We start from the raw sequence: 278112 nt of genomic DNA, 5'->3' as shown, positions 1-278112 counted from the left end.
CTTTTGCCTCTACAGCCTGTGCGCGGAGACAGAACTTCCGGTTGTGCGGTAAACATGGCGGCGCTGTGCAGGGTCGTGTCGGGGCTCCGGTATCGGGTCCGGCTCTCCCCGCGGTTCCTCCGGAACTCCTTCAGCTCGGACTCGGGCCCCGCCGAGGGCCCGATCTCCGGGTTCTCCGCCGCCTTCGACCACCAGGAGGTGCTCCGGCGGGAGACACAGAGCAACGCGGCCGGGCCGAAGGCCTCCTCCTTGGGTCCGGAGCTCAGCTTCGCCGCGCTGCTTCGTCGATCCCCGCTGATCCAGATGGGCCTAGCCAAGGACGCGGTGGTGGTGGGCAGGGTGTTCCGGGTGGTCCGCGACGACCTCTACATCGACTTCGGTGGGAAGTTCCACTGCGTGTGTCAGCGGCCGGCCGGGGCCGACGGCCTGCAGCCGGGCTCCAGGGTCCGTCTGCGGCTGCAGGACATGGAGCTCACCGCCCGCTTCCTGGGAGCCAGCACCGACACCACGCTACTGGAGGCCCAGGCAGTGCTGCTGGGCCCGCTGGACGGACGGGAGCACCAGATCCGGGACTGAGGCTGGAACGAGGTGGACTGTGGCCCACGGGTGGAGGACTCTGGTTGTTCTTGTGCGCACCGAGGCTCAGCAGGGCCCGAAACACGGACTGAATTAAACAGATTTTCTTATCACGTGACGTTTGACTGTGCTGAATGACCCCTGACCCCGGTCACGTGACATTGCTGGAGCTGATGCTGCTGTCACTGTTCGTTATCATCACCACTGAAACTGACCAATCACGGAACTGTGATGTCATAACTTTGCAGTGTGTTTGTAAAAGTCTGTCATGGAAAAATCATTGCAGCTGTTTTCTTTATTTCTGCAATAAATAAATGTGTGATCGACGTTCAGCTCACTCCTCTCGGTTTCACACATCATTAGTCAGCTGCAATACTGAGGTGAGATGGCAGGTTAAAGGTCAGCTGATAAAGCTTCAGGTCGGGGAAGAGCAGCATCAGCAGCTCCTCACACAGGAAACAAGGCGAAGCTCAGAGAAACAGACACAACGATGCTGATCAATTACTTTATTTTTCTCCCAGCATCCATTCAACAGCTGGAAGACCCGTGATTATAGAAACTACTACCTGCACAGGTGTGCTACAATACCTGTGTGTGTGATCATGCAGGATATGAATAAGGCTGCAGAGTACTCTGATTAATATCTTTCTGCTGCATGCTTTACTGTAGCAGTACTGCAGTAGTATAGTAGTAGTACTGCAGTGTAGTTCAGTGCAGTAGAGCTGTGATGGACTGGTTCTTCCTGGAGGGGGCGCTCCGACGCTCAGGTGACTCAGCCGCACATGCTCATACAGAGCCACTGAGGAGAGAAGACACGTTGACAGTCTGAGATTAAAGTTTGATGTGACAGATTATTTACTCTTATTTTTGTGTAATAATCACATTTATATTCATATTCATGTCCTAAATCCTCGTGACTCGCAGGAAGGAGGCAGGGGTCATTTTTCAAAGATGGATTTATCAGTCGTCAGGTTTGTGCTTTAATGTGAGCGAGTGAGAATTATGCTCTGGCGCAGAGGCTCAGACAAAACGTGAACCGTAAATCATCGGCTTACAAGAGATCTGACTGAGTCAAAGCATCCTTTATGCACGGCTCCTCAAGCAATGAAAAGATCGGTCCACAGTAATCTGGTTTACGCAGCAGAATAAATTTGTTATTATAAAAACAATAAATAAAATGTAGACTGGAGGCAGGAGGGGCACTTAAACACCTTTCTGCGCCTCCTGGTTCCCAAACAGAGCCGGAGGCGATGCTAACGTTTCCTGTAAAATGATCCACAAACATAGACTGTACGCTGAAGATGGAAGATACTCCACGTATGGAACAACAGGTCCATAAATACGAAAACAGTATTTACACAGAAAAATGATGCAAAACATGATTTTCATCACAGGCCTGACGGACACTGATGCTTACAGGCAACATATCAGCGTATGAAACACATCCTGCTTCCGCTCATATGAAACTAACATGGGTCTGATACTCGAGCGCGTCTAAGCTCAGTGTTTGTGGAGCTCAGAGACTGTTTACCTCGATGAGGTTCATCTCCACGGTGCCCGTCCCGTCTGTGTCCAGGTGCTGGAAGGTTCCTGACAAACACACACGGAGCAGCTCAGGACAAATAAAATGTTAAAAGGTTTATTGTGCATGTTCTCGCGGTCACATGATCAACCTACGGAACATGGCCTCCAGTTTGACGAGGCAGCAGGTGAAGTTGTCAAAGTCGATGATCTCGTTGTCGGCGTATCGAGCCACCAGCATCTGATGCAGCTTGTTGTTCAGTTTGAAGCCTGCGGACGCGACAGATCTCAGGTCAGTTTAATGCAACAGAGCACGCTCAGTAACAATGCAATACTCAGTTACCGCCATTTTCCAGCGCCAGACGCATCTCGTAGGAGTTCATGCAGCCAGATTTATCCAGATCGAACTCTCTGAAGATTCCCTGAAAACATGAAACCAAACTCGTCATCGCAGGACTCGATCGGATCGATCAGCAATCGGATTGAAGATTTTGTTACCCAAACATTTAAAACCCACAAAACCAGGACCTGATGGACCAGCACCGATAATCAATCGCTCAGACTTGGGGCCGCTTCTTAAACTAATCAGACTGGAAGAAAAAGAGGAAAGCGATCGAAGGGAAACGCGACTCGGTGCTCCATCTCATGACAGATAAAGTTTTTATGTTTGAAATGAACTCTATATCTTTCACCTGTGAGCTTCAGGTGTCCACACTCACCAGCCACTTCCTGATCTTGTTCCAGAGGATCTGAAACTCCAGCAGCCCGAGGCGAGCGCTGCCATCTTTCTGAGATCGAGTCAAGGCCAACACGTCTTATTTCAGACATCAGTCATCAAGCTTTACCTGTCCAACGTGCTGAGCGGCGAGGATACGTCCATGAGGCTGACCATGGCTCTGCAGGACTCCGTGCTGAAGCCGTCAGTCTGCAGGTCTCTGTCTGCAAACCAGACCAGATCACAACCACATCAGAGCCAACCTCTCTGACCAATCAGAAGCCTCCATCTGATTGAGGAAGACTCACGTTTGGACACGACTTTATTGAGGATGGTCCTGAGCTCCCGCACTGAGATCTCCATGTCCTACAGGGAGGAAACAGGAAGTGAACGTCCTCGCTGTTTCTGCACGTTCAGTCCAAGAACGTTTTAATTCATGAACTCACGTCTCCAGACAGCTGAGCGAACATGGACCTGAAGGAGTCGTCGATGTCGCTCTCTGACACTTCCTCCTGCAGAGAAGAAGAGCAGGAAGGTCAAAGGCCAAAGACACAAAGTCATAAAGCAGCCAGTTTGGTTTGTTTACCTCTTCATCAAAGTTCGCCACCACGCCGTCGTCCATCTCCCTGCAGAGTCACAGACTGTCACTGAGAGGTCTTTTATTTTGATAAGTAAAGGTGTCTAGATAGATCATGGTGAACTCACTGGCTCTCAGACTGCTTCTCTGTGAATACCCGCAGGACAAAGTCCGCCTCCTTCGAGGGTTCAAAGGTCGACGGGACAATCAGGTACTCGCCGGGCGGCAGGCGGAACCTGCCGCTCACCTCTCGCAGGTTGATGAAGGTCTCTGAGCGAGCGCAAGAGGACTGACGCAGGAAGAAGTCCTTCTTCATGTGAACGCTGGGACAGCCTCGGTGCTGGGGGACAGACCAACGCCGCCACCGTTAGTGAGTTAAAAAAAAACAAAAACGGAAAAGTGAAATGGACCGGAGCGACTCACCTGTTGAGGAATCTGTGAACGAGAACAGAGGAAACGTCACCAACAGCAGAAATACAGCGTGATAACAACATCACCTTTCTGACCTCTGACCTCATAGATGGCAAAGCCAATGGTGTGCATGTCCTGGCCTTGGCGGCGGTAGCGGCGGCGGTCTTTTTGCATCAGCGCCACCAAGAAGCTGCAGGCGGCTTCTTCATCTTCGGGGTCATCGTCCTCCTCTAGCAGGGAAATTTTATACTGAGGGTTGATCCAGAAGGTGTCTGCAGGAGAGCATCACGAGTATGTAGTTATAACCAAGGCGCACACAGGTATCAGGTGTAGCGCGGGCTCTACGCTGGGTCCTCCGCTTCTCTCTTTAGACGCTTAGATCAGGACAGAAGTTCGGCTGAGCCCCTGAAGATCATCATGTAGCATCTGCTTATCAGTGATCAACACGCAGAGCAGCGCTGTTAGTTTGAGAAACTCTAAAATCCAGATTATAAAGATGCACAAAAACTTTCATGCTGATTGGGGACTCAGTAAAAATCTGATGGACTGACTTAAACTGTGTCGGGTCCAGGCCCGCTCACTAACACGCCACCCTGAAGGTACGCCAACAGTCAGAGCCACCTGGGCTCACCTGCACTAACTAATTGTTAACGTTTCCTCGCCGTCGGACCATGGTCCGGAGACTGGGACGGGAGGGGTAGATGTCCTCCTTTGGGGTCAACTCCCTTCACTTTTCGCAGAGTAGTGAGGCAGGCAGAAATTATCTTAGACACCAGGAATACTGAAGAGACGAGGCTTCAATGGTAAATGGTCTGTATTTGTATAGCGCTTTACGAGTCCCTAAGGACCCCAAAGCGTTTTACACATTCAGTCATCCACCCATTCACACACTGGTGATGGCAGCTACGTTGTAGTCACAGCCACCCTGGGGCGCACTGACAGAGGCGAGGCTGCTGGACACTGGCGCCACTGGGCCCTCTGACCACCACCAGTAGGCAACGGGTGAAGTGTCTTGCCCAAGGACACAACGACCAAGACTGTCCGAGCCGGGGCTCGAACCGACAACCTTCTGATTACAAGGCGAACTCCCAACTCTTGAGCCACGATCAATGAGGGTACTGCTCCTTTTAATACACACTGCAAAGGCTGCAGCCCGTTAGACCGCGGCCGTCTCTATCAACTCCAAAACCTTCTTCATTCTGCTCTGCCGTCAGGTGCTGCGCCTACACGCATGCTCACATGTTACATAGACTCTTCACACCCCCGTCACACACAAGCCAGACAATCCCTGCGACATACTCAGACCTCTTTTTCACCAACGTGGTGCCGAGCCTCGGAGAACCAGTCTGCATTTCCTCAGCTTTGAGAACTAACTATGATACAGGATTACAGGTTGTCTGGCTGGGTCTGCCAATCACTGGTAGCCCCTCCCACAGTCGCTGACATCAGAGGTCCTGACTTGGTGGGCGTGCGTAGAACTGGTTCTAGTTTGAGCACGGCACCATGTTTGTATAAAAGAGGTGTATCTGCCCCTCCGTCCTCACTCGGGTGGTTCCTGCAGCCCCCGGCGGTGCTCCCTCTCCTCCAGCCGCCCTCGTACGTGGCGGTGTTCCAGAAGCTGGTGGAGTCCTGGCTCAGAGCGTCTGGAGTCAGATTGCAGATCTCCAGCCGGGAGAACTGACGCAGGAACTCCTGGAATGACATCCTGCACAGCGACAGTCGTTTGAACATCTTCGTCCTTTAAAGACACCACAGTCATCATCACAGAGCAAACATACCAGAACTCCCCGTCCTCCATCTTACACAGCATCTCGTCCTTCTCGGCCGAGTCGATGGCGTTCCACTCCGAGGAGCTGAAACACCAACAAACATTAAACTCTCCGTGCTCTCCTTCTCCCACTTAGCCGAGTCTGACAAGCTGCAGCACTCACTTATCGCTCCATGCTCCGGTCCACTCCACCTGACCCCAAGGGTTCCTGATCCGGATCAGCAGCTCGCGCTGGCGCCGGTACTCCACCTACAGGAGGACAAACACCTGAGATCAAATGAGGAAATCTAAAACTGAGCGGTTCACCTGAGAAACAATGGTCAATGCTAACTTTATTGTCCCCAATGGGAAACTGATTTGCAAAGTGCAGCAGGCAGCAGGCATGAATGTCACTCGATGTCTCTTGGTCTAAAACTGATTCAATAAAACTTTATAAAAAAGGGTCATCATTTTGGGCGCCGGTTTGGCTCGCTGGGATGAGTAGGCAACCGGCCCGGGTTCGAATCCGACCTGTGGTCCTTTGCCCTCTCTCTGCTTTCTGTCACTCTTCACTGCATCTATCAGATAGAGCCCAAAAATGAATGAAATGCCTGTTAGCCTGTGTACTACAACAGCCATTAGTGTGTAATATAGTAAAGAACCAGCTGACACACTGAGCTTTGTTAGGTAAAACATCTAAAATCCAACCAACAAGATTAAAATCCAGTTTAAACTGGAAGTCGATCAGCTGCGAGATGTGGCTGATTGTATAAAAACTGAAGAAAAGTCAGTAAAAAGGAGCCGAGCGTGAGCTTTGGCCCCATCCAGGAAACGTAATAGAGCGACCACATCAACGCCCTGCAACAAGCTGCAGAATCTACTTCCTACTTTTCACAGGATTTCATCCCTAGAGCTGTCAAAGCGACCGGCCTACAATCATTTCGTGATCTGGAGCCGTCTGCTGCTGAAGAGATCGACTCAAACACACTTTGGATTGATTTGAGCTTTTTTTTGGAAATCCACCAACACATTTAGTCCTTGAACCCCAAAACGCCCAAACCATCCTAACTGCCCCCTGAGGATAAATAAAGTCATTCTGATTCTGACCATGAAGCCAGTCACGTGTTACTGAACCTTCTGACAAATGAAAGAAATAAATTAAATATTCATTTTGCATGACTTTAATTTGGATCCTTGTTATTACAGCCAACGCTTCACAGTTTGTTCCTTAAACAGTGACGTGGTGAAAAATCACACTCTGGTGTTATTCAAACGTAGGGAGGTGAGCTGACATGACTCTCAGGTAACAGTTTGTTACTTTTACCTCGCAGCTGAGCTCACCTGTCTGAGGCCTGTCACAGAGTAGGCGTGGCCTTTGACAAGCTTCTTAAAGGTGACCGCCTCCATGTCGAGGCTGTTGGTGATCTGAAGACAGAAGTTCGTTTGATCAGTGTGGACATACGCTCCGTTTTCACATCATCACATATAATTACACCTGAAAAACCTGTGACATCACTTCCTGAAACAGAAACAAGCGCCTGCACTGATTTGCTGAAAGTCTGCGGGACATTTTGTGTGTTTGACTCCAAGGAGACGTGACTGACGTCGATGGAGCAGCCGAGCAGCGAGCCTCTTTCTAGCGCTTTGCTGATGATGCGATGAAGATCTTTGGGCGCCTTCTTCAGCTCGTACATCTCTGACACGCCTCCCGTAAAGTCCTCGAAGCCCTCAGTGGTGCTGCCGCCGGACAGCGCCTCGTATGACCCGTTCAACCTGAGAAACAACAAGAGACACGCAGTAAACACAAAGTTCACCCGCAGATGGTGTGCTGGATCGCGTTGAAACCGGCGAGGCTGGAGATCGGCACCTGAAACCACAAACAAACACCTACAAACATGAACACCTGTTTGTAGGTGGGCGGGTCTTACTTGGCGTAGGCCTTCTCCAGCAGAGCGCTCCAGAACTCGGTGCCTTCAGCCGAGTGGACGAACAGCAGTTCGCCATCTTTGACTGGCAGCCGGTCGTCGATCACCACGTCCACCCACTGCCCAAACTGCCAGAACTGCAGAGCAAGAAGGAGAATCAGTCACCTGTGACAGGTGTGTCCTCATCCAGCATCAACCACCAGCCGCACTCAAACCATGTCCACAAAACACGTTTTACAGGTGAATGAGCGTGGCCTCGGTGCAGAAAGTCTCACCTGGAAGTGGAAGATACCGGCGTATTGGTGGCTGAAGCTCTGACCGTGAGGAACAACGCGATGCAGCAGCTGCTCGTTCAGCGTCAGCGAGCCAATCGCAGCCAGCAGCCAGCAGTCACCTGCAGGAGCACGGACAGGTGAGACAGGTGCACACCTGAGCCTCTTTTACAAGTTACTTCAGCCTGAATGAAGTGAAGCTGCAGCCTCTGCTTATTCTTTTTAATCTGATCTGATTGGACAAACCTGAATGGAGAGGCAGCGCCCTCTGCAGGCGGTCTGTGGTTACATCACCTTTAATCAGGTAAAGAGCTGCTGGGAGCGCTGAGCTCACATCAGATCAGCATGACTCTGTGGACGATGATGATGATGATGATGATGATGGGAAGTGTTTGTCGACATTCTTCTGACGGTCTCTCGGGACTCTAATGCTAAGCTAAATCCTAACAGTACATTAAGCTGCTAATGGTTCCGGCTAATGGACGGGCGTCCAGTGTTCACAGATCAATACAGGTCAGAGTGCTGCTTTCAAGTACATCCCGTAACATCAAACTCTACTTCAGGAAATATGTTCATCACATTCTTCGTGTTCACCTGGTTTACACCTGGAAACAGGTGAAGCTTAGACAATATTTTAAGCTCTTAATTAAAAGGTTAAGGGTTAAACCAAATAAACAACCCCTTCGCTCATCTTCTTTTTTCAAGGCTTGGATGGAGACTGGGCCTGAGCGAGTCCACAACGAGCGAGAGAAAGACACCTCAGAGCCGACCACAGGTGGCACACCTGCCTGTGTTTCAGGAAGGTCTGACTGGATGATCGACCCCGACCTCAGAGATCAGTAAGAGTGATTCTTAGCTTCAGTCCATTGAATCGGAATCATCGTTGACATTCACATTATGTTTGAATGCGGCGTGTTTCAGGATGTTTGTCTGACTTAAATCAGAGCTTTTAGGTGTTCTGCTGGTGGACACGATCAGAACAGAGAAGTGACACACACACACACACACACACTAGAGGCAGGTGAGACTGAAGCTGAGCGCCTGGTTGTTGAGTGATGAAGACGGCCTGTTAACCGCTGCTGCCCCGGCATTAGTGGAGCAGGGTAACCATGGTAACTAAAAACATGGGGAATTCTGAAATAAATAAATTCGCGCGGAGCTGGAATTGCCAAAAGTTTTGACTTTAGACAAAAACATTATAACTGAACCAAAATGGATCCACACAGGGACGAGTTACAGCTGGTAAACAGTGGTCACATGACAGGAAGTAAACAAATTCAAAACTGAAGTAAAGACTGAGGATCACCAGAGCCAGGCTCGTAGCCCTGCAAGTGTTTCTGGTATTTTGTCCACTTCCTGTTTATCTCTGTGAGTTGCTTTTAGGGATCAATAAGCAGCGCAGTGGAACGTTAATGCTGATTGTTTTTGTTATTGATCCATTATTACTGTTTAGTTGTTATTGATCACTCAGTCTGAGTCCCCTGTTATTATAAAGTGCTTCTCTGCCTCCAGCAGGCGGAGCCAAAGCATCGAAAATAAGCCTGAGCTCCTCCCACCAGCGGCCAGGGGTGGAGGGTTCATACCGATCATTCCTGTCCAGTTCAACACACAGACACACACAGTGAGTCAGCTGGGTGGAGTCCTGTGTGTGTGTGTGTGTGTGTGTGTGAGAGAGAGACACACAGAGACCAGTCTGTTGACTCATACACACATGCTGGTGTTTGCGTGTTTGTGAGGACCTGGTTTACTTCCTATTTTCACAGATGCAGAGTTACGATGGCCTCAGCTGACCGAAAAGACAGAGGAGTGTAACACAACTCTAACTGTATGTATGTATATGATCAGCTGGATCAATCAGCCTGGAGTTCATTGATCGAACCACCAGCACGTTTACATGAAAGAGGCGGAGCCTGTATCACATGACTGCCGAAGTGCTGCATGTGCTGAATAACGTTTGTTCAAAGCAGAAACACAGTTTCAGGATGACTGGCTTGTTAATGAACAACAAACCACACATGCACAGGTCAGTGTGGTTAACCAACCAGCATCGAGAACCACCTAAACAAGAGGCCCACAAGGTTCTGCGGTGCTAAACAGTTTCCTGGAGTTCAGGAGAAGGTACTGGAGGAGCAGGAAGTGCAGGTTTCTGTGTGTGGTTCTAAGAATCACACACCTGATTTACTGGAAAGTTCCAACCGCCGACTCACACTGCATACCAGACCGGTTGAGCCTGTCCCAGTGCAAACTGGGAGCTCTGGCAATGAAAATAAGGATGTTTGCATATAAGCGTCTCTGTGACGGCGTCAAAGCAAACAAAAAGTGCTAATCTGAGCTGGCGGGTCAGGACAGAGTCAGCGAGTCTGCAGCTGATTTTGGGTTTGATGCGGAGTTTTTATTCCAGCGCTGATACTAAAGTTTATTCAGCCACAGCTGCATATAACCGCTCGATAACTGCACCAATTATTTCACCAATAACTACCTGATAACTGCCTCCATGACTGTCGGAAAGCTTCTCTGACAACTGCTTAATAACCGCCAGATAAGTAGCAGTATGTTAAACCTGGGAGAGGTCACATGACTTACCCAGAGCGCCCTGACAGATGTCGGTCCTGGTGGCTCCGCCCACAATGAACTGAGGGTTTCGTGTCAGTTCCTGGAACAGCCAATCAGATGCAGGTATGAGTGTGTGTGTGTGTGGGTGTGGGTGTGTGTGTGTGTGGGTGTGTGTGTGGGTGTGGGTGTGTGTGTGTGTGTGTGTGTGTGTGTGTGTGTGTGTGTGTGTGTGTGTGTGTGTGTGGGCGGGCGGGCTCACCGTCGGCCTCTTCCACTCCACTCCTCTGGTTTTGGCCGTGAACGGGGCGAGCTCCTTGAAGCCGAGCGAGCCGGGTTCTGCGGGGAACATCGGGTCCTCAAACAGGGTCCTGTTCTGCAGGCAGTCCTGCCTCAGGGCCTCGAAATCCTGGTTCAGGTAGCGCACGGCCTGCTGGACCGAGCCCAGACCCGCAGCTCGGGCCCGGTCCATCTGGATCCGCTCGGACACGCCTGTAAACATCCTGAGCCAGAACACATCAGAACTTTGAGCAGCCAATCAGAGCAGAGGAAAGCAGGTTTGTACCTGAGTCTGTCTGGCAGGCTCACCGCTGATAGGAAGTAAAACTGCTGCTGACATTTTTCTACTGACCCTGTAAACAAACCCCAGGTGACCTTCATCAGGTAAACACTTCTGTTTCCCTCTCCTACAGTTTGAAGATGGCCCCGCCCCTCCCTGAGCCTGGTTCTGCTGGAGGTTTCTTCCTGTTAAAAGGGAGTTTTTCCTTCCCACTGTCGCCAAAGTGCTGCTCATATGACTGTTGTGTTTTTTTCTCTGTATTATTGTCTTTACCTTACAGTACAAAGTACTTAGAGGCGACTGATCACGTATAAATAAAACATATGAAACTGACTGAACTGAAGCTTCACAGCAGGAGCCCTCAGGCAGGACCATCAGCACACCTGCTCTTGTTTCAGACAAAAATCAACCAATCAATCAGTACGCTGTGATAGAACACCACAAAAATCATGTAAGGACGACACAGCTCACACAGGTGAGGACACACCTGTGTGAGCTCTGTGAGTTCAAAGAGCTGCGGACTCATCACAGCTGATCGATCAGAGGACCGGATGGTTTGTCCCAACTCAGCTGAGGAACACGTTTTCCCGTCATGCCTTTGGGCTGAGGACTTTCTGCATCAACCCCGTTAATTGTGATCGCGTCATAATATTTCTGCCGTTCGTGACAGGAGCCGTGACGTCATTAACGGTAAACAGCTGATTTTGTTCTTGTTTCTGTCTGAATCTACACGCAGCTTTGGGGCTTCTGATTGGTCCAGCGGCGCAATGATGTAATCAGTTTTCTTGAATCAGCGCAAAAACGGAGAAATCAGCTGATCAAACCGGAAACGGAAAAAACAGAGGGACCGACAGGGATCGGCTCAGCCCGGTTCGGTCCCAGCTCCAGGCTCACCTGCACCCGTGTGGAGCTCCTCCGTGTCCTGCTCCGGGATGTGGTCTGCACCGGGTCCTGGATGCTGCTGAGGATGCTGAGCTGCAGCACCGCGCCCCGCCCGGCGGGAGGGGCAGGGCTACATCGCCGTGTGCGTGTGCGCGCGCGCGTGTGTCACGTGATCAGTCATTCTAACAGGAAGTGGCTGTGTTTGCACTAGGCTGATGCTTCTCTGAATTATTGATCTGCAGTGATGATGTCACATACATGTGACCCTGCAGGAAGAACACAAGGACCTGAGAAGATCACCAATCACTAATCGATCACTGCTTTTAGCAGCCAATCAGGCTGCAGTATGTGCTGCTTCATGGAGGCCGTCCTGTGGAGCACTTGCTGGGCGCCTCGGGACGTCAGTCTGTTAAGCTTTGCTGTTTTTGTGACACCTGTGCACCAAAGCTTGTATCTGTTTTCATGTTTCAGACCGTCACTGTGACATCATCAGGAAGCTCAAATATTGGTCCAGACACTCCACCTGCTGCCTCTCGTAATGACGTAGACTTTGACCTATGATGAGCTCAGACACTTTCTGACTCGGATGTTTTTGTTGTGGAGCGGGTCACCTGCTCGATCTGTGAGTGTGAGGAGGAGCCGAGTCACCTGCGGCCAGATGTTGACCTCTCACAGCTGCTGATCTAATTATGAAATGAAACTGAGCTCCGGCCTGCGTCAGCCTCAGGAAACGCCACACAAAGTGAAATGTTCACGGCAGGCGTCTGTTCAAGAGCAGCTTCACCATTTTCACTGTGAAGCACCGACACACGGGGGCGTGGCCAGTTACAGGTTGATCATTAGTAAAACACAAACACAGTTTCCAGGTTTGGAGAATTTATTGACTTTACATGTCAGTAAGTTAGTGTAGAAACTCAACCATGCATATAAAACAGGAGCGGTGACAGGAAGTGAGGCGGCCAGTAAACGGCGAAGAAGGCGTGCTGCAGTAACCACTGAGGCTGCGGCTCAGATCATGGCGAAGTTTAACCACTGCAAGAAGAAGAAGACATGGTCGTCGTCAGCCTCTGCACTCACACTGACACATACACGTCACCGCGTCATACGTCTCACCTGCTGGAAGTCGAGCTCAATGAAACCGCTGCTCTTAGTGTCGAGCTTCGTAAAGACCTCTGTGGAGGAAGACCGTCGCACGTTAAAGTTTAAAGGTCACAGCACAGAGGGAAAGTTAAAACTCAGAGAGACGTAGCGAGACGTCACGGGCCGGCAAGCTAACCGCTAGTCACTGAGACCTGTGATAGCCTCCAACGCCCTGCGGAACTCCTCCTACCTGAGGGAGGTCACAAAGCTCCAAACATCTCGCGGAGCTTAGACACGCCCTCCAATCTGTGGTCCTCCAATAAGAACTCCTTATCTCACTGACTCCCACACTGACTGACCTCCCACAGACTGACTCCCCCACAGACTGACTGACTCCCCCACTGACTGACTGACTCCCCCACTGACTGACTGACTCCCCCACAGACTGACTGACTCCCCCACTGACTGACCTCCCCCCCCACTGACTGACTCCCCCACAGACTGACCTCCCACACAGACTGAATCCCCCACAGACTGACTCCCCCACAGACTGACTGGCCTCTCTGAGCTCGTTAGCAGCGAAGCGCCAACTCACTGAACATCATCTCCAGCCTCATCAGACATCCCACGAAGTTGTCGAAGTCGATGGTCATGTCGGGGTCGGCGTATCGGGCCACCAGCAGCTGGTAGATGTTGTTATTGAGAGTGAAACCTGCAGGAAGATGGTAGCTGTTAGCGGCTATCAGACCTAACAGTCTTGATAATCATTACTGGTAAATAATGGTCACTGAAGTTCGTCAGTGTAAGCTTTCTATCTACTCTTGCAGACGCCATCGTGTAGCTGCAGCTCGATTGGTCGTGATGTCAGTTAAAGGTGCTCTGACAGACGACCAAATCGCTGCCACCTACGGTGTAATGCAGCGAGCTCAAACACACAAACTAGTGCCGAGCTGGCTCTGCCGCTGTCTTCGATGATGAATTGTGAGAACTCTGCGTTTAGAGTTTAGTTTAAATGGTTCTCAGATCATATGAAAGCAACACGAATCAGTATTTCTATTTAAACCGATCAAACATCACGAAACACCAGACTCTGGATGATAGGAGCAGTCAGACACTGATCTGGGTTCAGTAAGCGAGCACATCAGAGTCAGCTGAACTCGCTCCAGATCCTGAAACTTTAACCCTGAGGTGACCTTCATGCTGCCAGCAGAGATGAAACGTACCGTCTCCATCAGCTCGCTGCCCGTAAATCCACAGCAGCAGCAGGAGGAGGAGGAAACACACAAGTTAGTCAGAGACAGAAAGACTGCAGGAGGAGCAGGAGAAGAAGAGGAGATGTTAGTGAGCAGGAGACAAAGTCTGCAGGCTTTGTTTTCATTTGTTTAGCAGCAACAGGAAAGATGAGGCGTCTTCCTCACCCCGGCCACAGAGGAGGAAGAGGAGTGTTCTGTTTAAAGTGTGAGTCAGCGGGGAATCACCGTGACTCACACTTTGAACCACAAACTGCAGCAGCTCCACCTCTGAGGGTGAAGACAAGTAAAGCATCGCAACGCCAGAGCCGAGCGCGTCGCCACAACACAACGCACAGTCCGCACACAAACAGCCCACAGCATCTGTGACATCACGGAGGACGTCCCCACGGAGGCGTGTCCCGAGCTCGGCTGAAACGCGTCACCGTGTCATCCTGTTAAATGAAGTCAGGTGGTTTTATTATGTGGCCCTTCCTGTTCCTTAGCATAAAGTCGCCAGTGGAAAGAAACTGGTGGGGAGCCAAAGACGCCTGAGGCCCCGCCCCAAACAGAATCACAAACACGTTTAATGAGCAACAGACAGGAAGTGGTCGACAGCTGCTGGTGAGCCAATCACAGCACGACGCCAGCAAAGACCCGGGTCAGGTCGACGACTCTAAGCTCGTCGCATTAAACGAACGCTTCGTTTGTTCCTGCAGAAGAAGAACAGACTGACCTGCGTCTTTGAAGGCCACTCTCATCTCAGGTGTGCACATCGTCCCCGAGTTATCAGAGTCGTTCTTCTTGTAGATGGACTGCACGTGCGCGCGCACACACACACACACACACACACACACACACAGGTAAGTACATATAAAATTCGTCCTGTCAGTACAACATTCGGGATTAGAGGTCAAAGGTCACATCTCACCAGGTATCTCTGCACCTTCTTCCACAGCGTGGCAAACTCCCCGAGGCCGAGCTTCCCGTTGCCGCTGTCCTGCTGCAGGTTAAGGATCACTGACAAAAACATCCAAGTACTCTCATGTGACGCCATTGCTGATACAGCTGCACTGGCTGGTTCTGACCTTTAAAGCTCTTCAAGAACAAGCACCAGCCTACATCATTGAACCTTTACAGCCCCGTCCCTAGTAGGACCCTGAGGTCTTGTGATCAGGGCCTACTTGTTATTCAGCACATAAGGCTGAGAACCAAGACAGAGCTTTGGTTCCTGGTCATGTCGGGATGGTAGCTGTTAAAGGTTGGAGAGCGTGCTTTTTCTTTTCGTGCCCAGTTTCTGTGGAACAACCTCCCTCAAGATGTTAGGCAGGCTGCTCTGTGGAGGCTTTTAAAACTAAGCTGACGACACATTTGTTCACCTTATCTTACATGTCTTAATTCTATGGCTTTGAGTTTTTAAATTTTTACTGTTTTTAACTTGTAGTGTGTCTTTTACCTGTATTGCTATGTATCGCTTTTATTATTATTTTTTATCTTTTTAGTTTTAAATAGTTGTAGAGCACTTTGTTTGAAAGCGCTTTATAAATAAAGTTATTATTATTGGTCACTGTGGACTCTCTTCCTCAGAAGATCTGCAGACTCAGTGATCACTTTAAAAAACAACTAAAAACATCTTTTTGTGTCTGTTTTTGTTTTATACCTTGTGAAGAACTTTGATCTTTTTCTCTAGAAACGTGCTATATTAATAAAATTTTACTTACTTACTGACAGGTGAGTGACATCATTAACCCTGCTTTAACGCCTGCACTCTGGCATCATTTCCTGTTTCTCTAACACCTGCACTTCCTGCTGCCAGGTGACCCTAGCTGTCTGTAAAGGATACGTCCATCAGGTTCACCATCACCCTGCACGTCTCCACGCCGAAGCCGTCAGTTTTGATGTCAGTTCCTGTTGAAAGAGAAAACAGGAAGTGAAACCTGCGGCGCTCTGTGTTCAGGTAAAAGGCGTCGAATCTTCAGCTCACGTTTGGAGACGATTTTGTTCATGATGGTCCTGAGCTCCACTGCAGAGATCTCCATGTCCTGAAACACAAACACGAGCAGCCAATCAGGCGTCTGTGGGCAGCGCACCTGCACGCCGCCACGCAGCAGGTGTGGGAGACTTCCTGTTAGGCCGTTTACGCGCGTGATGAGGATGAACTTACACTTCCGGCGAGTTTAGTGAAGAGGCTTCTGAACCCGGCGTCCACCTCGCTGTCTGACACAGTCTCCTGGACACAAACACCATAGCAACCGTCAGCACATCATCACTAACCTGCAGACATGGCGCAGCACTGAGGCTCGGGGTCTCTAACAACGCCCACCTCAAGGGCGTTACTTCCTGTTTAAAAACCGTGAGTGTGGAGTCTGAGTGTTACTCACATCATCGAGTTTGGCACTGACGGGGTCGTCGCAGGGCCTGTGAGAGAGAAAACTGCGAGTCACACATCAGAGTGCCAACCAAACACGCAAGACCCCGAAGCCCCCACGGCCGGAGCTCAGTGCCCGACCACACCCCCCCGACCACACCCCCACAGCGGCAGATTTCTTACACGGTCTCCGTCTGCTTCTCGGAGAACACCCGGATGCAGAAGTCTCCGTTCAGGTGCGGCTCGAAGGTGGACGGGACGATCAGGTACTCGCCCGGCGGCAGCTTGAAGCGAGAGCTGACCTCACGCAGGTTGATGAAGGTTTCTGACCTCGCCGTCTGAGCGTGGCTCAGGAAGAAGTTCTTATCCAGGTGTACGTCCCTCTGGCCATGGAACTGCAGATACAGAGAGGACAGCCAATCGGGACATCAGGAGGTGTGGCCAAAGAGAGCGAAAATGTGTATCCATGTTTGAGAGCATTCTGCCTGACATCCTGACATCGCCGATGTTACCACAGGAAATATCCTGAAAAGAACTTGAATAGAGCTTTGACCTTTGACCTGCAGGTTCAGTACTCACCTTTTGTGGAAGCTGAAATAAAAAGAAGAGAAGAAGAGTTCAGAGTTTGGTCACGTGTTTGGTCTTTGAATCCTTCACATCAGATTTTCTCGGACGTTCTCACCTCGTAGATGGCGAAGCCGATGGTGTGCATGTCCTCGCCCTGTTTGCGTAGCTTCCTGCGGTTCTTCTGGATAAGACCCACCACGAAGCTGCAGCCCACCTCGCCGTCGTCGGGGTCATCGTCCTCCTCGGCCAGCTTAATCACGAACTGCGGATTCGTCCAGAACGTGTCTGCAGACAGAAACATGCAGCCTGAAACCTCCTGCAGCTGCAAAGCATCACAGCGAGGAAGGCCCCGCCCCCGCCAGGTCATCCTCCACTAGCGGATCTAGAAAACTTAAGCCCCCACAAATAATGCTCATTTCTGATTGGTTACACGGTCTCAGTGTTGCACCAGGTTACTCACACGGGTTATTCCTGCAGCCTCCGGCAGTGGAGCCTCTCCTCCAGCCGCCGTCAAACTTGCTGACGCTCCAGTGTTTGACGGAGTCGTTCTCGATGGTGTCCGGGGTCAGAGTGCACACCTCGATACGAGAGTAGTGACGCTGGAAGTCACTGAAGGACATCCTGGGGAGAAAGAACAGAAGAGCGCTTCCTGTCAGCACACCTGAGCTTCCGGCGTCAGCAGGTGTGCTGTGCGCACAGAGACTCCGCCTACCAGAACTCTCCATCTTCTGCGTTGCTGTGAGGACACTCCCCCTGCACGTAGTTCCACTCAGACGACCTGCAAAGAGCAGAACCGATCAAAGCCTCAGAGTTCTGAACCTTCTTCCTGTTAAAAGGGAGTTTTTCCTTCCTGCTGTCGCCAAGATGCTTTCTCACATGGGGTCATGTGACTGTTGGGTGTTTCTCTGCATGTATTATTGTAGGATCTACCTTACAATATAAAGCACCTTGAGGCGACCGTTGTTGTGATGTGGTGCTGGAGTGACTCAGCATGTTTGATTGTCGTTCCACATCCTGCTTTCTTAGAACAGGTAACTGGATTGACCAATCAGGCTTCAGCACTGAAGGTACCCTGCAGGACAGGTATGTGTTTTGTTGTAACCGGTTAGGTTGCCCTACAGGTGGGGCGGGTGCGGTGACCTCCACACGCTGCTACTCTGGTTAAATGGCTTTTTTCCCAGCATCTGTTTTTGTTCATCGGTGCACTCGAGTGAAAACACCACTCACTAAACTCTGCACAGCCAATCAGAGGCCACCTACTAGTAACCAGGGTGACGGCAGCTGGAGTTCAGATAACTTCAGCAGGTTTACTGTCAGCTGATCTGTCGTCCTAGCCTGACTTCAGACATTTTAGCAGATACAAACTAGCTCGAGCAGCTGGAGGCGCTCTCAGGCTGAGTTGGTTACCCGTCACTCCACGGTCCCGTCCACTCCACCTGGCCCCACGGGTTCCTCATCCTCACCAGCTTCTCCTGACGCCCTCGGTAGTTCACCTGGGAATGAAAACAGTTACGTGTCACTTCCTCCTCCTTCATCTCCGTCTCATCCTCACTGCTTCTCTTTTGACGTTACCTCCACGGCGCCCGTCAGCGAGTAGGCATGGCCTTTCACCAGCTTCTGATGAGTCACAGCTTCAGAGTCTGCGGCGCTCGTGATCTGCAGAGAGACAAGCACAGCCCATCACCACTGACCCCGAGTCCAAGGCCAACAACCCAACTCCGACCCCGGCTTTTGCCTCCTCCATCGAATAATCCCGAAACACACCTCGGAGAATCTAAGAGAACCTCACTAACTGAAGGAAAAAGATGGTTTCTCTCCACACTCACATCGATGGAGCAACCCAGCAGCGATCCCGCTTCCAGCGCCTTCTTGATGATCTGGAACAAGTTGGAGGGGGGCTTTTTGAGGTCGTAGTTCTCTGCGATGCCGCCGGTGAAGTCCTCGAAGCCCTCAGTGGTGGACCCGCCAGACAGCGCCTCGTAGCAGCCGTTCACTCTGCACACAAAGAGCACAGAATGGCATGAAGGTAGAGCCCTTTCAGAGCACCAGAAGACCAAGAGCATCCACGGCGGGGGTCAGAAGCTCCCATGCACTAACCCTGGGCGTGAATGTGAGGTTTACCCTGTAAAGCCCGTTATATCATATTGGATACATGAGTTTCTGAGACCTCCATCTCATCAACGTGATCAATACTCGACATAATTTCAACATGTTACAGACTAAACTATGTTTTTGTCCAAAATTGTTGCCAAAACTGCCGAATGTATCAAATGCGATACAAAAGTATATAATAAATAAATATAAAAACATATTATACACAACATATAGCCAAAAAACTTTGTGGATTTTGTTATAAGGGTTGATAAACATCTCAGTTCCAGACAATCAGAATTTTCTGACTGTCAGAAACCCCAGGCTCCTGATTCCCAGAAGCCTTTGCCCTGGTCCTGCTCCTCCCCCTTCGGTTGAGGCGGGTCTTACTTGGCGTAGGCTTTCTCCAACAAGGCGCTCCAAAACTCCCTCCCCTCGGCCGAGTGCACGAACATCAGCTCGCCGTCTTTGACCGGCAGCCGGTCGTCGATCACCACGTCCACCCACTCACCGAACTGCCAGAACTGCGGAGGGACAGCAGAGGACAGAATGTCAGGCTTTTACTTTGAAAGTCTCTGTGAATTTGCAACCTATCACTGCATAGTGGGCGGGTCTAATGGCCAGGGCCCACCCACTTCAATAACAGCTGTGAGAATATTTTTAGGTTTCAGTTTTTAAGCAAACAAAAGGCTGAACGTGTTTTCATTTCTGTAAAAGTAAAAATAACATTTATGAACTTATCGCAGGTGAATTCTGACCAATCACAGCAGCCCATTTCTCACGGACCAGTAACAATGAGACCCGAGCGGCGTGATGCTTCAGAGTAGGGCTGTGCGAAGGTCAGGTGCTCCAAACCAGCCTCAGACTCAAACGCTAGAACGGGTGTTTCCCCGCAGCATGCCGTGTAGAGAGACAGAAAGGCATGAAAAACAGATGGTTTCATGCATCGGTCAGAACACTGCGCTGAAAACACCTCACACAGGTCGAGTTACAGGAAAAGCAGTGACAGATAAGGTTATTGCGCCGTCCTCCTTCAGAGGTCGCTCTGTATCTGCGAGGTCATTGGTCGCTTGTGTTTCTGCTGGATTCTCTCGCTCGGGGTTTAACGACCCACACTCAGTGAGTCCTCGCACACAGCAGGAATAACACACTCACGCAGTATTGTTTCTGCAGGGCGTGCCCCCGTCATAAACAGAAGCTTCAGCACCAAAAGCATAACTCTCAGTAATTACAAGGCCCCGCCCAGCTCGCTGCGACCAGAATCCTGGCACCGTGCCCGGCATGAAGCACTAACACATAAACTGCCACGTGAGTGGAAAGCTTGGTGGAGCGTGAGGCGTGACAAACATGGCTGCTGGCGTTGTTGTGAGAGCCGCAGCTTTCTGCTGATCGCCGCCGGCCGCTGACGCAGCTCCACAGGGTCCAGCTTTACGTCAGCGAGGCCTGACAACACCAACCTGTACAGGTGTTTCACAGAATCACACATTAGTTACCTGGAAGTGGAAGATGCCGGCGTAGCTGTCCCCAAAGTCCTGGTCCGTGGGAACAACTCTGGCCATCACATATTCATTCAGGGTCAGAGAGGCGATGGCCGCCAGCAGCCAGCAGTCACCTGGACAGACAGGAAACACTCAGTCAGCGCCCACTCCTCAGCACTGCCCCCTGCAGGCCTTACTTCCTGTCACCCCGATTTACAACTAAAACACTCATAAATATGTTTTACACCTGATTGGTCCTTATGACATCCTCCGCACTAAAGCCATGATCGCCTCTTTCACTGTGTTTTAATCAAACGCGTTGCATCTGTGGTGCTCGCGGTCAAAGGTGACCGCCACAGGAAATGACAGCTGGAGGGCCAAGCGGTCATTGGGTCATTTCAGGAAATGGTTATATTTGGACAAGTACTATCTCTCTCTCTCTCTCTCTCTCTCTCTCTCTCTCTCTCTCTCTCTCTCTCTCACACACACACACACACACACACACCTGCTAATCAGTAACAAACAATCATAAGCCTTCGTCATACAGTAACCTCACAGCAGCCAGGTTAGTGGTCACATGGCATCATTAAAGACGCTCCAGCAGCAGAAACACGGTCCAGAGATCCAGCTCAGGTCAAGCTAGCAGCTACTGTGTCACCATCCACCTGTCGGTCAAAGAGGCCGCGCCCCCTAATCCATTATGAATGAATATTCTTTATTGTCATTGTCACAAGTACAATGAAATTGAAAGATGTCTCCGGTCAGTGCAACATCACGAAAGATAAAAACTTAAAAACTATAATAGATAGGATATAAAAGATAGAAATACATATAAAATACAGTATTCTCATACAGTAAATACACCCAAGCAATCCAGGCCTAAGGCCCCATACAGACACTCAACATACGACCTAGTTGATATATCACTCAAACAATCAATCACTCAGTCAATTTGTTAGCGCATCCAACAAAAAATGTCTGAAAGCATTCCAACATCAAGGGCACAAATGACAACAGGGGCAATGAAAGTCATCTACTTTTAGTAGCATTGAGACAATTATAAAATCATTGTGGCGGGGGCGTGGTCTGCTGGCCTGCTGCAGAGGAGGGGTGACACAGTGAGTTGAACAGGACTGTTTTAATGAGGGAGATGTGTCTTATCTGTGTCCGCAGTGAGAAGGAGCAGGTGATGCTGGGAGAGAGTCGGAGTGGCTGCGTCCGAGGCGGGCGTCCGAGGCGGGCGCCAAAAACCGCAGATTATTTCTCAATAAAAGACAGTCTAAGCATTAACCAGTCGTGTGCGCGGGTCCTGTGTTACAGTCATGCTCCCCCAGTTGCTGACATTCTGCACACACCATTACACACTCACTGCAAATACAGGACTCGACACAGTCACTTTAACCACTTTAAATCCTCATTGCACAGCTTTTACACAACTGTAAATACGAAACAGCCGTCTTACATTCTCTAATATTGAATACTTTAGTATTTTGTTATTTTTATTATTATTATTATTGTTATTTTCTTCTTTAATATAACTGCACACTTCTATATGTTCATGTAAAGCTGAGGAGCACGAGCCAACAAATTTCATTACGGGTAAATGTTGCTATGCTGTTTATCTGCATATGACAATAAAATCTGAAACTTGAAACTTGCTATGAAGGAGGAAACTACCTACAGAGATCGATCAGTTTGAGTATCAGGCTGTGAACATGTTTGTTTTAACATGGGAGTCTATGGGCACTGACTCACTGCTGCCTCCGCTGGACGTCAGAGGAACTGCAGGTCTGGAGTGGCTGGTTAGTGCTGCCCCCTACAGGCTGCATAGACGCTAATGAGATTAGCGTGCAGTTTAACCCTGAAAATATGCCCAGCTCTGATTGGTGCACACCGTTACAGGTCACACTTTTCTAACAGAGCCCGGAGAAAAAACACGCTGCCACAGGTATTCATCATCATCATCATCACATGTTCAGACAGACGCTCTGCTTCCTGTCATGCAAAAGCAAGAAAAACCTCAGCTCACACTTTAATTATTCGCTCGACCGCCGTGACGCCTCAGGAGGAACTCAGACAGCGCCGCAGGAAGTGAGTGCAGCGAAAGAAGCCTGTGACCACAAACATCCAGAGACAGAGCTCCGCCTCTAATCGCAGCTCAGCGTTACACAACAGTGCTCTGGGGTTTCACCGAGGCACGAACATGACTCATCCACCACCACACAGGCACTGGGTTTGTGTCCCTGTGAGGACCGCCGGGCTGCAGGCACGCTCACACCTGGATCAGGTCCACATCTGGATCAGGGTCCACATGGAACCAGACTCAATTTCAGGCTGTGAGTCATGTGACAGCAGGATGTCCTCACAGAGTTGCAAACACAGGCGTGTGTGAGTGTGTGTGTGAGGGTGTGTCCTCATTGGCTGACAGCTCATGCCCCTCGCTCTCTCTCTGATATTTGATGTCTCTCTCTCTCTAACAATGGCTGGTAGCCTTTTCCTGTCTGCTGCTTCCTGTTCAGCCAATCAGGGACCAGCGTGGCAGAGCCGCTCAGCTGCTTCTCATTAAAATAAAAGTTCTTCAGCAATTTGATGGAGGGGGGGGGGGCATGTGACCACCCCCCCCCCAACTGTGAGCCTGAGACTTTAAAGCCAGTGATCATGTGACCACAGAGATACTATTTTTGTGTGTGTGTGTGTGTGTGTGTGTGTGTGTGTGTGTGTGTGTGTGTGTGTGTGCGCGTGTGTGTGCGCTCTGCTGAAATCAGAATGTTTAGAGAGCCAGTAGGAAAACACTGATGACATCAGGGCATGAAGGAGATTAGACTGAACCAGCTGAGAGCATTGTCATGGCAACTTTGTTTTCTTTCTGCCTTTTAAGGTGGAAATGATTCTGCAGCCTCTGTCTGTGCGACGACGACGGCCTGAGGCAGAATGACATGTTATTAAATGTGTTATTAACCTGTTTATTAACAGGTTTATAAACAGGTTTATTAACATGTTAATAAACCTGTTTATAAACCTGTTTAATGACATGTTTATTTTATTAAACATGTTAATAAACAGGTTTAATAACATGTTTATTAACATTATTGGGGGTGGCTGTAGCTCAGGTGGCAGAGCAGGTCAGCCACTAATCAGAAGGTCGGTGGTTCGATCCCAGGCTGCCTCCAGGCTGCATGCCAAATATCCTTGGGCAAGATACTAACCCCATGTTTGCCTACTGGTGGTGGTCAGAGGGCCCGGTGGTGCCAGTGTCCGGCAGCCTCGCCTCTGTCAGTGCGCCCCAGGGCAGCTGTGGCTACAATGTAGCTGCCATCACCAGTGTGTGAATGTGTGTGTGAATGGGTGGATGACTGGATGTAGTGTGAAGCACTTTGGGGTCCTTAGGGACTAGAAAAGCGCTGTACAAATGCAGGCCATTTACCATTTGCCATGTTATTTAACATGTTAATAAACCTGTTTAATAACATGTTAATAAACATGATATTAAACAGGTTTATTAACATGTTAATAAACCTGTTTAATATCATGTTTATTAACATGTTATTAAACAGGTTTATTAACATGTTAATAAGCATGTTATTAAACATGTAAGAACCCATATTGAGTAATAAATAGCGAGAGCTGTACAACACACTTTATTCTTTCGTTATGACACCCTGTGACATCACGAGGATGTCAGAACATCCTGACATCATCACATCATAATACAACGTCATAAACCATGAAAGAGCGTGACAGCGCGGCTGTCGGGGAGATGCGCTCTGGTTTGTTTGTGGAATAAATAAAGTTTGAAATGAAAAGCGCAGCGCTTTACTGAGTAAAGGGCTGTCGCTGAGGTCTCCATGACGACGAAATGGGGTCAGAATCGATCAGCTGACCACTTCACAGATCCTTTTATGGCTGAAAGCTCTGTGGCCTCTGACCTCTGTGCAGTCTGATTCAAAATGAGAATTCAGCTGACTGAAGCTGTGAGTGATGTCACACCAGCACTGCTCTCGGATTGGTTCTCGTTACAGGACAAACAGATTCAGGGATAGCTTCTTTCCCAGAGCTATCACCGTAGTAAATAAGCACAAAAACAATTGAACCTATTCCATACCGTCACTGTCATTATATTATGCTGCTATCCTGTATATATTGTACATACTATTGTTTGAGTACTTACGATTGTTTTTTTGTACTTTTTATATTTTACATTTATATTTATTATTGAAACTTGCACCAAGGGAGTGGCACTCCAATTTCGTTGTACTCTGTACAATGACAATAAAGGCTATTCTATTCTATTCTATTCTAAATCGGCTCAATGAGTTTGAACGATCAGGAGGCGTGGCAGCCAGCACAGACCGGGTGAGATGTGCTCAGAGACAGTAGGAAACTCACCCAGTGCGCCCTGGCAGATATCAGTTCTGGTGGCCCCGCCCACGATGAACTCCGGTTTAGAGACGAGCTCCTGGAAGACAAACCAGAGACAGTGTTAATGATGTTGGTCAGGGCCACGCCCACTCAGAGCGGGGAACACAGAGCTGCTGGGGTGTGTGTCCAGATTCAGTTTGCTCCTCAGACGGAATCTGCTCCCAACACACACACACACACACGCACGCACGCACGCACGCACACACACCATCACTTGAAGCTCTCAGGTTAACCTCAGCTCCTCCACCTGAAACAGCTGGTCGGACTCACTGTCTGCGTGCACGCCCACCGCTCCCTCGCTGCTCTTCCTCCCGCAGCAGCAAGAACTGACTCATCAGGGAGTGACTCAGTGCGCATGCTTAAGATTGAAGGGACGCATTTTATGAAACGGAGCAGAGATTCACCAAAGCTCCTCTCTGCTCCTTCATGTCCCTGCCGGAGGCCTGCTCCTCTCACAGGTCTGTGAGATTATCATCTGTGAAAATCTCTCTGGGTACCAAACAGTGTGTTTTTGCCATCAGGCACAACCACCCCTCCCCCCCCCCGGTCCCGGTTCTCACCGTGGGCCTCTTCCAGCTGACTCCGCGGACCTTGTAGGAGCTCGGGCCCAGCTCGTTGAAGCCCAGAGACTCGGGCGCGGCGGGGAACGTCGGGTCGCAGAAGAGCTTGCCCGCGGAACGGCACTGGGCGCGCAGCGCGTTGAAGTTCTGGTTCAGGTACGGGACCGCGTTCGCGTTGGTGCCAAAGCCCGCGGCCAGAGCGCGCTTCTTGGCCAGAGTGGACGCAACGCCGGACATGATGAAGAGGAGGAAGATCACACGGCTGTAAACTCCAACAACTTCAGCTGCTCAAAGTTTTCCCCACGCAGACCGCGCCCCGAACCAGAGGAGGAGCCACAGCCTCTGCCAGCCTCCACCCACCTCCAACCGCTCAGACGTACACCTCCCTCTGAGCAGGGAAACACAGCACGCGACGTGTTTACTGTATTTAAGACATCATATCACGCACACACACAGACCCACGCACACAGAGAGACGCACACTTACCACCATCATTATCAGTGCTCTGCTGCCCCGCCCATTCTGATCACCTTCAGTTTTACAGCGCACCCAATCACAACAACAGTCGCCTCAAGGCGCTTTATATTGTACAGTAGAGCCTACAATAATAGATACAGAGAAAACCCAACAATCATATGACCCCCTATGAGCACTTTGGACAGTGGGAAGGAAAAACTCCCTTTGAACAGGAAGAAACCTCCAGCAGAACCAGGCTCAGGGAGGGCATGACCGGGAGCAGCCCTGGAACAGTGCAACTTCCTCTCACCTGTCTTTCAAAGAAACATGAAGAGCGCCCCCTGCAGGCAAACAACTCATTTTAATTGATCCTAATAATCAATAAATATCATGTTATTGCAGTGATTTCTGCACCATCCACAGCAAATATGATGCAAATCATGTTCAGCAAAGCATCTCCATCCTCCGCTGATCCAGCCGCTCAGGTTATACAGGTGTTGATCAGAGTGGAAGTGCTGTGATTGGTCAGAATCAGCCCGAGATACATTCATAAAACACAAACCCCTGTCACAGGTGCTGTTGGTCTCCTGTTTCTATGGCAATTTCTCCCAATCAGCTGTTCGTCAAACGTTTTGATGCTCTGGTGTAATAATATGTGTGATTGAATGCATTATCATCATGTGACGATAGCCACCTGTGCTTTCAAGTTCAAGTTTTATTTGCTGTGTCCAGGTAACATAGACACATCTGTCAAATCAGCATACACTGTCAGATCGCCATACCTGTATCATCAAACGACACAATGAAATTCTTCAGCTCAGAGCGCCTCAGCATTGCACATGAAGTAACACTTTGAGACAAGACGTATATCAATAAACATGTACAGCGTGCCCAGTGATTGTGCAACATACTGTCTGATGTCTTAGCAGTTCAGTAGGTTGATGGCTTGAGGGTGTTGCCATGGAGATGGCGTCAGGCAAAACTACAAAAACATGTCCGAATTTCAAAGAGAAGAAGAAACGACAGGAGAAGAAAAGCAAAGAGAGAACGAGAAGAGAGCCCTGTCGGTCACATCTGTGCGAATTCATGTGGAGGAAACAGGAAGCGCGTCTGTGTGTTACTGCGTTGTCATGGCGTCAGGTCTCTTTCCTGTTTTATATTTGAGAAAAGCTTTAATACGTAGAAGGTTCCCGAGCCTCTGAAGCTGAGCTCATGTGTTTGTTTAAGCAGTGCTAAGATACTAACCCTGTTATTAATAACAATAATAACAATAATAAACCCACCACCAGTAAACACACTTCATCCAGATTCAGTCCGCTTTCATTTACACAGCTCTCACTGCTTCACGCTGGAGCAATTTGGCAACAGTGGAAAGGAAGAACGACCTTTTAACAGGAAGAGCCCTCTAACAGATCCAGGATCAGCATGAAGAGCGTGAGCAGGCTTGCGCAGCGGCCCGCCTCTCTCTGTTGCGTGCCAAGCGTTTGCTATTTTTGGGCGTTTTATCAAAGAGCCGTTTAGACTGAGCGGCTCAGACATCAGAGAGAAAACAAACGAGCTGCTGTTTGAAGAAAGAGGCTCCGGCCGTTAAACATTAATGAGATAACAAGCAGCCGAGCTGCTCCATCTGCTGCACAGGTGAGAACAGGGCTTCAGTTCAGCTGCTGTCTTTCAACAGTGTGCAGAGTAAGGATCGCGTGACGATGTGAGCTGACGCTTCTCAGTGACATCAGTTCTGAGCACAAATTTAAAATAACGCGTAAAATAAAAACAGGTGACAGGAGCCGTTTCTGCTCGGTCTGATTCACTCCTCGGGCTTCTGCGGGAGAAAAATTTCACATCAGTCGATGTTTGATGACATCACCCTCGTCATCAGCTCCATGCTTCCCTCCATCAGAACCGGGCTTCGTCACAGCAGACTGAACGTCATCGTCACCTCTTAGCCGATCGATAGAAACACTGCTGCGGTTCGTAATGATTGTTTTCATCGCTAACCACCTCATGTCTCGTCCAATCAGGAGCTGTGTTCTGATCCTCACTTCATCGCTGACGGAGCCTGAAGAACAGACGTCTGTCAGGGAGAGCTGGGTGAGTTTGATGACAGCGGGCGTGCTCGTCGCTGACAGGAAAAGGAAACATCACACAACACTTAAACTCTGCTTTAAGAAGTTTGTAAAATAAAATGCGACAGAGAAAATCATCCCAGAGAATAAATTTTCTGAAGTGGTTTAACGAGTAAAGGACAAAAACTTTCAGCTCCTTTATCCACAGAAATGACCTCTCAGAGGCTCAGAGAGTGATCATGTGACCTGTGTCTGTCAGGTGACTGCTGGCTCCTGGCGGCCATTGCCTCCCTGACTCTGGACCCTCAGATCCTGAACAGAGTGGTCCCTCCTGGGCAGAGCTTCACCTCACAGTATGGCGGCATCTTCCACTTCCAGGTCGCTCACCTTTTTAAAGAAACAGAAATAACACACAGTACAGGGCGGGGGTGTAATTACAGAGGAAGTGACATCTGGTTCACATCTGTCCTCTGTAGTTATGGCAGTACGGGGAGTGGGCGGACGTAGTCGTGGACCACCGGCTGCCCATCAGAGACGGGAAACTGCTGTTCGTCCACTCAGCGGAGGGAGTGGAGTTCTGGAGTGCTGTGCTGGAGAAAGCCTACGCTAAGTAAGAGCAACCTGTGAGGTCTAACAAAGCTGACCTGTAATTAAACTCACTTTTATTTATGTGGCACCGAATCACAACAACAAGTGGCTTCATGGACAGATAGAGCTGGGTGTCATCAGCATAGCAGTGAAAATGTATGCTATGTCTTCTAATGATGCTGCCTAAGGGAAGCATGTATAATGTAAACAGAATTGGTCCTAGCACTGAACCCTGTGGAACTCCATAATTAACCTCAGTGTGTGAAGAGGACTCTCCATTTACATGAACAAACTGGAGTCTATTAGATAGATATGATACAAACCACTGCAGCGCAGTACCTGTAATACCTACAGCATGTTCTAATCGCTCTAATAGGATATTATGGTCGACAGTATCGAACGCTGCACTGAGGTCTAGCAGGACAAGCACAGAGATGAGTCCACTGTCAGAGGCCATAAGAAGATCATTTGTAACCTTCACTAAAGCTGTTTCTGTGCTGTGATGAGCTCTGAAACCTGACTGACACTCTTCAAATAAACCATTCCTCTGCAGATGATCTGTTAGCTGTTTGACAACTACTCTTTCAAGGATGTTTGATATGAAAGGAAGGTTGGAGATTGGCCTATAATTAGCTAAGACTGCTGGGTCTAGAGATGCTTTTTGAGTAAAGGTTTAACTACAGCCAGCTTGAAGGCCTGTGGTACATAGCCGATCATTAGAGATAGGTTGATCATATTTAAGATTGAAGCATTAGTCTGAAAGAAGCTGTTTTAGCTCCTCCTACTTTGAGGCCACCCTTTCTTCTGACTGGTCAGCTTCTGGAAGGCTGCTGAGGGGCAGCACTCTCTGTACTTGTTGTGAGAGCTGTGTATCGCATATAAAAACAGCAATAAGGAACCTGTAGCTGTGAGGTTTACTTATGTGTTTAATACCAGTGTCTGAATATGACAGGAAGTGAGGTCAGGCCCTCGGGTACTTGTCACATCATCAACTCTTCATCAGCTGTCCAGACCTCCATATGTGATTAATGCCGTATTTAAGCAGCTGTTTATTGTGACTGCATCTCTCTGACAGCAGGAGGTGGTGGTGGGTGGAGGCATTTACTCAGTAAACATGGAGCGCCGCCCAGCCCGGAAAGCAAACAGAGCTGCACAATCAGCGTTTCAGGTCGAAGTGATTTCCAAAGCTCGCCGACCTCCAACACACTCGAAGCGCTTCATAACTGGGCTTTTATTTTAGAGGGCTCTGCTGTAGTTTCTCTGGTCATTTTTTATAAATGATATTTGGTCCTGAGCTTCTCTGCTCCTTCATCCTGCTCTCAGCTCCTCGTCCTCCTCTGTGGAGAACAGAAGCTCTCAGCTCTAAACTCATAAGCTCTAATATTCAGAGAGACAGTGGATATACACTACCTGTCAAAGGTCTGGACACACCTCACTTATTTTTACGACATTCGACAGCGTTGATACTGAAGACATCAAATATATGAAGCAACATGTATGCAATCATGTAGCAAAGAAAAAACAGATAAATGTGTTTATATTTTAGATTCCACCCTTTGATTTGTCGACAGCGCTGCAAACCCTCGGCCTTCTCCCAGTGAGCTTCATGATGTCGTCACCTGACATGGCTTCACCTCACAGGTGTGCCCGTCAGGGTTCATTGGTGGAGTTGGTACAGCTGACAGCCTGTTTGACAACTGTTAGAATTCATCTTATGGGAGGAACCAATCACCTAATTAAAGAGAAACAAGAGTCCATCATTAGTGTGTGTATAAATCCTGCACTTAACACTATGTTACTCTGTTGGTGTCGGGGACCCGATCCTTGGGGTGGACCAGTTTTTGGCGCAGCGTGTTTTGGGGTTTAAAAGCCACAGAGACCCGGTGTTTAGAAAAATACATCTCCGCTGCTCCGATACTCCTGACACGTACGGCATCACTGCAGGTTTTCTCTTAGGCAGCGGTTATCCTTCTCTCCTGGATCAGCTGGAGCTTTCCCAGCTTTGACAAATGTCTTGACCATCAGTGGCTGTTGATCAACGACAATCTGCAATTTTAATGATCAAGAAACTGACCTCACAGCCCATTGTTCACACAGTGGGCTGGTTTCAGTCTTTATTTCCGGTTTATAAGGTTGTAAACCTGCAGTCAGCTGAGACTGAAGGAGTCACCTGACGATGCTGAAACATCCAGATGAACAGAATCAACCTTTTGGGATTTCTGCACCTGGATAACCGCGCATCAACAACCAAGCAAAGGGTGGTGACTCTACAGAATCAAAGTTATTTCACACTTTTTGTTTCCCACGTGTTCATTCATGGTTCTGATGCCTTCAGTGAGAATCATGAAAATAAAGAAAAAACCATTAAATGAGAGGCTGTGTCCACACTTTAGACTGTAAAAGGTCTGCAGCGCACATAGATTAGATAAATAGACAAATAGATGAGAAGTGAAACAGAAACTCTGAATGCCCCTCAAAGTAAAGCTTTGAGAGTTTTTGTGTCAGAGCCTGTCAGACCTCTCCCTCAGCAGCACTCAGTCACAGTGTGACGGCGCCCTCTGCTGGTTCCTCGCAGCGTCTCAGCTGGACTCAGGCTCGAGTGCCAGACGTGCACCACCTTCTGTTGTCGTTGTGCTGGAAGGTGAAACTCATCTTCATCTTTCTGGGACCCCTGCAAACAGAAACCACCACACCATGCAGACCGCCAAGGTGGAGCACACGGGTGCAGCTTGCACTTAACCTCCGCCCTCTCCGTCTGCAGGGGGAGCAGCTCTTACGAGGACCTGAGCAGCGGCTTGAGCATCGAGGGCTTCGAGGATTTTACCGGCGGCATCGCAGAGTTACGACCTGAAGGAAGCCCCGCCCTTCCTGTTCCACATCATTTTTCCTTCCCACTGTCAGCAAAGTTCTTGATCATAGGGGGTCATGTGATTGTTGGGGTTTCTCTGTATTTTTGTAGGGTTCTTACTTTACAATAGAGGCACCTTCAAGTGTCTGCTGTCTGTTTTGTGACAAATAGATCGAATTGAAATAAGCCTGATCTTGAAAGTAGAGATAGTGTCTGTCTCCTGAATCCAAACTGGAAGCTGGTTCCACAGAAGAGGGGCCTGAAAACTGAAGGCTCTGCCTCCCATTCTACTTTTAAATACTCTAGGAACAACAAGTAGGCCTGCAGAGCGAGAGCGAAGCGCTCTAATAGGGTGATATGGTACTACAAGGTCATTAAGATAAGATGACGATGCTGAGGCACTGAAATCAATATATAAATCATGATGTCACTGGCTTCCTGTTAATGTTACAGTGCCCGATGTCACTAAGCACCAATGACATCATGGAGAGGACCAGTCAGAGAGTAAATGAGTACATTTACTGTATTACTAATGTACTTGTAGTGAAGTTCTTCTGTTTTATTCTACTTTCATATGTTGGATTCAAATATTTCACTTTGTTTTCTGTCACTTTAATTATTGAAACATGCAGTCACTTCTTTACTCACCAGGGGCCCACATGTTCAGTCTAGTGTCCTCTGACACTGATCCATGTGTCAGAGCAGCTCTGAGCCACCGGCGTGGTCCTCACAGGTGTCCCTGTAGGTATGACTTCACGGAGACACCAACCCTCCTCTTCCTCCTCACTGCACTGTTAGCACTTGGCCCCAACCCTAAAAATATCCTTTCCACGTTTCAGATTTCCAGCTCGTTCTGCAGGTGCATCACTGTGGTTCTCCGGTGGAGCTGATCCGAATCAGGAACCCCTGGGGTCAGGCGGAGTGGACGGGCGCCTGGAGCGACAGGTGAGTCATGGTGCTCTGAGGTTCTGGAGCATCATCCTTAGCTGTGGTTTCACTGTACTTCCTGTGGTCAGCTTGAAGGAGTGGGACGGCGTTCGGGCAGAGGAGAAGAGGCGGCTAGATTGCTGCGCCGAGGACGGCGAGTTCTGGTAGGTGGAGCCTGACAATAGCGGGTTAAAATGTCTGCAGCTGCTGCAAACTCAGTCCGTCTCTGCCGCCTGCAGGATATCCTACCACGACTTCTTGAGTCTCTTCTCCCGCCTCGACATCTGTAACCTGACACCTGACACGCTGACCAGCAACGAGGTCGGCCGCTGGAACTTTGCTGAGTTTGAGGGCACGTGGAGGGTGGGATCCATCGCCAGCGGCTGCAGGAACTACCCCGGTAGCCCACAGGAAGTGACGCACTCTGGGTGATGATGTTTGATGTTCATGATGCAGAGCGCTCAGCTAACATGTGCTCCTGTGTCTCCGCAGCCACCTTCTTCATCCAGCTGGACGACGTGGACGATGATCCTCACAATGGCGAGGAAGGCTGCACCATCCTCATTGGTCTGATGCAGAAAGATGCTCGAAGGGAGAGGCGCTTCGGACGTGACCTCAACACCATCGGCTTCGCCATCTACGAGGTTCAAACGCACCCGTCGCTGAGCTGATCACTTCCTGTTTAGCTTTGCTGTGCATCAACAAAGGTTTGGCGAGTCTCATGCTCTCTGTCGGTGTGCTTCCAGGTGCCCGATCAGGTGAGAACACAGCAGAAGTTCACCGTCTGAGTACACGGCTCCTGCGATGACCTCAGCAGGTTAGAAGGTCGATGCCTAAGGTGGACCTCATTCGTTAATATCTCCATGGAAACGCCCTAATGAGCATAAAAAACTAGCCCAAAAATCACAGTCACACTCAAACCTCTGTTAGCCAATCAGAATCAGGCTTCTTGACACATTCTGCCAACACCCACACCTGCGCATATAAAGAAACAGGTGGAGGTGCAGAGAGACGCTGAGCATCGCCATAGAAACCGTATCATGTTGAGGTCTGAATGTTTCTAACATTTAATATGAACCCTGCTCTTTGGTGTTGATGTCTTTATTTCATCTTCCCCCTCCGACGTCACGTTCCCCGTCTGCGTTTGTTTCATGCATTGCGTTCATCATTCAATGTTTCTCTTTTTAAATATTCAACCTTTATTGAACCAGGACGATCCCACTGAGATTAAAACACTTTTTAAGGGAGACCTGGCCAAATATCACACAGTTACAAAGATTAAACACACACACACGAAAATAAAATGAAATGACAATCTACATGAAACAGTTACATGTTATGGAACTGGCCTCCAGGACTCTTAGTTTTGATTTAAAAAAACGAATGGTCCAAGGAGCGTGGAAAGAAAAGCGTCTGGACTTCTTTAAGGCTGCGTCCACACTAATGCGCTTTCATTTTGAAACGCGTGGTTTTCTCTCTCCCTTTTGGCCTCCCATCCACACTGAGACGCGTTTTCCCTGAAAGAAAACAAAGCGTTTTGAAAACGCTGCTTTTGTGTCGCAGTGTGGACAGCGAAAAGGGAGACTTTATAAAACAATGATATATGTTAGTCATGTGATGCAGTGACCAATTAAACTAAGATAGCGGAGGGCATTACACAGCATTGTTTTGTCTTCCCTATTAAAGATTAACATCAGTCTGCACGTGCTTCAGGTAGCTTTTCTTCAAATTCTTCAATTCTCACTCGCTTTTGCAACGTTGTACTTTTGTGTTACTCGCAGCAACAACTCCACCTCATTGTTAGTCCATTTTAAAAACTCGGTGCTTTTCCTCGACATTTTGCCGCGACGTTTCAAAGAGCTGGAAAGTAAATAAATGGCAGACAGAAATGAGGCAGGTTGAATCTTCTTGCGTTTCACACATGCACTGTACTGGAATGTCAGCATTTTGGGCTGTTTCAATGTGAATGAAAGACTCTGTGAAAACGACTGAAAACGATAGCGTGGACGCGTTTTCAAATCTATCCAGGCTAGTGCGGACGTAGCCAAAGTTGTCTGTGAGGTGTGAAAACAGGTGTGGGTCACAATCACCCCAAACCTTGGCTGATTGTGACCCACATGTTATCAACCATTCAAAGACACTGAAGCATTCATATGTAGAATATCTCCATAATGCAGCAACAGTAGAAATGTTGCAGCAACAAGTCGCTTCTTTGTATTAACAGAAAAACAACTTATTGTGAAAATCAATGTTTGTTTGTCTACATGTGGTTTAAAGGTGAGCGAGTCATCAATAAAGACGGGGTGGCTGTAACTCAAGAGGTACAGCAGGTTACCTACTAATCAGAAGGTTGTTGGTTTGATCCCTGGCTCCTCCAGTCTGCATACCAAGTATCCCTGGGCAGCATAATAAGCCCAAGTTGCTCTCTGATAGAGTATGAATGTAGTTAGGAAGCATCTCAGTTTAGAGGAAGTGCTTGTGTGAATGTGGCTTGTTGTATAGAGCGCTTTGAGTACTCCGGGAGAGAAGAAAAGCGCTATATAAGAATCGGTCCATTTAAAGATACCTGGATATTTATACGTGTGAACCAACTTCCTTGATTGGGAAAACAACATGAGCTTTGTTTTGTCTGCATTGAGAACAGGTTTAAGTAATGAGTGCTGGACTTTCTGCAAGAAGTCAGAGGCTTGGACAGCAGTTGGACCACAGCTGTAAATAACTGTGTCATCAGCACAGAAGTGCAAGTTTGCATCTGGCACAATGTAAATGATGAATAGAAGAGGACCTAATACAGAGCCCTGTGGCACTGACACTTTCACTGCAGCTGTGATAGTTCTGTGATTTTTCCTCAAACATGATTCAGATAAAATATCATAGGTGTACAAAAACTGCTTTAACTACTCGCACACAAGAGCTTCAAGAACTTTGGCCAGCACAGATAGATTAGATGTTGGTCTATAATGAGTTAAAACTGCTGGGTCCCCCCCCCCCAGAGGAGCAACAAGAGCTGATTTCCATACTGAGGGAATTTCTTTGAAGATTTTCTATGATCTTTAAGAGCTTCGTGGACTTCCTGCACAGAGAAAGGAACAAAGTTAAATGGCTGACCAATGTATGCTGGTCAGTCATTTAATGGGGTGGCTGTGGCTCAGGTGGTAGAGCAGATCAGCTACTAATTGGAAGGTTGGTGGTTCGATCCTTGGCTTCCCCAGTCTGTATGCCAAATATCCTTGGGCAAGATACTAACCCCAAGTTGCCCTCCGATGCGTTCATCGGAGTGTGAATTTAGCTTGTGTGAGTGGGTGAATGAGAGTAGAAAAGCGCTATATAAGAATCAGTCTATTTACCATTTTACGCTGGAGGGTTTGTGCTGGATTTTACAGAGAGTCAAACACAGAGACAGACGATATATAGTGCTTGTTAAAGCAGTTCATAATCTCCTTCCTATCATAAACAGGAACAGAGTCCTTAAAAACATAGGCAGGTAGAGCATTAGAGCTGTTGCTCACTGAAAGAGACTTAATGATTTTCCAGAACTGCTGTGGGTTATTTAGGTTCTCCATCCATCCATCCATCCATCCATCTTCATCCGCTTTATCCGAGGCCGGGTCGCGGGGGCAGCAGCCTAAGCAGAGAGGCCCAGACCTCCCTCTCCCCAGCCACCTCCTCCAGCTTATCCGGGGGAATACCAAGGCGTTGCCAGGCCAGCCGAGAGATATAATCTCTCCAGCGTGTCCTGGGTCTGCCCCGGGGCCTCCTCCCGGTGGGACATGCCTGGAACACCTCACCCAGGAGGCGCCCAGGAGGCATCCTTGTCAGATGCCTGAACCACCTCAGCTGGCTCCTTTCGATGTGGAGCAGCAGCTGCTCTACTCTGAGCTCCTCCCGGATGGCCGAACTTCTCACCCTATCTCTAAGGGAGAGGCCAGCCACCCTTCGGAGGAAGCTCATTTTTGCCGCTTGTATCCGCGATCTTGTTCTTTCGGTCACTACCCACAGCTCGTGGCCATAGGTGAGGGTAGGGACGTAGATCGACCGGTAAATTGAGAGCTTCGCTTTTACACTCAGCTCCCTCTTCACCACGACGGACCGGTGCAGCGTCCGCATTACTGCAGCTGCAGCCCCAATCCGTCTGTCGATCTCCGGCTCCCTTCTCCCATCACTCGCGAACAAGACCCCGAGATACTTGAACTCCTCCACTTGGGGCAGGAACTCATCCCCGACCCGGAGTGGACACTCCACCCTTTTCCGGCTGAGAACCATGGCCTCAGATTTGGAGGTGCTGATCCTCATTCCTGCTGCTTCACACTCAGCTGCGAACCGTTCCAGTGCGAGCTGGAGGCCCCCACCCGATGAAGCCAACAGAACCACATCATCCGCAAAAATCAGAGATGAGATTCTCAGGCCACCAAAGCGAAAGCCTTCCGCCACTTGGCTGCGCCTAGAAATCCTGTCCATAAAAATTATGAACAGAACCGGAGACAAAGGGCAGCCCTGGCGGAGCCCATCACCCACCGGGAACGAGTCCGACTTATTGCCGGCAATGTGAACCAAGCTCTTGCAACGGTTGTATAGGGATCGAATGGCCCGTAGCAATGGGTCAGACACCCCATACTCCCGCAACACCTCCCACAGGACACCCCGAGGGACACGGTCGAATGCCTTCTCCAAGTCCACAAAACACATGTAGACTGGTTGGGCAAACTCCCATGTGCCCTCAAGTATCCTCGAGAGGATAAAGAGCTGGTCCAGTGTTCCGCGACCAGGACGAAAACCGCATTGTTCCTTCTGTATCTGAGGTTCGACTAGCGGACGAACTCTCCTTTCCAGCACCCTGGCATAGACTTTCCCAGGGAGGTTCTCAGTGGTGACAAATAGTCTTCTGATTTAGCTTTCTTAATAGAGGAAATACATTTGTTTCTTATTTGTCTGAAAGAAGCCAATCAGTGGGAGAACCTGTTTTCCTAACTTTGGCCAAGGTTACGCTCATGAATGATATCTGCCAGCTCTGGGGAGAACCTGGCATTTTTTCCTAAATCTCCTTAATGGAGCATGTTTATTCACAATTTACATCCCTAAAAAATGTCCACGCTACTCCTACACCAGGGATCAATCCTATTTTCCTCGAGTCATTGTTGGGACTTGGCCACCTCAGTGTTTCTATTAACAGCAGCATCACAGCGGACACTTAAGTCACAAGACCCCCAAGGATGAGAATTTATGAGAAACATTTGTCAGAATCAGGATAACCAAGGTAGACTTTTCAGGGCTTTGAACCAGCTGGGTAAGATTGATAGAATCACAGAAAGATTTAAAATCATGAAACAGCTTTGAGCCAATCCCAGTTAGAGTCACCGGCTAACCCAAGCTCACTGTAGTCTGGACAGGAAACGCTCCTGTAGAGGCAGAAGGACAACAAACAGATGAACCATTGTGGCATCAAACTTTAACATAAGCAGCAACAGTGCCACCTTTCTTAAGCCTGTAAGCCGGTACGATAAACAGTGTATCCAGTCATGCTAATATAGTCATCAGATATATACTTAGACACGTTTCAGAAATTAAATATCCACATCTGTTGATCGAACCCAAACCCTGACCATATCCATCTAACAAACTGCACACACTAAGATGAACAATCTTCAGGTGAGGATTTAAATCCAGATGGTGTCTGAGCTCAGGGCCGGGTTAGGTTGCACATTATCAGATAAGAGCAGTAATAAGACGGGAGTCTCTGCTTCGTAATATTACGTACTGAATTGGACTTTTCAAATGTTGAAAGTAAGCACAATGTTTCATAACTCGTGAGGTAATCATGCAAAGCAAGAAGGTTTTGAAGTTGAGGTACATCTTTGGGTGAATCAGGTGATAAGTTCAAGTCCTGTGCCAAATGCATTAATGGTTGTACAGGATGTAGAGCAGCACTGATGTATGTGGACCTGGGAACAATGAGCATGCTGTTAAATGTGCTCAGTGCCCCAAAGTCCCCCAAACCAATAAGGAAAATAAGGTTACAAAGAGCCAAGAGCTATCTGTAACACACACTTGTTGATGCAGAGTTAAGCAAACATCAGCGAGCTGCACAAACCTAGACAAGCAACAAAGGCTTCACTGGAGCACATCTAAGACTAAAGATGTGATCACTGATTTTGGGACGAGCACTTACACATGAAGTCCTCTTCTAAAGTGCAGGGGTGTGTTTATCGACTCAGGGCTGAAGTTTAAAGCAAACTGAAGCTGTGTGCCAGAAGCCTCATCGGCGACTCTCGAGCCTCAGAGGCTTTCTCACTCGCACTTTGATAAAAACACGATGGTTTCATTTCATCAGCTTTTACTGATTACATGTTTAAGTAACAGCTGATTGGTGAAGCATATCCCTGTACAGCAGTTAGCAGTTGGCCGTTTGCACGGCGAGTCTCAGCTGTTGTTGTTGTTGTTTGCTGCCTGTGAGGATGGATGAGTGCAGAACAAACGGCCTACAGGTGCAAATAAAATAACCACAACCTGAATCAAATAAATGCCTTGGTAGGATTCAGAGATGCCTCCGTCTCCAGGTCTCACCTTCTTATTCTTCTGCGGTCCGTATAAAGGTCGTTCTAACGTCCGCCTGGGCCCGGACGTCCTCCTGAGAGACCAGTCAGTGGCTCGCAGTCACGCCTTCATCAACCTGAGGGAGGTATGCGATCGCTTCAAATTGCCACCCGGAGAGTACGCCATCGTCCCGTCCACCTTCGAACCGCACCGCAAAGGAAGCTTCGTTCTGAGGGTGTTCACGGAGAAGGAAGCCCACACCAGGTCCCGACTTCAGGGTGACAGGGTTACGCTGCATAACCGCTACACAGTCTGACATCTGCTCTCCTGTTTCAGCCCCATGGAGGAGAACGCCGACCTCCAGGAGGTGCATGATCCGCTGTAATCACACTTCACGTTTTAGGAACGAGACGTCTGAGCTTCATTCATTAACATGCAGCGTTCTCCTTCCAGCCCGACATCAGACACGAGGACGTGGACCCTCACCTCAAACACCTCTTCATGCAGATCTGTGGAAACGTAACAGCAGTTTTTATGTCACAGTTCTTACACGGCTTCACTTCCTGTCCACAACAAACATGTTTTCATATTTTCCAGGACTCGGAGATCTCCACCTTTGAGCTCCAGCAGATTTTGGACAAAGCGGAGTAAGAAGAGTTTAACGTTTCACCGGATTGGGCCCACAGGAAAGTCCCGCTGATGGTTGTGCTCTGCTCTGATTTCAGGGTCGGACATTACCACCGATGGCTTCAGCCTGCAAACCTGCTGTGACATCATCAGCCTGCTGGATGTATCCTTCATACGAAATCATGACACGCAGACAGTATCACATGCTAACGTGTGTTTGATAGAGTTTTAGGACACGCCTCCACTGGAAACTACAAAAAACACAGAAAACTTCCAGAATTTTCTAACATCCACGCAGTTTACAGCCCATCAGCAGAAAACTGATACCTGATCAATGAGTGATCGAACTGACTGAGCAGTTAGAGAGTGTGAGCCAACCATCGATGATGCGTGTGACTCACCTGTGTGGCGTCAGGTGATCAGGTGTGCGGTTCCTGAACTGACCTCAGACTGACGGCAGCTCCAGACTGGGCCTGCTGGGTGAAGATGCAGACGTACCTGGTGAGTTCTCGCCTGTGTGTGAGCACTGTTACAGCTTCTGTCAGAGTCGGCATGGCGATGACCTCACTGCTCGCTTCTGCCGTGTGCAGGAGATCTTTAAGAGTCACGACTCGGACGGGTCTGGCACGATGAGCAGCCACGAGATGAGAGCGGCTCTGGCTGAAGCCGGTAAGACTCCTAGTAGGAGTGGGCGGGGCCAACCGACGGCCCCTTTCAGCCCACTCCACGCACTTCCACAAACTCTCCTTCAAAGCTGACATCTACTGCTGTGGGAGGAGCTACAGCAGGAGACGTATCCATGATTGGCCCTCTAAGGTGGAAAACAGAGCTCCTGGACAGGTCTACCTGGCATGCGTGTCTCATCTGGTGGCTCTTCCTCTTGTGTTTCAGGGTTCCAGCTGAACAGCACAGTGATCCAAGAGATTGTCGCTCGCTACGCCGACAGAAGCTACGCCATCGACTTCGACCGTTTCATCGGCTGCTCGATCCGTCTGGAGATGCTCTTCAGTGAGTTCCCACCGCTCCTAGTATTCCCACTGCTCACACTATTCCCAGTATTCGAACTGTTCCCACTCAGTGTTCCCACTGTTCCCAGTGTCCTCAGCTGTCTGTGGTTGTGCTTGTACGTAACGTTTTAAATGTTTTCTTATTTCCCACTTCAGGGATGTTCAGGACTCTGGATCCAGCTGGACCTGCAGCAGGTAAACCACACCTAAGCAGTGCAGTCCCTCTCTTATTGGCTGACATACATGACATCATCACTGACCTCATCTCCTTCTGCAGTGGCTGTGCATCCGTCTGGTGATTATTGATCACCACAGAACGAATTGGCGGCCGTGTGATGAAAACGCTGTTTCAGGTGCACACAGGAAGCACAATGACCTCACGCACAGGAAGCGTGACCTCAGAGAGCTGGCTATTAAAAACCCTTTTGCTCAGTTTTCTCCTCCATCAATCAATCAATCAGTCTTTATTTGTACAGCAGTGTTGGTGCAGGTCAGGCAGCTGATGATGACTGTTGCTTCTGTGCAGGAGCTGACCTCCGACCCAGAGTTCATTGTATCCGGGGCCTCGAGGACCGACATCTGTCAGGGAGCTCTGGGTGAGAAACCGCTGTTCTTTGATTACCTGCGCAGGTAACGCAGGTGACCCGTCAGACCGGAAGGACCGGTTCCTGTAACTGAAGGAAGTCCAATCGCACCGCCGCGTTCAAATCATTTTATTTGTCTGTGCGACGATTGCAGAGCACGCTCGTCTGAAACGTTGAACAGCCAGCAGGGGGCGACTGAGAACACCAGAAGGCGGAGCTAATGGTAATGTGGCGTTTCTGGCGTGCAGAGAATCATGCACATGTTTGTGTGACTTTTATACGTTAAAATAACGTTCACGCTGCTCGCTGGTGAAGACTGTGCCGCCGTCTGCACACCAGAAGCGGCACCTTTCTGTACCTTTCTGTACCCCATTTCTGCAGAGTCCGCCCCACCCACATCTGATAACGTTAGTGGTTCATATTAAAGTAGATAAAAGTAAATTCTTTTAATCGTATCTGAGTCGATCAATCGATAATGTCAGTCGTTAGAAAACGCACCCATGTGCGGGGGACACCTGAGACGGTCTGTTTGTGTTTCACATCCACAGCAGACACACCTGAGCTGGAAAATTCCACTCAGCTGGGTGTGTTTTTTAACAGGTGTGTGTGTGTGGCGAGTGTCATCTTGTCAACACAAACTATAAACATGCTGACAGGTGAGTGGGTGGCAGTTACTTCACTGTGACGTGAGCCTGTAGTCTAGTAATAGTTTCTATAGTAACAGAGGGAGACGCCCAGCAGAGTGTAGCCAATCAGACGGCAGCTTCCCCTGTAAAGGTGTCTGACTCCAAACAAGGAAATGGGTGAAGTTTTCTTTGAAAACAGGTGTGAAAAACACCTGAGGCAGGTGTGTCATCCACCTGTCAAACATGTTCTGTTTACATCTTACAGCCTGTAGAGTAATCAGAGTATCAGCTGACTGCGTGGCATCACAGGCCCATCGGCAGGTTAAAGGACCAATCAGATTTGGCTTTGATGTCCATCAGCAGTTTCCCCTCGCCGACTTCATATTCTGTGTGTGCATTTTGTTTATTTGACTTAAGTCCCACCCCCTGTCTGTCGTCGTCCAGGTGACTGCTGGCTGCTCGCTGCCATTGCCTCTCTGACCCTGAATGAAGAGATCCTGGCTCGAGTGGTCCCGCAGGGTCAGAGCTTCAGAGATGGAGAGTACGCCGCCATCTTCCACTTCCAGGTAGACTTTCAGAAATTGCCCCGCTGACACCTGCACGTCGTGACGGCGGCTTTGCACTCACTAACACGTCTCCGGTCACTCTAGAATAGAATAGAGTAGAGTAGTCCTTTATGGGTGCTCCACCCGACAGGAATTCAATTCAGTTTTATTTATAAAGCACATCAAGGCGCTTTATATTATACAATAATAGATACAGAGAAAAACCCAACAATCATATGACCCCCTATGAACAAGCACTTTGGCGACAGTGGGAAGGAAAAACTCCCTTTGAACAGGAAGAAACCTCTGGCAGAACCAGGCTCAGGGAGGGGCGGGGCCATCTGCTGCGACCGGTTGGGGTGAGAGAAGGAAGACAGGATAAAGACATGCTGTGGAAGAGAGACAGAGGTTAATAACAGATATGATTCAATGCAGAGAGGTCTGTTAGCACATAGTTAGCAGTGTGAATGACCCGGGGGAAGAAGCTGTTGGTGAGTCCGAAGGTGTGGGACCGGACTCACCTGAGGCACCGACCACAGTTGGTGGGCGGGGTGCGAGGGCTTACCTGTGATGGTTTACCTGAGACAGGAGGATCTGGCGATGGGCTCCAGGTGTGGCAGGGGTCAGCCAATGATTTTTTTGGGTGGTGTTAATGACCCTCTGGGCAGACTTCCTGTTCTCAGTCGTACCAAACACCAGGAGAGCTCGCTCTCCACTGATCATCCTCATCATTTCTGCTACACTGGCAGGGCTAGGGGCCAGGACTCTCCTCTTCGGGTTTTTGGGGGATGTTGCAAACTCCGGGTCTGATAACAGGCACCACACCCGCAGTAGATGTGGTCGGTGTGAGGTCTCGCAGCAAGCTATCAAATACGGCGCATTTCTCGACTTTTAAAAAAAATGCTATGCGTCGCCAGGTGTTTCATCGGATTTGAGGTGTTACCTCCTTTGCACAGTATCACAGTATCAGCTTAAAGCACTTGCTGCAGGCTGCTGAGTTTGCATCTTTTGCTGTGAAGTACAGCCAGACTTTTGACCGCTTCACCTTGGGCATTTTTAATCTGTAGCTCTGCTCTAAAAGAACGTACGTACCTGGGCCCGCCTACTATCCTCGGAAACGTAAAATGATTGGCTAGAATCTAAAGTGTATCACAGCTCAGGAAAAAAAAGCACCGAAATGTGCGCTGCTTTTCAGTCTGGTTACTACCGTTTATGTCAGAACCGGTGCCATCATGGCACTGGACACCGGTACCCATCCCTAGTCACGTGTGCTCCGCGACATGTCTGTGTGGCTGTGAGCAGAACATGAGCACAGCATGAGCTGCTCTCAAAGCTGTTTTGACAGAATGAGCCACCTGAGCAGGTGTCCGTGAGTCTGCCCCTCCCTGCTCAGGCGGAGGCTGAGTGTCTGCTGCCTCCTGCTGGCAGGTCGCTGCAGGAGTGAGACTGGACTGGCAGGTTAGGTGTGAGGTCAGACAGATGCTTAGATTACAATAGAAGGCCTTTATTGTCACTATACAGTTGGACAATGATATACAGAGAGGAGAGGAGAGGGCAGTCGATGATCTTTTGTGTTGTCTTGACTACACTTTAGTGCAGCTGCCGTACCATACTGTGATGCAGTAAGTTAGCAGGCTCTCAATGGACGAGCGGTAGAAGGTCAGCAGCAGGTTGGAGTTCAGCTTGTACTTCCTGAGGACCCTCAGGAGGTGCAGCCACTGTTGGGCCTTCTTAATGACCGCTGAGATGTTGTCTGTCCAGGAGATGTCAGCAGAGATGAGGACACCAAGGAACCGGAAGGTGTGGACCCTCTCCACACACTCCCCGTTGACGTAAAGGGGGGCCAAGTCAGTGCTGTGTCTTCTGAAGTCAACAATGAGCTCTTTGGTTTTCTTAGTGTTCAGTGTCAGGTTGTTCTCTGAACACCAGGCTGCCAGCTTCAGGACTCTGTAGGCTGCCTCCATTCCCTTTGAGATGAGGCAGCCTACCGTGGTGTCATCAGCAAACTTGATGATGAGATTGTTGTTGTGGGCCAGACTGCAGTCATGGGTGTAGAGAGAATACAGGAGGGGGCTCAGCACACAGCCCTGTGGGGAGCCGGGGGCGGAGCCTCACAGTCTGGGGCCGGTTTGTTAGAAAGTCCTTTATCCAGGCACATGGTGCTGGCGTCCACGGTGCGCTCAGGTCATCTCAAGCCTGCGTGCTGACAGCTGCTGACGGCTGCTGTGCGGCATTGGTCTGTCAGGATCGCCTTGAGGCGACTGCTGTTGCGATTTGGTGCTATAAAGACAGAGCTGGAGCCTCTTTCATCAGATGACCATGACCTTTAACCTGCAGAGTCTGAGCTCAGGTTTGCTGCCATGATTGTATTAACACACCTGAAGGTGGCGGAGCTGTAAACTGCCCAAACTCCTGCCTTAATAGAGCTGCTCACACTGATTAACAGATCAGTTAATCAGTGTATTGATTATTGTCACCTGGCTGCTGCTGTGAGGTGGACTCACAGGTCTGTGACCCCGACCGTTTGTCTACCTGTAGACAACTGTAGCTGCCTCCACCAGTGTGTGAATGTGAGAGTGAATAAATAGTGGCATTGTAAAGCGCTTTGGGTGCCTTGAAAAGCGCTATTTAAATCCAATCCATTATTACCTGAGCGACAGACTGCACATTTCCCACAGGTATGTGGAACAGGTGACGTCAGTGGTTCACATCAGTAGAGGAGGGAAAATGAATAAAGTCCGAATAAAAGTGTTACACGCTGGTATCATTTCAGCGTCCAACGAAAACACGAAACCACTTCAAACGAGTGAACAGGAAGTGCAAAACACTCATTCCCGCAGCCCTGTATCTGTAAAGCTTTTATTCTGAAAGCCTCTTCACCGGTCTGTCTGTGATCAGAGGACTCTTACTATGAAAAGTCTCTGAGGTCAATTCCCTTCCTGAACTCTGCCGCAGAAAGATGGAACTGGGAAGCTGGGGCTGGTCGAGTTTAAGGTGCTGTGGACCAAGATCGAGAACTATCTGATGAGTACAGGCCGGGAGAGTGTGATGAAGGCGAGGGTGGTGGAAAGATTAGTACACCGGTTCCTCTGCGCGCTCACCAAACCTGACACGCACACATTCTCACTAATCAGGTGTTATGACACCTAGCAGCAGGCTGCCGCTCTTTCATGGCGATAACGTCTCATTTGTAGCCACAAAAGTTTAACATTATCTCATGCAGAGCTTAAATAATGCATCAGAGCACCACCTAGTGTTGGGTTTTTGCCACAGCTGCCCCAAATTACCAGTATCAATAGTTAATCCACCAGTGTGCACAAACACTTCAATCTAAATTAAGTTTTTAACTAAAATAGATAATTACTGCTGCTACCATGGACTCAAATGTACTTTTTTTACTTAAAAAATAATAAAGTATATTATTGTCTGTGAAGGTTCTCAGTCATCCAGGTCATCGTAGTCTAAGGAGCTTGGAAAGAAAAAGCATCTGGACTTCCTTAAGTTGCTTTAAGACATTTCAACTATCAGCAGAGAAGCTTCTTCAGTTCTAGGGTCAAATGGTGGAGAGTCCCAGATTCAAACCCAGTGGGATGATGATAATATGTTCTATTATTATTGTTTTATTATTATATGTTGTTAAGATAAATTAATAGTTAGTTCATTACTGAACAGAAGCAAATTTTGGTGGTTTGACGTTGTGATTTATTAATTAGTGACGGCTCAGAGACGTCCACACTGTAAAAAATATTCTTAGTTTGTTAACTTGTTTTTGACAGGCGCTTTAAATCTGTTCAGGACTGTATATGATCATGTTGCCTGGCAACCGCATTAAAATCCCAGGTGAAACCAGAGTGCGTCACTGTCAGATCTCTGGAAGGTGGCGCGACCGCTCGCTGGAGCAGCCCTCTTTGTTCTAGTCTTTGTGCAGATGATCGCACAGCTGATCGCACAGCTGGTGTTGGAGCTTGTTGGTCTGGTGACTCAGGCGGGCTCTCCTTCAGTCCTCGTTTATAAAGTGCTTTAAGAACAGAGTGGCGCTCAGTGGGGTAATTAGCCTGTAGCGCTTCGCGGCCCGTTTGACTCGAGCTAAACAAGTAAAAGAATGTTTGTGGCAGCTGCTCGAAGCTTTATTGATCTGCTGTGATATTGATAGCATCGATTAGTTTGGTCCTAGCGCTCCTTCATCCTCCATCCGCTGTGCTGCCTTTACCCTAAGATACACAACCGCTTTGTGCCCAATTACAAAAGAGGTGGAGTTTGCTGCAATCAAACTCCGCCTCTTTCATGTGATCTCGCTCGTAGCTAGAGTAATGAATCCCAGACGTGTGCCTGATCATGTAATTGCACACCTGCTGCTTCAGTGACGCCGGACAGCGAACCCATCCTGGAGCCAGAGGTCATTCCACCGGGCATTGGCGTGCTGATCTGACGCCGCTGTGATGCGTTTCTGTTGTCAGAGTCTACTGTGACAGGGACGTGGACAATTCAGGGTCCATGAGGTCGGCGGTGGAAGACGCAGGTGAGCTTCGTCAGGCCTGTTTGCTTGCTTGAGTGCTTACCTGTATGTGCTCACATGTGTGACCTCTGTGTGCTGCAGGTTTCTCCCTGAACAATCCGCTCCATCAGGTCCTGGTGGCTTGCTACAGCGAACCCGATCTCACCATCGACTTTGACAACTTCGTGGGCTGCTTGGTGCGTCTGGAGGCCATGTTTGGTGAGTCGTCGCAGCCCTGAGTCACAGATGTTTCCATCTTCATCCTCCTCTTCATCCTGTCCATTTCCTCTCTGCAGACGCTTTCAGCGCTCTGGAGAAAGACGGGTCGGGAACCATCGAGCTCAACCTGATGGAGGTACCATCTTCATTATTAACCACACAGCGATCCTCACTCAGCGCTGACGACGCTGAAGCAGGCTCCACCTACTGGTGACTCTAAGCAATTAAGAGTTGACCTTTTCATGACCCCTGAAGGGTTCCTCACCTGTAAGGAGGCGGAGCTCTGAGTGTAATGAAATGACAAAACAGTGAACAAAGTTTTTATTAATATTCAAACCCAAAACAAAGACACAGCATCTCTGCAGGACACCTTTAAAGCTGCTGAGACTCTTATTTAGAAAGTCTACATGTTTACTTCCTGTTCACAACAGGAAGTTCAGGTGAATGTGAAGCTGCTGGTTTCTTGTTTATAACCAGTCTATGGGTTGGACAGGTCGTAGCTTTATTCAGGAAATGAAACTTTATTCTGAAAAACAAAGTTTGGTTTTAAGCTGAGTTGTCACCCCTGGCAGGCATTTATTTTGAAAGCCCAGACTTGGTGAGGGATCACCTTTGAAAAGATTTAGGTGTGTTTGGTCACATGATTTAACACCTGTGTTTGTGTCGCTGCTCTGAGGTCCTCGAAACGCCAGGTGATGAACCTGCTGGGTGCTGGTTTCTGATTGGTTAATCCTCCCTGTGCTGTGATAAGCTGAGTGTTTCATAATGTAACCTTTCACAATAAAGACAATATCGAGAGCATGGCTGTCTGTCCTCTTTGAAATCAAACTTCATGTGTTCAGAAAGTTCGCCTCAGCCTATCATCCAATGAGAAGAGGGTCTCTTTATGACATCATCACTGCATTCTCTGGGAGGCGAACTCCTTGGCCCACCTCAGAGCCTCGGTGATGTCATTGCTGTTTCCTGTTCCCTTGGCAACCACCTCTGAGCCACCGGCGCTCCCGTTGAGGTGGTAACACACAGCCACTGCCCAATCAGAAGCGACGAGGGATGGCGAGACCTGCAGAGGAAGGGGCGATCAATTAGACGCTTCCTTTTCCTGATCAGACATTGTCCAATCAGCTCTGAGAATGTTCACCGTGTTTTAGTGATAGAAAGCTACCGTCAATAGAGCACTGTTACCACGGTAACTGACTGAGCATTTAACTGTCTTCTGGAAGCAGAAAAGTTGAGTTTGATCTCAGAATGAACTAACTCAGAGTTTCACTTACACCTTTGTTTAAATAAGAACGGCTTTTTTGATGTCACATCCTGTTAAGCCTCACATTTAAGACAAACATCACAGTGGGCGGAGCCTGGCTGCTTAATGGTAGTTACCTTGGGAACCTGACAGGCACACAAAACCTTGCCAGAATGCCTCTGGTGAGCGAGCAGCATCACATGACTGAGAGGAGCAGTGGAGCTCAGCTGGTTCACAGTCTTCATCAGAACCTGAAACATTAGAACCACATCAGAGCAGAACCTCAGTGATCCGACAGACCCAGGCTCAGGATGTCCCCGCCCCTCTCTGAGCCTGGCTCTGCCGGAGGTTTCTTCCTGTTAAAAGGGAGTTTTTCCTTCCCACTGTCGCCAAAGTGCTTGGTCATAGGCGGTCATATGATTGTTGGGTTTTTCTGTCTGTATTATTGTAGGGTCGACCTTACAGTATAAAGCACTGTGAGGCGACTGTTGTTGGTGCTGCATAAATATATTGAATTGAAAGTTCTTCGTTCCCACTGTCACCTAGTGGTAGGACGCTTCTTGAGGCACCTTCAGTGATTTTGTGCTGCATGAATCAAACTGAACAGGGATTAAAAGCATGAATTTAAAGTGTGTGGCGCTTCATTAGGAACGGTCTCTACGTACTGACAGAGAGCTGGTCTCCACCAAGTCCACCAGCAGCTCCGTCCTTCCGTGTTTCTCCTGCAGGGCCTGAGCTTGCACTGCCGCCTGAGAAAAGCATGATGGGAAAAGAGTGTCAAAGCAGCAACACACTCAAACTGTCCCCCATCACACAGTCAGGTGGATCACACGTAAATCACCTGGGTTTAATGACATCATCAGCAGAGCACCAATGGGTGGGGGTGTAATCAGCTCTGATTGATTAGCCCTGCGTGCGTCTCAGGGCGTGCTCACCTCTCTGGTCTCCAGTTTCCTGACGGCGGTGTTGCTCGTCCTCTGCAGAGCGCGGAGTCGACTCTGCAGCTCTCTGCGCTGCCACTGTGGGATGGGGGTGTTATCCACAGCCTGGGAGACACAGCACAGGGTCAAAGTGCACACAGGCTCACACGGGAAGCTGGGACGCGCGCTGTTCCTGGGTCAGTCCACAGCCTCATACACAAACTGTTTGGGTGTCTATAGATAATATTTCCTCTGCTGATTATAACTCACCTGTTTAAACTCTATAATGTTTGGATTGTTAGGGGCGTGGCTTCTCTGACTGACAGGTCATCATACTTACATCTGAGAGGACGCCCACCTCCTTGGAAAAGCACTGGGCAGTGTCCAGGCAGGAGGGGGCGGAGCGTCCAAGTCTGGCTGACAGCGAGTCGACGTCCTGAGATAAAACGTGCCCCGCCTCCCGAGCCTGAGAGCACAGAGTGTTAAAAGAGCTGCGTCTCATTTTATTCCACCTAATCATTATGTCATGACTTCACTGACCCGTGCCGCTTCCTGTCCCGTCACGGCAACGATCCGACTGATTCCTTTCACCAGCTGCCTCTCAGAGACGACCACCAGGTCCTCGATGGCGCCGGTCTGCAGCAGGTGACTGAACACAGAGACGGCCGGCAGAGCGCCAGGTGACACGTTTACACCTGCTAGTTAAACTTAACCTCTCAAACAATGACAGGTCACATGACATCTGATTATCCTGACTCATGGCAGCTGTAATATAACTGTAAATAAAAGATGGAATGGCTGCTGTGACGTCATCCCCTGGTTTCTTATTTAAAGCATTTTCACCTCCTTTTAACCTGAGGGGCGTGTGTGTGTCTGTGTGTGTGTCTGTGTGTGTGTCTGTGTGTGTGTGTGTGTGTGTGTGTGTGTGCCTGTGTGTGTGCCTGTGTCTGTGTGTGTGTCTGTGTGTGTCTGTGTGTGTGTGTGTGTGTGTGTCTGTGTGTGTGTCTGTGTGTGTGTGCCTGTGTCTGTCTGTGTGTGTGTGTCTGTGTGTGTCTGTGTGCCTGTGTGTGTGTGTCTGTGTGTGTGTGTGTGCCTGTCTGTGTGCCTGTCTGTGTCTGTGTGTGCATGCCTGTGTGTCTGTGTGTGTGCCTGTGTGTGTGTGTGTGTGTGTGTGTGTGTGTGTGTGTGTGTGTGTGTGTGTGTGTGTGTGTGTGTGTGTGTGTGTGTGTGTGTGTGTGTCTGTGTGTCTGTGTGTGTGTGCCTGCCTGTGTGTGTGAGTGTGTGTGCCTGCCTGTGTGTGTGTGTGTGTGTGCCTGCCTGTGTGTGTGTGTGTGTGTGCCTGCCTGTGTGTGTGTGTCTGTGTCTGCCTGTGTGTCTGTGTGTGTGTGCCTGCCTGTGTGTGTGTGTGTCTGTGTGTGTGCCTGTGTGTCTGTGTGTGTGTCTGTCTGTGTGCCTGTGTGTGTGTCTGTCCGTGTGCCTGTGTGTGTGTCTGTGTGTGTGTGTCTGTGTCTGTGTGTGTGCCTGTCTGTGTGTGTGCCTGTGTGTGTGTGTGCCTGTGTGTGTGTGTGTCTGTGTGTCTGCCTGTGTGTGTGTCTGTGTGTGTGTCTGTGTGTGTGTCTGTGTGTGTGCCTGTGTGTGTGCCTGTGTGTGAGTGTGTCTGTGTGTCTGCCTGTCCGTGTGCCTGTGTGTGTGTCTGTGTGTGTGTCTGTGTGTCTGCCTGTCCGTGTGCCTGTGTGTGTGTCTGTGTGTGTGTCTGTCCGTGTGCCTGTGTGTGTGTCTGTGTGTCTGTGTGTCTGTGCCTGTGTCTGTGTGCGTCTGTGCCTGTGTGTGTTCCTGTCTAGCTATCTTCATGAGGACCAACAGTCACACACACCGGTCCTCACAAGTTTGAAGTCTTTTTGAGACTCAAAATGTTGTTTTAGTGTCAGGGTTATGTCAAGGAAGGTCCTCACTAAGATAGACACACACACACGCACACACACACACATACAAGCCCGTTCAGCTGTCTGTGTGTGTCTGTGTCCAGGTGAGCACAGACTCACGTTCCACAGCAGAGCTCCACAGACGTCTGTCTGTCCGACTGTTTGTCCAGCAGCTCGGTGACCGGCAGCTCCACTGACACGACCCGAACAGGATCAGGATACACCTGCAGAAACAGGTGACGGTGGCAGGTGAGACAGCAGGTGAGACAGCAGGTGACCCAAAATGCGAAGTTTGAGCTCACCTCGTCCACCGTCCTCAGGCCGCTGATGCCGCGAGCTCTCTGGAGGGGAAGCTCCTGACTGTGAACAATCTGATTGGCTGAGATGATGTCATTAACGCACCTTTCCACTTGCTGCAGCTGTGACACGCTCAGAGAGCCCTGAGGACAACACACAGACGCATCAGAACCTGCGCGGCCTGCACCACGCCGCCATTGTCGGGCTCACAGATGGCGGCCTGACCTTTACGCTGAAATCGAAGCGAAGGCGATCGGCCGACACGTGCGAGCCTCGCTGCTGCACCGAAGCGCCCAGAACCTTCCTCAGGGCGAAGTTCAGGATGTGCGTGGCCGTGTGCTTAACCATGCAGGACAGCCTGTGCACCTGGAACCCCAACAGGAAGTCAGCAGAGGAAACAAGAAACACTCTTACAAGGTGAGAAGAAAGGCGGCAGCAAAGAAACTGAACACGGCTACACGACACAGCGCCGGCGGTAAAGACTGAGATCAGCACAGGTGGAGGTGACAGATTCGCCACCAGACCCAAGGCAATTCTGGAGGAGGCGGTGCCTCGAGTCAGCGTCGCAGGGAATCAATCTGTTTCACTCATCCAGGATTTGAGGTTGATGGAGGAATTCGAGGATTCTCACCGCTTTTGTTCATCGTGGTCACAGAATTGTGGTCTGATTAAACTGAAGGTTAGATGTGATGAGCTGAGAGATGATCCCAGCCCGACTTTGGAGCCATCACCGCTTGTCCAAAGCATCGGGTCCACATGTGAATAAATGTGCGTGTTTAATGTGCTCAAATATGTTTCTCTTCCTCCTAAAGTAAAAGACGTAAAGAGAGATCGACCCACCAAGAGTCGCCGCGGTGATGTGACTGATATCAAACTGTGGACGCTGACACAGAGGTCACAGATGCTTTAAAGCCAACAGGTGGCGGCTCAACAAATTTAACGAAGCGAGCCCGAGATTCTCCGTTCAGATGACCGTAGCGTCTCCATCGCTGTTGAGTAGTCGAGGTTTTTTGCTGCCGAACTTTTCGTGCTGCTGGTTTTTGCATTGTTGTTTCACCTTCAGACCGAATTAACTGAGCTTCAGAGCGACAGCGGCCTGAGAGCAATCGAAGCTGCAATCGAGCACTTTGATGCCACAGCTCCGACTTCATGCTGCTCGTGTTCGCTCCGTGTGTGGGAGCGCTGGGCTGTGCACACACCGTTACTCTGGCCCTTAGTGAACTGCCCCTTTAAATGTCAACTGAACCCAGCTGTTTACCTGATCCAGGTGCAGCTGGAGCTGGTCGCCGGTCTTCAGGTTGTCGGCCGCGGTGACCCGATGGACCACGTAGCCCCCCGCCCGGACCACCGCCTCCACAGGAAAGAGCACGTCCTGAGAGACAGGAAAGAGGTGGAGTCATAGGGACACAAAAATGTTTCTCACGATGCACTGAGGGAGGCGCCTGCTGACCTGCAGCTTGTACAGGGTGAAGTAGCCCTGGTCATGTGACTGGCCCCCCTGCTCGGCGTAGAAGCAGGTACGGTCCAGTATGACGCTGCAGCGCTGACCCTCGGAGACCTCCGACACCAAAGCCTGCCCGTCGTAGAGTGCGAGAACTGTCGCACGGCACGGTGGGAACACTGGGAGGAAGGATATGGACATCATTAGCTGACCACCGAGGCTCAGGTGTGTTACCTGTGCAGGTGGAACATACCGTATCGACCCTCGGCCAGGCGGTAGTCATATTTGAGACTGTCGTCGGTGTGAGGAACGCCAAGACGCTGCAGCTCCGTCAGACTGAGGACGTCCAGCGTCACCTGGGCACGGTCACCTGCCTGCAGCTCTAAAGCCACCTGAGACACACAGACAGGTGTGTGGATCTCATTCCAGTAGACAATGAAAACCTTTGTCTTTTCAGAATAAAAGCAGCCTTCTCTGTCCTTCACAGTAAAAGCCCTCACTGTTTCCAGATTAAGACGAGTGAATTAAGCCCCACCTTCTGGTTCTCGGCAATCAGGCGGTCCAGCTCCTGGCGGTCTACATGGACCCCCCTTTCCTCCAGGATCAGGTCCACCAGGTCCAGAGGGAAGCCCAGGTCCCGGTGGAGAGACCAAGCCACTGAGGCTGCCGGAAGAAAGGAAATAATTAACCAGGTATGAACACCTGAGCCCAACAGGTGGGCTCGGCTCAGGCCATCGTCAACCTCAGACTGTTAATTAAAGGCTTCATTAACATCCTGATTAACTCAGGTGTGTTCACGTGGTCAGAGTCTGGACCTGGACTGACCGGGGAAGACTCCATGTTTGTAGTCCTTCCTGCTAAGCGTGCGCTCGATCAGCCTGCTGCCCTGCTGCAGAGACGACAGGAAGTGAGCCTCGTTCTCGTTGATGATGTCCACAATCTGGAAGACAAACACCATCTGATGACAATTTCCTGCTATATCACGTGACCCAACTTTCATGATCTGACTCTGAAAGTCAGGAGCGATGAGGTCAGAGGTCATAATACAAACTCACCCGGTCTGTCTCCTGGTGCAGCTCTGGATAAACATTACCCTAGCAACAGAAACCAAGTAATCAATAAAACAGCCTTCAATTTACTGTAAAATGCAAAATAATGTAGGTTCAGAGGCATTATGGGATGGCGTTTTACCAGCAGGTCGGCGACGGTGGGAACTAGGCTGGCGAGCGTTCCCTGGGGAGCACGAAGGACCTCGACACAGAACCGAACCGCCCGCCGTAAAATCCTCCTCAGCACCAACCTGACACCCACACACAGGTAAACATAAGATGCCTGCCTCTGGCGTCACGCTGACAGCTGATTGGCAGGTGACTCACTCGGCTCCTGACATGCCCGGGTAAACTCCGTCAGCGATGCACACCGATAATGTCCGGACGTGGTCAGCTACGACTCTGTAGGCCAGATCCACCTGACCAACATCCACCGCCCCCATCCTGCCCCTATACGGCTCCACCCCCGACCTCTGAGGACATGGCACACGTGTCACCATGACAACCTGCGCAGGACACCTGTGTGTGCTCTTGTGTGTGCCGGCATACCTGGTGGATGGCGTGCAGCAGCGGTGTGAACAGATCGGTGTCATAGTTGGAGGTTTTGCCCTGCAGGACGCTCACCAGTCTCTCCAGACCCATCCCAGTATCCACACTGACCTGGGGCAGCAGCCGCAGACTGTGGTCCACCTCCCTGAGACGGGATGGGACCAAGATTCAAGACAAAGGAAGTAACTACGCACGGACTAAAGTAACTACACATGGACTCTAAATTAACTACGCACGGACTAAAGTAACTACACATGGACTCTAAAGTAACTACGCACGGACTAAAGTAACTACACATGGACTCTAAAGTAACTACACATGGACTAAAGTAACTACGCATGGACTCTAAAGTAACTACACATGGACTCTAAAGTAACTACACATGGACTAAAGTAACTACACATGGACTAAAGTAACTACACATGGACTCTAAAGTAACTACGCATGGACTAAAGTAACTACGCATGGACTCTAAAGTAACTACACATGGACTAAAGTAACTACGCATGGACTCTAAAGTAACTACGCATGGACTAAAGTAACTACACATGGACTCTAAAGTAACTACGCATGGACTAAAGTAACTACACATGGACTAAAGCAGACCTTCCCAAAGTGTGGGGCCCACCCAGTGCTTTAAAGTTTGCCATACACACACAGTACGGTAATATTACGTTGAAGCACAGTACGTATCACTCCGCGAGGCTCCTCGGTAGCCATAATGCTCCGACAATCCATCAAGCCTCCGTAGCTTAGCAAAGTTGTACTAAAACATTTTTTGACAGATTGCTGAGCGCCGTGCAGCACATAAAATCAGTTCGCGGTCATCAAGCACAACCAGAATTCATACATAAGGTGCGCTGTCAACTTTTGAGAAAATGAAAGGATTTCAGGCCATGCATGGCGTTAGCGTGGTTAGCACGTTGACGCCGTCCAGCCCCACGCACGGGGCGATGCGCAGTAACTCGTTAACGGAGATTTGCCGTGTCCAGCTTGTCACTGCCTGCAGGTGAAGCGATGGGGGAGGAGGGGGAGTTGTGTTCAGTGAAGGAGAGGCGAGGCCGAGTAACGTTGCGTAGAGACAAAAGTGGACGAAAGAGAGGCAAACCTATGGCTCCACAACTATAATTATAACGTAACATAGACTATATCGATATAAAGGATATTGTCACATCTTATATCTCGTATAAAAATATATCGATATTTTTAAAAAACCTCGATATATCGCCCAGCCCCAACTACACATCACCTTGTTTTACTTACACATATTACACAGCTAATGTTCCATTCAAACAAAATCGCGGCTCTTCCTCTGCATCACATAGGTATCACTTTCTAGTTTTAACGTATTGTAACGATGGTTAAATGTTATTTTACAGTGACAGGTTGGTTCTCTCTGCACGCTGTTGTTGTTTCTTTAAGATACATGTTTGGTTGTGCTGCAGGAAAAAGGGAGTTAATGTGTGCAGGAAGGGGAGGGGGTCTTCGTTGTTGTGTGACTGTACGGGGCTGAAGTGAGGTGTTATATGAGGGCACCCTCCCCTGAGTTAACGGCCCGTTTGCCTGTGTTACGGAATAAACGGACAAACTGAGATCAAAACGTCTGGTTCTTGAGAACGTTAAAGTGTAACGATCCCATCTTTCCCAAAGTCTCTCTCCTTTCTCCCTCTGCAGATGCAGTGAGAAGGTAATCTATTCCATATGATGGATTACGTTAATAATGTCTATGACCAGCTTCTGTGTGGGGGGGCTTGTCTGCAACCAACATTTAGTAATTGCCTTTTTGCATGCAACCATAATTATTTTCAGTAAGTGTGAGTCTCTTTTATTTATATCCTCAGGAGTTTTCCCAAGGTACATGGTACTAAAGGAGAAGTCCAGTGTTACTTCCAGTGCTACACCAGCATTTATCTCTTCCCAAAAGGTCTTCAGTTTAGGGCATGACCAGAAGACATGGAAGCAACCTGCAGCGACCTCCCCGCACTCCCTCGAAGCGCCTGAACCACTTATTTTGGATTTCTGCTTTGGTGTGATGAAGAATCTACTTAAATTCTTCCATCCAAAATCTCGCCATGTTAAAGAATTTATGCCTCGAGGTGCTTTATATAATCGATGACTGACATATGTTGTTGAGCTCTTTTTCATAGATATGAAACTTCTGTACACTTTGCCTATAGTACCTCTTATAATGTTCTCACCATAAGCATCCATAAATATTTGGATCACCCCACTAGCATCTGCGTCAAGCATTCTAATTTCCTTCCGGAAGAAGCTCCGAACCTGTAGGTAACGATAAAAATCTTCCCTGCCGATCTCGTAAATCTGACACGTGTCCTCAAAATTGATCAGCTCCCCATGCTTCACTATCTTACAGATCGCAGTGATTCCATGCCTGGACCACTCCCTGAATTTATGGTCTAACAATGCTGGAAGGAAGCGTGGGAGATACGCTGGCCATCCCAGCAACCCTATTTCCCTATTAAGACCAAAAACTTTAATCACATCTGTCCATCTTTTCAGGGAAAAACTTACACATAAATTTTGCATCTGATATGCCTGTGGTAAACTCTCAAGAGACCCCACAACAGACTGTATTGGGAAATCCATCAAAGAAAGCTCAATGTCCTTCCATTTTGCCTCAAACTTAGAGTTACACCAGCACACTAGAGGTCTGATCTGGGCTGCCAGATAGTAATCCTCAAAGCACGGTAGAGCCATGCCCCCCGCTCACCAGGCTGCTGCATTGTTGCATATCTCACTCTCGGCCTTTTATTTCCCCATGTGAATCTTGAGCAATGCATATCCCACTCCCTAAATTGTTTTGCTGGAACCTCCACTGGAAGTGCTGCAAACAAATAAAGCAGCTTTGGGAGGATATTTATCTTTATCGCTCTAACTCTGCTGCCCAGATCGAGGTGGAGCAGACCCCACCTCTCCAGATCTTCATATATCTTCTTGTTCACCCGATTATAATTAACTTCATATAACAATGCAGGGTCTTTTGTCAGCAGGATCCCCAAATACTCCATTTGAGATTGATGCCATCTGAATCTATATCTAGCTACCAATTGTCTTGAGGGGTTAAAAAAAGAACGTCAAGATGTGAGTTTTTTGAATGTTTAGTCTATAACCAGACAGTCTGCCATATTCTTCCAGTATTTCCATAGCAGAGGGATTCCCTCTTCCAGGTTTCCTAGTGTTACCAGCACGCCATCCCCGTTGTAACCCCCTCGAGTCTCTTCCCTGATGCATTGAGCAAAGGTTAAAGAGCAGTGGGCTCAACGGGCAGCCCTGCCTGCAGCCACGTTGTAGTGTTATCCGATTTGAAAGGCTTCCATTAACTTTGATCCTCGCTGTTGGAGACATAAATCATTCTTATACACTGAACAAACCTGTCACATAGCCCAAATCTCTTCAACACATGAAACAGAAACTCCCACCCGACTGTATCGTATGCCTTTTCCGCATCAAGCCCAATGAGAACTGTTCCAGTTTTCCCTTTAAGTATCTGGTCAATAATATGAATGGCCCTTCTGATATTATCGTGTGTTTGTCTGTTACCAATGACGCCTGTTTGATCCTCCAGCGTGGGCATCAATGTACTCAACCTCTTAGCCAAAATCAGGGCAAATAGTTTATAGTCTATATTTAACACGATAATAGGTCTATACCCTCTGGGATCAGTTTTATCCTTCCCTGCTTTTGGTATGACAGAGATATACGCCTCCCGCCACGATGGTGGGAGCGCCCCCCCACTCAGAGTGTAATTAAAAGAGGCCTTTAGTAGTGGGATTAAGGGTTCCCTCATCTGCCTATACCACTCTGGTGGAAATCCATCACATCCTGAGCTTTAAAAGTCTTGAGTTTTGAGAGCCCAATGTTAAGCTCTTCTGCTGATATTTCTCTGACGAGTTTTTCATTCTGCTGCTTACCTATAAATGGCAGATCTAAGCTGGATAAGAAATTCTGAATCTTATGGTAAATGGCCTGTATTTATATAGCGCTTTACTAGTCCCTAAGGACCCCAAAGCGCTTTACACATCCAGTCATCCACACATTCACACACACATTCACACACTGGTGATGGCAGCTACATTGTAGCCACAGCCACCCTGGGGCGCACTGACAGAGGCGAGGCTGCCGGACACTGGCGCCACCGGGCCCTCTGACTACCACCAGTAGGCGGCAGGTGAAGTGTCTCGCCCAAGGACACAACGACCGAGACTGTCCAAGCCGGGGCTCGAACCGGCAACCTTCCGATTACAGGACGAACTCCCAACTCTTGAGCCACGATCGCTCATCTGCTTTACCCGGTTGTGTGTATAGCTCAGCGTAACATTCTTCAAATGCGCTCTGAATTTCTTCGAGTTTATTAGTTATCTTATTTGTTTTTAGATTTTGAACTTTATGAATGTTGTTGCCTCCTGAGTCTCCATGATAATAGCCTAGCAGCTTTGGGTCCTGCCTCATACCACCGTTGTCTATTATATTTTAATTTTTTTTTCAATTTTTTCACTTAAAATTTTGTGGATCTCCTGTTTAACCAGCCTCATCTGCTCCAATACGCGGGGGCACCTTGTAACGGTGTGCAGTTGCTCCAATTTTTGCTCTCACCTTCTTTAGGACTGCACATTTTGCAATAATTTTACCCCTAAGGTATGCTTTAGCTGCTGGTCATGATGTCGGTTTGGATATGTGGTGAGAGGGAAACATGAAGGTGATACAAATCATACATATATACCAACAACACAGTGTACATCACTGTCACAACAGCGTTTGTTTTAGTTCAAAGGCTTTATGGTTTTTCCTGTAACACCTGGTGGTGCAGTCGATGATTTTTTGTCAGTTCAGCCTTTTATATTATGTTTAACCCGAGTGACCACCCGGTCAGCTGGTGGGTAACGGGCATCTCCAAAAACGTTACAGCACTTGTGCAAATATGTGATGTCTTGATGAATCGAGCAGATATTTGAAGTTTACACAGAAACTTTCTCGCATGAAAACATCTTAAAAGTTTATTTTGTGACCCAGAAAGAGTAATATTTCAAACTCCGCCCCTCTGTGTTCCTGCGCCACTGCCTCCTTTGAGTTTTGGACTAAATGCATTCTGGGATATTGCATTTCGTCATTTCGAGCTGATTGGAGACCAAAACAGCCAATCAGATTTTTTTGCATCCAAGTCTGTGATTGGCTGGTTTTGTGGCACAGATATAACGGTGTAGAGAAAGAGTTGAGCGCACACGGGCAGAAATGTTGAGAGCACGAGCGACACATTGCGAGCGAGCGCAAATGCAAAAACTGAGCGAGAGGGGCTGCTGTTGTGTGTGTGTGTGTGTGTGTGTGTGTGTGTGTGTGTGTGTGTGTGTGTGTGTGTGTGTGTGTGTGTGTGTGTGTGTGGATAATAGCAAACACTGAAATACAGTTTTTGCACGCAGCAATGAATTTTGTTCACTCAAATTCAGCTTTTCTTCGCTCAAAATAAATTTCTCCTCAAAATGAAACACTTGCACCTGCAAACTTTTTTTACGTGCGCTCAGAATAGTGGCACAAAAATGACGCCATATTTCTGGGGCTAGCTTTAAACCCAATCCTCATAGTTAATCCCGAATGATCAGATAAATCTCTGTCCTATTAAACAATCCTTCACTCTGTGGAGGTCTTTACTAAAAGTAAAACAATAATCAATCCTCGAGTACATATCACGTCTCGCTGAATAAAATGTAATGCGTTCATTTTTGTGTAAATATCTCCATATATCTATAAGCCCCAACTCAGCATTGTTTATACTTGTTTCTCTAATTTAGTTCCCCTCCGGTCTCGGCTAGTTGTATCCCATTTTGGATGGAGAATTGAAATCTCCTGCACATATACATGTTCCAACACTTTCTGTGGCAATAAGTCTGAATATCTCCTTAAAGAACCCTGTACTACTACCAGGGGGTGCATATATATTACACAGCGTGACGTCTTCCTGTTCCATTTTCCCTTTCACCAACACAAATCTTCCCTCTTTATCTTTATGTTCTCCAGTGAACTCAAAAGCTAGTTTGGTATCAGAATGGCCACTCCTCTTTTTTTCCCAGTTCTATGTGAGGCATAATAAATATTTTTGATCCCCGTTCTCTTCCACTCCTCATGTTCTTCGTTTGATATTTTGATTTTTAAACTTTGAATCTATCTTATGACTAAGGTAGTCTCATGTGGACTAAAGTGGTCTCAGGCAGATTAAAAGGTCTAGGTGAGTCATGTACCTGTTGTACTGCATGAAGACCAGGTTCCAGATCTCCACCACCTCTGGGCTGTCAGCGTTGACGAGCGCCGCCGCCTCTCGCCCACCGACGTGGTCGTAGTGGATCTCGGTGCAGGGACCACAGGGCCCCGTGTCCCCCATCTCCCAAAAGTTGTCCTTGAGTCCGAATGGCAGCAGACGGTGGGTGGGGACCCTGAAGGGACAGCAAGGGTCAGCTGACCTGTAGCAGTGCGGCCCCAGCTGCAGACAGATGTGCACCTACCCGATCTCCAGCCAGATGTTCCGTGTATCCTCATCAGCTGGCAACCCTGCTGCTGCATCACCGCCAAAATAAGAGACATACAGCCTGTCAGCAGGTATCCCATAATGCTCTGTGAGGAGGCTCCATGCCATCTGACACGCTTCCTCCTGAGTGCACACAGAGCAGAGTGAGCCTCTTTTAAACAGGAAGTAAACTCCCACCTTAAAGAAAACAGGAAGTGGACCCACCTTGAAATAGTCTCCAAACGACCAGTTTCCCAGCATCTCAAAGAAGGTGTGGTGGTAGCCGTCCCGGCCCACGTCATCCAGGTCGTTGTGTTTGCCGCCGGCTCGGACGCATTTTTGGCTGTTGACCACGCGGCGGTACGACGCCATGTCGCTACGAGGGTCCGCTGTGCCCAGGAAGATGGGCTTGAACTGTGAGCGCCACACAAAGATGGAGAGAAGGCTCTGATTGGTTAAATCACAAGGTTTTTTTTTTTTTAAAAAGTGCTTCTCACACGCGCGCACACACACACACACAATAAAACATCATACACACAGAAGGACATACGCAGACCACTTCCTCCCCTGCCATCTGTGTTTACCTGCACAGGTGTGACAACTGTTGTTAATCTGGACAAAAATATTCAATAAAACGAAACATCAATAAAGTCTAATCGATCCGCAGTCAGCCTCTGACAGGCTCTTATTTTGAAATCTCCCGGTACCCCCGGACCGGGTCGGGTCTGTACTGACCTGGTTCATGCCGGCATTGACGAACAGCAAGCTCGGGTCTCCTCTGGGCCGGACCGGGGAGGACGGGACCGGCAGGTGTCTGTGTTTGTCCCGGAAAAACTCCACGAAGGCGCTCCGGACCCGGGCGGCGGGCAGCGGCGGCGGTGAGCCGCTGAAGGAGCGCTCTGAGGCGGCGGAGAGGAAGCCCGGCGTCCCGCTGAGCGGCCGGAGCCTCCGCAGGAGCAGCCTCATCATCCAGATCACAGCGAGCCGAGCCGAACCGGTACCGCAAGGACCGCAAGCTGCCAAGACACGCATGCGCACAGCCAGCTGTTTCTTCTTCTCGTGAGGGTGTAAAACCGTCAGAGCTGCGCCGCCACCTGCTGGTGTCACGGTGGAACCGCAGCGTGACGTCATACACAGCTGAGCGCAGGTTCTCCTGCAGAACATCAGCTGATCACGGAACCAGAGAGAAAGGTGACGTCACGGGTCCCCGTCGGAGAGTAACTAAGAACTTGTACTGCAGATTGAGAGTACAGCTGTCTTTAAAGTCACGCAGCAGCGCGTTTCTGCTGTTTCATTGTTTACGCCTCTTGTCCTCGGCCTGGAAGCTGCTGTCCCCGCGTGAATCTCACTGACACGTCGCTCCGTGTTATAAACACAAGTAAAACATCAGCAACCAGTCACATAATAACACAAACATGACGTTAAACAAAAAGCAGCGCTGGTATTTCCGAGCCCGGGCCGGTCCGCGAAGGCCTCAGGAGCACCGCGAGGCTCCGCGCGCCCATCAGACCTGATTAATCCCACCTGAGCTCGCGGGCTCGCGATTCAGTCCGTGTGCAGGTGACGGAGCGGCGGCGCGATGCAGAAAGGCCTGAAGAAGTACTTCGTCAACATGGACGAGTACCTGTGCAGCCTCGGCCTGTACCGGAAGATGGTGGCACGCGATGCGTCCAGCCTGTTCCGGGCCGTGTCCGAGCAGGTGAGCTGGGTGGCGGGAGGGAGGCGTACCGAGTACAGTTACGGTGTGAGGGAACTTTGTTTAAACTCTGGGTCAAACTGGGCGAGGTCAAAGGTCACAGACGTCAGTGCACACAGTTTCATTCCGCCGCACAAAGCAGGTCTGCGGAGAGTGTGGACCGAACCAGAACCAGGAGGCAGCGAGCTCATGAGGAGGGACAGCAACACTAACACGTGTCAGTGACCTGTGGACTCCTCAGAGGTTTCACCTGTCCTCAGGTGTCTGTGTGAAGCTCCTCCCATCAGCTTCGCTTGTTACTCTGAGTAATCCATTACCTGTGACTCTTACCTCATTGGGAGTGTAGTGGATTACTTTTCTCCTGCAGGAAGAGATTGTCACTCTTGTGTTTTGTTAGAGGTGCAACTTCCTGTTTCCTTCCCGCTGAGGCGTTTGGCAGGTTCCCCAGGAGCGACACACCTGAGCTCACCTGAGCTTTGCTGCTCAGCAGTCTGAGGTTGTCCCTAACTCGTCCCCCTGACTGTTAGTGACGGCTGTTTGTCATCTCGGAGCGGTTTGTGGGTGTGTGCGTCAGCGTGATGGCGACCCGCGAGGCTAACCTCAGAAAAACTGTTCTCGTGTGTGTGTGTGTAGTTGTATTTCTCTCAGAATTACCATCAGAAGATCCGTCAGGACTGCGCTAACTTCATGAGAGCCAATAGATGCAACTTTGAGCCGGTGAGTTCAGAGTATTCTGAGTATGAGAGAAATACTCAGTTACTTCATTGTGCTGTGTTTTCTGTCCTCTGCAGTTTGTTGAAGGCTCGTTTGAGAAATACCTGGAACGTCTGGAGGATCCAAAGGTGAATATCTCTGACCTTTGACCTTCAGTCAGCTGTTCACCTGCAGGCAGTGTGTTAACCTGTGTGTGTTTTCAGGAGACGGTGGGTCAGGTGGAGATCAAGGCTCTGTCTCAGCTGTACAGGTGAGTGATGCAGGTATGCTGTGTTTTCTTCGACGACCTCAAAGCAGTCACGGCATGTTTCGAAACCAGCTGACCTGAGGGGTGTGGCTACCAAACCAGAATTTTCCTTTTGTTTCTTTTTTTGTTTTATACCATCCTAAATCACAATACAATTTTATTTATATAACACCAAATCACAACAAGCAAGCACTTTGGCAACAGTGGGAAGGAAAAACTCCCTTTTAACAGGAAGAAACCTCCGGCAGAACCAGGCTCAGGGAGGGGCGGGGCCATCTGCTGTGATTGGTTAGGGTGAGAGAAGGAAGACAGGATAAAGACATGCTGTGGAAGAGAGAGACAGAGATTAATAACAGATATGATTCAATGCAGAGAGGTCTATTAACACATAGTGAGTGAAGAAGAAACACCCAGTGCATCATGGGTATCCCCAGCAGCCTACACCTGTTGCAGCATAACTAAGGGAGGAGTTTGAAGCCTAATCTTAAAGTAGAGATAGTGTCTGTCTCCTGAATCCAAACTGGAAGCTGGTTCCACAGAAGAGGGGCCTGAAAACTGAAGGCTCTGCCTCCCATTCTACTTTTAAGATAAGATAACCTTAATTTCCCACGTGTGGGACTAATATGTTTTGTTACAGCAGAAAGTGGACAGTGCAAAGTTATATAGCAAAAATTAGAGAACACTGGAATAGAATAAGATACTGTACACAACTGTACAGAATAAAATAGAATAAAATATACAATAGGATAAAAATAGAATACAAATGCTATGTACAACTGAGTAAAAATACAGCAGGTACAGCCTGCTCTGCCCTTTCCTGTAGAGGGCGTCTGAGTTATGAGTCCAGTCCAGTCTGTTGTTCAGATGAACACCAAGGTACCTGTAGCTGTCCACAGCCTCGATGTCCATACCTTGGATGTTCAGTGGTTGGAGTGGGGGATGTTTGTGCCTGTGGAAGTCTACCACCAGCTCCTTGGTTTTACTGGTGTTGATCTGGAGGTAGTTCAGCTGGCACCAGTCCACAAAGCCTTGTGTCAGTTTCTGTACTCCCTGTCGTCTCCATCAGTTATGAGGCCGACTATTGCAGAGTCATCAGAGAACTTCTGCAGGAAGCACTGGGTGGAGTTGTGGGAGAAGTCTGCAGTGTAGAAGAGGAACGGAGCCAGAACCGTTCCCTGTGGGGCCCCCGTACTGCAGACGACCCTGTCCGACACACAGCCCTGAGTCCTCACATACTGTGGTCGGTCGGTGAGGTAGTCCAGGATCCAGGTAGTGAGGTGATGGTCCACTCCAGAGTTCTCCAGCTTGTCCTTCAGGACCGTGGGAAGAATAGTGTTGAAGGCACTGGAGAAATCAAAGAACATGATTCTCACAGTGCTTCCAGTGGTCTCCAGGTGAGCGAGGGAACGATGTAGGAGGTGAATGACGGCATCGTCCGCTCCAGTGCCAGGCTGGTAGGCAAACCGAAGTGGGTCCAGTGATGAGCTCACAAGGCGCCGAAGCTGAGCCAGGACCAGCAGCTCCAGGGTCTTCATCAGGTGGGATGTCAGAGCCTCCGGCCTGTAGCTGTTGAGGTCCTTGGGGCGTGAAGTCTTTGGCACTGGTACAACACAGGAGGTTTTCCAGAGCTGTGGGACTCTCCCCAGCCTCAGGCTCAGGTTGAAGAGGTGCTCAATCACCCCACACAGTTGGTCTGCGCAGGACCTGACGACCCTTGAGCTGATGCCATCTGGGCCCGCTGCCTTCTTGCCATTAATCCTCCTCAGTTCCCTCCTAACCTGGGTGGTTGAGAGAGACAGGCTGGAGCCTTGTGTTGAGAGTGTGTTGGATGCTGTTGTTGGGGGTGGGGAGGAGTGTCTGAGGTGTCAGAGGTGGAGCAGCAGTAGTGGGGGTGGGTGAGTCTGCAGCCGGTGTTGCAGACTGCCTCATGGCTGAATGAAATCTGTTGAAGAAATGATTCAGTTCATTTGCCCATCTCACATCCCCCCCAGGCAGAGAGTTCTGATGTTTGTGGCCTGAGATGGTTCTGAGGCCTCTCCAGACTTCACCAGCGTTGTTTTGTTGAAGCTGGTTCTCAGTCTTCTGCCTGTAGCTGTCCTTCCCATTCCTTATCAGTCCCCTCAACTCTCTCTGCACCCTTTTCAACTCCTCTTTGTCTCTGGATTTGAAGGCCCTCCTCTTCTGCTTAAGGACGGCTTTCATTTCTGCGGTAATCCACAGTTTGTTGTTGGAGAAACTCCGCACAGTTCTGTTGGGTGCGGCGTTATCCACACAGAAGTTAATATAGTCAGTAATGCATGTCACAAGGCTGTCGATGTCCTCTCCGTGGTCGTCACAGGTCACCTCCCACACAGTAGATTTAAAACAGTCCTTAAGAGCCTCATCGCTCTCCTCCGACCATCTCTGGACTGTGCGGGTGGCTCCCTGCGCACTAAGGGCTCATACACAGGGACAAGGAGCACCAGGTTGTGATTAGGGGTGGGTTTTGATAATCGATTCATTGATTAAAATCGGCGAGCTGATTCTGATGTTTCGGCGGGTCCGCGCTTTGTGTTTACGTCCTTTTTGCGCTGATTTTAGAGCTGTTAGTTTTATCTCTGAGTATATTTCAAGAACAGTTTCCCGTTTAAAAATCTGTTTTCTTCATTATTCGCTTGCTTGTTACGCACAAGTCTACCGTTGTTCACAGCGCTGTCGGCCGCTGTTTTTTTTCCCTTTTACCTACTTCCGAAAAGAAAACCTCATACCGTTCAACAGGTTACTGAACAAATTTAAACTTTCTAAAATTATGCAAAACGCTCAGCCGTGTCTCTAATAAAACCGCTGTAACTCAGAGGTAATGTTCATATGTTGATTAATGGTTTTCTTTCGTTTTTGATCTACTGCAGAATATTTTTATAAAATCCAGGCCAGGAAAATCTCCATGTTTTTCTGTTTTATCTTCAGCTACTTTGACACAAGAGGCCTCTGCTGTGATGCTCACACCTTTGATAAAGTCTTGCGAGTGTCAGCTTCCTTTTTATAGATACAAAAATATGTTAATGTACAGATCTGAATTATAATATTTTTGACTGTCTGAGGCAAAATTTCCCAGATCCGAATCGAATCGATTCGATTCGAGACCTTGTGAATCGGAATCAAATCAATTCTAGAAATCAGTGACGATACCCAGCCCTAGTTGTGATCAGAAACCTGTAAATACTCTAGGAACAACAAGTAGGCCTGCAGTGTGAGAGCGAAGCGCTCTAATAGGGTGATATGGTACTACAAGGTCATTAAGATAAGATGGAGCCTGATTATTTAAGACGTTGTATGTGAGGAGCAGGATTTTGAATTCTGAATTTAACAGGAAGCCAATACAGGAGAAATCTGCTCCAAATGACTCCAAGGTTCCTCACAGTGTTACTGGAGGCCAAGGTAATGCCATCCAGAGTAAGAATCTGCTTAGATACCATATTATTAAGCTTTTCAGGGCCGAGTACAATAACCTCAATTTGATCTGAATTAAGAAGCAGAAAGTTAGCGGCCATCCAGGTCTTTATGTCTTTAAGACATTCCTGCAGTTTAACTCATTGGTGTGTGTTATCTGGCTTCATGGACAGATAGAGCTGGGTGTCATCTGCATAGCAGTGTAAATGTATGCTATGTCTTCTAATGATGCTGCCTAAGGGAAGCATGTATAATGTAAACAGAATTGGTCCTAGCACTGAACCCTGTGGAACTCCATAATTAACCTCAGTGTGTGAAGAGGACTCTCCATTTACATGCACAAACTGGAGTCTATTAGATAGATATGATACAAACCACTGCAGTGCAGTACCTGTAGTACCTACAGCCTGGTTGGAGATTGGCCTGTAGTTAGCAAAGAGCTGTGTGAACAGATGACTTTTACTCAGAAAGATCAATTGGAGAAAAAGAGTCTAAATGAACATCAATGGTACTGAAAGTAGCTGTAGATAATATTACATCTGTGGGATGATTATGGTAGTTGCTCAATAGCTATTCAGGTTGCAGGTTCATCATCTCTCAGATTATTTACCGTTATGTTATCATCATCATCTCCTACGTCGTTGATCGGAGCAGACGACACTCACAGGGATCATTCTGTGTAGCAGAAGAGTCACATGACCTGTGAAACGCCTGTTTTTACTGAGCGCACTCAGAGCTGGAAGCAGAGTTCATATTCAGCGTGGGGATCCCGTTATCTCTGACTCGAGTGCTAAGATTTGTTGATGGAGCTAAAGCAGAGAAACGGCTAACACGTGTTGAACTTTGTCCGTAGCCACACCCCTTAGGTGATTCACTCCGAGGGGTGGAGCTTCACACTGTAAAGAGGTTTAGATTGGTTTAAACTGTTTTGCGCTTCATGATGTTTAAATTAAAGCATTTGAAACACACTTGACCATCTCTGCTTCTCAGTGAGGAGGTGCAGGTGAAAAGGGAACATGTTATAGATGTGTGAGGAAAAACATGCTTAAACAGGACTGTGGGGATTGGCACTAAGGGGCCACTGTAGGGGGCGCTGTGCAGGGCAAACACATTTACTGCTGGCAGTAATAGGAATATATCCAGGGTTGCACATAAGTGGTCCGCAGATGCGCATTTGTTGTCAAAATAAAAAACACGCACCAGATAGGAAGTTGCAACGCGCGTCCATAAGATTCTCTGGAGGAGGACAGACATTTGTTTAGAACTAGGTGTCGAAGAAGCAAGCCGCTTTAAGCGACTACTTTGGTGTTCCTCCACCTCCAAAGAAATGTCAGGAGTCTGAACCGCAAAAGAAGCGCGTATTCTCGGAAGGGTGGTTGCAGGAGGTGAGCTGGCTTCAAACCAATGGTGAACACACAGAAAGGAGATGGAGGAAAAATAAAAATACTATCAACCATCAAATACTTTGCGAGCAACTTAAAATGTACAATAATACATTAAGGAATTCAAGAAATTCATACTTTGCCAAAATAATTAGTAATAACAAAAATAATCCCAAGGTCCTCTTTTCCACCATAGATCATTTATTTAACCCGGATTTTAACAGCTCCCAAAGAACCCCCACAGACTCGCTCTGTGAGCAGTTTGCAGACCACTTCAGGGGAAAAATCAGCGCCATCAGATCTGATATTTTATCTAATCGCGATATGATTGTAAACACATCTGAGGGCTCGATTGTACCTGAGGAGACACTGGACAGCTTTGTCCTGGTTAATGCTGAGAACCTTCAGAAAGTTTTCTCCACAGTGAGACCCACCACATGTCTTTTAGATCCAATCCCCTCTTCACTCTTTAAAACACTTTATGGATTCTTTGAAGCTGAGCTTTTATACATGATGAATTGCTCTCTTCAGTTGGGTGTCTTCCCTGCTGCCTTTAAAACGGCGGTGGTGAGGCCCCTTCTGAAGAAGAGCAATTTGGATTGTAATGATTTTAATAACTACAGACCTGTATCCAACTCACCATTTTTAAGTAAGATCTTAGAAAAACTTGTTTTTACTCAGATTAATGACTTTCTGAATGATAGACAGATCCTGGAGATATTCCAGTCTGGATTTAGGGTGAACCACAGCACCGAGACGGCTCTCCTAAAGGTTTTAAATGATCTTAGATGTAACTGGGACTCCCAAAAGCTCTCAGTCCTGGTGCTACTGGATTAAAGCGCAGCCTGTGATACAGTAGACCACGCTGTTCTTTTAAAACTGGATTTTATCATATAGCCAGAGTCCGCCCTATTCTCTCTCGGGCCAGCACGGAGATGCTGATGCATGCTTTTATTACCAGTCGCATTGATTACTGCCCTGCTCTCTGGTCTCCCCAAAAAGAATATTTCACCTTTACAACTTTTGCAAAACTCGGCAGCTCGTGTGCTGACGAAGACCAGAGGGCGGGCCCACATTACACCGGTTTTAGAATCGCTGCATTGGCTCCCCGTGTGTTTCAGGATCGATTTTAAAGTTCTTTTATTGGTTTTTAAATGTCTTAATGGTCTTGGGCCTTCTTATCTCTCAGATCTGCTTTTACCATATGAACCCTCGCGGACCCTGAGGTCCTCTGGTACTGGCCTTTTGATTGTCCCTAAAGTCAGGACACATACTCACGGAGAGGCAGCTTTTCAGTGGTACGGTCCTCGTCTGTGGAACAGCCTGCCGGAGGAGCTCAGGGCCGCAGAGAACGTACATGTTTTAAGAACAGGCTCAAGACCCACCTTTTTAATTTAGCTTTCACCTAACATTTATTTATTTTATGCCTAATTCTATCCTGTTATTCTATTTATATTGTTAATTTAGGTTTTACCTAATATTTATTGATTTTATTCTTATTTGTTTTTTATCTTCTTACTCTATTTATATTTATACTGTATCCCATTATTTATTTTATCTTTTTATTCTGCATATACTCTTATTAGGTCATATCTCCAGTGTTTCCTCGGAGGGGGCTCTCTGCACCGGGGCTGCTGGGGCTCTGGGGGTCCTCTCAGCTTGGCTGGGGGGCTCCTTTGCCTCCCTCCTGCTGTGTGCCCGGCCTGGAGGCTGCGGTCTGTGACCGGCTGCCGGTGCAGACGGCTCCCTGTGATAGTGTTTCCTCACCTGGCTCATGTGTGCCCAGCCCAAGTTTACTCTTTAAGTGTGTGTGTGTGTGTGTGTGTGTGTGTGTGTGTGTGTGTGTGTGTGTGTGTGTGCACGCGCGTGGGGGGCGTATGTATCCATGATCATTCATGTTAATGAGAGTGTGGGGAGTGAGTTGGAGGGCGGGTAGGGTGGGCTGCTTTTAACCATGTAAAGCACTTTGTGCTACATTTTTGTATGAAAGTGCTTTATAAATAAAGATTGATGTGGTGCAGAATGTGCTGTGAAAATCCCGCTCAAGCGGACAAAGACACTGCCTTTTATATGGACGCAAACGCGCATTGCAACTTCTTATCTGGTGCGCGTCTTTTATTTTGACAGCAAATGTGCACCTGCGGACCACTTATGTGCACCCCTGAATATGTCAGTATCAGTTTGAGTCTGTGGCGTGATGACATCATAAATGAGGCGTCCCTTATCGCTCTGGTTCAGTACGACTCTGAGTCACATGACTCCATGTGTGCAGGCGCTGCTTCCTGATCTACCGTTACCCGGGGAAACCAGCCACCATCATCTCGGAGGACGACTTTGTGGACAAGGTAAGGTCACGTGAACCTGAGGTCTGTGAGGTAATTGGCTGGTGCTGACTGTCAGTCTTTTGTGTTGCCGAGGTGACGCTGTGCTGCTCCATCAATGGTCACTATGACATTGTTTACCCAAGGAGTTACCCCGCCTCTGCCGCCCTCTGTCAGTGTGAGTGCTGCTATCTGATTGGCCGAACACAGAAAGTCTATAGTTCCTCTGCACTCAGTGTGTGTGTGTGTGTGTGTGTGTGTGTGTGTGTGTGTGTGTGTGTGTGCGCGCGCGCGCAGCTCTTCTGTATGAGCTGCTTTACACTCAGGTATTTGGCTTTGAGGAGGCGGAGCTCTGCCAGGCCATGGAGGCCTTCAGGGTCGGAGGTCGTCGCTATAGAAACAGTCCATCCATGTGCAGTGATGTCGACCTTGGATATGACACACCTGAGGACCGCGGGCACAGGTAAACACATACACACCTGAGGACGTTGCGGCAGAGCAGCTCTGACCTGGAATCATGGTAACCAGGGCAACGGTGACAGACGAAATCAGAAACTGATGAAGCAGCCATCGTCATGGAAACATCAGAACTGAGGGCCCATTTGTTTGTGCTCTGCAGTGAGGAGGCGGAGCCAGGCGGACCCATCGAGGAAAAACCACGAGCTGTGACGGACGACTCAAAGGTAGGAATGCTGATAGATGCCGATTCGATCGCCCGAGCATTCGTGGATAACAACACTAACAGCAACAAAAGTACCAAAAACTTAAAGAAAAATGAAACTTTAAAAACAACCACAGTGCCGAATCCTCCAGAACGTTCAGAGGAGCCACCAGGGTCTTTAGAAACACGCTCTACTTCCTGCTTCACGCCTGAGGCTCTGCAGTGACGACCTCTGTTCGGCAGCTTTTAATGTCTAGTTTCAGCCTGAGTTTGTTCAGAGTCGTAGGACGCCATCAGCAGGAGCTGGAACACGTGAACTCGTCATTGGTGAAGTAAGAAAGGTAAAAATGCAAAGAGCCAAATGATGCCAGAAGAATCCGTGACGTGCAAGTCAGTGGCATCCAATCGTAACTGTTGAATTTCACTCGTTAAACTGGAGCTCCGCCTTCTTGGATGATCTGTTGGTACGGTAACCTCACAGCAGCCATATTATTGGTCAGGTGAAGCTAGCAGACAGCAAACATGGAAGGTTATGGGACTGACTCACTGCTGCCTCTGCTGGACATCAGAGGAACTGCAGCTGATGTAATGTTTTTGTTGTTCAGCCTCCTGCAGAAGCTCCGCCCCCCTCCAGACTGTCTCTGCCCTACAAAGTGATGAAGTCTCTGGACGGGGACGTTTACCGAAACCTGGAGTTCGATGTGTGGCAGGACACCTGCAAAGGTAACGCAGGTTTAACTAATCCACACCAGCGTCAGGATAAAGTAATGCTGGTGAACTGAAGCTGGACACTGTACAACTGACAGCTGTGTAATCTGATTACTTCCTGTGACGGTCTAATCTGATCACTGTGACAGAGATGCAGAAGACGGACTACATGGTGTTTGCAGGGAGGCAGTACTTCCTGGGAGACAAGTGTCAGGTAAGAAGACTGTATTACTGAAAACTTTATAACGCAGATGTGCACAAGGTTCAGACACAGAGGTCAGAGTTCATTCACACCAAACCGCCTCAGGCTCTGACCTCACAGCCGGCAGGTTATCTAGATGCTACAGGATACAAAGGGAGAGTGCCCAGTGATGCTTAATAAGGCTGGCGCTGTTTACGACATGGTGAATTATTTTTTTTTTATTCTGATTTATGTTGATGTGCAGAGACGGATGTCCTCGTCAAAGCTCTGTCAACATTTTACATGACGAGAAAAAAAGGAACCTCTCGACACTTCCTGTATTCCTTTCAAATTAAAAGCTCTCAGCATTTCACTACACAGAAGGACTTCAGTTCTTAAAGAGGCTTTTATGCTGAAACATTTGGAGGAAGTAGTTTTGGAGAATGTAATTATCAAGCACGTAAACATCAAGGGGACTCTGGGTAGCGTGACCTCTGAGGCGTCTCGGTATGCGTGTTGTGAGTTTTTGGTGAGGTCACTACAGCGAGGGGTCAGAGGTCAAACTTTAATCAGCTGTTCAGACACTGAAAGCACTGAAAAACAGTTACTGTCTGTGGTTACTGGCTGTAACTCCTATGAATGAAGCTCCAAAAACATTTGTGGTACTATAAGATAGGTGGCATTTTATTTTTGGCTCCACCCCCTAGCCACCATGTTTGTGACATCAGGAATGAAACTTGTTTCAGGTGCGTCTGGAGCCGAAGGGCAAGTACTACAACGCCTTCATCCAGGAAGTGGGAACGCACTCATCCGCCGTCACGGTGTTCATCGAGGAACTGGGCGAGAAGTAACGCACGCACGCACACGGCAGGATCACGTCCATCAGTGCCGCTGTGACATCACTCACGTGTGTTTCCTCACAGACACCTGGTCCCTCTGACGGACCTCAAACCCGTGAATCCGGTTCCCGCCTGGAATGTGGCTGCGCCCTCCAGGAAAGGAGACCTCGGTGCTTTTTTTCCCCATCCACTCCCTGTTTTGTTTTATCCTTTTCCTGTGTTACTCACCTGACTTCCTGTACGGTCTCTTCCTGTCTCTCCCTCAGACCCGGACTCTCGTGGTCAGCGGCATCACCGCCATCGCTACTTCAGGAAATCTCGTGGGATGAAGGGAACAGAGCTGCTAATCCCACCTCCTCCTTCCTATGGAGGCCCCGCCCCCTCGAGTCTGCCGCCTCGCTTCCAACCGGCGGGCCACCCCCGCCCACCCCCTCCTACATCATCTGGAGCTATGACCTATGACCCCTATGCCCCCCCTCACCATCACCATCCCCCCCCAGCCCGAACACCACGCTACGGAGCCTCAAGGTGAGACTTTACCTGAGATGCACCTGTGCAGTTTGACTCCATCACAGACACAAATGTTTTAAATGCACTTTTCTGAAGGTGGGACCCGCCCCCTTAGTTACCTGATCGATGTCAGTGGCTCCGACCATCGGTAAAAAATATCATGTTAATGAGGAGTGTGTGTGTGTGTGTGTGTGTGTGTGTGTGTGTGTGTGTGTGTGTGTGTGCGCGCGCGCAAATGTTTCTGGTCAGAAGCTCCACCCGTTTCCTGAACCGTCACCTGATTGGTACTCAGCTGACCTATTACCATCCTGGTCGCAGGTATTATCAGGACTACGAGAGCTTCACCTTCAGGTCCCGGTAAACACATGCACGACACGCCAACACGCACGACACGCCAACACGCACGACACTGATGTAACCACCAGGAATGACCAGTCAGCTGATCTCTGAAGCAGCTCCTGTTTTTAAAATGAATCGAGTCATGTGACATAAGGTGCCGTAATCGCAGACAAAGTGACTCTGGCCTGAAAGAGGATGTGATGTCAGTCAGTGGGTTTCTATTTTCTCCTCCGTGGTTTTTTTCAGGCGCAGTCGGCGTCAGCTGGCGGCGGCTCTGAACAAAGAGTGTCAGTTTGGTTTTCCCGAGGCGGTGGAAGAGCCGGCCGATCTGGACGCAGCCATCTCGTACTACCAGCTCGATGGCGCCGGCGACGGTGTCTTCCCTCCGCTGCCAGTGAGTATGTGCTGGGAAAAATCCTCCGATGATGCGGCGCGTGTGTGCACGGAGCGCTGAGGCAGGTGGGAGGGGCCGTGTGCTTCACGTGGTTTATGGTAAACACGTTTAAATGATGGTTACTCAAAAACCAGATTCTATATTACTGAGGACAGGTGAGGTAAGCAGCGACTTCACATCTTTAAGTGTCCCAGATATTTGTCCTCTGAGACGTCAGACTCCATTTTATTGTGTGTGAGCTGAGATGAGTGACTGAGGTTTTTTCCACTTCCACGTGACCACAGCTATCGCCCCCTCTAGGCCATTAACAAGAATGCAGTTTTAAACTCCTACAAACATGTCTATCTTTTATATACAGCCTTTTCTTGGTTGTTGCTGGCAGCCAATAGAAAGGGCCCTTGAGTGAGGCGACTGATGATTGGTCACAGACTTGTTGTCGAAGAAGAAGAGTCAGGTGTAACATTTTCAGGTCACATTTTACCGTTTCCTATGCAGGGCCCCACTGTGGCTCCTCCCCCCTCCATTGGTGCCCCAGCCCCTCCCTCTGGCTCCTCCTATAGAGTTCAGAGAGGCTCTGGGCCCCTCTCCCCTGCCCCCCCACCCAGAAACACTCCCGTGTGCTCGTCAGAGGAGGAGCAGGAGGACATAAGCACAGTGGAGGACCAGGGTGAGGACGCCACTGCTCACTTCAGATTTTCACTTCCTTCCCCTTAGTAACCTTTCACAGTAAAAGTCTGAGAGGTTTTCACTGTGAAAACTCATCAGAAACTGACTTTAAGTGTGTGTGTGTGTGTGTGTGTGTGTGTGTGTGTGTGTGTGTGTGTGTGTGTCTCCCGCATGCAGCCGAGTACACGGAGGACTTCATCTACAGTTCACAGGGTGAGTAACGTGATCCCGCTGTGACGTGCCTCCCTGCAGCAGCCATGTTGGTGACTCTGTCTCACACTATTTCAGATCAGAGTTTCCAGACCTCCGGAGTTTACAGCGCCACTGAGACCTCCACCAATCAGGTAAGAGCTGACCTCTGTCTCCTGTTAGTGTGATGCAGGTCAGCATAACGTTGCACATGAAAACTGGTTTGAAATTCGCACGTGTGAAGAGGTCATGTGATCAGTGACCCCATGAAGCTGTAATCAGTCTGTTTTTATTTTATTTTGAAAGGATGAGCAGGAAGGAGGCGTGGCTGACTCTCCCACGAGATCAGACGTGAACTTCAGCTACAGCCAGCAGGTACGTCCCGCAGCGTAGCTTGAAGGTGACGACATCGCGTGTGTGACAGCAGTGCCAGGGTAGCTCAGTGGTTGGCGCTGCTGCCTCGCAGTCTGAGCGTCTCGTTTCAGACCCGGGAAAGTTCAACTTCCTGCTTCAGACTTCAGGAGAATATCGTTGCGACCGCGCCACAGACTGCAGCTGCCATCTCTGCTCCGCCTCGTCTCGGTGGGCGGCGACAAGCTGGACAGAGAACAGCTCTAAACATTGTTCGTCCAATCAAAAACCTGTACAGCAGGCCTAAAGCGCCTGTCCAACGTCATCCTCCAGAGGTCGCAACCTCTGAAGGTGGTGGTGCTTGGACTTTGAGCACTTCCTGTTCCTGTGACGCGCCGAGCTCTCTTCTTCTCTTGGTTTTGGTCTAACGGCAGTCGGGACAAAGTCTGAGTGTGCATTTCCTGTTTCTGTTCAAAAACATAAACTCATTCATTCCTTTCTTTCTACATACGGGAACAGGGATATCTGGCGATATCTGCATCTGACTGAAAGGAGTATTCCTTTTTCTCTAACATCCATCACACTTTTTCTAGGATAGACTACTTGACTAGTATTGCATGTGCCTGTGAATACCGTGCCATAGTTATATCAGACCACGCCCCTTTAATTCTGACTGGCTATGCCTGACTTACCTAGAACAGACAGGAGTTGGCGTTTTAACCCCACACTACTATCTGATAATACCTTTCTGGAATTTATAAATAACCAAATTAAGCTCTTTTTGTATAAACGCCATTAAGTCAGATGATGGGCTTGTTATTGATCATGCCAAAATCAATGACACGTTCAGGGAATATTATCTGAAGCTTTACTCCTCTGAATCTCCCACCGACCGCTCACTGATCACAAATTTTCTTAAAAGCTTGGACTTTCCTGAGCTGGCAGACACCCACAGAGAGATCTTGGATGCGCGATTTTCCAAAGAAGACATTGGTGCTGCAATTTTCTCTCTACAGTCAGGGAAGTCCCCAAGGCCCGCACGGCTTTTCGGTAGAATTTTTCAAATCATTTGCCCCCAGCTCGTACCTCTACTCTACTCGGTTCTATCTGAAGCATTCACACAAGGCAAACTGCCAACCTCCTGGTACGACGCTTCCATAACTTTAATTGCAAAAAAGGGGAACGACAACTGAGTGTGCATCATACCGGCCGATTTCACTTCTGAACCTTGACTTTAAGATCCTAGCTAAAGCGCTGGCCCACAGGTTGGAAAGGGTCAATATCAGGGGTAATATTAATAATTGTTAATATCCTGCACACGCCGTCCAAGGACACTCCAGAATGTGTTCTTTCCCTCGATGCAGAAAAAGCATTTGACCGTGTAACGTAGAACTATTTATTTGCTGTGCTGGAAAGATTTGGGTTTGGTCCCAACTTCATCTCATGGATCAAGTGCCCATACTTGTCCCCTGTTGCGTCTGTTTGCACTAATAGCCAGAAATCAAAATCATTCCAACTCAAACGTGGCACACGTCAGGACCGGCCCCTTAGCCCGTTGTTATTTGATCTAGCTACTGAATCTTTAGCAATGCTTTTTCGAAGCAGTAAACTTGTCCAGGGCATACAAAGAGGTCAAACTGAACACAGTCTCTCTCTATGCTGACGATTTATTGCTTTTTATCTCAAATGCACATGCCTCCCTAACGTCTATATTGTCTCTACTCACGCGTTTCAGTCAAGTCTGTGGTTATAAATTAAATCTGTCCAAGAGCGAACTTTGTCTATCAAATGAAGAAGCGTTTCCAATAGATTTGTCGGGTTTCCCCTTTAAAGTGGTCAAGGAGCAGTTCACCTACCTGGTATTACAATTACAAGAAAGTATAAACAACTTCTCAAAGCCGACTTTTTTACACTATTGAAGAATGTCAAACAAAGCCTTCAACAGTGGTCACCCCTGAACACAACTGTGGTCGGACGAATTAATTCAACTAAAATGAATATCCTTCCTAAATTCTTACACTTCAAATCAAATCAAAATGTATTTATAGAGCACATATTAAAACAACAGTGTTGACCATAGTGCTTCACAGTCAGTGAAAACACGAGACAATTAAAACAAACAATAAAACAGGACAACAAACAATAGGTAACGACACAATAAGCTAAAACAGCCAACGAGTTAGAATCAAAGGCCAAAGTAAAAAAAAAATACGTTTTAAGACGTGATTTAAACGACTGGATCGACTCGGCAGTACGAATATGAACAGGGAGGTTATTCCAGAGTCTGGGTGCCACGGTTGCAAAGGCCTGGTCACCTCTCGACTTCATTTGAGTCCTAGGTTGTGCAAGGAGCCTGTGATTGGACGATCTAAGTGCTCTGTTGGGATTGTGTAAGTGGAGGAGTTCAGAGAGATAGCTGGGCGCTAAATTACTCTGAATTTTAAAAGTGAACTAAAGAATGTTAAAATCTATGCGATATTTAACAGGGAGCCGATGTAATTTGGCTAAAATTGGAGTTATGTGTTCATGAATTCTCGTACCTGTTAAAAGATGCGCAGCTGCGTTTTGAATTAACTGAAGCCGGTAAAGAGAAGAGTGTTGGAGGCCCGAGTAGAGGGAGTTACAGTCGTCCAATCTGGATGTGATAAATGCGTGGACAAGCTTTTCTAAAGGAAGGAATGGCTTTGCTTTGGATATCTGACGCAACTGGCAAAAGCTGTTTTTACCACAGTGGAGACGTGTTTCTGAAGTTTGAAAGAGCCATCCAGGAACACTCAGAGGTTCCTTACAGTGAGCGAGAGATGGCTAGCGAGAGGGCCAAGGGCATCAGCTAACCGGTCTAGCAGAGTGTGACTACCAAAGACTATGATTTCGGTCTTATTTTCGCTCAATGTAAGAAAATTATGTGATAACCAAATTTTAACTTCATGCAAACAGTTGAACAGAGGTTGCAAAGAAGCAGACACATCGGATTTCAGAGGTGATTAAATCTGGATATCATCGGCATAACGGTGAAAGGAGATGTTGTATTTTCTAAAAATTAATCCCAACATGTACAAAGAGAAAAGAGCAGGACCGAGCACGGACCCTTGAGGCACACCACAGTAAATAGGGGCAGAAGCCGAGGAGTGTTGCCCCATAGCAACAGAGAACGACCTCTCTGAGAGGTAGGATTTAAACCAAGTTAAACCGTACCTCGGAGACCTACTTATTTCAATCTTTACCAGTCTTCATCCCCAAGTCTTTCTTTACAACTCTAGACTCTCCTGGAATCTCCTCTTATATTTGGAAGGGTAAACGACCTGGAGTAGCTAAGGTGCATTTACAGAAACCTAAGATTGAAGGGGGTCTGGCACTCCCCAACTTCCGCTTTTACTATTGGGCTGCCAACATTCGGTCCCTGACCTACTGGTTCCAGTCTGGGGAGGGTGTGGGCCCCACCAGCTGGCTGGCAATGGAATCAGGCTCAACTCAGGGAATTTCTCTTGCCTCCTTTCTGGGTTCTTCTCTTCCTTCATCCATTGACAACTTTACATCTAATCCAATAATTCGGCACTCCGTCAGGGTTTGGGCGCAGTTCAGGAGACATTTCAATCTTAATTATTTTTCACTTCAAAGCCCCATCCTTTCAAACCACCTATTCCTCCCCCAGCTTTGGACAACTTGTTCCAGGTCTGGTTTAGAGCAGGTATTATTTACTTTAAAGGTCTCTTTATACACAAACTATCATCATTCGATCAGCTGGCAGGAAAATACATCTTCCCAAAACTCACGTTTTTAGATATTTACAAAGCAGACATTTTTTGCAATCCCACCTCTCAAATTTTCCAGAAGCTCCAGCTGCTAACTTACTGGACGAGCTCCTTAATTTGCAACTATCAGGCAAAGCTGTAATGTCTCGCATCTATAATAAACTTTGCAGTGTAACCCCAGCTCCCATTCTCAAGTCCACATGGGAGAAGGAGTTGGGTGTATCTATGTCAGATGACGTCTGGGACTCACTCCGTCTGGGACTCACTCCGTCTGGGACTCACTCTGCGCCCGTCATTCCCTGTTACAATTCAAAGTAGTCCACAGGGCCCACTTATCTAAATCCAAACTAGCTAAGCTTTATCCCAGTTTAGACCCTCGCTGTAACAGTTGCGGGTCTGATGATGCCAATCTAACCCACATGTTTTGGACCTGCCCTGCCCTGGCAAATTTTTGGGAGGAGGTTTTCTGCACTTCGAACAAGGCTACCGGCCTGAAACTAGCTCTCAACCCCCTACATGCTCTCTGTGGTACAGCGGGAGAGGATGATTAGTATATTCCCAGAGCAAAGCGCAGGCTGCTGTCCTTTGGCTCCCTCTTGGCTAGGCGTGCCATTTTAATGAGGTGGAAGGCCGCTGCCCCGCCCTCCCATGTTCGTTGGCTTGCTGATCTCATGTCATGTCTCAGTCTGGAAAAGATCCACTGCTCCATCCAGAACCAAAAGGGCACATTCGATAAAATTTGGGGTCTCTTTCTGGAAAACGTTTCTAAACTTCAACTTACGGATGTTCCAGCTGACTAACGGATTTGCTTCTCCATAGTGGTCTGATGTCTGTCTGTGTTAACGGGAATGTGAAGCTCAGTGATGTTGCAGCTAACTTCTGTGTGGTTCTTGTGGACAGGGTTAGTTAATATCATAATCCCTCTGGCTTTGGTTATCTTGTTGTTGTTTTTTTCTTTTCGTTGCTTGTTTGGTAAATAATAAGAGAGGAAAACAATGTTCTAACATGAGAAGTTCTGTTTTGTATTCATTGTAAACAGTTTGTTGTCAGTCTTTTCTTTCTTTGTAAACGATATCCATAAATACTCTATAAAAATATTTTGTATTAAAGGGGGAAAAAAGAAAACGCTTGGCGGGTTCTGTGTGTACGAGCAGAATCGCTGTGACTGAAAACAAATTGAGATCTTTTGATTACAGAATCCTGATGTGCTGCCCCCTGTGGCTGCCTGCAGAGCTGCAGGTGTTCGCTCACTGCTGTGTGTGTGTGTGTGTGTGTGTGTGTGTGTGTGTGTGTGTGTGTGTGTGTGTTTCAGGTAGTGAAGCCGCTGTCAGTCATCTGCTCGTCTCCATCTTCCTCTTCCTCCTCACCCTCGTCTTCCTCATCACGGCTACCAGCAGCTGCTCACCTGCCGTCAGCCACACACGCGCAGACACGCTCAGGTAAGCAAACACTGCCCACCTCAGTTACTTCTCTCAGAGCTCTGCCCTGTTTAAGGCCCGAACCCGCTTTAATTGGCTCTGATTGGCTGCACCTCTAAAACAGGAAGTCTGAATATCAGGGGGAGGGACTTCTGTCACCTCTGAGAGCTTTAGCTGACACGAAGTCTGACAGTCTCATTGGTTCTCAGTAGGTTGCCATACACTAACACGTTTTCTGGTTCCAGTTGCCATGGCGATCCCAGCTGCTTCTTCCTGGTTGGTTAATGAGTTGGGTGAGCCGCTCTGCACTGTGGTAGCCCCGCCCCCTTATTCATATGACCCTAATGGAAGTGATTTACCAAGAGGTCAGAGGTCAAAAGCTTGTGTTTACAGTTTGTATCCATATGGATCAGTTTGATTTATGTGTGTGTGTGTGTGTGTGTGTGTGTGTGTGTAGACTGCAGAGTCCTCCAGTATTACTTCAATTTGGGCGTCCAGGTAAGAGACACCTGAACAGTAAACAGCAGTCTTTGAAGCGGCGCTGACAGGTGAAGGTGAGACGCCTGAATGAGCTCACGGAGCATCACAGAATGTTGATTCTGTTCTGGACGTTTTCAGTGGGAGAAATCTTTCGTTATCATCCAGGTGATCCTTCAGTCTCAGCTGACTGCAGGTTTCCGACCTATAAACAGGACATAATGACGGAAACTAGCTCAGCTCCTCCACTGGCAGATCTGTTTTAGCAGCAGAAGTCTGAGTGCACCTGAGTCACTTGCAGGTGTGGTAAACATCTTCCAAGGACACTCTGATCACCTGGGTCCTGTGGAGGTCATGTGACTGGTGTTCCTCTCCTTTAACCTGTGGCTGCCGTTTCAAAGAGACACAAGTTTCCTTCAGGTTCTTTTTTGAATGTTTATAGATGATTCTGCAGGTGTTTCAGGTTCAGGTGATGACATGATGCTGTGAATTTGTCATGTGACTGTCATGTGACCATCTGTCTCCTCAGTGGTACCATCAGAGCTGCTGGCAGCAACAGCAGCAGGTGTATCCCGCCTCCTCACCTGAGGCTGCCTACCCCTACCAGCCCTACACGCCCTACCTGGGCCAGGAGCCCCCTCTGCACGGTAAGAGTGATCGGTTCCAGCAGGTGGTGCTGCACTTCCTCCACCTGTATACAAAAGATGCAAGTTTCACCTTTTAGCTGAGCCTTCACTTCCGTAGCGAAGCCTTTCACAATAAAACAGTGCGATCAGGTAGGAGGCAACTGTGGGGAACACATGACTAACAGGAAGATGTGTGCAGTGATGTCATTACAGCATGGATGGTCCCTCAGGTGTTTTCATTTAAGCTCCACCCCCTTTACTGTGACTTGATCTGTCCCATCTTCCGTCCCCAGCTCCCTCCCAGCTGTTCTCTGAGACCGGGCGGATCTCCCATCAGCCCGCCAGCTCCTACCCAGAATCCTCCAGGTCTGCAGATGGACAGACAGAGGGACACAACGGTGGTCAGTACTAGTGACACACCTTTACCTTTGGAGTGCACACGCTGCTAAAACAGGAAGTGTTTGTCAATAAAACATTGTAGAAGTGCCGGAGGTCAGCAGGTCTGTTGGTGAAGCTTTACAGCTGCATAATGGTGAGAGTGGTGCGATGAGGAGGGAAGGGTGGGGCGAACCCTACACCATCCAGCTGTCACATTCCTGTACCGAATGACCACTGTATTGTTATTAAGGTGAAATTTGACCGGATGAACATAGCAAACAGGTGTGGCAACAGACAGGAAGTGCGGTGCAGTAATTCTGGAGTCAGGTGCAGTGTAAATGAAGGCAGAAAAACAATGGGCCAATTGCAGGCGCTGTCAGTCATTGGTCAGGTCACATGAATCAGAATCAGAATACTTTATTGATCCCTGGGGGAAATTATTTTTTGTTACAGTGCTCCATTATAAACCAACATTAAGACAAGACAGACAATACGCTAACTAAGAATAGTACAATATATACATACATACATAAGTCACTCATAAATAAATAGCTGGAAAAGAAACATGTGTAGTTGTAGCAGTAACCAGTGTGTTAAGTGGATGCGTTGTACAGGGAGCCACAGGCAGGAATGATTTCCTGTGTCGTTCAGTGGTGCATTATGGGTAATCTCAGTCTCTCACTGAACGTGCTCCTGTGACTGACCAGCATGTCATGGAGTGGGTGGGAGGTGTTATCCAACATTGTCTTTATCTTGGACAGCATCCGCCTCTCCGACACCACCTTGAGGGAGTCCAGCTCAATCCCCACAACATTGCTGGCCTTACGGATTAGTTTGAGTCTGTTGGCATCTGCGACCCTCAGCCTGCTCACCCAGCATGCAACAGCATAGAGGATCGCACTGGCCACAACAGACTCGTAGAAAATCCTGAGCATTTTCTGGCAGATGTTGAAGGACCTCAGTCGCCTCAAAGAATAGAGACGATTCTGGCCCTTCCTGTAAAGTGCTGTGGTGTTTGTAGCCCAGTCCAGTTTATTGTCAATGTGTACTCCAAGGTATTTATAGTCCTCCACAATGTCAACACTGACCCCCTGAAACAGGGGTCAAGTGTTTCCTGGTCTTCCTGAAGTCCACGATCAGTTCCTTGGTTCCTTGATTAGTGTGCCTCCACATTAAAACCCAAATTTTCTGCATTATAAACGAATTTACTTTGAAAATAAAGGCATGTGGTTTGTCTCCTCAGGTGTCTCCATGGAAAGCTCCTCCTCCATCAGTCCTACTCCTCCAGGCTCCGCCCCCTCCTCTGCTCTCCTCTACCCAGATCAGTCGCCCCTCCCTCCTCCTCTCCCACTGCTCCACCTGCCATATGAAGCTCCACCCCCAAGCACCTACCTGACTACAGCCCCTACACCTCCTCTTCCACATCCCGCCCACCACTCTCACCACTCTTCCTACCACCCGTGCCTCCCTTCCTCTGTCCACTGGGGGCCAATATCGACTGGAGGCCACGCCCCACGACTCTACTGCCCTGCCCCCAACCCTTCTCACGTTGTTGGATACATTGCTGCCCCGCCCCCTCACCACACAGCCACACACTACATCCCACCCACTATGTAACGTGCATATTAGCTCAAGGCTAAAACCCCTTTTGTTTTGAATTAGTGGTAACATTATTATGAACACTTTTCCTGCAGCAAGACTTTCAAAATTCAAGTTAGGATTTAAAGGTAAATATTGGCTGGACGTTAATGGATGTTGCTGTTGGTTAAAATTCATGTTGTGACAGCCAATATGAGGTGGTGGGTGTGACCAGTCCCTATTTGTGGAGGGATCTCTTTGTGTTGATGTTTTGTTTTTTGGGTTTTGGGTGAATAAAGTTTGTTTCACCAGCAGATGGCGTTTTTGCTTCATCTGGTCACATGACTATTGTCCAGTTAACAGTCCCAAACATCAACTTCCTGTTTTTTATGCTTTGAGCAAACAGGAAGTAAAATAATAAAGCCAGAAAGGTGCGATTCTCCACAGGGCGTGAGAGGCGGGGATCAGAGGTAATCTTGTAATCTTAAGAAATCACTGAACAATTTCTTTCAATATGTCACTTGTCCTACAAGGCATAACAAAACGCTGGATTTGTGTTATGGACCAATTAAGGGGGCATACAAGTCTGTGGCCGGACCTGCGCTAGGTTCTTCGGATCACAATGTTATTCACCTCCTCCCTGCTTACAGATCTGTGATTAGGAGGGAGAAGGCCTGTGTGAAGCGGACTAATGTCTGGACAAAAGACAGTTGTGTTGCCCTTCAGGGGTGTTTTGATTGCACTGACTGGTCCGTGTTTCAAGAGAGCACTTCTGATTTGGATGAACTCACTGATGTGGTGTGTAGCTACATCTCTTTTTGCAAAGACTCTGTGGTTCCAGTCAGAGAATTTAAGACTTTCCCTAATAACAAACCGTGGCTCTCTAAAGATATTAAGGATCTGATTCTTAAAAGGAAAATTGCTTTTAACGAGGGAGACGTTCCCACTGTGAGAATATTGAGGAAGGAGGTGAGGGCTGCAATAAAGATCGCCAAGATGAGGTACAGAAATAAGATTGAGGCAGAACTCAGCAGTAACAACCTCAAAAGAGCTTGGCTTGGTATGAAAACAATGGCAGGGCTACACACGAAAGGTAAAAGCAGCATTACCTTAGAGGGGTTTACCTCTGACAAACATCTGGCAGACAGTCTTAACAGTTTTTACCTTCGTTTTGAGAACTATGATTGTTCTAGGCAGACCAGCACACTGAGGGAAAAGACCATCACTCCCCCATCTATTTGTATTGATGAGACAGGGGTAGCTAATCTTTTTAGACATACCAAAAGCAAGAGTCCTGGACCTGACAACATCTGTGGACAGGTACTGAGAACTTGTGCTGATCAGCTGAGTGGGATTTTTCACTATATCTTCTCACTTTCTTTAGAGCTACAGACTGTACCTAAAATTTGGAAACATGCGATCATTGTTCCTGTTGCTAAGGGCAGTTCTCCTAAGGCACTGAATGATTTTAGGCCTGTGGCTCTGACTTCTTTAGTGATGAAGACATTTGAGAAGATAATTAAGAAGATTTTAATGCAGGTTGAACACCATCTTGACCCCTTCCAGTTTGCCTATAGAGCAGGGAGAGGTGTGGAGGATGCTGTTGTCTCACTCCTGCATCTCTTGTATGAGCATCTTGAGGCCCCCCACACCCATGCAAGATTATTATTTGCTGACTTTTCATCTGCATTTAATACAATTCAACCCCTCTTACTTGCTGACAGGCTTTACAATCATTTCAAGCTTGACACTAGTCTGGTCGGCTGGGTGACAGACTTTCTGATCAATAGGTCACAATGTGTGAGGGTGAATCATGTATTTTCTGATGTGCTCTCCTCCTCTACTGGATCACCCCAGGGTTGTTGCCTCTCTCCCCTTCTGTTCATTCTGTACACAAATGAGTGTCGCAGCAATTTCACGAACAGACACATCCTGAAGTTTGCTGACGACACAGTGATCGTCAGTCTTCTAGTGGGGGACGAGTCAGGCCATGGACAGGTTGTAGATGATGTTGTGAATTGGTGTGATGAGTCCTTCCTTTCACTTAATGTGTCAAAAACTAAAGACATTTTAGGAAGTCCTCTTATAGCTCATCACCCACTATCATTAAAACTGCCGATGTTGGGATCGTTGAGTTATAAATATCTAGGTGTGGTACTTGACCATAAACTGTGTTTTGAATCTCATGCTGATGCCACTACTAAAAAAGTTCAACAAAGACTGTTCTTTTTAAGGAAAATGAGATCTTTGAATGTCTCATCTGAGATGTTGTCCTTGTTTTATAGAAGTTTAGTCGAATCTGTGATGTCTTTTTGTATCGCTGCCTGGTTTGGTAACCTGACGGTGAAGAATAAGAATCGGTTGGGACTTCTGGTAAAAACTGCTAGCAAAATTTCAGGGCGCTGGCAAGATGGACTTTTGGCCATTTACAATAGAAATGTGCTTAGAAAGGCTCATTCTATTATTAACTGTGTGAACCATCCACTTCACAGTGAGTTTGAGTTGTTGCCTTCCGGCCGCCGTTTTAGAGAACCTCCGAGGAGGACTAAAAGACTCCAGGTCTCTTTTATCCCTACTGCGTCTTGTCTCCTTAATGGCAAATAATTGTCCTTGAATTTTCTATCATTATTATTGTTATTATTGTTTTATAGTATTGTTCTGTTTGTTCTTATCCTCCTGCTGCTAAACTAATTTCCCCTTGTGGGACAATAAAGAAATTGAATTGAATTGAATTGAATTGAGGGGAGTTACAGATGATAGGTCGTCATCTCTGGCGAGAGATCAAAATCAAAGGCATTTTTTTTCCATTACAGCTGCTGTGACACTGAAGTTCAGTAAGTAATCTGATTACACTGAGACACAGGTTGATGGATGTTTGAACGACTACTTTGTCCAGACCTGTGATGAGCAGTGAAGCCTGAGACGACTCTCCCCCCCCCCCCCCCCCCCCCCACTGAGTCGCCTGTTGTCATTTTTAAACCTTTATTGACACAGGAAGTGGTGTCACAGCCAAGAACAGAAACGCGGTGATGGAGGGACGTCCCTCAGCCCAGGAACTCTTTATCTGGATTTGCTTATGGTGACATCATCATTCGGGATGAGCTCACGTGGATGTAGCTGCTCCATCCACCGCCGCTTGTTTCACAGAGAAAAGCGCCACAGGTTGTATGAAAATCTGCAGATGGCGTGTTGACTCAGCCTGATACATGTTTAAATTATACTGTATGTGTATTGATCACTGTGGTTTTTACAGATCTGATTGGTTAACGGGTGCTGGTTTCATACCTGCTGATAAGTTACCATGGTAACTTTTGATAGGAAGCACCTTCAGAAAAGCCTGAGTTACGTGCAGTTACCTGGATTAGAGGTCTGTTTGTGTGCTTATCCATTTGTTTTGTTGATGGAACCATGAATTCTGCAGTTTACCATCCTGGTTTAGTCAAAGTCCTGACGGCTTCATGCTCTAAAACCCTCCAGTGTGACTGAATTACAACAATTCTGCACAGACTGTTTTCTAAAACAGCGAGAGAACAATGAGCAGAACAACAAGCATAGCAAAATATTACCTTTTAATTTCAGTGTAACATACAGCCGCCTGATAACAGCACCACAGGTAGGTTACTTACACAAACACTGGACGTTTGGAAGGTGTCCTTATTAACCCACCGGCAACAGTTGCCGTTTTAACCCCCACACATCAACAAAATTAAACATACAGTGAGTAGGACAAGTCTAAGGAGTGAAATGCATTCACTTATTTTGCAGCGAAAAATCTGGGATTAGACGGGTTCCATCATTTCAAAGAAACAAAGAACTGGACAGGTTGGACTTTTATCGAGCTGCTGTGAAGACTCTGGTGCTCCGGGACGACGGCCCCAGGAGCTCAGATCATTGGTCTGACCCCCACCCTCAGAGATGGAAGACCTCGCTCGACCCCAAAAATCAGGTGTGCTGATGACATCACAGTGACCTGATCTGAGGTCAGCGCCACCGCTCTGATCACAGATCAATGATCAGCTGTAAAAACCAATGTACTATGACAGAGAAGTCGCTCCGGCCTCGGTGCTCGGGTAGGTTACGTATGTGTTGTCACGGTAACAGTTTTGCTGGGATCTCTATGGTCCAGAGGTCGCGACCTCCCGGAGCTCTCAGTGGGGCCTTCAGCCAGCGAGGGTTGGACAGGTTAGTCAGGTGCTTCTCCTGCAGACCAATCAGCACGGCCGACTGCTCCAGGCACTGTAGGTCCTTCCCCTGGAGGGAGGCGGGGCAAAGCCAGGTCCGGCCCACATCCACCAATCCTAAAAGAGACCACAGGGTTCGTTCAGGGATGTGTAAATGTGGCAGAGTAAATAGTGATTCTAACCTGCCACCACGCCGCGGCCGAACCGCTCCCCGGACTCCAGAAGTGCCTCAATCTGAGCGCTGTCCATCCCCAGCAGGCCGCTTAGCACTGCCCTCCACTCCGACCCCTCCCAGTCACGCTGAGCCACGTGGACCGCCAGCGTCTGGTTCTCCAGTGGAGCGAGCAGCGGCCTCCAGCGGCTCTCCACCGTCTTTACCCCGTCCAGAACCAGGCCGGCATACGGCTGCCGGAACGACAGGCACGGCACCTGCACCGCCATGTCTGCAAAACAAGCGCACCCAAACAGGACGCACTTTTCAGACGTATGAAACATTTTCAGGTTTTTTTAGCCCCTTTTGCATTAGTGCCTGCTCGACTCGCCACAACTCGACTCCACTGGGTTTCCACTATAACCAGTACCATCTAATATGGGTGCTCGTTGTTATAGCAACGTGTAATCTTAATTAAAATGTGACACGAATGCGGGGGCTGTTTGTCAGATTCCGGGAGCACGGCGTTGTTTCTTGGAGCAAACCGTCCTAGCGTACATTCCTGCGGTCACACAATAATTCCAGCATAAATTTAAGTAGATAGGACGGGTTGCCACTTAATTTTGTGTTGTGCACATGCGCAGAAACAACAGGTAGGATGGTTTGTGAGGTCGGATGGATTCCCAGAACACATTTCTCTCGTTTTTTTTGTGAAGTAGATGTTCTCATGACCTATCGAGTGACGCCACTGACCAGCCAATCAGTGGCATGCAGTCCGATGACGTAATAGTTTAATACCTGCTCAGATCGCTTGGAACCCGTCCGAGCAGGTACTAAAACAGTACCAGGAACTAGTGATGTCACGTTCTGTATTGAGGCTTCAAAGCTTGTGTCGAGTAATGGAGGGGGCGTTTCCGCGATGCGCGTATCGAGGCTTGCTTCATTGATGGGAGGAGCTGAAAATGATGACGTCCGAAGCCTCGCTGCCCGGCTGTACCACGTGACTGGTTCAGGAAGTGGTTCGAACTTTGCCGCGAGATATGACAGAAATATAAACCCCTCAGACTTAATTCAAAATGTAGGTGTTTGATGGAGAGTTGTTAGTGAGAGTTTGGAGACAGTTTGGAGGTTTATGAAAGTGAGGAGAGACTGGAGCCAGCTAAGAAGAGGAGGATGTCCTCCCCTGTGTGGGAACATTGTGATCTTATTCCTCCCAACAAGGTATGTAAATTTCTACAGAAGATGTATTTTCATAATACTGATGGTGCAATACAATTTATGTTAAGCTGTCTTGACTTTTGTACAAGGTGAGGTGTTTGCTATGTGCCAGGGAGCTGGGATATACCAACAACACCTCATCCATGCTTAGGCACTACAGAGCTTTGCATGAGAATAAGGGGAACAACGATTGTGGAGCAAGACCAGGTGAGCCATCAAATGCCATGATAATATAGCATGCAGTAATGTTACTAAATGATATAACAATATTATACAACTGTAATAAGTTACGTGTGTGATATTTATATTTGTGCTTTGTTTTTATTGATTGAGGACTCCCAGCCATTTAGCATTGTGGAGGACAAAGGATTTAAAAGATTTGTTAAATCATTAAATCCTAGCTATGTTCTCCCCACTAAAAAGGTCATAAGAGCAGTGAAAATTTAGTTTTTACAGAATAAAATGTGAACAGGCAGGACTGAGGCTGTAGCTGTCCATACCTCAACATTACAAAAGCACAACCACTGTCCACACCCCAACCACACCTCACCTCACAGGAAATGATCATTTTCCATACTGCCAGTATAAATATACACAGTATGCTGCATCACTACAATATACATGTTTTACACACTCCTTTTGTTGTTGACATTTACAGGCTGTGTGCAAAAGGCCACACTCTTCAAATTCATGCCAACTAATATTTTTACGTCCAGTAGGTGTCCTGCTAGAGCAAATGAAGCTTCAAGAAGCTTTGCGCTGGGGTGAACCAATTGGATGAAAAGCTTCAGTGCTTCATGAAGCTTCATCTGCCCATCACTATCAGGAACTGTGACCGAATGTAAAACCCTGAAAGCCGAGCCGAGCAGCTACAAATGGAAAAGGGGCTGCAGTGCAACGTGAGGCGGTACCGGACTGTAACCGGAGCTGAGCCGCTTGTTCCGCCTTCACCACAAAGGTCTCTCCGTACAGGAGCAGAGACTCACTCGAGCAGGAAGCCGCTGGTTAGCAGAGAGTTGGCTCTCGGAGCTTCTTCCCGGCTGTGTGTGTGTTTGTCAGTGACGGCGTGACCTTTAACCCGGCGGTACTCAAACAGAAATGCCGCTCCGCTCCCGCTGATTTTTCTCACTTCCGCTCTGGCGGCTGCTCTTCTTCTCTGTGGGAAATAACTGCAGTACTGGACTCTCCTGCCCCCACAGGAAGAACTGAGACGAGTATATAAATGGATGAATGTAAATTTGACTCTTCCTCATTATCAAAGCTTTGTATCAAAACTTTATTTAACAGTACAAAAACATTCCTCTGTCTCGATGCATGCCCGATGATCCAGGTAAGGCTGAAATGACGAAGCAGATCCACCACTGAAAACTCGGCGTCCAGGTGAACAGAATCAAAAGTGTGAAAAGGTGTACACTGCACCCGTTTTAAACAACAACACACCTGATGTCATCATCAGGCTGAAACCAGCGTCGCTCGCTGTAACGATGACTTCAGCAGAAACTGTGGGTGTGTTCCTCACTGAGATACGTGACCATGATCGGAGCTGTTCCACCTCTCCAAACTCCATGGAAAGGAGCTTTAGTGCTCCCTTTAGAGTAGGATACACCAAAGCATCCTCGATGAAAGGAGAGGAGAAAACGCCATCCCATCCGACCATTCATGAAAAACATAACCAGAGCAGATCATGTAAACGTTCATCATAACGTTCTATTTTCCATTTCAGCCATAAGCTGCTGATGTATTTCTAGTTTTTATCAGCAGCTGAACCCTGAACGTCACTACTTCCTGTTGAGTTGTTCCTGCATGAAGAGCGTTCATTAGTAATGACTTTTGTTGTGTTACAGTCTGTTTACTTCAGGTCAACTGGGATCAGTGATGATGGAGGAATTTTACAGGGAACGACCTCCACAGCAGGAAGATATAAGAACATGATATGGATTTCATTTTATAGTTGTATTGTAATTTATATACAGAAATGCAGCCAGTTGGCTTCAGTAAGAATCAGCAGAGAGAATATGTGACTCAAAAACACAGAAGAGCCTACTAACCAAAATAATGCAGTGTGAGCTCATGTTCAGGAGAATCAGTCTGATAGAAGAAATACCTCTGAGCACCGTGCAAAGGTCTCAGGATTAGGACTTGGGTGGCGCTCCGATTTATCCCGAGGAGAGCTGCATCATTACAAACTGAACTCTGTTACTATGGTTACTGTGGCACACGCATGAATGTGTGCAGCACTTAGTTTGAATAGCACAGGGCAATATTGAGACAATGTGACGCACTGGCAGATTTCGTGCAGTTTGCAGTAAACTGTGTGTGACAGAGTTTGAAGCGACGTTTAAAATTCTCTCCTGGGAGTGAAGCAAACACATGCATAAGGCCCAAAGTGCTGCTGTTCACAGCTGTCAGCACAGACTCTGTGTTTGTCTCTGTGAGGCAGTAAATCGGACCCTAAATGTTCCTCCGGCTTTAAAATCCCCGCCTCTGCGGTGCAGGACATTTACACAGGCTGTTCTTGTTTATATGACCTCCACCAAACAACAGAACACGCTGAGACAGAGGACGATGCACGTTTGTAGTTTCAACACGGCGGACATCCGGCCTCACACCGTTAAGGAGAGAGAGTGTGAGGTCGTTCCACTTCTCTTTTCCTAAGTCCTCAGCAGGAGGTGAGGAAAGGAGACAGATGTATGGTGAGGTAACGCGTTCCTGCTGTATTTTACTTGCATCTATTTGAAGGAGTGAACGTAAACACAAATATTGTTATTTTATATGCAGGAAATAGGTTTAAATGTTAAACACATTTCTTCAAGTCAAAGACCGTTGCATATAATGTAATTTTTCCTTGATGCATAAAGTTAAAAGATTAAAACTAATAAAACAAGTTTTAAAAAGAGACTTTAAATATTTAATGATTGAAATAAATCACAAAAATCAAGTCTTGATTTTATCTATAACTGTCTATTTTCAGTTTTTTTTCACCCACATGCAGGTCACAGAAACACAGCACGGCACGAACAGCCAATCACACATGGTACAGGACAGGGAGGACACGCCCCCTCTCCACAGCAGCAGGGATGATTATGCATGATGTCAGTAGTTACTATGATGTCATCACATTGCATCTCACACTGTAGAACAAGATGCATCATAACAGAAGAAATAAAAGAAATATAAAAACTAAAGCAACAAATATAAAGAATATGAAGAATAAAATATAAACAAAATAAAATGTAAAAACAAAAATATTAAAAACTGAAAATGTATTTTTAAAAGTTCTGATAAATTGAAAATGATGACATTTGATGTCCAAGCAGCAAAGTGATACATAAATCCAGGTCAACTTTTGTTTCATCACGAACACAGACGGTCGGCGTCCTAAGGGGGGCGCTGTGCCAAGGGTTCATTTTCTGAGTAACGTCTGTTAAACCTGCTGCTGTCAATAAAGTTTCTGCGTGTCACCATCAGCAGGTTCATAAAACACCATTGGATGCCACGCTGACTCATTAACATCAAACAGGAAAACAAGAAAGAAGTTTCGGCTCTCTGATGAGTCACTTCCTGTCAGGCGCACTCTTCCTCCTCCTTAGTCGGACCACTCCTGGTCCTCAGGCTCAGACTCCTCTTCTGATTCGCTGTATTCCACGGCAATACGTCGTGACAAGATGGTGGCAACGTCGTTTCCTGTCGGCTCTCGTTTCTTGGCCTCTTCCTGCTCGCGCTGCTCCTGAACCTTCCTCAGCTGGATCCCTGCAGACACGAGACACTGCATCAACACGCAGGACCACACCAATCCACACCAGATCACACACACATCTGTCGGACCACACCCACCAGGTCACCCTGGCCACACCCGCCCACACCAGACGAGCGTCACCCAGTGACCACCTCTATAATCTGTGAACTGTCTGCGTCCTGACTGACCTCTGCGGATAGCGGCGAGGAGGTCACTGCGGGCGTCATTCATTGGCACGTTCAGTCCAGCGGCTAGCTTCCTGCCATCCGCCGCCGGGGGCACCGGGGGCACAGCAGCAGAGGAGGGAGCTTGGCTGCTAGGACGGGAGGGGGAGGGGATGTAGTTAGCTGGGGGTAGTGGTGGAGGGGAGGGGCTATAGGGGTGGGGCTGGGCAGCAGTGCCACCTGTGGATAGAAAAGAGCAGGAGCTCCTGATTTCACGTGGACACGCAAAAGCGCCATCAGAAACCAAAAAATAGCCGGGTGCTTGTTACCTTGGTTACCAGGCACAGCTGCAGGGTGCAATGGTGTTGCCATAGCAGCAATGTGGATGGAGCTGTTTGGAAACACCACCTGTCCTGCTGATGGCATGAGAGGTGGAGGCGGTGGAGGGGCCGGAGGGATTTGATGATCACTGAGGAGGGATGGAGGTCAAAGGTCAAACATGTATATGTGCATAATGATAGTGATTATAATTTGAACGTATGTGTGTGTGTTTACTTGGCTTCCTTTGCCATGTTGGAACGTGCTCCGTTCTGATTGGCTGGGCCAGTGAGCGGCTGTGGGCGATGGTGATGCTGATGCGGCTGGTTGCGGCCCAGAGAGTGCTGGCGAGCGGTTGCCGCGGATACTGCGGAGGTGGGTCTGAGGGCACGGTCCAATGACTGAGTTTGCCCAGACCCACTGGTCGCCATGTCAGCATGATCTTTTCTATCATGCCCATCGTGGTGAGGACTGGCCGGGAAGGAGAGGTCATCTGACATCCCTGACCTTTGGGGGAGGAGTTAAAGTTCTGATGTCAGCTTATTGGACTGGGAAGTAGGTGTGAACATGCAGGTGTTTACCTGTCGGGTGACACTGAGCCGTCAGATGTATGGTGAGGTGATGGCGTGACTCGAGCATCTGGGCGGAGCTCCTTGTCATAAGCCATCAGGTTCCACTCCTGCCGCCTGTTTCGCGCTTTCCGGACCTTCCCAAGAGAAACAGTAATGACAAGTAATGAGATTTAATGAAAGTTCACAAACTTATCAAAACATGCGACTTAACAAGTTTTAACCAAACACAAATGACTTCACCTTCTTCACCTCCCGCCCTGAGGACTCCTCCACATGTCTCTGCTCCTAGAAATAAATGACCTGTTAAAGCAGCACCTTATTTTCACATACATGGATGGATGATCATGGTTGGATGCATGGATGATGGATGGATGATTATGGTTGGATGGATGGATGATGGTGGTTGGATGCGTGGATAGATGGATGGATGATGGTGGTTGGATGCGTGGATAGATGGATGGATGATCGTGGTTGGATGGATGGATGATGGTGGTTGGATGCGTGGATAGATGGATGGATGATCATGGTTGGATGCATGGATGATGGATGGATGATCATGGTTGGATGCATGGATGATGGATGGATGATTATGGTTGGATGGATGGATGATGGTGGTTGGATGCGTGGATAGATGGATGGATGATGGTGGTTGGATGCGTGGATAGATGGATGGATGATTGTGGTTGGATGCATGGATGGATGGATGATGGTGGTTGGATGCGTGGATAGATGGATGGATGATGGTGTTGATTGCGTGATAGATGGATGGATGATCGTGGTTGGCTGCGTGGATAGATGGATGATTGTGGTTGGATGCGTGGATAGAGGAATGGATGATCGTGGTTGGATGCGTGGATAGATGGATGGATGATCGTGGTTGGATGCGTGGATAGATGGATGATCGTGGTTGGATGCGTGGATAGATGGATGGATGATGGTGGTTGGATGCGTGGATAGATGGATGGATGATCGTGGTTGGGTGCGTGGATAGATGGATGATCGTGGTTGGATGCGTGGATAGATGGATGGATGATGGTGGTTGGATGCGTGGATAGATGGATGGATGATCGTGGTTGGATGCGTGGATAGATGGATGATCGTGGTTGGATGCGTGGATGGATGGATGGATGATCGTGGTTGGATGCGTGGATAGATGGATGGATGATCGTGGTTGGATGCGTGGATAGATGGATGGATGATCGTGGTTGGATGCGTGGATAGATGGATGGATAATCGTGGTTGGATGCGTGGATAGATGGATGATCGTGGTTGGATGCGTGGATAGATGGATGGATGAACCTTCTGCCGTCTCTTCTCCTTGCGTTTGTTCTCGGTGGCCTGCAGCATCTTTTCCTTCCACAGGTTGAAGAAGTACGATGGGTCGGTGTAGAACTTCAGACCAGCCTTCTTGTCGTCCCTGCAGACACAACAACAAAAACTCTGAGTTTAAAATTACCTGCAAGTAATTTAAACTCTTCCGCCTACAACCTGCAGGACATTGTGGGCGGAGTTTAAACTAACCTGTAGGCTGTCAGGATGTTGAGGGGTGGTGGCTTGTCACAGCGTTGGTACATCTCCAGCGCTGGATTAGGGATGGAGCTCCGTGACACCACCTGCTGGTCCTGAATGGTACTGCTTCTAAAAGCTTTCCGCATATTGATGTCCTGCAGCGAGACTGGAAGCACACGGAAGAGATACAGAATCTATAAACAGGTGGAGGCGCTGGATGGTCACATGATCTGAGGGCAGTGATTCTCACCAACCTTCCTCCACGGTGGAATCCAGCTGAGTGACCTTCACAGCCAGCAGGTCCACTCTCTCCTGCAGGCTGTTCATTCTCAGGTAGAAGCTGTTAGCCTCCGTGAACAGCTCGCCAAAAATGTCCTCCGCATGGCGACCTGCATGCCATCATCAGGAAGTAAAACATGTTATTACTACGCCGTGGACCGAGTGAGCTCACACAGACTTCCATCCACAGAAAACGACCCTAAAGGTCAACTCTAACGAGCGACCAGGAGCTGTTCCTGCACCCATGCTCCCGTTAAGCAGAGCCACTCATAACGATTACGGCTTTGATCTGATTTTATGAAGTTGAGCTCAGTTTGCTGGGAACACAAACATTCACCACGAGCTTCTGTCAGTGACAGGATGAATGTGTACACCTGCACACAGGTAACGCTCACACACAACTGACAGTCAAGCTTTTGAGAGGAAGTGTTTGTGTGTGTTTGGACTCCCACACCTGGGCTGTAGGCGGAGCTTCACTCCACGTGTTTTTAGCATGTGATGAGAGCGATTCCTGCTTCAGTATGACCACAAAAATAAACTTCCTGTTTTATTCAGTCACACTGAGACCAGAGGAGTCCTCTCCTACTGGGTCTCAGAGATCTACTTCCATCTTTATTTACAGTCTGTGATACTGGGTTCTCTGTTTTTACCTGGCTGCACTAAGCTGATTGGTTAGCTGTGGCTTAGGCTACTAACAGAAGCAAAATGAACAGAAAGGGTTTGCGCATCGAGGGTGTCTCACTGCAGGAATGATCTCATCACATGATTTGCATTGAATAAACTTTATTAAACTGTAAATGCAGAGTGCATGGAGGTTAGCTGAAGCATCGGAAACCTTCAGCTCGTCCCCTCATCAAGAACCAGAGTTACAACGATAACCGAAACTTACTGAGTCCTCCCAGCTGTTTGATGACAGCAGCCAGCGTGCTGTTGGTGACGCACTCCAGCTCACTGGCGACCCCATCAGGCAGAGAGCCGCGGCACAGGTACCGAGGCTCGATGATTCGCTTCACCAGCGGCATGGCTCACCTGGAGACAGAGAGACGGATCACTTCCTGTTTCTCTCTCATTTAAACGCTGATGCTCCTTTGAAAAACTAGTTCATGCATTTATTACTTCCAGGCTGAACGACTGTAATTCATTATTATCTGGAAGTCCTAAAACTCCCTGAAAAGCCTTCAGTTAATCCAAAATGCTGCAGCAAGAGTCCTGACAGGGACTAGAAAGAGAGAACAGGTTTCTCCTGTTTTGGCTTCCCTTCATTGGCTTAAATAATCAGGCCCCATCTTATCTTAATGACCTTGTAGTACCATATCACCCTATTAGAGCACTTCGCTCTCGCTCTGCAGGCCTACTTGTTGTTCCTAGAGTATTTAAAAGTAGAATGGGAGGCAGAGCCTTCAGTTTTTAGGCCCCTCTTCTGTGGAACCAGCTTCCAGTTTGGATTCAGGAGACAGACACTATCTCTACTTTCAAGATTAGGCTTCAAACTTTCTTTTTTGCTAAAGCATATAGTTAGGGCTGGACCAGGTGACCCTGAATCCTCCCTTAGTGATGCTGCAATAGACGTAGGCTGCCGGGGATTCCCATGATGCACTGGGTGTTTCTTCTTCACTCACTATATATTAACAGACCTCTCTGCATTGAATCATACTTGTTATTAATCTTTGTCTCTCTTCCACAGCATGTCTTTATCCTGTCTTCCTTCTCTCACCCCAACTGGTCGCATGTTTACATGTTGACACAGTTTCTTCCTCCAGGTCGTCAGACTCCTGAACACTCAGTGACTGGAATGACACACACACACACACCTTCGCACATGTTACTACCAAGCACTTATCTGCAGTATCTCACACACACAGCTATAGACACCAAGTTACTTTTTGCACAACGATCAGTATTTTGCACATTTCTTGTCTTGTATCTGTCTCGTCTCGTTTTGTTGCACTTTAAGTCCTGTGTTCATCAGTTATATGTCATATGTAACACCAGGGTGTCGGAGGAACACTGTCTCGTTTCACTCTGCACTGTACCACTGCACATGGTTGGAATGACAATAAAAGCCACTTGACTTGACTTTAACAGTTCCTCTTAGGATTCAACATCATTTAAGATAAATCACAACAGCGCAGCCTCAAAAACCGTTTGATGCTTCCAACCAAAACAACACAAAACACATATAAGGTACACATAAGGTAACAAACACAGGGCGCCGTACGATTGTGGGGTTTTACTATGAGTCTTTACAGTATGAAGCAGCTTGAGGTGACTATTGTTAGGATTTAATGCTCTATAAATAAAATGAATTCAATCAACTTCAGACTCTGCTGATAAATACTGATCAAAACTATGAGATCAGATCAAATCAGTGAGTTCCTACTAAAGCTGGGCAAACACTGTGCGATTTTTTTTCAGTCGCGTTATTCAGCTCCTGCTCAAACTGTACGATTGACTCGCAGGGGTTAGAAGTTCGTAGGTCACGATGCAGGTCTCACACTATACGGCCCGATGCTCTGATGCGACCTGAGTGCTCACACTGTGCGTCCATAACATGAAGGTAATCTGTCGCTCGCTCCCCCTCTCTGTCTCTCACTCACACAGACACACACACACCATCAACTTTGCCAAATTGCTAATGAAAAACATTGATCAGGCAGCTGTGATTGAGCAGCAACGTAAATCCAACTATTTTCACGGTTGTTGTGGTCGTGATGATTTTGTGAGGCCACATGGAAAAGGCTCGGATGAGCGAAAGTTCTACAAGTGCCTCCATCGCTTGTGTCCAGATCACACGCTGCACTGCTGTGCTTCTCCGTCTTTTTCACCGACGTTTATGTGTTTGCGCGTGCGCAGTGTGAGAAGCTACGGTGACACGCTCACGACGGTCGTGAGGTGTTAATCGCGTCTCGTTAACCCACGTATACTACACGACGCACGATGAAGGCCAAAATCGGGCCGATCACCAAAACGGTCGCACGACTCAAAAATCGGCTCAAAATGGGCCAAAAATCGCAGAGTGTGAGCCCAGCTAGTACAGCAGCTCCTCTCATGTACAACAACAGGTGATTACAGTCATGCACCATGACATCACTGCCTGACCTCTGACCCCCAGCTGTGCTGAGTTCTCACCGGGAAACTGCTCAGATTACACCTTCATCACCCTCATCATCATCCTCAGTAACCGACAGTGATTGATTGGCTGTCGGTCCTCAGTGGTGCAGAGGAATCTGTGTGTGTGTGAATGCTATCTCAGAGGCAGCGCCATGGAAACAGCACATTATGCTCTGCTGCCCACAGACAGCACCATGGTTACTGTTGCTAGGAGACAGTGGGAGGTCGTGCATCCCTTCACACAGCCATGAATAGAATGTAATCAGATTACTGTAACTACCATCTGCTGTTTCTAAAGCTGTACGATAGATACCTGTTAATCAGTGACAGCCAATCAGAGTCCTTCCTGGATTGTCTGTTACTACAGACTGATGTCATTTAACTGCTCTAACAGCACAAACACAGTCCAGAGGTCCAGTTCAGGTGAAGCTATCTGTGAGTCAGAAAGGCCACGCCCCTAATGATGCAAACTTGAAGCTTTAATTTTAACAGTTGAGTTATAAAAACATCCTCGTGTGTGTGTGTGTGTGTGTATGTGTGTGTGTGTGTGTGTGTGCGCGGTTCCTCCAGCCTCGAGTCTGGACTACACTTCCCAGGAGTCCACTCAGGTGAGAGTGATGTCAATTTCATCATCAGCTGATCTACTCCAGAACTCCTGTCGGAGAACCACGTGACCCACAGAACCCACTGCTGTCTGCAGATATCTCAAGACTTATGACGTCATGTCTCACAGGTGCACTTGCAGTAACGCGCACACTTGCAGAAATGAGTGCGTGACCAAATGCAGTGTGTGTGTGTGCTGATCAATAGCCGATGACGTCAGGGTCGGATATTATCACCATCATCTTCCTCAAAAACAGACGGTGTTTGATTGGCTCCTATCGTCAGTAGCGTGGATAGTGTGTTTGTGTGTGCGTGTCAGAGAGACCCTCACCCACGCGGATCGATCATAGTAACGCTTTCGAACCGATAGGACGGATCGATCAGACTCACCGGGCTCTGGCGGTTCCACTCCGGTTCGTTCCACTGAAGCTGCCTCGTCACAGAGCAGCGCGCGGCGGACTCCTCATCCTCCTCCGACCGGGATGAAGGCTGGAGAGGCGGGGGCGGGGCTGGACCCGGCTTCTGTCCGCAGTCACGGAGCTGCAGCGCCGCCTGCTGACTGCGCGCTGTGACACGTTTACCACAAATCCGCGTGAACGTGCACACCTGCGCACGGAGGTAACGAGCTTGTGTGTGTGTGTGTTTGATTTTTGCTGCAGACTCACACTGAAGCGCTGGACTGTGATTAGCGGTCAGACTGAGGCTGATCATGTGACAGCCTCATCTCGGCCCCTCCCACACAGCCTTAATTGGTCAATTCATTCTGACCAGCAGTCGGTTTAGGGAGACGTGTGTCCGAACTCTGAGTGCTCTTTGACTTCACAGGAAGCATACCCACCCACACCCACCCACACCCGCCTACCATCATCCAGCAGGTATGCAGCTGCTCTGTGTGAGCTCATGCTCCTGTGAGTCTCCATCAGAGGAGCCGTAGATGATCGCATCGCTTTGTCCTCCACCTGTGGAGGCTCACTGAGCTGAACTCTCCCCTCCTTCAGCTCAGAGACCCTCAGCCTCTGTGAGAGCAGCTTTCTGCTCCCGTCATCACACTACTCCACCCCATTGAGACGACTCCAGCTGGAGACCCACGCTCCACAGGATTCAAGCCTCAAATCATTTCCTGCGTGTCCTCTATGACTTCCTGTCCAGTGCCTGGACAGAGAACGGCCAACATTCAAAAAACGACACTTTTGTTTGCTCCTAAAAAACTTTATTGAAACATGTGACTCAATCAAATTCACACTGAGTGGTTATCAAAACTGAGACTTTATATAAAACATCATCAGGGTTTTATGGGCTCTTCCTCTCCTCGTGGTCACACACAGGTGTCTAACGCTAACCTCCACTCCTCGCTCACCAAACAGAACGGTGTGAGCACTCGATGGGGCGGAGTCTCTATAGACCAGACTTAACGAGGATCGATATTTCAGTCGTCCATCAGAGTCTCTCGCATTCAAAGCCAGAACTGGTCTCAGAGGGGCGGGGCATGTCGATGTAGAACACCTCCTTGTTGACGGGTGGCGGCGTGGATGGCGGACTCACTGCCCCCGAGTCCTGGGTCAGGGCCTCGTGGGGATGGTTCACTAACGAGTACTTCTTTTCAGGCCGGCTCAGATGAACTTTGAATCTGGCCCCGCCTCCTGTGGCAAGACGACCGTCAACCTTGGGTTTGAAACACTTCAGCTTGACGGTGTCTTTGGCGTCACGCGTGCACGGCAGCAGGACCGCCACGTCTTTGCGGAATTTGGAGCTGAGACCAAAGTAGATGAGCGGGTTGTAGAAACTGGCAGATTTGGCAAAGAGGCGGGTGAAGATGCTGGTGAGGTTGGGCACGTGGAAACCCCAGGCGGACCACATGGACACCACGGCGTACGGCGACCAGGCCAGGATAAAGGCTGTGCAGATCACTATGGAAACCTGCAGAGACAGAGAAAGTGATCGAACTTCCCGAACGGCACTCTGGTGGGCAGGAGATGACAGCGACAAACACTCACGACGGTCACGTCTCTCTCGATCTTCCGCTGGCGGTCGGTCAGGTCTCCCTCGGCCGACAGCGCGTTGCCTCGCTTCACCGTGTTGATGATGGACACGTAGCAGAACAGCATGACGAGCACGGGGATGAAGAAGCAGCACACAAAGATGGAGACGATGTAGGACTTGTAGACACTCGAGTAGTTTGCCTTGGCCCAGTCAATCTCACAGGTCCCATAGCCGCGATCTGCACAGACGACAGACACTGTCACTACAGGAAGGCCTTCCACTGCTCACTTCCTGTTCTATAAGGGCGCAGTGGACCCCTGACAGACCAATCAGCACGCGGCAGCAGGACACTGGTGTTTTATGGTCCCTGCTTTATCTGAGCCTCATTCACTCTAACGCACCGCCCTGGAGAGACCTGCAGCCACTTCCTGTACTGTGAGGGGGTCAGGGGTCAGAGGTCAGGGTATTCTTGCCTGTGTAGCTGCCCCAGCCGAGCAGCGGCGCCCCGGACCAGAATCCAGCTGCGATCCAGATGAGCGACAGACACACGAACACACTGGTCCTGGTGATGTAATGCGCTGAAACACACACACTCACTCAGGTAACATGGTAATAACATGTTAACACTATGATGGTGAACACCTGATGGGCGGACCTCTGACCTCGGCTTGGGTGGCATCCTTTGATGTAGCGTGTGATGCTGATCATGGTCAGCGTGTAGATGCTGCTCAGACCGAACACCAGCGTGAAGAACCCGTCCACCTGCGTGAGAACACGTCACAGGTGAGCCCGTCACGTCCCACCACAGGCTGAGCCTGAGCTGGGACGTCAGTACCTGGCAGGTCCAGATGGAGGAGATGAGGTAGCCGCTGTCCTGGAAGACGTTGAAGATCTCGATGATTCCTCTGGAGTATCCGAACACGGAGATGCTGGCGTCTGAGACGGCGAGGTTATAGGTCAGGTAGTCGGTGGGCAGCAGCGAGGCTCTCTGCCTGTAGAGGACGAAGAGGACGATGCTGTTCCCGAACCAGGACATCCATCCTGGAAACACACAGGTGCATACAGGTACTTCAGTGTGTACAGTAAGTACACAGTGTACACACAGTACTACACAGGAGCAGCTGAGGGAAATCCAGTAGGTCACTACTAAGAACACTTAAAGTGCAGCTGATGTCCAGCAGACAGGTGAGAGCGACACCTGCTCTGTTACCCACAGCCAGAGAAGCTCATCAAAGCTGCTGCAGCTGAGAGCGCTGCTGTGCCCACAGCATGATCAGAGTATTGATCGCTGATCACTGACAGACTGAAGCCAAATAACACCACACAGATTCAGGACACAACGATGACACAGCACATGTGTCTGTGTGTGTGTGTGTGAGTCTGTGTGTGTGTGTGTGAGTCTGTGTGTGTGTGTGTGTGTGTGTGAGTCTGTGTGTGTCTGTGTGAGTCTGTGTGTGTGTGTGTGTGTGTGTGTGAGTCTGTGTGTGTCTGTGTGTGTGTGTGTGTGTGTGTGTGTGTGTGTGTGAGTCTGTGTGTGTCTGTGTGAGTCTGTGTGTGTGTGTGTGTGTGTGTGTGTGAGTCTGTGTGAGTCTGTGTGTGTGTGTGTGTGTGTCTGTGTGTGTGTCTGTTTGTTTTTGTCTGTGTGTCTGATTGTGTATGTGTGTGTATGTGTGCGTGCGCGCTCACCCAGCAGCAGTAGGTAGACTCCTATGATGGTCTCCCCCTGGTCAGTCAGGGGGGGATCTCGCCCCCCTCCCAGGATGAAGCTGTTGTTCCTCCAGGGGGGGCCGCCGGCTGCAGCGCCGCTGAGCGACATGTTGCGTGTGGCGTGTAAATGGCGTGTGTTCTGCAAGTACCGCCGGACTCTGCAGCTAATTTGAGGTGAGATTACAGGCTGATCCTGGTTCAGCACTAGTGACTCCAAAGCAGCACCCAGCAGGCCCCAGCTCACTGATTGGCTGAAGGAGTGATGATGTAATAAACTCATTAAAGGATTCAGACTGATCTCTGCTGATGTATTGATCTGACTTCAGTCTGGAAAGTAACTCAGTACGTTTAGTGTACTGTGAAGTACTCCTTTGAGGTACTTTCACTTTAGTACTGAGAAATCTGGACGCTGCATGAAAACAGACATTTCATCACGGGATGACGGGGGCGGAGCCATAAACAGTCTGATGAAATCTGATGGTTTTTATTTCAATTTCTTTTTTCATGTTGTTCTTTTTCATCTTTTATTATTTCCCAAGTTTGTGTTTTTTCTTTATAACTTTTCATTTTACTACTCTAGAACATCATTCAGATTTCATGTTGCTGAGGTCACGGTTTGACCCCACAGTCAAAGGTCAAAGTTCAGATGGTTTAGCTCACTCATCTCTCTCATTCTCTGGGCTGGAATTTTATGTATTTGAGTCTGAATAGAGAGCACCATCATGAGGACCTGAGCGCTCTCACGGGGCGTTGCATGTTATCGGGATGTTTGGTTTAGGTTGCTGAGCATGTTCTTTCAGTGTTTCCTGCCGTGGAGCAGGTCATTCCTCCATGTTCCTCGTGTCATATATAAAAGCAGGTGTAACGCTGCGACCCGACACTCGAATCTAATCTATGAAATCTTTTCACTTTTTTTATTTGTGTTATTGATTATTGTCATATTGGCACAGCTGGGCTTCCACAGTCGTCCTCTTATCTCCACGTGTTGCAGCTGTTCAGGCTGGAGGTGTGCAGGAAGAAGGATGCCCATATAAGGAGAGGCGGGGCCATAAAAGGAAACGCGTTCTTTATATGGAGAAAGGTGTCCCGGTCGTACAGCCCAGAACTGCGTATCATTGCGCACAAGCTTCGGTAAGTTCGCACCTGTCCGCACCAGACCATAAAGACTCCCTACCCCGACACTTCCGGTGAGAGGTAAGGCGATTCCGAGCCGCGGGGTGGCTGCAGTGGCTGTGAAGTGCCGGACTACCTGTCAGAGCGGACGGATATCTGCGGAAGCTGCCCGTCATTTCCTTATGTGGAGCGGAGTGATCCGTGGGGGGCCGGGCCTCGCTGCTCTGTGAAAACAACTTCACAACTTTTTCTAATTTCTGATCGATCCGGATCGATTTCCTGCGGAAAGTGTGCCCGGCGGCTTCCCCTCACGGCCCGCGGGCTCCCGGAGCTTTCTAACGGACTCACCGGGCGACCTGTCGCTGAAGAGCCGCTGAGCGCTTAGCCTAGCCCCGTTAGCCACGCAGCTAGCGGTGCGGCTAGTCGACCCCGACCCGGCGCGGAGCTCCGAGCCCCGCCGAGGGTCTCTCCGGCGCACCCGGAGGATCCATCGTTCGGGCCCGGTGGGAGGGACGCTGATAAGGATGCTGGCGGGCAGCGGGGCCGAGATGGGCTCCAGAACCTTACCTGGACGCATGAGCAGCACAGACACAGCCGGACCGGAACCGGACACGGCCCGTGAGACTGGCGAGGGGGCACCGGAGGACCGGGACTACAGCGCCGAGGGGGCGTTCAGCGGCTCCGACCAGGACTCGGACTCCGCGGAGGACGATGACACGGGGGGCCCGGGTGGGGACCGGAGGGGCGTGAAGCGGGAGAGGAGCGAGCGGGAGGTCGGGCATCAGGCGGCGCAGAGCTCCGGAGGCCTCAGCGGGGCGTACAGTGGTCTGAGGCCCGGGGCGGCGGGGGTGAAGCCCGGCAAGAAGACCCGAGGCAGGGTGAAGATCAAGATGGAGTTCATAGACAACAAGCTGCGGAGGTACACCACCTTCAGCAAGAGGAAGACCGGCATCATGAAGAAGGTGAGAGGCAGCAGGGGTCAGAGATCAGCTGTGGGTTTACTCTGACATTGAAATTTTCACATTTCGTCTCAATCTAAGCTTCTAAAATCCAAAAGTATATGAAAGCTTCACCTGCCACAGAGCACAGGTGTATCATCACCCTGTTCTCACCTGCAGAGCTTCACCTGGAGGCTCGGGAGCAGGTGGAGGCTAAAAAGGGTGACGTTGTACCAGCTCAGGTCTGCAGGTGTGTCTGAGCGTTCAGTAAGGTTCTTTAGAGCGTCTCACCTGTAGACAGGTGAAGTTTGGCTGGAGCCAGCAGGGTGCAGCAGGTAGAATCAGTCAATAAAAATCAAAGTAGAATACAGTAGAGCTCAGTGAGTAAAACTCAATAAATACAGATGAGCCACTGTCTCTGCTTTCAGCTCAGTTTACCTGACAGGTGAGGTTAGTGGTACAGCATCAGTCAGCTGTTCACTCCAGGAACTGCACCATGTCTGCAGGTGTGTTTAGACCGATAGCGTGTTCACCTGTTGTACCTGCTCCCCCACCCAGGCGTACGAGCTGTCCACGCTCACAGGTACGCAGGTGTTGCTGCTTGTTGCCAGCGAGACGGGCCACGTGTACACCTTCGCCACGAGGAAGCTGCAGCCGATGATCACGTCAGAGACGGGGAAAGCTCTGATCCAGACCTGCCTGAACTCGCCAGACTCGCCGCCGCGCTCCGACCCCTCCTCCGACCAGAGGATGAGCGCCACGGGCTTCGAGGAGACCGACCTCAGCTATCAGGTGTCAGAAGCTGACGGCTGCTCCGAGGCTGCCAAGGTAGCGTCCAGGTGCTGTTACTTAAATGTCGGGATCAGCGCTTTTAGCCCCGCTCCTTAAATACAGATGTCGTGTGTGTCTGCAGGATCTGGTCAAACCGGCCTTCAGCCTGGCCAGCTCCTCCTCCTCCTCCACATCCTGCTCCTCTTCATCCTCAGCGTCCCTGCAGGTGCAGACCAGCGCCCCCACCTGGCAGCCGCCGTCCTCGACCGCCAATGGGACGCTGCTGAAGACATCAGCCGGGGTGGTGCTTCCTGGAGGCTTTACCTTGATGTCAGGTAGGTGGGCGGTGTCAACTGCTGACACAAGGCTCGTGTTTGTGTTGTTTCTTAGCTGGCAGGTAAAAGTAAACATTTCAATGGCCACCAGAGCACCTGCTGGTCTTTCACCTGTCCACACACTTTTGGCTTTCCTGCTGCTTTTATTCAGCTAATCTGTCTCTGGACCCACCCTTTCACCTGTCTGCAGGTGGCTCGCTGCCTCCGGGCGCACACATCCCCCTCAGCCAGCTGCAGAGCCAGTCTTTGGCCATCCAGGGCCCCGTGGCCCCAGGCCCCACCCCCACACTGCATGCTTCACCCACACAGCCAGCTACGTTGCTGCGGCTTCCTGCCACCGTGTCGCTGTCAGGTCAGCACACTGCTACGCCATCCTCCTGTCAATCGGTGCGTTTTCCTTAGCTTGCCTGCCAACAGGTGAATGTTAGCTCCGCCCTCTTTGTGTCATCAGGACCTGGAGTCTCTCAGCAGCTACAGACAATCCAAGTACAGACCAGCAGCCAGCAGGCAACCGCCAATCACAGCAGCTCTGACATGCAGAGCCCCGCCTCCTCCACAGGTATGAACACAAAGACACGTTCCGTAACGGGTTAACGTAGCACCGCCAACCTGACCATCTTCCTCTCTCTGCAGCAAGTCTTCCCGTCTCCATCGTCTCCTCCCCTTCCTCCTCCTCTTCCTCGGTAGCAGGTCACATGATGTACCCAGGCAGTCACACGGTGATGTATGCCGCACCAACGCCCTCGCTGGGCGACGGCAGCCTCACCGTCCTCAACACCTTCTCTCCAGCAGGCCACACCCAGTCACATGACCCAGGTGACCGACTGTTAATATTTGCTGAAATGAAAACGTTTTCAGAAAAACCACAAACTCTTTTCTTCTTTCAGCCGCCGTGCCGCAGGTCTTCCTCACCTCTCTTCCTCCAGGCACCACTCAGATCCCAGTTTCTGCAGTCCAGCTGCACCCGGTACCACAACCCGCTAACTGCACGCCAACTGCACATGACACATTAATGACACGTTCACGCACATCCCTGCAGGCGGCCGTTAACATCGAGCCAAGTCAGTTTTACTTGTAAAGCACGTTTAAAAGACATCGAGTGTCGGCAGCGTGCTGAACAGGGAGACAATGTAACCAAACACGAGATAAACGAGGTCAAAAGATTACAAAACATTTATGTACACACAAGTATGTGAATGTTTGTAAACATGGCTGCGCTCACTGCAGTGACACTTTGTTTGTTTGTTTAGATGGTCATCAGTCAACAGAGCAGCAACAACCTGACCGAGCTGCAGGTCGTCAGTCTGGACGTCCACCAATCAAAAGACGACTGAGATGAACGCAGATGATTCGTTTCCTTCTTTGTTGCGGCGGTTTGATGGACTTCCTGTTTACGTGTTTGTGTTGATCATGTAAACAAAAACATGTCGTCATCAGTTGGTACTTCCTGGAACGCCGACCCGTTGCCGATGTCCAGGTCAATGTAGTGATGATGTCACTCTGCCAGGCGTCTTTCATTTGAGATGAAGAAAGTGCCAAAAGTGTGCGGACGCTCGTTTGTGTGGCGGTGTCGCGCACGGTGACACGCAGACAGCAGGAACACCAGGAGCATCACTTCCTGTATGGACCTTTCAAAGTAAAACCTGGATCTGTATTCTCTGAACGTTCATCTTTGATTTGAAGAAATGTGAAAATGATTTCAGTTGTTATTAAAATGTTTCATGTGAACGCCTGAGGATTAATAATCATTTCGTTCTATGACGAGCTGACCCTCCAACAGACAGACACGACCAATACGACACATGAAGAAGAAGCAATGACGGGCGGGTAAGAGTGAGAGCAGTTAAGAAAGTGCTTCTGCTCAAATTTATAGTTTTTACACAAACAACCAATCATATTCACCCGTCAGCGGTGACAGGATGAGGTCACATGGGGGCGGGGTGGACTTTGAAGTTTGTGAAAGAAGCGATGTGGGAGTTCTTACCACAGGTGCATCCAGGATGCCGCCAGTATTTGTAAGCTAGTTTGCATTTAGCAGTGATTGGTGGACGACTGTCAGCTGACCTGGAACCTGCACAATGACATGAGTTCAGCAAAGCCAGGATTGTCTTATCCTGACATCATCATCAGGAGCAGCGGCCTGCACTACCATGTATCCAGCTACCCTCCACTCTGTACCACAAAGGTGCTTCCCTTCTCACCGGGGTAAGTCGCCATGGTAACCCATGATGCGAACAGGTTAGGTTTGAGGAAAGCCTGAGGTCTGTTTCCCTGATGAGCAGCATCGATTATAACACAGCTTTATTGGCAGCACACAGATTTGCAGCAGTGTTATTGTTCTGTGCACATTAACATCTGATCCTGCTGCACAGACTGAGCCCAGGTTTGACTTCAGCAGTGAGTCTGCAGCTCGAGTGTTTCCTCACACTCGTCTCCAGCAGCTCAGACTGAACCTGCACCATCATGCTGATCTCTTTCACACTCCTGCACACACCTGAATACCTGTTCAGTCACTTGGAGATATGAGAGAAAGTTTTGATGCCTTCTCACTAGGGCTGCCACGATTACGTCGACTATCAAAATCGTCGACGGCTGATTTAATAGTCGACGCGTCGTTTGAAGCTTTGTAAGATCCCAAAAGACGCAGGAATAAGTAGTAGGATTTAAGAGTGTAATAACGGATTGAAACAGAAGATGGCAGCACTGCATGTACAAGGATGCCAGCTGCCGTTAAACCCCGAAGAAGAAGAAGCTGTGTCCCAGAATTCATAGCGCAGCCCAGCTCAGTTTCCAACAATGGCGGTAGCCTGGAGGTGAGTTTGGGCTCATTGTCCTGGTGAAAAACAAATGATGGGATGGCATGTCGCTGCAGGATGCCCCGCCCTCATCACACCTCCTCCTCCATGCTTCACAGTGGGAACCATGCATGTAGAGACCATCACGTGCAGCGTGTGGAACCAAAGATCTCAGATGTGGACTCATCAGCCCAAAGCACAGATGGTCTAATGTCCACTCCTTGTGTTTTTTGGTCCAAACAAATCTGTTCTGCTTGTTGCTTTTCCTTAGTTGTGGTTTTTCAGCGGCTATTTGACCATAAAGGCCTGATTCACACAGTCTCCTCTGAACATGTAGAGATGTGTCTGCTGCTGGAGCTCTGTGTGGCATTTATCTGGGCTCTGATCTGAGCTGCTGTTAACTTGTGATTTCTGAGGCTGGTGACTCGGATGAATGTATCCTCAGCAGCAGAGGGACTCTTGGTCTTCCTTTCCTGGGGTGTCGTCATGTGAGACAGTTTCATCGTAGTCTTGATGGTTTCTGTGACTGCACTTGGGGACACATTCAAAGTTTTAGCAATTTTCCAGACTGACTGACCTTCAGTTCTTAAAGTAATGCTGGACTGTTGTTTCTCTTTACTTAGCTGATTGGTTCTAATATTTATTCTAACAGTTGTCAAACAGGCTGTCAGCTGTGTACCAATCTGACTGCTGCACAACACAACTGATGGTCCCAGCTCCACCAGTGAACCCTGACAGGCACACCTGTGAGGTGAAACCATTTCAGGTTACATCAGGAAGCTCACTGAGAGAAGGCCAAGGGTTTGCAGCGCTGTCAACAAAGTGAAGGGTGGAAGCTAAAATACAGTGGCGTGCAATAGTATTCGGCCCCCTTGAACTTTCCCACATTTTGTCACATTACAGCCACAAACATGAATCAGTGTTATTGGAATTCCACGTGAAAGACCAACACAAAGTGGTGCACACGTGAGCAGTGGAACGGAAATCATACATGATTCCAAACATGTTTTACAAATAAATAACTGAACAGTGGGGTGTGTGTAATTATTCAGCCTTTATTCTGACTTTGATATTAGATAAAATGAATATTGATAAAGTTTACCTTTATGTACAGAATCTGAATATCGCAAAATATTCTAAAAAATTGCAATAATATCGTATCATGGGATGTATGGTGATTCCCACCTCTAATGTCAAGTGTTGTACTGAACGTTCAAGGATGATAAAACATAATGTGATTATCCGGGCCGGGTCACCGGGTCCTCAGCTGAGGAGCCCAGACCTCGCTCTCCCCGCCCACCTCCTCCAGCTTGTCCGGGGGAACACCGAGGCGTTCCCAGGCCAGCATGTCCTGGGTCTGCCCCGGGGCCTCCTTAACCGTGGGACATGCCCGAACACCTCACCCTGGAGGCGTTTAATTTGTATGTCAGCCAAATTAAAAACAGTAAGTTACCATAAATTGTTTTTTCATTTAGAACTTTGTTAGTGTCAGTGGAAAAACATTTAGAGTTGCTCACTCAGAAAAGTCCAGTTCTTAGTACTGTGTACTCAGTGAATACTTTGTCCTAACCTAGTCACCTTTAAGTACATTTTTATTTTTTTGAGGCAACAAATTTGCATAATTTTTTGAAGTTCTGACAACAAATGACATTGTTCAATCAGTACTTTTACTGCAGTATTGTCAGCACTAGTGCGTGTACTTCTACTGCAGTACAGAACATCTCTACTTTTGCCTCCTGTGATGCAGGCAGATGGGAAACCTCGGACAATTTAGCAGTTGTAGTTCTTTTAAATAAAGCTGCTTCAGTGTGACCTCACAAACAAATAAACTTTATTTAAACATCCAGATTATCTCGTGTCTTTCCTGATATCGCTCCATATTGTGACAGATGCCAAACTGCTGAAGCCTCACTGATCCACATGTACTGGTCTTGTCCCAGTCTCCTTCAGTTCTGGACAGAGGTTTTTCATACCCTGTCCAGGATTCTCAGAGTGACACTGGCCCCGACCCTCTTCTTGCTCTGTTTGGCATCAGTGGGAATGAGGTGCCTCTAAAAGACGGGAGCCATCATTCACCCTCCAGGTGGAGGGACGCTGCCTCTCACACTCACACACACGGGGGTTATATGACCTCATGGTGTGTCATGCGGGGTCGTTTCCTTGATGCATTTCCAAATCTATACCAATTTTTCAGGTTCATTCACCTCCCTCATGTCAGCTGTGGAAATACAGTGTACAGTGACCTGGGGGGAATGAATGGGATTATTTTGCAGGGACTTTGTTATCTGGGGAAAAACTTTATTTATTTTTACACATATACAGTAGATGTGTCTGTGTATTTATTTTCTTTATTTTCCTTTCCCCCCCTAAATTCTACAGCCTTAAGTGTACGGACTAATGACCCGAAATGTACAAACTATCCTTCTCTTCTCCTTTTGTTTATATGTATAAAGAAAAAACTCTTAATAAAAAACATTATTTAAAAAACCTAATTTAAACAACAGAGTAACAAAGTTTATAAAGGGGTAAAAATCATCGGAGTATTTGGTGATTTTATACAACAGCAGCATCAGTCCTCAGCTCCTTCCTGTCACCTGGCTGCACAGGTGACCTCTTTCACATTTACCAGACTGTTAGTTTACACTTTTGTGGTTCGTTTATGTTTGATTACGTCATCACCTACAGGCTGCCCAGTGTAGCGGCTGACGTGATGACATCACACCTGTCAGTGTGTCTCAGGGTCCAGTTTAAATCCTTCAAAAACAGAAGAGCGATACAGAAACATTTACCTTTACTCAGGTTTTATGGAAACATATCGTTAGTTTCATCTCTGACAGCATCTGATCAGAATTTGTACTTTTTTTTTTATACCAAAACGTGTTATTTGGTTTTGCTGACTTTAGTGAGAAAGACTCGCATGCGTTTCCCTCATCGATCAAACTCCACATCTGTAAATGTAAGCTGTCCACTCTCAGGACAGAAACAGAAAGTTTGTTCCTGTCACAACAAGAAAGCTTTAAAAACATGAATATTTGTAATATTTTAATGTCTTATTTAATTATTCAGTGTGTCTGTGTTACTTTCCCCCGTTTAATCTGTATTTCTATCCTGTGTGTTTACAGTTGTACAATGAGATACAGAGCATCTCCAACTCAGTGCAAACGTGTGTGTGTGTGTGTGTGTGTGTGTGTGTGTGTGTGTGTGTGTGTGTGTGTGTGTGTGTGTGTGTGTGTGTGTGTGTGGGAGGGTGCACAGTTCTGCAGCACTATATTTATATGAACAGTATTACCAGAAAAAACGGGGGGGAAAGGAAACAAATGTACAAATATACAAGTAAATATGTAAAGTAAAGAAGTAAATATGTAAATAAATAGTGTGTTTTGTATATATAGTTATAGGCTGTTATTCCTTGTTTTCAGAAGTCCGTCTGTCCCGGGTTGATCGATCACTGAGACACTTTCTTATTCATGTATTGATCAGTTTGTCATCATTCGATCAGGTTTACATTTTATTCCGAGTACGCTGATAAAGAACCCGGAAGTTTGTTATTTTTTTCTGCTGTGACGTAAAATCCTCGTCGCCCGCTGCGGACGTCATCGGCGTAGCGACACGTGCTTCTTTCTCTCGTTAGCAGCTAGCTTAGCAGCGCGGCGAAGCGCGGACTGGTGAATCCGGACTTCTGCGACATTCAGTAGGATTAAAAGCTTCGAGGAACATGGCTGCTGCCGGGGCTCAGGGTAGGAAGAGGATCCTGAAGGAGGAAGATATGACCAAGGTGGAGTTTGAGACCAGCGAGGAGGTGGACGTCACCCCTACCTTCGACACCATGGGCCTCCGGGAGGACCTTCTCCGCGGGATCTACGCCTACGGTAGGCCGGGGTTCGGCGCGGCCTCCGGGGGAAAGCTAGCTCAGCTAGTCATCTGTAAAGCTAACGTCGGCGCAGTGTGTTTGAGCAGGCGAATTAGATATTTCACTGTCCTCGGTTCGACCCCGGGGGCATCGTATCCGGAGGGGTGCCGTTAGACTGACTCTCCGGCTTTTAGTTCTTTCCAGTAGCTCTCCAATTAGCATTAGCCCGACCTGCTAACGTGTCTGCGCACTTTCAGTGGCGGAGAAACAGATGTTCTGATAGACCTGACTTTAGACCGGACTCTGGGGCTGCTGAGCCGGTGTGTGACCCGGCTTGGTCCATGGCTCAGTGTGATGTAGGAAACAAAAACTTTATTGAAATGTGTACAAACAAAGAAGCATTCATCTGTTGATCATGTTCAGTTAAATTATTTAAGTGATAAGTAATTTGTGGGCTGATCCGAACAACCTTCAGAGACTCATCAAACAGCTCGAGATCAGCTCTGAATTCTCCCCATTTGTCAATAAAATATTTTCCATTAAACTGTTAATTAAATTCCACTTCAGCACTGAGTGAGCTGATTCCCCGGCCTGCAGGCATTACAAATTCTGTCTATCACAGAAAACATCCACTTTAAATCTGAGTGTAATAAAATCATTAGTTGGGTAAAACTCATATAAAATGTTAAAACTGAGCTCTTCTTTTAGGAAGGATTGGATGTGAAATGTATGTTTTTCTGATATTTTGGTTAAAAGTTAAGTCTTTAAGGATGTGCTTCCTTTTAACCGGATTAGAAAAAAATGCTTTCAGTAAGATAATTATAATACTTTTTAGATTTTTCTGTCACTAAATTCAGTATTTTCAAAGTGGTGGTGGTGTGGTAGAGCCGGGATCTTCTCTAACCGTAGATGTTAGAGGGACTAGCATCGCTGTTATCAGCTGATTATAACCTCGGTGAAGTTTAAACAACAGCATCACTAGCACCGCTTTCATGAAGCGATTTTTTTACTGGTCTGAAATCGTGTTTATGAACCCAGTAGAGAAGAACCTGTTGATGGGGAACCTATTCCATCCAAAGTCACTTGAATCACCATGGTTTTAATAATGTGGTGTGATGTGTGTGAGGCCAGTGCTGGGTAAACCGGCTGTGTTCATGTTCTTTTGCAGGTTTGGGAGTTGCAGTGATTAGTCCTGGTTACATACTTGCTGTGAGCTCTAAGCTTCTTAGATCCTTCCAAACGAATTGCCCGTCTGACCGTCGGATTTATTTAAGAGCATCTATGAAATAACCGTCTCATTCTTCAATAAAATGTTTGTTTTACATCCGCACTTCGAGCACAACTAAATCAAAAATATCGACAGTCATTAGTTTCTTTTAGTTAAAGCCACCGAACAGAACGAGCAGAGCCGCTGAGCGGGGCTGAGTGTGGCCGATGTTTGTCAGAGTGAAGGCTGCAGCAGCCTGTCTGCACCTCAGCTTGTTGTGTTGATGGCTGAAGTATCGTCATGGTGTCTGTGAGCTTAAAGCAGACTCTGAGCAGAGGAAGTTAATGTCACTGTTGGAACATTTCTACACAAATAAATGTGGAGTTTACTCTTTACCTGCTTGAACATCATCGCCATCGCCTCGCAATGAATCCTGGGATAGGGTGGGGTCCAAAGGATACATCCGGCCCAGGGCTGTGCGGTATGCTATCGTTTGTTTCATGGTGACGCAAAATCCACTGTTTATGGATGCGGGGACAGAGAATCCCAGCACGACCAGTTTAGACGAGACAGAACCAGGTAGCTACAAACAGACGGACCAGTCCACACAAATCCAGGACCTTATTCCTAAACGAGGGCCGCCTCTGTTGCGCGGACACGGTTTGGTTATGAAACGTCTGACACGGAAAACTGGACAATGTAAGTTCTGGCACAAAGCGGCGCCACCTCAGACTCGAACAGCACAGAGCTCTTCTCAGGTGGCAGAGAGTGGAGAGAGTTTACGGACGAGAAGCAACAAAGAGCCGTCAGGTGCTCCAAACCAACCTCAGACTCAAACGCTACAACGGGCGTTTCCCCGCAGCACGCCGTGTAGAAAGACTCACAAAGAAAATGGCTGCCGTTACAACTTCTATCTAAAAATAGATGGTTTCATGCATCGGTCAGAACACTCCGCTGAAAACGCCTCACACGGGTCGAGTTACAGAAAAATCACATTTAGTGACAGATGAGGTTATCGGGAGATAACCGGGTCATATCGCCCAAATCTGTGGAAAAAAGGAGGAAGCTTTAATTGGGACCGCCTTCGCCTTCCCGGGGCTGCTGCGTGCTTCAGGTTACTGTAATGACCCTGATGTCACTGAGAGGCGTTGTCTCGCTGCTTTCAGGAACCCCGGGAGGATTTCAGATTGCATAAAGTGTTTCAGAATTATGGTCATTTGAAAGAATGTTGAGAAACCTGTGGCCGGGTTAAAATAAAGTTGTTTGAAGGACAGATGTTTTGTGCACTTTGCTAGTTGTAAATAAAGTTTTCTGGCAGTGACGCGGTGTTCGTGTTGCAGGATTTGAGAAGCCGTCAGCGATCCAGCAGCGAGCCATCAAGCAGATCATCAAAGGCCGTGATGTCATCGCTCAGTAAGCGTTTCCCTCCTCTCTCCTCGTCCTTCCCTCCTTTCCTCTTCCCTCCCTGTTCTTGTTGCCGTGTAGCTCTCGTGCCTCCAGATGTTCTAACAGCTGCTGTCTGCAGGTCTCAGTCTGGAACGGGAAAGACCGCCACCTTCTGCGTGTCTGTGCTGCAGTGTCTCGACATCCAGGTGAGTCTGTTGCAGCCTCGGTGGGCGTGGCCTTTTCAAGCAGATGGGTTAAACTGTTATTGTGACACTGTGATGCGTTTCCTGTCTGCAGGTGAGGGAGACGCAGGCTCTGATCCTCGCTCCGACTCGAGAGCTCGCTGGACAGATTCAAAAGGTATGCCCGCTCCTCGTCACAGCTGGCCGATCACCTGTGATCATATGTGCTGCTTTCTGATTGGCTGTTTGCACGTGTGCGCAGGTGCTGCTCGCTCTGGGTGACTACATGAACGTGCAGTGTCACGCCTGCATCGGGGGCACCAACGTGGGCGAGGACATACGCAAGCTTGACTACGGCCAGCACGTCGTGGCGGGCACGCCAGGACGAGTGTTCGGTGAGTTTGAGTAGGTCATGTGACCCGCACCTGCTGTCATCGTCGCGTCCGATTGGTTGAGGTGGGAGACGCTCCACATTCAAATTATAATTTGATAAAACGAGATCCAGTCAGACGAAACCTGTTTCCAGGTCATGATCTCGGCGCTCAGGATGGCGAGAAGCCCATTAACAACGCCACCTTGAAACAGGAAGTGAAAACATTTATCTGCTGGTGCCTTTGGCCTGGCAGTGTGAAAGAGGCGTGATGTCGTTCACTACGCTGCCAAAAATATTCGCTCGTCTGCCTTCATGCTCGCGTGAACTCGATCGACCTCCCGGTCTTAATCCACAGGCTGGACGCACGTCCCTGAGGTCGATGCTGGAGGAAAAGGCTCACAGCCCAGTGCTGTTCTGTGGGGCTGAGGTCAGGACTTCCACACCAGGAAGGGGCTGTTCCCACAGGGCTGGGACCGGGAAATTGTCCAACATGTCTCTGTATGCTGACGCATTTCACTGGAGCAAACCCACCTCCACCAGACTTACACCTGTCTGTTCATAAACCTGTCAGAGCTGGACGCAGCCGCGGCTCTGCTCCACGATCACACACATAACGTGAACAATGTGAAAGACTATGGGCTCAAATTGTGGTCATAAATATTTTGTACTTGTAAATCAGTTTTGTATGAGTAAAAAGATTTGTGTGTGGACTTATATGTGTGAAACTCTGCACTCAAGTTTTAAGTTACAAGTACGAATTTTGACTCTATTTTTCTTCCTGTCAGCTGATTGGTCAATGTCATGTCAATCACAAATTTAACTATCCAATCAGAGAACAGATGGGTTTGGCTGTTGGAGGGGGGCTTTACGGAGCTGCAGGTCCTTGAAGGGTGATACAGTTTGAAGCTGGAGGATCTCTATATAAATATCCGATAGCAGCGAGGTCCCCTAACTTTGAGCAGCTGTTGAAAGGATAAAGTTGTGCTATATCAGTGGTTAGAAACACCATTATTACTTTAGGATTAGTTTAACACAAAGTCAGGGCTGACCCGGGACCATGGCTGTGAGTCACAGCGTGCAGCATAAAGGTCCTTTCACATCAGAGGCAGCATGTGCTGCTAATGCTAACTGCTAACTAAAAGCCAAGGATCCAGGATTTGTTGCTGGCTGCTGAGCTCTGTGTGCGGCAGCTCTGCACTAGATGCACCTGTCGTTTCTATCTCTGACTTTATGTCCTCTACAAGAGTTTCTGTTGTTTTCAAATGTTCAATAAAAACATGTATCGTTAATTCATAACCAGAAAGCTTTGTAACTATCCCCACTAGTGAAGACTGTGTCATTTCCACAACACTGAAGGAAAACGCTGGGCTGGCATGTAAAAGGACATTTATTCCCTCAGGACCTGAAGCTCCATAAAGCACCCCTCCAATAGCCAAACTCTGATTGGATAGTTACATTTGTGATTGACATGACATTGACCAATCAGCTGAAAGGAAGAAAAATAGGGTCAAAATTTGTACGTGTAACTTGAAACTTGAGTGAAGAGTTTCACACGTATTTTTTGACTAAGTCCAAACACAAATTCTTTTTACACATACAAAACTGATTTACAAGTTCAATATATTTATGACCACAATTTGAGCCCATGAAAGACAGCTGCTGGAAACATGATGTGAAACACGTTCGCTTACGTAAAAGGTTCTGTTTGTGCTCTGAGGTCTCGCTGGAGAGGAGAACGTAGTCGGTTGCTCCGGGTGTTCCCTACACGCACAATCTCACACACACAGACTATGTTACATTGAAGTAAGGCTGTTCGATATATCTCGGATGACGAAATAAAAACATTTATCGTTTCATATTGTGCTATCGTTTGTTCCATGGTGTCGCAAAATAAACTTTGCGGCAATATTTGTTCATGGTTTTGACGGTCACTGTACTGTAAATGTTTAAAATTCTGTCCCGTGTAGACGGGAAAGGCAGCGTTGGCTCTGATGCCGCGTCGAAGCGTTTTCTTTCTCTGCGTCCATCTTTGTTTTACCGACTTTCTCCCAGGTGCTGACACGCTAGCGACAAATGGCGCCATCTGCTGGCCTGAAAAAGCAACTGCTTTTATTACTCTGGTTTATAATTAAAATCTCGATATTGCCAGACTAAATATCACAACATTACGCTGTATGGAGTTTTATTAATCACCCCTGTGTGTCTGGAGGAAATGTCTGGACACCATGTGTAAAAAGTTGTTCAGCTTCTGGCTCCTGATTGGTCAGCCTCTGACTGCAATAGCCAATAGGAGCTCACCTTTGTTTGTTTACTTCAGACATGATTCGGCGCCGCAGCCTGAGAACAAGAGCCATCAAGATGCTGGTCCTGGACGAGGCAGACGAGATGCTCAACAAAGGTGAGCACGTGTCACCTGGAGCAGGAACACACCTGAGAACTCTGTGATGTCACACCTTAATCACCAGACTGAAACACCTGTCCGGCGTCTAACTTCCTGTCGGCTTTCTGTGTCCAGGTTTCAAGGAGCAGATCTACGACGTGTACCGCTACCTGCCCCCCGCCACGCAGGTGGTCCTGATCAGTGCCACGCTGCCGCACGAGATCCTGGAGATGACCAACAAGTTCATGACCGACCCGATCCGCATCCTCGTCAAACGGTCAGTTTGACGAGGATGCGGATCAGGTTTCTGGCAGAAATGTGGAGCTGAGATTATTCAGAGTGAAACCTGATCCCACCTTACTCTCACCCTCTCTCTCTGTATGTTGATGTCTCTCGGCCGCAGTGATGAATTGACCTTGGAGGGGATAAAGCAGTTCTTTGTTGCCGTGGAGAGGGAGGAGTGGAAGTTCGACACACTGTGCGACCTTTATGATACGCTGACCATCACGCAGGCCGTCATCTTCTGCAACACCAAGAGGAAGGTCTGTGCACGTCCTCCTGTGTGAGCAGGTGTAGCGCATCATCAGAGCATCATGGGAAACGTAGTGTGTTTGTGTTTCAGGTGGACTGGCTGACAGAGAAGATGAGGGAGGCCAACTTCACGGTGTCATCGATGCACGGAGACATGCCGCAGAAGGAGAGAGAGTCCATCATGAAGGAGTTCAGATCAGGAGCCAGGTGAGCGGACCAGGACCAGGACCAGGACCAGATTCTGATTCAGAGACTGACCTCTGGGTTTTTGTGTTTCAGTCGTGTGCTGATCTCCACCGATGTCTGGGCTCGAGGCCTGGATGTTCCTCAGGTTTCACTCATCATCAACTATGACCTGCCCAACAACAGAGAGCTCTACATCCACAGGTATCCCTCCACACAAACTAGTCCCCACGTGTCCTTCCGCACCAGTCAGGGAGGAGACTTGAGCAGAGTGCTTTGGGGGAGGGGCTTAGACAGGTTTGGGTCCGGTGGTCCTTTGAGGAGAGCAGGGGGTGTTTATTCGTGACTAATGCTATGACCTCTGACCTCCTTCAGGATTGGCCGGTCGGGGCGTTATGGGCGTAAGGGTGTGGCCATCAACTTTGTGAAAAATGACGACATCCGCATCCTGCGAGACATCGAGCAGTATTACTCCACCCAGATCGACGAGATGCCCATGAACGGTACGAGGCAGCCAATCAGGGGCCTGCTGATGTCACTGTTCGCATGTTGTTGTTGTCGGTCTGATTCTGTTCACTGATTGGTTCACTGTTTTTCTCCCTGCAGTTGCTGATTTGATCTAACCTGGATGACATCACACCAGAGCCCCGCCCCTTCAATTCATTTTTTTCTTCCTGTTTGTTTTTTAATAGTTTTAGATTTTTTTTTTTTTTTTTTTTTTATGTTGAGGTTAAATGACTGTAAGACGGCAGGTTTGTTTTTGTAAATAAAGTTTTGGTTCCAGATGTTAAGGTGGCATGTTGTTACTATGAGCTCATCTGCAGCGACCAGTCAAAACTCCTAAAAGTAGCCACATCCGTGAGGAGCAAGACTCTGCTATGTCAGGCTGGCTCCACCCCTCGAGGTAACCTCAGGTTTGTCTTTGGAGGTGAACCAGACGAGCGCTCCTTCAGCAGAGAGTGTTACAGCCACAGTGCGGAGCAACGCCCACTCGATGCTGCTGAACACACCTGTGTTATTACCACTCCCACCACAGCCTGTGTACATGTGAGGAAACCTGAAATAAATACTGCAGTATTTGGGTGTTCTCTTTCTGACCTTGTGCTTTAGTAACATGTGTCTGATCACTTGTACAGTGGACAGGTGTTACCTGACTGTCACAACTGTCCCCAACCACGGCCACGGACCGGTATGTGAGTTGTTTGGCACTGGGACGCAAGAGTTGAGGCCTGGGTGTGAAATTTAAATGGTCTGTATTTGTATAGCGCTTTTACTAGTCCTGCCTAGGGACCCCAAAGCGCTTTACACACTCATTCACACACACACACACTGGTGGAGGCAGCTACAGTTGTAGCCACAGCTGCCCTGGGGCAGACTGACAGAAGCGAGGCTGCCATATCGCGCCATCTGGCCAACACCAGTAGGCGGTAGGTGAAGTGTCTTGCCCAAGACAGAACACCTGATCAGGTGTATTCACATGAATCATTGATGACGATGCAGCTGCAGTAGCAAACGTACCGTTCACTGCACTGCTCTCTGATTGGCTAATCAGGAGTTATCATCTTCTTCTTTTTTTTTGTAAATATTAAACCTTATTAAGAAACAGTATACAGAACATGTATACAACCAGAACAAAATTAACATATGCCAGGGGCCTAATACAAAGAATTACAAACATTCAAATAATTTGTAATTACTACAAAGAGTAATAGTTTTCATAGCCTTTTGGTTAAGTGATCCACTAATCAATTTTATGTAACATAAAACATCATTATAGTAATGTTTAAAATTAGGTGTTTTGTTACTGTATTTGCATTTGTGAAAATAAAATTTAGCTAAGATAACTAACAAGTTTATTATAAAGTAAATATCGTCTTTTTTTTGCCTTCGAAAGAAACAAAATACAACATTTTCCCGTTTCACAGTAAAGTCTTTATAGAGATGTCCAGCAATGAATCTACTGAAGTCTTTCCAAAATGTTCCAGCGTATGAACAGATCCAGAAGAGGTGCTGCACAGTCTCAGGATGGCTTCCACAAAATCCACAGCTCACATTTATGTCCCTTTTGAACTTCGTCATGTAATGATTAGTAGGATAAAATTTATGCAGTATTTTAAATGAGACTTCCTTCACTTTATTCGTTACCAGATACTTGTTAGGAATTGTCCATACTTTTCCAGTTAATGTCACTGACAAAGGAATCCCAGTAAAAGACCACATGTGGGATAGTTAGAGATTCTGTCTGGAACAAAGCACGGATATTCTTATTACTTTTACTGTGGTTTGTTAGACAGATTCTTCCTATGTGTGAATCTAAAGGGTTGGGGAGAGAAACAGATGATATGCAAGGTTGAATACCTTTAAAAAGCATTATAATACCCGTAGGTATTGCATCAAATAATATGGCATATTCTTTGGGTGTGGCTGGAAATTTATAGGTGTTTAAGAATTCTGAATAGGACATAAGCTGCCCATTAGGATTAAACAGCTGATTCACTAAAACAATCCGTTTCTCAACTCACCTAGAAAAAAAATAATGATTTATTTTTATACACTATGTTCCTATTATTCCAAATTGAATACGTATGGGGTGTAAAGTTGTGTTTATATATAAGGGACCAAGCTAATAGAACTTGTTTGTGAAACATCGAGAGGTTTTCTGGAAGCTTATCTATATTATAATCACAACCTAAGATAAAACTTAGACCACCAAACTTAGAGAAAATGTAGTGAGGAATAAAATTCCAAATGGATACCGGATTTTTAAGAAAATGTTTAGCCCAATTAATCTTAAATGTATTGTTTAGAGTAGTAAAATCCAAAACATTGAGACCACCGTGTTCATAGTCATTCATCACTTTTTCTGATGTAATGTGTCCGGTTTTTCCAGAGGAAGTTGAAGAGCATTCGGTCAATATCCTTACAAGTTTTGCCGTCCACATGCAGAGATATTGCTGCATAAGTCAGTCGAGACAGACCTTCTGCTTTTGAGAGCGATTGAGTTCTCTTCTTCTTTTGTAGTGTGTAGTGTGACGGTGACGTATTTCCGGTGCCGTCGTCGTGAAGCAGCTAGGCTGCCGAAAGCGGAAAAGAAGAAACGGTTTGTTGTTCTGTTTCACAGACACGTCGATATCTGTGGTCTCACCTGGCGGACAGGTGAGTGCAGAACCTGGTAATACGAACCGGATCGAGCTAAGCGCTCTGACCGGGAGCTGAATATCGCGCTTAGCTTTTGCTAATTGAACTAGCTGTGCTAAGAGTGGCTCCGCGCTAGCCTTAGCACGGACCGGCCATTGATCAGTGGTCATGAGAATTTGCATAATTAAGATTAAGGAACTGACCTCCCAGCCCATTGTTCCTCAGTGGGCTGGTTTCAGTCATTATGCAGATGTCCTGTTTATACGATTGAAACCTGCAGTCAGCTGAGACTGAAGACGTCACCTGATGATGACGAATCGTTTCTCCCACTGAAAACATCCAGATGAACAGAATCATGCATCAAAACGATGCAACATGTGGTACCCGGAGTGTGGAATATGTAAACAACTCTAACCAGTTAACCTGGAGCTCCGCTGTAGCCTGGCTCCACCTCAGGTCAGGCCACGATGATGTGAAGGATGGGTACTTCACCCGAAAGAGTTTAGGTTAAAGGTTATGGTTTAGGGTTAAAACAGGGTTCCTGTTATAGCATAATTGTGTTCGGAGTGCGTGCAGAACATGTTATTACACGAGCCAATCATGGCTAGCTCTGATTGGCTGCAGTAGGCTTTTCCGGGTCACATGTTTCTGACAAATTCCTCATCTTTCTGCAGGAGTCGCATCCCCACCTCCTCTCAGTAGATTTTCTGCAGGTCGAAGGTCATGGCACTGATCTCTTTGGAGGATCTCGATGGATTGGATGACGAGCAGCTGGACGATGACATCACAGACAACCCCGAGCCAATGGATGAAGATGAGTCGGAGCGCCTGATGAGTCACTGGCAGGCTGTCGCCAGCACACACCAGGTGTCAGTTCCTCAAGGTCAGGGGGTGGGGCCAGTTTCTGTGTGATGCAGGCACTGATTGATCAGGGGTTGATTATTTATGTGCTTATTTCTGTACAAGGCCTCTAATTGATGCTCAGCATGGAGATGTTCAGGTGTTTTTTTTTTCCACCTGTCATATTTCGCCCCAAAAAGGGGTGTAGCCACTCAGAATGAAAACTTACCTGTCTGAGTGGCTCCGCCCCACCGTAGTGCTCTGATCCATGGTGGAGGCTTCATGGTAGCCACTGCCGCCTCTCCTCAGCTGGTTGCTGTCTCACTTCAGTTCAGTTTTATTTACACAGCACCAAATCACAACAACAGTCGCCTCAAGGAGCTTTATATTGTAAGGTCGACCCTACAATAATACACACAGATAAAACCCAACAGTCATATGACCCCCTATGACCAAGCACTTTGGCGACAGTGGGAAGGAAAAACTCCCTTTTAACAGGAAGAAACCTCCGGCAGAACCAGGCTCAGGGAGGGGCGGGGCCATCTGCTGTGATTGGTTGGGGTGAGAGAAGGAAGACAGAGATTAATGACAGATATGATTCAATGCAGAGAGGTCTGTTAACACACAGTGAGTGAAGGAGAAACAGTGCCTGTTCTGCTGTGATGAAATCTTCACTGCTGTGTAATCAATTACTGCACAGAAAACAGAACTTCCTGTTCTGTTTTCCAGAAATGAGAGGACCCATACAGGAAATGACACGCAACAGCCAGCAGAGGGAGCCCCTCCCCTTCACACCCATCTCAAGCCACGAGAAGGTAAATGCCCTGACCCTAAAACCTAACCCCGCCCCCTCTCCGTCAGTGCTGATGTGTGGTACCACCCACAGATGGGGGAGGTGCAGTACGAGGAGCGGCTGTACCCGGCGGGTCACTGGGCGTCCGTGACACGAGGAGACGACCTGTACGAGCAGAGCATCTCCATGGCCTTCATGAAGCTGATGCGCTTCATCTGCAAGGAGAATTCTGCAGGTCAGGCTACGCCCACCACCCGCCAGCCACACCGCACGCTTGCTGGACCGTTCAGCTGCGATCGATGCCTGCAGGTCACGTGATTGTGTTGTTGCTCATGTACAGGTAGATACCTGGGGATGACCGTACCCATCATCAGTTACATCCGTATGGCGAAGGACGGCAAGACATTTGAGAAGGATGTGGAGACGGCGTTTTTCCTTCCTGCCGCGCTCCAGCACAGCCCGCCGCAATCCTGCGACCCTGACATCAGCATCGTCTACAGACAGCCAATCAGAGTGGTCACCAGGTGAGAAGATCATTGCCACATTGTGGTTTGTGATGTGGGCGGGGTCACAGAAGACAACCTGGGGCCCGTTCTTCGTACGTCGCTTACTACATCCAAGATCAAATGACACATCCAAGACCAAATCATCGCGCTAACTCTGAGCTCGCTATTCCGGTTCTCCGAACACACCTGCTGTTGACGATTAGTACAGCTGGATGAAGTAATGTGAGATCACCGGGTGTCGTAAAAGGGGCTACGCATCGATAGTAGAAACATTGATCAGCAACCCTTTGATTGGTCGGCGAAAATGTCAAAGGAGCGCGCTCGGTATTTTTCGGCAGCAGAGCAAGAACTCTTGATTGAGGGATTTCAGGAGTTTCAGAGTTTAATTAAAACGCAAGGGAACACTGCAAAGGCTGCAAAAGCAAGGAGAGAGGGCTGGCAGAAAGTTGCTGACAAATTAAACTCGTAAGTAATTTAATAATAACAATAATAATGGAGTGGATTTATATAGCGCTTTTCAAGGCACCCAAAGCGCTTTATAATGCCACTATTCAGTCACTCTCACATTCACACACTGGTGGAGGCAGCTACAGTTGTAGCCACAGCTGCCCTGGGGCAGACTGACAGAAGCCAGGCTGCCATATCGCGCCATCGGCCCCTCTGGCCAACACCAGTAGGCGGTAGGGTAAATTTATTATATCATATTACTTTATATTCTCTTTCACATTGGAGCCACAACAGGACCCACTAGAACATGGGAACAAGTAAAAGTGCAATATAAGAATATTCTACAGAATGGTAATATTTATCACTTATATTGATTTTAGTCTCTTGGAAAGAGACCCTGGAATAATCTGTTTGTTTATAACAGCAACCAAGAAAAGGGCAGAGCAAAAAAAGACAGGTGGTGGTCCTGCACCCCCTCGTCAACAAGTTGGTTAAGTGAATAATACCCTCACGGGAAAATGGATATCTCTCAATGAGCACACTGTCGCGCTGAGCTACAGGATCCTGTCTGTCCCGCAATATACGCTGGATTCTGAGGACTCTCCTTATCAATCTTGCACCTTCTGCAATGGGCTGCTCGCGTATACGGACAGGACATGGCTGCGACAGACTTCCCAAATCCACCTTCGCTTTTATAGCCGTGGTCTCCCATCTTGATTACACGAAGTAATTTACAATTACTACTCTGAAATATGACTTACATCTGTAATAATCACATACATGAAATAGAATGTTAATAGTACATTTCCCTTTTTTAGGAAATGACCTGTATGTATCTGTGTGACATCAATAACAGGATCAAGTGCTGCATTATCTTCAGTTACATTGATGTTATTTATTTATGGTGAAACAGTGGTGGAATATCGCTGTTGCTTTCGTATAAATGAAGCGAACATACCTGCGTGGCCGCGATCTAATCTTGTTTACATAAAGTAAGCCTGCTCCCGAGCAGGTTTACGCTTACGGATCTGTTGCTATGACAGCAAGTCCCGGATGAGCTTCGGGGAACCGAACGATCCAAGATCACGCAAAATCGTCAACAATCTAATCCAGCTAACTTACTTAGCGAGGTACGAAGAACGGGCCCCAGAACAGGAAATGTGACATCAGACAATAATAATAACAACAACAATAACAATTAAATGATTGAAGCTGCAGAGGTTAAAGTGCAGCAGCGAGCTCAGCACTGATTGGCTGTTGTGGTCATACTTCAACCATCAGCAGACATGAAGAGGTGACAGGAAGTGACCCGTCAGATGGGGGTTTCGAATGCTGAAGCCCTTTCTCAATTCTCAAGTACGCAAGTCCAGACTTGCTGAGAATGCGAGCAGGACTTGAGCACGGACTCGACAAGTGTACTTGATGATGTCACCGGTCCGGCGTTTTTACTGCCGTCCCCTCTTAGTTTAACTGTGAGTAATATGTTATATAATAATAATAATGGATTGGATTTATATAGCGCTTTTCAAGGCACCCAAAGCGCTTTACAATGCCACTATTCATTCACTCTCACATTCACACACTGGTGGAAGCAGCTACGGTTGTAGCCACAGCTGCCCTGGGGCAGGCTGACAGAAGCCAGGCTGCCATATCGCGCCATCGGCCCCCCTGGCCAACACCAGTAGGCGGTAGGGTAAAGTGTCTTGCCCAAGGACACAACAACCAGGACAGAGAGCCTGGGGATCGAACCGGCGACCTTCCGGTTACAGATGCGCTTCCCAACCCCCTGAGCCACGGTCGCCCACAGTTATGAAGCTTAACTTTAATCTCAGCCAAACCGGTTTACTCAGGAACAAATAACAACAACAAATAAACAAATAAAACATAGCATGTTTAAGTGATCTAAGAGACTTATCTATCATGTTTAACCCGAGTAGTGAAAGACCATGGGGGGGTTAAAAATGATGTGCTGGGAGTCCGCTGTTCTCGCCGGCTATAGTGATCCTCGACCTCCCGGTCTGCTACGGAGCTGGCGGGTCACAGACGTCTCCGAAAATGTCAGAGCGCGTTTGGACAAATGCATATCTTGATAAATCGAGCAGATATTTGACGTTTACGCAACTACATTCTAGTTTATTTTGTGACCCCGAAAGAGATGGTCTTTTTAGCCGTGTTTGAGTTTTGGACGAAATGCATTCTGGGATATTTTGCTGTACCAAATACACAGAAGTCACCACTGATGCACGCTCGATAAAACAGGCGGAGCGAGAACACATCTGGGAATTTTTCGCGTCCTCGGCTTGATGCGTAGTTTGAATTGGAACGGTACCGGTATCACCGGTGCAACAACACACAAGTACGAATATTGAGACAGGCCCTGAGTCATCAGATCGTGGGCGTGCGTCGGGTTTCGCGTCAAATTAACGACTCTGCTTTCTGATTGGGTGCAGGCCGTTCTTCGGGACGACCACGGAGGAGACGGTAGGCCGCCAGATCCTGCTGCTGTGGGAGATTCTCGGCGCCACTGATGAGCTGCACAGCGATCGGTACGCCGTGGCCGTGTACGAGAACCCGGGTGTGCCGCGACGCCGGAACGAGCTCTGGTTCATCAGGCGTGATCTTTAGGCTCCTCCCATCATGCTCTATTTCAGCACGTCCACTCACAGCTTCCTGTCAAACTGACATCAGAGCAGTCATCTGTTATGAGGACACTAAGCCCCACCCTTTCTATTAGCTCATACTTCACAGGTCTGTTCTGATTGGCTGGAGCAAGGTGATGATGCCATAAGGGCTGATTGTGATTGGTTTGTTGGTTTACTTACATTGTGTAACATTTATTTACAGACAAAAAGGAGGCTCTGCCCGCATCTTTTCAGTAATGCAATCATCATCGGTGATGTAATCGTGACCGCTGCCATGGCGTCCATTCGCATCTCTTTGAATTTCTGCAAAACAGGAAGTGACATGGTGTCGGTACCAGCACTTCCAGTTTAGTCTGATTGTAGCAACCAATCAGCTGAAAAAGCCATCTGAAAAGGAACCCCTCCCCCCGGTGCTGTCTAAAGACTGAGGTATTGATCACATGATCAGCGGCAGCCTGAAACCTTAACACATGTGGTTGAGTGCGGCGAGCCCGAAGGTCTCATACATGTCATCGCCAGAGGGGGGAGGGGTCACGGGTCAGTATGTTTTTATGCGCTGACATCACGAGTGCGTTCAGATGATTCCTCTAAATCATTCAAGCACATCACACGTCACATGACTCCTTCAGACATCCTGCCGTCTCGCATGTGGTTCCTCGCAGGACTGTGATGTCACTGTGATGTCAAAGGTTTTGAATGTTGTGTAGATTTTGTGTGTTGTTGTTTTTCCTGCTTTGTGTAAAAATCTTGAAATAAAATGTTTGATTTCAAAAACGTTTGACTTGTTCTCTGACTCGGCAGCTCTGATTGGTTCTCGCTGGCACCTCCGTTTATGAAGCCACTGCTTCTTACGCTTCGATGGTTTCAGTTTCCCATTGGCCTGCAGGTGGCGCTGTGTGGGTCCAACAGCGACGCTCACTTTGATACTGAAAAATGCTTCGAACGATGGCAACGCCGAGTGAAACGCTTTCCTGTGTTTGTTCTTTTGGATAAACTTTATTTCCACCAGCTTCTTTTACATAGTTTCTTTTTTTCTAGTTTCAATCCTGTGTCGCTTTTAATGTGTGGGAGGGGCTGAGAGGCGGAGTCTTGCTGCTGGCTTTGCCGATGTTTGGAGTCCAGGCGGAGCTCCTGAGCAGCAGGTTAGATTTGTTTGGTCGTCTCTGTTGTCACTCGATAAGAAGTTGACAAAAGTGACGCACGGCGATTTTCAATGACATCAGTTTTTGAGGTCGTTCTTGAACACACGCGACCCATTCCTGTAAGTCTACAGGTGCTCATACCTTTACTTTCACTGAGAAATTGGGGACTTATGAGGGGTCAGAGAACAACAGTGTGGAAAGTCGTTCCCAGAGTATGCAAGGCCACTTGAGTTTTGAGAAGGCAGTGAACTCCCCAGATGCTGCAACCCACCATGTGAATATGGGAAGGAGTCACAGGCTGCATGGACGGATATGTATTCCCATAAAACGTGCCTCCACCCCAGATGCTGAGGAATGACAACCACTGGTTTTCCATTAATGTCCAAGGTGTGTGCACTCCCCAGTTACAGTTTCCAATATTGTTGCATTTTGGAAAGGTGCCACTAAAGATCATTGGGTTTGACTGACCTCATCACTGCGCGCTCAGAGGAGATCACGATGGATTGTTGCTTGGTGACAGTGCGTCACCCACCTGAGCAAAGGTGCGCACCAGGGCTCTAGTGAAGTGTGTTTGATGGAGTCGTTTCCAGTCCCTAAGAATACGCTTCGATTCACGCCAAAAAGATGCTGCATCATCACATTACCACCGCCGTTCTTCATGACTCCCTGAAAGAGCACGCATGCCCACACCCTCCAACACTGCACCTTCAGTTCCAACCAACCACAGACAAGGACCTGCTTACAGAGATGTAAGCCGCCGAAACGCCACGTTCTGCTTTAATACACATTTTCACACGTTGTGGTCAAATGACTGCATTCTGTGTTTGTGTCCACTATATGAAAGAGTCACATGACAGGATGTAACACTTTTTAATTCATTGCAGAAATATTGAAATAAAAGGTGGAAGTGAGTGAGTCTGTCTCAGCAGCATAGATTGACATCACTGTGAACTCTTTAACCAGCTGCCGTTTATGCGACGATCACACGCGTGTGAACGTGAAGAACAGATTTTCTGCTTGTATCATAATTTCACACAGATGACACAGACGCAGGGATTGCTGACAGCAGCACACTTATATTCGCATTAAGTTGTTTAATGATGCGATTGAGCAGTTTCACAAACATCGTGGAACTCTTAAACAGCGTTAGCTTTTTGCTAATGTTTGTGATGTTTGTTTGTTTGTTTGTAGCGGTGACATCGTCGCCTTTGTTCATGAGCTCGAGAAGCTGCAGCCGCCTGTCCGGCGCTCGAAGCTGCTCCTGTGCAGGCAGATCCTACCTGTGCTGTGTGTCTGTGTGTGTCTGTGTGAAACAGAGTGAAATTGATCTAAACGTGAACCCTTGATGTCTGCAGTCTAAGATGGAGGTCAAATGACCGCCGCCCCCCGCCCCCTCTGAGGCAGGCAGGGGTCAGAGGTCAGCAGAAGAAATGTGACGGAGACCTGAGCCCGGGACACTCAGAGGAAATGTCAGTGTCCATTTAAAACGCTGCCTCCACCTTTTTCACCGTTAGCAACGCAAGTCTTTAAATTTTCATCAGTGCCCCGCCCGCCCGAGCGGCGTGATCAATTATTCAGGCTGCGCTGAGGTCGACACTCTCACAGAGGAGACGCTGCAGAAAACTCCCTTAAACTCAAACCGGCTCCATCTGTACCTTCACCATCATAGCTCACCTCCGGGATCAAATGATCCACTGTGACCTCACTTCCTGAAACGCTTCAGCTTGCTCCTCGTCCTCGTCTTCATCCTGGGCCTAAAGCGTGTTCAGCCTCCACCTGCTGCTGTTCAAGCAGGTGATGGAGGTGTGTGTGGGGGGGAGTGTCACATGATTCCTTCAGTCGGTGAGCTGCACTTACGAGGTTTCATCAGCAGCTGCGGAGGCTGCTGATTGGTCGGCTGATGCTGAGTCAGCTGCTCCTCATCCTCACCGCAGCGCTGCTCAGAGATTTGGGATTACAGACCTGCACTTTTATTACATGTGGTTGAATTCCTGATGTCACTCCTTGTAAATAAAGTCTGGTCGGCCTCACCCCAGATTCCACGTTTCGGCTCTAACCCGTGGCGGGTTTAGAGCCGTGTTTTTATTAGCTGCTGCTTGTCGGAGTGCCTGACGCTCGCTGCGTGGAGGCGTTGCCGAGCGCCTCGGGTAGACAAACATGAAGCGACAGCTGCGGAGGAAGATCTACCTGAAGGTCACCTCAGACAGTTCGTGTGTCATCAGAGCTCATCTTCATCATCCTGTCGAAGAGTTCAGACACTCGACGTGTTTTCATCCTCTGGCGTCCAGAGTCTATGCCTCGCTCTGATTGGTCAGCTGTTTATAAGTCAAAGATTAAAACAAAGGTCATTTTTCAGTTCTAGGATCGTCAGCGTGACGCTACGCTTGCCATCTCCTTGCCGCGGACAACCTAAACCAGCAAAGTGCAGGTTTAGTTACCCACGATGCATCAGGAATAGTGGTCGTCTTTGTCACCCTAAAAAGTGATGAAACATGCCGGTGACCTCTGGAACAACCTTTAGCGCTCCAATCAAAGCAGCACCAAAGCGCTGACTGACAGCCTCGTGGTCACAGCGGCGCTGACACCTGAACATATGAACCGAAGAACTTCAGATTTGTGAAACGACCTCTTTCAGCGGGCGAAGACGTTAAAAACAGAAACATGAAGCCAAGCATCTCAAGGTGAAAGGGTTAAACGCCGCCGCGTTGAATCTTTCTGCTCCGTGATTTTCTCTGCGTTTCATCAGAGTTTCATCACATTAAAGGGACACGCACGCAGGCCCACTTCCTGCTGCTCACGCGACTGTGGCCTCAGCAGCTGAGGACAAGGCCCCGCCCCCTCCTTCCTGACCAGAGGCGTGCAGTCACCCTGCAGTTTAAAGCGGTTTACATCGTTATCTGCCTGTAGGGAGTCTGAACTCGGCTCCTTGCTCTATGTGGAGGTGGTGGGGAGGAGGCAGCATCATGGCAGCCCGGCAGGCAGCGGCACGGGGGTGGAGGTGCCTCAGGTCACCCCGAGGGCCGCCGCTGAGGTTTAATGAGGCCGACAGCCGAGCACCGGTTTCAGCCGGCCTCATTAAAGCGGGAGAACAAACCGATCTTAATGAGGAGAACATGAAGGCGCGTGGGTGTTGTCACGGCAACAGGGACAGCTGAGGATGGAGATGGAGTCTCGTTACTGAGCTGAGGTCAAAGACGCTGATGAGCTGTAACTAACAGGCTCCTCATGGTCACATGACCAACAAGCATCACCTGAGGAAGCGTGGGCCGGGCTCCGGTGCCCGCAGGCTGAGCGTGCGTCCCATCGACCCGCAGCAGCTGATCTGAGTGATATTTGAGCGATTAGCTCTTTGACACCAAACTGAGCTTCGCTCGTCTTCATCGAAACGCCGTCAGGAGCGGGGGCGTTCAGAGTATTCATCCATAAAGAAAATGGCAGCACGTCAGGTTGAGCTTGCGTCTGCAGCGGCGTGGTGTGAGCAGGTGTTCGTTCTGCAGAACAACGAAGGTTTAAATGAAGAGCAAAGTTTAGATTATGGAAACGAACATGAATTTACAAAAGTACTCGAGTACTCCCCCTTCCCCCGTTACAGAGGCATCATTTATATTTTGACATCATTTGGACATTTGTGTGTGTGTCTGTTGTGTGTGTGTGTCTGTTGTGTGTGTCTTCAGTCAGGGATCATGATTCTGGCTGGTCCAGCCCCTTCGGACCCTGCATCACCTGATAAGCTCAGATAAAAGAAGACGCACCTTCAAAGAGAGCGCACCTGCTCAGACTGGCTAATTACGGCACTTACTGAGCATGAGCAGACCGACCGACCGGCTCGGTCTGCAGGTCCGATACCAACACAAAGGCCCGGATTCGTCCGTCTGAACCCGCAGACTCTGAATTCAGTGAAATACAGTGGCTGCACTGATGTCACTGCTAGCCGTTCAGGTTCAGGCCCGACAGCATCGACAGCTGCTCAGCATGCAGACGGCGTACGGGTTTCTGTTTTTCTGTGCACGCTGAAACATGTTCATGATGGAGAACAAAGAGCGCTCCTGCCTCATTAAAGCCTCGCAGTCTTCCTCCAGCTGATCAGAATAAAGATGGAGACTTTATGTAACGTCTCATTAAAATGGACGCGCCGCTGTGAGTGGAGGACGCTCCTCTCTCTCCGAACGCATCCGAGGAACAACAACAGCTCAGCCAAGGCATCGCGGTGTCCCTGCACACTGCACACAAAAAACAAAGACTCACAGGAAGTCAAAAACCACAGTAACACAGAGTAAGGCAGCGTGAAACAGCAAAGAGACAGAAAGCTAATATTCAAAAGCAAAAATGTCCTCACAGTGCTGTGACGACTCCACAGCTACGGACAGAAAACCAACCAGCTGGATGGAGAGCAGGACTCAGTGACCGTGAGAAGGAAGAACTCCCTTTAAACAGGGAAACACTTCCAACAGAGCAGTATTAATGTCATTAGCAGCACTGAAGAGAAGACAGAGAGCATTGATGTAACAATTACAATGATGTTTTCAGCACAAAGCACCACATTGACTAATGACATCATCCGTTGGCCTGCCGATAGGCTGCTCACCTGTAGACCCCTCCTCACCATGTGACAGCTGGATGTGGGAAAAGTACAGCTATTCTGTACTGCAGTACAAGTACACTTACTAGTGTTGAAAATACTGCAGTAAAAGTTGAAGTACTGATTCAACTTCTTTATTGAAGTAAGAGGGAAAGGTACCGTCTCTGTGGACGTGCACACCTGGATCCAGCCAGATGTGAGCAATGTTTCCTGAGCTGATTTCATCCTCCACACTGACAGCACTGAAGGTGAAGTTCAGTGAATGAGTCTCTGCTTGATGTAAGCTAACTGTGAGCATGAAGCCACTGTGCAGCAGTCACACTGTTCTTTACTTCAAACCCATCAGTGCAGCAAACTACGTTAGCTCTGTCTTTTCTCTCTCTGTGAAATACAGCAGCTGCACCTTTAGTAGCTACACACTGTGAGACAACAGTTTGTGTGTTTGCTGATGTTTGAAATGACCTGATGCTCAAAGAGCGTTGCTGCCTTCATCTTCGCTCCTCTTCTGTAGTGCTAGCTAGATGAAGAGACCACATCTTATGAACATCTGCACTCTCTCCGGTGTTGAGCCAGAATAAAAAAATGCTGGTGGCAGCCAGTGCACCCCCACCTCCACCCCCCAGTAGACACGCCTGTGGTATCAATGTGAAGCTCCTGCATCACCTCGTTCTCAAGTGATCGCATTCACAAACTCAGTGTCCACTGTGCCCGCCCACCCAGCATCACCATGACAACGATTGCCGACGTGAATTATGATTTTACTGAATTTACTTTTACCTTTAGCCAGCAGTTTTAAATTCCCCTCAGTGTCGCCTGCTCTCCAGTAATGACACCTGTTTATGCCAATCAGAGGTCACTAAAATCAATATCGAATCGGTGTGCAACTTTGCCAAAACAATGTGGGACTCTGTAGTTTTCTCTGGTCCCTCCCCAATCACACCAGGAGTGACATGTTTAGCCGAATAATGATAATAATAATAATAATGGATTGCATTTATATAACACTTTTTGAGGCCCTCAAAGCGCTTTACAATTCCACTATTCATTCACTCTCACATTCACACACTGGTGGAGGCAGCTACAGGTGTAGCCACAGCTGCTGTTGGAGTCAAATTGTTAAATGTTGTCATTGTGTTACTTAAATTTGTAAACCGTGCCTTAAACTGCACAGTTAGACGTTCTTCTGTTCCTCCCCTACACATCTATGATGCTGGGGGAAGTGATTAGCTGCAGCTGTTTAACTGCAGGCACGTTCCATGTGTGGCGTCTTTATCTTCTGAGGAATGGTCACTCCTGGCCATTTGGGGGCTCGCCTATGCTTGCATATGGTGAACCATTAAAGTTGAGCCATATACTGGAGGAGGGGAGATGACCCTTCTGTGATCAGCAGGAAGTCACACACACATACACATTATCGCACAGGCATACACGTGCTTATACGTGCACGCACATACACACATAGTGCCTTGTCTTTTGTAACCATAGGGGGGTTTTACAATGGTGGTTGCTTGTGTGTACTGTAACTGTTTTCAATAAAAGGCGGCAAGCGGAGGCCTAAGCCGGGGTCCACTGTTGGATTCAGACGGCTTTCTGAGACACTGACCGGGGCGATAGATCGATCGCTGATTGTCTTGTTTCCTTGCTTGTCGTTAACGAGAATAAGTTTCTAAACCAGCGGGGCCTGTGGAAGCACAGACCCAACAGCTGCCCTGGGGCAGACTGACAGAAGCGAGGCTGCCATATCACGCCATCGGCCCCTCTGGCCAACACCAGTAGGCGGTAGGTGAAGTGTCTTGACCAAGGACACAACGACCAGGACAGACAGACTTCTTAAACTGCTGGCTGTCTGAGTGGTGTCCCAGAAACGATGTGGGCTTCATAGATAATTGGCAAACCTTCTGGAGGAAACCTGGTCTTGTTAGGAGAGACGGCATCCATCCCACTTTGGATGGAGCAGCTCTCATTTCTAGAAACATGGACAAATTTATTAAACCCCCCAAAATATGACTATCCAGAGTTGGGACCAGGAAGCAGAGTTGCAGTCTTACACGCCTCTCTGCAGCTTCTCTCCTCCTGCTACCCCCCCAAAAACCCATCTCCATTGAGACTGTGTCAGCTCCCAAACAGACAACAAACAAACTAAAAACCAGCAACAAACAACTTAAACATAAACAATCACAAAGAAAGAACAATACAGTATCCACATCTGAACCAAAGAGTAAAACAGTGAAATGTGGATTATTAAATATTAGGTTTATAACACAAAATGTAAATATTATTACAACAACCGGTCGCAGCAGATGGCCCCGCCCCTCCCTGAGCCTGGTTCTGCCGGAGGTTTCTTCCTGTTAAAAGGGAGTTTTTCCTTCCCACTGTCGCCAAAGTGGTGCTCATGGGGGGGTTTAGGTCTACCTTGAGGCAAGTGTTGTGATTTGGTGCTGTATAAATAAAATTAAAATTGAATTTCCCTCAAACATGTTAAACCAAAAGTAATGAGCTGGTTTTGAAAACGTCAGGAGGAGGAAGTTCAGATATTTGTTTACAAACATAAGGAGTGAAAGTCAGAGATGCTGTCAGAAAAACAAAAAACTACTCAAGTGCAGATGTCTGAAAATTCTACTTAAGTACAGTAACAAAGTTTTTTTGTACCTGGTTACTTCCCACCTCTGATGACAGCGCGAGCAGGGTGCTGTCCCTACCCCACAACCATGAACTGGATGTATGGATTAACTACTGAAACACTGACTTTGAATGAAGACGATCAATACAGACTTTTATTGTGACAGAAAAGCAGGAAGTCAGACTCTCCTCTCTGCTCGTGGTTTTGTCAGTTTGCAGGGTGGAAGGTGACAGTGAACTGCAGGATCTGAGGACCTGACGGAGGACGGGCTGATACCGATCGATCACACCCCCTCCCCGTGACCTCCATCATGCCGCAGCTTCAGCACTTCCCCTCAGCGATGACATTCACACCTCAGAGAGTGAACCACCGCCACCGCTGCTCCACCTGAGTGTTAATTAAACTTCTGCTCACAATAATCCTCCCACGTGACGTCCCCCAGCAAACCCTCCACTCTTACACTCCCCCCTCCCCCCTGAAGGTGAGGCAGGCAGCGCTCGTCCGGTCAGTCGATACGAGCTGATGGAGCTTCAAGACGTCTCGATCAATAACTTCTGATGGCGGGGAGCAGGCCAGTGGAGGTGGGGGGAAAGACTGATGCTAACAATGCTAATGAGCCACACACTCACACAGAGTGCTGGGTGGAGCTGGGGATCGTGGGAAATGGCAGGTATTGATCAGTGAGTGTTCTCGCTCTGTTAGAGAGCTGTTGCCCAGGAGCCTCTGAGCAGCTACACATCTGCAGGATTTGAACCAGCAGCCTTCCCCTCGTGTCCTCGCCACATGTGACTTGACGAACACTGAACATGTCCATCGCTGTACCCACGACACACCTGCTGTTTCCAGCCTCTGCAGTCAGAACAACACGTTGCTACACGTTGTGCTACTTTGTGTTCTTTAATATTGGTACTTTGTTGCTGTTCCAACAGGAACTGTAACGACATCATTTCCTCCGGGCTTGATAAAGGTTTCTGATTCTGATTAAGGTTAGGGCACGACCCCTCTCGTCCAAATACGGCGAGAGTATTTGGACGAGAGTGATGTCATGGCGACAGCGTTCATCTCTTACATACAGTCAGTGACAGCCAATCACTGATGTCACAGCAAGGTGGGGGGGGCTCCAGTGGGAGGCGGGAGAGGCGGGGTCGTGTTACAGGAAACAGCAGAGCCCAGCAGGGACGCTGATGAATTATTGATCACCTTAATGGACAAGTTTTCATTTTTTCTGCATCATGTCACGTTTTGACTCTGTGAGGACGAGAGCTGCAGTCACCTGAGATTTCCCATGAGGTCTCAGTCACCAGGTCGCCAAGGAGACACGCCAGCTCTCCTCCCGGCCCACTGATAATGACGAGTCAGGACATTCAAAGTTACCTTTGCTCGGAGTCTGACAGGCCGGGCCTTAAAGATCAATCACATTTATAATCAATACCTCAGAGCAGACTTTCACACCATGAAGCCACGCCCATCAGCAGACACCATCACACACTGCAGCCAAGGAGCGCTCAAAGTGTATTCTAATCACAGGTGGAATAATAATCAATGAATGAAGCTGGCAGCAGGCGTGATGGTGGAAAACCACGAGGAGCTCTCAAATCTCACAAGAAAGCCAGAGGAGAACCCTGAAGGAGTTCTCCTCTACAAGGAGCTGGGAGAAAATCTTCCCAATCAAAGGCAAGCGAAGGAACGTCACTACTGGCTAAAATCTTCTGGTTCCTCGTGGTGTAAACTGGAGCTATCATCATGTAAGGGGACTTCTATACCAGCTTTGCTCTATTCCTCTTTACCCATAAAACCCTGTCTGTAAACGTCTTGATGCATGCTCAATATCCAGGTAAGTAAATCTCCAAAAGTTGATTCTGTTCATCTGGACGTAGCATTTTGTGGGAGAAATGTTTCGTCATCATCCAGGTGACGTCTTCAGTCTCAGCTGTCTGCAGGTTTCAATCTTATAAACAGGACATTTGCACAAAGACTGAAACCAGCCCACTGAACATCCTCATCTTTCAATGATGAGGATGTTCACATCCTGGACAGGGAGGAGCACTGGTTTGAGGGCGGAGTCAAGAAGGCCATTTACGTGAAAAGGGAAAGACCATCTCTGAATCGAGGAGGGGCCTAAGGGTACATCTGTCACCATCTTACGATGCTGTGATTGCAGCCATTCCCCAACTCTCTGTGAGTGGGACTCATGGACATTGATCAATGGTCATGAGAATTTGCATAATTAAGATTAAGGAACTGACCTCCCAGCCCATTGTTCCTTCAGTGGGCTGGTTTCAGTCATTATGCAAATGTCCTGTTGATAAGATTGAAACCTGCAGTCAGCTGAGACTGAAGACGTCACCTGATGATGACGAAACATTTCTCTCACTGAAAACGTCCAGATGAACAGAATCAACCTTTGGAGACCTCTCTGTATGCTGATAATCTTCTTTGTTTTAGAGTGTGTTTTTGTTTAGTTGTTTTTCTCATATATAAGTATATTTACTTAGGAAAATGAAGAAAGGTTAATTGTATTTTGGTAAGTGCAAGTACTGTGTTGTTTTCTTTTTTTAATAAAAATATTTGCAAGAAAAAAAAAAGAGGACAAAGCTGCTGGAGTTTGTTTGCATCTCTCTCTCCTCCCTGATCGTGCTGGGCATGTCTTCCTGTTTAGAGGTCGTTCTTCCTCCCCACTGTCACGGAGCACCGTTCACAGAAGGTATCTCTGGTACATGTGACCTCTCGTCCTTTCAGAGCGGTCTGACGCTGTGGGCGGACTCTGAACGCAGCATGGAGCCCAGCAACAGAGTTGAGGTCAGTGAACGCCTCGGGAGAAACATCCTGATCAATACCTCTGATCAGTCCGCACCCAGCTCAGCAGTCAGGCCCCTGCCGTGACGTCACACGATGCTTCCTGTCTGATTTCAATGTAAAACTCTGTACTGCGCTTCGGATCGTTTTCACTCCGTCCTAAAACATAAACCTGCTGATGCTGTTTCTATGGCAACGTTTCCGCGGCAAAGACCGGTGTACCTGAAAGCCGCAGAAACGAGCCGATCAGGGAGGAGCTTCGTGTGTTCATCATGTGTTCATGTGCGCTGAGCTGCAGGACAACAAAACCCGCAACTCTAAGCGTTTCCGGCTTGTACTTTCAAAATAAAGTTTTGGTGACAGTTTGACGTGAGTGATTGGCGTAAAGTGCAGGAGCAAATACAAGAATCGGCTGTTTTCATTCTGTTAAAACGAACAAAATGAACTTTTGAAGGCAGAACGTTAAGCTCCTAAACTTCTGCGCGCTGAAGCAGCGCAGCATCACGGACAGATGAATCTCGCTTTGAATATTTCTGCATGTTGCAGCAGCTGACCGTCTCAGGCAAAGCTTTCCGCTGTTTAACATTTTAGCCTGGTTGTTGTTATTATTATTTTCAACATTTTCATCGTCATTATTATTATTGTCCTCCTCCTGCGGAGACAAACGTTTTATTCTGAAGGCGCTCTCCGGGGACTTCCGGTTCTGAGGGGGTTACCTGCCTCCACCTTGACGCATCTCTGACGGTCAGTCGGCATGACAACGCGCTCTCGAGGGCAAACGGGGAACGGCTGATCTGGAGGATGGCAGCAGAAGATGCCCAGTAACGGGAACAGCGGCGGGAATCGAGCGGAGAGGGGCTCCGGGACCAGCCCGGTCCATGTCCCGGCCATGGAGCGAGCCCGACCGGCTACGGTGACGGTGTCCGCGGTGAGCCTCGCGCTCAGCGTGCTGTCGCTGCTGCTGCTCGTCACCGCCATCTCCACCGACCACTGGTACGAGACGGACACGCGCAGGCACAAGGAGAACTGCGACCGGCACGGCTCCGACTCCAACGACCAGAAGAACCGCGAGATGCCCATCTACCACCTGCCGCTGGTGGACAGCGGTCCCCGGCACCGGGACGTGGCGCTCATGAAGCCCGTGCATGTGGGCAGCAGGGAGGAGGAGCTGCTGGAGAACTGGCGGGCCATCCTGGGGATGGGCATCCTGGAGACGGAGTGCGGCAGGCCGCTGTTCTCCACCCACTCCGGCCTGTGGAGGAAGTGCTACTTCAAGGGGCTGGACCCGGACATCGACAAGCTCATCGACCGGGGTCAGAAACACACACACACACACACACACACACTGCAGAATAACGGTGCAGGTTAACACACGCTAACTCATCGACTGGGTTCAGACTGCAGAAACACACACATGTTCAGTGTGTGTGTTTATATACACGGCAGCGTGTGTGTGCAGGTTAATGCGTGACAGGAGCACATTGTTAGTGATTTCATGGAGCTGAACAGAAATACACACACTCTCTCTCTCTCTCTCTCTCTCTCTCTCTCTCTCTCTCTCTCTCTCTCACACACACACACACACACACACACACACACACACACACACACACACACACACTGTATCTCAACGCAGACTCGCAGGTTCGTTGAAGTCTTTTAATCCTCATGGTTTCACGCACACGCATGATCAATAATGACGTCATACATAAACATGTTTCTATCAGTTACCGATGGATGATTGAAGAAACGTAACCGACCTGCTCACACACAAACACACACACACACACACACGGATGATCCGGTGTTGTTTAACACTGGATGACATCACAGCAGGTAGTGGCATAAATCACATGGTCACCATTAGTGTGAGGCCACTCCCTCTCGAACCCCGCAGTAACTGTGAGGCTCAGAGAGAGGTGCATCGTGGGACTTGTAGGGCTGCGTTTTTGTGCTGACCCAAGAGCAGCTTGGACGCCGCCGGCCCGGTTTCTGCAGAGTGTGTGTCTGCAGTCTGGCTGGCTGCCGAGCTGAGAGCTGGAGGTCACAGCGATGGCGAGCGGCGAGGAGCTGGACCGCACATCAGATCAGAGCACTCCAAATTGCATCAGCCGACATTATGTTACATATCATTACACTGCATTAGGCTGGAGCTCAGATCCAATTAGATCGATTGATACCTGCGAGGAGGGCCAGCAAAAAGCAGCAGTACTTCCTGTTTATATGGCGTCGGCATCCGTTTGCTCTAACCAATTCAATTCAGCTTTATTTATAAAGCACCAAATCACAACTGTCACCTCAAAGCACTGCAGTCATGTCTGGATCGAGTTCATCTCGGCTCAGAGCTGGCACACATCACAGGGTCCAGACGGATCTTAGTCCTGGGCCAGGCTAGTCCTTATCCTAGTGAGTTCTGGTTAGTCCCCGTTAGTCCTTATCGTGGTCAGTTTGGTTAGTTCTGGTCCTCGGCTGTCCTGCTCCTGGTTAGTGTTAGTCCTAGTTAGTCCTGGTTGGCCCAGTTGGAGGATGTTGTGCATGTTGTGTAGTTGTGGATGTACACACACAGATCATGTGACGCCATGCTGATGATGTCTGGCATGTATAGAAGTCCCGCCCTCATGTAACCTGAGAGGATGTTTAATGTGGGTTTGCTACGTTTTGTCAGCTTGGGTCTGGAAACAGCAGGTGTGGTGATGCTATCAGCTCAGGTACATCAGTACGTGAATCTTAAAGGTGTCTCACCTGTGTGACTTTGCAGGCATTGCAGATCGCTGCACCGCTGTCAAGTATCACTTTTCTCAGCCAATCAGACTGAGGAACATCCCCCTGAACCTGACCAGGACCATCCAGCAGGACGAGTGGCACCTGCTGCGTGAGTACACACACACACACAGCAGTAATCACTAACAATGATTAACTGATCACATCAGAGTCTTAGTCGCGTCTCCACACGGAGCGTCTGTGTGACAAGCTTCAGTCTGTGTGTGTGTCTGTGTGTGTGTCTGTGTGTGTGTCTGTGTGTGTTCCCTCAGTGTGGCGTTCAGGGTCAGTCGGTGTTTCTCAGACTGTGGGTGTTTTCACACCTGTGCAGGTGACCCTAAGAGCAGTCAGCTGTGTGCATTTCAGTCTCACAGAAGAAGAAGAAGAAGTGATCCTCCGCTTCCTGCCGGGCACATGCTTGCGACCTTGGACGCTGCGTCACACGACCGCTCAGCGAGGTCACTATGATTGGACGCTTGGCTCTCTTTACACCAACGCTCTGTGTGCTTGGAGTTGCCTCAGCACCAATCACATCACAGGATTTTACCTCTGTGACATCACCGAGCGCGTCAGCGCCCTGTTCACTGCTCACGTCCCTGATTATAGATTATAGATCACTCTCCATCTTTGAACTCTTCCTGTAATTGGCTTGTGTTCTCGCCGCCATCCTCACTGCCAGTCACTGTTGCCACGGAAACACACCATCAGTTTTATGTAACAGTACCAAGGAGTGGTTACCACGGCAATGTTTTGTGTTCCTTCATTTCCTGCACTGATCACTGTGTGCGTGCGTGCGTGTGTGTGTGCGTCCACAGACCTGCGGCGCATCACGGCAGGCTTCCTGGGCATGGCGGCGGCCGTCCTGCTGTGCGGGAGCATTGTGGCGTCGGTGGGCTTCTTCTGGGAGGAGAGCCTGACGCAGCACGTCTCTGGGCTGCTCTTCCTCATGGCAGGTAACTCACCTGCTCTGTGCAGCAGCCCAGTGTCTCCCCCTGCTGGTCGCAGCTGAGGTTCACAGCGAGTACTGTCTTCATCTGACCATAGAAAGCGTCTTCAGGCAGCAGTGGTGATTTGGCACTTTATAAATAGAATTGCGCCGACAAAGAAAATCACCAGAGAGATTTGAGTGGGCTCGGCTATCAGAGCATCAACGTGAAATCATTTAGAAAGATTCAAGTAAAAGGTGACGTGTTTGTTTCCATGGCAGTGTACAGCGCCACACTGTAATGTTTCAGTGTGGTGTGCATACTCGTGCCATATAAACTTCTAAACCTACGAGTGCAGACTGGTAAACCTTATTAACCTGCCTGCCCTTACTAATGACTCACATTTGCTTAGTGACGAAACCCAAGGACGTTTACAAAGACTGTAAATAAACAAAAGAAGGCTAGAGGTGGACGGTTTTGTTGAGGTGAGTTTTGACAAGGTTACTGATGGACTCCAGTGATGGAGTAAAGCTCAGGGTGCAGCAAGTCAGACTCGGGCATTTATAAGTGAAAATGAGGATCATCAGGAATCCGTGGAGATGAGGGTGGGGGTGACGTGTCCCCAGAGCTCAGTGCATACTGGAGCCTCTCCAAACCCAAACAGGACCCACTGCAGTAATCCAGCCATGTGGTGAGCTGTGTTGGCCAAGTTACTTTGAAAAAATAATTAATTATAGTTACTAGTTACCAGAGATGGGCAGTAACGCGTTACTTGTAACGCGTTACTGTAATCTGATTACTTTTTTCAAGTAACGAGTAAAGTAAGGGATTACTATTGCAAAAACGGTAATTAGATTACCGTTACTTTCCCGTAGGAACGCTGCGTTACTGCGTTACTAAAACCGTGATTTTTTTGTGAGAATGTCTCACGACAGTGACGTAAGCGAGTGCGACGTTAGTGACAACAGCTGTGTGCCGATCAACAGTGGATCACATATCGATTGTGGGAGAGAGTATGAGCGTGCAGCGTTTAAAGCGTGGAAGCACTGACCTTACTTTGAGTTTGATTCCATAAAAAGTGACAAAAACATTAGTGTCCGTTGTGCGTGGGAAGAAAACTTCTTTTTACAGCGAAAAAACCCCCTAAACTTCCGAGCAAGCACCGAGTAGCTACGACGTAATGGGAAACTCACAGAGAAACTCGCGGATTCTTCCACTGACCGCGGCACACCTGCACCAGGGTAAACCTCCGCCTACCTCACTCCTGCTTTACAGGTGAAAATAGAGCAACAGGACCGCTGAGTCTTTGACTTTATTTATTTTCTGCTGTGTTTTACTTGCATCTATTTGAAAGACTGAGTGTAAACACAAAAAATATTTTATTTTATGTGCTGGAATGTGCAGAAAATAGATTTAAATGTTAAACTCATTTATTCAAGTCAGAGAATGTTGCAGATAATTTAATTTTTGCTTGATGCATAAAGTTAAAAGATTAAAACTGATAAAACAAGTTAAAAAAAAGAGACTTTTCCATTTGATTACATTTTGTATGATGGATTATGTAGAAAAAGTAGAATTGGGCTGAAAGATCTATCGCTTTATCACCTCTTCAGGTTGTAAATCGTGTTTTTAAAAAGTAACTAAGTAACTAAGTAATTAATTACTTTTGAAAATAAGTAATCAGTAAAGTAACGGGATTACTTTTTTGGGGAAGTAATCAGTAATTAGTTACTGATTACTTTTTTCAAGTAACTTGACCAACACTGCTAGTTACTTCTTTAAAAAAGTAACTGAGTTAGTAACTGAGTTACAAGATTCTAAAAGTAATTAATTACTTGAAAAGTAACTATTCCGTTACTTTAAAAAAATATTTAACCCTCTGGGGTCCAGGGTGTAATCGGCCATTTTAACCACTTTTGACGTCTAAAATCAGACACAAAAAACATCAAATTCGAGTAGAAAAGTTTTTTACTGTAACAACCACAAACATTTTCTTGAATCATATTTCATAACTTTAAATGCAAATAGAAATGGTCAATTTTAAAATCATACGCACAAGTTTGCAAACAAAGTTATTTGCAGCTATTTACCTTTTACCTTGATTTTTTAAATAACCATTTCAAACTACTTACAGAACAATCAGCTGTTCTTCAATAAGGTGCCACAAATTATTTGTGCCACTGCAAATATTTCTGTCCACTATAAAGGAGAACATCACAGCCTGATGCCTGCAGGTCTGACAGCAGCAGGTGTATCACTCCTGTTTCTACCTGGGGCCCGTTCTTCGTACGTCGCTTACTACATCCAAGATCAAATGACACATCCAAGACCAAATCATCGCGCTAACTCTGAGCTCGCTATTCCGGTTCCCCGAACACACCTGCTGTTGACGATTAGTACAGCTGGATGAAGTAATGTGAGATCACTGGGTGGCTTAACAGGGGCTACGCATCGATAGTAGAAACATTGATCAGCAACCCTTTGATTGGTCGGCGAAAATGTCAAAGGAGCGCGCTCGGTATTTTTCGGCAGCAGAGCAAGAACTCTTGAGTGAGGGATTTCAGGAGTTTCAGAGTTTAATCAGAACGCAAGGCTGCAAAAGCAAGGAGAGAGGGCTGGCAGAAAGTTGCTGACAAATTAAACTCGTAAGTAATTTAATAATAACAATAATAATGGAGTGGATTTATATAGCGCTTTTCAAGGCACCCAAAGCGCTTTATAATGCCACTATTCAGTCACTCTCACATTCACACACTGGTGGAGGCAGCTACAGTTGTAGCCACAGCTGCCCTGGGGCAGACTGACAGAAGCCAGGCTGCCATATCGCGCCATCGGCCCCTCTGGCCAACACCAGTAGGCGGTAGGGTAAATTTATTATATTATATTACATTATATCCCCTTTCACAGTAGAGCCACAACAGGACCCACTAGAACATGGGAACAAGTAAAAGTGCAATATAAGAATATTCTACAGAATGGTAATATTTATCACTTATATTGCTTTTCGTCTCTTGGAAAGAGACCCTGGAATAATCTGTTTGTTTATAACAGCAACCAAGAAAAGGGCAGAGCAAAAAAAGACAGGTGGTGGTCCTGCACCCCCTCGTCAACAAGTTGGTTAAGTAAATAATACCCTCACAGGAATATCGATATCTCTCTATGAGCACACTGTCGCGCTGAGCTACAGGATCCTGTCTATCCCGCAATATACGCTGAATTCTGAGGACTCTCCTTATCAATCTTGCACCTTCCGCAATGGGTGGCTCGCGTATACGGACAGGACATGGCTGCGACAGACTTCCCAAATCCACCTTCACTTTTATAGCCGTGGTCTCCCATCTTGATTACACGAAGTAATTTACAATTACTACTCTGAAATATGAATTACATCTGTAATAATCACATACATGAAATAGAATGTTAATAGTACATTTCCCTTTTTTAGGAAATGACCTGTATGTATCTGTGTGACATCAATAACAGGATCAAGTGCTGCATTATCTTCAGTTACATTGATGTTATTTATTTATGGTGAAACAGTGGTGGAATATCGCTGTTGCTTTCGTATAAATGAAGCGGACATACCTGCGTGGCCGCGATCTAATCCTGTTTACATAAAGTAAACCTGCTCCCGAGCAGGTTTACGCTTACGGATCTGTTGCTATGACAGCAAGTCCCGGATGAGCTTCGGGGAACCGAACGATCCAAGATCACGCGAAATCGTCAACAATCTAATCCAGCTAACTTACTTAGCGAGGTACGAAGAACGGGCCCCTGGAGACAGCAGTCGCCTCATTGTTCTGACACACAAAACTATCCACAACACTACACACTAACTACACAAGACAACACATTAACTACACACTCCAAACACGCTAAACGTCACAAATCTCTCACATCTCAAAACTCGCTCTCTCTCTCTCTGTTGTGACAGTGATGTACAGTCTTGTTGGTATATGTATGATCTCTATACATTTTACATCAAATAAAAACTTTGGTTGTAAGATTCAGGTCATCATTTATTAAAAGTGAGACATTTTAAATGAGAATAAGTTTACCAGCTGTCAGCTACATAGAAAAGGATCCTGGTGTTATTTGTCTCTCAGAAACAGTTCATAACTTCAACTCATTCATGTCACCTTAAAGGTAAACCTGTTTCTCCATCACCTGTTCAGCTCTGATGATTCAGTAAGGACATCTCCTAGTTTCACCTTCATGTTTCCCTCTCACCACATATCCAAACCGACATCATGACCAGCAGCTTTACAGCTGTGGCTCCAGCCAACATCAGCTGATTCTAGAAATTAATATTAAATAAATTCTAACAACAGCTGATCAAGCTTAAACGTGCTGCTGTTGTTTAGCGCGACATCTGCTGGTTTCCTATTTCTGGTGCAAAGTGGGCGATAAACAAACGAGAGAAAAGCTGATCAGCTGATCACTGATCAGTTTCATGATTGAAGTAGCAACAGGAGAGAGAGGGGAGAGCCTGAGAAAAGAAGAGGCAGCTGTGCAGCAAAGACGCAGAATAAATCCAGCTTTGTGTCTTTTTCATTGTAGCTGAAGTCCGGCACAAACTGTGTTTCTTTTCAGCTCAATACGAAACGCGTAATATTTTCTCTGAATGCGAGACGATTCCGTTTGTACGGGACGGTTGGAAACTCTAATAACTAACATTATGAATAAAATAAAGTTCACTATCAGTAACATCAAAGCACCCACCCAGCTGTATAAACACTCCGTCATGCTAGCTAGCACGCAGTACGAGTTATTGTAACTGACTTTAAAAAGTCAGCACAACTAAAATAAACTAAACTTGGTTTATATCTGACCCAGATTGACTGCAGGTCATAACTTCTTACCTGAAGGTTTGATCAGGTTGATCAGTGGTTGTTGATCAATGGTCATGAGAATTTGCATAATTAAGATTAAGGAACTGACCTCCCAGCCCATTGTTCCTTCAGTGGCTGGTTTCAGTCATTATGCAAATGTAAGACTGGGGAAACCTGCAGTCAGCTGAGACTGAAGAAGTCACCAGAATGATGATGAAACGTTTCTCCCACAAAACGCTGGTCTACGTCCATGTTCTAATTGACAAGTGACTGTGGGGGGAGCAGGGTGGAGGGTTTGTATCATCAGCATAGAAAAGCAAGCAGAGACCTGGAGGCAGATGATCTGACCAAGGAGGGGCGAATAGGTGGTGCAGTAAAGGGGTCCGAGCACAGGACCCTGGGGCACACCGTGGTTACCTGGAGCTGAGGTGGAGCCAGAGTCTGCCACGGTAATGAACTGTGTTCTGTTGGAGACCGGGAGAGTGCGGTACCAGTGACGCCAAGATAGTTGGTGAGGGGTGGCGTTGTTTTAATTCTGAGTAAGCTGTTAAAAGAAGGACAGCACGTTTCTACATCAGGGAATAAAGTTAGTGAAAGATTCATTTGCAGATGTGGTGACAGCTCTCCAGTGAGACATTAAAGTTGAATAAAACAAGCTCAGAAACAAGTGAAACACTGAAATAAATAACACTGAATAACGGCTTACCTTTACCCGAAAGTGAACAGACTCACCTTAACAGGGATGTTTCTCACGGTATCTCCTGTTTCTAATACTGAGGCACTGACACTGAGGAAGGCTCCCTCTCTGCTCTTTGAGCCGTTTCCGGGCCCAAAGTCAAACGAACACTGCAGCATCACTGAGAGTTAAAAACTGTCTAAATTATTTCATCTTTAATAAAATTATCAGCGTTGCTGCTTTACCAGGTGTAACAATTAGGTTTAACATCCAGGCATCCATGAAAACAGAATTTATGAAATTTAACAGTTAGAAGTTAGCAGGAAGTTAGCTCGCTAGCTTCCACCTCAACATGATATAGCATGTTCTGACAGAGATTTCTGAAACAAATTCAAACGTACAGCTCTGCTATCACTTCCAACATAAATGAAGACAGAAAACTAAACAGAAGTGACGTTTGTAGGGTTACTGAAGTTTGGCTAGCTGGTATATAATGATGTGCTACGTGATTGCTAGCAACACAGCTATGTTAGCATAACATAACGTTAACTTTTATCGAGTGGAAAAAAGTTAACGTGAGGGTTCCCGATGGTTAGGGACAAATGCAATCACATGGCAGGATGCTGTGAAACAGCGGTCCCCAACCTTTTCTGTGCCACAGACGGTTTAATGTCCGACACTATTTTCATGGACCGGCCTTTAAGGTGTGGCGGGTAAATACAACAAAATAAAATGAAACGACAAAGACACAAACTGTGGTATTTTGTAAGAATAACAATAAACGTGAATTCACTGTGTAATTGTTTAACTTTATTAGCTGTGCCCTCCTGAAATGTGCCAACAACCTTGAGAGTAACATCCACCTCTCTTTATGCTCTCTGGTTGCTATGGTAACATGTACATATTTCTTTCAAAATAAGACACACGACTACAACATGGGAAAAGACCCAGGGAAACCAAATTAACGATAGAAACCCTGAAAACCATAAATTTCACACCCGAGCATCAACTCTCGCGCCCCAGTACCAAACGGGGCCTGGGGGTTGGGGACCACTGCTGTAAACGGACCAAACTTCAGGCAGGAGAACAACTGAGATAATCCATCCACAATGTGAGGTTAATATACTGCTGCATGTGCTGGGCTGTAGTTACATCGGAAGGTTTTTATTACCGTGCTTTAAAATGAACAGTGGTGATAAAAACAGAGATAGGCCGACAGGGATGTTTTTAGGGGTTTATTGAGATTAAATAGAACAAGATACAAAACATGTTAAAAACACAACAGCCTTAATAAACACAGACTAGTTCGGACCTGGAGGCAGGATTCATACGTCATCACTTATAGACCAGGTTGTGTTGACAGTCAGAGGGTTCATATTTTACCTGTTGGTAATGCACCTGCAGGTCTCAGCCAATTACAGCCAGCACAGGTTCAGGTGTCAGTCTGATCTGGTCTCTGATTCGTTCTCAGGGATCTTCTGCACCATCTCCCTGTGCACGTATGCAGCCAGCGTGACCTACGACCTCTCCAGAAACCCGCCCTTCATCTACGGCCTGCCGGCTGACGTGGATCACGGTTATGGCTGGTCCATCTGCTGCGCCTGGGCCAGTCTGGGTCTCACTGTAGCGTCTGGCTGCCTCGGCACCACCTTTCCCTTCCTGAGCCGGGCCGGAGCACTGCGGTCCAAAACCGCCCACGAGTCCTCCGTCTGAGGCGAGGAAGAGGATGATTCTCGGACGACAAAAGGTGTATTTTTGGCCGGTTCCGTAATAGGAGGGGCCTCGGACTGCAGACGGAGCTGCGCACCTGTTCGTGCTCCTGATTTGGACCCAGCTCAGGTCACCGCAGCGTGCACTCTGAGCCTCGCCTGGTTCCTGTGATCCATCTCTGCAGTGGTGTGGCCAAAGGTACCATCAGTGATCAAGTTAATAAAAGATAAATTAGCTGTTGGTCAATCAGGTGAGTCATCTGTACTTACTTGACATCAAACATGTAAAGCCCAGTTGAGAGTCAGACAGGTGGCCAGGTCTCAGCAGCTGTCTGTCAGTCAGCTCTGACTCACCGTTTTCTTTCTGCTGTCCCATCGTCCAATCAGAAGCTTCATCGGTGTGAAGGTCACCTGAACTGAGGCAGGTCACAAAGCTGCTGCAGCTGGGTCCCCATCAGGAGCAATAACAGGAAACACACACACACACACACACACACACACACACACACACACACACAGGTGTGCGCTGGGATCCAAACCTGCTGCAGGTGTGATCTTCATGGAGCCTTCCCATGCGGATGTTTCGGAGCGCTGCGCTCCGATCAGTCAGTTGGGCGGAGCTTCAGGTGCACGCGAGCGCTCTGAGCTCAGGTGAGTGTTATCCAGTCATGCAGGGTTCACACGTTGCTTAGGCATTTGATGTTCGGGTGTGGCCTTCTTAGTGATGACAGCCAATTACAGACAAGCAAAGCTAATTGTTCTTGTTCGGCTTGGATCCACAAGCCAGTTCAAAACGTGATAGGTGTGAATCCCGCCTGATGGATCAGAGTCTGAGCTGCAGAGCGTCACGTGACCAGGTGGCGTGCTGCAGGTTTGGATGGCGGCGGCCGCTCACAGATGTGTATATAAATGTGCTTTCAGCTGCGAGCTGAGCCACAGACTGAACCCTTTACTCTGCGACGCTGAGCAGGTGCTGCTCGCTGACTTCAGGCTTCCCGCAGGAGGGAACGCACTGACAGATGATCCAGGTATCAGTGCTGCCGCTCTGTTATCAAACAAAGGAGTTGACCTTTAACCTCTGACACCGACTCCTCTGTAAACAGGGTATGACACCATTTATGTTTAAGCTTTTTCAGGTATCAGCCTCTGAGACTCTGCATCAGCCTATCGGAAGCCCCGATGCCTTCTCGTGACCCCCCTGTACGAGCAGAATCGGACGTTTGAAGTTCAGGCTCTGGGCTTTCAAAAACATCTGGAATTACAAACATTCATCCACCAGCTGCAGACACCAAACTGAGAATGTCCACAGCATCCTTCCCATCATCAGGAGGAGGGCTGATGATCAGCGTGAGGAGGAGTATCAGGGGGACGGACCCATCGAGGTCTTTAGGCTCCTGAGGGAGAATGACGGTGGATGAAATGTTTGTGTGCAGCTCAAAGTCAGAACTTTATTTAATTTCAAGCCGACACGCAGAGTGAAACGGTGACTCACCATCACTATCGACCTTTAACCTGTAGATTCCACACTGAAAGCTCCCATGTTCCTCCTGATACCCCATCATAGCTCCACTGTCCCCTCATGGAACCTTTGCTGCCCCCTGCTGGACACAGCTGTAAATACATGGTGTAAACATGATGGGACTCGTCACCTGTAGCTGCTCCTGTGGAAGATCTGTCAGCATTTGTTGGATGTATTTATATCTGAGAATTAAATATTTGTTAAATGTGTGTGAGGCGTGTTATTGTGGTTCTGATAACATCACATAATGAAGAGGCGCAGGCTTCACTGAGCACATCAGGGCAGCACAACTCACGTGGACTGGATCCAGTTACCAGGTGAGTTAGAAGGTACCTGGTGGAGACAGTCACATGTGCTGCTGCTCAGAAAAGTCTGTCATTCACCTGTAACATGAACCGTGTGACCCGGGTAGTTGGAAGAGCTGATGTTCTCACGTGTGCAGGTTTCTTATTTTCTAAAAGGTACCTGACCCAGCCTGGCCCTGAGCGAGTCTAAATGTTTGTCACTGAAGAACATTTCAATAAAGTTTCTTTCAGCACCATCAGATGCTATGAAGCAGTTCAGCACAACTCGGAGGGAAACGGTGACTTGTGACCATGAAGAAGAACCACTGAAACCCAGAAACAGGAGCTCAAACCATGAGGGAGACGTATGTCTGTGAAGGTTCTCAGTCATCCAGGTCATTGCAGTCGAAAGAGCTTGGAAAGAAAAGCGTCTGGACTTCTTTAAGTTGCTTGAAGACGTTTCACCTCCATTCATCGGCGAGACCAAACAGCCACTTCACAAGCGCATGGCGCAACATAGAAGAGCCACCTCCACGGGACAAGACTCAGCAGTCCATCTGCATCTAAAGGTCAAAGGTCACTCTTTCAAGGATGCCAATGTTCACATTTTGGACAGAGAGGACAGATGTTTTGAAAGAGGAGTGAAAGAAGCATCTATGTCCACTGTGAGCGACCATCTTTGAACAGAGGGCGGGGCTTACGACACCAACTGTCTGCCATCTATAATCCAGTTTTGAGATCCTTCCCAGACGCCTTAACGCCCACTCACATCCTGGGCCATCTGACCTCAGGAAATCACACGATAGTTTTCACAATGAGCTCCCCCAAAACCCTGGCTGATTGGGACCCACACCCGTTTTTATACCTTGGCTCATGTGATTAGAGGATCATCAGGGGGTCCTTTTGTCCCTCTTTGGGGGGAAACTCCCACTGGGTTTAAATCTGGGACTCTCCACCATTTGACTCTTAGAACAGAAGAAGCTTCTCGGCTGAGAGGTGAAACGTCTTCAAGCAACTTAAAGAAGTCCAGACGCTTTTCTTTCCAAGCTCCGTCGACCATGAAGGTGACAAAACTAAAGAATCAGGAAACTGGAGAGAGGTCTGAGAGCTCTGAGTCTGCCCAGAACGCTTATAAGAACAAGGTGCGACATCACAGAGATGTTAACATTGTTTAAATAGAGTGACCATCTTCAGTTCATGTTGAAAACTTTTTATTTTTTCAAACACATAAATCATTAAAAGTTCCCTAAAATCTTCAGCAGCCTCTCAGGAAACATGAGAGCCTTTATTTCCACTCAGCTCTTTGGGGGTTAGCACAGTCCCTGTTCCGTCCTCTTCTGGCTTCACTGGGGTGGCTGTGGCTCAGGTGGTAGAGCAGGTCACCTGCTAATCTGGAAGGTGGGTGGGTATCAGATGTCAGGTATCCTTGGACGAGATACTGACCTGAAGTCACTCTCAGATGAATGTGTGTGTGAATGTCAGATAGAAAGAGCACAGAAAAAAAGTGCTTGTGTGAAGAATGAGGCAAGCTGTGTGAAGTGCTTTGAGAGCTCAGACTAGAAAAGCACCATATAAGAACCAGTCCATTTACTGTTCCAGTGAGAGCAGCCTTAAGCTCAAAGCTATTTTAAAAACCCACCACTCCTTTACAGCTGCCTGTGGACGCCAAAGGGTTAAAATATCCCCATTTATTGTCTAAATCCAGCCATCCAGTCAGATCATGGTAGCAGTAGGTTAAACAGCTATTCCAGAAACCAAGGTGTTGCTGGGTTAGATAATATATAATCTCTCCATCAGGTTATGGGTGCAGCTCAGTGCTGCAGGTGAAACAGAGAGATCTTTGGATCTGTGGAAAATATTAGTGTGTATCAGGAAGTCAGAACAGTCATTGCTGTAAATGATCCTGAGGTCCTGATTCATCTTCCAGTTGGTCGACATTTCTGTTTCCACGGGGCTGATGGTTGTGTGAGTCTTTGTCCAGCAGGGGCTAGCTTGTTTTATGTCTGATACACGCATATCTAAAAATGATTTTTAAGATTAGATAACCTAGATTAGTCCCACATGTGGGAAATTTGTTTTGTTACAGCAGTGGACAGTGCAAAGTTGCATAGAAAAATTAGAAAAAAACCACTGGAATAATATATCTATGAGATACTGTACATAATAGAATAAAATAAAAATAAAATACTATATACAATCGAATAAAATAGAATACAAATGCTATATACAACTGAGTATAATACAATGATGCCAAAAAGAGTATTGCACATAGTGTTATTGCACATGTGTGGATGTGTTTGATCAAGTCTTTGTTGTTGAGTCTGACAGCAGTGGGGAGGAAAGACCTGTGGGACAGAGATTTTCTTTTGTACATTAAGATTTTGTGTACTTTTTGATATTTTGGTGTTATTTTTTGTTTTGTATTTATTTATTTTTTGATAAATTTTGAATATTTTTGTTTCATATTTCATTTTTTTTGTTGAATTTGGAATCTTGTTAGTTATTTTTAGTCCTCACTTGTCGACATGGCTGCCAACGTCACTGTGACACGCGCAGTGAAGCACGCTCTCCTGCGCAGGAGCCCCGCCCATATACGTCAGGACTCGCCCTGTACGCATGTGCAGCCGATACTCTACGGTTCCCCAGACTCTGGTGACAACAACCGCCCTCCGTTAGCTCACGGACTGTCCGCCTGTCAGGGGCCCGGGGCCGGACGCGCCGTCTGAGAGAGTCCGGGGGACATAGTGTGGGCAGCGGACGCTAAGCGAAAGCCACGACGCCGGAGAGTCGGTGTGCCTTTGGTCCGCACCGCCCGCCCGGTAACAACGCGCCCGCTGCCCGGCAGCTGCTGGCCGGTCGGTCCGTTTACCGAGCCGCCGCTAACGCTAGCAGGCGGGCTAACGCCGCGGCAGATCAGCGTCCCGTGGCCATTCGTCATGCTCTGCACCCGGTGAGCGGAGCCGCGGGCAGCTGCTAGCCCGGAGCTAACGGCTAGCTCTCCGAGGATGGTCGTAGTGAGGGCGGCTGCTCTGGAGGATCGGCCCGGATGTTCTGAGCTTCACGGCTTCACCCGCCCTGCTGGACCCGGACTGCCGCTCACCGAACCGGGCGTGTGAGTCCGGCTGCTCAGACCCGCGGGAGCGGCAGCCATGCAGGCGGCGCAGCCGCAGTACGACTTCTTCAGCGACGAGAACGGTCCGAAATGGAGAGGCCTGCTGGTGCCCTCACTGGAAAAGGTAAACACACACACGACCCCGAACAGAGACACACAGACAGACCTTCAGGTGTGTGCAGGTGAGCTGTGTGTGTCCTGACGGTGCTCTGAGCAGGTGTTTGTCTCACCCGAGTCCACCCTCGGGTTGTGGTGCATCGTGGTTACTGAGCATCACGGTGGTCGGCAGGTAAAACTCCACAGAACGATGACAAGAGCTTCATCAGAGCCTTGTGTTGAGGCTGATCCATAAATACCTGGATCATTGTGTCCTCACCTGTTTAGAGGATCATCATCGTCAAACATCAGTCTGACCTCACACTGAAGGTGTTAGTAGTGAGGATGATGATGGTGGTTCCACAGAGGAGGGGCCTGAAAACCGAAGGCTCTTCCTCCCATTATACTTTTAAATTATTACTTTTAAAGAATTTTGAATTCTGGATTTAACAGGAAGCCAAAACAGGAGAAATCTGCTCTCTCTCTCTAGTCCCTGTCAGGACTCTTGCTGCAGCATTTTGGATTAGCTGAAGGCTTTCAGGGAGTTTTTAGGACTTCCTGATAATAATGAATTACAGTCGTCCAGCCTGGAAGTAATAAATGCATGAACTAGTTTTTCAGCGTCACTCTTAGACAGGATATTTCTAACTTTAGAGATGTTGCACAAATGGAAGAAAGCAGTCTTACATATGTGTTTAATATCATATGTCATTATATTATGCTGCTATTCATACTGTCATTATATTAATGCTGCTATCCTGTATATATTGTACATACTATTGTTTGAGTACTTACGATTGTTTTTTTTGTACTTTTTATATTTTATATTTATATTAATTATTGAAAGTTGCACCAAGGGAGTGGCACTCCAATTTCGTTGTACTCTGTACAATGACAATAAAGGCTATTCTATTCTATTCTATTCTATTCTAAATATGTGCATTGAAGGACATGTCCTGGTCAAATATGACTCCAAGGTTCCTCACAGCTCCATCCTCATCTGCATAGCAGTGTAAATGTATGCTATGTCTTCTAATGATGCTGCCTAAGGGAAGCATGTATAATGTAAACAGAATTGGTCCTAGCACTGAACCCTGTGGAACTCCATAATTAACCTCAGTGTGTGAAGAGGACTCTCCATTTACATGCACAAACTGGAGTCTATTAGATAGATATGATACAAACCACTGCAGCACAGTACCTGTAATACCTACAGCCTGGTTGGAGATTGGCCTGTAGTTAGCAAAGAGCTGTGTGAACAGATGACTTTTACTCAGAAAGATCAATTGGAGAAAAAGAGTCTAAATGAACATCAATGGTACTGAAAGTAGCTGTAGATAATATTACATCTGTGGGATGATTATTGGTAATTTTTTCTCTAAAGATTAAAATGTTATTTGTGAAAAAGTTCATGAAGTCATTACTAGTTAACGTTAAAGGGATGGTTGGCTCAACAGAGCTCCTCTGAGTTTGTTATCCCTGATATGAGGTAACTTCAACTCTGAGTCACTTACCATGGTAACAGACTGTGAACCTAACCTGATAACTGGCAGGTGTTATTCAATAAACACTGAGTTTCTCTGTGACTCCTCCCCTCCTGCTGCACCTGAACCAGCTGACTGATCCTCTCATTTGTTTCCTCGTTCATAGTTGCTGCCAACGCGCACAGAGGAGCAAAATCTGCTGCAGCAGTTTGTTTTTACAAAAACTGAAGTCCCAGATTAATGTTAGTTTGTTGGTTACTTAACGTGAAGCTTTTGCAGTCATTAAGTCGCCAGTATAACAGGACAGAGGCAGCGATGATGTCACAGAGGCAGCGATGACAGAGTCAGATGTCTGTGGACACTGATGCTGTCAGTCTGTCAGGTTCCTTGCAAACATTTCACACTGATTGATGATCAATCTCATTGCTCCAGTCGCTCTGATGGATAAACGTGCGTCACAGTTGGATCTTGGAGATGACGTGAAAATCTGAGTGAAGCTGACGCTGAAGTGACTTTAAGACTCTAACACAGAACTAAATATGTTTAAAATCAAGTTTTAAGTGCAGCAGACAGCTAGGGCTGGGCCATATTATACCGTTCACGGTAACACCGGTGTAATGTTGGGCAACGATAAGAAAATGACATCGAGATAGAATATGGGTAAAACGCGCATGCGCAGTGCCTTTGTTTTCATACGCACATGGCGGCGACGCAGAACGAGAAGGGCGAAAGCGGATCGTTGAATGAAACGGATGAACCAGAACTGGTTTGTAAAATGCTGCAGCTTCAGTGGTGTGGAACTGGTTTAGCTTTCGTCCGTCAGATACACAACAAAGCACTATTTTTGGTAGAGCATGCTAGCTGGCCGTCGTTATTACCGTGTTTTTTGGAAAATACGGCACACTTAAAATCAATCCTTTGAGTTTCTGAAAAGCGACAGAGCCCCTTATAATCCCGTGTGCCTTATGTATGAACTCTGGTCGTGTTTACTGACCTCGAAACGATTTTATGTGCACGGCGCTCAGAAATCTGTCAGATGTTTCAGTACGACTTTGCTAAGCTACGAAGCCGCACCGCTCAATGGATTGTCGGAGCATCGCGACTATCGTAGGCGGAGCCTCGCGGAGTGATACGTACTGTGCTTCAACATAATATTACCATATTGTGTGTGTATAAGCTCTTAAGTTTTGTGGATGTTATACATCAGGGGCGATTCTAGGATCAGAGCTTTGGGGGTGCTGAGCACCCAGAGAGCTGCCCATCCAGGCAAGGTAAACTGTACTCGTCACGATGAGACTTCTTCCCCGTCTCTCTCAGTCCCTGCATCCTTAAATGTCTCCAGTTGTCCCGAGTTCTCTCTGACTGTCTCCTTAGTGCAGGGGTGTCGAACTCCAGGCCTCGAGGGCCGGTGTCCTACAGGTTTTAGATATCACCCTGGGTCAACACATCTGAATCAAGTGATCAGTTCGTTACCAGGCCTCTGGAGAACTTCAAGACATGTTGAGGAGGTAATTTAGCCATTTAAATCACCTGTGTTGGATCAAGGACACATCTAAAACCTGCAGGACACCGGCCCTCGAGGCCTGGAGTTCGACACCTGTGCCTTGGTGCATTTAAACCCCTGTTCCTCTCTGTCCTCATCGTCTGTTGTCTTCATCTCCGTTATCAGTCATCATAATTTTACCCTCTCAGTGCAAGTCTGCAAATTTCTTTATTAAATCATAAGATTCTTAAATTCATCAGAATCAGAATCAGAATCAGAATCAGAAAGGGTTTATTGCCAGATGTTGAGGGGGTTTACAACATTAGGAAATTGCTGCGGTGCTTCAGTGCAACATACTGTCATAAAAATATAAAAATAAGAATAAGAATTAAAAGTGCTAAGTGGATAGATATATACATCTCTCTGTGCCTGGGTCCTCGTCTCAAAACATGACATCACTGTTTTGTACATTTTAACACAATTTAATCCCACATGTGTGAAAGAAAAGCAAAACACTTTTTTGAAAAGTCTGTAACAAAACCATCAAATCTGATCAAGGTTGTTTAAATGCTGCCAAAGAAGAATGGATTGGAATAAAAATACATATCCTAACCTGAATTACTGGGAGAATAATGAATGATGCTCACAGTGAGTAAAAAGTGAACTGAGAGCATTTTTTGGACAGAGATTCACTTTTAAAGTGTGTGTATAATATAATAAAAAAATACACTCCAAAAATAGAGTCCTTGAAATGTACGAAATATTATTACAAAATTAGAAAACTGAGACACCTTGGCCTCTGGTACAATGTATGAAAAGATCTTTACTGCAGATACTAACATGGCTCTGCAGATCTTTTCTTTTCTTTTATCCTATGTCGCCTCAGCTTGAGGTTGGCAAATCTATCACATTTTGGTGGTCAAGTCTCTCAAGCTTCTCTTTCTCAACTGACATCACAGCCAGGTGCTGGAGTCTGCTTTGACCCATGGTCCTTCTCAGCCAGGTATGGAGCTGACTCAAGACACTAAAAGACCTTTCACAGCTATAGCTGCTAACTGGGTTTGTTAGGGCAACCTGAATAGCAGTTTTCAGTGTGGGGAAGATCTGATTATCCAGAAGATTGTACAATGTTAACATATCTGGGATGGCACCAGCCTCACTCTCGAGCTTCAAAAAGGTTTTGGCAACCGTGACTTCCTCTGACTGAAGCTCAGTATGGTAATGCAGTGCCAGGGCTGACAACCCAGTTTGTTTAGCAGATTCTGTACAGCAGCTTTAATATAGGGAGGACACAACTTCCAGATTGTGTGAGTAATATTAGTTGTGTTTTTTCTCTTTGTCAGTTTAACAGTTTCTGCCTGTCACTGTTCCCTGTCTGTTTGCTTACCTGGTTCTTCCTGACCTTGTACTTTCTCCTCATGTTCTCCTCTTTCCTCTCTCCATCTTTGGACTGACAATCATACACAAATAGATTCAATTAGATTAAAAAAATACTATTAAGATCACTAATAAAAAAAAAAGTCCTCTCTGTGTCCTTTCAACCAAAAGGCAAATAACCAAACCACACGAACATCTAATAAAGGACATAAACACTGAAACACTGATCCAACATGATTCTTGATTGACGGATGATTTGATTTTACACTTTTACCTGAATGTGGCTCCTTTTTTTTGAAAAAAACTTCCTCATATCCATTATGAACCTGGCTGTCTCTGTATACACACACACACACACACACACACACACACACACACACACACACACACACACACACACACACACACACACCAGGAGTTATAAGGTTAATGGGCATCCAGCCAGTTAGCTAGTTAGTACTTTGGGTTCAATATCGGCACATATGACAAAATAAGCAGTTTCTCTCATTACATTTCAAACAGGACAGTGGTAACAAGAGCAGGCTACGGATAATTTAAAGTTTTAGGTTTTAACCCTTGGATGCACAACCTACCAATACCTACACTCTTCCACGAGTGGGGTCACAAATGACCCCACCTGATAGTCTGGGTCCTCTATATCTGAGATGTCAGAATCAGAATCAGAAAGGGTTTATTGCCAGATGTTGAGGAGGTTTACAACATTAGGAAATTGCTGCGGTGCTTCAGTGCAACATACTGTCATAAAAATATAAAAATAAGAATAAGAATTAAAAGTGCTAAGTGGATAGATATATACATGATATATACATGATATATACATGAGTGCAGGTGGTGATCAGTGCCAAACATGGAATGATGCAGTGAACACAGCGTAGGGTCATGTGTTAGTGGTGGGAACAGTCATATGGTTATTGTTCATGTGTCCGACAGCAGAGGGGAAGAAACTGTTCTTATGGCGAGAGGTTCTGGTGCGAATGGACCGGAGCCTCCTCCAGATTCTGAGTCAATGCCTCTGACGGGCTCTTCATCCCATCCGTCCTGGATCATTTGTAGGGCCACGGGGATCCTAGCTGGCCTCATAGCAGCCGTGTTACTTTAGATAATAAACCCCCCCAGAAAGGACAATGTTTGAAATGCACAGGAAACTATAAACAGGGCTGCACATAAATGGTTCGCAGGTGCGCATTCGCTGTCAAAATAAAAGACACGCACCAGATAAGAAGTTGGGACGCTCGTTTGCGTACATAAGATAATCTGGAGGAGGACAGACATTTTATCAGAACTCTTAAAGATGTCGAAGAAGCAAGCTCCATAAGCAATTACTTTGGTGTTCCTCCACCCCAAAAAAGCGCATAGTCTCGGAATTTCTGGGAATACTTTTATTTTGACAGCATGCACACCTGCAGACCACTTATGTGCAGCCCTGACTATAAATCATGTATGTTACTGTGTAAAAATTAATTCCTGATCCATTAGAAGTGGAAGTGGGTCAGTCAGAGTTGCTAAGAATGAACGTTTCATAGAAGATTCCACAGGAACTGCTTGGGGTTATTTCTGACCCCACTTGTGGAAGAGTGGGGTAGTGATACAAAAACTGCATTTTTTTAATTAATGAAAAAATGAATAAAAATGCAAATGGCCTCATGTTACAAACATATTTTATGAGGAATACCTGGAATATGAATATATTACAACTTTTCATTTTAAAGATTTTGAAGAAAAAAAAATGACCCCACGTGTGCATCTAAGGGTTAAACAGGCTGTATACATTTCAATGGGAGCAACAGGACGGTGAAATGTCGCTGAATTTACTACAGAGCAGGACGGATTGTAGGGCAGCAAACACCGTCGGAAAACACGTTTTCAACACTGCAGGTTACTTGGTGTAATGTTTTTCAGCTAAACAGAAACATGGTCTGACTCCTACCAACTATATAAAGAGTAACTGAAGGTTAAATGCAGCTAATATGTCCTGTTTTAAGCCAGGCTCTTACACCTCTGCTCCGCTGCGTCTCAGCCACCATCGCTCTGGCAGCACAAGAGCCAGAGCAGGGGAGAGCTGGAACAAACCATTTTGGGAGGGGGGGGGGTTATCTATACTTTTGTTGTTAAAATGTTCCATCTCAAGTACGTACTGTATGTTTTTATATTTTTAGTAGTGTGTCACACAAACAGCAAATATTGTCAAAAAAGGAAGAAATCTTTGGGGGTGCTGTGATTCATTTTCAAAAATGGGCTAAAATCGCCCCTGTTATACATGGTTAAGCTGAGGATATGTCGGCCAGTTTCCACTGGAAATGCCTTGTGGTTAAACCGTCAGCGAGGAATTTGCACTGTTACATTTTTATATAACTTTAATGCACATAAAAAAAACAGCTGCTTGTTTAAGTGAAAATACATTGATGGGTTTTTTTGCACTAATACAGTTGTAAATGGCCTGTATTTGTATAGCACTTTACACAACCAGTCATCCACCCATTCACACACACATTCACCAAAAATATTAATCACGATATATATTTGAAAATTTGCTGTGGCTACAATGTAGCTGCCATCACCAGTGTGTGGATGTGTGTGTGTGTAAAGCACTTTGGGGTCCTTAGGGCCATTTACAACTGTATTAGTGCAAAAAAACCCATCAATGTATTTTCACTTAAACAAGCAGCTGTTTTATGTCCGCTAAAGTTGTATAAAAATTTAACAGTGCAAATGCAAATTCGTTGCTGACAGTTTAACCAAAAAGCATTTCCAGTGGAAACTGGCCGACATATCCTCAGCATAACCATGTATAACATCCACAAAACTTAAAAAGAGGTTATACACACACAATATGGTAACATTATGTTGAAGCACAGTACGTATCACTCCGCGAGGCTCCGCCTACGATAGGCGCGATGCTCCGACAATCCATTGAGCGGTGCGGCTTCGTAGCTTAGCAAAGTCGTACTGAAACATCTGACAGATTTCTGAGCGCCGTGCACATAAAATCGTTTCGAGGTCAGTAAACACGACCAGAGTTCATACATAAGGCACACGGGATTATAAGGGCTCTGTCGCTTTTCAGAAACTCAAAGGATTGATTTTAAGTGTGCCGTATTTTCCAAAAAACACGGTAATAACGACGGCCAGCTAGCATGCTCTACCAAAAATAGTGCTTTGTTGTGTATCTGACGGACGAAAGCTAAACCAGTTCCACACCACTGAAGCTGCAGCATTTTACAAACCAGTTCTGGTTCATCCGTTTCATTCAACGATCCGCTTTCGCCCTTCTCGTTCTGCGTCGCCGCCATGTGCGTATGAAAACAAAGGCACTGCGCATGCGCGTTTTACCCATATTCTATCTCGATGTCATTTTCTTATCGTTGCCCAACATTACACCGGTGTTACCGTGAACGGTATAATATGGCCCAGCCCTAGTCAGTTATATCGTTATTGCAAATTTTCAAATGTATATTGTGATAAATATTTTTGGTCATATCGCCCTGCTCTAGCAGACAGTGTGATTGTAATCTGATTACATTTCATGTTGAAATGCATTCACAGATTGAAGCCCAGTCATTTAGACAGCATTTTGAGGCTTCGGAGCGTCGGCAGGTTTTCCACTGACAATCACCTGAATCGTTTTCAGCGGCTCGACCCAGAACGGGAGCGTGTGCTCCGGAACAGATCAGCAAACTGTCCGAGTTCCAGATCCTGAGTGGATCACGTTTACAATCGTGGATTCAAGTTTTATTGTCTTATACAGAGAAACAGTATTGGAACATTTACCTGTAATGAAATTCTTCCTCAGCTTTACATGAACATTAGAAAGTGTACAGCTAAATCAAAGAAGGAAAATAATAATAATAATAATAATATAAAAATACCAAAGTATTAAATATTAACAATCGTTTGGTATTTACAGTTTGTGCAAAACTGTGCAGTGAGGATTTCAGTTTTATTTATAAAGCACGAAATGACAACGACGGCGCTTTATGTTGGAAGGTAATAATAATGTCCAGTTCCAATCACATTCAGCAGCTTCTTCTGCATTTATGACCTAAATTCCTGTTTTCAAATGTCTCGTCCTTCCAAACTTGCTGGCGACTTCAACCACACCAACTTAAAGACAGTCCTCCCCAGATTCCACCAACATGTCTCCTGCCACACCAGAGGAGACAAGACTTTAGACCATGTGTATTCCAACCTGGCTGGAGCCTACAAAGCCACACCCCTCCCCCACATTGGACAATCGGACCATCTCTCCCTGTTCCTCACACCTCGGTATTCACCACTCATCCAACGTGTGAAACCTGCTGTGAGGACAATTAAAGTGTGGCCAGAGGGGACAGACGCAGTGCTCCAGGACAGATTTAAAAACACAGACTGGAATATGTTCACCCACACAGACCTGGACCAGTACGCCTCATCTGTACTAGATTACATCTCCAAAACCACAGACAGTGTCACCACCCAGAAACGGATCACCATGTACCCCAACCAGAAGCCTTGGATGAACCAGGATGTTCGTCTCCTCCTGAAGGCCCGCAACACTGCCTTTAGGTCAGGAGATGCACACGCCTACAGTACAGCCAGGGCTAATCTAAAGAAGGGCATCAAAAAAGCCAAACACCATTACAAAAAGAAGGTAGAAGAACACTTCTCCAACTCCAACCCCCGACGCATGTGGCAAGGACTCCAGACCATCACAGACTACAGGACCACCAAACCCTCCCCCGCATCCTCTGATGTCTCCTTCCTCAACGAGCTCAACAACTTTTATGCTCGTTTTGAGCGAGGGAACCCCACAACCACAACCAAAGCAGACGTGACGCCAGACCACCAACCTCTGACTCTCTCCCCCACCGATGTAGGAGCGGTGCTGAGCAGGATCAATGTCCACAAGGCTGCAGGCCCTGATGGCATCCCCGGGCGTGTTCTCAGAGCGTGTTCTGGGGAGCTTGCAGGAGTGCTCACAGACATATTCAATCTGTCCTTGGCCCACGCTGTGGTACCGGCCTGCTTCAAATCCACCTCCATCGTCCCGATACCCAAAAACTCCAACCCATCTTGCCTCAATGATTACCGCCCAGTAGCACTCACCCCCATCATCACTAAGTGCTTAGAGCGACTGGTCCTAGCACACTTCAAATCCTGTCTCCCCCCCACCCTGGACCCCCACCAATTCGCATACCGCCAGAACAGGAGCACAGAGGATGCAGTCTCCATCGCACTGCACTCTGTCCTCTCACACCTGGACAACAACAACACCTACGCCAGAATGCTGTTTATAGACTTCAGTTCAGCATTCAATACAATCCACCCCTCACAACTCATCAGGAAACTGACAGACCTGGGCATCAGTTCCCTCATCTGCAAATGGTTACTGGACTTCCTGACCAACCGCCCCCAACATGTCCGGCTGGACAACCACTGCTCATCTACCATCACAATGAACACCGGTGTACCACAAGGCTGTGTGATGAGCCCTTTCCTCTACTCCCTCTTCACCCACGACTGCAGACCTGCTGATGGTTCCAACACCATCATTAAGTTTGCAGATGACACCACGGTGATTGGCCTCATCAGTGACAACGATGAGGCCGCCTACAGGGAGGAGGTGGATCGTCTGGCTGAGTGGTGCGACAGAAACAACCTGCTGCTTAACACCGAGAAGACCAAGGAGCTCATCGTGGACTACAGGAGGAATGCTGACCCACATCCACCCATCCACATTAAGGGGACGGCTGTGGAGCGTGTGAGCAGCTTCAAGTTCCTGGGAGTCCACATCTCCGAGGATCTCACCTGGACGACCAACTGCTCCAAGCTGGTCAAGAAGGCTCACCAGCGCCTCTTCTTCTTGAGGACTCTGAGGAAGAACCACCTGTCCTCAGACATCCTGGTGAACTTCTATCGCTGCACCATCGAGAGCATCCTGACCAACTGTATAACAGTCTGGTACGGGAACTGCTCTGCCTCGGACCGGAAGGCGTTGCAGAGGGTCGTGAAAACTGCCCAGCGCATCGCCGGAGCACCACTTCCTGCCATAAAAGACATCTACAGGAAGCGGTGTCTGAAAAGGGCTGGGAAAATCATCAAAGACCCCAGTCACCCATCACATGGACTCTTCACCCTCCTGCCCTCTGGGAGGCGCCACAGGAGCCTCCGGACTAAGACCACCAGGTACCGGAACAGCTTCTTCCCCACAGCTGTCAGACTCCTGAACTCTGCCTCCTGACATCTGACCCACGTTAAACTCATGGACTGAACATACACACACCCACAATGGACAACTGTACCCTCAACACACAATAATAACATGGACTGAACCACCACTCACAACCACCAGCACTTTATATAGCCTCTGTAGAAACTATCTACACCCTCACTTATCTTAACTGCACTACTGTATAGCTCTGTGTAAATAATCATTCTGTACATTCGATAATCTTTAATCCTACAACTGTTTACAACTTGCATAGTTCCCATTTCTGTATAGCTGTATATCTCAGATTCTGTAAAGTTATTTATTTCATATTCTGTATAGTTTTTCATATTTATATCCTGTTCATATCCTGTACATAGCTTGTACTCACTACAGCCTGTACATACTTATAGTTATAGAATATTCACAACATACTTCATACCGTGTACATTATAACATAATAGACCCATTTCTGTAATATACTCACATATCTATATTATTGCTAATATATATTGTAATATATCTATATCACTAAAGCACTTCTGGATGGATGCAAACTGCATTTCGTTGCCCTGTACCTGTGCATGTGCAATGACAATAAAGTTGAATTCTATTCTATTCTATTCTAAACTTAAATATCTAAAATCTGTAAACGCTGAGACATTTGTAAACGTCGCATTCATGAGCTGCCCGGCACATTTATTAGTAACTGTCAGGAAGCCACGAGCTGTCAGTGACGCTATGACTGATCTGTGTGTGTGTGTTCAGGTACTGAACCAGGTGCATCCTAACCTGGTGTCCCAGCAGGAGGCGCTGCAGTACGTGGAGGAGCTGATCCTGCAGCTGCTCAGTATGCTGTGTCAGGCTCAGCCGCGCACGTGCCAGGACGTCGAGGTGAGACGGACGCACGCTAACGATAATGCACACCAGGTTCTTTCTGTGTTTACTGTCATTTTTACCATTTAAATAAAGTTTTGATGTTTGCGTCAGAAGTCAGCTGGAAGCAGCTGAACAGCCAATCACATGAGTTCCTGATGATGACATCACTGTGAGGCCGAGGTGGGATCGGCGGCTGCGATGACGTAACGAGGTGCTGTCTGGGAAAAAAACCCCAAAACGCCACGCTGTAGGCGTTTTAATCCTCAACCCGATCCCTGATATTTGACCTTTGACCCCTGACCTTTGACCCCTGACCGTTCCTCAGACTCACATCCTGTGTGTGTTCGTGTTTGGTGACACGTGCCATCCGTTGATCGCGCTCACAGAGGTCACCTGATCCCTCAGGCTGCATCATGTGACAGGACATGATGTCGTGTAAGTGCTGGACATGTGACCAAGCAGCAGACGGTCTAGTGAAAAGCACAGCTGCCGACCGGCTGCACCGCACACCTGGACAGGTGTAAGGATGTAAGTCAGTACTACCTCTCGATACCAGTACTCGTCAGTACTGTGACCGATACTCGTCGTCCCGGTTCCTTGTGATTGTTGCCGAGCAGGTGTGAACACCGAGGGTTAATCGCCGCACAGGTGCCGTTACCTGAGTAATAGAACGCACCGTTTCAGCTCACGCCTCCTAGAGTATTGATGGCACTGACTTCATCGTGCGTCTGCGTGTTCCCAGCACTCGTTCTTCCTCGCCTCAGTGGTCCCGGAGCTGCTCGCAGGTCCATCTGTGGTCTGTGCAGGATCACAGAATCCACCGGCCTGCTCCTCACCAAACATGCCGCTCCTCTTCTTTGGGTCAGTGGACCTGATGCGTCACGTCGTCATGGCGCTCCTTTGTTTTTCCTCATCGTCCACAGCACAGCTCAGCGTTTGAATCATGGATGTGACTCCGGTTCTTGGATGACATCAAGAATTTAGGACAGGAGGCGGTTCTCCAGAAACGCCCGAGCGCAGTCAGAGTCTCCAGTTTGTAAAATCCACTTTTGTGAAGCCAGGCGGAGCTTATTGTTAGGCAGGTTTCTTCCTGTTTCCCACTGTCAGCCTGCTCACAGAGTTTTCTCTGTACTGCTCTTTACCTCACAGCGTAAAGCGCTTTCAGGCGACTGTTGCTGTGATTATATAAATAAGTTGAATCAAGAGACCTGTCAATAACCGAGCCGTGATGACAGAATAACCTCGGGTTATTGGCTCCCTTTATCCACTCAGAGCACAGGACAGGTGTGCTGTGCCGTGTGATCAACTATACCCATGGCTTCAACCCAGAAACCACATCAGATCAAGGGCCGTGCGATATGACCCGGTTATCTCCCGATAACCTCATCTGTCACTAAATGTGCTTTTTCTGTAACTCGACCCGTGTGAGGCGTTTTCAGCGGAGTGTTCTGACCGATGCATGAAACCATCTATTTTTAGATAGAAGTTGTAACGGCCGCCATTTTCTTTGTGAGTCTTTCTACACGGCGTGCTGCGGGGAAACGCCCGTTGTAGCGTTTGAGTCTGAGGTTGGTTTGGAGCACCTGACGGCTCTTTGTTGCTTCTCGTCCGTAAACTCTCTCCACTCTCTGTCACCTGATAAGTAGGGCTGGGCAAAACGATTATTTTCCTAATCGATGAATCTGAAGCGATTAATTTTTCGATGCATCGATTAATCTAACGATTCATTTTTCAATCCGATTCGATTTCGATTCGATTAACGATTTTTTCCCCATTATTTGACTTGTATAGCAATTTCACATTTACTAATTTATGTATATAAATGAAAAACACAAATTTATTCATTTGAAGACCTTTTAATAAAAAAAAAAATTCAAAATAAAGTTGTAGAGGTCGTACAATCAATACAATAGAGATAGCATTTAACAAGAAATGAAATGTGCAAACATATATAAAATTAAGGAAAAGTTAACAAAACATTTCAAATAAATAGCAACAATGGTGTCTTTAAACAAAGAAAATGTAACAGTCACTTTGCTTTCTGCCAAAAAGTGCTCTTCATTCACAAAACAAAATCCACAATAACATTGTACTACAATCTTCTGTTTTTAACAAAAAATTAAATGTTTTGCAAAACAAATATAACAAAGGAAATCATAGCAAAAAATTAATAATATACAAACTGCAGCAATGGCGTCTTTGAACAAATAATGAAATGACAAGTTACCCCTAAGTAGGACTCTGTGACCAGACTTGTCCAGGCGTCAGTGGTAAGGGAGATTTTGATGTGGCTTTTTTTTTAGTTCATTCCTTAGTTTCTCCACTGAAGTTTCATACTTTCTCTCCATCATGCTTGTAAATTGACGCCTAGACGGCAGAGTGTAACCTGGTTGGAAAGTGGTCAGCATTTCTTTGAATCCCTCACCCACAGCAAGTGGTCTCTTGTCTTTTAAAATCATAGCTAAGACGCTCTCAGTAAGTACAGCCACCTCCTGGGGGGTGCATGGTGTACTTCTTCTCTGACAGTAGTCCTCCAGACTTTTCTGTTTATTCCTGAAATCATAAATCACACACAGCACACAGATGAATTCGAATAATTACTAAATAATTATATGGAAAGCATAATATCAAAATAATTTGATAAGGATCTGGTTGAGATAGATATATACACACATACTGTTATGCCATGTGCTTTCATAGCATAACAGTAAGAGGTTAATGATAATCCCCAATGTTGAACATATGATATGCAGTAATCATGATGGCTGGAAAAGATAACGTTTAAACAGCCATAGCTGATGGCACCTTTACTGGTGCACTGCTTTCTAGTCATTAGATGGCATAACTTTGACCTATAAGATCAAGCTGGAGAAGCATTATGTATAAAAACAGCGTTCAAATAGGATGAAACACATTAAACTTGACAAATCAAGAGTTCATTGTCATTTTGCTTTTGCAAGCACTTTAACAATGTTGTAATAGTGTCCACGACGGCTACGTTTAGCAGGTGGTGCATTATCCTTGTTAACATTTCTCCTGCGGCCAATTCGCTGTCTCACATTTTTGTCTTTCGCCGATTCTGATAATCAGCCTGCGTGCATTCCGACTCATTTTGCCAGCATGGGCCACAAACCAAAAAAACAATAACAACTAAACAGCAGCTGCTATATGTTACTGCTAAGCAGCTTAAATGAGTTTTGCATTTACGGAGGTTGGGTGTTTATCTCTGTGTCTATGAGTGAGTGTACGTCTACGTGGGGGGGGCGGTCTGGATGAATTAACGGGTAAAAACTAGCGTTAGTAAAAAAGTTAAACTTACGGTGGTTTGTCCTTTGCAGAAGCTGCTCCTGGATGCCGTCGTTTGAGGTGCTGGTGCATAGCCTCACAAAGCCACCTCACAAAGCCGGCAAACGACTGAATCACTTCCTTTTCTGTTAAAATATCCCCATACTGTAGAACTGCGTGTTCGGGTGGAGTGATTTAAGTTGACTGCAACTGCCTCACTCATGATTCCGCTACTCGCTGCCGCCATGTCTTTTTTTGAAAGTGACGACGCATCGACGCAGATTTTTTACGTCGACGTATTTTTTGCGTCGACGTAATCGATTACATCGACGCGTTGTCCCAGCCCTACTGAGAAGAGCTCTGTGCTGTTCGAGTCTGAGGTGGCGCCGCTTTGTGCCAGAACTTACATTGTGCAGTTTTCCGTGTCAGACGTTTCATAACCAAACCGTGTCCGCACAAAAGAGGCGGCCTTCGTTTAGGAATAAGGTCCTGGATTTGTGTGGACTGGTCCGTCTGTTTGCAGCTACCTGGTTCTGCCTCGTCTAAACTGGTCGTGCTGGGATTCTCTGTCCCCGCAACCATAAACAGTGGATTTTGCGTCACCGTGAAACAAACGATAGTGTATTATATGAAAGATGTTTTCATTTCGTCATATCGCACAGCCCTGCTCAGATCAGGTGTTGTTTGGTTGATATTGGCCCAGCCAAGGCGTGCGGGCTACTGGAGTCCGCTCCGTGTCCTGAACCCGCCCCTTTTCTCTCCAGGAGCGCGTGCAGAAGAGTTTTCCTCACCCGATCGATAAGTGGGCACTCAGTGATGCTCAGAGCGCCATTGAGAAGAGGAGGAGGAGGAACCCGCTGGCGCTGCCTGTTGATAAGATCCATCCCCTGCTCAAGGTACATTTCTTCATTATATGGCTTACGCACATTTCCCATGGTGCCTTGAGTGTGTTCACCACGGTGCTGTGCTTTAGGAGGTGCTGGGCTATAAGATCGACCACCAGGTGTCCGTGTACATGGTCGCCGTCCTGGAGTACATCTCTGCGGACATCCTGAAGCTGGCAGGAAATTACGTGAGGAACATTCGACACTATGAGATCTCCCAGCAGGATATCACCGTGGCCATGTGTGCCGACAAGGTCGCACACGCACACGCACACAGCAAAATACAACACAGTCCAGTGAAAGCTCCACACCGTGCAGCCGCTCAGTCCGTCTCATGGTTTGGAGGAACCTTTAAACTCTGCGTGTCTCACCTGTAGGTCTGTGTGTCGCTGTGCAGGTGTTGATGAACATGTTTCACCAGGACGAGGAGGACATCAGCGGCTTCCCGCTAATGGATGAGGAGCCGTCAGCCAATGAGGAGCAGAGTTACTATGAGCTGGTGAAGAGCTTCATGGCGGACTGTCGGCAGTACCTGAGGCAGCTCAACCTGATCATCAGGGTGTTCAGGGAGCCCTTCAACTCCAACTCCATGCTCTTCTCCCAGCACGTATGTCCACCGGTGACATCACTAACTGGTCTGGTGATTGGTGATTCTGTTGTGAGTGACGACGACGTGTTTGATCCGTGACATTCTCAGGTTGGTGTAATTGATGAGTCTCTGATCGATTGCAGGATGTGGAGAGCATCTTCAGTCGGATCCTGGATATCCACGAGGTGACGGTGAAGCTGCTCGGTCTGATCGAGGACACGGTGGAAATGACTGGCGAGGGAAGTCCTCATCCTCTGGTGGGGAGCTGCTTCGAGGACCTGGCTGAGGTCTGTACGCCTGTGGATTGATCTGTTGATCGATCGGTTGTCTGCTTGAGAATGACGTGAGCTTTGATTGGCAGGAGTTGGCTTTCGACCCCTATGAGACGTACGCTCAGGACATGCTGCGCTCTGGCTTCCATGAACACTTCCTCAGTCAGGTGTCCAAACCTGGAGCTTCCTTCCACCTGCAGGTGAGGCCAGTACTCTGATTACAATGGTTCTGTCAGAGAAGGTGAAAGCAGACTTTTCTGACCTTTGACCTCTGGGAGGTTCTGGGATCAGTTAAATAAAAAAATACAGCCTGTAGTGTTTCCTGCACATTCGTTGGCTAACGACTTGTGATTGACAAGTCGTTAGCCAATGAGCGTGCTTTCACAGGCAGAGCCACCTTTCCTCTGATGTCATAAGACAAACAAACGAGCGGGTGCAACGTCAGCTGATTATCATGTGAGACGAACCTCTGCTCAGGTGTGCAAGCGTGTTGATAGAGATCGGCGTGTGCGGCGGGTCACGTGACCGCTGATGATGAAGCGTCTGTCTGTGTGTCTGTCTGCAGTCCATCTGCGAGGGCTTTAAAGAGGCCGTTCAGTACGTTCTGCCCAGGCTGCTGCTCACACCTGTTTACCACTGCCTGCACCTGTTCGAGATCCTCAAGGTGAGTCTCCTGACAGTGATGTTTGTACATGTGTGTTAAATCCCGCTGCGCGTTTCTGCACGCTTCCACCCGCAGAGATCAACAGAGGCGATGCCGAACACACAAGTGCACCTGTAACTCACCTGCCTTATACACGCACTATACCTGTATCAAACCTGGTCATAGCACCGCCTTATGATGGTAAATGGTAAATGGCCTGTATTTATATAGCGCTTTACTAGTCCCTAAAGACCCCAAAGCGCTTTACATATCCAGTCATCCACCCATTCACGCACACATTCACACATGATGTGGCGGTATCCTGCCACAGAGCATTCCCTGCAGGCCGGCAGTGGCTGAGCACATGAAACTGGTCCCAGGTGAACCCAGTCAGGTGCGGTGATGGCATGCACCAGTCTCCCGTGGAGCCGGTCCAGGTCTGGGACTTTCCACTGCGGCCGTAAGAGGCTTTGCCCCTCTGAGGGCAAATCTCTGAAATACCTCCAGTCATGTAGTGCAGATTATTTCACAGCTGAGGGCTCACGGGGGGCAGAGGGAGTCCTGGACTCTGATTGGACAGCACAGGTTTTGTTCTTAGTTCTCTGTCTGATGGAGGTAGTTAGCCCCTCCCCTCTCTGTTTCCACAGCAACTGGAGGAGAAGAGTCAGGATGACGAGGATAAAGAGTGTCTGAAACAGGCCATCACGGCTCTGCTCAACCTGCAGAGCAGCATGGAGAGGATCTGCTCCAGGAGCCTGGCCAAGAGGAGGCTCAGGTACGCACACCTGCACGCACACAGACACACACGTGCGCGATGGACGGGCAGAGGGCATGAGTAGAAATGATAATAAGAACCTCATGACCGACAGCAGGTTATTGATCTTTACCTGTTCATCAATAACTAATAATCAGTGTCAGGCGTGTAGACCACACGAGGACTGCTCCTTCACCTGTTCATGGCAAAGAGTCAGCCTTCACACCTGAGTGTGAGATCCCCGAGCGGAGCCAGGACAGAACCAGAACCGGCCGAGTTCAGCTGTAACTGCCGGGCAGCAACTCGCACTCTGCACAAACACTGTGGGTGGGACTCCGCCCATCCTCTGCGTTTCCCTTTGGACCAAAATAGAGCAGGATGGGGAGGGGAGGGTTCGTTAGGGTCGCCGGTGGGGGGGGTGGCGGTGTTTGGAGGAAGTGGCGTAAGCGCGAGGGCAGCTTATTGTTCTCTGTTAGAAAGAAAAGAGCTCAGAGAGAGAGAGAGGGGGAAAGCTGCTGCTGCCGCCCGCTCAGTAAAGTTTCTCCTTTATTACACGACAAACGAGCAGGCGGAGGACCCACGGTCGATGACTGGCAGGCGGACATGAGGACGTAGGTGACCTCTCTTTGTTCTCTCGTGTTTTCCTGCAGGCGTGATGGTGGTAGACAAAGAGCGGTGGAGGTAAACTGGAGAAAAGCAGCTTAGATACGACCTGTTAGTGTTTTTGTTTGTAGCAGTCGATGCTAAGGAGCCAACAGCTAACGAGGGGATTGGCTGGTTTTAAGTTTGAGACGTGGAGCGTTCAGCATCAGGCTCAGAAGAAATGATGATACGAGAAATGTAATGGAGGTGTGGTTAAACTGATGCACCGCCCACCAGCAGGGATGCTGCTTTGAAATGCATGCTGCATGCTCCGTCTTCTCCATAGCCTGGCGGAAACGGCGTCCGAATCTCCGTGTCTGATTGGTCAGAGCACAGAAGTTTTTGTTCCACCCTAACTCTGAGGAGGTGGAGGTGTTTCCCTCTGTGGCTGAGCACCACCTGTCTGGCTGATAAACTGACCTGAATACAGCGCAGACCGCCGTCCTCCATCTCTTCACTGACGAGTTACAGAAGAGCTGGAAAAGATTTATATCAGCCTGTGAGGCGGGTGGAGGCGGGTGGAGGGAGATAGAACTGGTGGTGCAGTTGGATTCATTGCTGGTTAGACAAAGATGTGTTTCATAACTCTGAACAACAGATTTTTAAATCCGTCCCGCTGAGACTGAAGTGCAGGTGTCAGGTTTTAGTCATCGACAGTTTAGCACTTGCTGCCATGTTCAGAGCTGACTGGGTGACGTGCTCGGTGCTCAGGTGAGGCGCTCATTACTCCGTGCACTACTTTTGTTAAACTTCTTATTAAAGCTGAAAGTCACAGCTGGATGGATCCTTGCACAAATCATGCAGATAAGGCTGGTAATGAATGACCAAAGGCAGGTGGATGGAGGCAGGTGGATGGCGTGGGGTAGAGATGCATAAAAGCCAATAATGAAGGTCGGTGCCGGCCGATGGGTTCAGAGTTATACTGATGGTCACTGGTGGGGGCAGATAAATATCAGTAGGTAAACGCCTGGTGTTGGAGGCAGGCCCTGGGTGAGGGAAGTAAATGTGGTCGAGGTGCTGCTGCAGCCCGGTGAAGCCCCGCCTCCACATACCTCGGGGGTTTAAGTTATAATGTGATTAGTGAGCAGCTCGCAGGAACAACAGGCTCAGTGAATAAAGCAGCAGTCCGTCCGCTCTCAAGTCGTCCAATCGATCAGACCTGCAGGGCCATCAATGCGTCTGATCAGCGCTGCTTCCTCATGCCTGCAGGGTTCACATCTTGATGACATCACATTGGTGTTTTTCACACGTTGATCAGAACCCAGTACTGCCATTGATAATACACGTGCTCATTAATGACGATGTCACTGTGTCTCTGTCACAGCGTGGCGGTTTGTCCCAGCTGAGGTCCGAGTCGGCCTGCAGTGACCTCACTTCCTGTTGTCGCTGCAGCTTTGCTGGTTTGTACAAAGCCTGACCTCCTCAACCAACCCAATGATGAGTGAGCAGCTCTGTTAGCAGTGAACTAACTTCCAATAATTTAGCGATCTGTAGCTGATCAAAAATGTTGATCACGTATGTCTGTGTGACGCACAGGAAGAAAGCAGCAGCTGACAGGAAGTGAAACGTGTAACTCTGACCTCAGCTCATAACTTCAAGAGCTGCTATACAGCTGCTGCTTTTATTGTGAAAGTCCCGTGATTTCCTTAAATGTGTTTCTCACTGAAATCACACAGAGACCCGCCCCCTCTGGCTCTCCAGGGCTCGCAAAATTTCAAAATCCTGGTAGTCCTTCGGGCAGGGCCTCTTCAGTTTTTGGTAGCCCAAAATAAATTTAAGTAGCCCGAATAAAAGAGAGAGCAATTTTTTGATTGATGTTTTGTTTCCGTTACAATATTATACATTAAAGTATAATATTGTAACGGAAACAAAACATCAATCAAAAAATTGTTGAAACACAAATTACAACATTGTATAAAAATTACAACCATCAACTCAAATACTTGGTTCTAATTGAACAGAAATTTCTATGAACTTGTAAGAACTGTGTAGGACATGAATCAGTCTGTGTCAGAGCCTGAATCTGAAATTTCCACTGAAGTCACGGGTAAGAGGAACCAAGATCGAGGCCATTTGCTTTTTGAAGTTTGCAAAGACTGCTAAATTGTGCCAGTGGTAGTTCACTCTTTGCAACATAGTACGCTGTTCTAAACAGATTTTTCAGGTTTAGTTTTAGTATGTTATTTGCAATTGGTGTTTGTTCTGGGAAAGATATTGCAGACTGAGCAATAATGCGTTTCTTGCATTTCACATGGGTTCTAATGGGGCCTTTCTTAAAATGACTGGTCCCAGTAACAAAGGCGCTTGTCGACTCAGAAATCCGGCACACCCGGCAGAACATTGTTATTTACACGGGTGCACATAAGTGGTCCGCATGTGCGCATTCGCTGTCAAAATAAAAGACGCGCAGCAGATAAGAAGTTGCAACGTGTGTTCGCGTCCATATTAAATCCACTGTTTTTGTCCGCTAGAGTGGGATTTTCACGGCACATTCCGCACCACATCTCTGTGCGTTCATCATTTGTTTGAAGCCAGCTCACCTCCCGCAACCACTTTTCCGAGAATACGCGCTTCTTTTGTGGTTCGGACTCCTTCTGACATTTCTTTGGAGGTGGAGGAACACCAAAGTAATTGCTTAAAGGAGCTTCTTCGACATCTTTAAGAGTTCTAAACAAATGTCTGTCCTCCTCCTGAACATCTTATGTACGCAAACGCGCGTTGCAACTTCTTATCTTGTTTATCTTTTTTATTTTGACAGCGAATGCGCACCTGCGGACCACTTATGTGCAGCCCCGGTTATATAGCTCGTCATATTGCAGCCACAGAAATTCTTTTGTCCATGAAACCATAAAGCTGCACTTTCTTTTTGCCTTATAGTCTGATTTGTCATAACTTCTCCGTTTTGTGGTAAGCTTTTCTTTGGCTGTCACTTCTTCACCCTGACCTGTCTTATTTGGCTCAGCAGAACTAAAATATATATGCTGCTGCTTTTACACACGCACTCACATAAGCTCAGCGATTCTCTGCGCGATCAACCTCTCACATGTTTAAGCTGCGGGAGATTTCACTTGTCATGTTTGCATAGTAAGCTAACGATTAATAAGACGATGTCAGAGGAATTGGTGCGCAAATTATCGTCACTCACCAATCAGTGCTGTCGCTCTCTATACACAGTTTGCGCGATTGCAAAGTGAAAGCAAAAAACAAGCGCAAATTCAAACGCGATTTCAATATGTCACATATTGACAGTGGCTCACCGATGCCAATGACATAATTACCCAGCTACATTTTGAAAGAATGCAAAAGCATTGACATATATTTTTCCTTCCTACGATAGGCTGACGGGCAGGGCAGAGACAGATTTTGGTAGCCCGACTGGAAAAATCGCTAGCACCGGGACGTCGGGCTAGTGATTTGCGAGCCCTGCTCTCTCCATCCTCCTCACTAACTCTTCTTCTTCTTCTTCTACATATTCTCGCTCTTGTGTGGCGGCGTGCAGCGAGTCAGCGTGCCGTTTCTACTGCCACCAGATGAAGGGTAAGCACCTCGCCATCAAGAAGATGAACGAGATCCAAAAGAACATCGACGGCTGGGAGGGGAAGGACATCGGCCAGTGCTGCAATGAGTTCATCATGGAGGGTACCTTGACCCGCGTCGGCGCCAAACACGAACGCCACATCTTCCTGTTCGACGGCCTGATGATCTGCTGCAAGTCTAATCATGGCCCGCCGCGGCTGCCTGGTGCCAGTTCTACTGCGGAGTACCGCCTCAAAGAAAAGTTCTTCATGCGCAAAGTTCAGATCAACGACAAAGATGACAAGGAGGGCGAGTACCGCCACGCCTTCGAGATCATCCTGAAAGACGGCAACAGTGTGGTGTTCGCCGCAAAGTCTGCAGAGGAGAAGAACGGCTGGATGGCGGCGCTGATCTCGCTGCAGTACCGCAGCACGCTGGAGCGCATGCTGGACACCGCCATGCTGCAGGAGGAGAAGGAGGAGCAGATGAGACTCCCGGGCGCCGAGGTGTACCGTTTCGCCGAGCCCGACTCCGAGGAGAACGTCGTGTTCGAGGAGAACGTCCAGTCCAAGTCCGGCATTCCCATCATCAAGGCGGGGACTGTCCTGAAGCTGATCGAGAGACTCACCTTCCACATGTACGCAGGTGAGGCGTGATGTCACACAGGTGAGATGTCGTACTGCTGCTGTTTTAGCTTCTTGACCTGTAGCTTGAGTTTCAACGTGGCAGCGAGGTGAGACTTGGGGGTGATGTGGGCGCCGACTGTGCCGGTGTCCTGCAGGTTTTAGACATGTCAGCTGATTTCAACGGCTAAATGACCTCCAAGTTCTCCAGAGGCCTGCTAATGAACTAATCGTGTGATTTCAGGTTTGTCGACCCAGGGTGAGATCTAAAAGCTGCAGGGCACCGGCCCTCGAGGCTGATTGATCTGATCCCTCACTGATCAGCTCGTGTTTTTTCCTTCAGATCCAAACTTTGTCCGGACTTTTCTGACCACCTACAGATCATTCTGCAAACCTCGGGAGCTGCTGGACCTGCTCATAGAGAGGTGAGCTTACCTGCCAGGCACAGTGACCAATCAGAACGCCTGCTCTCACACAGCGGTTTCATTAAAACCCCGTCGTCTCGTGTGTTATTTGGTTTATTTATCATTTAAACAAATAGAACCATATATACAGCAGACTGGCTCATATTTACGCTTCAGCTTGTCTCTGGTTGCCTAGCAACACATATTGTTTACACGCAATTTCATATGAGTCTGGAGAACCAATCGGAGCACATTGAAGGAGCTCGGACAGAAAAGCATCTGGACTTGTTTAAGTTCCTTGAAGACGTTTCATCCCAGAAGCGTCTTCAGTTCTGAGACCAGATGGTGGAGTCCCAGATTTAAGCCCTATGGGAGCATCCCCCAAGAGGGTCCTGGACCCCCTATTGATCATCTGCCTGATCAGCATCTATGTCCACTGTGTACGACCATCTTTGAACAGAGGGCGGGGCTTACCACACCAACTGTCTGCCATCTATAATCTAGTCTGAGATCCTTCCCAGATGCCTTAACGCCCACTCACTTCCTGGGCCATCTGACCTCAGTAAGTCACATGATAGGGTGGGGCTAGGTTTCACAGCGGGTTCACCTGATACCACCTCACAGGGGTTAGGGGTCTACGATGACCTGGATCCTCGTGTGATTAGGGGAGGTTCAATAGGGGGTCCAGGACCCTCTGGGGAGACACTCCCAGAGGGCTTAAATCTGGGACTCCACCATCTGAAACATCTTCAAGGAACTTAAAGTCGACTCAGTCCAGATGACATTATCCTTGGGATGCAAGAATATACACCTAAGAGTGTTCCTGCAGTCACAATAACTTACCGTATTGTAACGAGTTGTAGATATTTACTTTGTGCCATAATTATTCTGTAAGAGCTGTTGTTTTTAAAATGTAATAATTAAATTAAATCTTAAAAACCCCCAAAGAAGTCCAGGTGCTTTTCTTTCTGAGCTGCCTAGACGACGACGACCTGGAGGACTGAGAACCTTCACAGACAATCGGAGCAAATAAAGTGTGAGGAGCAGGGTGGAGGAGGAGGAGGAGCAGAGGTCTTCTGTTAATGGTTCCAGTTTTCTCCATTTTGGGAATGGAAACCATCTTTCAATGGGCTGAAATTTGACGATATTCCTGCCCCCTTGTGGACTGTGGGGAGGTCGCAGCAGAAGCACACCTGTTGAGATCCACAGGTGTGCTTCTGCTCTCAGCTCTGTGATGTTGATGTTTTCAGGTTTGAGATCCCGGAGCCAAAGCCGGCGGACGCCAATCAGACGGAGGGAGGAGAACAGCCACCCAGCGCTGAACTCAAACGCTTCCGGAAAGAGTTTGTCCAACCTGTTCAGCTCAGGTAGGAAGCGCTCCTGCTACAAGAGACACCTGCTCACACCCGTTCTCTGAGTTTCGTTTACAATCTGCTCGAGTTTGGAATAAATCGAAAACGATGCGACTTTAATTTAGTAATGTCGTCGTCCTCCTCGTCCTCCTGCAGAGTGTTGAATGTTTGTCGCCACTGGGTCGAACATCACTTCTATGATTTTGAGAGAGACCCTCTCCTTCTGAGCGAGATGGAGGACTTCATTGCTTCAGTCAAAGGTACGTACAGGTGTTCAGAAAGGTGCAGCACAGACGATAACGCTTTTTCAAAAATCCGAGTTTTAAAAAGGTCAGCTATTCTTTTCTTACAAGATAAAACTGAATATGAAAACATAAGAGCTTGTAGTCAGTGCAAATGTGTAACAGCTGGAGCAAGGAAATTATGTCATATGTCGCAGGTAAGGCGATGAAGAAGTGGGTGGAGTCAATCACCAAGATCATCCAGAGGAAGAAGCAGGTCCAGGTGAGCGTGCCGAGTCACAGCATCACCTTCCAGAATTCCCCTCCTCCCATCGAATGGCACATCTGCAAACCCGGAGACACTGAGCACTTCGACCTTATGACCCTGCACCCCATCGAAATCGCCCGCCAGCTCACCCTGCTCGAGTCCGACTTTTACAGGTAACATTCCACCCTGCGCCTGTCTTGCACCAGCCTGGCACCTGTCCCACTGTTATCTAACCACCGACCTCCACCTGCAGGGCGGTGCAACCGTCTGAGCTGGTCGGCAGCGTCTGGACCAAAGAGGACAAAGAGATCCACTCGCCCAACCTGTTACGGATGATCCGACACACCACCAACCTCACCCTGTGGTTTGAAAAGTAAGCCTTACTTTGGCATGGGCGGGGTCTAGTGTGCGGTAACTAAACTCCACAAGTACGTCAGGCTGATGTCAGCTGTACTTCCTCTGCAGGTGTATCGTAGAGACGGAGAACCTGGAGGAACGCGTCGCTGTCTTTTCCCGGATCATCGAAATCCTGCAGGTGTTTCAGGAGCTCAACAATTTCAATGGCGTCCTAGAGGTCGTCAGCGCCATGAACTCTGCACCCGTGTACAGACTGGATCACACCTTTGAGGTAATAATGACCACGAACGTCACTGACATCAGAAGGATCTGAGTTTAATCTGCTGACAGAGAATGTGAGCGTCATCGTGTGTTTGAAGAAGAAGAAATGTCGGTTTATGGTTGCAGCAAATTCCGAGTCGTCAGAGAAAAATCCTGGAGGACGCTCATGAGCTCAGCGAGGACCACTACAAGAAGTACCTGGCTAAACTGCGCTCCATCAACCCCCCCTGCGTCCCCTTCTTTGGTATGATTTCCCTCGGGATTAGTAGTATTATCAGTCAATCAATTTATCAATGACTCAATTCTCACAGATCTCTAATGGATAACTATGCAGCTCGAAGGTCAAATAACTGTATGTGTGTGTGTGACAGGAATCTACCTGACCAACATCCTGAAAACGGAGGAGGGAAACCCCGACTTCCTGCACAGACACGGCAAAGATCTGATCAACTTCAGCAAGAGACGGAAAGTGGCCGAGATCACCGGAGAGATCCAGCAGTACCAGAACCAGCCGTACTGTCTGCGGGTGGAGGGTGACATCAGAGTGAGGACACACACCCTCACCTTCTGTTCACACACACACACACACACACACACACACACACACACACACACACACACACACACACACACACACACACTTTGGCAACAGTGGGAAGGAAAAACTCCCTTTTAACAGGAAGAAACCTCCAGCAGAACCAGGCTCAGGGAGGGGCGGGGCCATCTGCTGTGATTGGTTGGGGTGAGAGAAGGAAAACAGGATAAAGACATGCTGTGGAAGAGAGACAGAGGTTAATAACAGATATGATTCAATGCAGAGAGGTCTGTTAACACATAGTGAGTGAAGCAGAAACACCCAGTGCATCATGGGAATCCCCGGCAGCCTACGTCTATTGCAGCATCACTAAGGGAGGATTCAGGGTCACCTGGTCCAGCCCTAACTATATGCTTTAGCAAAAAGGAAAGTTTGAATCTTGAAAGTAGAGATAGTGTCTGTCTCCTGAATCCAAACTGGAAGCTGGTTCCACAGAAGAGGGGCCTGAAAACTGAAGGCTCTGCCTCCCATTCTACTTTTAAATACTCTAGGAACAACAAGTAGGCCTGCAGAGCGAGAGCGAAGTGCTCTAATACGGTGATATGGTACTACAAGGTCATTAAGATAAGATGGGGCCTGATTATTTAAGACCTTGTATGTGAGAATTCTGGATTTAACAGGAAGCCAATGAAGTGTGGTTGGAGCAGCGGTTGGAGCAGCGGTTGGAGCGCGGTCTTTTGTTGTTGACGTGCATTTGTTTTGTCTTTGTGGAGCAGAAGTTCTTCGAGAACCTGAACCCAATGGGCGACCTGTCGGAGAAGGACTTCAGTGATTATCTCTTCCACAAGTCTCTGGAGATCGAACCTCGCCAGCTCCGATCGGCTCCTCGATTTGTAAGTACGAGCGTGGCGGCACCTTGTCATGTTACGTGTTGCATTGCGTGTGACATGCATGACACTAATCAACTCACCTGCTGCAGGCGAAGAAGTACACCTATCCTCTGAAGTCTCCGGGGATCCGACCCACTTCGGCCCGACCCGGCACCATGAGACATCCGACGCCGCTCCAGAACGAGCCCAGGAAGATCAGCTACAGCCGCATCCCGGACAGCGAGTCCGAGGGGATGCCGGCCTCTGCCCCCAACTCTCCCCGTACCCCCCTGACCCCGCCCCCTGCCTCCTCCGCCGCCTCCAGCTCCACAGATGTGGGCAGCGTGTTCGACTCGCCGCAAGGACCCAGCAGCCCATTCCACTCCAGTAAGACCCGCCCACTCACACTGACATTGAGCCTGCCCACTGATATTATTTAACGCACATGTGACCACCCAACCCTATTGGCTGTTTTTGGGTTGGAACTGTGGCTTCCTGTTTGCTGTCCACCTGTGACCCCTAACAGGTCACGACAGCAGCAGGACCAATCAGACACAAAGTAAGCCTCTTAGTCTGAACGAGGCGGCGACAACCTGCGCTCCGCCCTCGTGCTGCGCTTCAGGACGTTCTCCGCGCGCCTCCTCTCCTCGCGCTCTCCTCTACTATCGCGCCTCCTTTCCTCGCGCTCTCCTCTACCATCGCGCTCTCTTCGCGCTCGCCTCTACCATCGCGCCTCCTTTCCTCACGCTCCTCCCCACCATCGTGCCTCCTTTCCTCACGCTCCTCCCCACCATCGTGCCTCCTTTCCTCACGCTCCTCCCCACCATCGCGCTCTCCTCTATCGTGCCACCTCTTCTCGCGCTCGCCTCTACCATCGCGCCTCCTTCCCTCGCCTCCACCATCGCGCCTCCTTCCCTCGCCTCCACCATCGCGCCTCCTCTCCTTGTGCTCCTCTCCTTGTGCTCCTCTCCACCATCGCGCCTCCTTTCCTCGCGCCTCCTTTCCTCGCGCTCACCTCCAGCATCACGCCTCCTCCACCATCGCGCCTCCTCTCCTCGCGCTCCTCTCCACCATCGCACCTCCTCTCCTCGCGCTCCTCTCCACCATCGCACCTCCTCTCCTCGCGCTCCTCTCCACCATCGCACCTCCTCTCCTGGTACTCCTCTCCACCATCGCGCCTCCTTTCCTCGTGCTCCTCCCCACCATCGTACCTCCTCTCCTCGCTCTCGCCTCCAGCATCGTACCTCCTCTCTGCAGGATGATGTCACCACTCCTCTCCCTCCTCTCCCTTCCTCACAGTGTTTCTCCTCTTCACCTGCAGCCTGCGACAGCATCTTTGCTGTGGTGTCTCTGCCGCACGGCCCACGTTAGTATGACCTTCCTGACTCTCTGTACGCCTGCTCCACAGCTCACCTGCGCCCCACACATCACACCTGTCTGTCTCTCACCTGTCTCAGTGTGTTTCAGGTTTCTGTTCCATTGTTATTGATTGCTCATTGGTATAGAGGATATTGATTAGACTTCCTGTTGTGTCTCACCTGTGCATGATGTCACACCCATTGTATTAGTTTGTCTCCATAGAAACCGTCAGCTGGCAGCTGTGTTACTGTCTCTGCACTGGCCGAGATGAAAGAAGGCGTCAGGGAAGTTCAGTGAGTTCTGATCCGGCGGCTCGCTCGGACTCTGGCGTCTCTTGGTTCGGGCAGCAGTTGTAGTTTGATGCGTTGGCAGGCTGATGTTGGGCTGCGTAAACTGGGAATGTTCCTCATCCCCATCACCCTTGGGAAAGGAGGGTGCTCTAAGGTGGGGGAGGTAGCACAGGTCATCTACTAATCCAAGGTTGGTGGTTCGATCCCTGGCTGCTCCAGGCTGCGTGCCAATTATCCTTCCAAAATACTAAGTTGCTCTCTGACGCATCCATCGGAGTGTGAAGGCCAGAAAAAAGTGAAAGAGGCCTGCTGTAAAAAGACTGGAGTCCATTTTCCAGCTGGATACAGTTGGACTCCAGCGTCTCGTGGTTCAGGCAGCACACGATGGCCGAGGTCTTGGCAGGCTGCTCTCAGGCTGCGTAAACTGGTTTTGGGGACGAGCGTGAGATGTACCGGCTCACCTGAGTCCACTCGTACCTTCCTGGTTCTGTACCTGTTCGCTGGAACAGGACTCGTCTTTGAGTACCTGACGTGCTTGGATGAGTGCCCTGTCTGCTGTTCTTCCATGCACACAGTCACAGTGAATCGTGAAGGGAAGGTTGGAAAGTTCCTCGATCAGCTGAGGGTAACATGGCAGGCAGGCCTGGGACATTCGTCTACCACCTCCACAGCATCCTGAGTAGGGCTGGGTATCGTCACTGATTTCTAGAATCGATTTGATTCTATTTGAATCTGTGAAGTTTTGCCTCACACAGTCAGAAATATCATAATTCTGATCATTTATCAGTACTGTGTGAGCATCACAGCAAATGCCTTTGTGTCAAAGTAACTGAGAATAAAACAGAAAAACATTATGGAGATTTTCCTGGCCTGGATTTTTATAGCAGATAACCTTAAAATATCTGCAGTAGATTAAAAACTGAAGAAAACCATGAATCAACATGAAGTGAAGCGGAGTCAAGTTATAGAGGTTTTATTAGACAGCGTTTTGCAATTTGGTATCATTTTAAGTTTAATTTTCTTTGGTATTAAACAGCAGAAATGAGGCTTTGTTCAATTCAGTTCAATTCAATTTTATTTACACAGCGCCAAATCACAACAGCAGTCACCTCAAGGCGCTTTATATTGTACAGTAGAGCCTACAATAATAGATACAGAGAAAAACCCAACAATCATATGACCCCCTATGAGCAAGCACTTTGGCGACAGTGGGAAGGAAAAACTCCCTTTTAACTCTCCTGTTATGTTGGTTTCCAGGAACACCAATTATGCTCCTGGGTTAATTTGACCCAGGGCAAATTTACTCATCCAAAAGTGTCAGAAACACTGGCATTGATTATTTTACAATTTTCTTTTATAATTTTGATTGTTTTTGTTTTCTGTAGTCATGCAGATGACATGTGAAATCTCTTCTGTGCTGGGTCAATGTGACCCGCAACATAACAGCTCTGAAACCTGACTGAAACTCTTCAAATAAACCATTCCTCTGCAGATGATCTGTTAGCTGTTTGACAACTACTCTTTCAAGGATGTTTGATATAAAGGAAGGTTGGAGATTGGCCTATAATTAGCTAAGACTGCTGGGTCTAGAGATGCTTTTTGAGTAAAAGTTTTAACTATAGCCAGCTTGAAGGCCTGTGGTACATAGCTGATTATTAGAGATAGGTTGATCATATTTAAGATCGAAGCATTAATTAATGGCAGGACTTCTTTGAGCAGTTTTGTAGGAATGGGGTCTAAAAGACACGTTGATGGTTTGGAGGAAGTAATTATTGAAGTTAACTCAGAAAGATCAATTGGAGAAAAAGAGTCTAACTTAACATCAATGGTACTAAGAGTAGCTGTAGATAATATTACATCTGTGGGATGATTATTGGTCATTTTTTCTCTAATGATTAAAATTTTATTTGTGAAGAAGTTCATGAAGTCATTACTAGTTAGCGTTAAAGGGATGGTTGGCTCAACAGAGCTCTGACTGTTTGTCAGCCTGGCTACAGAGCTGAAGAGAAACCTGGGGTTGTTCTTATTTTCTTCAATCAGTGATAATAGTAAGATGTTCTGGCTAGGGCAGGGCAATATGGCCAAAAATATTTATCACGATATATATTTGAAACTTTGCGATAACGATATAACTGACGATATAATTGATGCGAGACAAAATGCAACTCCACAACTTTGCTAGCGCAAAAAACCCCCATCCATTTATTTTCACTTAAACAAGCAGCTGTTTTTTGTGTGCATTAAAGCTATATAAAAATTTAACAGTGCAAATGCAAATTCCTTGCTGAAAGTTTAACCAAAAGGCATTTCCAGTAGAAATGTGCTGACATATCCTGAGCATAACCATGTATAATATCCACTGAAGTTAAAAAGAGGTGCTTTGCAACATTAAACTGCAGTGTGCCAAATAAAAACGTCAAATACGTATTTTTCGGACCATAAGGTGCACGGGATTATAAGGCACATTAAGCGAAACAAAGCAGTCAGATAAATCAAACTTTATTCAACTCATTCTTCTTGCTTCCTCCACTTCTGTACCATTGATTCATTAATGCTGTATTCTATCACAGCTGCTCTATTCCCGTGTCGTTGCAGTATATTAATGACTAACCTCGTATTGTGGATGGATTATCTCAGTTGTTCTCCTGACTGAAGTTTGGTCCGTTTACAGCATCCTGCCATAGGATTGCATTTGTCTCTAACCATCAGGAACCTTCACATTAACTTTTATCAAGCGGAAAAGTGTTAGCGCTCATCCTCCAGCCTCACTGTTTATGCTATGCTAACATAGCTGTGTAGCTAGTGATCACGTAGCACATCAGTATATACCAGCTAGTCCAACTTCAGTAACCCTACAAACGTCACTGCTGTTTAGTTTTCTGTCTTCATTTATGTTGGAAGTGATAGCAGAGCTGTATGTTTGAATTTGTTCATAAATCTCTCAGTCAGAACATGCTATATCATGCTTAGGTAACTAGCGAAACTAGCGAGCTAACTTCCTGCTAACTTCTAACTCTGTTAAATTTCATAAATCCTGTTTTCATGGATGCCTGAATGTTAAACCTAATTCTTACACCTGGTAAAGCAGCAACGCTGATCATTTTATTAAAGATGAAATAATTTAGACAGTTTTTAACTCTCAGTGATGCTGCAGTGTTCGTTTGACTTTGGACCTGAATGAGACTGAGTTTAGGACCCAGATTACTCCCAGATTTACGAGCACCTTAGACCGACAAATACGGCAATAACGACGGCCCGCTTGCATGTTGTACAAAAAAAATGTGCTTTGGTGAGTATCTGACGGACAAACACCAAACCAGTTCCACATCACTGAAGTTGCAGCATTTTTACAAACCAGTTCATCGGTTTCGCTCAACGATGCGCTTCCCCCCTTCTCATTCTCCGTTGCCGCCATGCTTTTTCGGCCATGTGCGTATGAAAACAAAGGCACTGGGCATGCGTCTTTTAGCCATATTCTATCGCGATATTTTATTTTCTCAGCGTTGCCCAACATTATACCGGTATTACCGTGAACTGTATGATATGGCCCAGCCCAAGTTCTGGCTTTGCGGAGGGCTTTCTTATAAAGCAGCAAACTATTTCTCCAGGCTAAATGATGATCCTCTAATTTTGTGATACGCCATTTCCTCTCCAGCTTACGAGTCATCTGCTTTAGGGTACATGTTTGAGAATTATACCACGGAGTCAGGTACTTCTGATTAGAGACCTTAGTTTTCACAGGAGCTACAGTATCCAGAGTCGTACGTAGTGAGGAGGTGAAATTATTAACAAGATAATCGACCTCTGTTGGGGTAGCGTTCAGATAGCTGCTCTGCTCTATGTTGGTACAGGGCATTGGAGATGATAACAGTGGGTGGATTATATTCTTAAACTTAGTTACAGCGCTTTCAGAAAGACATCTACTTTGATAAAGTCTACTCTCCACCGCTGTGTAATCAATTATTGTAAATGTAAATGTTATCAGGAAATGATCAGACAGGAGAGGGTTTTCAGGAAACACTGTTAAATGTTCAGTTTCTATGCCATATGTTAAAACAAGATCTAGAGTGTGATTAAAGTGGTGGGTGGGTTCTTTTACATTTTGAGAGAAGCCAATTGAGTCTAATAACAGATTAAATGCCATGTTGAGGCTGTCATTTTTAGCATCTACATGGATGTTAAAATCACCCACAATAATTATTTTATCTGAGCTCAGAACTAAATCAGATATAAAGTCTGAGAAATCAGAGAGAAACTCTGTGTAAGGCCCAGGTGGACGATAGATGATAACAAGTAAGACTGGTTTCTGAGTTTTACAGCTGGGGTGGACGAGGCTAAGCATCAGGCTTTCAAATGAATTAAAAGTCTGTCTTGGTCTTTCATTAATTAATAGGCTGGTGTGAAAAATTGCTGCCACACCTCCCCCTCGGCCTGTGCTTCAAGATTTCTGGTAGTTAGAATGACTCGGGGGTGTTGATTCATTTAAACTAACATAATCATCCTGCTGCAACCAGGTTTCTGTAAGGCAGAGTAAATCGATTTGTTGATCAATTATTAAATCATGTACTAACAGAGACTTGGAGGAGAGAGACCTAATATTTAATAATCCACATTTCACTGTTTTACTCTTTGGTTCAGATGTGGATACTGTATTGTTCTTTCTTTGTGATTGTTTATGTTTAAGTTGTTTGTTGCTGGTTTTTAGTTTGTTTTTTGTCTTTTTGGGAGCTGACACAGTCTCTATGGAGATGGGTTTTTGGGGGGTAGCAGGAGGAGAGAAGCTGCAGAGAGGCGTGTAAGACTGCAACTCTGCTTCCTGGTCCCAACTCTGGATAGTCATATTTTGGGGGGTTTACTAAATTTGTCCATGTTTCTAGAAATGAGAGCTGCTCCATCCAAAGTGGGATGGATGCCGTCTCTCCTAACAAGACCAGGTTTCCTCCAGAAGGTTTGCCAATTATCTATGAAGCCCACATCGTTTCTGGGACACCACTCAGACAGCCAGCAATTTAAGGAGAACATGCGGCTAAACATGTCACTCCTGGTCTGATTGGGGAGGGGACCAGAGAAAACTACAGAGCCCCACATTGTCTTGGCAAAGTTGCACACCGATTCAATATTGATTTTAGTGACCTCCGATTGGCGTAACCGGGTGTCATTACTGCCGACGTGAATTATGATCTTACTGAATTTACGTTTCCCCTTAGCCAGCAGTTTTAAATTTCCTTCAATGTCGCCTGCTCTGGCCCCTGGAAGACAGTTGACTATGGTTGCCGGTGTCTCTAGCTTCACATGCCCCCGGCGGATGTGTCGCAGAGTGGGGAAAAACGGTTAGACACATGAACAGGTTGGTGGGGTACCTGGGGCTTCTGTTTAGGGCTATGCTTCCTCCTCACCGTCACCCAGCCGCCCTCTTTCCCCAGCTGCTTGGGGTCTGCCGGGGAACAGCTACGCTATCTTCGGCTGCACCAGCTACAGGGGCCTGGCTAGCTACAGGTGAATCAAGGGTGCGAAGCCGAGTCTCCAATTCAGTAACCCTGGCCTCCAGAGCTGCAAATATGTTACAGATATCACTACTGCTAAAGGAGGCTGAGGAGTAACTAAACATCTGACACAATGAGCAGGAAAGTGCAGGAGGGACAGGTGAAGAGGCCATGCTGCTAGCGAGTCGGCTACAAGCTAAGCTAAGTTAGCAAAACAGTAAAGACACAGTGATTGAATACTTTGGCTATAAATTAGGTAGTGAGTACACGGAGTGTGCTTTGGATGAAGCACGTGAAGATTATACTATGAAAGAAGAATGTATCTAAAAGTTTTTAATTAAATTCCTAAGCAGATAAGCTACTCAGAAACACCACTGTGTTTGAGCAGGAACAGGAAGTAATACTCTACCGCAGAGCGAGCGAACACCAAGTGACAGCCTTTGTTGCCTACTCACCTCTCTCTATTGACCTACACTTTCAAACATACACACAAGGCCTACAGGAATATCTGGATTACGGCCAATCAGAGAGGTCCCGCCCCTGACCATCTCTGAATGGTTTAAACCACGATATGTGGATAATGTGTGTCTGTTGTTAACCACATGGAGACTTTCAGAGTTGCTGAGACTTTACTTTTTTTTTTTTAGTCGCAGCATTGAGAAATTAGGTCGCATGTGCAACCAAGTTGGTCGCACTCTGGAGCCCTGAAGTACTTAAAGCGTGAAGTTAACGAGCAACAAACCAATCTGCTGCTGGCTGCTGTATGGTTCTCCTGTTCGTTCTCCTGGTTCTAACAGTGTCTGTCTGGTAACTTTCAGGGTCCTCTTCGGTCTCCTCCATGGTGAGCTTCAGTCGGGCCTCTGAGGATGTTCCCGTTCCTCCTCCTGTTCCTCCCCGCAGACGACCGGAGTCGGCTCCTGCTGAGTCTTCCCCCTCCAAGGTACCCTCTTTGCTTTAGCCCGAGGAGCTTCTGGACTGCAAGAACTTTTCAGGGTTCCTTCTGTTCTTTGTGTATCACAGAGCAGCAACCACCAAATTCTTAGAACCTGTTTTTAGCTTCAAGCTGTTTATAGACCCGGAGGAGCATTTCCTGTGGTTCTGTGGCTTTTCCAGCCCAGACGTGTAGCCTCCACCTTGTTGTTGTGGGTGTAGTTGTTGCTGTGTCAACCTGTTGGCGTCCTGTTATGGTGTAAATGTAAACAAAGGTCTGTGGTGAGGGGAGGCGGGGCTGTTGTCTGACGCCGCCTTCTCAATTCAATCTTGATAAAGGTTCATTTGAATGTGACATTTGACCCCCCCCCCCCCCTTTCTCCCTCACAGATGGTGTCAAAGCTGGACAGCCCCCCCGCCATTCCACCTCGTCAGCCCACCTGTAAGCTCCACCCCTCTCGTTACTCGTCACTGTCATCATCACCACCTGACAGCCCCCCCTCCCTGCCTCCACGAGAGCCCCTCAGCTCCCCTCTACACCTCCTGCCCCCCCCTCAGGGTCGTCCCCGCTGTGACCTCCTGCCTCAGGCTTTCTTCCCCCCCAACATCTCTGGCCCAACTTCCATTTGCTCCACCCCCACCACATTGTCCTCCTCACCCCCTCTCCCTGCTCCTGTCACCCCCACCTCCAGGAAATTACCCCTGCCTTCTCCACCCCTCCCCCCACTCCCTCCCCTCACCTTGGATGGCCCCCCTGTGCCTCCACGTCACAGTGTTCCCAAACTCCCCCCGAAGACATACAAGAGGGATTCTGTTGGACACGCCCCCATGCTGGACACGCCCTCTGTGCGATTGGACAGCCTGGAGTTCCAGAGGGTTCAGGGACAGCTGATTGGACAGGCTGTGGAGGAGACTGAGTTAACACTACAGCTGATTGGATCAGAAGAAAGTAAAAATGTGTGATGGACCAATCAGGAAGCTCTGACTGCTTCGAACTGAGACTGACTGTAAAACAAAAATGTGCTCTTATTCTGAACATCTCTGAGCTCAGACCTCAGAGGGACGAGACCCTCAGGTACTGGCCTGGAGCCACACAGGTACTGCAGTGGTTCAGGTGGACCTGATGAAGAAGATGGTGGTGATGTCATTATTAATGATGTAAACAAAAACAAGGGAATAAACATTTCTTTCACTGAGCTCGAAGAAACCTGGAATTCATCGGTCTTTATTTTACCTGCTGAACTGAACTGTGGCTGTTTGTGGTGACAGCAGGAGGTCGAGGTTTTTGTAGGTGGGCTCCTCCACATCTACTGCCCCTGCAGCAGCGGGTGGTCTTTAAGTCTGACATCATTATTCGTGTCTGGGTTCAAACTCTGCTTCAGGTCCAAACGAACACTGCAGCATCACTGAGAGTTAAAAACTGTCTAAATTATTTCATCTTTAATAAAATGATCAGCGTTGCTGCTTTACCAGGTGTAAGAATTAGGTTTAACATTCAGGCATCCATGAAATTTAACAGAGTTAGAAGTTAGCAGGAAGTTAGCTCGCTAGTTTCGCTAGTTACCTAAGCATGATATAGCATGTTCTGACTGAGAGATTTATGAACAAATTCAAACATACAGCTCTGCTATCACTTCCAACATAAATGAAGACAGAAAACTAAACAGCAGTGACGTTTGTAGGGTTACTGAAGTTGGACTAGCTGGTATATACTGATGTGCTACGTGATCGCTAGCTACACAGCTATGTTAGCATAGCATAAACAGTGAGGCTGGAGGATGAGCGCTAACACTTTTCCACTTGATAAAAATTAACGTGAAGGTTCCTGATGGTTAGAGACAAATACAGTCGCATGGCAGGATGCTGTAAACGGACCAAACTTCAGTCAGGAGAACAACTGAGATAATCCATCCACAATGCGAGGTTAGTCAATATACTGCTGCATGGGCTGGGCTGTAGATAGGGTTTAAAAACTGAGCTTTAAAACGAACAATGGTAATAAAAACCGAGAGAGGACGATAGTGATCACTGACTGTTTTTAGGGGTTCAGATTAAACTGAACTATATACAAAGCACTAAAACATGTTAAAAACACAACAGACTTAATAAATGCAGAGTAGTTTGGGCCGGGAGCAGGATTCATCATGTCATCACTTAAAGAGCAGATAAGGTGGCGGTGGGCTGTGACCTCGAGCTCACTCTGGGCTGGTTTCAATTAACTTTATTGTCATTGTGAACACACACAAAGCCCCAGGATACAAGTGTTTCTCTGCTGTGCATTCAACAAACAAAACCAAGCAGAGCATACTGAAATAAATGCGTGGAGGGATGGGTGTCTTGTTACCACAGATACAATAATTACCTTACAGTTTATTTACAGTGATTAGATGATTCGGTAGACGTTTCATCCCCATGTTTACTGAAACTGACAAAGATCAAAGCTCGTGGTTTAAGTTTGACTCCAGTCTGAATTTTTTTTACAAAGTATGAAACGACACGAAACTTTTACAAAAACGCTCCGGGAATCAGTCTGCAGCAAGTCATTCCCACAGGCGCAGGTGTCACCATGGCAACGGGCAAATAAAGAGCAGAACTCAGTTCTCCTCAGAGGACAGACCGGAGACACCTGATACTGACGCAGGTGATTCAGGTGATGTTCAATCACATCAGCGACATCCAGGTGTCAATGATTACAGCAGATCAATAATTATCGATTACTGGAGTCTGACAACAAACTGAAATCCGCCCGTGCACACCCTGACCCCGGGTAACCCCAGGTGAGCCAGCACTCTGGTTTCCTGGTTCATTGTGGTTGCTGCAGGTCTCTTCTCACCTGAAATGAAATTGTGCCTGTCACAATAAAACCAGTTTATCTTTTAAAATTATGCACATATTTAAAACTCCTCCCACTCTGACGTAACTAATCATGGCGATCGGTAACTCGTCAGTCTGTGGGACAGGTGAGTTTTACAGGAAGTGAGTCACTTAGAAACTCCTTTTATTTAGATTACATCTGCAAATGACAAAAGGGCGGAGCTCAAACAACACACTAACCTGGTGATTGGCCCAGCTCAGAGTGGCAACCCCTGATTGGTACAGTCCTGGATCCCGATAAGTCTCTGGATCCGGTCCAGGATGATCTGGTTGGAGCTCCTGCAGTCGTGGGCGCTATAGGGCGCAGCGATCGTCAGGACGCCCGCCACTTTAAGCTCCTCCCCCTCCTCCTCCACGGGGATCCGGTTCTCCTGCAGCCACCGCCGCACGGCATCCCTCCGCTGACGCAGCTCCTTGGGGTCCAGGCAAGGGGACGGCGGGGGGAGGAAGACCGACCGCAGACGCTTCGCCGTCTCATCATCAGCAGCCGCTCGCAGGACCTCCACCGCCTCCACGGCGTGACCCATCACCACCCGCACCGCCACCGCCTCACCAAAGGACACCAGGACCACACTGCAGGGCACAGGAAGACAAGGGTCAGAGCCACGTGACGATCAGGAGTCACACTTAAACTTAACTTAAACGAGTTAAGGTCAAAGTTCACGGGAAGCGGCTGAAAAAAAACTCGACTCGTTCGTCACGATCAGCTGTTTGATTTACAAATTAGGCTCCACGTGCGCGTTACCTGGCGGACACCGGGTCCACGCTCAACAGCCAGCCGCGGTGCTCCTCGCCTTTTCCCGCTCTCACCTTCACCTCTTTGTTAAGGTAGTGAAGCCACCTGAGCGGACCCATGAGGGGCCAGCCGCACTGCATCATGGACCTCACGGTGCTGAGATCGATAGCTGAGCAATAATCGATTCACACACCCCTCCACCCCCCGCCGTCTGCTGTTCACAGCTGTTAACGCTCCTGAGGAAACACAACACGGAAACAAAAGTTCCGCTTTAAGGCGTAATCTGAGCCGCGGCTGCCCCCTGCAGGCCGAAGCGGGCACAGCAAAAACATTCAGTAGAAGCGACTAGAAATAGAATAGAGACCCTTCGGCCAAAGCATAAAACATTAAAGAGAAACCAAATAAGAAGAAAAGTAATACTGCGAGCTCACAATAAAACAGCAAAAATAAAATAAATACGTTAACTGATGAAAATCCAAAACTCCTGAAATAAGTCCACAAATTTAATTTCAAATAAAATGTGACTCTTTTAAAAACTCAATAAATACATAAATAATGAAGAAGAGTGAGAAAGGCAGCACGTTTCTGTTGGTGACAGCAGATTTGCAGCGGTTCACACTTAAACTGCAACATCAGCGAACAATGGATTACACTTTTGGTTGATATTGATCAGTCACACTTTATAAATGGCTTTAATTATAAAATGCAAAATGTATATTTATTTTTAACCACAGACGATAAGGCAGATGTTATCTTCATGTCCTTCAGCTAAACTTTTATATGGAGGTGATTCCAACACAGTGATGAATGAAAGCATGGATAGATGCCCCCATGAACGAACATATCCGTGACAGGAGATCTTTATATGTGGAGCAATGAGGACAGAAACAACAGTCCTGACAGACCATAAAGCAGTCCAGTTTAGACTGATTTGAAATTATTTGGACAAATTCAGAATAAAGACTGTTGGAAACTAAATTAATCCAAAGTTAAGCCCTGAGACTTATTAACAAGCAAAACTATTTAAGAGTTTTCATGGAAATGAAATTTGATATCAGAAATTTTTCAAAAGGAAAATGCTTTCTCTAAAGACAAACGAGAGAGAAATTAAAATAATTTCTAGAATAATAAGATTATGTGAAAAAACAATTTGTCTGAACGAGAATCTCACCGTCAGTCAGATGTTAAAGCTGTTAGGAGGAAACGGTGAGAACAGCGGAAAAAATGCCCAAAATATTTCTTTAGTTAACAAAAAAGAAACTTTGAACAATGTTTTATTAGAATTATTCATTTAATATGTGAAAGTGAAAATAGTTTCCTAAATATATTTACCAAAAATCATATTTGGCTCATTCAGAAAATACAAATGGATAAATTTCTCCATAGGCAAGAAAAGAATTCCAGTAGTAGAGGAGACCGTAATGTGGGTCAGTTCTAACACTTCCAATTTCTCCAATCAGAGCTAAGTTTCAAATGATGCGATTCATTCTGTACATGCCAAATTCAGTTCTTCTATCACATGTGAAAAATTAGCACATTTTGGCAAACACGGACAATTTAAGAAAAAAAGAAGTAATTTGTTTGTGAAAAGTAAGTTTAAAAAAAAAAATTCAATTTCTGATAGCATTATCTGCTTTGCAGTTAAACTCATCAAACTGAAATTATGTTATTTGTATGTCTATGGCGATATATTCTGTGTAGGTCTTTAGTGCTAATGTTTTAGCTGTTGGCTGTAATGTTAGCTAGTTGAGATGCGATGGCCTTTATTTGTCAGTTGCAGTTGCCCACAACCGAGATGACAGACCGTACATACAATACACAAACATCACATTTAGGGATGGGTACCGGTGTCGTTCTGACATAAACGGTAGTAACCAGACCGAAAAGCAGCGCACATTTCGGTGCTTTATTTCGGTGCTTTTTTTTCCTGAGCTGTGGTACACTTCTAGCCAATCATTTTACGTTTCCGAGGATAGTAGGCGGGTCCAGGTACGTACGTTCTTTTAGAGCAGAGCTACAGATTAAAAATGCCCAAGGCGAAGCGGTCAAAAGTCTGGCTGTACTTCACAGCAAAAGATGCAAACTCAGCAGCAACAAGTGCTTTAAGCTGATACTGTGATACTGTCAAAGGAGGTAACACCTCGAATCTGATGAAACACCTGGCGAGGCATAGCGTTTTTTTTTAAAGCCGAGAAATGCGCCGTATTTGATAGCTTGCTGCAAGACCTCACACCGAGCACACCTACTGCGGGTGGGTTGCCTGTTATGCAAAATCCCCCAAAAACACGAAGAGGAGAGTCCTGGCCCCTAGCCCTGCCAGTGTAGCAGAAATGATGAGGATGATGATGCAGCAGCAGCCGTTCTTCTCTGCGTGAGTAGCTTAATGTTGTTCGTGTGTAATTTATGTTGAGTAGGCTAACCACGTTATTACATTAATGCATGTAAGGTGAACTAGCAAACATCATCATAGCTACATGCAGCTGTCTTCTTGTTTGATGGCAGATGCTCCCTTCACCCTGGCCAAAAAGGCTAAAATGACCAAAGAAAAAGTGGAAAACAGTTAAACATGAGAGGTTTAGGACAAAGTTTGTGTTTTTTCCATTGTTTAAGCACTGCTTCCAGCCAAGAGTGATACCATATATGCCCCATAGCTGCAGAAAAGGTTAACATTGTTATCTTTTTACAAAAAACAGCTGAACATGAGAGGTTTTTGGACCAATTTTGTGTTCTCCATTCTTTAAGCACCGGTTTGAGCACCGTTTGAGCACCGGCACCGTTTCAAAAGTACCGATTTGGCACCGGTATCGGATAAAACCTAAACGATACCCATCCCTAATCACATTGGGGAGACAGGTTAGGCAGTGGCGTGTCCAGCGGGGGGGCACAGGCCACCCCCCCAACCAGACTGGCCACCCCAGGTGCCACCCCGAAGCTAAAACAATAAAATTCAATCAAATATCAAATGTACGATCATGTTTTCACAGTGAAGCTCAGATATCCGAGTGTAAGTGAATGCAGCATCGGCTTCTGCACTATGAGCATCACCTTAGCAAAGGTAGGAGAGCCAAGCACGAAAGACGGTGTTCTGGGAATCCATCCTACCTGGCAAACCATCCTACCCGTTGTTTCTGCGCATGCGCACAACACGAAATTCAGTGGCAAACCGTCCTACCTTTGTGAATATTAGCTAGAAAAATACTCTGACGGGTAAAATTAACTTCCAAACCATCCTACCTTTGTGAATGTCACCTACAAGCATACTTAAACGGCTAAAGTTTAGTGGCAAATTGTCCTACTTTAGTTAATCTGAGCTAGAAGCATACTTTAACAGCTAAAATTCAGTGGCAAATCATCCTACCTTTGTTAATAACAGCTAGACACATACTCTGACGGGTAAAATTAAGTGCCAAACCATGCTACCTTTGTGAATGTTACCTACAAGCATACTTTAACGGGTAAAACGAAGTGGCAAACCATCCTGGCTGTATGAATATGAGCTACAAGTATACTCTGATGGGCAAAGTTAGGTGGCAAACCGTCATACCTACTTAAATTGGTGCTGGAATTACTCTGTGACAGCAGAAATGTGCATAAACTACTTACGGTAGGACGTTTTGCCAAAGTAGGATGGTTTGTCAGAACAACGGCACCGCAGAAAACAATTTTCGGCGAAAGAAAATGAGGACAGAATAAATGTCCCGGTAAGTAATATTAAGTTTGTTGAGTTTAGTAAACTTCGGTGAAATTAGAATACCAAGGAAAAAATAACACTTAAAGAATTATTGCAACTGTCGAATATATCAGACAGTAGGCTACTGGGGGGAGCTAACATAAGAGTTATGAGTTATAAGATATAATCCAAGTCGTAACATTGCTGTATGGAGCTGCAGATTTGGTTGCAGGTTAACATAGCTGGACTGACCATCGGGCAGCCCGGTGGGCTGATGACTTTTTAAAAAAAAATTTGTAACGGCATGAACAATGAGAGGTGGTGGACTGGCCAGATGCTGGTTGATGTGTAAAAATAATTCAGTTTTTTGGTGGTGGCTATGGCAGAGCTTCCACAGAGGCCAGCTGGCGTATGAGGGAAGAGAAGGCAGGAGGAGAGACCCGAGGCGGCCGCCAGTCCGAGTGTCAGGTGAACTGAACTTCAGGTAAGAAGTTATGACCTGCAGTCTATCTGGGTCAGATATGAACCAAGTTTAGGTGGAGTTTATTTTCGTTGTGCTGACTTTTTACAGTCAGTTACAATAACTCGTACTGCGTGAGCTAGCATGACAGAGTTTCTGTACAGCTGGGTGGTGCTATGATGTTACTGATAGTGAACTTTATTCATAAGGTTAGTTAGTAGAGTTTCCAACGGCTCCTTAAAAATGGAATGGTCCCTCATTCAGAGAAAATATTACACATTTCGTATTGAGCTGAGAAGAGACGCAGTTTGTCCCGGACTTCAGCTACAATGAAAAAGACACAAAGCTGGAGTTATTCTGCGTCTTTGCTGCACAGCTGCCTCTTCTTCTCTCATTCTCTCCCCTCTCTCCTGTTGCTACTTCAATCCAGTGTTGCCAACTCCTCAGTAACGAAAATCGCTATTGGTTGTCTTAAAAGTCGCTAGAAGTCGCTAAATGATGTCATCGCCTAATTTGCATAATTGGTCATGCTAATCTAATTGTAACCTATGTTGTTGGAGAGAGAAATAACATCGTGGAAGAGACATAAAGTGAGTAAAAAACGTCCTAAATGCATTTAGAGTTTATTTAGAACTACAAATTAAATTTCTTTTAGCAATTATTGTTTATTTAATGTCACAATTCGAACCCTGCTCCTTTATCCGGGCTTGGACCGGCAAAAGTGACCCGAAATAGGCGCTCTGGTGGAGTAACTTTGTGTGTGTGTGTTTATAAGTAGTTTTAAACCTTGTGATCCACAAAACAGCATAAGAGTAAAAGAAGAACTGACTGCGTTACAGCACCCGCTGCTTGTTGAGAGTAAAAGCGATACGCGCTTTCACGTCTTTTTTTAGGGTCTGAAAACTGGCTAAATATAGCGACAAAGTCGCTAAGTTGGCAACACTGCTTCAATCATGAAACTGATCAATGATCAGCTGATCGGCTTTTCTCTCTTGTTTGTTTATCGCCCACTTTGCACCAGAAAGAGGAAACCAGCGGATGTCGCGCTAAACAACAGCAGCACGTTTAAGCTTGATCAGCTGTTGTTAGAATTTATTTAATATTAATTTCTAGTATCAGCTGATGTTGGCTGGAGCCACAGCTGTAAAGCTGCTGGTCATGATGTCGGTTTGGATATGTGGTGAGAGGGAAACATGAAGATGAAACCAGGAGATGTTCTTACTGAATCATCAGAGCTGAACAGGTGATGGAGAAACAGGTTTACCTTTTAGGTGACATGAATGAGTTGAAGTTATGAACTGTTTCTGAGAGACAAATAACACCAGGATCCTTTTCTAAGCAGCTGACAGCTGGTAACTGTGCAGGGGCGGATCTAGCAAAGTGTTGCCAGGGGGCCAGGTAGGGCATTAACAGGGAAAGGGGGGCACAAAGAAATACTTTTCTTATTTTCATTTAAAATATCTAGCTTTTATTAACCCTTTAAAGCCGGTCGGAGCGGGCACGCTCCGTTTTGCGTAACTATTTTTTAAATCCCTGTAGAACTGGAACCACATAAGCTAGCGCAATCATTTTTTTTGCATATGAAACCGGAGGAGTTGTACTTACATCTTATGCCATCAGCTTGTCCTCGGTCACGGTTTCCTTCCACATATAGCTTTGCAAAAATTGCATAAAAACCTCTTGCAGGAACAAAACCATAATATTCCAGAAACAGGCTTTGCCGATCCGATCAGCTGTTCGTAACACTTCCCACAGTGAAACAGACGTCAGTGCAAACGATCGCATGTCCGCCATTTCCTGCCCTAAACCGGAAGTGACGTCACTTTTGCGGAAAATGTAGTTTTTTTTACTTGTAGGCTTCAAAAGCCTATACTGGTGTTTTTATAAGTCATGTTTGACTTTATGCTTTTCTGAATAGTTTCTGGGATGCTTAGAACTTGAATTGCACAGCTGGAAATAGTTTATTTTGATGCACATGCTGTTTTCTTTGCAAATTTGCATCATAGGATTGTTTTTCCTTTTTCCTGCAGTATATAAAAATTGGTGTATTTCAAAAATAAAACTATGAAGACACTCAAAATAAATTTCCTGTTGTTGTAAACTATTTTTTGCAACTTTTGTATTTAAAGTTTTGAGGGATAAACCTCTTAAATTTCTCCAAGTAGAAATATATGTAAAAAAAACTAAAAACGATTTTCAATTTTTTTGTAGTTTATTGCACTTTTTTGCAATGAAGGTAGTTACTATGGACTTAATGCATACATATTATTAAAATATGGGCTATATCAGTTGTATTGATGTATAGCAACTTGAAATGCTCCCAAAAATGGCACTACAGCATATAAAAATATAAAGTAAGCTCTGGGGGACTTGGTTCTATGGTAGGTCTTAAAGGGTTAAATAATTATCTGAATCTTGCAAACAAAGTTTTTATCTGATGTAAAATGTGTAGAAATCATACATATACCAACAAGACTGTACATCACTGTCACAACAGCATTTGTTTTCTTTCAAAGGCTTTATGGCTTTAATACCTGGTGGGCCGGTCTGTAGTGAAAATGCCCAATTTTTTGTCCCAGTCCAGCCCTGCAGGATCCTGTTGTCATGGACGAATTTGTTGTTCCAGTCAGCTTCGACCTCGGCAGCCTTCAGCTGGCGCCAGTGGGATGGCCGCATGAGTGAAGATGGTGAATGTTTGGGTTTAGTGCGAACAACTGCATCCAATTTATGCACAACTTATGGAGTGCATATTAAAAAAGGACAGTTTGAGGGTATCCCACCCTTAGATAGAGATGGGCACACCTGACTGATGACACTGCAATTTTCCTATCGAATACACACGATGTGAGCAGACAGCTACTTGTGTCAGGGCTGAAAATGAGTCTGTCTTATTACCTTTCAAACATTTATATCTGTCAGAATTAATGGTATACCTGTTAAAACAAAACTACATATTTGGGTGATTATTGAAAACAATCAAAAAGGATGTAAACTTCTCCAATTTTTGCTCCTGTAACTCCTGTGTTACTGCCGAAGACTGGACAATGTTGCTTTATGACCAGAAATGCCCAAAGAGATCTCTACAGACTTACATCAACTTTGATTTGATTAATATGGAGAAAGAAAAGCCATCGCTTCAAAAGGATATTCCACATAAGGCAAACAAAAAGATGGTCTGGAATGACCTCACGGCACAAGCATAGTCCCAACCAATGCTGGTGGTGCGTCTTTTCAACAGCTCGAATCACATAATGAAGCATTGACGTCATTTCAGAGAGTTCATCTTTGGTCACATGATATTCTGGAGCCCGACACGGGCTTCTTTTGGACACGCCCATGTTCAAACGTTTCATACAAATGAGTTTTTAATCAAATAACCGTAAAACAGATGCACCACACCGATAGCCTGATATTAAACAGAAGTTGCTAATGCAGAGAGGGTGATCACAGTGAGGCGGCTCATTTCAAGCTGCTGTACATATTTTTGGCCACCAGATGTCACCAAAGAATCAGAATCAGAATCAGAAAGGGTTTATTGCCAGATGTTGAGGAGGTTTACAACATTAGGAAATTGCTGCGGTGCTTCAGTGCAACATACTGTCATAAAAATATAAAAATAAGAATAAGAATTAAAAGTGCTAAGTGGATAGATATATACATGATATATACATGAGTGCAGGTGGTGATCAGTGCCAAACATGGAATGATGCAGTGAACACAGCGTAGGGTCATGTGTTAGTGGTGGGAACAGTCATATGGTTATTGTTCATGTGTCCGACAGCAGAGGGGAAGAAACTGTTCTTATGGCGAGAGGTTCTGGTGCGAATGGACCGGAGCCTCCTGCCTGAGGGGAGCAGGTCAAACAGACTGTGTCCAGGGTGAGAAGGGTCAGCTGAGATCCGAGCTGCACGCCGCAGTGTCCTGGAGGTGTACAGGTCCTGCAGAGATGGGAGTCTGCAGCCAATCACCTTCTCAGCAGAGCGCACAACACGCTGCAGTCTCTGTTTGTCCCTGATAGTGGCTCCAGCGTACCACACAGTGATGGAGGAGGTGAGGATGGACTCGATGATTGCAGTGTAGAACTGCATCATCGTCCGTGTTGGCAGGTTGAATTTCTTCAGCTGCCTCAGGAAGTACATCCTCTGCTGGGCTTTTTTAATGACGGAAGTGATGGTGGGCTCCCACTTCAGGTCCTGGGTGATGGTGGTACCCAGGAAGCGGAACGAGTCCACAGAGGTGATGGGGGTGTCAGTCAGGATGATGGGGGGGAGTGGAGCTGTGTGCTTCCTGAAGTCCACAATAATCTCCACTGTCTTCTGGGCATTCAGCACCAGGTTGTTGTGGCTGCACCAGGACACCAGACGTGTCCTGGTGACTAAAGAGGACTAAAGCGCCTCGAGTAGTGAACCATCTTGGTGGAGGGACATGGTGCAGGTTCACCGAGCAACCCCCGGCCTGGACGCGCTCTGCTCAGCTTCGTTAGCACTTTTAGCAATGATGATCATTATTCTGGTGATTTGTGACACAGAACTGTTTTTTTAAATCACTGCTGCTGTTGATCTCTAAGGTGAGGCATGCACAGTAGATATTTGAGACTGAAGTTTCCTGTCCTTCAGCCTAATGGAGAAAATCACTGCAGTCATCCCAGTCCAAGCGAACGTAGTCTGAGTGATTGAACTAAAGTACGCTGAACGTGCTGCTCATAAAAACGTTCTTGCTGTGAATAAAAGTAAAGAGTAAACTCTCACACTCCGAGCGTCACCTCCTCCTGACAGCTTTAGTTTTCAAGCTCACACCTGCAGACTCGCTGCTGTTTATGGTTGGAGAGTAAATATAAAAACACAATTCCAACAAGTCTGACCTGAGGTCAGCAGGTACAGTGCAGGTGTGGTGTTTCAGGATCAGACATTAATGCTTGTAGAACAACAGCACTGCTGTAAAACTGCCAACAGAAAACAACCAAGAAATGATGCTGACAGTCTGTTTATTGTTGATTATTTATCACTGATGCTCGTTGGGGAAACACAAAGACATTCAGACCCTCCTACTGTCTCCATAGCTGTGCAAGGGATCGTCCTCTGATGGTGATGCCAACTTCTACAGATCTCGTTGGATCCTGACCTGCTCTTTCTCTCTCTCTTGCGATCGCTGAGCTCATTTCCTGTCTGTTGATGTGTTTTTATGTATACAGCTGTGTCAATATTATTGATTACTGATTAATGATTGTTGCGCTTCAAGCTGCATTTGGTTTCACTTCCTGTCTGATCGATAACGACTGTTACCAGCACGCCTGTGTCTGGCTGGACTTAAACAGTGTGTGTGGATGTTTGTCTGAGTCTGCTCAAACTACTCTCAGCTGACCTTTGACCCTCCTGAACATTCTCGCTCTGAGCTCACATCGAGCTGCTCAGAAGGTTTAAACTTCGTCACCCCCTCTTTCCAGCTCCACCCATGTGGTGATGTCATCGCTGGATGGAGCAGCTGCAGAGCTCTGGAGAGTCAGAGGGAGGGTCAGACCTGCAGACCGAGCAGCTGAAACATGGCAGACTCTTCATCGTCCTCCAACAACTCCTCCTCCTCGCTGAGAGACCTCACGCACACAGGTGAGACACCTGATCTGTTGGCATGGAAACAGTGTAGAGTAGACGGAGGCTGCCACCTGTTCTCACCTGACTGCGTTTCACCAAACAGGCTAACAAAGCTCTGTTGTCCCGATCAGCTGACTGTCAGTCAGGCTGCTGTGTGTGTGTGTGTGTGTGTGTGTGTGTGTGTGTGTGTGTGTGTGTGTGTGTGTGTGTGTGTGTGCGTGTGTGTGTGTGTGTGTGTGTGTGTGTGTGTGTGTGTGTGTGTGTGTGTGTGTGTGTGTGTGTGTGTGTGTGTGTGTGTGTGTGTGTGTGTGTGTGCGTGTGTGTGTGCGTGTGTGTCTGTGTGTGTGCGTGTGTGTGTGTGTGTGTGTGTGTGTGTGTGTGTGTGTCTGTGTGTGTGTGTGTGTGTGTGTGTGTGTGTGTGTGTGTGTGTGTGTCTGTGTGTTTGTTTGTGTGTTTGTGTGCGTGTGTGTTTGTGTGCGTGTGTGTGTGCGTGTGTGTTTGTGTGTGTGTGTGTGTCTGTGTTTGTCTCCGTGTGTGTGTTTGTCTCTGTGTGTGTGTGTGTGTGTTTGTCTCTGTGTGTTTGTCTCTGTGTGTGTGTGTGTTTGTCTCTGTGTGTTTGTCTCTGTGTGTGTGTGTGTGTGTGTGTGTGTGTGTGTGTGCGTGCGTGTGTGTGTGTGTGCGAGTGTTTAAAGCTGAGCTATAAACCATGAGTTGGATGATGTGAAGGTCAGAAGATATCTATCAGGCATTAAATCTTCAACGTTCTTCTGGGAGTTGAGGTTTTTCTCATTCTCCAGGAAACATCAGCAGGTCAGCTCAGATCAGTGTTGATCTTATTTTCTTGTGTGCTCTGAACAGGATCTCTGTGGAATGTAGCTCCGCCTCCTAATAGGAGCCACATGACCGCAGCTGATCTGCAGGGATTAAACCTGGATTAATGAGACGAGGTTATTGGGAAACTGTAAAAGGTGGAGTTACAGAGAGCTTTGCACGTGGAATAAAACATGTTGAAATGCTCGAGCCCAGCCTGAGGTCTGTCACGGCTCGGTGGGGTTTTCTCTCGAACGTTGTCGGTTCTTTAGCTTACAGAGGAAAGAAGCTGAACGAAGGTGATTTAAAGTTGTTTTTGTTAGCAGCCCAGCTGATGTTGGGCTGAGGATGAGTGAATGGGGAAAAGAGAGTCCCAGTAATGGGACATTTCTCCTGAAATGGGAGAAAGAGAACACATCTGCAACATGTTCCAAACTATTTGCTGACAGCAAAGATCAGACGTTTTCTTTTGTTTTTCAGGTGATAATAAGGCCAGTGCTTGTTTCTCCTGCAGACTGGATGCTGCTGAGGCTAAAGTAGAGGTCCTGCAGGTCCAGGATTAAGTTCTGGGAATGTTTTTAAAAATTCCTGATGGATTTCAGAGGTTGCTGGTGATTATTAGTCTGTTGTGATTTGGCACTGCATAAATCACATTCTTGAAGGTTCCTGTGCATTTGTTTATGGTTCATGAAGGTTCAGCACATCTTCACCTGATTCATTTTGCTTGTGGGAGAGAACACCGGCTATTTCCACGTCTCTGAGCTCGTCTTGGACTTTGACCCCGTTCACTTGTATATATTTCATTAAGTTTGATTATTGAATGTTTTCGTTTGAATCATGTGGGTACTGTTGTTATTGTTGTTGTTGGGTTCGGTCTCAGTTGCAGTGAAAGCTGCATTTTGCTGTCAGGAGCAGCTCGTGGTCAAAGTTACCATTTTCCCTGGATCTCTGATTATGTTCCTCCATCTATTTTCTTGCCACGTTTATTTCACCTCCTCCATCTTTTCCTCAGTCTGTTGTTGAGCTGCTGTTCCTCCTCCTGCACGTCTCCACAGCTGGTGCAGCATCAGCAGCCTCCCGTGCTACAACTGTTGGCGGTGCAGCAGCCCAACAGCTGCTTTGATGCTCCGCCTTCTAGCTGCTTCTTCCACGCTAAACTTTTTCTACAAGCTGTGTGAGCACACAGTGAAGGTAGGGTTGGGCCGGTCTCGTTAAGAAGTTTGATTAGGCGATCCAGTGTGAGTAATGAAAGTGAACGAATGGGCTGCTGTCATAAGGCCGGTGCACAGCGGCCCTTCCGTGCACCATATGCCAGATTACCAGTCCAGCCCGATGGTGTGAGTGCTTCACTCCAGTTCACACGTACGAGGAAACCCTCCATGAAAGGTTGAATCTGCTTCTCTGTGGTATGCTTCACTGCTGTGACGTGTGATTGGTGTGGCAGTCCTCGTTCTGTCCATATCTGTGCCTTTCCCGGTCCAAGGTTTCTGGGAGCCTGCTTTTCTCTGCTTTCTTGTCTTTTAGTATCTATTTGTTGTTTTGGCATCAAGCTGGTTTTGGTTAATCTCAGAAAATATGTCAGCAGCCTCACAGCTCGTGCACTGGAGAGAACTGAAGAAATCTGCAGCGGCTTTCGGCCTCTCACTGCTGGTTCTTCTCTCCTTGGCAACACTGTCAGTCATCAGCGTGGTGTCCTATTTGCTCCTGGCGTGCCTCTGTGTCACAATCACCTTCAGGTGGGTGGAACCTGCTATAGACAGATAGATCGCATTACCCAGCATGAAAAACATCTTCCTGTTCTCCATCCCGTCTGCAGGGTTTATAAATCCGTGATCCAGGCCGTCCAGAAGTCCGATGAAGGTCATCCATTCAGGTAACCCGGGTGATTTGATTCTAACCTGGCTCTAATCACTCTAATCTCACTGGAGCTCTCGTCTTCAGGTCTCTGTTGGAGAGGGACATTTCGGTGTCCTCAGAGTCAGTTCGGCAGCTCGCTGACCAGTTTCTGATCCACTTGAACTGGTTCAGTAATCAAACAAGGAGGCTGTTACTGGTGGAAGACCTGGTCGACTCCCTGAAGGTCAGCGTGTGTTTTTATTCTGTGTGTTTGTTTGTTGTGTGTATTCTCAACTTTATCTATCCATGAAGCCAGATAACACACACCAAGCACTTAAACTGCAGGAATGTCTAAATTCAGATAAAGCTGAGGTTACTGTACTCGACCCTAAAAACCCAGAGTCCTGACAGGGACTAGAAAGAGAGAGCAGATTTCTCCTGTTTTGGCTTCCTGTTAAATCCAGAATTCAGAATCCTGCTCCTCACATACAAGGTCTTAAATAATCAGGCCCCATCTTATCTGAATGACCTTGTAGCACCATATCACCCTATTAGAGCAAAAGGGAGTTTTTCCTTCCCACTGTCGCCAAAGCGCTTGCTCACAGGGCGTCATATGATTGTTGGTTTTTCTCTGTATTATTTAGGGTCTTTACCTTGAGACTGTTGTGATTTGATGCCTTATAAATAAAACTGAATTTTGTGTATTGTTTGTGTGTTTGGTCCATGTCTTTGTTCTACGTGTTCCAGCTGGCAGCCGTCACCTGGGTGATGACGTACGTTGGTGCCGTGTTCAATGGCGTCACCATCTTGATCCTTGGTGAGTTTGTTTCCCTCTGAGCGAGTTAAATATCAGTCTTTCTGATCTCCGATTGGTTGTCTCTCTGTGTGCAGCTGACATCATTTTCTTCACTACACCGTTGATCTACCAGAAGAAGAAGGTAAAGACACACCTGGTGTCCCTGTCTTCTGCCCAGTTTGCTCCGTGCTTAGCTCAGAGTGTTTCTGTGTTCAGGCTCAGATCGATCGTCACGCTGAGGCTGTTCGGCTCAAACTGAAGGAAACTCTGCAGAGGTGAGGTCACGGGTAATCAGGTGTTCATCATGTTTGGCCTCACCGAAGGTCAACTCTGATCTAAATGCCTCACTGAGGTCAGAGGTGAGAATCCGACCTTCATTTCTGCAGCACCACTGGGGTCTGTAATGTTTGTCTCAGGTGTCCATGGTCCACAGGTAACTGCCGTCTGTCTCACCTGTGCACATGCTGACCTCAGATCTAAACTCAGTGTCTGTCTTAATTGAACCAGGTGAGCTCTGTTCTACCTTTATGAAGAGTCGGACTGAACTGAGCATGCTCAGTGTGTTCATACTGTCTGTTCCTATTGTGCTTGTCACCTGTCTATAGTTAAAGTCCACAGTCGGGTTGCTGATTGATCATCCATGTTCAGTTTCCACGTTAACACAGATGAGCCCACCTCTAATCTGCAGGTGTTCACATTATTCTGTCCAGACAAGCAGCTGACAAGCGTCCTGTGTCTGTTTTCAGTCTGCAGGATAAGTTACCTGGCGCTGTGAAGAAGACCAAGGTTGAGTGACACCTGAGATGTTGAAGCTCTGCCCCCTCCTCTCATTGGCCTGTTTGTCTGTGACTCACAAGTCTTTGAATAAAATCAGACTGACGAGAAACAAGCCGTGTGTTTTTATTCTGGCCCAGCGTCACCAGTCCTCACCTGTCCAAGCCGTCACGTTCAGTGGCGTGAGCGTGGTGATGTTTACACAGTTACTTCCTGATGTTTGGACAGGAAGCAGCTTCACTGTTTCACGGCAGCGAGGAAGTCATGGAACTGTGAATTTTACTTTGTTGGAAGTATTCTGTAGTATAACTACACTGTGAATGCCCTTCAAAATAAAGATCACCATGACTGTGACCAGTCAAGAGTGATGCTTTTATTTTGAAGGCTTCTGAGAGAGGTTTAAATATCAGAGATAAAAATATCTCGCTGCGCAAACATGATTCCGTGTGTGCTTTTACTTTGTCTCCTTCACGCCATCATGGCTGAAAACAGACTTGTCTCCGTGGACTTTGAGGTCTTCGGGAACGTGCAGGGTAGGTCGCCTGACACGTGACGGCGAGTTTGTGTGTTTTTTGAGGTTTTACTCGCTGACCCTGTGTTTGTTCTCCGTGTTCAGGAGTGTGCTTCAGGATGGTGAGCTTCCTCTTTTCCTTCACATTACTGCTGTTTTTGATCAGTATGTACCATGGAAACGTGTCACATGACTAAACGCACACACCTGTGAATGTGTGCCAGTACACGGAGGATCACGGGCGCAGTCTGGGGCTCAGCGGCTGGGTGAAGAACACCAGACAGGGCACTGTGATTGGTCAGGTCCAGGGACCGTGGGACAAAGTCAGTGACATGTGAGTCTGGCTGACCAATCAGAGCCTCCGAACACACACACACACACACACACACACACACACACACACACACACACACACACACACACACACAGATATATCCTTTAATGGATTTTTATTTGAAAATGTCAGTGCAGTATTACAGCTCCCATAATGCTTTGCAGCTCTGTGCTGTCCTCATTTGCCTCCTCCTATGACCTGGCTATGACCTCACAGTCAGAGCAGGAGGAGGACTGAGAAGCAAGGAGCTGCAGGAGCATACTCAGAGAGGCGGGGCCACAGTTCTCCTAAACTACTTGTGTGTGGCAGTGAAGCGCTCTGAAACGATCACATGACTCTCACCTGTCACACCTGTGACATCAGACGTTTACATTAAAATCAAGCAGGTCCTCTTTATGCCACAACTCTGTCACTCACTGGTGTGATGGGAGGGGCTAAAGAGGTGTCAGTGTGTAGTTTGTGAAATGACTCCTCCCACTCGTGTTGTAACTGTCCTGTGATATAACCTGAACTCTTTAATGAGGATGGGGTTTAAACACAATTAAGCCCCTCCTACTAAGTGATGCCAGTGGCGTGGGCTGTGTCTCTGTCAGGTGACCTCACTGTGATGAAGAGGAGCGCAGTGTTTCTTTATTCACTGTGGGGTCAGAGGTCACTAAGAAATACCCCGAATGTACTAACTGCACTCTTCCTCCTCCTCCTCTTCCTCAGGAAGCACTGGCTGAAGAGCGTCGGCAGTCCGAGTTCCCGAATTGATCGAGCCGTGTTCTCCGACGAGCGAGACATTTCCAAAGTGGAGATCCACGGGTTCTCGACTCGCTACTGAGCACGCTCACACACCTGATCTGCAGCTGACTACAAATCTGACAGTATTGATTATTGATTGGTGACATCACTGTTTCCAATGTTTAATATGATCAGAGAAATAAAGTGTAAAGATTTACTGTTGCCATGGTGAACAAACTGAGTTTTTATTACACAGCTGCTTCCACCAGGGGCCGGCCTCTGGCAGCTGATTGGCAGCTCCTCCTGAAGCCCCACCGAGTTTATGAAGTCCACAGACCCGGAGGCTCGGTCATTGGACCGCTCAGGGCCCACTACACGTTTACCTTTGCTCACCTTCATCCACATCAGGCCTGCAGCCAGCTTAAACACATGCGGCTTCACAGCGCCTCCTCAGGCTGCTCATTGCTGACCAAATGAAATACCTATTTTTTTATATACAGATATAAAAAAAGATCGACCTGATGAAAATGTTTCTGAGTAAGAACCTTCTGTGAATGCTGCTGTAATTACAGTATTAATCACATCATCTCCAGGAAAACTAGGCCAAAAAAGTAAATTCTGATGTAAACCTTTATAAAAATAAAGACACGTAACAGCAGAAAGAGAGCAGGATCTCTTTGCACATGAAAGAAGAGTTTTGGATAAATCAGCTGATTCTGGATCAGCTGATTCAGCTTGGATCAAACATCTGTATGATCCACAGTCTGAAGAGAAAACATCCTTAAACATCTGCGCTGAGGCGTTTAGTAAAAGCTCATCGTCGCCAGCTGCTCCGATGCTGACAGAGGTGGAGGCGCACGGAGGTCAGCTCCTGCTGCGACTAACTCACTGCACCTCTGTGTGAAAACAAATAACAGCAAGAATCATAGAGAGGCTCCGCCTACTTCCAGGTAGCCGAGGAGGACTGACGAGACCGGTCAGCCGAGCTGTGACTGATCCCATCAGATCACCTCATCTTCATTCAGCGTGCTGCTTCGTGCTGTTCGATTGTTCTGCTCACGGTTCAAACTCTTCGTCGTCACCACATGCGAGTCATGTGACACAGTGCTGAATGTTCAGTAAATGCTAGTGGTGTTACTATGGTAACGAATCCTGGTGCAGCATCCAGGCGGCGAACCTCCTGATGTGACTCTCCTCCTGCAGGCGGTGGTTCTCCTGACGGAGGCTCAGCACCTGCTGCTGCAGCACAGCTTTGTCCCACTGCTCCTGAACACAACATGACCACAAGTCAATGCGATGATGTCATCCGCTTGCCTCCATGACATCAGTTTAATGCGCTTTACCTTTAGCAGGTCGAGCTGCAGCTGCTGAAGAATCTCTTCCAGTTGGAGGACTTCACCTGAGAGGGAGCGGGCTGTGATGTCACTGAGGGAAGGGGAGCCGTGATGTCACTGTAATGTCAGCAATATTACAGAGAAAATAAATGAGGTGTCTCACCTGTCCTCCAGGGCGGAGCTCTGTGATGTCACCCCCAGTGTGCGTTGTGTCTGATTGATGTCCGCTGTGAACAGGTGAACAACCAGCTAACTAAGAGAGGGTGGCGGCTTCGCAACAACAGACAAACAACAAACCAGATGTGACCAACTGTGAGTCATGTGACCACAGGAGGCGGTCCTTAAGTAATTTTACCTGTAACAAGCAGTTATTTGAGTTCCTGTTTCCTGCCTATCAGCTCGATAGGATAGCTCGAAATTAGTTTCCAGACGGTTTGGAGGATGCTGAGGGTTGCTGAGGTCCTAACTGATCTCTGAGCTTTAATCTACTCCTCGGTGAAACCAGGAGCCCTGCTCAGTTGACCTCACTGACCTCTGGGAGTGTGCATCATTACCAGGTCAGAAACGCGACACATTTAAGGACCTTAAAATCAGTTTTCAATAGCGCTGGGAGCAAAGAACAGGCACTGTTTCTCCTTCACTCACTATGTGTTAACAGACCTCTCTACATTGAATCATACTTGTTATTAATCTCTGTCTCTCTTCTACAGCATGTCTTTATCCTGTCTTCCTTCTCTCACCCCACCCAGTCGCAGCAGATGGCCCCGCCCCTCCCTGAGCCTGGTTCTGCCGGAGGTTTCTTCCTGTTAAAAGGGAGTTTTTCCTTCCCACTGTCGCCAAAGTGCTTGCTCATAGGGGATCATACGATTGTTGGGTTTGTCTCTGCATCTATTATTGTAGGGTCTACTGTCTCCTTGTTGTGATTTGGCGCTGTATAAATAAACTGAATTGGATGGAATCTGCCCACCACAAGGTCAGAGGGTTAGTGGGCCAACAAACACAGAGGTTAGAGACTAACTAAGGTGGCTAGAGCTCAGGAGATACAGCAGGTCACCTACTAATTGCAAGGCTGGAGGTTCGATGCCCATCTGCTCCAGTCTATGTCTTTGGGCAAGATACTAACCCCAGTTTGCTCTCCGTTGCATCCATCGGAGTATGAACATGTGTAAATGTTAGATAGAAAGCATTTACATAGAACAAAGTTATTGTGCAACTGAGGCAAGTTGTGTAAAGCGCTTTGAGTGTCAGAGTAGAGAAGAAACAGTCTATCTAAATCTGTCCCAACGAGACAAGAAAGCCTCATCATAATTTAATCCTCCTTCCATCCAGGAGTTTGATAAGTTTGAGTGCAGTGACTGTTACCTTTGAAGGCTTGAGTGCTCTCCAGGTGAAGCCAGTCCAGCTGTGATGAAGTTCGTGGGAGTGGCATGTGTTTAACTCCAGACCTCAGAGCCAATAAGCTGTCAGAGTAAGAGCGGTTACCTGTGGAGGAAGGCAGGTGAGTGCTGACATTGACTTGAATTCTGAAAGTCAGAGAACAGGTACTCACTCCTCTGTAGCGGCAGTGGCAGTTTTCTGCAGATGGTGGGTGGTAGCGTGCTGTTGATACGTGGGGGCAGGTGGTCTGACGGCAGCTGAGAACAGCGAAACAAAATCCCGTACAACATGTCACGTGACATCGTGTGGGTCAGACATCTCCATGGAGACGGAGGAGGAACACCAGGGACTCTGATGGGCTGAGAGATGAGGGATTGGTTGTTAGAATGAAAATAAAGTTGGTCAGAGGTCAGGGTAAAGTTGCAGTCAACGATAACTGGAAACACCATAAGTCGGACTCGTTCCTGGTGGGCTCCGCCAGGGCTGCCTTTTGTCACCGATTCTGTTCATAATTTTTACGGAAAGAATTTCTAGGCGTAACCAAGTAGCAGAATCTCAGAATCTCATCTCTGCTTTGTTCAGACAAAGTGATTCTGTTGGCTTTATCGGGTGATGGCCTCCAGCTCGCACTGGAGTGGTTCACAGACAAGTGTGAAGCGGTGGGAATGAAAATCAGCACCTCCAAATCTGAGGCCATGGGTCTCACCTGAAAATGGGTGGAGTGCCCATTCCAGGTCAGGGAACAGTTGCTGCCCCAAGTGGAGGAGTTTGAGGATCTCGGGAGCTTGTTCACGAGTGAGGGAAGCAGGAGATCGACAGACGGATTGGTGCTGCAGCTGCAGTGATGCAGACACTGTACCGGTCTGTCGAGGTGAAGAGAGAGCTGAGTGTAAAAGCTAAGCGCTTGATTTACCGGTCGATATAGTGTTTAGACGAGATATACTCTCGTCTAGAAGAGATATACTCTCTTCTAGACACTCTAAACTCACACTGGACACACTGGAGAGACTATATCTCTGCGTTCCCCCGGACAATCTAGCGGAAGTGCCTAGGGAGAGGGAGGGTCTGGGCTTCTCTGCTTGGGCTGCTGCTCCACGACGCGGCCGCAGAGACGTAGAAGCAATTGGATGGTTGGATGGATGGAGTTTTCAACCTGATTGTGTCACCTAGTCAACTAAATAGATCAGCAATCAATTATAATGGGACAACTATGAATCAGTGTTATTCTAGTGTCATGACTATGATATCATCAGGTTTCATTAGTATTTTAATGCTGATTCATTGAGGTTTCAACCATAATGATAATTCAGACAAACATCAATTCAATGTCATCTTGCTACCTGGGTTACCTTCAACATGTTTTTATGGGAAAGTTTAACAGGTTGTGCTTCAACCTGTTTCTAATAATTAACCAGAGATGATGATCATTATGATGATACGACAGGAGCAGCCTTAGTAACACCAACTAGACAGATGTAGGACAATAAACATGTTATTAAATCCAATCTTACATTTGAACTGGGGCCTTTTCATGAATACATTACTAATAATTAATGAATGACAAAGAAATGAGCCTCACCTGTTCACCTGTAGTGACATCAGATTGCTTCACGCCAACATCTTTTATTGGAACACAGCTGAATCTGCTGGAGAAGTTTATTGTTGATTAGTGAGCTGTGATTTAATCAGTTTAAAGAATCAGAACCTGAAAAGCAATCGGTCCCAATGCTTCTTTAAGGGGCCAAGCTAGTGTAATTCTAGTGCTGGACCCCAGCCTGGCACTACATGGGGAGGGCTGCTTCAGGAAGGGCATCTTTGCCAAATCAAAACTGCGGATCACCAAAACTGAGATTTGCATATCGGAGCAGTCAGCGCTGGGCTAACAACGATGGCTAACGGGATGCTCATAGAAACACTGCTGCTGTTAGCCAATGACAAAGTAAGAGGAGAAGGCATGTGAGGAGGCAGTGAGACAGACTAAATGCAAAGAGAGAGAAGGCTGGTATGATGGAGAGAAAGAAGATAGATACAGTATCTTATGTGTGCAGGAGTCCAGGTGGAAGGGAAGTAAGGCCAGGAGCACAGGAGGCAGACTGAAGCTGTTCTACCATGGTGAGGAAGAGCGAGTGAAGATGAAGAGTGTCCGACAGGACAATGAGTTTGAAGCTGGAAATTGAAGGCTTGATGTTGAATGTTGTCAGTGTGCATGGCCCACAGGCTGGCTGTCAGGTAGAAGAGAATTTGGTAGTGCTGGGACTGGGATGGTGTCTGGTGTTTCCTCTGGACAGAGGAAAAAGGAGACTTTGTGCAAAAATCAGGAAGCACAGGAAAGTATTCAAAGGAAAGGGCCGTCACAGAAATAGTGGGATAGTGAGGGAGATGAAGTAGGCAGAAGTACTGGGAGGTTTGGCGTACCGCAGAGGTGGCAACGTGATACCGGACACTAAGGAAAGAGAAGAAGACTTGTACTGACTGGCTATGCAGAGCAATCGAGCTGGAAAAGATGTGCAGCAGGACAGAGACAGAAAGAAAACCCTAACCCTCATGGGTGAACAGTTTGTGTTTACAAGGTGGCAGGAGTATTTTTAGGAGCTGACGAATGAAGAAAATGAGAGAGAACATACAGATGTGATGTTTGCTGTGAGAGGTCAGAAGGAGCTTCAGACGGATGTGTCGAACATATGATAAGTGTCACGGCCAGGAGTCAGCGTCCAGCTGATCTTTCTCTCCAACTTCCACTCTCTCTCTCTCTCTCTCTCTCCTCTTCTCTATCGCCGGGACAGAACTCATTGTGGGTTCACGCCCTCGTGAGAGGAAACACCTGAGCCAGGGTGGCCAGCATTTAAGCCAGGAGGTGACTGCTGTTCTTCGCTGGATCGTTGTCTGCCACGCGTTAGTGAAAGTCAAGTCTACAGCTAAGCTAAGTCAAGTGTTTGGAAGTGAACTGTGTAACTAATCCTCGTCTCCCTGTCTACAGACCTCCTGGATTCCCTCCCTGTGTGATTCTTGGTGTCGAGTGTGGACGAGTGAACCTGTGGCCGTGAGTGTGGAGAGTTTGGAGAACGCATGACCACCCCCTTGGATTTCCCCGGAGCTTAATTAAATATAGCACTGCCCTGCACTTCCTGTAAATACACAAGCTGGATCCTGTAAATAAATGATTGTGTACAGCTGATCCAGGAGTCCCACGCTTGAGTCCTCACTGTTGAACCATAACAATAACGATGGCATGGACTCAGCGGACTCCAGTTTTGGATATTGGCTGAGGAAACCGGATGGGGACAGTCGGCATTGATACCCTGCTGAATAATGTTTGTGATGAGCTGAAGAATGAATTAGTGATGAGCAATGTTCCCTCTAATGTTTCATGTGTCTGAGCGAACACACAAACTCCCTGAGCGTCCCTTGGACCACTGTGAGCAACATCAGACGTGTGCACTGTGGTCACTGTGGTCATGGTCATCTAATCCATCCAAGTTACATGGTTTATTAAAATAATCAAATTACAGCGTTTATGTTAGACTACTTTTAAACTGCTTTAGCCCACTTACAATGAAAATGTAAAAAAAAAAAATCTAGCCATTGGCCTGTGTAGCATGTTAACACTGTTGGAAGTAAAAATAACTTGAACTCCAATTTCGAAAACACAACTTTCTTTTTCTTTCTTTTTTTCATAAAGCTCTTGTATTATGAGTCTGTGGTCTGGGAGAGAGTCTGTAACTCTGTCTGCAAAATACAGCATATAATGACCAATGTTGGGCAAATAATTATATAGTTACTCCTCAAAAAAGTAACTCCGTTTGGCAAACAACAAAGTTTTAAATGCAGCCAGTGCATTTTTAAATACACATTTCAAACTATTTACAGAACAATCAGCTGTTCTGCATCAAATCTGATGCCACACAAATTATTTGTGCCGCTCCAAAAAATAATTTCTGTCCACTATGAGATGAAGGAGAACAACAGCCTGATACCTGCAGGCCTGACAGCAGCAGATGTATCACTGCTGTAACACTTGTAACACTCAGCAGTCGCCTCATTGTTCTGACACACACAACAAAACTATTGACTACACTACACACTAACTACACACTAACTACACAAGATTTGTGCTAAACGTCGCAAATCTCACATCTCAAAACACCGCCATCACTCCTAAAACTTCCCCCCGTTTCTTAACAACTAGATGCCACGTTGCCATATCATTTTTTGATTGGTCGACATAGTACATTTTTGGACGAATAGGAAAGAGAGAGGGGCGTTTGTTTTTGCTCACAGGCTTTCGAGCGTTTTCCTTATAAAACGCAGTTTTTACCGTTTCTTCCTGCAGTAAATATAAACAACGACAGTATTCAGGAAGGAAACCAAACATTGCAGATTTTTTAAATGACAACTCTGGTTTTACGTGGCCGATCAACACAGTTTAAAAACTGCTATAAAGTCCACACTTTTTCCGTCAATTGTTCCGTCTGTCCTGCTCACATCTCCAATGGTTGTCCACGTTGTCATTAACGTGGCTTCACTCCACATCAGCCGCTTTGCTAAAACACCGGTGTCGGCACATAAGGACGCTGTCATAGCCTGTCAACCACGTTGATTGGCTGCGTATATACGAATGTGAATCGCATCATTGGCTGGACTATGGGATAAGGTGGCATACGGGAGCAGCCAGTCACTGACTAACACTGCAAAACAGAATTTTTTAATTTTAATTTCAATTCAGGTGAGATTTTTTTTTTGTGTGCGCAACGCAGATTTTCTGTGCGCATAGAGCGTGCCAGCAGTGCGCAATTGCACACGTGCGCAGCTTAGAGGGAACATTGGTGATGAGGGAGGTGCCTAAAAGTCTTTCTGATGTGATTACACTGTGTGTGAAGGTGGACGAGTGTCTACAGGCGCATCAGGGAGCTGGAAACTACAGGGTGGGCCATTTATATGGATACACCGTAATAACATGGGAATGGTTGGTGATATTGAAGTCCTGTTTGTGGCACATTAGTATATGTGAGGGGGCAAACTCCTCAAGATGGGTGGTGACCATGGTGGCCATTTAGAAGTCGGCCATCTTGGATACAACTTTTGTTTTTTCAATAGGAAGAGGGCCATGTGACACATCAAACTTATTGGTAATGTCACAAGAAAAACAATGGTGTGCTTGGTTTCAACGTAACTTTATTCTTTCATGAGTTATTTACAGGTTTCTCTTTGTTCACAGCCATTGACATGTCGAAGAGGTTAACACGTGAGGAGCGGATCGAAATTGTGTTGATATCTGGTGAACGCAGTAACCGGGTCATTGACCATCTTGCTGGAAAAACTCAGGGAACGTGCCAGCTTCAGTGCATAAAGAGGGAAACACATCATCATGTAGCAAGTTCAAATATCCAGTGGCCTTGAGGTTTCCATTGATGAAGAATGGACCCACTATCGTTGTACCCCATATACCACACCAAACCATCACTTTTGTTGTTCCAACAGTCTTGGAGGGATCCATCCAATGTGGGTTAGTGTCAGACCAATAGCGGTGGTTTTGTTTGTTAACTTCACCATTCACATAAAAGTTTGCCTCATCACTGAACAAAATCTTCTGCGTGAACTGAGAGTCCTGTTCCAATTTCTGTTTTGCCCATTCTGCAAATTCTGTGCGCCGATCTGGGTCATCCTCGTTGAGATGCTGCAGTAGCTGGAGTTTGTAAGGGTGCCATTTGTGAGTAGCTAATATCCGTCGAAGGGATGTTCGACTAATGCCACTCTCCAGTGCTACGCTGTGGGCTCTTGCTGAATGAAGCTAGGACAGCCACTGATGTTTCTTCATTAGTGAGTTTTCTTGCGTCCACATTTTGGCAAATCCAACACTGAACCAGTTTCACCAAACTTAGCAAGCAGTTTGCTGACTGTAGCATGGGAGATGGGTGGTCTCGTAGGGTGTCTTGCATTGAAATCTGCTGCAATGACCCGGTTACTGCGTTCACCAGATATCAACACAATTTCAATCTGCTCCTCACGTGTTAACCTCTTCGACATGTCAATGGCTGTGAACAAAGAGAAACCTGTAAATAATTCATGAAAGAATAAAGTTGCGTTGAAACCAAGCACACCGTTGTTTTTCTTGTGACATTACCAATAAGTGTGATGTGTCACATGGCCCTCTTCCTATTGAAAAAACAAAAGTTGTATCCAAGATGGCCGACTTCTAAATGGCCACCATGGTCACCACCCATCTTGAGGAGTTTGCCCCCTCACATATACTAATGTGCCACAAACAGGACTTTAATATCACCAACCATTCCCATGTTATTACGGTGTATCCATATAAATGGCCCACCCTGTACATTACCCAGAGGCCTCTGGGTTGCACGGAGATGGCGCTGGGGGGAGGCGCGACTGGTAGCGGAGGCAATCCAGTGTCAGACAGTGTGAAAGAGAGCAAACAACCCATGCAACTGGGTTGTTCCAGACTCTCACCCGAGGAGTGGCATCAGCGGTGGAGGGCCGGTGAGTGTTTTTACTCTGGCCGCAAGGGCCATGTTGCCCCTGTTTGTCCGGCTCTGCCAAAAGACCGCACCCACCAGTAGAAAAGAGAGTACGGGTGAGCGAGGTCTCCTGTTCACGGTCTCTTCCACGTCTCATGATTGCAGCAAAATTAACAGTGAAACTCAAGACTCAGTCCCTTAGAGCTCTGATTGACTCTGGGGCTGAACAAAACTTTATTGACGCCTTGCTGGCGCTTAAGTTAAATTTGGGCATGGAACCTCTGTCGCATTCACTTCAGGTTACAGGGAGGAAGGACCCAAAATGCAGGATTCAGTGAGGTGAAGTTGAACTCAAAGTAAACAGCTTTATTTGCAGGTTGCAGATGAACAGCAGACTAACTACACTGGGAAAATATAAACTAACAGGCAGGTAAACAGGGACCGAAACACAGAGCATAGATTGAGGGTGAGTAGACATTAACGACGCGACAGGGAACAAAGGAAACACAGGGCTAAAATACACACGGCAGTAATCAAGGGATGAGAAACAGGAGGGGAACACACCTGGGAGAAATCACAGCTGACGAGACAGGGGAAACATAAACCGAACGCACTGACACCAGACACGAACCTCCAAAGTAAAACAGGAAACAAGAAACAGACAGACACTGAACTTAATCTAGAATAATAATCAATACTATAGAAATACACCAAAATATAAAAAACTGAAAGAGCTGGCTAAAAATGACATGGCGTGCGCTGCGCTAACCGCTCACTGGAGCCATGGACCAACTTTTTGCTGCGCTGGCCGCTGCGCTCTACATTTGCCTGTTCCATGTCAAAACATGTATCTTTCTGACTCTATATCCTGTACCAGAGTCTGTGTTGTATTATGTTCAAATGTTTAATAAAATGTATTGCTCGTTCATGAAGAAGAAGGCTTTGTAACTATCCCGACTAGTGAGAGTGCGTCCTCCCCCCGCAGAGCCTTTGAAAAGCCTCTGGAGGTCCCTGGGTGAAAAACAGAATGTTTTCCTTCATCGTGTGGTTGAACTTTGTTTCTTTTGGTACGTCACAGAGCTTTGCACGGCGTAGCGGGAAAGTGCATTACGCGTAGGAATAACAGAGGACATGGATCAATATTTGATCAACAAATTGTTCATACTTGGCTACAGGTTTCACTTCAGATTATAGTAGGTGACTTTAACATTCATTTAGATGCTGAATATAAAGACTTCAACACTGCATTGAGTTCCCGGGTAGAATCAGATGGCAGATCTGCCACAGAAACTGAGCATTTAACAGTTTCTCCTGAAAAGCCTCTCTTCTCTGATTCTTAATAACTTTTAATTTGCAGTGATGGGTGGACTGGAAAGCTCAGGTCTGACTGCCAATACGTCTTGATGAGGTCATCTCACCTGCTGGACCTGCTGGATCTCTTCGGCCCCTCCCCCTCTTGAGTAAGCCCCATTTCCTTAGTGGAGCCTTCTTTACATGTGATTAAGGCCTCAGGTGAGCTGGTAGAGGAACTGGTTTTGGACCTGCCCTCAGACCAGCTGGTGGATTCATGACAGTCACTGAGAAAGGAAGTAAAAGGTCAGCATTCATCCATCATTTTTTCATCCTTCATCTATTCATCGGTCATTCAACCATCCATCAGCAATAATCCAATCTTGTATCATCTGTCATTCATCTATCCATTATTCCTCCCTCTCTCAACCTTTCATCTATTTATCAACATCCATCCGTCATTTGTTCCATTCATCCATACGTCAACCATCAATCATTGATTCATCAATTCAACTTTCAACATAACATACAACATCTGCTGCGACCAGTTGGGGTGAGAGAAGGAAGACAGCATGAAGACAGCTGTGGAAGAGAGACAGAGATTAATAACTAATGATTCAATGCATTAACTACGGAGCCCCGCAGGGGACATGGGAGAAAAAAAATTATGATGAACTTTTGCGAGATCTCGCAAAATAAACTCGGGATCTCGCAAAAGTTGAATTCCAACAATGGCGGCATCTACTTAGTTGTAATATTACTCTTTCTGGGTCACAAAATAAACGTTTAAGATATTTTGAGGCGTGAATGTAGTTGTGTAAACACACACTGGCAATGGCAGCTACGTTGTAGCCACAGCCACCCTGGGGCGCACTGACAGAGGCAAGGCTGCCGGACACTGGCAGAAACACCATTATTACTTTAGGATTAGTTTAACACAAAGTCAGGGCTGACCCGGGACCATGGCTGTGAGTCACAGCGTGCAGCATAAAGGTCCTTTCACATCGGACGCAGCATGTGCTGCTAATGCTAACTGCTAACTAAAAGCCAAGGATCCAGGATTTGTTGCGCTGGCTGCTGAGCTCTGTGTGCGGCAGCTCTGCACTAGATGCACCTGTCGTTTCTATCTCTGACTTTATGTCCTCTACAAGAGTTTCTGTTTTTTTTTGTTGTTTCTTCAAATGTTCAATAAAAACATGTATGCTAATTCATAACGAAGAAAGCTTTGTAATGAAGACTGTCATTTCAAAACACTGCCCGCCCCCCCGCGGTCCGCAGCGCTGTTGAAAAGGCTGTGGAAGTCCCTGTATTAAACACGTAGACCTGTGACACAAAAATCACCAAACTCGGGCGACCACAGACTGTTTTCCTTCATGGTGATGAAGGAAAACGCTGGGCTGGCATGTAAATGGTAAATGGCACAACACAAACACACAAATTCTTTTTACACATACAAAACTGATTTACAAGTACAAAATATTTATGACCACATTTTGAGCCCATAGTCTTGCAGTACTCTAGTTACTTTGGATCCCATCGACTCCCAAGAGAATCTCTGATGCAGCTGTTTTGTTTGCCCAGCTGATTGATCCAATGTGAAATTTGACTACATGGAAATGTATTACTGAATAAGAAGGATAAATCCAAGTTTGGTCAAGATAAAGGTGTTGAGGACAACGTTGGACAACACTAACCTTGGCACTCTGCTACGCCCAGAAATAATGGGCTGAACATTTACTCAAATGTTAAATCCGAACACTCCAACTGGCTGACTGCCCTCAGGCTGTGGAGCTCAATGGAAAAATAAATACACAATTATGTAAAAATCACAGTTAGAGATGACATCATTTGTTTACTTGCAGCTCACCAGGACAGAGAGCAGGTCTCACTCAGGTTGGTCATGTGACCGGCCGAGATTGTCCATTTGCCTCTCTGGATATCGCTCAGGACCAGCGTCGCCCCAGCCACAGCTGGTTGGGCTGATGATGTGCAGGGGGCCGAGTCAATTCCGCTGTCCATTGAAGGCACCTTAGTGTGAGTGAGATGACAGTCGGAGTATCTGCTCTCGCTGCCGCTGCTGCTGGAAAGCGTGTTGTTGGCATCCATCAGACTCGGCTGAAACCCCCCCCGAGCCTTCGTCACACGATGAGGATGATCATGATGACAAAGGTGACTGGCCTCTGGAGGAGAAGATGAAGATGTTCCAGGTTGTTGTTAAAGTTCAAAGGGTTAAATGTCAAAGCTCAGAGCTGCAGAGCCAAACCAGGTCACATCCAGGTAAACTCACCTTTAGATCTCCCGATCTTCTCAAGTGAGTCTTCTTCAGAGCTGACTGCCCAATCAGGACGAGCTCTGAAAGCAGGATTGACATCAACAGATAATCCGATTACTTTGTTTAAAAGAAAACGTAGATCGCTAATGGATCGATAATTACCCCCATCGGGCATGGCTCTGTGGGGTCAAAGGTGGTCCGGGGTCAACGGAAGTCGAGTGTTTGCTTGGTGACCTGCAGAAGGACAGAGTGCTGAGGGATTCTGGGTAAAGAAACGGTCTGGATTAATGATCCTAACTGATATCAATCAATAATCATCACATCAGCCCTAAAAACCTTACATGACTGCTTCAACACAGAAACAAGTGAAAGAATATCAGGCCAATAATCCTCTATGATGTAACAACACAAACAAAACTCGACACGAGGAACTGCAAAGACGAGAACAGATTCAATAATATTCTAAATAAACTTCAGATGTGGAGAAAAATGCTCCTGATGGAAGGAAGGAAGGAAGTTTTGCTGGACTTCGGCAACTCTGACTGTCTCTGGTTATTGTGACACAAACTGACCCCCACAGACAGGTACAGGTGTGTTACCTGGATCCCTCATTCATTTGTTTAATTGGTCTCAGCTGCTGTTCCAGTTCACCTGGGATGCTCTGAGTAGGCGGAGCTTCTAACACCTTGTGCCAGGTGGGTGGGGTTACTCTTAATGGGTAGGAAGTGATGTCAGAGTCCAGTTTGTACTCAAACCTCGGGACTTGGTAGATTTCTGAGAAACTTCTGAAGACCGAAGAACAAAGAGAGGAGAGCGAGCGAGTGAGTGTGTGAGTGATCGTTTACAGAAAAAGTCCAAGTCTGTACCGACTGATGTCACTCCTCGTGCTACGTCACTTTAAACCAATCACTGCTGATGTAAAACTCAACAAAAATGCCTCCACAGGCTTTCCCTCTGCTATGCTCAGATTTACTGGCTGCTGATTGGTTGGTGTAGTTTATCTGCTCCTTATTTTTACTTATTATAGTCAAACTGTAAGGAGCGTTTATGAGGCGGGTTCCTGTGTTCCCGTTAACAGCGTACTCCACGCGTTATCCTCAGGTTTTCTGCTCTGATAATCTTCACTCTGAGGAAATGACCTCAAAGCTGCAGCTTATTACTAATTCAGGCCATTTTGTATCCCTGAGCGAGTTTACTGACTGTAAATGCACTGAAGGAGGCCGGCTGAGTTCTTTTATTTTGCCTTATATATAATTTGCCTGTTCGGTTTTTCAGAGAAAATAAATTATTCATCTGGTGGATCTTTTTTTCCCACGCACAGCTGATTAACTGATTTCTGGTCTGAAGCCACATCAAATGTGCTGCAGGGATGTCACGATGTGGTCAGCGTGACGTGAGCTTGTCCTCACAACGGTCAAAGCCTCTTTATGCACTGCTAGGTGTCAGTCAGAGCCCAAAGGATCATGCAAACCTGATTCAAGCTCAGATCTCTTGGGATTCTGGACACGTGATGGCGTGGCCCTGGCATTCGGATTATGTTTGACCCTGAAATCTGACTTACAGGTGTGCAGTCAAACTCACACAGTGAGAGGATTACAGCTCATAATCCATCCTCCATCTGTGGCAGAGAACTCAGGAAACATTTAATGATGGCACAGGAAGTCCTGACATCCTGAGATATGAAGATTAAACGAGCCTATTTTTACCGATGTTATCAGCCACAGTGAGCAGCAGCCTACCAGTTGACTTTTACCACATAAGCGAAACAGAACTATAAACAGATTGAAACACTAAAAATCTCTCAAACATTTTCTATTCGGCATTTGCGTTTCATATATTTATATTTTCTTCTAACCATTAAAATAAAGTTCAAATAAACCATCATGTGACCTGCGAGGTGTCCCATCTCCGTGCGGCAGAATAACGACCACGCTCACGGTCATCGATGTCCTCAGCAGCTCAATCATCTGCTTATGTGATAACTTTACTATGGCGACCGCGCAGATCTCCATTATCCTACAGCCGGGCCGGAGACCCTCCTTCCACGCAAAACTGTTGGTCTCAACATCCGCCACCACTCCTTCAAAGTTCACGTGAAACCCAAGCTGACCGTGGCGGTTCCTCCTCAGAATCATGTCCACAGCAGGACCGCCATGAGTCACCAGCTGAGGTCAGAAAACAGATGACATCAGATCATTCTTGTGTATGACACATGCTCAGATTCAGGTTCACAAAGGATTCTGGTCACCTGCAGTCTCTGGGCAATCTCGCGGCTGTCCTCCCAGCCTCTCTCTCGTGTCGACAGCATTACACAGTCTCCGTGTTCGTAGAAAAGTTTAATGCCTTTGTGGCCGGCGTTCCAGCCAATCACGCCTCTGCAGTAACAGTGAAACACTACCTGTCTGCTGGCTTCCTCTACAAGCACCACAAACTCACTGGAGATGGCGAGCTGGCATGGTACATCAAAAGAGCAGCTGAAGTCTTTTGCTGTCACACTCCAGGTGAGAGCCCCAGCAGTGTTCAGGTAAGCATGAGGCCGTGGTGCGCTGCGCTCTTTTTTCTTTACTACCAGAGAGATGAAGCTGAACTTGATGGAAGATGATGAGTCCACTAGCACTGATGTGGAAAAGTTTTCCACCAGCTCCATCAGGTGCTCCTGTCTGTGTCGTGCTCTTATTGTGACAAAGGTCTCTGACCTGTGCGCAGCGTTTTCGGCATTAATGATCTTCGTCAGCAGGAACTTTCTGAATTCAGGTGAGGCTGAAAACATCCAACCTGGTGGGATCAAGGGACCAAAGAACGGGATGTCTCTACGCCTGGACACTGCAATACTAACAGGACACAAATGACACATCAACAGGTCTCAACTGTTCTACCTGCTCACGTTATAATCTCACCTGCTCTAGCTACAATCCTACCTGTAACAGGTGTGCTGGCTGCAGGGACGGTGGACTCGAACGATGATGAAGACATGTTGGGAATGTGAGCAGATGTTCTGCGGACTGAAGGGCGGGGAGTTCGGCTCCTGGAAGATTACTGTGACGAAGTCATTCCCAGTAAGACTTTTATGGAGCAGCTGAAACACACACACACACACACACACACACACACACGATTTACAGTGATTTTATCTTAAGAGCTTGAAAAAAGCCAATTGGACTTCTTTGAGTTTGTGAAGATGTTTCAGATCTCATCCCATCCAATCCGATTTTCAGGGCCGAGTACAATAACCTCAGTTTGATCTGAATTAAGAAGCAGAAAGTTAGCGGCCATCCAGGTCTTTACGTCTTTAAGACATTCCTGCAGTTTAACTCATTGGTGTGTGTTATCTGGCTTCATGGACAGATAGAGCTGGGTGTCATCTGCATAGCAGTGAAAATGTATGCTATGTCTTCTAATGATGCTGCCTAAGGGAAGCATGTATAATGTAAACAGAATTGGTCCTAGCACCGAACCCTGTGGAACTCCATAATTAACCTCAGTGTGTGAAGAGGACTCTCCATTTACATGGCAAATGGTAAATGGCCTGTATTTGTATAGCGCTTTTACTAGTCCCTAAGGACCCCAAAGCACTTTACACTACCTTCAGTCATCCACCCATTCACACACACATTCACACACTGGTGATGGCAGCTACATTGTAGCCACAGCCACCCTGGAGCGCACTGACAGAGGCGAGGCTGCCGGACACTGGCATCACCGGGCCCTCTGACCATCACCAGTAGGTGACCATCACCATGTCTCGCCCAAGGACACAATGACCGAGACTGTCGGAGTTGGGGCCCGAACCGGCAACCTTCCGATTACAAGACGAACTGCCAACTCTTGAGCCACGATCGCCCCGTGAACAATTTGGAGTCTATTAGATAGATATGATACAAACCACTGCAGCTCGGTGATTTTAATATTCATGTCTGTTGCCCAGGGAAGCCGCTGGCTAAGGACTTTGTGAACCCTTTTAATTTTGTTCAATCTGTTAAGGGTGCCACTCAAGAACGTGGTCACACGTTGAACTTGGCATCATCATATGTATTCGTACATTCCCTGACCATATGCCCATTTTATTTGACATTGTTCCTCTTTTAAAACCAACCTGCCAGAGGGTCTGCAGATGGAAATTAGCCCAAGGCTATAATCTGGCACATTTACATTTGTTAAAATGTTCATTAATATGTATTGCCCCTCTTTCTAAATAAAATAAAATAAAATCGTCCTGCTGTTAGACGGCTTGCACCTGGCCGACGCTGTTGTGCCGAACTTAATACCAGTCTCTTGTCACGTCAAGTACCAAGTGAGTTTGTGTAGGAATTTCTGGCTTGGCAGTTTCATGGATAAAACCATATCTCTCTGACAGGAACGTTTGTGTTAAGTTGGGTTCGGCCTCATCCTCTGTGGCCCCTCTGCCATGAGGTGTACTGCAAGGATCTATTTTTGGGCCACTACTGTTTTCATTGTATCTCCTGCCACTGGGAGCCACTAGGAAATTGAAAACACAAAATTTAATTTCATCTATATGCTGACGATTGCCAGCTTTACCTACCTTTCAATCACTGTGATAGCGCCTCGATTGGACTCCTGCTTGATTGTCTTAGCAAAGTTAAATCATGGCTGGCCCTGCAGTTTTTTAATTTTAATGAATGTAAAACATAGGGACTTTTATTCAGTCCCAATCTGGTACACCAGATGTTGACTTTGCTCCTCACCTGAAGAGCTTGGTTACTAATCTTGGGCTGCACTTAGTTTTGATGGCCACATAAATGGCGTAGTAAAATCCTCATTCTGTCACCTCAGACGTCTATTGAAGGTCAAGCCTTTTCTTTCCAGGCGTGACTTGAAAACTGTCATCCATGCTTTTATAACCTTACGCTTAGATAACTGCAACTCCCTTTTAATAGGGGTTGGCCAAAGCACTCTGCCACGGCTGCAAATGCCTGACGTTCATGAAGTCATTACTAGTTAACATTAAAGGGATGGTTGGCTCAGCAGTGCTCTGACTGTTTTTCAGCCTGGCTACAGTGCTGAAGAGAAATCTAGGGTTGTTCTTATTTTCTTCAACCAGTGATGAATAGCATTAGTATAGTATTAGTATATTATAGCATAGTACAAATGTTTTTAGGTTTTTTTTAGAGCAACAAACTATTTCTCCAGGCTAAATGATGATCTTCTAAATTAGTTTTCTCTCCATCTTAGCAGTTATCTGTTAATTATACTAGGGGCCGACTGCGTGGCAAGTGGCGGCGGCGCAGCAGTCGTGGATGTGAGCCAAGGCTCACAGGCGGCAGGTGGCCGGCGCACAGGCCCCCACCGCATGCTGGCCTCTGGTGGAAGCCAGGCAGGTCCAGCTGCCGTGCAGACCCTCAACTCTAACCCTGGGCAGGTCCCTCCCGGAGTGGGTATGCGTGCGGAAGTAGGCTGTGCCCTGGCTGGCCTCTCCCTGGGACCGGTACGGGTGCCAAAGCAGTCCGGTCATCAGTCACTCCCATGCAGTCAAGGGATGCCGGCGGGGTCTTCGCCAAGACCCGATCCGAGCTGCCAAACTCTCTACCAACTGCATCCGGTGCTTGGACCGATCCTGCAGTTGTTCCTGCTGGCGGTAACACCGCTCCCTCTTTGTAGCTGCGAGTTTGGCCACCATTTGGGCCAGCGCCTCCCTTTGCTGTCCCGGTCATGGTTCTGCCATGCTACGATCCTGGGTTTCGAGATGCACAGCAGACCAGATCACATTCTTTCACTTTTTTTTTTTATCTCTGCTGTTGTTTTGAACACTCGGTTGCAGCTTTTCAGCTGTCGCCACAGACACCAACAACAACAACAACAGGACCCAGTTCATTCTTCTTTTAAGCCGGTAAGGCTTGATTTCTCATGCCGCTCAGGTGTGACTCTGCAGTGGTGCCACAGACAATGCTCCGCCACACCACCCCTAGCCTGGACCCTCTCAGTGAGGTCATTGTCAAGACTGGCTACAGATACTGAATACAGAATGCGGCAAACATCAGCCACCTGGATGAGATCAAACTGTATGCCAGGATTGAACAAGACATCAATTCACTGATTCAAACCACGAGAATCTACAGCAATAACATCGGAATTTCATTCAGACTGGAGAAATGTAGTCGGACGGTAACGAAAAGAGGGATGCTAGTCAGAACTGAGGGGACTGCACTACCAGAAGCAACAATGCAGACATTGAGGACAGCTACAAGTACCCAGGAATCCTACAGGCAAATGGGAATCATGAAGAAGCTGCTAGGGAATCAAGTACCTGCAGAAAGTAAGGCAAGTCCAGAGGAGTCAGCTGAATGGGAGGAATAAGATCCGGGCAATCAGCACCTACACCCTGCCGATGATCAAGTACCCTGTTGGGATAATAAGCTGGCCAAAGGAGGAGACAGAAGCCACTTGCATCAAGACAAGAAAGCTCCTGACCATGCATGCAGAGTATTACCCCGAATCCAGCACCCCAAGGCTGTACACTAAGCAGAACGGAGGAGGCCGAAGACTAGTGAGTTTCAGAACCACTGTCCAGGATGAGACAACGAACATCCATGAGTACATCAAAAAGTTGGCCACAACTCATTATGTGCTTAGTGAATACCTCAGGCAGCAGAAACCTGAGTAAGACGAGAAGCAAGGAGAGGAACCATCATAGAAGGACAGGCCCCTGCACGGTATGTACCACCGTTAGTGGGCAAGCAGAGGAAGATGGCCATAGTGATGTAGCTGAACCTAGTGATAGCAACATCAAGAAGAAGTAACATGATAAGCAGAAGTACCAAGGGCTGAGAGAGGAGCCCGAGAAGATGCGGAGAGTGAAGGTAACAGTGGTTCCCATGGTAATCATAACACATAACCTCCGAACTGGCCTAGTGGCTCCAGCAAAATGTGGGGTGACATTCAACATCTCTGTCTAGAAGAGGGTGGAACTAGGAACAGCAAAGATACTGTGCAGGAACCTCAGGCTCCCAGGCCTTTGGTAGAGGACCTGAGCTGAAGTGGGTCACCCACAATGTCTTACATCTTTCTCCATCTCTAAACAAAATGATCTTATCTCTCATTTGTTTCCTTTGTAGTACTTCAGTAGTTAGCTGATGTACTGTGACCAGAACATAAAAAAGCACCGTTATGGCCTCCTTTAACTAACAGTAGCAATGCATAAATTATATGGTTTTGCCTCTTTATCTTTATCTGATACGTCCTTATGATGGATAAACCAATAGGACTGTATTTTACCTGTAATCGGTCCTACATTTACTTTCAGATCGGTTTGATGTTTAAAGGGTTGCAGTGATGGGAAATAACTTACGATGTGAGTCAGTGTTAAACCTAAAGTAAGGAGCACGCTTGGAAAATGTATAAAGTAGGAAGATGAAATATTTGTGTTGAAATGTGGAGAGTAAAAGTAAAAAGCTGTCAGAAAAACAAATACTGACATAAAGTACAGATACTTGAAAACTTTAGTTGTGGTACTTGTGCAGTACACAGCACAAGGTCAAACTAGGAACAGGAGAATCACCTGCTGAGGGCTGCTTGCCGTGGACACATGGAACATCAGCTTGAATTCTCTGAACGTTGTAAAAACTGACTGCCTCCCTGTTGAGTCTTCTGACAGGAAACAAAAACAAGCAAACAGAAAGTAACAACAATTACCAAACACCATTCTGACATCATTGCAGAACCAGGACCAACAAGGACCCGGTTTTGTTTCAGAAAAAGAAATGGTGCTGGTACCGCTGGTATCTTTCAGTGGACCTCTGTGGCCCAGAAGGTCCAGGAACTGATCTAGAGCGGGACTGCCAGAGTCACTGTTGTCCTCCTCGGTGGACTGACCAGCCCGACAGAATAACACGCCCACTTTGCGCTGGAACCTCAGCTGCAGTAAAACAAAGAAAAGCAGGCAGGGTCAGCATGGACCAGCGGGACTCTGAAGGTGCTGGTTATAAGATCAATTCAGAAGGTTTGGAACTGATGCGTGAATTACACTCCAGCGGGAAATCTTTTAACCCTACCCGGTAACCTTCTGCATAACCAGACATGAAGCGCCTGAGAAACTTGAATGTGTGGAAAGTTGCAGTGAAGGTCTAAGAGGGGTTAGATTTCCCACACAAGTGAAAATCATTTGTATAATAATTTGTATAATAGTTAGTTGAAACAGGAGTACTTCAGAAATTGGAGAAAATGCTGGTGTCACTGTTTGTACTGGATTTACTGGTTTTATTGTGACCTTTGGTCATTTCACACAACATCGGAAGGTCAGCTGACTTCTCCCTCTTGCAGTGGACGTTTTAGGGCACCTGGACAAAAAGATGAGCCTATCACAGTGTTTTACCTCGTCTCTTACCTGTGACACCTGAAGGCAGGAGCACCCTCCTGCCGCTCATGTGGATATCTCATATTAATGCGATAGTAACCTTATCATCTTCCTGCTGTGTTCTCAGGCTGATGTCCGTCTGTGTCGTCTCCTGGGATTTCAGTCTGACTGGAGCTTAAAGAGACCTCTCTTCTTCTGCTCAGGCTTCCAGTGGCCACTTAAAAAAACTGCTTTGTATCATCTTGCTAAACTTCTGAGAGAGCACAACAAGAAGGTTTTCTTTATTTTGTACTGACCTCTGGGAGGGCCACCAAAAAGTAAGGAAAATGTGACAAAAACTGTAGCTGATTAAAAAGGTACATCTTACTTGTTCCAGCTAATACCATCAAGTCTGAGTTTGTCTCTAAACTGGACAGAATCACAGAAGCTTTATTAGGATCTCTAAAGCTCTAGAAGGATGAGATAATAGTGAATCATTTCTTTCAGACAGAGAACTCGTGGCTGCTGCCTGTGAAAACCTCTCTGAGAATATGTGTTTGGGTGTTTTTGAAGAATACGCTACTCAGCATTGATCAGCATGGTGGACGTAGCACGAGAAGCTGAATTCTTATGCCAACTGTTTCATTATGTGAAAGCGTCACAGCATCAAAAGCCCGATTTAGCAAAATGGCTATGAAACGGGATTCTAGTTTAACACAGACCATCCTGTCAGAAACATGGGAAGGCCAACCATGGCAGTGGCAGGTATTTCATGGTCAGCTGGTGGGTGGCACACTGGGACTGGCTCACCTCCTCCTGGTCCAGCTGCAGCAGCAGTTCAGGGACTCTGGGTGAATCTGCAGCCAGTCTGAGACTGTGGATGCTAAGTTGAGGAACCACAAACTCGAGAACATCCTTCAGAGGAAGACGTCGACTGGTCCCGTGTTTGGATGAAGATGGGATAGAGTCCTCTGTGATGGATCCTCTCAGGGTAGACAGCTGAAAGAGGGGGCGTGATTGGATCAGACTAAAAGGACAAACAGGGATTAACAGCATCACCAACAGTCACTTTATAAATTAGTAATCGAAAATGATCTCAAACCAGACTGTGATCAGGTCAGGTCACCTAACCAGTCACGTGACCGGTCACATGACTAGTTACCTGACCAGTCCTGAGGATCATCCTGTAGTTGTACTGTGTCTCATCACTCCTCTCCTCCAGTTTCTCTCGCCGGAGGCTCAGAGACACCGGACCAAAGTTCTCATCAATGCCAAAATAATTTTGGTGATCTGACAGAAAAAACACAGGTGGTCACTCACATCAGTGAAAACAGAAACCTGAACGCAGTAACAGTGCTTAAATTAATCAGGGGTGTCGAACTCCAGGCCTCGAAAGCCGGTGTCCTGCAGGTTTTAGATCTCACCCTGGGTCAACACCTGAATCACATAATTAGTTCATTACCAGGCCTCTGGAAAACTTCAAGATATGTTGAGGAGGTCATTTAGTCATTTAAACCAGCTGTGTTGGATCAAGGACACATCTAAACCCTGCAGGACACTGGCCCTCGAGGCCTGGAGTTCGACACCTGTGTGTTAGATCTTCAGATCTTCATATTCAGTTCATTTCTTTTCATTTACAGTCAGAAATATTATTGCACTTCAGGGTTTGTTTTTAGCACACAGTCACATGTTGATCGTGTCGCCTATCCTTATGGCAGAATGTTTCTGTTGGAAGTTATTGAACCGTTTATTTTTTAACTCTTTGGATACTGAGATCTTTTACAAACTCTTCCTGTTATAAATATCGTTTGTTGGAACTAGATTAAACTGGTGGCACTATTTTAAAAAGCGTCCTTGCTTTACTTTTAGCAAGAGCATCCAGCTTCTGCATCGTGGTGAAGTCTGGCCCTCGACTGGACCTTACCTTGGTTGTAGAAGTATTTCAGGTAGTATCTGGCTCCCAGGTCAATGTGTTCAATGTCGTGATTATTCATCAGATGTTGGTCGAACGCCCGAGTTCCTCCACTAAACTCCAACACTGAGATGCTTGCGTTGGTGCGGCGGGTGCTGAGCGGCGGATCGCTGAAGGATATGTCTGCTGCAGCACCGCAGGTGGAGGTGTTGGCCCGAGTCAGGCCCAGCCTCCTTTCCATCTCCCCTCCAATCTCATTATGAAAGAACGGACAGCTGCTCACCAGAAAGTTGCTTTTGTCACGTTCATCAGGGCTTAAAGCATCAAACACATCACATCCAGAGGTGGAGACTTTCCTTCTGTGCTGGAGGTCTGCTTGGGGGACGAAGCCGCTGCTGAAGTTGAAGAGGACACTCTGACTATCATAATGAGAAAAGCATTTGTAAGAGATTGCGCTGGGTCTTGTGTCCCTGTTTGTCCTCTGATTCCTTAGTCTGCTGAGGATCGATGTCTCCGGCTTTGTTTTCTGAACATGCGACACATAAACCGAAGCGTTCACATAGTTGGGTACATAGATGACATCCCCATGAGCAATGCGAGCGGCAGTCTGCAGACTGGGCGACAGTGCAGCATGAAGCTGTGCAGGTTCTGGGAACGGAGGCGGTGCGCTGGGCACCTGCTGCTCCAGCCTCCAGGAAGGAGTCTCAGTGGATCGTGACAAACTTTGGCGGTCCAGTGTCGAAGTGCTGCAGCACTTTCGCCTCAGACTTGCGTCTGTGTTTGGGTTGATGGCAGCAGGGTCCATGTCTTCAGCTCCGACATCACTGATCGTCACCTCACTGTTGCTTCTCTTCATCCTTGCCAAACTCCTGCTGGTGGAAGGACTCGGGCGAACTGGGAATGTGGTCTCTGACCTGGGCTGGGGGTCCAGGCTCTTGTTGGAATGGGGAGGTTGACTCAGAAAGCTCAAGTTCAGACCCTCCTGAGCATCCCTCCTCTGAGACAAGTCGGACATTCGGGCCCTGACCCCCATCTTTGGTACAACAGGAGCTCCCTGAACGACCGGAGGTCCCATAGTCCCGATCCTTGGAAAGTCTAAGAAACACTGCTGTTAGTCTAGTCCAGAAGGACCCTGAACCACTGCCAGGACTCAGACCTGAAGTTCATGACTCCTGTGAGATCTAATAGGTCCACAGTCTGATTAGGATCAGAGACAGGAAGTACATCCTGGACTCACCATCCACAGCGATCTGAAATAAGAAAAGGTTGTCATGCACTCCTGTTGAGGTGAATCACCTGTTTACCTGTGCTACAAGTACAGGTGTGAACATGCACTAGTCAATCCCAGCTGCTCATTCGCCTGTAGGTGTGACGCATCTGTTCGGCTGAAAAACATGAAGCGTCATGTCTGAGAATTTAAAACACAAACGTGGCAGACGGACCAGCTCTGGTATGGGGAAGAGCCACAGGACAAACCTGTGCCCAGACGTGAACTAGATGTTATAACCCAGTTATTACTTTATTAATGCGAGAAGCAACAAAACACACCTGAAGTCCACCACGTTACCATGAGAAGGCAGTGTGTGTGTGTGTGTGTGTGTGTGTGTGTGTGTGTGTGTGTGTGTGTGTGTGTGTGTGTGTGTGTGTGTGTGTGGTATTTCCAGCAGCTGTCTCCGTCATGTTCAGCAGTAACAGCTGAAGGCTTCAGATATCTGTATGTGGACAAATGTACTCTCAACTGCATACACTGCTCTGTGTGTACTGCATACTGTATACGCTGTACTGTGTTTGGAGCCGGTCTGACGTCAGGTCATAACCTTGAACATTACATTTCTGACATAAAGCTAAAAGCAGACATTGGAAAAATAAACACGGAACAAAGCTGCATGCCTGTATGTTTGAGCACATGCAAACAGATGTGGAGTTCTGTGAAACGTCCCAACACTGTGTGATCACATCGGCAGAGTAAACGCTTTGCAGACAGTCATACAAACTGCTGTTTTCACTTTGGTCAGTTTGGGATCAAGTATCCATCTACCCTGGTGTTAGGAAGTTTTACCTGAAGAATAAAACATAACATGAAATATATTAAAAAGTGATCCTGTTTGACTGTAACTGAATTCAGTTCAGCTGTAAGTTTATAAGATAAAGATGAGATAAACCTTTATTAGTCCCACACGTGGGAAATCATGTCATATAGTATCTTATTCTCATTATCATATCCTATTTCATTGCTTTTCTTAATTTTTGCTACTGTAACTTTGCACTGTCCACTTTCTGCTGTGACACAACAAATTTCCCACGTGTGGGACTAATAAAGGTTATCGTATCTTTTCTTAAAATACAAGTTAGAGCAGTAACCCCCCCCCCCCCCCCCCAAAAAAAAAAACCCCTAATAGAATAGAATAAGATAAAATAAGATAAAATAATAAAGTATATACAATAGATATATAGTACAATTGATATGTCACATGACAACAGAAGTCTCAGGGTGCTTTGTATTGAAAGGTTAGATGATCTATTTTGGTGCTTTTAAGTGTTTCTTTAATCTTAGTTTCCTGACTACAATCATCAGAACCCCTCAGGACGGCACAGCCAGTGCCCCGGTCCCTCCCTGAATCATCATCAGTGCAATCAGGAGGCGAATGCTGTAGTTCCACAGACACCACCACCCAGCTGAAGTTTCAGATTCATTCAGAAAACTCCTTTTATTGACATGGCTTCATTTGCCTGTAAAAAATAAGACTATGAAACAAAGCGGCCAGCAAGAGTACAGGAGAGACGATCATGTGTTTAAATGCAGGAAAAGTAGTGTACTAATTCCTGAGGCCAAGTGGGATCTTTACAGATGTTTCTGTCTGAGAACATCTGTAAAGGCGGATCTTCATTCAAGGGAAATGATGTTGAAGAAGCTGCAGTCATAAGGAGCAGCAGACTGTGGTGCATTGTGGGAAACTGTTGTCAACGGTCGGCCATCTGCAGATGACAGAAATGCCGTAGTTGGGTCATGAAAAGTGAGTCTGAGGAGTTGATAACATCGGCGTGATTGCCTCTTCCTGTCTCCTGACCCAGTCATCTCAGCTGATTACTGGATTACATCACTTCCTGTTCATAGGGCAAAGAGGTCTCTGAGGAATCTGCTTCCTGTTGGCGGAGGGTGGAGTGAGGTGGGGAGGGTGATCTTATCTTCAAATTAAGGACAAAGACACAGATTTCAAGAAGCCTGTCCTGCTCGTCATCATGTTTGCAACTGTCTGCAACACGCCTGTGACATGTATATGCTTTGTGTGAGGTTTCCAGCACATTCTGTTATCTGTTACCACACCCAGAAATGTTGTATCAGAAACTTACTACTTCAACATTATTTATCAGCAATTCTGCTCCAGCATCTTTTTTACAATTTCCAAATAACATAAATGTAGTTTTATTCAAATTTAGTGAAAACTTGTTTCTGTCAAACCTTGTTTTCAGTTTTGTGTTCCAAAAGCTGATGTGAATTATCTCCAGCACAAAAAATATTTGAATCATCTGCAAATAAAATAAACTGTAATATATCAGATGTTTTTATATATCATTGATGCACAGGATAAATAAGCTTTGGACCCAATGCTGACCCCTGTGGAACTCCACAAACAATGTCCAGGCACTCTGATATTCACCAAGCTTCACAAATTGTTGCCTGTCTCTCAAATAACTCCTGACCCACTCCTCTAATGCTGTAGTGCTCCAGTTTATAAGGTAATATTTCATGATTGATTGTGTCAAAAGCTTCTTGTAGGTCAATGAAAACTCCGACTGTGCATTGTCTTTGATCTGTTTTATTAGTGATATGTTCAGTTAGTTCCATTAATGCCATGGATGTTGATCTATTTGGTCTGAAACCATACTGACTGTCCATTATTATTTTATGTTTATCTATTAATTTGTCAAGTCTATTAATGAAAACTTTTTCCAGTATTTGTGAGAATTGTGAGAGTAGAGAAACAGGCCTGTAATGTGAATTGGTGTCAATCTCCATTTTTAAACAGTGGTATTACTTTAGCAGTTTTCATTTGTGTTGGGAACGCACCAGTTTGTAGAGGCAAATTGCAAATGTATGTTAAGGGTTTGGAGCATCAATAGCTTTCTTAACAATTTCCATATCAATGTTATCAAAGTCTGTAGGGTTTTCAGTTTGTGATTTCCCAACAACATGATTTCCTTTTTTTCCACCACCGTTAAAAACACTGACTGAGGATTAGGCCGGGAGAATATGGCCAGAAATATTTATCACAATATATATTTGAAAATGTGCGATATAACTGACGCGAGACAAAATACTTTACCACTCCACAACTTTATTAGTGCAAAAAAACCCATCAATGTATTTTCACTTAAACAAGCAGCTGTTTTTTATGTACATTAAAGTTATTTAAAATTTTTACCCATATTCTATCGCCATATTTCATTTTCTAACCATTGCCTAACATTACACCGGTGTTACCGTGAACGTTTGATATGGCCCAGCCCTAGTTGAGGATTACGTTCAATGAGCTTAGTTTCTTTCTCTGCACAGTTTCTTGTGTTCTGTCAGCCAAGTCTGGCCCAACACTTACAAAGAATTTGTTGAGCTCATTAACCACATCGCTCATCGTTATTAGTCAAATATGAAGGATAATGTAACTGCCTAGAACGATTTTAATAACAATATTTCATGTTTTCCAAATCCCTTTACTGTTATTTTTATTCATATTTAATAATTTCTCATGATATTCTTTTTTACATGACCTCAAAATACTAGTTAATTTATTTTTATACCTCTTGTTCTTATTTTCAACTTCTCTACTTCTGTACTTTATAAATCACCTCACTGCTCAGCAGTACTTCGTTACCTCACTGCTCAGCAGTACTTCGTTACCTAATCCCACAGCAGTACTTCATTAGAGTGCTCAGCAGTACTTCGTTACCTCACTGCTAAGCAGTACTTTGTTTCGGAGAGGGAAATTTTACCTTCTCGAGGACCGAGGATCCAGGGCTCTTCCAGGGTTCTGACTCTCGGATCAGACCCGGACGTCGTGTCAGTCGGTTCCGGTTTGTTTCCCGGTCCAGTCACACTGACACGGACGACACGGACCTCTTGTGCGGGTCCTGTTCTTGGTTCGGTCTCGTTAAACTCTCAGCTGTGTCTGGTCGGACGCTTCAGCTCAGCCAGGCTGGCGATGCGTTTAAGTGATGCTCGGATTCTTTACAGCCCCGCTGATGCCTTCAGAGGACGTTAATAAACGTGGGAATTTTCTTCACTTGTCTGTCTTTCATTGAGCTGAAAATAAATAAAGTGAAATAGCCCACTGTTCGTTCTGTGGGCGGCTTTCAAAGGTTGTAAACCTTTTGGGGATTCCTAACCTGGATGATCGAGCATGCATGAAGACGATTTGATAAAAACGTCACACACTGCAGTTTTAATTTATTTGGATCCACGTTAAATACACAGTTTTTTTCTCATTACAATATTAACATGAGATGAACAGAGATGAAGATCAGACTTCATCAATAACTTCACTAACTCAGTGCTTCAATTTAATACTGTCAAATTATTACTGTGCAGTTTATACTGCTTAACTTTTATTATTGTAATATTAGTAGTATTACTTCAGTGGCATTTCATTGCTTACCAAACGTGTAACTCAAGTCATTTCTCATAATGTATGTCAGGATGTGAACCCTTTAAACTTTAATTCTAATCAAGTCACCACATTTCTTTCAATAAAACTCTTAAATCTGGAGTTTAGTCAAATAATTTATCTGGAAATCACAGATGGTGACGCTCTGAGAACTCTATGAAGACGATCAATGTGAATATCAAAGATCTTTTAACCTGTTAAACTTTTTTAATGTCTCTAATGAATACATACAAAGAATATTCATTGTAGCCTACAGATTCATGTTTAAGAAATAAATACTGAAAGTAATCCTGCAGCACCTCCATCAGGACAAAACAGATAATAATTAAGACAAAGTTGAAGAGCTGTGGAGTTTCAGTCTGACTGAAGCTTTTCTGCCACTCAGACCAGAACTGCACAAAAGAGTTCACTGATAGTTTCACAGTTAGTCCAAGAGAAAGACGACATTTCCAGTTAAACCAGTATTCTAATGAGAAAGGAGAGAGCAGCTCCTAACGCCAAACCCAGAGAGAGGAAGAACGCCATGATGGCTCCAGCTGTTTCTGCTTCATGAGGAAGAACGTTCCTGTTAAAAACCAGAATATAGTGACATATTATATTATATTATATTATATTATATATTGGACTACTGTAATTCATTATTATCAGGAAGTCCTAAAAACTCCCTGAAAAGCCTTCAGTTAATCCAAAATTGTTAAGATAAAATATATATTCTTAGTGCCTATTTTCTGTTTCTATTGTTTTATGTAGGCTAGTATATTAAAGAGGCCACTTTTCAGTCATAAAATGTGTTAAAGGTCACAAAGTGGGGAGCAAGACTGAAATACTGTGCAAGACAGGAAAATGCTGCAGCAAGAGTCCTGACAGGGACTAGAAAGAGAGCAGATTTCTCCTGTTTTGGCTTCCTGTTAAATCCAGAATTCAAAATCCTGCTCCTCACATACAAGGTCTTAAATAATCAGGCCCCATCTTATCTTAATGGTAAATGGACTGATTCTTATATAGCACTTTTCTACTCTCCCATAGTACTCAAAGCACTGTATACAACATACCACATTCACTCAATCACACCCATTCTCACAAGCACTGACTCTAAACTGAGTGCTTTTCTAACGACATTTACACACATTCACACTCCGATGGATGCATCTGAAGGCAACTTGGGGTTAGTATCTTGCCCAAGGACACTTGGCATGCAGACTGGAGGAGCCAGGGATCAAACCACCAACCTCAGTAGGTGACCTGCTCTACCTCCTGAGCCACAGCCACCAAAGTTAATGACCTTGTAGTACCATATCACCCTATTAGAGCACTTCGCTCTCGCTCTGCAGGCCTACTTGTTGTTCCTAGAGTATTTAAAAGTAGAATGGGATGGAGAGCCTTCAGTTTTCAGGCCCCTCTTCTGTGGAACCAGCTTCCAGTTTGGATTCAGGAGACAGACACTATCTCTACTTTTAAGATTCAAACTTTCCTTTTTGCTAAAGCATATAGTTAGGGCTGGACCAGGTGACCCTGAATCCTCCCTTAGTGATGCTGCAATAGACGTAGGCTGCTGGGGGATTCCCATGATGCACTGGGTGTTTCTTCTTCACTCACTATGTGTTAATCGACCTCTCTGCATCCACAGCATGTCTTTATCCTGTCTTCCTTCTCTCACCCCAACCAATCACAGCAGATGGCCCTGCCCCTCCCTGAGCCTGGTTCTGCCAGAGGTTTCTTCCTGTTAAAAGGGAGTTTTTCCTTCCCACTGTTGCCAAAGTGCTGCTCATAGGGGCTCACATGATTGTTGGGTTTTTCTCTGTATCTTTTATTGTCGGGTCTACCTTACAATGTAAAGCACCTTGAGGCGACTGTGTGATTTGGCGCTGTATAGATAAACTGAATTGAATCCGAGATGTTTCCAAACCAGCTGAGAGGTACTGTCTCTTCAGCGTGTTTGAGGTCTGCCTCGGCATCTCCTCCCATAGGGACTCCTCAGCTGACTCTCCTTATGGAGGTGCAGCTCTCACCCCATCTCTGAGGCTGAGCCCAGACACCTTCAGAGGAATATCATTTCTATTGCTTGTATTCTCCACGTCACTACTCACGGCACCTCCTCCCTAATCCTGAGTGGACCCACAACGCTTTTCAACTTTTAAGTCTGTATGTTTTACATTGCAGCTAGTTTTAGACAAAGGCCCCGTTTTCAGAAACCATAAAATAATTAGAAAAATTAACATAATTTTACATTTAAAGATTGATTTTAACACTGTTTTTAATTTCAGTGTCTGTTCAATAATGGGGAAAAAAAGTAATTTAAACTTAATTTTTAAATACAAGAATACTCTTGTTGTTTGAAATATCAATAAAATTACAAAAACAGTCTGAAATGTATTTTCTTTATGAGCATACAACATCTGTATTGGTAAATGGACAGAAGGTAATTTCCCAGATGGTGTATCTTATATAACCCTAACTGGTAAAATTACAGAAAAAAATACAAATAGAAATGAATAATCTATATTATTCTTAAGATTCCCACAAATCTAGGGGCGGGGCTTATCCCAGCTACCACAGGGCAAGAGGCGGGGACTGTGCCAAAGAGACCGTGCTGCTTGAAATATGAAATAAATATTAAATGCCTGTGAAATTTTAGTCTTGCATTACTAAAAATATACTTAGTATTATTTTATATTATTTTAATTATAACTTAAAAAAGAAGTTTGTTAGACTATAAATGTTGAAATATAACTTAAGTTTACTATAAAAATATCAATAAGCAGTAAAAAGGTTAATTTAGGAACCTTTTTGGTTCAGATTTTGGTTTTGAAGAGAAACAAAGGTGCAGGCAGGCACTCTGTACTGCAGTTAACTTTAAAATCAGCTGTTGTTGATTATGGGACATTTTACAAGGATACAGTGTGGAGGGGAAAACTTTTTTTGAATAGCCAGGGAGTAAAATGTACCATTTATAGTCTGTAATGGATGAAGGATGGCAAAGGAACCTTACAAGACCAGCCGGTGTTCAGATTCGGATAATCTCTGTGAACATGTGAACTTTATAAAATTGTTTTAGAAGCTCCAATAATAAATTCTGAGAGAGGACAAAGGAGCATTTACACTCTGCAGCAGGCACATATACACATGTATACGTGTATGAAGTACAGAGAACAACGCTGTTCTGGGAGGTGCTGAATAATAAGTGACTGCTGAGATGAAAACAGTTCTCTGGAAAGCTTTTAATGCTTCTCTCATCATTCTGTTGCCCCTCCATCTTTGTTTCATCTGGCCAAAAATCTGCTTCAAAGCTGTGTGGGCTCTGTTGTAGGTGTAGTCTGACCTTCCTGTTTCTGAACGTATCCAGTAATTTGCACCTTGTTATAAACACTCCATAAATGCATGAACTGTTAATGTATGCTATGCTATGTCTTCTGATCATACTGCCTAAGGGAAGCATGTTTAACCACCGAGGACCTGGCGTCTACATATTTGGAAATCCCATTTTGAGTTGTCTAGATCAAAATACTAAATTTTGCTCTACAAAGGCCTGATATCCTCTGCTCAGAAACTACATCAGGTAAAAAGATAATTCTTTGTTTTTATATTCATCAGGTTGCAATCAGCCCAAATAGCAAAGAGAAATTAAGAATGCATGCCATTAATGAGTTCGGGTCTTAGGAGGATAATGTAAACAGAATTGGTCCTAGCACTGAACCCTGTGGAACTCCATAATTAACCTCAGTGTGTGAAGAGGACTCTCCATTTACATGCACAAACTGGAGTCTATTAGATAGATATGATACAAACCACTGCAGCACAGTACCTGTAATACCTACAGCGTGCTCTAATCGCTCTAATAGGATATTATGGTTATAAAGCACTGGACCACTCTTGCTGCTAGTAGGTGCACAGGAAGCTGTGTTGGACTCAACTGTAATATACTTAATACTTAAAATGAGCTCCACAGAGAAAATCAAGGCTAACATTAACATGCTGGGGTGTTTGCTGTGTGCAGGTTTCTTACCTTGGACCATAACACATGCAGAGGCTTGCCAGGTACCCGTTACTGAAGGCAAAGAGGATCATGAAGAGGATAAAGAAGCAGTCGTGATGGAAAACGACTGGCAGGTGGGCACGAGGGTGAACGTTGCACAGCATGAAGAGAGGGATGAAGACCAGGCGACACCCGATGGATGCAGGAAGTATCACACTGTCTTTTCCTGGCTGGAAAAAAAAGAATACTATCAGCTCACATGTCTTTCAGTTTAACTGGAATATATAGAGCACCATCTACAACAAAGTGCTTTATGATAAACTGAATACTCTCATTAAAGACTGGTACCAATAATGACATTATTTGAATATAGACTGGAATCATAAAGTAAAAAGGGAAGACTTGAAAATGGTCAAAGTCAAAGTCAAAGTCAACTTTATTGTCAATTCTGCCACATGTACAGGACATACAGAGAATAGAAACTTCGTTACTCTCAATCCCTAGATAAAATAGAAAATGAACATTTAAATATAAGAGTGATTAAAAATGCAAGTAAAATATTTTAAAGTAAAAAAAATTAAATAAAATTAAATAATATAATACAATTTTACATATAACAAGAAAGCTATACAATATACAATATAAGGGTAAATGACATTGAGTGCAAACCAGGCAGAGTAGTGCAAATAGGCAAATAGTGCAAATGGAGATTTAGTAATGTACGGTAAGAGATAGTGTAACAACAAAGTCTTATGAGGTAATGGCAGTCCAATGCTCCACAAAGTGACTGGTAACTGGTGCAGGCCAGTGAGTGAGTCAGAGAGTGTGTGTGTGTGAGTGTGTGTGACAGAGTTCAGTGAGACCGTGGAGGAGAGAGGGGAGAGGGGGCAGAATCGGGAGGGAGTTAAGTTTCCTGACAGCCTGATGGATGAAGCTGTCCAGTGTGTAACACATGACTTTGAGTTTCAACGGGTTAACAAAGGACCAACTATGTAAATAAGGGCAGAGACTGTTCTGAAGTCAGGGAAACATGTAACAAGCACAACATGACAGGTGTTTGTTTATTACACTGAGAAATAATGTGGTAACTGATGTTATTAGCAAAGGAAACACTAGAGAAATGTGGCATCATTTAAAGATCTTAATAAGGAATTACAATGTAACTGATCATCACATGTTATATATGTGAGCAAATCTGATTAAAGAGTCAAGTATAGTGGAAACAAGATTTAATAGCTATTTTACTGATTCTGTTAAAGCTTTGACTTTTAACTGTTTAGCCTCAAACTATTCTGTTACTCCTCCTCTTGGCTCTCGGAGGAGTCGGATGCGTCTTCCACCCTCTCCCTCCCTTAGCTTCCCTTCTATGCTTCTATGTCCTTGTCTCGTCTGACTTTAAATCTGAGAGAGCATCTCATTCTTGCTCTTGTTCTCCAAACGAATGTTTCCCAGATTTCATTCTCTGAATGAAATCTGGGAAACATTCGTTTAGAGGAGCTCATGGCTCTTAAAAGAGAGATACACCTGGAGACCAGTGATGGACATTAGAATGACTGAAAAATCGATGCAGTTTGTTCTCCCTAGACCACATACTAACATCTCTCATGCGGCTATACCCCCACCCCCGACGGCACCAACTGCTTGAAGGTTGACGCCAAGAGGAACAACAATATTCTTCCAAGAGACACGAGAACGAACAGACTCTCTGCCCTATTCCTCAAGGTCACCTGCGTAGGCTGCGCACTGTTGATCTTTGCCTAACAGGCAAAAGGACACTTTCTCAGGCTGAACTCAGGACACACATCCCGACACGCACACATGCACACTGATACTGATACGCACTCACCACCCTCCCTCCCTTCCCCCCGATCCAACGCCTCCTCCCATGCTTACTTCCCACCCGATGGAGACAGCGGCTCTGAGGCGGGATGAGGTTGCAGCGTCCATAACCCACTGTGTACATTGTGTACTATTATTACTGGTATTAAAATGGCAGAATCTCCCAAGTCAGTAAAAGTTAAAAGGTCATTTAAAACCCTAACCCTAAGCATAGGTTCCATCACAGCATGTTTGAAGTCAGCAGGGACACACCCAGACTGAAGACTGCTATTGACAGCAAACACATACCCACAGATGTCAAAAACATCTTTCAGTAAACGAGATGGAACAATATCCAGAGTACATCTGTAGGTTTCAGGTGGTTGACTGCTTCACTCAGTAATGAAAAGGACACAGGTGTCAGGTTTCCTGCGTCATTGACCCAGTGTTCTCAGTTTTGTCATGTTCAGTTTATTTTGCCACATGTTGTTCTCACTTCCTGTTTTTCCTGTCAGCTCGTCTCATGTGTCGTTAGCCAGATTATGTTCAGCTGTGTACCCACCGGTCTCTCATTAGCATCCTCATCAGTCTGTGTATTTAAGTCTTCTGTTTCCACTCGTTCACCGTCGTGTCATTGATGTTGTCGCTGTTAGGTTGTTGTATGCTCAGTTCCTTCAGCCAGCCAGCGAGCCATTTCCTGCTTCAGTTCTGTTCGTTCATTTCGGTCAGCAATAAACACCAGCCTTCACCTGTGAGTCCAGCGTTTGGGTCCTAGTGATGTGCGATACCACTGATTTCCTTTCTGATCCGATTCCAAGTATTCAGGGTGGTATCGACGATACTGATCCGATACGATACTTTGTACAAAAACTTACTTTATTTATTGTATCTCAAAATATAGTGTCATCATGATTACAGGACATCATATTACTTGTTCTTATCACTTAATAATGCAGAATTCATCATATAGAAATAAAGAATCTGAAGTTGTGCCTATTTGAACACGTTGCCTGCCTGCAGCACTAAAGGATTCAGTGAGAGACGTCTGTCTCGCCCTAGCAGCACCTGTCCCTGTCCTCCTCTTCAGTTCGCCTCAACATACGCTCGTCATATTCTGTGATCTGATTTACTGTGAGGTATTTCACGAGGTTAGTGGTGTTGCCACAACACCTCACTGTCTTGCCACATGTATTGCAAACCACATCTTGGCTGTTTGTGGAGGTAAAATACATCTGCACATAACTCCAATTACACTCAGCCATTGTTGTGAGTGCGCACGCCAGGGGCTGGACACAGTTATACAGCTGTATTTTGCACATGACTATGAAAGGCAGAAGAGGAAGTAGTTCCTTCCAACGTTGACAATCCGAATGATATAGTTTCTTTCCACTGTGTTCCTGTTAATGATAAACTACAAATTTACCCTAAATTACTAAAATATCGATATTTTAAATCAAATCAAATCACTTTTATTGTCACATCACATGTGCAGGTACACTGGTACAGTACATGTGAGTGAAATTCTTGTGTGCGAGCTTCACAAGCAACAGAGTTGTGCAAAAATACAATAATGTAAAACAAGAAAAATACAAGAATGGCTACATCTGAAACTAATAAATATATGTACAATATATAATAGTATATGCATTTCTGGATGTGTATACTAAATATGTTTTTCTACGTGTGTGTGTGTGTGTGTGTATACATATTTTACAAATTAAATAGAGTAAAAATAAAAATAAATATATAAAAATATACAGAGTTGGGACATGTGCAAAACAGTGGCATTAATGTACAGTGTGTACTGCATAATGTTAAAGTTCCAGTAGTGAAGCTGAGGTGTCTATGACATGCTCAGCAGTCTGATGGCCTGGTGGAAGAAGCTGTCTCTCAGTCTGCGGGTTCGGGACCGGATGCTGCAGAACCTCCTTCCTGATGGAAGTAGTCTGAACAGTTTATGGCTGGGGTGACTGGAGTCCTTGATGATCCTCCCCGCTTTCCTCAGGCACCGCTTCCTGCAGATGTCTTGGAGGGAGGGAAGCTCACCTCCAATTATCCGTTCAGAGCACCGCACTACTCGCTGGAGAGCTTTGCGGTTGTAGGCGGTGCTGTTGCCATACCAGGTGGTGATGCATCCAGTGAGGATGCTCTCAATGGCACAGTGATAGAAGGTCCTGAGGATGCGGGGGTTCATGCCAAATCTTTTCAGTCTCCTGAGAAAGAAGAGGCGCTGCTGCGCCTTCTTCACTGTTTTGTTAGTGTGTACTGACCACGTAAGATCCTCAGCCAGATGTACACCAAGGAACAGGAAGCTGCTCACTCTCTCCACAGCAGCGCCGTTGATGGTGATGGGGGTGTGTACTTCTCTGCACCTCCGGAAGTCCACTATCAACTCCTTTGTCTTTGCGACGTTGAGGGTGAGATGGTTGTCTTGACACCAGTGGGTCAGGGCGCTGACCTCCTCCCTGTAAGCCGTCTCATCACCATTGGTGATAAGACCCACCACTGTAGTGTCGTCCGCAAACTTCACAATGATGTTGGAGTTGTTAGTGGCTGTGCAGTCGTAGGTGTAGAGTGAGTACAGGAGAGGGCTCAGTACACACCCCTGTGGAGCACCAGTGTTCAGTGTGATGGGGGATGAGGTGATGCTGCCCAGTCTGACCACCTGGCGTCTGTCAGACAGGAAGCTAAGGATCCAGCTGCAGAGGGAGCTGCTCAGTCCTAGATCCTGCAGTTTCCTGTCCAGCTTCGAGGGAACGATGGTATTGAATGCTGAGCTGTAATCTACAAACAGCATCCTCACATACGTGTCTCTCTTCTCCAGGTGTGACAGGGCAGTGTGTAGTGTCAGGGCTATGGCATCATCAGTGGACCTGTTGTGGCGGTATGCGAACTGTAGAGGGTCCAGTGAGTCGGGTAGTGCAGAGCAGATGAAGTCCCTGACCAGCTTCTCGAAGCATTTGCTTACTATGGGGGTCAGGGCTACAGGTCGCCAGTCGTTCAATGAGGAGATGGTGGAGGATTTGGGTGCAGGGACGATGGTGGCCACTTTGAAGCAGGCTGGGACTACAGACAGAGAGAGGGAAAGGTTGAAGATGTGTGTAAACACTCCAGCCAGCTGATCCACGCATGAGGCCGGGAATCCCGTCTGGATCAGTAGCTTTGCGTGCGTTCACCTTCCTGAAGCACTTCTGCACATCCTCCTCAGACACAGTGTGCGCACTGACGTCATCCGCGGTGCGCACACTGTCCGGTCTCATGGTGTTCGCTGTGTCGAATCTAGCGTAGAATACGTTTAGATCCTCACACAGAGAGGCCGTGGTCTGCGGTGTGCACTTATGCAAATATGTGATGTCTTGATGAATTGAGCAGATATTTGAAGTTTACACAGAAACATTCTCGCATGAAAATATCTTGAAAGTTTGTGACCCAGAAAGAGTAATATTTCAAACTCCGTCCCTCTGTGTTCCTCCGCCACTGCCTCCGTTGAGTTTTGGACGAAATGGATTCTGGGATATTGCATTTCGTCATTTCGAGCTGATTGGAGACCAAAACAGCCAATCAGAATTTTTTTGCATCCAAGTCTGTGATTGGCTGGTTTTGTGGCACAAATATAACGGTGTAGGGAAAGAGTTGAGCGCACACGGGCAGAAATGTTGAGAGCGCGAGCAACACATGGCACAAAAATAACGCCATACTCTTCACGGAGGGAGAGCACGTCTTTGCAGGGACTCGTCTGGCTCTGGGCGGGTCTCTTCCACCTGCTGCCTCTCCTGCATCGGAGCATTCACCGCGGAGAGTGGGCGTCACTGGCCAAGCTTCGGCCGCTCGCTCTCTCGCCGCTCCGCTCCTTGCTTGCCCGCCAGTCGCTTCACTCACCAGCCTCCCCACCTCGCCATGGCACAGCGGCTCAACGGAGGCTCCCGCGCCAGAGTCTCTGTTTACCCCGCCCGCTTCCTCTTCCCAGAGAAAGCAGTGCACACGCCGCCATAAACTGGACTCTGCTGACCAAATCCCCATGGTGAGTGAAGACTGTCTTTCTCCCGCTTCTCTGAACATAAACAACAATAGACTCACCGCCGATCCTTTCGATGCTTCTCTATTGGACGACGACATAGGCTGGGAGAACTTTTTTTCCGTTTGGATCCCTCTGAGCTGGGATTTATGAAGGACAACCACTGCACTTCAACACCTCCAAAGACTGTAAATAGTGGTGGCAGAAGGGCCAGAACAATTTCTGATAAAAAGCTGCCCAGGACAAGGGCAGCTGTGACCCAGTCTACCCCCACACCCGTTCCTGTTTCTCAGGTGGGGGTGACTGGTGTCCGGCCACTTCCCGAGCCTGTCCCAGCACCCAGGGTGAGGGCAGCCAGAATCCAACTTACCCCCCCTAGAGGCTCAGCTGAGGCTCTCCAGCCAATGTCCTCACGCTCTGGAGGCTCGGAAGAGCTAGCCTGTTCACCCATCAGCCTACCACTTCATCAACCTCCTGATCCAGCTTTCCATGCCCTAGCACTATCCCTGGTTAGGCTACCTGAGCTCTTCCCAACTCAAGCACCTGATGCGCGAGCCCAAGCTGCAGCTTTGTCTCCTTGACTAACTCAGTATTAAGCTCAGCCATTAGCCTCATCAACTTCTGCTCAGCCATCAGCCTGGCCAGTCCAGTCAGGCCAGTCGCCTGCTGTTCAGCTTCCAGTCCAGTCAGTCCGTCCTAGACCCCCTCCACCCATCCTGTTGCGGTTTTTCTCTCTTTCTGCCATCAGGTGCCGGCCTTTGAAGGTGGGGGGGTACTGTCAGGTTTCCTGCGTCATTGACCCAGTGTTCTCAGTTTTGTCATGTTCAGTTTATTTTGCCACATGTTGTTCTCACTTCCTGTTTTTCCTGTCAGCTCGTCTCATGTGTCGTTAGCCAGATTATGTTCAGCTGTGTACCCACCGGTCTCTCATTAGCATCCTCATCAGTCTGTGTATTTAAGTCTTCTGTTTCCACTCGTTCACCGTCGTGTCATTGATGTTGTCGCTGGTAGTTCCTTCAGCCAGCCAGCGAGCCATTTCCTGCTTCAGTTCTGTTCATTCATTTCGGTCAGCAATAAACACCAGCCTTCACCTGTGAGTCCAGCGTTTGGGTCCTCCTTTCCTCACCCACACTGCAACCACTGACAACAGGCTCAAAGTGGTCACAAGCAACCAAATTGGCGTATGAACAGATGGGTCGGAAGGATAATATGAGACCTGATATCTGTGATCCCGTTAATAAAGAATTTCAATAAGTTTTCACATGTTGCTTTCGATGCTATGTGGGGAGCAGCAGTAGGGGGATTAAGAACTAAGTTAGTGATTAATACGAAGTCTGTGACTGTTATCAGACACGATCTTAGAGAAATACTTTGTTTTTGCTGCACTAATAGCCTTTTGATCATTTAACAATATAAATATTAAAACTAAATTTGCAATAAAATTTGTCTTGCATCTTAATACCAGTATAACGGTCTGTATAATTTTCGAGGTCTACAAATAAAGAACCAGATAATAGATTGCATTTATACAGCACTTTATGAGACCCTCAAAGCGCTTTACAATTCCAGTATTCATTCACTCTCACATTCACACACTGGTGGAGGCAAACTACAGTTAATAATAATAATAATAAATTTTGTTTATAAAGCGCCTTTCAAGACACCCAAGGACACTGTACAATAGATAAAAACACATAATAGAACAATGAAGAACAATAAAAACAAAAGCACGAGATAAAATTAACAAACAGTGGATTCACAGTGAATATGCAGATTTGAACAGGTGGATTTTGAGTTGGGATTTAAACTGGGGGAGAGAACCAGTGTTTCTTATATTTGGGGGTAGAGAGCTCCACAGCCTGGGAGCAGAACCGCTAAAAGCTCTGCTTCCCATGGTGGTGAGGCGGAAGGAAGGCACAGAAAGCTGGATAGAAGAAGAAGATCGAAGTGAACGGGCAGAAAAGGTGGTGCTTAACAGGTTAGGAATGGCCTTGAAGGTGAGCAGAAGAAGTTTGTATATCATCTGGATTTTCACTGTGAGCCAGTGAAAATCCTGAGGAACAGGTGATGTGCTGGTAGGAGGGGTTCTGGTGATAATGCGAGCAGCAGAGTTTCGAACCAGTTGAAGCTGATGGAGAGATTTTTGGGGAAAACCATGCAAAAGAGAGTTGCAGTAGTCATATGGGAGGTAACAAGACTGTGGAGAAGAATGGACGTAGACTGGGTGGAAAGAGAAGGAAGCAATCTGTTAATGTTACGTAGATGGAAGTAGGCAGAACGGGTGAGATTATTGATGTGAGATTTATAGGAAAGTGAACTGTCTAGGATGGCACCAAGGCTCTTAACCTGAGGAGAAGGGAAAACTGTGGAGTTATCGATAGTGAGTGAGTCAGAGTCAGTTTTTACAGGCTTACATACACACACGCAGTTACTGTCCCTCCATTTAGAAAGGCAGAGGCGTCACGATGTGATTATTTTACGTGTAGTTGTTTTTTATTTCCTGTGTAATAATATTCATTTATTTGTATCCTGCTGTAACTTTACTGTATAAAGAGCTAACATCTCCAAAATGTCAGGAGTAGTTAGTCATTACAAGAAGTGTTTGTGAACTAAAACTCAAGAATGTGGGATCCTGTTTGTCTGTAATTTAAACAGCCCAGCGCTGCTCCCGACACAGAGAAAACCAATCCTGCAGGGAGACCTACCTCGGCACTTGTGCAGGTGAAGCCAAAGGGAAGATTTGCTTCACCATATTTTCTAGTCTTTGGCTTAGAATGAAGTTGGTTTGGAAACATATTCAGCGATGCTTCATCTCCTGCTTTGCGTTTGTGTGGGCGCCCCGTGCTAGCAGTGTCCAAGCGTTTTGTCCCCCCCCTTTTCATACCGCGCCCCCCCTGCAATGGCTCTGCGCCTCCCCTAGGGGGCGGGCCCCACACTTTGGGAAGGTCTGCTGTAAGGGAAGAAGGTGGGAGGGAGGAATCAGGTCTGCAGGAGAGATATACAGTAACTGGGTGTCATCAGCAAAACAGTGAAAGTGAAGATCAAATTTGCAGAAAATGGTACCTAGAGGGAGGATGTATATTTTGAAGAGAAGAGGGCCTAAGACTGAACCTTGGGGTGCACCAGAAGGGACCGGGAAAAGACGAGAGCAGAATGATTTCAGTTGAATAAACTGGGAGCGGTCAAGGAGATATGATTGAAACCAGGCTAGGGGTGTAGCCACAGCTGCCCTGGGGCAGACTGACAAAAGCGAGGCTGCCATCGGACCCTCTGGCCAACACTAGTAGGCAGTAGGGTGAAGTGTCTTGCCCAAGGAAACAATGACCAGGACAGAGCTGGGGATCAAACCGGCAACCCTCCAGTTATAAGATGAGTTTCCCAACCCGCTGAACCACGGTCACCCAGATGAAATCATGGGAGGGAGAAGACTGTCAATGTGAAGCCGGAGGACCTATTGGAGGCTTGCTGTTTATTGCTGAATTGCTTGATGACAGAACTCAAACTCACCCACATCAAGATGGCTGTTAAGCTCCGCCCACCCCAGTCACACAGGTTAAAGAGCAGGAAGCAGCTGACAGGAATGAAGTACTGGTCTGTAAATCAAACAATTATTTGAATGTTTGCGTGTATCAGTAGAACAAGGAAAAGGAAATGGTGGGCAAATTCACGCAGATAAACATGGAACAAAACACCACAGAAGAAGAAAGGTTAACATTAGCCGTCATTTCAACAGAAAACGAGGTATTGACCGACCCCAGGAACCTCCGTCACTGAGCGTGGATTTGGTGTCGGCAGTGACGGCGGGAAATGTGCCAATGGTTACAGTGAAGGTAAAACAGACTGACAGGGCCAAGATCCAGATCTGAGGGCCAAAGGTCAGAGGTCAGACATTCCCTTTAAAGAACAAACTACAGTTAATATTGATTATAGATTGTTTCTTGATCAGTTAAGTAATGTGTAGCTGACCTTCTTAAAGATTTTCAGCATGGAGACGTCCTGAGGCTTTGTCTGATCAGCTACTGCATCTTTACATAAACAACAGAATAAACAACAAAACAACGTAAATGATAGGATAAATAAAACACATGACAACAGAGCGCTGTAACTGTGATGCCAGATTAATGATTTAGCAATCTGTGTCAATCTCAAAGTGAGATTTTTCTGTGTGGTTCTCTTTTCACCTGATGAGTAACCACCGTAACAGAGTAGTGGGTTATGTTCAGAGCCAGTGAAAGCATTTCACAGACTCTTTTATGTTTTTAGTATGATGGAGGTTTTCTATCTGCAGCTTTTTCCAGAAAACAGTGAATGAAGCCCCGCTGGAAAGCTCCAGCAGCTCAGACTGACTGGAGTTCCATGCTCCAGACCTTACTATTTCTTTGACTGGAGAAAGCGGGTGCTCACAGGAATAGTTTTGTGTGAAAGAAGAGTGACATGCAGATTTATTACGTTTTGTATGTTTCAATTTGTTTTACCCCTCTGTGAAGCGCTGTCTTATAGTGGTGGAGGAGTTTGTGTGTCCCAGAGATCCCAGGGGCTATGTTGTTGGGGGGCTTTTGCTCCTTGGTAGGGTCACCCATAGCAAATTGGTTCTGGGTGAGTGATTCAAAAGACTCTTATGTGTACATGATCAAGGGAACAGTTCTTCCTGCCCGGGATAGAGCTAGAGGGGCCACGCCTGGAGCCAGGCCTGAGGAAGGTGCCGAAGGGAAAGCACTTGGTGGCTGGGATAGCCCATGTAGCACGGCCAGGCACACCTGGGGAAGGGACATGGGGCCACCTGCAGGAGGTGCTGTAGCGGTCTGATGAATTGTGTGCCTGGTGGTGGCCACGGCAGAGACCCTGGTGATCCATGGCTACCGAGCCTGGCAATTGGGACATGGAACATCACCTCTCTGGTGGGGAAGGAACCTGAGCTAGTGTGTGAGATTGAGAGGTACCAGCTAGATATAATCGGTCTAACCTCAATGCAATGAGCTGTCAACTGATCAACACCTGGTGGTGAGTTGGATCAGGTGGCGGGGGATAACGCTAGACAAACCCTGCACACCTAAACGTATAGTGATGGTGCACTGGGAATACCTAGCAGAAGCTCTGGTCTGCTAAATCTTCAACTCCCACCTGCTGCAGAGCTTTGACAGCATTCTGAGGGAGACTGGGGACATGAGGTCTGAATGGGCTGTGTTCAGTCTATCTGTGTCCTCCATTGCTGAGGCTGCTGAACTGAGCTGTGGCTGCAAGGTGGTTGGTGTCATTAGCCTGAAGAAGGAGCCCTATCGGGTTGGCCTGGTTAGCCTGTGGCACTCGACTGGTACCAGCAGACCAAGCAGAATGCAGATCAGGCAGTGGCTTAAGCAAAAACCATGGACAAAGACTTGATTTTTTCCAGTTTGCCAGAAGTGATTCTGGACCAACTCCTCATGCTCTTGGGGATATTTGAGGGTGCATGGGAGTTTGTCTGACCACTTCGTATGTTTTTTGGACATAAGAACTGCATGCATCAGAGTGTTTGGGAGGTGCTTGGGGAGTACGGGGTGTGTAGCCTGTTGTTAAGAGCTATTCAGTACTTATACAACCGTTGGAAGAGCTTGGCAGGCAATAAGTTGGACTCCTTCCCAATGTGTGTTGGACTCTGCCAGAGCTGGCCTTTGTCACCAATTCAGTTCATTTTTATGGACAGAATTTCTTGGCGTAGTAAAGCAGCAGAAGGCTTCAACTTTGGTGATTTCAGAAACTCATCTCTGCTTTTTGCAGATAACGTGGTTCTGTTTGCTTCATCAGGTGGTGGCCTCCAGCTCGCACTGAAGCAGTTCACAGCTGAATGTGAAGCAACGGGAATGAAAATCAGCACCTCCAAGTGTGAGGCCATGGTGCCTAGTCCAGGTCAGAAAGAAGTTGCTGCTCTCAATGGAGGAGTAAGTATCTTTGAGTTTTGTTCATGAGCGAGATGAAAGGGGAACAGGAGATTGACAGATAGATATGGAGGACTGGACAGATTGTACGATTGGACTGTCTCACCAGGTGGAGGGCCCTTGGCAGACCCAGGACACCCTGGAGAGATTATATCTCTCAGCTGGCCTAGGAACCTCTTGGTGTTCCAAGCTGGAGGAGGTGCCTGGGAGAGGGAGGTCGAGGCTTTTCTGCTTAGACTGCTGTCCCCAGAACCGAGTCATGGAAAAGTGGGAGATAATGGATGGATGGAAGCATGAATGTTCTTATTTCAGTTTATCCCAAAAAGTTAAATCTGTTCATCTGGACATAGTGAGAGTAACATTTCGTCACTCATCCAGGTGACTTCTTCAGTCTCAGCTGACTGCAGATTTTCCTAACCTTATAAACAGTACATTTGTATAATGACTGAAACTAGCAGCTGAATGAACAATGTTCAGTTTCAAGTAAATAACCTGTGTGGAAAATATAAAAAGTAGCAAGGAGAGATATATGTATTAAAGCATAAACTTTTCATGAAGACCTTAAGCTGGTTTGAGGTGATAAGCAAAAGGTTTTTAAAAAATATTTTTTGTACCTCTGTTCATCAGGCTGATCGAATTCTGCTCCAGAGAGATCTGCTTCGTGTTTCTCTCCTGATAAAAGTGGAAAAACTCCTGAAAACACAAACAAAACAAAAGTCTTTTAGCACTCACTCATGATGCCTTGAAAGGGGCAAGCTGAGGATGGAACAGAGTCTGTGAGATCTGATTTCTTAAGGATGCACTGAGCTGGCGGCTGTGGGAGGGGCTAGTACTGCAATGATGCATGATGTGTTTGTGTTCCATATTTTGTATCTCAGGTCTTGGAGATGGAATAAAAGGACAACGTACCAGTTTGGGCAGCAGGATGTAGGAGAGAATGGACAAAAAAATAACCACACAGGCTGTGATGAAATACCCAAACGCTGCATCCTGAAGCTCCGAACCGCCTGTACCCGAAAAAGACAGAAAATCAACCTTTTATAATCTCTGTGTACTGACATTCAAGTTCCTGCAAAGTGTCATAAAACTGAATCCAATGAGTTATTGGTGAGTTATTGATCAGACTTGCTATGGCGCAGATCATGGCGAAGGCGGCAAAGGTCCCAGCGAGTCCCTGACCACTCATGATGGGAGTTGTGTATGAAGCTGGGAGCAATCCAGCCATCCCGAAAAGGCTCCCCTGTAGCACTGCCCCGAAGGCTGAACAAACAAACAAACAACCAGATTAACAGAATGCCCTGTGGCATGCCCAAAGGCTGAACAGACAGACAGACAGACGAACGAACGAACGAACGAACCAATCCAATCCAATCCAATCCAATCCAATTTTATTTATAAAGCACTTTAAAATATCCAGTACAGGACCAAAATGCTGTACAGAAAAAAAGTTAAAAACAATAGAACAACAGAAAACAGCAAAAATAAATAAATAAAACACAAAATACATAAAAATTAAAACAGCCCCATGTTAAAAAACAAAACAAGATAAAACAGCATGGAATCAACTAAAAAAAATAAATAAAATAAAAACCAACATCTCACGTGGTGTCAAAGGTCAGGGTAAAGAGGAGGGTTTCAGGAGTGACTTAAAAACAGGCAGTGAAGAGGCCTGTCTGATCTCTAAAGGAAGCTCGTTCCACAGTTTGGGAGCTGCTACAACAAAAGAGCTTTAGAAGCAAATAAAAGAATTTTATAATGAATCCTAAAAGAAATGGGCAGCCAGTGAAGTGAAGCTGAAATAGGGGAAATGTGCTCAAACTTTCGAGTGCCAGTTAAAAGACGAGCTGCGGCATTTTGCACCCTCTGTAGATGAGTAATATATGATGCACTGACCCCTATATAAAGTGCATTACAGTAATGCAGCCGAGTGCTAACAAAGGTGTGGATCACTGTCTCAAAGTGCTGCCGTGAAAGACTTGGCTTTATTTTTTTATACACATTGGGCGTCTCAGTGGGGCTACCAAAGACCATCACCTCAGTCTTTTTATCGTTGAATTTTAAAAGGTTAACAGACATCCAAGCCTTAATGTCATCGAGACACTGAAATAATGGCTGTGTGAGGTAAGTGCCTTTTTTTCTTTAGAGGGACATAGATCTGACAGTCATCAGCATAAAAGTGGAATGCAATGCCGTGCTTTCTCAGTACAGAACCAAGAGGAAGCAGATCTAAAGAAAAGAGGAGGGGGCTAGAACTGAGCCCTGTGGGACACCACACAAAAGAGGGGCGGAGGACGACACATGGTCACAGTTCGCCCCACCAAGTAGGACCTGAACCACTCCAGTGCTGTGCCCCTAATGCCCACCCACTACTCCAAACGAGAGAGTAAAATGGCGTGATCCGCTGTATCAAACACAGCTGTCAAATCCAAAAGCACCAGAACAACACAGTCCCCAGCGCCATTAGCTAAAAATATGTCATTAAAAACTTTGAACAGGGCTGATTCAGTGGTATGAAAGGATTTAAAACCAGATTGGAAAACCTCTAAAACATTTTGCTTTCCCAGTTCATCAACGACCTCACGTTGGTATCGGCTCTAAAGTTTTTTTGTGTGTTTGAGTCCAGTTTAGCTATCGGCCTGTGGCCATTGTGACAGTAAATGCAGTGACCAAACCTGATTCTTATCCTTTGCCTCATAGTGACGACTGTATTGACCAAGTTGGTGCAGCAGAATATGTGAGAAAGTTCGATCTGTTGAAGGGATATTGGCAGGTGCCACTAACTCCCAGAGCTCAGGACATATCTGCTTTCATCACGCCATCTGGTCTTTATTCATATACAGTCATCGGTTTTGGTTTACACAATGCTCCAGCTACATTTCAGCGACTCATGAGTTTGGTTGTTAATGCGCCGAAAGGCTGTGCTGTTTACCTAGATGACGTGGTGGTTGAGCGAGTAGTTGGAGGAAGCATTGGGAATTGGAGACCCTGCAGGCTTAAAACGACCAACAGTTTCCTTTAAAAAGGACAGAGTCACAGGCTCAAACCTGTCAAAGACAGCAGAGCAGGAAGCAGAGACTGAGAGGTCTTTTTTTTTTTTTTTGCTGCTTCCGGTGTGATGCCGCCTGTGTTTGGCTCTGCCGCGGCCGGGTGCAGTTTGTCGCGCTTCACTACTTTTATATTATTTTTTTCCACTCTGCTGTTCTCATTTAGTTTTAATGATGTATTGGCTGCCTTGGTGTATGATCATCTGTCTTTGCTATCCATCCGATCCTCTATGATGCCTTACGATGTCTCTTCATCCTCCTTCGGCATTTTCCACCCTCCTCCATCAGCATTCGGCGGATCCTCTAGAAGAAGAAGAAGAGGGAGAAGGGGAGGTATTCAGGTAAAGCTCAGGCTTTACTGGCGGCGGGGTTTGACATCAAAGCCCTCCTCAACAACAAGAAGAGGGCTTTCAGAGGGGGCAATAAAGAGGAGGTGAGGAAGGTCCAGGTGTTACTAAAGGACAAGATCAGAGAGGCTAAGGACAATTACAGGAGGAAGCTGGAGTGGAAACTCCAGCAGAACAGCATGAGAGAGGTGTGGAGGGGCATGAAGACCATCACTGGATTCAGGCCAACCAACAGCAGGGAGGTGAGAACAGAGCTAACGAGTTGAATCAGTTTTTCAATAGATTCGACACCACAGTGTCTGCTCACACCCCCACAACCTCACCTGTAGTCAGCCTGGAACCCAGAGCCACACCACTGTGCCAGCCTCTCTCTTCACATGGCGCTGTTACCTCCTGTGAGAGTCCTGACACCCCTCCCCCACCCATCACCTTCACTCAATACCAGGTTGAGATGCAAATGAGGAGACTTCACTCAGGCAAGTCTGCTGGACCAGACGGAGTGAGTCCCCTCGTCCTCAAGACCTGTGCCCCCCAGCTGTGTGGAGTCTTTCATAAACTGTTTATGCTGAGTCTGAGTCTGCAGAGGGTCCCAGTGATGTGGAAGACATCATGCCTCGTCCCTGTACCAAAGACGCCATGTCCCAGTGGCCCCCAGGATTACAGGCCCGTGGCACTGACCTCCCACATCATGAAGACCCTGGAAAGGCTCATCCTGGACCAGCTGCGACCCATAGTAAGACCACATCTGGATCCCCTTCAGTTCGCTTATCAGCCTCGTCTCGGAACTGAGGACGCCATCATCTACCTGCTCAATTGTGTCTACACCCATCTGGACCAGCCGGCGAGCACTGTGAGGGTCATGTTTTTGACTTTTCTAGTGCTTTCAACACCATCAGGCCGACCCTCCTGGGTGATAAGTTAACAGCGATGCAGGTGGATGCTTCTCTGGTGTCCTGGATTGTTGATTACCTGACAGGAAGACCACAATATGTACGTCTCCCACAGTGTGTGTCTGACAAGGTGATCAGCAACACAGGGGCACCACAGGGGACTGTCCTCTCCCCCTTCCTCTTCGCCCTCTACACCACAGACTTCAGCCACTGCACAGAGACCTCCATCTTCAGAAGTTTCCTGGTGGTTGGATGCATCAGCAGGGATGATGAGACAGAGTACCGGGCTGTGGTCGACTCCTTTGTCACGTGGTGTGAGCAGAATCATCTGCAGCTCAACGTGGCAAAGACCAAGGAACTGATCGTGGACTTCAGGAAGACCAGGAAACACTTGACCCCTGTTTCAATCCAGGGGGTCAGTGTTGACATTGTGGAGGACTATAAATACGATTCTACGAGCGTGATGGTTCAAACCCTGAGTTTCTACATCCTTTAACTCGAGCCTCCGCAAATACGGAGGCTTCTACTTCACTGAATATGGCGCTTTTTAACGCTCAATCTCTGTCAAATAAATGATTCTTGTTGAATGATTTTATATCATCTAAAAAACTGGATTTTTTATTCCTGACTGAGACCGGGCAGCGGGATGTAGACCATTCGTCATTTGTTGAACTCTGCCCCGATGGCTGTACTTTTATTACCCAGCCTCGGGTTTCTGGTCGGGGTGGTGGTCTCGCTGTGGCTTTCCAGGAATGTTTCTCCTCCCGCTCCATGAAAATTGGACATTTTCTTTCATTTGAGCTGCAGCTGCTTAAAATTGGAAACAAGGATCCGTTTTACTGTGCTGTGTTGTATCGTCTGCCTGGCTCAAATAGGTTATTTTTGTCGGAGCTCAGTGACTTCTTATCCTATCCTCGAATTTAAAGCTGTCTAGCTCGCTCATAGTTGGGGACTTTAATACATACATTGATGATGACTCTGACCCTTTCACCAGAGATTTTATGAATGTTATGGACTCATTTTGCTCAGCATGTGTCCGGTCCTACGCACAGCAAAGGTCACACACTGGACCTTGTTTTTACTTTGGGTTTAAATATTGATTTTATTTGCTCTGAGGACATTTTTTATTTCTGATCACCATGTTATTGTTTTTAAATTGTCTCTTAATGAGCTTTTGTCCCCTGTTCAATGGAAGGTTAGCTCTCGTACCTTAGATTCCTCCACAGCGGAGAAATTTGCGGATGCTTTTAACCTACAGCTATCTCCTCATAATGATGTTGACTATTCAACCAATCTTTTGAATAATTATAGCCTTTTTATTTTAGATGAAATTTGTCCAGATAAAATGAGTAGAGTTTCTGCTTGCAAATTTCCTCCTTGGCTAAATGACAGTATTAGTTGTCTAAAACGTGAGGGAGGAAAACTCCCTCACCTAAATGTTCATTTCCTGTACCTAAAGGACCTTTTAAGTTCTTTTAATAATGCTATCAGAGATGCAAGGGCTGCCTATTTCTCACACTTGGTTGCAAAGAGCAGAGGTAATCCTAAGGTGCTATTTAACACCATTAGTGGCATTCTCCAAAAGTTGATTCTGTTCATCTGATGACATGATGTTTCGTCATCATCAGGTGACGTCTTCAGTCTCAGCTGACTGCAGGTTTCAATCTTATAAACAGGACATTTGCATAATGACTGAAACCAGCCCACTGAAGGAACAATGGGCTGGGAGGTCAGTTCCTTAATCTTAATTATGCAATTATCCCAGCCCATTGTTCCTTCAGGAAACGCTACGTCCAGATGAACAGAATCAACTTTTGGAGATTTACTTACCTGGATGATTGAGCATGCATCAAGACATTAGTGGCATTGTTACTCCTGCTCTTTCCGCAACCCCTATTTCATCTAATGAGGACTGTGACAGTTTTCTTTCTTTTCTTCTTGCAAAGATTAATAACATAAGAATGAATTTTTCTCATTCAGCTCCTGTTATGTCTATCTCCACCTCATCATGCCCTGTCATTTAGGATACTTTCTCTCCTGTTTCACTACCTGAGCTGGTAAAACCAGTGAATTCAGTGAAAGCATCCTCTTGTCCACTTGACATTGTACCTGCATCATTATTCAAAAATGTCTTCCTGGTTATTGGTCCATCTGTGCTCACTCTAATCAAGTCTTCACTGGCGTCTAGTATAGTTCTGGTTTATTTTAAAAATGCTGCTATTCTCCCACTTTTTGAAAAAACTCAGCTAGACCCCTCTCTTTGGAGGAGCTACAGACCTATCTCTAAATTACTGTTAATTGCTAAGCTTTCAGAAAAGGTTGTGGCTAAGCATCTTATAGCAGCTCTGGACAAACATAACATTTGCGATAAGTTTCAGTCTGGCTTTTGTAAAGCTCACTCCATGGAAACAGCCCTTTTTCAAATTCAAATTCAAATTTTATTTGTCACGTACACAGTCATACACAGTACGATATGCAGTGAAATGCTTACACAACTGCTCGTGACCTAAAGAAAAAAAGGCTATGAACAAGATAAGAAATAAATATGAAAATTAAAAAGGGTAAATTTAACTAGGAAGGAATAAAATAAAATAAAATATAAAAATTAAAGTTAAAAATGAAATAACCGTACAACACAAATTAGGATGAAGGGTAAATTTAACTGGGAAAGAATAAGATAAAATACATAAATTAAAGTTGAAAATAAAATAACTGTACAACAAAATACACAATCTCGCCCTGAACTGGAGATACATGCATTTATTTCGTCACGCTTGGACTATTGTAACTCTTTGTTTATGTGTCTAAGCAAAGGTTCTCTGGATCGTCTGCAGGTTGTGCAAAACGCTGCAGCGAGGCTGTTGACAAAATCCTCCAAGTATTCACATGTGACACCGTTGCTATTTCAGCTACACTGGCTTCCTGTTGAATTTAGAGTACATTTTAAGATCCTGGTCTTGACATTTAGAGCCTTGCATGGACTGGCACCAGCCTACATCTCCGATCTGCTACAGCCCGATGTCCCCAGCAGGTCCCTGAGGTCATCTGATCAGGGCTTACTTGCTATAAAACAGACTAAGATGAGAACTAAGGGTGACAGAGCTTTTGCCACTGTGGCCCCGAGACTGTGGACTCTCTCCCTCATACATTAAGAACTGTGGACTCGGTAGTTGTTTTTAAAAAACAACTCAAAACTCATCCTTTTTAAACTGTTTTTGGTTAAATTTCTGCCTGTTTCATATTGTCTGTTTTACCTTTTATTATTTATTATCTTATGTGCAGCACTTTGTGATTCTGTGTAGAAAGGTGCTATATAAATAAAATGTTATTTATTATTATTTATTTATGAGCACAAGGAGAGATCTGGGCCCTTGTGTACGAGACCTTCTCAATAAAAAAGTGTAAAAAATTTTCACAGCCTTCGGGTGAGGACTCGATACAGTCAGTATGTGGTGCACTAAGAACAGAGTTAATAGTTTTAAATAAAAAGTGTTTTCTTTTGGCATCTTTTACAGTTTTTTTTTATATTGACGCCAACAGTTCTTTGGCATCTGGAACGTCACTTGTAGTTTGTCCTTTTTCCGCTCAGCTCGGCGGCAGTCGCGTCTGACAGCTCGGATTTAGTTTTAGGTAGTCTGGTTTTTAAATGAGCCACAGTGACCAAAGCAGTCCGACAGGTGGAATAAAACCATGAGCTCAGTTCCTCAGTCTGGCTGCATAAAAAATCCGGGATCTTACAGACCTGGTTAAAAACTGATCTGTAAGATCCCAGAACGAATGAACGAACAGATTAACAGACTGCCCTGTAGTATGGCCCAAAGGCTGAACATACGGACAAACAAACAAAACAAAGAAAAAAAAGACTCACAGTTGATTATGACGATCTTCACCATGGTACTGAGGAAGAAGTGGAAGGGCTCTAGAGGAACTTTCACAAGGACAGCGGTGATGATGAAAACAAGCATGATGACAAAGAGACTGCCCATGACACGCAGACGCTGCGAGATTCTGACAGGAGAAGGAAAAGAGGAAGCTCAAGGACAGGCTTGGAGCTCAAGGTGAGCAGATGCTCTTTAAAGGGATATTGTGCGGTTTTGGCTCAGGCGATAGAGCGGGTCATCTACCAGTCGAATGACCCAATTAGTTATTTGGACCCTGGCTGCTGCAGTCTGCATGCTGAAGTGGCCATAACCCTGATGCATCCATCAGTGTGTGTGTGAATTTTAGATGAGACAATAAAGTATAGAAAATACTGTTTACAGCTCGTATGAATGTGTGTGTGATTGAGTGACTGAGGTTTGTAGTAAAAATATAAGTACTAACACATTCACTAATACATTCGCTGATGTCAGCAGTGTGGCGCTTTACTCACAGTGAGAGCAGGAAGGAGTTGAGACACGTGCAGATGAGCAGTGGTAACATTGCACAGAGTGTCATCACGTTGTTGAATATGGCCTCGAGGACAGTGCGATCATCACTGGATACCTCTGTCTGATTGGCTGAAGAAATTACCACTGAGGTGTCCTTCAGACGGCTGGTGAAGTACTGACAGACAGGCAGACAGAGCATAAAGCTGCAGTGACGCTAACCCCACAAATACCTTTAATGACTCAGTTTACCTGCAGCTGGTCATGAAATACCTGCAAAACACCTCTGATAAACACAGCTACTCACTTCATCACAGCTGTTGTTTGTCTACAAACAAACTACTGTTTCAAATATAATGCAATATCTTTCAAAATAAAAATTTATTTTGAGGACAAAATAGTATGTAAGTGAAAACAGGAAGCAATGTCACACCTTGGTAGCAGTCATGAAAAAGTTCCACGGCAGCAACGTTCCCAAACCAAGCATGAAGAAAATCAGCCATACTCCAAAATACCTGCAGAGATTTTTAAAATAAAATGTTATTCTGATGCTTTCACTGTGAAAGAGTCGCAGAATAATGAGAAGTGGTAAAGGATTAAAACCAGGTATAAATATTTAACTAAGCCCATCAGATCTGTTTCTGTAAGGTTTTTCTGCAGGTGGATCAGCTGAGTGCCAGCTAATACTCAGGTGTGTCTGTTTTAACCCTTATCTTACATCATTTATTTACAGTCTCTGTACAATGGTAGCGCAAAGGGCCTAGCATTGGATTTGGTCGTAGCTCAGGAGGTAGAGCAGGTCATCTACTAATTATAAGGTTGTTGGTGTTGGTTGCTAGCTGCTCCAGTCTGCAGTCTGTATGTGTCTTAGCCAAGACACTGATACACTCATTGGCATGTGCATGTTAGACAGAAAGCATGTAGGTCTAGAAAGAGGTGCTTGTATGAATGAGGTATGTTGTATAAAGTGCTTGAGTAAAACCGGTCCATTCACAAACAGCTGCTGTCTGAACAGACAGAAAAATCAGTCCTGCCTTCGTTGTGCTTGTCACGTTTCAGATCTCAAATCTTTTGGGCTACAGAGAGAAAATTCAAATGCTTCCTGAAACTTAGTTTGCTGCACTGTGATGGGTTTAAAGTAAAGAACAGTGTGTGACTGCTGCACAGTGGCTTTGGGTTCATGGTCACAGTTAGCTTACATCAAGTGGAGCAGAGACTCGTTCACTGAACTCCACCTTCATACCAACACCTGAGAGAAACGCCCTCCAAAGAGTAACCTTTGTTTTCTTACTCAGCTAAATACATATTCACTCTTACTTCAGTAAAGAATCAGAGTATCAGAGTAAAGTTGAATCAGTACTTCAGCTATTACTTGGAGTATTTTTCAACAGTAGTATGTGTACGTCTTAAGTAAAGGATGTCTGTTCTTTTGCCACCTCTGGTGGGAGCTTTTGGAGTCTGGCATAGAATAGAATAGAATAGCCTTTATTGTCATTGTACAGAGTACAACGAAATTGGAGTGCCACTCCCTTGGTGCAAGTTTCAATAATAAATATAAATGTAAAATATAAAAAGTACAAAAAAACAATCGTAAGTACTCAAACAATAGTAAGTACGATATATACAGGATAGCAGCATTAATATAATGACAGTATGAATAGCAGCATAATATAATGGCAGTGACGGTATGGTGTAGCTAAGCGGGTTCCATTGTTTTTGTGCTTATTTACTACGGTGATAGCTCTGGGAGAGAAGCTATCCCTGAATCTGTTTGTCCTGGTTTTATGTGACCTGTACCGTCGGCCTGACGGTAATAGTTCAAACAGTTGGTTGCTGGGGTTGAGAGTGGTCCTTGATGATATTGCCAGCTCTGCTGAGGTACCGAGAGTTTGCAGTGACCTCCAGGCTGGGCAGAGAGCAGCCAGTGATCTTCTGGGCTGTGTTGATGACCCTCTGCAGTACTTTCCTGTCCGCAGCTGAGCACCCTGCATACCATGTTGTTATGCCGTACGTTAGGATGCTCTCTATGGTGGCTCTGTAAAATGTCACCAGTAGCCTCTCCTCCAGGTTGTTCCTCCTGAGCACTCTCAGAAAGTGGAGACGCTGCTGGGCCTTTTTAACCACCGCTGTAGTATTTGCAGTCCAGGAGAGGTCATCAGAGATCTGCACGCCCAGAAACCTCATGGAGTGTACCCTCTCCACACAGCTCCCGTGAATGTAAAGTGGGGCCGGGTCTGCTCTGCCCTTCCTGAAGTCCAAGATAAGTTCTTTAGTTTTCGTGGTGTTCAGTTGGAGGTTGTTAACTGAACACCACTCAGTCTGTTGACCTCATCTCTGTAGTCCGACTCATCCCCCTTTGAGATGAGTCCAACCACTGTGGTGTCATCCGCGAACTTTATGATGGTGTTTGAGAGATGGGTAGGGGAGCAGTCGGATGTGTAGAGCGTAAACAGGAGGGGACTCAAAACACATCCTTGTGGAGACCCGGTGCTGAGTGTGATGGTGCTGGACCGGTGGGGGCCGAGTCTGACAGACTGTGGTCTATTTGTCAGGAAGTCCTTGATCCAGAGGCAGATGGGGGTGGAGAGTCCCAGGTGAGACAGTTTCTGGACCAGGATCTCCGGGATGATATGATTGAATGCTGAGCTGAAGTCCAGAAAGAGCATTCTCACATAGCTTCCTCGGTGCTCCAGGTGACTCAGCGCAGTGTGGAGCGCTATGGTGATAGCGTCCTCGGTGGATCGATTTGTCCTGTAGGCAAATTGGTGGGGGTCCAGAGTGGGAGGCAGACCGGCCCTGATGTGCTGACAGACCAGTCTCTCAAAGCACTTCATCACTACAGGCGTAAGTGCAACAGGCCTGTAGTCATTTGGGCTGACCACAGCTGTCTTCTTGGCGATGGTGTTACGTTTCGGTGTTGTCAGTGTTTTGTTTTTTGCGTGACTGTCATGTATTTCCTGTTTTACTTTGAAAGTCTGTGTTATCTTAGTGTGTTCAGTTTACTTTTCCTTGTCTCGTCAGGTCTAATTTGCCCCAGCTGTGTTTCCCTCCTGTGGTCCATTCCCTGATTGCTCCTTCTATGTATTTAAGCCTTGTGTTTCAGGATGTCATGGTCGCGATCTCCCCCCGTGTTGTAAATAAATAGTTTGTTGTAAATAGTTATGAATGGGTTTGTCAATACTTTCGTTATGGGATATTTTCGTTTTGGGATTTTGGTGGAGAGCCTTCGTGGTTTTATTTTCCTTATTTCTGTTTCTCTACGTTGCACCCCGGTTGCCTAGGCCGGGGTGTAACAATGGGGATGATGGTGGAGGTTTTGAGGCAGGGCGGGACGGTGTTTGATGACAAGGAAAGGTTGAAGATTTTAGTGAAGACTCCGGTCAGTTCGTCAGCACATGCTCTGAGAACCTTTCCATGTGTTCCATCAGGACCTGCCGCCTTCCTGGGATTCACTGACCTTAGAACACAAGAGAGCTAAGAGCCGCTGCACCCGTGCGCGCCGCCATCTTGAAGATTCATTGCCAGTATGCCAGTATGAGCGATTTTGCCCATTTTAGTCTATCTTGTCTGTCCTTGTCTTTAGGGGATGCTGGCCTTGACCGAGTTTCTTTGGCCTTTCCTGGTGTTTTCTGCTAGCACAACCACTCCCTGGAGGAAGGTACTCTTTGAAGTTGCCAAAGCTTCAATGGGTGCCCTTTCTGTTTTCTGTACAGCTGACAGTGAGGAAAACAAGGTCCTTCAGACCTTTTCACGTGTTAGGATATCTGCTAAATCCTCACCCATGCTGGTGAACCCCTCCCACTCTCTGCATGATGCAGTGTCAGGATGCTCCTTGATCCCAGCTGCCATCTTTACAATGCAGTCTTTTATAGTAATACATTCACACATGTTCCAAACATCTGTCTGTGTGCAACATTCATATTCATATACACTGCTAAATATGTTACTTGTGTGCGTGCGCGTGTGTGTGTAGGGTGTGTTATTGATAATCAGTTTATCTCTGTGCTGCAGTCACTGCTTATCGTCACCCTGCAGCCACTTTTCACTCAGTTCACAAACGTCAACAAACCACTTGAAACTTTATGAAAATGTTTAAAGATCAGAAACTAAAAACTAACCCGAACTGACCTGAACTAACAGCAGCTTTATCACATTAAAATCCGTCCCTGTTGATTTATTTGATTACAAGTTTTGTTTTTCTGATACAACAAAACTTTAACATCTGATCATCTGTCACATTTGTTATATTGATTATATATAATAACTCGTCATCAGCAGTGATGTCTACTTCTAAGAACTTCTGAACATAGTCACTGCTGATTGTTTTGTCTTTTTTATGCATGAATGTGAAAATATTCGCACTTCTTTGTTTTACTCACTTGTCTTTCGGTGAGTTGGCAGCCATTTTTCTCTTAGGAATCAGTCAAGTGAACAAATAAACCGATCAGCTGATGGAGCGATGACTTGAAGGTCTAAGGTGCACCCCGTTGGAGGGTCTGGAGGAGGAGCAGGAGGTGGAGCTGTGTGTGACACAGATAAGAGTTCCAGAGTTAGGGTTAAAGAGTATCTGTTAGCTTTACTAAATAGTTTGTTTGAAACATCCCTTTAAATTCCTGAAGCTGTGATGTTGCTGACCCAGAGCCTTTCAAAAGAAAAGAAATGAATCCAAGACTTTCAAACACAGTTTGGTACAAACTGAGAGAATCATCGTGATGCAAAGCAGCAAACTGAATACTGATTGGTTGAAACACTATCAGGAGTCTGAAAACAGTTGCACTGTGAACATGTCATGCTCACGTTCGTGTTATTTCTCACAGCTCGTTTGGTGTCTTTGAATATGTTGAGTCATTAGGGCATTGTTGTTCCTGCTTTGGTTTCGTTGCCTTGTGTTTCGGTGTTTTACTCTTTATTGTTTCTTTATTTGACCTTTGGTGGTATTTCTGTCATCTTCTATGTGTGTATTATCTTTCGGTCACTTCCTATTTTACTTTGAAAGTTAGTCTTTTTTGTGTCCTGTGTTAGTTTTGCTCCCATCTTTTATCGCTCTGATTCTTCTCACCTATTCTTAAACCACCTTCTGCGTCTTACAGCTTTGGTTGGATTTGTGTATTTTTTTTGGTGTAATATCCAGCCCTGGCTGATTGTGACCTACACTCGTTTTCACACCTTGGCTCGTGTGATTAGGTAGAGGATCAATAGGGGGTCCACGACCCTCTTATGGGGACACTCCCATAACACTTAAATACCTGGGACTCTCCACCAGTTGCTCTTAGAACTGAAGAAGCTTCTCGGATGTGAAACGTCTTCAAGGAAATGTAAAGAAGTCTGGATGCTTTTCTTTCCGAGCTCCTTAGACTACGACGTACGATGTTGTGGATGAGTTTGGTTCTTGGTATGATCAGTTATTCTTAAAGATCAACACCTTTGAAACTAAGGACATGGTTATTGACTTCAGGAAGCCATCCCCCATCCTGCACTGAGACTGCTGCCATTGAACTGGTGGATAGTTGTACGAATTTGGGGGTTGTCCTTGATAAGGCTCTGTTCTTTGAGTCACATTTTGATTCCACAGTGAAAAAAAGTCCAACAAAGCTGTACTTTTTAAGGAGTGTTGAACATTTCATGTGAAATGATGACCCTTTTTTATAAAGTTTTGTTGAATCAGTTTTAATGTTTTGTATCATTGCTTGTAGGGCTGTTCGATATAATGATATATATCGGATGACGATATAAAAACGTCTATCGTTTCATTTTACGCTATCGTTTGTTTCGTGGTTTCGCAAAATAAACTGTTTACAACAATATTTTTTCATGTTCTGATGGTCACTGTAGTTATTATTCATTTCTTAAAGTTCTCTCTTTCTCTTATATTTAATATAACCACCACGGACGGACAAGCGCCTGTTTTTATGCGTTGTCGTTAGCAACAACGATGATAAGACCATCGCGTGTCCGCTTGTTTTTAACTTCCACATAAACCTTTCACAATAAAGCTCAAGATCCTGTTGAGACTTTTCAAAATAAACTGAATCACGTGAAAGATGCAGAGTATTTACGGATGAGAAGCAAAAAAAGAGCCATCAGGTGCTAAAAAATAGACCTTAGACTCAAACGTTAGAACAGGCTTTTCCCCGCAGCACGCCGTGTAATAAATACTCACAAAGAAAATGGCGGCTGTTACAACTTATGTCTAAAAATGCATCGTTTCATGCATCTGTTAAAACACTCGACTCCAGCTACACGACGCGCAGCTGGAAACACTTCACGCAAGTCGAGCTGCACGAGATTCACAGAATTTACAGAAAATGTTACATGTTTGTGATTTATATCGTTATCGGACGATAGACGTCTTATATCGGGATATGAGATTTTGGTCATATCGCACAGCCCTAATTGCTTGGTTACGGTAATTTGTCTTTGACCAATGAGACCAGACTTGCTAACCTGGTTAAAGTTGCTGGTCAGATTTCAGGGAGGTCTCAGGTCCAGCTGATAGACTTTTATAACAGGCAGGTGCTGAGGAGGTCATGTTATGTTATTCTAAGGAGCTTGGAAAGAAAAGTGTCTGAGCTTCTTTAGCTTGAAGCTTGAAGATGTGGACATAGATGCTTCTTTCACTCCATCTGTCCTCTCTGTCCACCATGTGAACATTGGCGTCCTCTCTGTGCGGTCACTGTCCACTTTTTTTTCTTCCTGATCCTGATAGTTAGGGCTGGATCAGGTGACCCTGAATCCTCCCTTGCTTATGCTACAATAAGTGTAGGCTGCTGGGGGATTCCCATGATGCATTGGCTGTTTCCTCTTCATTCACTATGTGTTAATAGACCTCTCTGCATTCAATAGTTAGTTATTATTAATCTTAGAAATATGGTATCTAAGCAGATTCTTCCTCTGGATGGCATTACCTTGGCCTCCAGTAACGCTGTAAGGAACCTTGGAGTCATTTTTGACCAGGACATGTCCTTCAATGCACATATTAAACAAATATGTAAGACTGCTTTCTTCTATTTGTGCAACATCTCTAAAGTTAGAAATATCCTGTCTCAGAGTGACGCTGAAAAACTAGTTCATGCATTTATTACTTCCAGGCTGGACGACTGTAATTCATTATTATCAGGAAGTCCTAAAAACTCCCTGAAAAGCCTTCAGCTAATCCAAAATGCTGCAGCAAGAGTCCTGACAGGGACTAGAAAGAGAGTGCTGTCTCGGTCGTTGTGTCCTTAGGCAAGACACTTCACCCGTTGCCTGCTGGTGGTGGTCAGAGGGCCCGGTGGCGCCAGTGTCTTGCGTCTCTCAGTGCGCCCCAGGGTGGCTACAATGTAGCTTGCCATCACCAGTGTGTTAATGTGTGTGCATGGGTGGATGACTGGATAAGTAAAGCGCTATACAAATACAGGCCATTCTCCTGTTTTGGCTTCTCTTCATTGGCTCCCTGTTCAGAAATCCAGATTTCAAAATCCTGCTGCTCACATACAAGGTCTTAAATAATCAGGCCCCATCTTATCTTAATGACCTTGTAGTACCATATCACCCTATTAGAGCACTTCGCTCTCACACTGCAGGCCTACTTGTTGTTCCTAGAGTATTTAAAAATAGAATGGGAGGCAGAGCCTTCAGTTTTCAGGCCCCTCTTCTGTGGAACCAGCTTCCAGTTTGGATTCAGGAGACAGACACTATCTCTACTTTCAAGATTCAAACTTTCCTGTTTGCTAAAGCATATAGTTAGGGCTGGACCAGGGGACCCTGAATCCTCCCTTAGTTATGCTGCAGTAGGTGTAGGCTGCTGGGGGATGTAATCGATTACAACCTGACTCTCTGCAGCTGCTTTTTAAGTCACTTTAAATTCATTTAGAGCCTTAAAGTCATTTCAGCCTCAACCTCACTCTGAGCTGATAATCAGTCACTGATGGAATTGCTGTCAGTTCAATTCAACTCAGCCCACCGAACAGGCTAAATTCACAGAGCATGCTACCATGGTAACCATCCCAGAGTTGAGGTCAACTCTGTTTGCAGAGGATAAAAAGATCACTTTTATCTCAGGATTCACAAAGTCAGAGTTTTAGCTGAACTTGTCAGTAAAAACATGGTGACGCCAAAACAAAAATATCAGTAGAAACATGAGGCAGAATAATAAGGAAATCCCAACAGAGATCCAGGACGTTGGTGCTTTAAGCAGCAGAAAAGAAGACAAACTCAGATATAAATGCAGGCTGTGCTGCATCACAGGTTTTCTGCTCCTTCCATAAAAGTGAGATTTCTCCCGCTGTGGACTGGAGCCCTGCCAGCTACACCTCACTACTGGAAGACCAAAGGTTCAGGCTTTTCCTTTAATTTGGCACCAGCCAGTACATTAATGAAAAAAGATGAAGTTCAGAAAAATCAGCAGAAAGTCTAAATGACGCATTTCTCTGGCAGGAAACAAACCAGCTGAAGGGCTTTACCTCGAGTGTAGCCAGATATTCTTTCACTGATTCCTGGATGTATTGATAACGTTCAGCCGCTTTTTCTTCCTGCTGTGTGAACCAGTAAAACCCACCTTTTATCTCACTTTGCTCCGTTTTTGTCTGTTTTTCTCATCTGTAGCTTTGGTCGCCAGTCTGTTGTGAAATCTTTCTTCCTCTTTTTGTCACGTTTTTTCAAATCCTCTTTTCTATCTCTTCTCCTTTGTTCATTTGTCTCTCCTTTTTCTGCACCTTCAGCAGAATCACTTCTTCAGAGCCCATTGACCTTTAACCTCTGATATCAGTCAGTGCAATGGACTTTGTTTCTGTGCAAATAATGGAAACATGATAACGGAGCAGAACAACAGCACAGATAACGAGGAAATATCTGAGTCATTACTGATGTTGAATTTTCTTTTCTTCTCTGAACCAAGAAGCAAGATCAGCATAGCTGAGATTTCTTTCCCTAACTGGCTTCTGTAACACCATCAGACGGGGGTTGTCATAAATCAACCCAGAATTTATTTAATCCAACTGTGAGCGTGTTCGCGTAAACGAGGACAAGTCTACAACATGTGACTTATCACAAACGTGGTCAGGATAGTCAAGCCACGGATTTCACAAAGCAAGATGAAACTGTGACATCGGAAAAATCTGAAGATCTTAATCATGGAGTTCAGAGCAGAACTGCAGATTATTGTTTGATTTTTCATTTCAATTCGTAGTAAACAGAAGAATATTTTTAATCACATTATTAATAATAAATGTAAACACCAACACCAGATGAATTAAATATCTCATCCTGTCGAATAAAATGCAGGTTCAAACTGTTTTGTTTTTATTTATTCCAGACTTCAGGTGATAATGAAACTTTACTCGATCAATAATTAAGAGGGTCACTCATTAATGACAGGATGAAGCTCCACCCTAAACACAAATGACCCACTGACATTTTTTAGCACATCATGCAGAACACAAATAATTAATCATTACACCAAGATCAACACATCTGGGTCAATTAAAAAAAACAAAACAAAACACAGAAAACATCCAGGAAAGAACGAAAGAAAACATGGCCGACAAGCTGAAGACACAACGTCCTGTTTCAGGACTGCAAACATCACAGATCCTAAAATGAACAAGATAAACCACTAAATAAATGAGAGACAAAAAAACCCCGATAAGTTTGAGATTTGTTTCAAAGTTAAATTTCACTCTCATTGTAATTAAAAATGGGACAGCGCCGTTTTGAATTAGTGAAAGAAAACTTTTGGCATCATTTCATGTGGTCAGCTGTTTGTCTGTCACGTGTATAAACATCCAGATGACCTACCAGAGTCAGATGACTGATGATGTCATGAAATAAGGAGCCTTCATTGGTCAGAGATGAAGAAATATCTGGAGCAATCAGGGTCATATCGTCCACACTGCAGAAAAAACGTCTTTAGAATCCAGAAAGGAATTTAAATAAAGAACAAATGAAGTTCCTTAGATACCACGTAAGAGTTTTTGAGATATTTGATACGATTTAGTTTCATCGCTTTATTCAGTCATCAAATGACCTTTGAAAAACCATTCAGTTCACAGAAAACAGACCACAAGGCTGAGATGGAAAATGTAATTAAAAAGGAAGTGAGATCATTTAAAAAAGGTGTTATTACTGAAGAACTTACAAAATAAACAAGCGGGAAACCTGGAACAAATCAAATGAAATCTAAAAATCTTCAAGGAAAACAAACTGCGTGTCATGGTCCTGGGTCGGTGACCCAGCGGTTTAAGTTTATTATTATCATTTTCCAGTTTATTATGATGATTGTTGTTTGAGTTCTACGTGTTATATTCGGTCTGCGTCTGTATCTCTGTCTGTCTATGGTGTCAGCCCGTCTGTTTGTGAACCTGTCTGTTTAGTTCAGCGTCTTGTCTGGTTCCCTGTGTCTGAGTTTCCTGTTTTATTGTGAAGGTCTGTGTCATATGTCAATGTGTTCAGTTTTACCTTTCTCCTGTCTCGTTAGCCTAATTTCTCCCAGCTGTGTCTCCCTCCTGTTGCCCATTTCCTAATTACTCCCCTGTGTATTTAAGCCCTGTGTTTTCCTGTGCTCCCTGTCGTGTTGTACCCTCAACCAGCTGTGTGTTCTGCTTCTATGTTCCTAGTGTTTAGTCTCCTGTGCCAGTTTAGTATTTCTTTTCCAGTGTTTCAGTCCTTGGTTCCTCTGTTCTGACTTTTGGTTTTCTTTTGGTGAGTTTAGTTTGTACGAGGTTTTTCCCAGCAATAAAGCTGCGCTTTAAGTTTCACTTCCGTGTCCGAGTTCTGCATTTTGGGTCCACCACTCCTGCTTGCCTGCCACACAGCGATTCATGACACTGCGAGGGAGGAAAGTGTCACGATCCTGGGTCTCTGACCCAACGTTTTTAGTTTACGTTTTGAGTTCTTAAGTTATTCCTTTATTATTTTGAGTAATTGGATTATCTTTTGATTGCCTTTAGTTTATTTATGTTTCACTTAGGTCTTCTGTGTTAGTGTGTCATGTTTCTTAAAAAAAAGAAAAAAGAGAAAAAAAAAAAGGAAAAGGCTATGAATAAGATAGGAAATAAATATGAAAAATTAAAAAGGGTAAATTTAACTAGGAAGGAATAAAATATAAATTAAGGTTAAAAATGAAATAACTGTACAACACAAATTAGAATGAAGGGTAAATTTAACTGGGAAAGAATAAGATAAAATATATAAATTAAAGTTGAAAATAAAATAACTGTACAACAAAATACACAATACACAGTATAGAACTATATAAGAATGTATGAAGAAATATAAATAAATAAATATATACACAATAACAGCAGCTGTACAAGTATTAACTGGAAATGAAGAATGTAGTGACCAGTGTTGTGCAATCCACATTATGTGTTGTGCAGTGCAAATATGCTTTAAAGTGATTCAAGTAATGAAGTGAAAACAATGTCCAGAATGTCTAGTGTGTGTAAGAACTGTATGTGTGGGTCAGTACTGTGTGGTGGTGTGATTGAGAGACCGTATCGCCTGCAGGAAGAAGCTCCTCCTCAGTCTCTCTGTGTTGGTCTTCAGGGAGCGGAATCGCTTTCCTGACCTCAGCAGAGAGAACAGTCTGTTGTTGGGATGGCTGAGGTCCTTCACGATCTTCCTGGCCTTGGTCCAGCACCGCCTGCTGTAGATTGAGTGCAGGTCAGGGAGCTCGGAGCGGATGGTGCGCTCAGCTGACCGCACAACCCTCTGTAGAGCTCGTCTGTCCTGCATGGTGCTGTTCCCGAACCAGGTTAAGATGTTTCCCGCCAGGATGCTCTCTATGGTGCAGGAGTAAAAGTTCCTGAGCACCTTGGAGGGCAGTTGGAAGTCTTTCAAGCGTCTGAGGTGGTAGAGACGCTGACGGGCCTTTTTCACCACGGTGTTGATGTGACAGGACCATGACAGGTCCTGCGTGATGTGAACTCCGAGGTATTTGAAGCTGTCCACTCTCTCCACTGGGCACTCGTTGATGACAGGGGTCTGGTAGTTCCTCTCCTGCTTAGTGCTGAAGTCCACTATCAGCTCCTTTGTCTTACTGACGTTTAGAAGGTGTTAGGTGTGGCTGTGTGCAGACAGGAATAGGACCCAAGGTGCAGACTCCAGAGACAGAACTTAAACCAAAACAGCTTTAATGCTGAACTCAAACATAACATAACTGGGGAAAAAGGTCAAAAAATAAACTAACACCGGCGGATTGACAAAACACACAGCAAAATAAACGGTAGATCGCGACATGGACACAGAGAAACACAGGACTTAAATACACAGAAGGAGCAATCAGGGAATGAATAACAGGAGGGAAACACAGCTGGGGCAAATCAGAACTGACGAGACAAAAGGAAGCGTAACCTGAACACACTGAGATAAGACAGAGACCTTCAAAGTAAAACAGGAACACATAACACAGACTCACATGCAGGCACTACAGAGGGAACAGAGACGTGGGACCAGGGCAGACACAAACACTGACTGAACACGGGGATATAGGAACTAAGGATACACAGAGACTCAAACTAGACAAGGGGATACAGGAGATAGGGGAGACAGAGCAACTAAAGAAGACAGAGACATAAACCATGAGACAGAACTCAAAGAAACCAAAGACTAAGTATAAATAATATAATAAACTCAAATACCCTGGGTCAACGACCCAGGCATCCTAACAGTACCCCCCCCTTAAGGGCTGGCTTCCAGACAGCCCAACCAAAACATCAAAACCAAAAAAAACAAAAACAACCGAACCAGGGTGGGCGGCGGGGGCAACAGGATGGAGGGCTCGAAACAAACCAAACAAAGAGCCAGAAACAAAAAAAAGAAAAAGAACAAACAACGGAGCCTGGAAAGCAACAGAACAAAAAACAGGCTCATGACAGGCGCAGGCAGCCAGGAAAAACAGTTCACAAAAAGTTCAGGGGGCCGGCCCGGAGGCTGACGGCCCAAGAGCCCAGAAAACAGTTCAGGAGGCCGGCCAGGCGGGAGGCACCGGTGGCGACGGAGCAGATCAGGAGGCCGGCCGGGCGGGAGGCACCGACGGCGACCGAGCAGATCAGGAGGCCGGCCGGGCGGGAGGCACCGACGGCGACCGAGCAGATCAGGAGGCCGGCCGGGCGGGAGGCACCGACGGCGACGTAGTTCAGGGGGGCCGTCCATGACAGCAATGACGTCCAGTCATCGGCCGGAGAGGACGTGCAGGACGAGCAGGCCGAGCGGGACGAGCAGGCCGAGCAGGACGAGCAGGACGTGCACCGGCCGACGGCAGACGTGCAGGACGAGCAGGCCGGACAGGACGAGCAGGCCGTGCGGGACGTGCAGGAACAGACAGATTGGAGACCTCAGGGGCAGACAAAACTGAACCCTCGGAGGCTGGACCAGGCGGAGCTGCAGACTCGGAGGCCGGACCAGGCGGAGCTGCAGACTCGGAGGCCGGACCAGGCGGAAACTGCAGACTCGAGGCCGGACCAGGTGTAGCAGAAGCCGAGGCAGAAGCTGGACCAGGCGTAGCCAAGGCAGAGGCTAATGGCGGCTGAAGCGGTTCCTCGGGCCCTTCAGCAGGAAGAGACGGCTGAAGCGGTTCCTCGGACCCTCCAGCGGAGACAGGTGGCTGAAGCGGTTCCTCGGACCCTCCAGCGGAGACAGGTGGCTGAAGCGGTTCCTCGGATCCTCCAGCGGAGACAGGTGGCTGAACGGGCCCCTCGGATCCCCCAGCGGAGACAGGTGGCTGAACGGGCCCCTCGGATCCCCCAGCAGGAAGAGACGGCTGAAGCGGTTCCTCGGACCCTCCAGCGGAGACAGGTGGCTGAAGCGGTTCCTCGGACCCTCCAGCGGAGACAGGTGGCTGAAGCGGTTCCTCGGACCCTCCAGCGGAGACCGGTGGCTGAACGGGCCCCTCGGATCCTCCAGCAGGAAGAGACGGCTGAAGCGGTTCCTCGGACCCTCCAGCGGAGACAGGTGGCTGAACGGGCCCCTCGGATCCTCCAGCAGGAAGAGACGGCTGAAGCGGTTCCTCGGACCCTCCAGCGGAGACAAGTGGCTGAACGGGCCCCTCGGACCCTCCAGCAGAGACAGGTGGCTGAACGGGCCCCTCGGACCCTCCAGCAGAGACAGGAGGCTGAACGGGCCCCTCGGACCCTCCAGCAGAGACAGGAGGCTGAACGGGCCCCTCGGATCCTCCAGCAGGAAGAGACGGCTGAAGCGATTCCTCGGACCCTCCAGCGGAGACAGGTGGCTGAAGCGGTTCCTCGGACCCTCCAGCGGAGACAGGTGGCTGAAGCGGTTCCTTGGACCCTCCAGCGGAGACAGGTGGCTGAAGCGGTTCCTCGGACCCTCCAGCGGAGACAGGTGGCTGAACGGGCCCCCTCGGACCCTCCAGCAGAGACAGGTGGCTGAACGGGCCCCTCGGACCCTCCAGCAGAGACAGGAGGCTGAACTGGCCCCCTCGGATCCTCCAGCAGGAAGAGACGGCTGAAGCGATTCCTCGGACCCTCCAGCGGAGACAGGTGGCTGAAGCGGTTCCTCGGACCCTCCAGCGGAGACAGGTGGCTGAAGCGGTTCCTCGGACCCTCCAGCGGAGACAGGTGGCTGAAGCGGTTCCTCGGACCCTCCAGCGGAGACAGGTGGCTGAACGGGCCCCTCGGACCCTCCAGCAGAGACAGGAGGCTGAACTGGCCCCTCGGATCCTCCAGCAGGAAGAGACGGCTGAAGCGATTCCTCGGACCCTCCAGCGGAGACAGGTGGCTGAAGCGGTTCCTCGGACCCTCCAGCGGAGACAGGTGGCTGAACGGGCCCCTCGGACCCTCCAGCGGAGACAGGTGGCTGAACGGGCCCCTCGGACCCTCCAGCGGAGACAGGTGGCTGAACGGGCCCCTCGGACCCTCCAGCGGAGACAGGTGGCTGAAGCGGCCCCTCGGATCCTCCAGCGGAGACAGGTGGCTGAACGGGCCCCTCGGATCCTCCAGCGGAGACAGGTGGCTGAACGGGCCCCTCGGACCCTCCAGCGGAGACAGGTGGCTGAACGGGCCCCTCGGACCCTCCAGCAGAACCAGTTTGCAGAACAGATGAAGTGGGAGTGATGGCAGAGTGTCCAGAGTCAGAATGCTCAACAGTCCTGTTGTGGCGGCGGCCAGAACGCCGTTTCCGTCGGGATGAGGAAACAGGAACCGGTGGAGAAAAAGAGACCTCCTCCTCATCCTCTGACCACATAGCTGCCAGGAAAAAGGCAGGTGAACGAGAACCCAGCTGGTGCGGGGAGGGAGAGGAAGTCCGTGGCAATGTTGAGACAGAAGAAGAGTGCGTGTTGTCCTGGAGTAACGGTGGGGAAGATGTAGAGAGAGAGAGAGCAAGCTCACCAGCCTTGACTTGCTCTCTCCAGGCAGTAATGGTGTCGTCCAACTTAGTGTCCTTAGCAAACCGGCTAAGCCGGGGGTTAAAGCGAATGATGGCCTCCACCGCACTCAGCCCCACTGCCATGGTCCTTAAATCAGGGGACTGGGCGATGCGGTCAAGCAGGCTCACCATCCGCTCCATCTCAGTGTTGTACTCTGAGGAAAAAGAGTCTGCGGGGTCCATGTTCTGGTCGCGATCTTCTGTTAGGTGTGGCTGTGTGCAGACAGGAATAGGACCCAAGGTGCAGACTCCAGAGACAGAACTTAAACCAAAACAGCTTTAATGCTGAACTCAAACATAACATAACTGGGGAAAAAGGTCAAAAAATAAACTAACACCGGCGGATTGACAAAACACACAGCAAAATAAACGGTAGATCGCGACATGGACACAGAGAAACACAGGACTTAAATACACAGAAGGAGCAATCAGGGAATGAATAACAGGAGGGAAACACAGCTGGGGCAAATCAGAACTGACGAGACAAAAGGAAGCGTAACCTGAACACACTGAGATAAGACAGAGACCTTCAAAGTAAAACAGGAACACATAACACAGACTCACATGCAGGCACTACAGAGGGAACAGAGACGTGGGACCAGGGCAGACACAAACACTGACTGAACACGGGGATATAGGAACTAAGGATACACAGAGACTCAAACTAGACAAGGGGATACAGGAGATAGGGGAGACAGAGCAACTAAAGAAGACAGAGACATAAACCATGAGACAGAACTCAAAGAAACCAAAGACTAAGTATAAATAATATAATAAACTCAAATACCCTGGGTCAACGACCCAGGCATCCTAACAGAAGGAGGTTGTTCCTCTGGCACCAGTTCTCCAGATTCCTAATCTCCTTCAGGTAGGCCGT

General features: G+C 46.9%; 18 protein-coding genes, 1 long non-coding RNA gene and 1 pseudogene across 54 annotated transcripts in view; 10 read left to right on the top strand and 10 right to left on the bottom strand.

Annotated features, from left to right (window-relative positions):
* Positions 1 to 908, top strand: part of mrps28 (mitochondrial ribosomal protein S28) — a 976-nt gene extending 68 nt beyond the window's left edge. Inside the window, exon 1 of the mRNA XM_040010015.1 lies at positions 1 to 908. This exon is cut by the window's left edge and continues 68 nt beyond it. Coding sequence (XP_039865949.1) covers positions 55 to 576 — 522 coding nt within the window. The 5' untranslated portion in view covers positions 1 to 54 and the 3' untranslated portion in view covers positions 577 to 908.
* A 159-nt stretch (positions 909 to 1067) lies between these two features.
* Positions 1068 to 12470, bottom strand: LOC120720355 (calpain-1 catalytic subunit-like). Of its 4 annotated transcripts, none has more exons than XM_040010003.1 (22): positions 11748 to 12470; positions 10557 to 10797; positions 10328 to 10397; positions 7748 to 7866; positions 7476 to 7609; positions 7152 to 7320; positions 6889 to 6972; positions 5732 to 5817; positions 5579 to 5653; positions 5345 to 5505; positions 3903 to 4072; positions 3813 to 3824; positions 3518 to 3729; positions 3399 to 3438; positions 3259 to 3324; positions 3121 to 3178; positions 2972 to 3036; positions 2817 to 2885; positions 2441 to 2519; positions 2254 to 2367; positions 2108 to 2166; positions 1068 to 1375 (listed from the first exon to the last, which is right to left on the bottom strand). In XM_040010003.1, exons 2-22 carry the CDS (start codon positions 10794 to 10796, stop codon positions 1349 to 1351), a joined length of 2109 nt encoding a protein of 702 aa, XP_039865937.1. In that variant the 5' UTR covers position 10797; positions 11748 to 12470; the 3' UTR covers positions 1068 to 1348. The 4 variants fall into 4 exon arrangements, 3 of the variants coding, with proteins under 3 accessions (XP_039865937.1, XP_039865938.1, XP_039865939.1); XM_040010004.1 differs by lacking the exon at positions 11748 to 12470 and adding an exon at positions 11341 to 11732; XR_005692906.1 differs by lacking the exons at positions 1068 to 1375; positions 2108 to 2166 and adding an exon at positions 2626 to 2687 and having other exon boundaries at positions 2350 to 2367.
* A 124-nt stretch (positions 12471 to 12594) lies between these two features.
* LOC120720356 (calpain-2 catalytic subunit-like) lies at positions 12595 to 25847 on the bottom strand. Its single transcript, XM_040010006.1, has 21 exons — positions 25528 to 25847; positions 24935 to 25004; positions 20564 to 20682; positions 19461 to 19594; positions 18806 to 18974; positions 18552 to 18635; positions 18387 to 18472; positions 17692 to 17757; positions 17440 to 17600; positions 17095 to 17264; positions 16992 to 17003; positions 16596 to 16807; positions 16426 to 16462; positions 16209 to 16274; positions 16029 to 16086; positions 15888 to 15952; positions 14976 to 15044; positions 14781 to 14859; positions 13411 to 13527; positions 12849 to 12907; positions 12595 to 12767 (listed from the first exon to the last, which is right to left on the bottom strand). Exons 1-21 carry the CDS (start codon positions 25762 to 25764, stop codon positions 12744 to 12746), a joined length of 2094 nt encoding a protein of 697 aa, XP_039865940.1. The 5' UTR covers positions 25765 to 25847; the 3' UTR covers positions 12595 to 12743.
* A 1983-nt stretch (positions 25848 to 27830) lies between these two features.
* LOC120720349 lies at positions 27831 to 47844 on the top strand (annotated as a pseudogene).
* Positions 47350 to 62294, bottom strand: aars2 (alanyl-tRNA synthetase 2, mitochondrial (putative)). 2 transcript variants are annotated; one of them, XM_040009995.1, is made up of 22 exons: positions 61711 to 62294; positions 61201 to 61389; positions 60974 to 61119; positions 60713 to 60904; positions 54462 to 54606; positions 54240 to 54385; positions 54055 to 54163; positions 53919 to 53957; positions 53689 to 53803; positions 53399 to 53526; positions 53117 to 53255; positions 52873 to 53042; positions 52681 to 52794; positions 51648 to 51788; positions 51428 to 51565; positions 51246 to 51349; positions 49744 to 49852; positions 49544 to 49669; positions 49219 to 49329; positions 48949 to 49032; positions 48421 to 48534; positions 47350 to 48103 (listed from the first exon to the last, which is right to left on the bottom strand). In XM_040009995.1, the coding sequence occupies exons 1-22, from the start codon at positions 62137 to 62139 to the stop codon at positions 47939 to 47941; spliced, it is 3153 nt and encodes a 1050-aa protein (XP_039865929.1). In that variant the 5' UTR covers positions 62140 to 62294; the 3' UTR covers positions 47350 to 47938. The 2 variants fall into 2 exon arrangements, 1 of the variants encoding a protein (XP_039865929.1); XR_005692905.1 differs by lacking the exon at positions 47350 to 48103 and having other exon boundaries at positions 48501 to 48534; positions 49125 to 49329.
* Positions 62295 to 62436: 142 nt separating this feature from the next.
* alg13 (ALG13 UDP-N-acetylglucosaminyltransferase subunit) lies at positions 62437 to 84145 on the top strand. 2 transcript variants are annotated; one of them, XM_040009997.1, is made up of 25 exons: positions 62437 to 62674; positions 63305 to 63388; positions 63463 to 63513; positions 63589 to 63635; positions 70716 to 70788; positions 70861 to 70942; positions 71062 to 71227; positions 71384 to 71447; positions 72031 to 72148; positions 72283 to 72347; positions 73061 to 73161; positions 73238 to 73323; positions 73420 to 73681; positions 73916 to 74020; positions 74249 to 74396; positions 74892 to 75063; positions 75240 to 75275; positions 75351 to 75406; positions 75558 to 75626; positions 80667 to 80793; positions 81018 to 81137; positions 81230 to 81270; positions 81779 to 81896; positions 82169 to 82276; positions 83497 to 84145. In XM_040009997.1, exons 1-25 carry the CDS (start codon positions 62555 to 62557, stop codon positions 83868 to 83870), a joined length of 2793 nt encoding a protein of 930 aa, XP_039865931.1. In that variant the 5' UTR covers positions 62437 to 62554; the 3' UTR covers positions 83871 to 84145. The 2 variants fall into 2 exon arrangements, with proteins under 2 accessions (XP_039865931.1, XP_039865930.1); XM_040009996.1 differs by having other exon boundaries at positions 73913 to 74020.
* Positions 69188 to 86694, bottom strand: LOC120720363. Its single transcript, XR_005692907.1, has 3 exons — positions 86683 to 86694; positions 86643 to 86644; positions 69188 to 69322 (listed from the first exon to the last, which is right to left on the bottom strand). It is a non-coding gene; the product is annotated as an uncharacterized LOC120720363 (long non-coding RNA).
* A 687-nt stretch (positions 86695 to 87381) lies between these two features.
* On the bottom strand, positions 87382 to 91626 carry zgc:110222 (uncharacterized protein LOC550336 homolog). 3 transcript variants are annotated; one of them, XM_040010017.1, is made up of 4 exons: positions 90822 to 91623; positions 90368 to 90717; positions 88195 to 88455; positions 87382 to 88129 (listed from the first exon to the last, which is right to left on the bottom strand). In XM_040010017.1, exons 3-4 carry the CDS (start codon positions 88451 to 88453, stop codon positions 87921 to 87923), a joined length of 468 nt encoding a protein of 155 aa, XP_039865951.1. In that variant the 5' UTR covers positions 88454 to 88455; positions 90368 to 90717; positions 90822 to 91623; the 3' UTR covers positions 87382 to 87920. The 3 variants fall into 3 exon arrangements, with proteins under 3 accessions (XP_039865951.1, XP_039865953.1, XP_039865950.1); XM_040010019.1 differs by having other exon boundaries at positions 88195 to 88486; positions 90368 to 91626; XM_040010016.1 differs by having other exon boundaries at positions 90368 to 91623.
* Positions 91627 to 92266: 640 nt separating this feature from the next.
* Positions 92267 to 100436, bottom strand: LOC120720358 (wiskott-Aldrich syndrome protein family member 3-like). Of its 2 annotated transcripts, XM_040010011.1 has the most exons (12): positions 100064 to 100436; positions 97674 to 97746; positions 96849 to 96988; positions 95935 to 96069; positions 95693 to 95846; positions 95471 to 95588; positions 94412 to 94456; positions 94181 to 94305; positions 93837 to 94106; positions 93611 to 93750; positions 93306 to 93521; positions 92267 to 93131 (listed from the first exon to the last, which is right to left on the bottom strand). In XM_040010011.1, the coding sequence occupies exons 3-12, from the start codon at positions 96979 to 96981 to the stop codon at positions 92968 to 92970; spliced, it is 1500 nt and encodes a 499-aa protein (XP_039865945.1). In that variant the 5' UTR covers positions 96982 to 96988; positions 97674 to 97746; positions 100064 to 100436; the 3' UTR covers positions 92267 to 92967. The 2 variants fall into 2 exon arrangements, with proteins under 2 accessions (XP_039865945.1, XP_039865944.1); XM_040010010.1 differs by lacking the exon at positions 97674 to 97746.
* Positions 100437 to 101088: 652 nt separating this feature from the next.
* Positions 101089 to 104489, bottom strand: LOC120720362 (opsin-5-like). The gene is made up of 6 exons (XM_040010020.1): positions 103340 to 104489; positions 102489 to 102694; positions 102316 to 102415; positions 102127 to 102231; positions 101668 to 101891; positions 101089 to 101590 (listed from the first exon to the last, which is right to left on the bottom strand). The coding sequence occupies exons 1-6, from the start codon at positions 103638 to 103640 to the stop codon at positions 101111 to 101113; spliced, it is 1416 nt and encodes a 471-aa protein (XP_039865954.1). The 5' UTR covers positions 103641 to 104489; the 3' UTR covers positions 101089 to 101110.
* Positions 104490 to 104652: 163 nt separating this feature from the next.
* Positions 104653 to 108249, top strand: LOC120720357 (serum response factor-like). 2 transcript variants are annotated; one of them, XM_040010007.1, is made up of 8 exons: positions 104654 to 105435; positions 105970 to 106239; positions 106325 to 106517; positions 106708 to 106869; positions 106969 to 107076; positions 107151 to 107333; positions 107405 to 107484; positions 107768 to 108249. In XM_040010007.1, the coding sequence occupies exons 1-8, from the start codon at positions 104998 to 105000 to the stop codon at positions 107849 to 107851; spliced, it is 1518 nt and encodes a 505-aa protein (XP_039865941.1). In that variant the 5' UTR covers positions 104654 to 104997; the 3' UTR covers positions 107852 to 108249. The 2 variants fall into 2 exon arrangements, with proteins under 2 accessions (XP_039865942.1, XP_039865941.1); XM_040010008.1 differs by lacking the exon at positions 106708 to 106869 and having other exon boundaries at positions 104653 to 105435.
* Positions 108250 to 112913: 4664 nt separating this feature from the next.
* eif4a3 (eukaryotic translation initiation factor 4A3) lies at positions 112914 to 120195 on the top strand. Its single transcript, XM_040009988.1, has 12 exons — positions 112914 to 113181; positions 115710 to 115782; positions 115895 to 115961; positions 116053 to 116115; positions 116200 to 116332; positions 118628 to 118708; positions 118826 to 118967; positions 119094 to 119232; positions 119313 to 119428; positions 119501 to 119608; positions 119780 to 119907; positions 120011 to 120195. The coding sequence occupies exons 1-12, from the start codon at positions 113028 to 113030 to the stop codon at positions 120025 to 120027; spliced, it is 1221 nt and encodes a 406-aa protein (XP_039865922.1). The 5' UTR covers positions 112914 to 113027; the 3' UTR covers positions 120028 to 120195.
* Positions 120196 to 122426: 2231 nt separating this feature from the next.
* soul4 (heme-binding protein soul4) lies at positions 122427 to 128544 on the top strand. Its single transcript, XM_040009987.1, has 6 exons — positions 122427 to 122560; positions 123217 to 123425; positions 124112 to 124197; positions 124269 to 124410; positions 124516 to 124699; positions 127579 to 128544. Exons 2-6 carry the CDS (start codon positions 123266 to 123268, stop codon positions 127751 to 127753), a joined length of 747 nt encoding a protein of 248 aa, XP_039865921.1. The 5' UTR covers positions 122427 to 122560; positions 123217 to 123265; the 3' UTR covers positions 127754 to 128544.
* Positions 128545 to 139575: 11031 nt separating this feature from the next.
* Positions 139576 to 151538, top strand: tmem178 (transmembrane protein 178). 7 transcript variants are annotated; one of them, XR_005692901.1, is made up of 5 exons: positions 139585 to 140220; positions 141666 to 141779; positions 142483 to 142620; positions 149573 to 150009; positions 150198 to 151538. XR_005692901.1 is itself a non-coding variant. In XM_040009983.1 (4 exons), the coding sequence occupies exons 1-4, from the start codon at positions 139722 to 139724 to the stop codon at positions 149812 to 149814; spliced, it is 993 nt and encodes a 330-aa protein (XP_039865917.1). In that variant the 5' UTR covers positions 139585 to 139721; the 3' UTR covers positions 149815 to 151538. The 7 variants fall into 7 exon arrangements, 3 of the variants coding, with proteins under 3 accessions (XP_039865918.1, XP_039865919.1, XP_039865917.1); XR_005692900.1 differs by having other exon boundaries at positions 149573 to 150061; XR_005692898.1 differs by having other exon boundaries at positions 149573 to 150461; positions 150732 to 151538.
* A 2674-nt stretch (positions 151539 to 154212) lies between these two features.
* Positions 154213 to 190993, top strand: LOC120720341 (son of sevenless homolog 1-like). Of its 3 annotated transcripts, XM_040009982.1 has the most exons (23): positions 154214 to 154849; positions 166139 to 166264; positions 170299 to 170430; positions 170508 to 170672; positions 170816 to 171025; positions 171151 to 171294; positions 171369 to 171479; positions 171845 to 171943; positions 172570 to 172697; positions 176818 to 177479; positions 177801 to 177882; positions 179112 to 179228; positions 179370 to 179473; positions 179653 to 179875; positions 179956 to 180075; positions 180168 to 180330; positions 180447 to 180564; positions 180692 to 180864; positions 181632 to 181748; positions 181835 to 182111; positions 183046 to 183090; positions 189675 to 189796; positions 190177 to 190993. In XM_040009982.1, the coding sequence occupies exons 1-23, from the start codon at positions 154763 to 154765 to the stop codon at positions 190747 to 190749; spliced, it is 4098 nt and encodes a 1365-aa protein (XP_039865916.1). In that variant the 5' UTR covers positions 154214 to 154762; the 3' UTR covers positions 190750 to 190993. The 3 variants fall into 3 exon arrangements, with proteins under 3 accessions (XP_039865914.1, XP_039865916.1, XP_039865915.1); XM_040009980.1 differs by lacking the exon at positions 183046 to 183090 and having other exon boundaries at positions 154213 to 154849; positions 170816 to 171076; XM_040009981.1 differs by lacking the exon at positions 183046 to 183090.
* A 999-nt stretch (positions 190994 to 191992) lies between these two features.
* On the bottom strand, positions 191993 to 193748 carry gemin6 (gem (nuclear organelle) associated protein 6). The gene is made up of 3 exons (XM_040009964.1): positions 193406 to 193748; positions 192841 to 193233; positions 191993 to 192619 (listed from the first exon to the last, which is right to left on the bottom strand). Exons 1-2 carry the CDS (start codon positions 193537 to 193539, stop codon positions 192858 to 192860), a joined length of 510 nt encoding a protein of 169 aa, XP_039865898.1. The 5' UTR covers positions 193540 to 193748; the 3' UTR covers positions 191993 to 192619; positions 192841 to 192857.
* Positions 193146 to 207445, top strand: LOC120720329 (reticulon-3-B-like). 7 transcript variants are annotated; one of them, XR_005692891.1, is made up of 10 exons: positions 193146 to 193256; positions 202970 to 203129; positions 205507 to 205660; positions 205741 to 205797; positions 205866 to 206004; positions 206508 to 206577; positions 206652 to 206698; positions 206773 to 206831; positions 206990 to 207063; positions 207303 to 207419. XR_005692891.1 is itself a non-coding variant. In XM_040009963.1 (9 exons), the coding sequence occupies exons 2-9, from the start codon at positions 203066 to 203068 to the stop codon at positions 207349 to 207351; spliced, it is 636 nt and encodes a 211-aa protein (XP_039865897.1). In that variant the 5' UTR covers positions 193146 to 193256; positions 202970 to 203065; the 3' UTR covers positions 207352 to 207445. The 7 variants fall into 7 exon arrangements, 5 of the variants coding, with proteins under 5 accessions (XP_039865897.1, XP_039865892.1, XP_039865893.1 ...); XR_005692890.1 differs by having other exon boundaries at positions 206773 to 206915; XM_040009963.1 differs by lacking the exon at positions 206990 to 207063 and having other exon boundaries at positions 205510 to 205660; positions 207303 to 207445.
* A 294-nt stretch (positions 207446 to 207739) lies between these two features.
* Positions 207740 to 209123, top strand: LOC120720331 (acylphosphatase-2-like). The gene is made up of 4 exons (XM_040009965.1): positions 207740 to 207863; positions 207947 to 207963; positions 208066 to 208175; positions 208887 to 209123. The coding sequence occupies exons 1-4, from the start codon at positions 207767 to 207769 to the stop codon at positions 208999 to 209001; spliced, it is 339 nt and encodes a 112-aa protein (XP_039865899.1). The 5' UTR covers positions 207740 to 207766; the 3' UTR covers positions 209002 to 209123.
* A 2-nt stretch (positions 209124 to 209125) lies between these two features.
* LOC120720326 (signal-induced proliferation-associated 1-like protein 2) lies at positions 209126 to 237039 on the bottom strand. Of its 11 annotated transcripts, none has more exons than XM_040009948.1 (20): positions 236836 to 237034; positions 231859 to 233096; positions 231097 to 231224; positions 230745 to 230933; positions 229376 to 229517; positions 229161 to 229249; positions 224566 to 224723; positions 223896 to 224478; positions 223538 to 223812; positions 222299 to 222432; positions 221810 to 221909; positions 221663 to 221727; positions 221243 to 221555; positions 219504 to 219662; positions 213192 to 213258; positions 211785 to 211971; positions 211598 to 211717; positions 210399 to 210462; positions 210245 to 210326; positions 209126 to 210167 (listed from the first exon to the last, which is right to left on the bottom strand). In XM_040009948.1, the coding sequence occupies exons 2-20, from the start codon at positions 232919 to 232921 to the stop codon at positions 210039 to 210041; spliced, it is 4047 nt and encodes a 1348-aa protein (XP_039865882.1). In that variant the 5' UTR covers positions 232922 to 233096; positions 236836 to 237034; the 3' UTR covers positions 209126 to 210038. The 11 variants fall into 11 exon arrangements, 9 of the variants coding, with proteins under 9 accessions (XP_039865882.1, XP_039865879.1, XP_039865881.1 ...); XM_040009945.1 differs by having other exon boundaries at positions 221810 to 221881; positions 222247 to 222432; positions 236836 to 237033; XM_040009947.1 differs by having other exon boundaries at positions 221810 to 221881; positions 222247 to 222432; positions 229161 to 229246; positions 236836 to 237033.
* A 233-nt stretch (positions 237040 to 237272) lies between these two features.
* On the bottom strand, positions 237273 to 270613 carry LOC120720327 (equilibrative nucleoside transporter 1-like). Of its 3 annotated transcripts, none has more exons than XM_040009956.1 (13): positions 270409 to 270612; positions 266252 to 266392; positions 262306 to 262387; positions 261878 to 262050; positions 261374 to 261513; positions 254350 to 254484; positions 254134 to 254231; positions 253839 to 253917; positions 251279 to 251337; positions 251066 to 251174; positions 250820 to 250905; positions 241510 to 241709; positions 237273 to 238071 (listed from the first exon to the last, which is right to left on the bottom strand). In XM_040009956.1, the coding sequence occupies exons 2-13, from the start codon at positions 266275 to 266277 to the stop codon at positions 237960 to 237962; spliced, it is 1299 nt and encodes a 432-aa protein (XP_039865890.1). In that variant the 5' UTR covers positions 266278 to 266392; positions 270409 to 270612; the 3' UTR covers positions 237273 to 237959. The 3 variants fall into 3 exon arrangements, with proteins under 3 accessions (XP_039865890.1, XP_039865889.1, XP_039865891.1); XM_040009955.1 differs by having other exon boundaries at positions 270314 to 270448; XM_040009957.1 differs by lacking the exon at positions 250820 to 250905 and having other exon boundaries at positions 237959 to 238071; positions 270409 to 270613.
* Between the last annotated feature and the right edge of the window lie 7499 nt (positions 270614 to 278112).

The sequence above is a fragment of the Simochromis diagramma genome, unplaced genomic scaffold (assembly GCF_900408965.1).
Source record: "Simochromis diagramma unplaced genomic scaffold, fSimDia1.1 OVJJ01000578.1, whole genome shotgun sequence".
Classification (NCBI taxonomy): Eukaryota; Metazoa; Chordata; class Actinopteri; order Cichliformes; family Cichlidae; genus Simochromis; species Simochromis diagramma.
The sequence above is the reverse complement of the archived record's forward strand: the minus strand, read 5'-3'. Positions and strand labels throughout refer to the sequence as shown.

Excerpts from the sequence above, each read along its gene's own strand:
- LOC120720327 (XM_040009956.1), bottom strand. The coding sequence starts at position 266,277 with ATGGCTGCCAACTCACCGAAAGACAA. Across the intron at positions 262,051-262,305 it reads TTTTCATGACTGCTACCAAG|TACTTCACCAGCCGTCTGAA; the intron begins GTGTGACATTGC and ends CCTGTCTGTCAG. Across the intron at positions 261,514-261,877 it reads AACTCCTTCCTGCTCTCACT|AATCTCGCAGCGTCTGCGTG; the intron begins GTGAGTAAAGCG and ends TTCTCCTGTCAG.
- LOC120720357 (XM_040010007.1), top strand. The coding sequence starts at position 104,998 with ATGCTGGCGGGCAGCGGGGCCGAGATGGGCTCCAGAACCTTACCTGGA. Across the intron at positions 105,436-105,969 it reads AGACCGGCATCATGAAGAAG|GCGTACGAGCTGTCCACGCT; the intron begins GTGAGAGGCAGC and ends TCCCCCACCCAG. Across the intron at positions 106,870-106,968 it reads TGCCACCGTGTCGCTGTCAG|GACCTGGAGTCTCTCAGCAG; the intron begins GTCAGCACACTG and ends TTGTGTCATCAG.
- aars2 (XM_040009995.1), bottom strand. The coding sequence starts at position 62,139 with ATGTTCTGCAGGAGAACCTGCGCTCAGCTGTGTATGACGTCACGCTGC. Across the intron at positions 54,164-54,239 it reads CCGGGCATGTCAGGAGCCGA|GTTGGTGCTGAGGAGGATTT; the intron begins GTGAGTCACCTG and ends TGTGGGTGTCAG. Across the intron at positions 53,804-53,918 it reads TGCACCAGGAGACAGACCGG|ATTGTGGACATCATCAACGA; the intron begins GTGAGTTTGTAT and ends TTTGTCTTCCAG.
- LOC120720326 (XM_040009945.1), bottom strand. The coding sequence starts at position 232,921 with ATGGGACCTCCGGTCGTTCAGGGAGCTCCTGTTGTACCAAAGATGGGG. Across the intron at positions 224,479-224,565 it reads AGCCAGCACACCTGTTACAG|TATTGCAGTGTCCAGGCGTA; the intron begins GTAGGATTGTAG and ends GTGTCCTGTTAG. Across the intron at positions 219,663-221,242 it reads GAGACCTGCTCTCTGTCCTG|TGACTGTCATGAATCCACCA; the intron begins GTGAGCTGCAAG and ends TTCCTTTCTCAG.
- LOC120720355 (XM_040010003.1), bottom strand. The coding sequence starts at position 10,796 with ATGTTTACAGGCGTGTCCGAGCGGATCCAGATGGACCGGGCCCGAGCT. Across the intron at positions 6,973-7,151 it reads TGCTCGGCTGCTCCATCGAC|ATCACCAACAGCCTCGACAT; the intron begins GTCAGTCACGTC and ends TTCTGTCTTCAG. Across the intron at positions 5,506-5,578 it reads ATGGAGGACGGGGAGTTCTG|GATGTCATTCCAGGAGTTCC; the intron begins GTATGTTTGCTC and ends GTCGCTGTGCAG.
- LOC120720358 (XM_040010011.1), bottom strand. The coding sequence starts at position 96,981 with ATGCCGCTGGTGAAGCGAATCATCGAGCCTCGGTACCTGTGCCGCGGC. Across the intron at positions 94,457-95,470 it reads AGGAGAAGAGACGGCAGAAG|GAGCAGAGACATGTGGAGGA; the intron begins GTTCATCCATCC and ends ATTTATTTCTAG. Across the intron at positions 93,522-93,610 it reads AGCTGTGCCTGGTAACCAAG|GTGGCACTGCTGCCCAGCCC; the intron begins GTAACAAGCACC and ends TTCTATCCACAG.
- zgc:110222 (XM_040010019.1), bottom strand. The coding sequence starts at position 88,453 with ATGGCGGTGCAGGTGCCGTGCCTGTCGTTCCGGCAGCCGTATGCCGGC. Across the intron at positions 88,130-88,194 it reads CGGCCGCGGCGTGGTGGCAG|GATTGGTGGATGTGGGCCGG; the intron begins GTTAGAATCACT and ends GGTCTCTTTTAG.
- gemin6 (XM_040009964.1), bottom strand. The coding sequence starts at position 193,539 with ATGATGCAGTGCGGCTGGCCCCTCATGGGTCCGCTCAGGTGGCTTCAC. Across the intron at positions 193,234-193,405 it reads GTGGACCCGGTGTCCGCCAG|TGTGGTCCTGGTGTCCTTTG; the intron begins GTAACGCGCACG and ends TGTGCCCTGCAG.
- alg13 (XM_040009996.1), top strand. The coding sequence starts at position 62,555 with ATGCAGAAAGGCCTGAAGAAGTACTTCGTCAACATGGACGAGTACCTG. Across the intron at positions 63,514-63,588 it reads AACGTCTGGAGGATCCAAAG|GAGACGGTGGGTCAGGTGGA; the intron begins GTGAATATCTCT and ends GTGTGTTTTCAG. Across the intron at positions 75,276-75,350 it reads CTTCATCTACAGTTCACAGG|ATCAGAGTTTCCAGACCTCC; the intron begins GTGAGTAACGTG and ends ACACTATTTCAG.
- LOC120720331 (XM_040009965.1), top strand. The coding sequence starts at position 207,767 with ATGATTCCGTGTGTGCTTTTACTTTGTCTCCTTCACGCCATCATGGCT. Across the intron at positions 208,176-208,886 it reads TGGGACAAAGTCAGTGACAT|GAAGCACTGGCTGAAGAGCG; the intron begins GTGAGTCTGGCT and ends CCTCTTCCTCAG.
- LOC120720341 (XM_040009980.1), top strand. The coding sequence starts at position 154,763 with ATGCAGGCGGCGCAGCCGCAGTACGACTTCTTCAGCGACGAGAACGGT. Across the intron at positions 171,295-171,368 it reads GCTTCGAGGACCTGGCTGAG|GAGTTGGCTTTCGACCCCTA; the intron begins GTCTGTACGCCT and ends TTTGATTGGCAG. Across the intron at positions 179,876-179,955 it reads CTCGAGTCCGACTTTTACAG|GGCGGTGCAACCGTCTGAGC; the intron begins GTAACATTCCAC and ends CTCCACCTGCAG.
- LOC120720362 (XM_040010020.1), bottom strand. The coding sequence starts at position 103,640 with ATGAGTTTATTACATCATCACTCCTTCAGCCAATCAGTGAGCTGGGGC. Across the intron at positions 102,416-102,488 it reads CCTCCATCTGGACCTGCCAG|GTGGACGGGTTCTTCACGCT; the intron begins GTACTGACGTCC and ends GTTCTCACGCAG. Across the intron at positions 102,232-102,315 it reads AGGATGCCACCCAAGCCGAG|CGCATTACATCACCAGGACC; the intron begins GTCAGAGGTCCG and ends TGTGTGTTTCAG.
- LOC120720356 (XM_040010006.1), bottom strand. The coding sequence starts at position 25,764 with ATGTCCGGCGTTGCGTCCACTCTGGCCAAGAAGCGCGCTCTGGCCGCG. Across the intron at positions 17,758-18,386 it reads ACGGGACCGTGGAGTGACGG|GTCGTCTGAGTGGAACTACG; the intron begins GTAACCAACTCA and ends TGCTCTTTGCAG. Across the intron at positions 13,528-14,780 it reads AGTGGCCTTCAAAGACGCAG|GTTTCACTCTCAATAACAAC; the intron begins GTCAGTCTGTTC and ends ATCTTCCTGCAG.
- eif4a3 (XM_040009988.1), top strand. The coding sequence starts at position 113,028 with ATGGCTGCTGCCGGGGCTCAGGGTAGGAAGAGGATCCTGAAGGAGGAA. Across the intron at positions 113,182-115,709 it reads CCGCGGGATCTACGCCTACG|GATTTGAGAAGCCGTCAGCG; the intron begins GTAGGCCGGGGT and ends TTCGTGTTGCAG. Across the intron at positions 115,962-116,052 it reads TGCAGTGTCTCGACATCCAG|GTGAGGGAGACGCAGGCTCT; the intron begins GTGAGTCTGTTG and ends TCCTGTCTGCAG.
- tmem178 (XM_040009983.1), top strand. The coding sequence starts at position 139,722 with ATGCCCAGTAACGGGAACAGCGGCGGGAATCGAGCGGAGAGGGGCTCC. Across the intron at positions 140,221-141,665 it reads CGACAAGCTCATCGACCGGG|GCATTGCAGATCGCTGCACC; the intron begins GTCAGAAACACA and ends GTGACTTTGCAG. Across the intron at positions 142,621-149,572 it reads GCTGCTCTTCCTCATGGCAG|GGATCTTCTGCACCATCTCC; the intron begins GTAACTCACCTG and ends ATTCGTTCTCAG.
- soul4 (XM_040009987.1), top strand. The coding sequence starts at position 123,266 with ATGGCACTGATCTCTTTGGAGGATCTCGATGGATTGGATGACGAGCAG. Across the intron at positions 123,426-124,111 it reads CCAGGTGTCAGTTCCTCAAG|AAATGAGAGGACCCATACAG; the intron begins GTCAGGGGGTGG and ends TCTGTTTTCCAG. Across the intron at positions 124,700-127,578 it reads CCAATCAGAGTGGTCACCAG|GCCGTTCTTCGGGACGACCA; the intron begins GTGAGAAGATCA and ends GATTGGGTGCAG.
- LOC120720329 (XM_040009958.1), top strand. The coding sequence starts at position 203,066 with ATGGCAGACTCTTCATCGTCCTCCAACAACTCCTCCTCCTCGCTGAGA. Across the intron at positions 205,661-205,740 it reads TGTGTCACAATCACCTTCAG|GGTTTATAAATCCGTGATCC; the intron begins GTGGGTGGAACC and ends TCCCGTCTGCAG. Across the intron at positions 206,832-207,302 it reads CTGAAGGAAACTCTGCAGAG|TCTGCAGGATAAGTTACCTG; the intron begins GTGAGGTCACGG and ends GTCTGTTTTCAG.